At 37.4% G+C, this 288,358-nt stretch overlaps 2 protein-coding genes and 1 long non-coding RNA gene across 8 annotated transcripts; 1 reads left to right on the forward strand and 2 right to left on the reverse strand.

Annotated features, from left to right (window-relative positions):
• The first annotated feature begins 31,567 nt into the window (after positions 1-31,567).
• Positions 31,568-178,742, forward strand: SYT6 (synaptotagmin 6). Of its 3 annotated transcripts, none has more exons than XM_034414265.2 (8): positions 31,568-32,122; positions 103,008-103,344; positions 108,452-109,010; positions 157,406-157,526; positions 161,612-161,783; positions 163,199-163,349; positions 169,800-169,904; positions 175,950-178,742. In XM_034414265.2, exons 1-8 carry the CDS (start codon positions 31,978-31,980, stop codon positions 176,019-176,021), a joined length of 1,662 nt encoding a protein of 553 aa, XP_034270156.1. In that variant the 5' UTR covers positions 31,568-31,977; the 3' UTR covers positions 176,022-178,742. The 3 variants fall into 3 exon arrangements, with proteins under 3 accessions (XP_034270156.1, XP_087745479.1, XP_087745480.1); XM_087889354.1 differs by lacking the exon at positions 31,568-32,122 and adding an exon at positions 55,184-55,507; XM_087889353.1 differs by lacking the exon at positions 169,800-169,904 and having other exon boundaries at positions 31,612-32,122.
• LOC117663796 (uncharacterized) lies at positions 136,155-169,817 on the reverse strand. Of its 4 annotated transcripts, XR_004590816.3 has the most exons (4): positions 164,288-169,817; positions 160,352-160,397; positions 158,585-158,752; positions 139,332-140,118 (listed from the first exon to the last, which is right to left on the reverse strand). It is a non-coding gene; the product is annotated as an uncharacterized LOC117663796 (long non-coding RNA). The 4 variants fall into 4 exon arrangements; XR_015733017.1 differs by having other exon boundaries at positions 136,155-140,118; positions 158,585-161,652; XR_015733016.1 differs by lacking the exon at positions 164,288-169,817 and having other exon boundaries at positions 160,352-161,615.
• A 98,943-nt stretch (positions 178,743-277,685) lies between the features above and the next one.
• On the reverse strand, positions 277,686-284,708 carry OLFML3 (olfactomedin like 3). The gene is made up of 3 exons (XM_034414267.3): positions 284,359-284,708; positions 283,207-283,492; positions 277,686-278,743 (listed from the first exon to the last, which is right to left on the reverse strand). Exons 1-3 carry the CDS (start codon positions 284,461-284,463, stop codon positions 277,959-277,961), a joined length of 1,176 nt encoding a protein of 391 aa, XP_034270158.2. The 5' UTR covers positions 284,464-284,708; the 3' UTR covers positions 277,686-277,958.
• Positions 284,709-288,358: the final 3,650 nt, after the last annotated feature.

Consider the following 288,358-nt stretch of genomic DNA (forward strand, 5'->3'; position numbering starts at 1 on the left):
TTAACTCATTGTCATAATTAGCTGTTCAAAAGCACTGAAATTTCCCAGATATTTTAGCAGTAATTTTATTAGTCCACACAAGGTACTCTAATATTGGATAATTTATGGAATCAGGAACTTTGCTCTTATGAATCCTAAATGGAAAGAAAAACTAGGTTCTTACATGATTCTTTTCAGAAAATGAAAAGAGTGATATATAATTTTTTCATACTTCACACAGTTGATAGGCTGAATTCAGGTTGCTTAGGTTCTAAATTATGTAGTCTAATCTACTGAATCATCTTTGAGATAATGGGATTGCTTATTTGCAAATTCATATTCTTCCGTACATAGAATGATTTTGGAAAATTTGGAAAAGATGTCCCTTTCCTACCAATTTTATGTGCCATTCAGCAGCAATCCATCTCATATAATGAGAATCCTCAGTTCAGTACATGCAGATGCCATTGACTATCCCATTCAAGGAGTCTGGCCTATATAAGGAAAGGAGAAATGTGCTCTACAAGAGTGTATGTGAAAGAATAAAATTCATACAGCTTCCTGAAATGAAATTCAACATTTCTAGAGTGGCAAGTAGCCAGCAAGCATCCTTGTGCTTCATCAACTCTCCATTATATAATTTCCTTCTTGATAAGGAAATCAAGACATTTGATGTGGTGTAAGCACTCAGATGAAGTTGATTTTGAGTCCACTTTAATTGTGGAAACAACACTTCCAAATTGAAGTTCTTTGTTGATTTGGTAGATTCATCTTTTTCAAAAAGTGCTAGTGTTCCCAGCAATCTGGAAGACTTTCCACTTGGTCCCAGATACATAGGGATTTACTTCTACAGATTGAACTATGTGTTTTTATATTCTCAGAGACACTCTCACTTTGTGTTCTGATTTTCTGGATGTAGAGCAACTTTATGTATTGAGACCATTCAGGCATTCAGGATGAAAAAATAACACTGGTCCAGTGACATCTGTTGGAATGAAGACAAATTCAAAGCTGCTGACAATAGCATTTGTAAAAAAAAAAATTTTTTTTAAAAAATTATTTTACTTAAATTTGCTATGATACTCCACTTTATTAGACTGGATGGCTTACAAAACCTCCCCAAACAATTAAAACAGTTAAAACATACACCAACAGGAAGCCCAGATTAAAACAGAACAAGTAACAGTCAAAGATCTTAAAGTAATGCCTCAATACCTCTACTATAGCTCTAGTGTTCAATGTAAGATTTAGGAATAAATTCTGAGGAATTCATCCTTACACAAATTAAATTCTTGGATTTGCCTTTTATCATTTTCGTATTGTATCTGCAGACCATGGATGCAAGGAGAAATTCTCTTTCCCTCCCATGTAAAAAGAAAAATTCTGTAAAAAGCACTTCATGCTGCTTTGGCCTGAATCTGGCCATTCTGATTTGCCACAGCATTCCTCTATTCTTTTCTAGGAAGATAAATAAGATATTTATCTAGCAAGTTTACATCCAACAGTTTGCTCACAGCACGCTCCAGGTGCAGCCACTTTAGGTTACAGCTGTCACAAATAAATGAGAAATCACTTTTACAGGTTGATGTGTTAACCAGATGAAGACATTGAAGCCAAAAAAAACTAAACATAGGATAGGACAGGCAGTAGGAAGGGGGAAAAAATAGATTTCAAAGGAGGTGTGTTTCCCCTTCCAGCAAATGGAGCTAGGTCTACTGCTGTTGCAGCAGTTGCTGCTGAGGAAAGAGAGGAAGCAGCCATGTTTTTATAACTTTCCAGGATCTTCATCTGCTGCTTGGTGATGATGTCTGTTGTTCCAGATCTATGTGCATCTAATCTGAAACGAGAGCATCCTATTTCCGAAAATGCCAGCAGCTCCTCATCTGTATATGCAAAAAATGTAAGATCCTGTCACAGGATCTACTTATTGATCTCTCTACTTAGGGAGATGAAGAGCACAACAAACACAAGTAATGTAAGGCCTTGGATACTTTTCAATCATATTTTTCTTTAATATCAGAAGCTCTTTTTGATGACACATTTCTAGCTTGCCATTCATTCATACTTTTCCAAAGGAATCTGTGATCCTATGTATCTCACTGTATGAGATATGGAAGCTGACTAGGTCTAAAGCCTTCTGTTGTGGAACTCATGTAACATGCTTTAAAGCAGTTTTTTTTTCTGTTTTAGAAAATAAAAGTGGTTCTTTTCAAAGCGTCTCTGCCTGAAGTATGATATTATTTTTAAATCTGAAAAACTGGTTTTAAAATCCTGCTAGTTTTTCCTATTTGTTTCTACATAGAACTTACTTTTATTTCAGATTATAATAAGTATAACAATCTATTATCCACTTTTCTCTTTTCTCAATTGATTTAATAGCTTGACTTTAATTATTTTATCACATAGCTAAATTTGATATGCTTGAAGCATCTTGACATATCAAGTGGATGGGATGACCCAAGAGACTAAGTGAGGAGGAGGAAAGGAGTAATTATAGGGAAGAATGGATATAAGGCAACAATAGATGAGAGAAGATTTATTTCTGAATTTTTTTAAAAATTATTTTGACTTGAAAATTGGAATGGGAGAATATTTAGCGTAGTTGACAGATGTATAATATGAATATAGATCTAGAACACAAATGGGGTATTTGTTTTCCACAGATGTAAAGTGTTTTCAGGTTACATGAATAAAATAGCTAAGAATAAAAATGCTGCTTCTCCTTTCCTTGTTGCATTGACAATATCCATCAAAGGCCACTTGCACATCAAAGTAATTTCTGTAAGTGCAGAACTTTTCCTATTAAATATATACACAGCTGCCACACTGATGTAGCCCCAGATCACTGTGATTTTCCTCTAAATAAAGCTATGAATAATTTGAGCTACGCCCAATTACCATATTAATTGAATGAATAAACAATGTCATAGTATTCATTAGAATAGGAATAAACAAATGCTGCCAGTTTGCATCTAAACATTAAAGCTGTCAGAAACCTCCACTGTAATAAGATAAAATGGAATATTTTACATTGGTATATATGATTACATGTGTTACATATAATAAATACTTGGTTGTTTGTTCATAAGCAGCTCAGGGGCAAAAGTGCAAATATATACTGCATGACATATGATGTTATAGGGAATGTACTTTATTTAGCTTAGATAATAAAACAAAATAAGCATTTTATGTCCTAAAATTTTCATTGACAGCATCCACTTTGTTGACTCTCACTGCAGTAATTTATTTATTTAGCATATGGTTGGTCACACACAGTATTAAAACAGTTCATTTTTACAGGTTAAAAACAATAAAAACAATAAAAAAACAGTAAGAAAACCTAAAAGGAAAACAGAAATAACATTTCAAAGTTTAATGTTGAGTTTGGAGATCCAGTCAGTAGCTGCCGTTGTTATGCAGAGGAAGTCCCTAGAATCTCCTGGATACCTTCTGTTAGGGCATTCCCTCACTATATGCTGGATAGTCTGTCAAGGGGCCCCACAATCACATTGTGCTGAAGGTGTCTTTCCCCATTTATACAGGGAGTCAGCACACACCCCATGAGTTGTTCTAATTCTATTATATGTCACCCATATGTGTCGGGGTAGGCTAAATCCTGGAGGTATACTACTAGGACTGATATGCTCGGAGACATTTTGGGGGGAACAGCTATTCTACGCCTCCATCCACTTTTGTGTGGTGTTCTGATGATCGGCCATCAACTTACGCGCTGTCAAGATTGGTGGATTTCTTGACTTTAATCGGCATCTTAAGAGATCAGGAATGTATCCATGTATGGGTAGAGAGGAATTTAATAGGATCTTACTATACTCTCGAATGAGAGCTTCTTGTCGTCGTAAGTGTGGGGGGAGTATGTGACTAAGAACTGGTAACCAGCAACTAGGTGTAGGTTTTATGCAACCAGTAATTAGCCTCATCGTATGGTTAAGTTGAACATCAATAAGTCCTGTATGTGAGCTGTTTATCCATATAGGTGCACAGTATTCCGCTGCAGAGTAGCAAAGCCCGAGGGCTGCACATCGGAGAGTTGGGGCTGAAGCTCCCCAAGTTGTTCCGCATAGTTTTTGTAGGATGTTATTTCTGCTGTTAACCTTGGCAGCCATATTCTGGATATGTTTCTTAAAGGTCAGGGTCCTGTCTAAGGTGACCCCCAGGTATTTTGGTATAGTAAGATGGACTGTGGTTGCTTTTTTTTGCCCTTTATAGATTAGCATTCAGATTCTTAGGGTTAATCTAATTCTGCTTTATATTTAAAATATTGATACTCTTTTTACACTGTTGTTTAGGTTTTTTAAAAATATTCTGCTTCCTAGGTACCGGTAGTATTTTGTACTTTCTGTGATTTCAGTGAGGCATTGGTTGTGCAGAAAAGTAGGTTGAAGTACGAACTACATAATATATAATGCTATTAGCAATAATGAAAATTTTTGCTCAGCATGTCTTTATGTTATATTTGTTACCACATCACAGATGTCAATAGCAAAAACTTTCTTCTCTACCTAAACATGTTAAAGTAGAGTTGAGGAGGCTGATTTTGAAGAGAAAGGTTGTTTAAAAAGAGATGTTTGTCAACAACCATAAATATTCTGAAATGAAAGAAAGCATAATAGTTTTGTTATTAATTAAATTTATATGCTGTCCAAATCTGCAGAAAAAACAATTACTACCAAACTGCCTTCCATTGAGGACCTGTATACTCTACGAGTCAAAAAGAGGGCTGTGAAAATATTTACAGACTCCTCACATCCTGGACATAAACTGTTTCAACTCCTGCCCTCAAAACAAGGCTATAGAGCACTGCACACCAGAACAACTAAGACACCAGAACAGTTTTTCCCAAACGCCATCACTCTGCTAAACAAATAATTCCCTCAACACTGTCAAACTAGTTTCTAAGTCTTCATTACTATGAATCTTCTCATCGTTCCTATCTCCTCCCACTTATGACTGTATGACTGTATGACTGTAACCTTGTTGCTGGTATCCTTATGATTTATATTGGCTGTTTCCTAATATGATTTGATTGCTTATTTGTTCCCTATGACTATCATTAAGTGTTGTACCTTATTATTCTTGATGACCATATCTTTTCTTTTATGTACACTGAGAGCATATGCACCAAGACACATTCCTTGTGTGTCCAATCACACTTGGCCAATAAAAAATTCTATTCTATTCTATTCTATTCTATTCTATTCTATTCTATTCTATTCTATTCTATTCTATTCTATTCTATTCTATTCTATTCTATTCCCAATGACTCTGAGCAGTTTACAAAATGTTAAAAAACAGACAACATCATAAAACAAAAAAGAGGAAAGCCAGTGAAGATAACTAAACCAGATGGGAATAAAAAAAAAGGAAATGAGAGCTTTATTCCCGCTTTCCAAAGACTTATGGATAGGGCAGGATTTCAAGCCTCTTCTACACACCAGTAGGGTGAGAGCTGTTTGAATCTTGGTGGAACCTCCTTCCAGAGAACAGGTGCTGCTACAGGAAAGGTGTGCTTCTGAGTTCTAGATAGCTCCCATTGCTTAATTGAAGGAACACAGAGCACATCAACTCTGCTAGACCTCAGCTAGGCAGATAATATAGGAGACAGATAGTCCCTAATGTAACTAAGCCCCATGCCATTTTGGACCAATTGAAGTTTTTGGGTAGTCTTCAAGGGCAACCCCATGCAGAGCATATTGAGTAATTAAGTTGTGAGGTGACCAGGGCATGAATGACTCTTTGAAGGGTCCCCTGATCTAGGAAAGGGTGCCACTGGTGCACACACACACACACACACACACACACACACACACACACACACACACACAAAGCAGGAGTTGTGAGTCCAGAAAGACCCAAAAATTGTGCACCACCTTTGAATGGAGAAGTATTATCCCACCCAAGGTTTAATATGGAGTATCCCCAGTTCTGGGCAGTCCAAATATCCAGCCACTTGTTTTGGTAGGATTGAGTCAGAGAAAGATGCTTGCCATCCAATATATGGGCAGATTCCAACAGGTTGACATGTTTGTCCTACATTTAAGTTATAAGGAAAGCACAGGATAAGGACCAAGGCCAAAAAAAAGGTTAGTGTTGTCCTTCATAAAGTTGCTGTGACGTAAGAACGCTTTCATTCTGCTCACACACACATTATAGCTTTTCTTCATTCCCTGTCTGATCAGAAGTGACAACAATGAATTTCAGAAAAATCATCTCATGTTTTCCAAATATAAGTAATGAGTCTGTGTTGTCTAGCCAATTCTACCATCAATCATGCTTTCTTCTGGCTGCACTATTAGCCAGTGTGAAAAGCGTTAGGTGGAAGTCTGTCTTTAATCTTGAATGAAAAAAAAAGAATTTTAGTTATAATCTTAAAATTTCAAAAACCTGAAACAAACAGCAAAAAGCTATATAAGATTTTGATCTTAGAAGGTTATAAATGGAATAAGAGTCAAGATAAAATTGAAATATTGAAACATTTACAATAAAATTTTAGAATTAATTATAAAGAGCAAACAGCTTCTTATGGGAAATAGATCATGTATAAGCTACAATCCATGTAAATAATTCTATGATTTCAAAACTGGACACTAATGGGGACTGAGGTTTTTTAGGTAGAGGAAAGATATACAGTCCTGCAATATGATTATGACAACAAAAATACTAAAGGAGACTTTTGAAGAATGGAATCAGAAAATATCAACAATGTCAGTAATGATGTCTGCTTCTATGAATAGACTATGTCCAAAAGATGTTATTGGAGAAATGTCAGCTGTAGAACAAATTTTATTTAACAAAACAGAGATAGTATCAAAAGTGAATTTACAATTGACAGGTCAAGAGAATGACTTAGAAAAAGATGTTTCACTGGATCTAAATGAGACATTGGCTGAGATTTTAAAATGTAGAAAGGAAATACAAATGATAAAAGAGTGGCCAGAATAATTTTTCCTATGGATTTCCTAGAGGCTTTTTAAAGCTTTGAAAAACTCTATGCAATAAAATGGAGAGAAATCAAATCCTACAATAATGTTTGAATGAACTAAAGATTAAGACTGTTAGACATAACAGGAAGGCATATAACGTTGATTTATTTGATCATTAAAATAAGTTGTTTAAAAAAAATTCTGTATACCATTTTTGGACTTTCTGCTGATACAAGGACTGAAAAGAAGATGTTTAGGGATAAAAGATGGGATAGGGTAAATATTTGTAATTGTAAAGAAGGTGAGGTTGGAAGTCACTTTTTCTTTTTTTTATTTTTGCCTTCTCTTTTCCTTTTCTTCTTGCACGTCTTACTCTTTTTCTCTATTTTTTCTTTAATTTGCCATAGATATTATTATAACCAAAACTCTTAATAAAATTGTATTCAAGGAAAGTTTTAGATGGGAACATGTAGACAGTACCTCCATAAATGTGTGCTTCAGAATAATTAGGGCTCCATGTCTGTGCAGTTGTCCTAATCCAAGTATCTTGCATCTTTTCATAGTAATGTAAAGGACTGAGTTGCCCATAAAGATAAGTTAAGAAATACTTTGCCTAAGAAGTCACATGATTTAGGATTAACACTCACTTTTAAGTTATCACATTTTATTGCAGTGTGCATACTCTGCATATTTTTAAAATATCCATTATCAGTGTGCCTGATGTCCTAATTTAACAATTAGAGCAGGCTGACTTGTGTTCTATCACCAGTCTCTCCATCTTTCAATCTTCATAACTATTCATTCCCCTTCTTTGAAGTTTTCAGTGAGATGATGATCCTTTGACTTTTACTTCTAAGGCTTTCTGTAAATGTTTATTGAAAAGCTGCAGGAAAAATGATAATGCATACAATAGGAAAATTCAAGGACTTCCTTCTTGGGAACTGCAGCATACAGTGTTCTGGATAAACAGACCTACACCTCGTAAGCAACATTGACAGCTGCCAAAATACACTAGCTGTAAGTGCTTTTAAAATGTAATCTGTATATAAAACATTACATAGAAATGTGACTTAGAATTTCAAGTGGAGCCCACCTCACACATTACTCTTCTGATTAGGAACGGGAAGAATTCATTACCTTTACCTTCATATATACTCTCCTGGGTTCATTCCAGTTTCCCGCATATAAAATGAAAGCCTAAAGAGGAAATTAATGGTTTTTTTGGAGGTTATTTTATGAGATTGGAAGACCAGCTCACTCATCATAATCACATAGTACAGTCTACAAAAATACAATAACTCTCTTATATCTTTGTTAATTAAACAAAGCTTGTATGGGTTTTTTTGTACACAGTCATGTTGAAATCCTGGACACAGGTAATATTCAAAATATTCCCCCAAATCAATAGTTTTCCTGTCATCTAGAAATGAAGATAGGGCAGAAATTATTTAGAACTGATTTACTTATCTAAAATGTTGTATAATGTTTATTTTTGTAAAGTATGTTGGCCAATAAATAGGTCCTGGTTTTGATGAATAGTGGTTGTAAAATGTAAGCCAAGATCTTAGTTTGCTGAAGTTCATGAATAGTTGACTTCTTGCTTAGGTTTCAAGATTGCAGTATTTTTAATAAGAATTCTTTCTAGATGAATGTATAGCCATACAACCACATGAGTAGAAAAATAGAAAAAGCCATGCCTTGAAAAATTACTGGAAAGAGGGGAACATTGCTCTAAGAACTATGCCCCAATCAGTGATTGGATTCAAATAATTTAACAACTGGTTCTCTGCCCTAATGACTAGCTGGGTAGGCATGGTGGTCATGTGACTGGGTGGGCGTGGCCAACTCGACATCACTCATCACACCCAGCACCATCTCCCGGCAACTCGCTTCAAAGGCAGAGGTGGGATTCAGCCAGTTCAGACCAGTTTGGGCTAATCCATCACTAGCTGGCCCCACCCACATCCCCGCCCATTTTGCAGCCTGTTTTGAAGTCCACAAGTCTTAAAGTTGCCAAGGTTGGATACCCCTGAGCTAGATGTTCTGATAGATCAGTGTTTTTCAAATTTGGCAACTTTTAAGATGTGTAGACTTCAACTTCCAGAATGCTGTCCGGGCAATTCTGTAAGTCCACACATTTTAGAATTGCAAGTTTGAAATACCTTGTCAAAAATGGGCAAATTAAGATCCTTTTTAGGGATCTGTGCTTTTGTCTCCTTTAAAAAAAAACATATTACAGATTATCCTGAGCAGCATATTTATGAAGGAAGACTCTAATAGAAACATGCTTTATGCATAAAAATATAGAAAGGCATCTAAGGATCACTAATCTCCTCACCTTCATGGACCATAATTTATGAGAAGTTCGCAATGTAGTTTTCCTTAGCTCTTGCTTTGCCTGAATATGCAATATCTATGCTCTGTCATTGAGCTGTGATCATTCTGGCCCTAAAAATGACCCAAAGTTCTTTCAATCACAAGAATTGTCCTCCATTCTCTTTATTTATAGTATGGGACCCTAAAAATAGACACAAAGTTCTCCCAATCATAAAACTGTCCTCCTCTGTCTTTATTTATATTCTGGAATAGTCAGATAATGAGGAAAAGCTGAACAGGAGAAATACATAGACAGGCATTATTATTGATCTGATTTATCCTACAACTGTTATCACTGGAAAAAAGTGACTTTTACACTGATACTTAAGATTCCTTTCCTACCCCACCCCATTACTGATGTATTGATATGAGGAAAAGGTCCAAGTGGTTGGAAGGATTTTTGACCCTCTTTCCAGACCATTTTTGGGCTGTTTTTTGGGCCATTTTCAGCCATTTTTCGGGCTGTTTTTTGGGCCATTTTGGATGTTCAGTAGTAGTAAATAGTAAATAAAGAGAGAGGGAAATTGTACTTTGTTGAGGTCTTTGACTCAATTTCCCTCTTTCTTTATTTACTACTACTGAACATCCAAAATGGCCAAAGCAGCCCGGAACATGGCCCAAAAAAGGCTGGAAATGGGCTGGGAAATGGCCCAAAAAATGGCCCCAAAATGCCCCAAAATGCCCCCAAAATGGCCAAAAATGGCCTGAAAAATGGACAGGGGCAGGGCCAGCCAGTGGTAGGATTAGCCGGTTCACCAAACTGGGCAGAATTTTAACAACCAGTTTGCTCGAACTGGTCCGAACTGGCTGAATCCCACCTCTGGCCCCAATGATTATATGGGATACTTAATCTAACCACAACCCATGATTCTCTATGCCTGCTGCCTGGAATAGCTGGGAATCTATAGAAGTTATGATTAATGCATATGGTTTATGAAAATACAGGTATACCCTATGAATTTAGCAAACACCCTTCAAAAAATACTATCATTTTCCTGTCTCTATATAAAGATTGAAGCACACGGTGCGCTTGGTTCCCATATCCTCCTAACAAATAATGCGTTTCCAGCTTAGTCTGTTGTGTGAACAAAGCTATTGTAAATTGTTCTCAATCCTTTGTAATGTAGTGTGTGGTGTGAACCCAAGAAAGTGTGATTTATTCAGTGAATAAATCCAAGCAAATCTTAGCTTGTAACTTGTGAAAGAGAGCAACATGCTTATACGTTGAATATGTTTAACTTTTAAGATAAGCACTATATTACTTTTTTCATGATTCACAAAGTAAATGAAAAACCTGTCGAAGTAAAGGAAATTTATATCAGCTAATTTTTGTACTAAAACAGTAGTAACTTCTTCCCAAAGGAAGAAAAGAAGGTAGCCACTTTCACTGAACTGTAGGGTTGACAATTCATTGACAGAAATAATGAACACCTTCTTCCCTCATTATTCTCTGATGGCCATTCTAAAAGTAAACACAAGCATAAATACAGTTGGCATTTATTTATTTGACCGCCAACTCATTAATTGTGATCTTGTGTGGCTAAGTTTAAAAACACGCAAAAAAGTTACCAATAGACATAAAACCCCATGCATACACAACTGAAGCCAAGTACAATTGTATTCATATTTCCCAAACCATTTCAGGATAGGCTTGTTCAATATTTTGGCCCAATGCTGAGGGCTAACCTCGATTTTCAAGCCTTTCTGGAAGACGAACAGGATCGGGTCATCCCAATACAGAATGGGAGAATTGTCTGGCGTTTTCCAAAGACAGGCCATGTTCATAGCTATATTTTATAATATTTGCTCTGTGCTTATATTCTTTTTATATTAAGTATATAAATTTGATAAATAAATAAATAAGTCATAAGAGTTATGACTTATAGAGAGATGGACCTGCAATCCAAATTTGTCCTCTCTCATTTTTGTAGCCCAAAGCAACAAATCTTGGTGAATAATCACTGTATTGATGCTATCCTTTGGGTAACCTGAAGAGCTCTGAAGCTGCCATAGAAGGGCAGTAAAGCAGACTAAGCTACCTGCTATAAATTTTAGAAATAAGTTAATGTCTCAAATTTCCAAAATGTAGCTATTGCTGTTCTGACCTAGGCTCCCTTAACAAGCAGGAGGCAGGAACTGAGCCCGGCAAAACCTCTTTTATTTACCCGACTGTGAATTATGTTCATTCACAGTCAGCAAGTTTTGTCCAAACAGTTTTTGAAAGGAATATTTCTCAACACACCTTATCTTGTTTGGCAAGCTGCCATGTAATTTGTTTCCAACCACAGTACAAAGCAAAACCTGGTACAGAGTCTCTCAGAGTCATGGAACGAATGAATTGTTTCTTGAAAAAGCCCACTCCCTGTTCACTCCTCTTTTATTTCCTATGGGAGGCTCCAATCACTTCCAAGATGTGGCTTTACTCCCAAGTTGACCCTGCTTTCTGAGTTGTTCTTTCTTCTGGCAGCTCTGCACATGTGTGCACTGGGAATGGGCTCCAGCTGTTCCTCTGCCTCGCTGCTGTCTACCTCCCTCTCTGCCTCTGTCACAGAGCCCTTGTCCAAGCTTTCCACAGCCCCCAGGACTGGCCCAAGTTCCTCCCCAACCTTCTCACTGTCCGACTCTGCTGGCCACTGCCGGGCCACAACAATCGCATTCTTCCCTGTAACAAATTCCTCATTCAAGTTTTGCAGCAGCTTTTCTGGAACCCATTCCTTTACTTTTTAGAAGAGATTTGAATCTGGCAAACGTTCCATAAAACTCCAAACTTCTTTGTAATTAAATGCTACTAAAAACTGATTGCCATTTATGCCTTTGTTTGCTCACTAACAGAATTGCTATTATTTGAGCGAAAAGGATGCACCAATGCCATGCTGTGGTATCTGCTCTGAGGAAGAATTTTTGCCAGGAAATAAAATATTGTCTAGACTGTGCATTGTGCATCTGACGCACGTACATGGTGTAACAGATGCCAAAGTGCCATGTCTTCAGTGGATCCTTGCCTGGTGGCTCTCAGTGTCACTACACTAAATTATATACTTGTCACTTTGGAACTTGGACACATTGAATATGTTATCAGGCTGCTGAGAGAAGGCAAACAGTCTGTGCCAGGTGGTGAGCTTTTTAACATGACACTGAGCTGGAATGATCTTCATCTCCCCGAAGTCTAGTTCTTTAAAAAAAAGAAGACATAAATTTGAAGTTGTAATCTTCACATTATAGACAGACTATTGTCATATAAATTTAGCTTTCCATGTTTCCAACCTGTATTTCCAGTATGTGGATACAGTGGAAAACTAGTTATAAAACAAAAAACAAAAAAAAATCCCATACTAAATTTGTTTTCCAGAAACAGAGGGAAATGTGATTTTGAACTAGGGCCTTAAAACTACAGAAATGTTGAGGATACCCAGAGGAGGTGATGATTTTCAAATACCATTTCCTTGCTAGCGACTTACTTAATCTCATAGCATCACACAACTGTCACCAATTGTATTCATTACAGTTATTTTGGCCTAACAGTGGTTGGATGACTAGAGAAGCTGCTATAAGACATTAGTGGGGAAATGACAAGAGGCAAGCTAATCGACATGAAATATGAGATTCCTCTATATAGTGTGAGTTTTTTATATCTGAAAATGTAGCCTCATAGATGCGCCAGTGATACATTATTTTTAACTGCTGATGCTAAAGAGTGAACTTGGGAACTTTGGCATACAGAATGCTTGGACCACTGCTGAACATTTATACTGTATATACAATGGTATTTAACTGCCTAAATTTTGGTTCCATTTCTCTGACATTTTTGCAAAATTTTAGCAGCAATATACATGAGGGACCAAATTGATTGCAGGATCCAGTCTGGGTTGGTCACCAGGATCAGAGGTTTTGTCTTCTGAGATTTCAGACTCATGCTGGAGCCTTCAGGGAACTTCTCTCTAGCCGAGTGTGTGCTCTTCTCTGTGTGGTATTTATAGTGCCTGTTGTAAATGGCCTTTTATATGTTGATTGGTGTGTGTTGATGGCTGGCTTTTAAGTCATTAGCTGTCAATTGTTTGTGCTGTCCAGCCCTTGCCTTTTAAGTACTTGATAGGCTGGTGATAAATCAGCAATCTTGTTGACTGATGAGGGGACGTGTTTCCCAGGCTTCAATCACTTCCCTGTCTGTTTTTGTGCCTGCTCATCCAACAACCTGAGTAGCTGCAAAATTGAATGTGTGTCCTTGTTCATTGCTGTGTGAGGCTACCAATGAGTTTGGGTCTCCTTGTCTGACTGCTCAGTTGCATTCTTGCAGTTGGTGGTTAGCTTCCTCCCCATCTGTCCTACATAGTCACAGGGGCAATCCACGCAGGGGATTCCATAGATTACATTGGAAGTATTGCCCGCCTTCAAGCAATTTTTACAATGCATAATTTGTCCTCGTGTGGTAGCTTCTGGGCAGTGTGCGATGCCCACTTGCAGATCTCGGAAGCTGTGTTCTACATCAGGGTCGTCAAATTCATGGTCCATGGGCTGGGTGCATCACATGCTGGCCATGCCCACTCCCAGTTTAGCGAAGGGGGAAAAAGTGACAATACATCATGTGACAACAACGTGACAATGTGAGTTTTACACCCCTGTTCTACAGCTTCCGAAATGTTTTTGACATATGGCAGGTTGTGTCAACTTTTTAGAAGCTGTAGAATGCAGCTTCCGAGATCTACATATGGGCATCGCATACCACCTGGAGGCTACCATGCACAAAGGAAGAATCAGCTATAGGGACTTCCAAATGCAGAAAGTGCAAACCTATGAAACCATTCCTAAATGAATATTTCTTTGAGATTAAAAGCACTACTATACAATAATGCTTTTTTTAAAAAACAAAAACACAGCTGCAACCCTCTTGATAATCTCAGTTGATCTGGGAACAGAGAATACAAGGTATAATACCCAACAATTAAGGGGATTGCATCCAGATCTCAGAATACCTTTATCTTATGCCTTTCTCCTCTCCTATATCCATCTTGCATTACTAACACCTGAATGTTGACTTTACTCAAAAGCACTTCAGTGGTTTATAGTCTTTGGCTTACTTGGGAAACCACTTCCTTAAGATTGGGGAGCTTTGAAAAAAAAAAGGAGACACTGACAGAAATGTATATAGCTGAATTTCCTGTCTCCAGAGGGGAAAATATTTAGTGTTTCTTAACAGGAATAATCAGAGGTGGGATTCCCTTATCTTCCCTTCCGGTTCACAAATGTGAGCATGCACGCGCATGTGCACGGCCTCCAAAACGTAACTAAATAGGACAGCATTACGTCCGGGTGGGTAGGTGGGGCCCCCTGTTTTCCCGAACCGGACAAAACTGGTTGAATCCCACCACTGGGAGTAGTCCTTTGGTTGGTTTCACTTAGTACTTTAATGATTAATTTAAAGTTAGCATGATTTATTAATCTATGCATTTTGGTTTAACATAATGGTTTGCTTAGCAAACTAAAGTTTTAAACCTCTGGCTTAGTGTTTTGTGGGAATGTAATCAAATTGAAAACAGCTAGGTGGCTACTGCTATTGAAAGCAATTCCATCTGTAAACAAGGCTGTTTTCATAGAGAACAGAGTAGCACAGTCATTTTACTACTAGTGGAAAGTCTGGTAGTGACAAACATGTTAAGGCCATAATGGTTTTTCTAGTGGTGGTGATGAGATTGATTGGGTGGTTTTTTTAAAAACAATTCTTCATTTTTTGCTGAAGTAAGAGGTGCATAAGAAACTATGGAAAAGATCTTTTCACCATTTCATCCATGTATTACAGATTTAAGTAGGGGAATAGAATATGAAGTTTCTTAATACTTTTTGCTTCATATTGATATAGGCTACCACAATATGTTATTAAAGAACTACACAGAAAATTTGCATTATGGAGCAAATACCTTTTACTTACCAAAATTCCAGTTGCTATGACAACATGATTGAATCCTTTCAGTAAGATAGTAGTACCCTATGATTAGTTTCTAAAAACTCAACTTTTTAATTAGCTTTAGACCCCACAGTCCATGCAATGTAATCTGCAATTGCAGACTCAACTGGAATTGTACCGGAACAGTTCATGAGCAATAAAATAGTATCATCGGTGCTGAGAATCTGCTACAATGCAGTTTAACAAGCTGTATAGATAGACGGGAGAGCAGACCCTACTTTTAAACAAAGCATACTTTTAATTTCTTAACATTATTAGATAAAATAATGCTCAGTCCATTTTAGCTTTCTTGCAAATCCTTGAATGCAGATTAGAGTTTCCAGGAAACACGATAGTACTTCATCAGGAAAGTCACATTGCTTGTAGATTTACAGGTCTTCTGAAGTCTACATATGTAGTACTAATGTTTTTAATAAAAGATCCAGTATCTAATCTCAAGATAGCTATAGTCTGCATTAAAATTAATATTATACACTTAGGCTAGAATCTTTATTTTACCACAATGCTAAGTAAATGTGCATTCACCCAGGGGGATTCCGTTCAGATCTCATTTGGCACAGGAGAAACATCCTCATTTGATTTTGGGCAATTATATAGACCAATAGCAAACTCGGCATTTGCAAGACTAGACATTAGAGAAAAAAACTGGATGAAAATGTTGCTTTGAATAGTGAAAAAAAAATCACCAGATTTTTCACTAGAGCTGGCTTAATATCATATTCAAAATGAAAGGTGTCTGTTGATTTGCCAAGTAACGTGAGATCTTTACCAGTGCTACAGATAAACCTGAATGACAAAGGAATGCCCATCTGTTATGGCTGTCATTTCTGGTATATAATTTTTTCTGACAGTTTATTTACTAAGTGACATTCTTAAGCATTATTATGTATCTTATTTAAGTCTCCAGAGAGGTTTTTGACCAACCATTCTTTTTCTTTATAGACGATGCTCCATTGTTGCTTCTTTGATGTCATGTTTTGATGTGGACTCTGAATTTTGAAAATGCAACACTATTATTCAAATGACCACTGAGGGAGAGAGATAACAAATTAGGAACTTTCTTTTTGTTTTCACTTGGTGTTAAAATTGGTATTCTCTCCTAGACTGCTTTTTATAGAAGAAATATACTCTTTTATTTTTCTCAAGTCTGTCTCTGATAACCTTAGGGGATTTGATTCTATTCAAACTAGCTATTGTTCAGGGCCAGAGATGTCTACAGGGTACAGTAAAAAAAAAAAAAAAAAAAAAAAAAAGAAGAAGAAGAAGAAGAAGAAGAAGAAGAAGAAGAAGAAGAAGAAGAAGAAGAAGAAGAAGAAATTAAGATACCATCTGCAATGATGTAATTGAAACCCCACCCCAATTTTTATTTGTTTATTTATTTATTCTATGGTGCACATAAAACGTAGGTAGAGCTTCACTCACATGCTGTGGCTCCCATTATTACTTTTGGGACCATACTATGATTTTTAACTCTTTTTGGCCTAATGGACTTTTTTAAACTCTACATAACTGGGCAAAATCTAGGAAGCAAGAACAACAGTAATGCTAGTCTTGTAGTAAACATAGACCCTTGGATATTGTAAAACAAATTTCTAAGCCTCATTTACAGTGAGTTCTTTGAGATCACTGAACCTCTTTGAAAGATTTGAAAGGCTGCTTTGCAGACTTCTTGTCACATATTTATTATCCATTTATTTATTAGTTTGATTTATATGCCGCCCTTCTCCGGAGACTCAGGGCGGCTTACAATGCTTTTAAGCAATAGCCTTCATACTTTGTATATACCTGCTTAGTAGGGCTTTTGGCCCCCCCTAAGCGGTGTTCTATTTTATACAAGTCATCTTATTGCCCCGACAAACTGGGTCCTCATTTTACCTACCTTGGAAGGATGGAAGGCTGAGTCAACCTTGAGCCTGGTGAGAATTGAACTTGCAGTAATTGCAGGCAGCTGGCAGCTAAATACTACTTTAACAGTAGTTTAGTCCATGCACCACCAGGCTCCTTGAGTATATTTACAGAATTCTTTATTTAGCCTTTCTAATGGTCCAGCATTCACAAGAATGGTAGGACTAAGAAAACCAATTGATAATATGCCCAAGATGCTTTTTCGAGAGGCAATGGGACTTTCTGGTTTTTCTTGGAAGACTTTTTCGCTTCTCATCCAAGAAGCTCTTGAACTGAAGAAGCTTCTTGGATGAGAAGCAAAACATCTTTAAAGAAAAACTAGAAAGTCCAGTTGCCTCTTGAAAAAGCACCTTGGGGACAACCATGACCTGGATGACTGAGAATCTCCATAGACAATTGATAATATGTACCTTTGTCTGCGTGATAGTTCTGTATGTTATGATTTGTCTGTTTCTTTCATATTCTTTCTTCTAAGTAGGAGATGCTCTTTTCTCATGGCTATACTCACTTTCGCTATGGATTTCTGAAGATAAAATTTGGCACTATTAACTTTTCTATTTGCACTGTTTTGGTATTATCTGTTTCGCACTCCCTTCTTTCACTTTTGATAAGAGATTCCTTATGTTTTACCCTGAAAGTGGTATCAGCATTTCAGAAGTTGCTGATATACTCCCCCAACAAGTTTAACTACAATTTCTTTTTTTTCCTAGTCCAACATTCTTCATGATATAATCTGCATATAAGTTAATTAAATAAATTAAGGCACACTCTTTTTGTTGCTCTTATCCCTTTCTAAGCAGTGTTTCCTGATCCTCACACAAACTCTTTAAAAGATAGATGAAGTAGGGCAATACTACTATATTCTATACTATATAGAATCTATCCACAATATATTAAAGCAATCAAAAGCTTTTCTAATCAATAAAGCAAAAATTGATGGGTGTTTGGATTTCTCATGCCTTTTGCATGATTTATCAGATATTAGTAATGTGATCTTAGTCATCTAAGATTCTTTAGACTCCTATTGGACTGAATTCAATTTCTATCCCTGGCAGTTTTTATTTCATGTATTGTTGATGTCTGGATTGCAAAATCTTGAGCATTATTTTATTAGTATAAAATATAAAAGCACTATCCAGTATTATGACTATTCTTCAGCTTTGTTGCTTTTAGGAATTGGATTATGAATTCATATTTTCCATTCTCTTGGCTGCTGTTGTATTCTCCATTCCCACTTACAAATAACAATAGAATTTGAACTAAATTATTTTGCAAATTTGGCTGGGGGATTCTGGGAGTGGAAGTCACCCATCTTCAAGCTTCCAAGGTTGAGAAACACTGGTTTAAACTATTATATGTATCAACAATTTTGGGATCTTTTTGGTATAATTGTTCTGTATATTTGCATCATATATGTTTAATGCTTTTTTTCTCCTTATTTGTCTTTTACATGCCAATCTTTGTATAAAAGTTTCCCTTGCTTTCAGTAATTTCCTTAAATAGATAACTTAACCTTGTCATTTGTTATCCTCAATTTCTTAGCATTCTTTGAATCAAGCTATAACTCCCAATCTTTTCTTGATATTCTCTGGAATTTAGCATTTGGCATTTGGTTGGGTACATTTTCTTCTATGTCTGTTATTTTTAGAATATCAATAAACAGTCATTTTACCTTGTTTTGTTTTTGCATATTGAGATATTTTTAAAATTGTTAATGATGCCATGAATTACAATGCAGAACACTTCAGGTATTCTATCAAACTTAATCTATCAAATCTATTGTCTTCCTACATATTTATATGAAATAGTGTTGAAATCATATCTTTCAAGCTTCATAATTTCATTGTTTTTCTTAGCCCATGTTGTGTTTTTCAAAGAAAAACTTTGTAATTTTAACTATGGTCAGCATGATGCTAATTTAATAGAGTGTTTTCCAACTTTGCCTGTAAAGTGTATGTATGTGTAGATACACAATAGCAATTGCGCTTAGACTTATATACTGCTTCATAGTGCTTTATAGCAGGGGTTGCCAACCTTTCAGACCTCAGGGACTGCTAAATTATAATTTTAAATCTCGCGGACCATTAATATGAATTTTAAAAAAAGATAAATAGTATTTAGTGCAATATAAAAATGCAAATAATTTTTTTGTGGACCATCAAAATTTTCTCACGGACCACCAGTGGTCCATGGACCAGCAGTTGGTGACCGCTGCTTTATAGCACTCTCTAAGCTATAGCGAGTGTTTATAGAGTCAGCATATTGCCCCAACAATCTGGGTCCTCATTTTACAGACCTTGGAAAGATGGAAGGCCAAGTCTACTTTGAGCTGGTCAGAATCGAACTCTTGGCAGTGGCCAGAATTAGCTTGCAATTCTGCATTGTAGCCACTGTGCCACTAAGAGTGTGTGTGTGTGTGTGTGTGTGTGTGTGTGTGAGAAAGAGAGAGAGAGAGAGAGAGAGAGAGAGAGAGAGAGAGAGAGAGAGGGAGGGAGGGAGGGAGGGAGGGAGAGGGAGAGGGAGAGGGAGAGGGAGAGGGAGAGGGAGAGGGAGAGGGAGAGAGAGGGAGGGGGCATTCAATGAGTTTCATATACAGTCATTTCTTAGGTTCTGGAAAAAACATGCATGTTATAAATATTTTATTTTCTTGGTAGAACTCTATTAGTCTATTGCCTGCTTCATTTATTCTAAGACCAAATTTTCTTGTTATTCGTATATTGTTTTACTTCCAGGTATATTGCTTTGGTCTCCTGCAATTAGAATAATACCTGTTTTTTCTTTTCTTCATGTTAACTTGATAAACAGTTACAAATTGCCATAGAACTATATATATATATCTACTTCCCCTGCGTTTGTGGTCAGATCATAGACTTGGAGTATCCTTTTATTACGGATACATCTTCACAATGTATAAATTGTGTAAAGACAAAAGGAATTACTTTAACTGTTTTTCTAGATAATGAAAGAAAGACAGAGTCTCCTAGGGATGATTTGCAGTGATAGTGTAGACCCATGAAGACTAAAACTCCAGGAGGGAACAGAATGAAACTAGATATAAATATGATGAAAGAATACTTGATGGATATGCAAAAGATGGTAGAGAATCCTAGATGTTGCTATGGAAATGATCAAAATGTACAGCGTGACATACTTCGATGGGAAGAAGCCAAATAAATACTAGCTATTGGAGCAAGCATCCATGCAAAAGAAAAAGCAAGTTAGATGAAATCAATAGAGGAATTTATTGTAAGACTTGAGGTAACCAGTGCAGCTGAATGGAAAGAAGATTTAGAAACTGAACTTGAGATGAGTGGTCAGCAAGATATAGTTTGAAAATGGGTAAATATCTCTTTCCTGGGAGTCAGGGGTTAAAGTATTAAGATTCAAAGTAATTGTTCCTCTCTGTTCTGTGATGGTGAGTACTGGGCACCACATTTTAGGGAGGTAATTATACCAAAGTAATAATGGACCCAGAAGAGAGAAGTTGGAAACGATTAGAGGCACTGCATATGTTTAACCTGAAAAAGAGAATGTTGTGAAGAGGCCTGATAGCTGTCTCCAAATATCTAAAGCAGAGGTTTTCAAACTTGGCAGCTTTAAGACTTGTGGACTTCAACTCCCAGAATTCTTCAGCTAAACTTTGCTGGCTGGAGAATTCTGGGAGTTGAAGTCCACAAGTCTTAAAGCTGCCAAGTTTGAAGACCTCTGATCTAAAGGGCTGTCTTATAGTAGATGAGCAGAATTGTTCAAAGAAGAAATAATGGATTTAAATGAAAAAGAAGCAGATTTCACTTGGCCATCAGGAAATATTTCTCAATAGTAAGATCTATTCAACAGTGGAGCCGTTGGCCCTGGGAAGTGATAGGCTCTCTTTCACTTAGCAGATGCTGTAGTAGTAGGTTCCTGCACTGGGCAAGAGTTTAGACTAGATGATAATTGACATCCATTTCAGCCCTTCCACTTTCTGATTCTATGATTAGAAGTAGAGGTATTGATATTTTAGATCAGCTTTTTGTCAATCGGGTTTTTAAATAAATTATTGCTAGAAGAAATTAGATTGCTAATGGAGTATATTGGATTAAATATTACTTAATGTCACAATTGATTATAGCTGCATTAACAGCATCTAAAATTCCAGAATTACCATCCAAATTGGAACAGGTTTTGGATTATTCTAAAATCAATCTACACTATCTTTTAAATAAACAATTAGAAAATTTTTAATGGTTTACAAGAACTCTGAAATAGAATATCTCAGATTAATCTAGTAATAGGATAGTAGTTTATAAGAGATAATAAAGATAAGAGGTAATAGATAATAAAGAATATCAAGTATGTTTCCTATTATGTAAGGATAATTCAACAATATTTTTTTAAGCTTACTTCACACCTCAGATAATGGTTTGGAAAGATTGGTTAATAACATTATGTTGGAAATGTAAAATGTGTAAGGAGAGTCTGAGGGTAACTATTATGCATTTTAGACTGCTTCTGTCTTCTGTTATTCCTAGATAATCCCTTGGTCAGTTTCAGAAATCCCAGTTTGAATTGCAGTCGGCTGGCTACTACAATCACTAAATGATCTGATGAGTCGTCCCTGTTTCTTGCCCTTCCTTCCAATATAGCTTCTGTGATTTAGGATATCCACTGACATTGTATCATATCAAGAACTCAGCAGTTATTAGCCAAACGAGAACACTGCCAGCACAAGTTACTCACCAATCACTGAGTATAGGAATGGGTGATGTTGTCTTCTGCCTACTCCCAGTCTATTATAATGCACTATAAACAATTATTTTCAGAAGAATGACTGTTTTATTCATTACACAGAGTGTTAAAATATTGGTTCAGTATAAGGATGCAGTATAAAGACAAATTATGAATTTTTTATCAAATTCCTGGTCTTCTGCTAAATCTTTAGATAAAAAAAAATCAAATAAATGTTTTTTAAAGTAGAGTATTATGTTTTCTTGTGTTTACTTAAAACGGACAGTGAACACTCATCTTTGGGCACTTTAGGCATTTGGAAGCATTTAGAAAAATTAAAGCTACATTTTCCAATACTACGTATAAATACAATAGAAAAAGGGAAAAAAACCCAATTCTGGTACTATCATTCTATAGGCCAGTGATGGCGCACTGAGTGCCAAAAAGATCACACGGAAGCATCGCACACGCCCTGGCGCCCTCATCGGGGCTGCACTCTGGAAAAGCCAAACTTCCGGGTTCTAGCATGCATGCGTGCCCGACAATCAGCTGGCCAGCACGCATGTGCAGGTCAGTTTTTGGCACTGCTGTGCGTGAAGGGATTGCGCTCTGGAAAAGCCAAACTTCCGGGTTTTGGCCTGCATGCGCACCTGACAAACAGCTGGGTGACACATATGCGCACACCATTTTTTGGCACTGCTGTGCACACGAAGGACAGCTGATCGTCACATGCACATGTGCACCAGAAACCCGGAAGACAAATAGGCAAGGCTGTGCGTGCTGGGTGACATGGCTTCGTGTGCCACTTTGGGCACCTGTGTCAGACGTTTGCCATCACAGCTATACACCTTCATTTAACCAGTGAAGGCCTATAAAATGGAAAAAACTTATTCCATTTTATTACAATGGCTTCAAACTACTGTAATAAGAATAATGGCAAAACTAATTATTAATTACATATGTAAATCCTACTATAGCTGTACCATACTCAGGGATCTACCGGCACCAATTGTCAATAGTTTTCCTGATAATATTTACTTTCAATGTTCAACCCCTTCATATTTTTAGATTTATTGTATTTTCCATGCAATGCTAACATATGTATTTGCCAGTCTAGTAGTAATTTAGTAATCCCAGCTGTGTCTTTACAGTTTATGTAAAGCTACTTGCTGCTTCATGAAGATGAATAGGATGGTTTAAAAGGTTATAATACCATTTATTAATAAGTAATAAAACTATTACTTACAGCAGTTCATCTCTCAAGCATCAGTCAATAGTTCATTACCATCTGACCCTGCTTTAACTCAGAATTTCAAGTCTTTAAAGAAAGAGTAAAGCATAATCTTTTCTTTTTCAAATAATAACTTTTAAAAAAACACACCATGATTATTACTCATTAATAGTATTCATCTAATAATTTTGTTTTTACTCTTTTACTTGTGGAATTTCTTAAATCAGTGTTTCATTTTTGTAACAAGTCTCCTTGCTGTGGGTCAAAATTCTCTAATCTGATGGCAGTACTAGTGACGGGATGATTCAGATTTTGATTCTTTAAATTTAGTGTTATATGAATTGCAATTTCCTTCAATATCTAATATATAAAACTCAATTATCACACTTAAAGTTTAAAGAATCCAGTGCACGCACACACACGTTTCTGCTTGCATCCTTATTCTAACCTTTGACCTTAAATACTTTCATTTTATCATTGATATTCAACTATGATAACAATTTTGTTCCCTTGTCACCCTTCATTTTCTTCTTACATGGCATTTTATAGTTTAACTGGTTCATCTGAGCATGACCCAGACAACTGTGGACAATCGAGTATAACATGTTCTACTGAAAAGTAACACTGCAAGCGAGGGAACTTATTCTTTGTAATTCAACACTGTTAAACAAATATTTTTTTCCTCACTTTAGTTTTCCATAACATATTTGTAGCAATGTTTACTTAATCAACCCATGTGCTTGCAGATACCCTGGATTTAATGTAACATGACTAAATTCATAAAAGAAAGCAAACTCCAAACTATTAAATCCATTATATGAATAGAATAGAATGTTATATCATGGGAAAAATAGCTACAATTCTATCAGAAAGGTGGTAGGATTTAAATGTTTAGCCTACATGTTTTTTGATAAAAAGAATACCAACGTAAAACCAATAAATATTTGTTGCATCTGATGATCAATTAATTTTTTTTAACTTAAAACAATTATTTAGAGTTTCACAGGTTTGCAGATGCATACAGAGTGACAAATCCTAGTTCTAGGAGAGTAGCGTCATTCTCTTTCCAAGCTGTTTTCCAAGGGATCTAAGCTTCCACTGTCTTCCTTCCTGCTTTGGTTTATAATAGTAAGTTCTAGTTCATCAATGAACTGCTAAGATTCTGTGGGATCTGGCCAGGTGTGGGTTTCAATTTTTTTTACCACCGGTTCTGTGGGTGTGGCTTGGTGGTGTGGCAGGGGAAGGATACTGTAAAATCTCCATTCCTACTCCACTCCAGGGAAAGGTTACTGCAAAATCCCCATTTCCTCCCGATCAGCTGGGACTCGGGAGGCAGAGAATAGATGGAGGCAGGGCCAGTCAGAGGTGATATTTACCGGTTCTCCAAACTACTCAAAATTTCCACTGCCGGTTCTCCAGAACTGGTCAGAACCTGCTGAAACCCACCTCTGGATCTGGCTAAATATTTTGTGTGGCTGAATGACCCTACAGTCCAAGGGAGGACTTAATATATCTCAAATCAAGTCCTACTGCCTTCTTCCAGAAAGCTGCTCTGATTAGTCTTAGTCACTTCAACAGCTGGCACTCACTATCCATAATTGGATCTCTTAGGAGGGACCCCTGCCTTTGGCTTCCAGTAAACCCTATTGAATGCTTCCAGTAAACCCTATGTGAATGCCCCAACACTGGAAATTTTTAAGAAGATGTTGGATAACCATTTGTCTGAAGTGGTGTAGGGTTTCCTGCCTGGGCAGGGGGTTGGACTAGAAGACCTCCAAGGTCCCTTCCAACTCTGTTATTCTATTCTATTCTATTCTATTCTATTCTATTCTATTCTATTCTATTCTATTCTATTCTATTCTATTCTATTCTATTCCATCTCTTTGAAGGTCTGTCCTAAATGGACTTTGAAAACCATCATCCTCCCCATACAGTCTGGTTAACTAGACTTTCTTTCCATGGTCATTAACTGCTTAAAACCTTGATATTTCTGATTCATTGCATAGAGTGGTCTCTTGCTGTTACATTCCCTTAGGCAAGTGCGAACTAGCCTGACACTTCCCAGTACTTCAACATAGCTGGTTAGAACCTAATCTCTATTAGAACATCTGAACATAAAGCCTTTTACAATGGTTGATAGTCTCTGACAGTTAAAGCTAATGCTGTGGTTTATATCCTCTGGGATTAAAATTTGGCATTTTCTAAAGTTTTCCACAGAGCAATTTATGGTTTTGATGATTAGATAGGATAGATTTTAGAAAGAAGAGAGATGTATTGTAACTTTAAAGAAAGAGAGAAATCTATAACGGTACTTATAACTGTTGCACAGAAGATTGAAAGCCAGTGTTTTTTCTTTTCTATTTTATTTTTCTATTTTTCACTTTTAGTTGTCCCTTTGATTTCTTTTTCTTTCTTACTTTATATTAGTTTATATTGGTTTTTCTACTTTTTAAAACTTTTAATAAAATTAAAATAAAAGATCACAAATTTTTCCATGGGGTAAGAATAAACTTGTATTAATCTCCCAGACTATTCTAAGTGTGAATTGACATTATCTACATTCCAGGTCTGGGAAACTCATTTCTAAAATAATTTAAACACCTGTTATATATTTTCTAATTAATGTCAGTCATGAGTGTGTTATTTGCATTTTTGAACAACTAAGTATTCCTCATAAATGTGATACATCTCATATCTCAAAACAGGAAACACTGCTATAAATTTTTCTTTAAAAATAAAATAATAAATGGGTAAGATGTACATGAACTTAAATCAAGTAGACTCAAATAAGTCCTGCTAGTATATCATGTAAAATCTTATCTATTTTAGTAAGTACAGCTATTTTGAAGTTGGACACAACTTCAAACCTTTTATTAACCTTTGTCAGAATCATGTCTCTATCTGAGAAATGATTGTAACTGAATGTCAGGTACGACTGAAATAAGCTTAGAAAAGACCCATTAACTTTGAATGTATCTAAATCACTAGGACAAAATTAATTCATCCTTGGATACTGAAGATACTGCCTAAGGATCTGGCCAGATGTTTCTGTATTATCTATGAGAAATCTTGGAGAACTGGTAAAATGCCAGAGAACTGGAAGAAAGCAAATGTCTTTAAAAAGAAGGAAGTTCCAGCATACTGATAGACCAATTGATCTACTGATATCAATACCCTATGAAATTCTACAGAAGATTATAGAGAGGGGAGATTTGTAAACACTATTAAAGCAATGTGCTAATTACTAGAATTCAGCATGGATTTGTGAAGAATGGATTTTATAAGACTGCTGTAATCTTATCTTATATATTAATTGAATAACTTTCTTAACAGAAAATGCTGTGGACATACTATTTTTTTTTTGATAACCCACCATTAATTTGCCCAGCTTGAGGCAGTACATATAAGAGCCCTTCCTACTATTTTTCCAACAGCAACCCTCTGAAGCAAGTTGGCTAAGAGAGAGACACCAGAAGTCACCTAGATAGTTTCTGTCCCTAAGGGAGGACTACAATTCACTGTCTCCCACTTTCTAGTCCATTACATTAACTCTTATATCTTATTGGCTATAAGAAATATACTTTGACTTCAACAAACTATTTGACAAAGTAACTAGAATCCTGATTAGCAATTTAGCTAAGTGTAGGCTGTATGGCCTCACAAAACTTAGAGAAACCTGAAGTGCTTCTGATGAGAGCAACAAGGATGATTACGAGTTTAGGAGGTGTCCCTATGAAGAAGGATTGAAGTTGCTGCATATGTTTAGCCTTAGAAAAGATCAGGGGGAGAGGGGGATATAATAGCATTCTTTAAATGCTTAAGAGGATATCATGCAGAAGGCAGAGAAAATCTGTTTTCTCGCATTCCAGAGTACAGAACAAAGAACAGGGGTTAAAATTACAGAAAGGAATATTATGATTGAATATTAGAAAAAAAAAAACCCTTTCCTAACAATAAGAACAGTTTCAGAGCAGAACCAATTACCTAGAGAGGTGATAGGCTCCCTTTCACTAAATGGGATATGTTCAAATGGAGAAATCTGTCTAGAATCCAGATCTTAATTTTCATAAAAAAAAAAAAGTCTTCATCTTAATTTGCATTCTTGTACAGAAGTTGAATAATTAGCCCTACATCTATGCAACACATCATTTTGTAACTGAAGAAAGAATATTTGTAAGTGTGGAAGGTATAACTACACAATTTTGTTTTTAGAACTAACCAGCTGCTTATGATCAGTTTTGCTGCAGCAAAATTCTGACCATATCTATAAATCTGTGCATTTGTGTGCGTGTGCATGTGCACATGTATGCATGTGTGTGCATGTGCAGGTGTATGTGTGTGAGTGCATCTCTCTCTCCCTCTGTGTGTGTGTGTAAAATTTCATGCACAAATAATGCCTTCTACATTAAGTCAGAAGCTGTATATCTTTCCTGTCTTTTCTTGTAGTCCTTTGTACAATGACATTTTCCCTTTGCAGGAAAACCAGGAGATAACATATACTGAACAATTACCTAGACTATGTTTTGTTATAAAAATTGGCAAGATAAAGATGTACTGGAGAGCTGGAACTCTCTCTGCAATGTTCCATTATCTTGATACATTAAAGTTTTCAGAAATCTCCTAGTATATATATTTTTCAGAACTGTAAAATATCGTTGATTTTCATCTACTGAAGGACATATTCTTAAAACTCTAGCCAATTTATGGTTTTCTAATAGTTATCTATAAACCAACATCCAAAATATTTAGAACAATTTATTCTCTAATTCAAGAATTTTCCAATGCCCAGAATCGGAAACTGAATTTTAGCCCTTATATCTCTGAGGAACATTCTAAAAGTCTTTTTATCTTTCTGATAACTCTTATATTTTTCAAATATCTCATTACTTTCAGTAATAGAATTTCTTCAAACATTGCCACATAATTAATATCCAGCAGATATCTTTTTAAAAAAAGATTTGATGCAATATTTTCTGAATATTAGGCTTACCAGCCAACTACCAGCAAATTCACTCTTAATACCATGTAAAGATATAAGGGCTATGCAGTGCTTCAGATGTTTTGAAACATATGTAAGTGCAAATTTAACACCTATTTGTGACTCACTAAAAATGCCATCTCTGCTTTCTGACTCAAGGATGATTATGACCTGCAGACAAGTGCTGCAATCACATTCCAGTACTTTCCATATTTTTGAATAAAAATATATTGTTGTTTCCTAAATATCAATAGCATGATAATACTATAAATTGAATTGCAAGAATTATTCATTGGAAATTTTGTCAGAAGCTTGGATCTGAATGTAACAAAAACTACCATGACCATTAAGTTGGGAAGGTTTTGGAAAATAAGGGGGTTAAGATCTTATGGAATTTTAAGATCTAAACAGAGAGGCATCTTGTTCATAACATATCTGATATAACACTAATTGAAAAGAAGAATATCTGGTTTGTGGATGTTGCTAAATCAGATAATACTAGGATTGAGAAAAAGAAAGTGGAAAAAATTACAAACTACCAGAACTTGCTGATCAAACTTGAACATTTTTGAAAAAGAAATATGCTGTTATACCAATATGACTGGAGCCCTTGAAGCAACACCTAAATAACTTTTCTATTTAAAAATTTTAATTTGTTGGACCTGAACACCCTAATTTTACAAAAAAACCTACCCTGTTTGTAACTATCTACATTCTCAGATACTACCTTAATAATTCTTAGGTCCTTAGGTTAGAACTTGAATTATTAAGTTTCCACCAATCTTTGTCTGTGAATCTAATTGTAGATATCATAATCGTCATCGTCATCATCACTTAGTATTATTATTAATGTGGACCTATGCAGCTGTGCTGCTTTTAATATATTTGCAATTTTTTATTTTAAAACCTGCACGGTAAAATTGCAGTGCAGATATACCCATGGAGAGTTGTACAGTGTTTAGATGCAGAATGGACATTTATGCAGTACCTATTGTTAAGTCCTTAAAGGAGATGTGCTGTTCCTGGTTTTGTGTGTTACCTGCCCAGGCTTAGGGAAATATGTGATGGAGTTAAAAAAATGTTAAGGAAGCAGTAACATTGATAGATTAACGTGCTGGCTTCACTGGTATCACTATATCTTGACTTTTGGCTTCATTTATTCAATTTGTTGGAAAACATAAAAAAAAGAAATAAAATATATTTGGGCATGAAATGTCATAATAATTGGAAGATTTTCCCTTTTTTAAACCACATATACATTGAAGAATTAATTTGTATTAGGCACAGTTTTCCAGCCCACTTTTTCTACACAAAGGCTGAGTCCTCTGAGTTTTTGAGTAAGAAAAACAATTTTAAATTTTGCAAAGTTTGCTTTCCCAGCTTGTGAAACTTGTATGTTGCTGACAGCAAAATAGTGCAAGTAGGTTTGCAGATCTTTTCTCTTGTGCGTTCTATCTTGTACTTCTAATTTGTACATTTTACTTAATGGCTTTTATTCAGTCTGGGTCGCTGAATAAAGATCATCCAATCATTTCCCATTACATTTTTCCTATTGCCTCTAGCATATCTGAATCTGAATTGTAGATTGGTCTTTAAAACTGAGCAACATTATGATTTGTACTCTATTTAGAGAATTGTGCACATGGATTTTTTCCTGTGCCCTGGTGATGGTTTGACTCTAAGCCAAACCTTTTTATCTTTCATGCAGGTAGAGATGAAAAAATGTATTTTTCTCCCTATTGGTTGATATAAGGAAATATGTTTCCTTTCAAAAGCACCAGACCCTCAAATGTGAGCTTTAAGCATCAGTTTTTCTCTTTTCAGAGTTCAAGTGTAGTATCCACTTTTTCCACGATGGCCAATCAGATATTTTCTGGGGGATGGGGAGCTAATCCAATTAGTATATTTATCATTGGTTACTCTTAAAATGACAAAGAAACATTATCAAATAAATAAATCCCTCTTGTTGCCTATCAGCAGGATTCACTACAGTACTTCGACTATGAAGGCTTTATTTAGCTATTATGGCTAATAGTCACAGATAGCCATATATTTAATGACTTTTGCCATCTCCTTTTAAAATTACCTCGTGGTATGAAAGACTTAAAATATTATCATATGTGAAGATTTTCTTGCTTTTGCTAGCTGCCTAATTCTTTAGCCAATCATTTTCAGTGATTAGCTAGTTCTAGTAAGAAGCAGAGATAAAGTTCCTTCCCATTCTCTTTTCACCAGCTGATTTAGAAGTCCACAAACTTCTGTTGTGCTTTGGTTTGATAATCATTTTCCATCTAAGCAAAAAGTTTTAAGTACTTGAACATTTTTCCCAAAGAAATGAGGATGAGAAAGGAAGAGGCTCAAACCCATTGGTTGTCCTGCTTTCAATTCTCTGCACATTACCCTGTGCCAGCATATTCTTTTGAAGATAAGCAACCAAAATTTTAGGAATGTATTCCTATTGGAAGAGTTAACTTCAAAACATGATCTTCCCTATGCACACTTCAAGGCAGAACTAAGAAAGGCTAAGAGAGCCCATCTTCATCCAGGAACATTGGAACACCTCTCATATTTGCAGCCTAGCACCAGACTGAAAAATCCTGCAATGTAGTATCCCTGTTATGATGTTTCTCTTACTCTGAAATTCCCGTCAACATGAACAGTTATGTACTAGAATATTTTAAATCACCTGGAATTATAGGGGTGTAGTAATGTTTTTTTACTACGATGTTGCCGTGGATGTCGAATTAGGGGATGAGCTGTAAGAGAAGACAAGAGGACATGTGCTCCTCCCCTAATAAATAAAATGGAATTGACAGCCATAACAAACTTTGTTCATCTGTGTATGATTCTGTTTGATGAACAAACGGATGCATGAATTCAATGTATCTGGAATTAAAATAGGCTATTATTTCAGGGCATAACACACTGAATGTGCAGGATCATTTGCAGAAATTTGTCTTGCACTGCTTCTATACAGAGTTGTTTTAACAGGTAATTATGTGACAGTGTAAGTGCAGTGGCATTGTTCCAAACACCCACTTTTTTATGATCTGTGACAAAAAGAGCTATAAACCCCTTGGCACATTGTACATTCCTTGTTAGATTGGCTTCCTCCTCTTCTCCTACTCCAGAGTTCATTTCTACTGAGTATTGTTTTAATTGCCCATTATGTGATCATTGTTCATGCCTGACAATTGGTGCTTTCTCTACGGGTAGATTAGTTGCACAGCCTGCTCTGATGGTGGGAACCCAGAAGTGGTACTATAAATTAAAACAATGATCTAATTACTGAACACAAAACAGGGTTGGCACCCTATTAACAATATGCAGTTTAGAGTGTTTAGGGCTGCAATAAGCCAATAAATAAAACTTGTTTTCTCCCTTGTGCTGAAAGCAGCCGGTGTAGCAACCAATGGTATTGCTCAGCTTCAGCTCAGTGTTGTGACAAGCCGTTCTGCTGTGCTGTAAGATTTCAGTGCCAACTCCCCCTCCCCATTACCTCAAAGAGCTGCACTTTTTTTACACCAGGTCCTTGGAAGTACCTCCTCCGCTACCTGAAAAACACAGCACTAAAGGGGTTAAAAAAGCTTCTCTGAAATATGCAGGGAGGAAATCAGACTGAATTGGGGAGGAGAATTACTTGTACAGCACACGCCTTGTCAGTAAGTACGGCTCTCAGCCCTCGGATGCAACGAGACAGTCAGAAGGCAGTGGGCAGCATCACTGGCCACTGATCAAGCCAGCATCCCTTGAGTTGACTCTGGACAGGGAGGCATTGCAATGGCACCAGTAGGCTAATGGTGTCCTGGGATATATGTGACCCTGTTGCTGTGATTCTGCCATCCCACTGTCGTGTTTGCTAGTCACCCAGGGAGCAGGCAAAGGGAGATGCAGTTTGGAAATGAGTGCTGCTAAGCAGGAAACCCAGTGTCAGACGGCCGCACGAATTGTCACTGACCTATGTCGCCAGAAGAGCCTGCCCCAGCTGGACCTGGAAACCTGCAAAGAATTTCTCCTTTTTCCCGACCTGAACGGCCCAGAGCCAGGTACAGTAGCCCCTGTTCCACAGGGAAGGACTTTTATCTCTTTGACTTGCATTCAAATTACAATCTAAGACAAGCTTTCCTCCCCCACCCCAATAACGTGAGCCTTATGCCAATGTCCTGTTTATCACTTTATACCAGCTTTTGGTATCCAAAAGCAGGCAGGCGCTGTTTCTTGCAGAGATGTATTGCCAGGGAGTCAGAAGAAACCTGTTGAAAACAAGTTCTCTAAGTAATGCAGAGAGAGGAGGGGAAAAGGAGAGTATGTGATATGAGGAGGGATTCAAATGCTCATGTTGGGGAAATAAACACTCTTTCTGGCATCAAAGCTGCACCATAAGAAACAAAAAGCAAGCAAGCAAGCAAAACACCATGTGACCTTTGTTGCCAAGAATAAAGTAATATTAAAAAAACGAAACAAAATTAGAGTAGGATGGGAAAAAGCAGTAGCTATAGCGCCAGCCTGTTGAAAAAGGAAAAGAAAAGAGTCAAATTTTAAAATGTACATCTCGGGAAAAACATAATCGACTCTCCTGTAATTAAATAAGAAAAAATATCATTTATCCCTTAAACTGAACTCAGAAGGTGTTGTGGCATTGCTTTTTAAAAACTAATTAACACCTGAGTTTTAAACTGTGAGATTGGAGATGAGTTGACTTCCCAAACATGATGGAAAGTTAAAACAATGAAAGGCTTTCTTTTTCTTCCCATGCCAGACTGTTATATTCTTAGCACTGTTGTTCCCCAGATATAGAAACCTTATTAGGATAGCTTTAAAGTTGCATGGAATGACATAGGAGAGCTATATCTATTAAAAGCTATTAGCCATGATAGCTAAAGAATGTTTTAGGCTATATTTTTCATTCCTGGAGTATTTAGACAAACCATAAAGGCTAATACCTTCTGAGCACACTCTGTTTATGACGTTCCCCGAGGGAATCTAACTACTACTATAATCTGAATCTGTTAACTTCATCTGGAAGAGCTGCCTTCAGTTCTTGAAGCAACATTTTCCTTTGTGTCTTGAAAATTGTATATAAAAGTGATTACTAGTGCCCATTTATCCTATGAAATTTCAGTACCATTTCCAGCTATAGCTGGGAGGATTTAGCCTGTTGAAGTATTTGTTGTCACAGCACTGCCATATAGATCTGAATCAGAATTTCATGTTGGAATTGCCTTTGACGTGCCCTTAGGAAAAAATGGTTTCAAAATCAGCTGTAATAGACTAGAGGGCAACCAGGGTGATTTCATGAACTGCAAATCTTTATGCCACTTTATGGTTTATTCTATTTTTCCTCAAGAAATTGGTTCCAGGTTTTTACTAGAAGTTGAGTTCCTATGATTCCAGGAATGAAGATTAATTTCTTAGACAGGTGTGCTCACACCTTTTTCAGGCTCCAGGTATTCAGGTTCACTTAAGATTTTACTCTCTAGTGCCAGATTTGTGGTTCACTGATACTGTTTTTTTTTCTGCTTCATACGGTGTAAGGTAATAACAAATATGAATTTGGCATTTAGAACAATCATGCCATAGTATAAAATCAAAGACATTTCTACAACAAGTGTTTTCGGTACAAATTTCCAGACCAAAGTTTTTTTTTAGGAAAACTTCATAAACTTTTTATTCAGAACTGCTCTCCTAAAGCCATCTTCCCAAAAGAATTTCAGGCCAGCTGCTAGATTAGATAGGATAGGACAGATGTGTGATTTCAGCAGGAATAATACGAGTGTTGAGATTGATATTGAAGATAGTTTTTGCTGTACAGCAAGCATTCATTCTGTTGTTCCCAGCATATCACAAAGTAGCTTGATTTTGATGAGCCAGCCATCAAATGAGTCATGCGTAGTTTAGTGATTTAGTAGTCATTATGAAGTTCATAATTCCCTTTCTAAGAATATCAACCTGCCCTTGAATACTGGTACCTGAGTTTTCCCATGCACTGAGTCTATACCACTTCTATAGTATATTCTGGAGAGGAGTCTTTTATATCCCAAAGAATTATAAACTGAACCAAGATCAATTTGCCTAGATCTGTGTTTCTGCAGAGTATGGAAAGGATATGGAGTCTCAATAAGTTGGAGAGGAGCCAGTTCTGCTATGAAAAAAAATGCTTGTGTCATGTATAATTTATCTGAAAATGAAACTTGTGAAAGCTGGGTGGTATGGAGACTGGCACAGGATCTTAAAAATAATTGACTTTCCTTGGAGAAATTTGGAATTTGCATAATGAATTACCTCACATTTTTAGAGTCCAGTTCAGTATCCCTGCTGTATTCGCAGTGGCATCATTGGAGAATGATAAGGTTGCTATACTTTTTTTCCATGCCTGTAAGCTTATGAACTCCTTCCAATAGAATTTGCCTCAACTCCTTCAAACCTTACCTGAAATGCAGCAATATTCTCTGGTGCCTGGATTGTTGAAAGATATCATCCAGGGGTGACAGGTTCTGGAGAACCAGTAGCGGAAATTTTGAGTAGTTCAGAGAACAGGTAGCAGAAATTTTGAGTAGTTCGGAGAACTGGCAAACACCACCTCTGGCTGGCCCCAGAGTGGGGAGGGAATGGGGATTTTGCAGTATCCTTCCCCTGGAGTGGGGAGGGAGTGGAGATTTTGCAGTATCCTTCCCCTGGAGTGGGGTGGGAGTGGAGATTTTGCAGTATCCTTCCCCTGCCATGCCCACCAAGCCACATCATGCCCACCAAGCCACACCCACAGAACTGGTAGTAAAATTTTTTGATTTCACCACTGGTATCATCCTAATCTCCAAAGACACTAATGGCCCAAATATTTTATGTTATATTCAAAGAGACTAAAATATTACGTTCTCCATGTTCTGTGTTTCAGCATTCACCCTGCCCAGCAATATATATAAGAATAATACAGTAACTGATTTTAGAATTCAAACACATAACATCACAGGCTTGACAATTGTCAGTAAAAAAGACAAAAAAAGTTTGGATTGTGGACGTGCAGTACCTGGAGACAGCAGAACAGAAGAAAAAGAACTGGAGAAGATAACAAAATACAAAGTCCTGCAAATAGAAATAGAACAACTGTGGCAAAAGAAAGCAAAGATAGTACAATAGTAATAGGTGCCTTGGGTGCAATCCCAAAACAATTGGAGCACCACTTGAACACGATTGGTATTGACAAATTCACCATCAGTCAATTGCAAAAAGCAGCTTTAATGGGAACAGCTTACATCCTATATTACCATCAAACATCCATATCTGCATATCCTAGATTCTTGAAAAGGACTTGATAGGTGGACGAAAATGCCAAAGCCAGTCTGAACATCTGTCTGACTATGTGATGGACCATAATAAAAAAAAAAAACCCAGTATTACTGTACATGGCTCACAAAAAAAAAATTATTTTAAAATTTATTTTTAAGACCCCTGACTCCCAAATGGCTCTGGGTGACTTGGAACACTGAAAAGATGAGACAGAGTAAGTGTGAGTTGCACAAGATGACATTCTTTAATTGACAGAACCCAAACACACCATTCTGGATTGAACCAATGGGCAGAAGCCACTGGAAATGAGTAGAGTTTGATGATTAATTTAAAACAATAACAATTAAGTTATTACTCTCTCTCATCCATTAAAATTACACTCATCTTCCAATCCTCGATGTATATTCAGCATATAGACTGAATAAAGAAGGAGAAAATGTACAGTTTTGTCTGTACCAAACTTTGCCAACCTAGATCCAGTCTCTTTCACCATGTTCCATCCAAACTGTGGTTTTCTATTTTGTGCATAGCTTTTGAATGAGGACAGTAAGATGTTCTGGGATTTCCATTTTCCTAAGCACATTCCTCAGCTTGATATGGTTGACATTATCAAAGACTTTTCTATAATTAAAATAGCACAAATTGATTTCTTTTAGCTGTTCTTTGGCATTCTTAATTATCTAGTATACATTAGTGATAACGTTCATCCACCTTTTCCAATATGAGTTTGAATGACTTGGCTAATTGAGAATCTCCATAGACATCTTTTCCTTGTGGGATTCTAATCTGCATTGGTTTATTTTGTTAGTATGTAAAATTAAGGATATTGTACAATAGTTTGCACATTCTGCTGATTTTCCTTTCTTTAATATAAGAAAGGAAAATCAGATTGGCTCTTCCAATCTATTGGCCATTGTAGTACTTTCCAGATTTGTTGCCATAGTCTGGCTGCCACCATTACTGATTCTTCTTCTATTGCTTATTCTTCTATGGATATTCCATCAATTCCAATCTGGTAATGACCAGAATGTTGATCTAACTTTATCTTATATTGTAAATGGGAATATTTTGTAATATCTCTACTGTGCAGAATTTCAATAACCTCTTTCAGTCTTTTTTCCTTGGCATAAATACTTGTTCAACATGTTAATTCAAAATTAGAATCTTTTTCTGAGTTTGAAAATCTTTTGAAATACTTTCCTTGTTCTTCCATGTTTGTTTTAATCATTGATGTTTTCACAGGTGTCATTTTAATATTGTACTGATTTTTGTCTCTTCTAACAGCTCTCTGAAATTCTTTATTAAGTTTGCTTATACCTTTGTCTTTCTTGGTCTAGCATTTTTTTCCTTTCTTGGCCAATTTATTAATTTGTTCTGTCATCCAGTTTGCTTTAATCTGGGGTTATTGGGTTTTTTTTGGTAATATTTTTTTACATTAATTCTTAACAATTTTCTGATTTCATTCCAAGTTATTCTAGTTTCCTGTTAATGAGGTTCAAGAATTCAAAATGATTTGTGATATTCTCTTTGAAAATGGTAGGCATCATGATCATACTGTGGAAATTGGTTGGCTTTGTTCTTCTGCTTTAGATTGAGTTGTCTCACATAGAAACAGTTTGTAATCTGTTCTATAGTCAATCCTTACATCTTTGCTGTTATAGCCAAATTCTTCCACCTCCTTGTACCAATAATTCAATTAATTTGATTTCTGCATATTTCATCAGATGTATAGATATTGGTTTTGTTGTTCGAATACTTTGTTATTGTTAATGAAAAGACACTCGACTGGCAAAAACTGATGTCATTCTCCTGGTGAATTTTTACTTCCTAGACCATACAGTTCAATTATGGACTGTAGCTATTCCTTCTTAATATTTCCAACCTTGGTATTCCAATCTCTGATCACAAGCAGCACATCTAGGTGCATGTTCTGTCAATTGCAGATAGAGCTTCACCCTAAAACTTAGCAGCTCCCTCATCTTCTGCCTCAGTGGTTGGAGTGTAAGTTTCAATAATCATCATATTAAAGACTTCATGATTGTGAAGTCCTATTAATATTATTCAAATAGTTATTGCACTGTACACAAGTAGTCATTGCTGTATCCTTCCTGACAATGAAAGCAAAGCTGTTCCTTCTTTGTTTTTTTAAAATGTTTTTTATTTTCATACTCTTTACTACTCGTGTTCTGAGTAGCAATCCTTATAATCTTCTGAATGAAAGTGTCTAATTCCAGTCTATTTCAATTTGCTGAAGCCTGAGGTATCTAAGTGTAGTAGATTTATTGTACTTTTCACTATGTTGAATTTCTCCATGTTCATGCTGCTTTTATTTCATGTTCCCATGTAATTCCAGCTTTGTAGCTTCAAATTTTCTCTTTCTGCATAGCAACCCCAACAACCCCCCCCACAACATCTTTAATCTAGCTGTTCATAAACACCATTATTGCTGTACTCAGAAATATCCTGATTTCTTCCTCAGCAGCACATTGAATGCCATCTGATCAGAGAGTGCCATCATCTGGTATTATATCCTCAGTTCCTTTACATTGTTTATCCCTATGCATTCTCTTGGTAAAACAAAGGAATAGTTTATCACTGCCTTTTCCCTTTCAGTAGAAAATTCAGTTTTTGCCATTGTCACTAAACTTATCATCTTCAGTCAATGTCTTTTTATATTGTTGCTGCCAAGATAGGTGCTTTACTGGGCCACTGGGGTGACCTTCATGGCTTGGGTGACTCTGCTAGGAGTATTGGGATACACTCCCGAAGTATCTCCCAGAACCCTTCCTGCTACAGGTAATCTCGATTTACACCACAATTGAGCTCCACATTTCCCTTTCTAAGCAAAGCAGTTGTTAAGTGAGTTGCGCCTCATTTTACAACCTTTTCTTTGCCAGTTCTTTGCCAGAAGCAAATCACAGCAGTTTTTAAATGAATCATGAGGGTGTTAAGCGAATCTGGTCTCTCCCTATTGACATTGCTTATCGGAAGCTGGCTGGGAAGGTTACAAATGATGATCATGGTCACCACATGACAACATCCAATTTTAGGACCTTTATTAGAGCAGTTGTTAAGTGAGTCTATTCTTTGCAATAGGTTTTTTTTTTTGCCAGAAACCAGAAATAAAAACCAGTTTGGGGCCAAAAAAACATTGTTGTAAATTGCAGTCGTGTGACCCTGGGATGCTGCAAAGACCAGCAACTGCGGGTCAGTTGCTGAACACCCAAAAAGCGATCATGTGACTGCAAACCCATATCTTAAGTAGACTGTCAACCCTGAAGTTGACCGAACTGTGGCCATTTTCTTATTTGTAGTTCTCTAGGGAGTTTTCTCTTCTCACTGCTTCAGGGCTGACACAGCCTGGAGCGAAGGGGCCAGGGTGGGAGGTGGGGAGATAGCTGGGGTATTGTATTCTAAATAAAATTCTTTCCCCTGGGAATCAAGGATGTTGGTGTGGTGTTCCAGTGGTGGAGACTGTTGTGGCCCGTCAGCGACCTGTGCAGCTAGTAGCTGATTCCGACAGCGAGGAGGCTGGTGTGGTGCTGCACCAGCAGCCTGTGAAGCTGGCAGTCGAGTCAGACAATGAGGAGGCTGGAGAAGATGTAGTGCCAGAGGCGAGGATTCAGCCAGGGCCTTCAGAACCTCCAGAAGCTCCCATAAGTGAAGGGGAAGAAGAGGAGGAACTTCTTCTCGATGCACGAGCACATAGAGCTGTTAAAAGGCAGGAGTGGCTCCTTAGGAGGAGGTCTCTTCGAGAGTAAGGCTTGGAGCTAATTGGCCATTCCCCTAGCCTATTTAAGGAAGGACGACGACTGATACAATTTGCAGGAAACAACTTCGTTCATATTCCTTCGCGTCTTGATTCCAGAAAACGTTTGATTTGGCTCTTGTTTCTCTCTTATCAGTTTTCCTGCAAATTGCTTCTGGGCATTCTGCCAACCACATTAAGATTACAATTATCTGAAATACTATGCCTCAGAATTGAGGAGTTATTCTTTGGATTCTTGTCGGCTGTTAATGAAGTTAAATTAACAGCCCTTGTTCAGAAAAGACTGATTTAAACTTTTCCTGTGTTCGAACAACTACTAAGAAAGCTCATTAGTAGTCCTTAATTAGTAAACTAAGGTTTGTATGGACTTTGTGTGTGCTGTGTTCTTTGGGGCCTGTAGCTGGGGCAGAACAGAGACTGAGGTCATTTAGCAACTGGACTGTACGCTGATTGGCCCATGTGACTCTGGGGGAAGTGACAAAGTTTTACTTTTAATTGGGTGAAAAACCGGGGAACACTTAGAACCAGGATCATGCCAATTTGATATGTCCCAATAAAATGTTCTTTGAGGAATTTGACTGCCTCGGAGTTCTTATTATGTGGGATGTGTTACTTGAAACCTTGACATGGCCCTGAGGAGGACCATTGTAACTTTGAACGGTTGCTAAGTGTGTAATGGTTACTACCTTATAATATCAGGCTGTTTACAAAAAATAAAATGAAGTTCTATGCTATGTTGAAATATTTTTTTCTAGCTGGACTACAAATAAAATTCCTTCCCCCCAATTATTCCTTTATTAGTTGTTTATAGAATGTCAATTGAGGTGGGACTTTCATAGTTCAAATATTAACCTACTATTAATATATTGTGTATTAATTTTTAAAAAGTTACTAAAATGTTCACTGTACGTTTAGTAATACATACCTTGGAAATTATTTGTAAAAAGTATCTAAATTCATATTCCATAAAGATGTCTGTTAGTTATCCCAAACATAGAAAGCTGGGATTCAATAAAGAATTATAATTTCTGATTTCCTAGCATTACTTTCCATTAGTCCTTAACAAAGAAACAAACTAAAAAAATATCTACAATATATAGTTCCTGCCTTACCAAATGTTCTGATGCATGTTCTACAGAGCATCCTTTTGAACAGAAGTGAAAATACACTTGAGTCTCAAGAGGCCAATGAACTAAAAAGGTGGATACATACAGTTGGATAATTCGGCTAGCCTATTTTCTTCTTTCCAGTTGCTGATAATTTGCCCCCAGGCTAAGAAGAACACAGGTAGACTCCCACAGGTGAATATTGATGATCTTAGAATGCCTGGCTGCACAACTGAACCAGCAGGGCAGAATGAGACTATTTGTATAATGAGCCAAATGCAATCAATGGAAATTTCTTGGCACCTTTGCTATGATAATAAGAGGCTTCCTTCCATGAAGGTCTAACACTTTCCTATGTTATCTGAGCCCGCACATCGCATATCTCCCGCCAGCAATTTGCCATGTAGAACAGCTAGGAGGCATTCAGTCATAAGTTTGCATTGACTGCCAACATAATAAAGCAGAGTGTGAAACAAACTAGAGCAAAGCAAGTCAGAAAGTTTGAAATATGGTAAAATGTTCTGGATGAGAAAGGACCAAAACTCGGATTAAATGACTGAAGCTTGGTCTCAGGTCCCTGGAAGGGGCGGTATGGATCTAAGGTTGTGATGGTGAAAGTGTGGTTGTTAAATGGCACTCTCCTCATCCTCCTCCCTGTTGTATCAAATTACTGTTTTCAATAGGCAATCTTATTTTCAAAAAGAAGTACTGTACTACAAATTTGACAAAATATAGTGTTTTTTTAAAAAAAATGCAAATAAGAACATTTGGTGCAGCACTAAAAATTGTGATATGACTCTAGCCACCTTTCTGCTTCTACTAAAACAAATTCGAGATATTTCTCTCTCATTATCTCATTTTCTTTTTTTTAATATGAAAGTTCTTTCATTGTCAAATAATTTGGAGAAAACTAATCTCAAAATCAATATTTAAATATGACTTTTCTATTTAAATAAAGATTTCTAAAACATAATTTGCGAATTTAAAGCCAGGACACTTGTAATATTTGGAGAAGTGCAAAATTAGGAAAGTAGCCAAATTCTATAATTCACACATTAATAAGAAATCAATTCATTCTATGCCAATGTTCACAAAGATTGAATTCTTTAGTCATCCATACTCAATTATTGGGTTTGTCTAACCATTTTCACTCTTTTAGTTTTATCGATTGATTTTATCCATTAAAAATTATTGCCTATTCACCACCTCTATTTTCTTAGATTATTCATTTAAAAAAAATATTTATTAATGCTAAGTTTTTGGTTGTGTGCATTTCTATACAGTATGTGTTAAATATATTACAAAACATAAGTGAAAGAGCATGTATAGATTTATAAATTTACAGCTATAGGACCAGATTGTCCAATATTAAGATGATATCAGAGTTGCAAACCAACAGAAGCAAACTGCAACTGCAATCAATTACAATATAGATGAGCTATAGAAATGCTAGTATTAGAAGCCCAAAGGTGCTTTTGCAAGAGGCAACGGGACTTTCTGGTTGCCTCTTGGAAAAAGCACCTTTGGGACAACCATGACCCAGATGACTGAGAATCTCTATAGACATTTAATATTAGAAGCCCTATAGCAGGGATGGCTAACCTTTTTGCTGTCGTGTGCCAAGAGCGGGAAGAGTGTGTGGGGGGGTCGCATGCATGCATGCCCATACCCATAATTTAATGTGCCCCTCCCCCGCACATGTATGCATGAACCCCCCATGCTCCCCCCGCTTTTGGCATGAGATGGCAGGGTGGGCCGTTTTTCATTCTCTCCAGGCTCCAGCGGCTTTTTTGGAGCATGGGGAGGCCAAAAACGGCCTTCCCCCCGCAGAAGCCCTCCGGAGGCTGGAAACAGCCAGTTTCCTGTCTTCCAATGGGCCTGGAAGACCCAAAAATCAGCTGGCCGGAGCTAGTGCAATGCTCACATGCCCACAGATATGGCTCTGCATGTCACCTGTGGCACCCGTGCCATAGGTTCGCCATCAGGGCCCTAAAGAATACATAGCATAGTTAGGTCAGGAGAAATTGGTGGATGCAGGATTATGAGCAGGCAAATCTAGGCCATAAACAGACCAAAAAAAAGGGGGGGGGTGGAAGAGGACTGAACAGAAGGATTAATGAGGCTGTGATTGATGCCACTCCCCCTTTTTTACCTATGTTGCATAATCATTATGACCATCAATTCTATCCACCTCCTTGGCAGACAATTCCTGACTGAACAGCTTTCAGGGGTGTTACCTGATGCCAAATCAAAGGTGGGGGAAAAATACAAAAAGACTACTTCAGTATATGTATTCAACAGCTTAATAGACTTTGAGTATTTTCTTCTAGCAGAGATGCTCTACCTGAGGCCCCAAAACTGCACACAGCCCTTCCAAGCCTTGGCCTTGGTTCCTAGAGCTTCTCCAAATGTTGCTGACAAGTAGCACATGGCAAATAATTGTTGTAACTCTCCTTAATTCCTTAAATTCACATTCAATTTGATTCAATTTGAATGTTGATCAGGGACTATTCATTTCTTTGTTTCTCTTCCCCCCCCCCCCAGATATGGGAAGACAACATTCAATGCCAAGTGCGACCCTCAAGCTGAAAAGGTGAGAAAACCACTGGAGAGGTTTCTGCTTGAGGGTCTTCAAAATGTGAAGATGGCTACTGTGACTGTGTGATCAAAGTCCCACCCCTTTTTTACATGTGTCATACATGAAACACTAAAAAAAGGCGGAGCTTTGCTGATGCACTTTTAGCCATCATCTTGAGTCCCCCCTCCTTGCTAACCCTGTTCTAAGAGGTTTGGGCGAGGTGAGAGAAAGTGAGAAGCTAGAGGATGAAATGGTGCCCAGAGATCAAACACCTCAAACTGTGGTTACTTGAATCATTCCATTCAAGGAAAAGATAAGAGGGAAAATATGTTAAAATGCCTTTGCTGCAATGCAGGTGAAGAAATTCAGCCTCCTGTTTGTTAAAACACAAAAAGCAAAGGGCATCTATTGGGGTTTAGCTCAGCAAGAAATGCTGAGCTAAATCCATGCTGCTGTGTTGTGGCACCCACTGACATATAATCGGAGAGACCAAAAACACTAGGAAATATCGAGCATGGATTGCCAAGATGCCTCTTTCAGGAATAACAAGACACCTCCGATGTCAGGCTGCCAAAAAGACAAATGAGAAATGCATCCTGGTGATCTGTTATCAGCACGGTGTGCTTAATTATGCCGTTTAATGGACACATCAGTATTTACTGAGGTTAGGTGATATTTTTTCATTCATGTAGGGAAAAGTGTAATCAGAACAGATGCTTATTCATCTTTGGACTCTTTCTAAGTGTAATGTAATATTTAAAATAACTGATTTTCTAAAAAGCGTACACTTTTTTCTTTGCTTTTCAAAGCATACCAGCTACTGGCAGATCAGAAGGAATTCTTGTAACAGTATTCAAAAATACTGTTAATAATATTAACATCTCCTATTATTTTTATATAATAAATTTACTAGCACTATTACCATCTCTATCTATCTATCTATCTATCTATCTATCTATCTATCTATCTATCTATCTATCTATCTATCTATCTATCTATCTATCTATCTATCTATCTATCTATCTATCTATCCCCTTAAGATCCTTCTGTTTCAGCAAGCCGGACTAGCCTAGTATGAATTTTTAAAATGTATGTATGTTTTAATTTGCGGCTAAATTTTATATTCAATTTTAATTGGTTTTAAATTTTATAAATCTATGGGTTTTAATATGGCTGTACACCTCCCTGAGTCCTTTGGGAGAAGGGCGGTATAGAAATCTAATAAACTCTAAACTCTAAACTCTAAACTCTATCTATCTATTCTGGTTTTCCCATAAAATCATTACACAGACATAAGCCAATCCAGGTCACATAAATCTGATAGCATAAAACCTAAATATAAATATATACATATAACCAGAATAAATAGCATCTGAAATATCTAAGCATCCCTACTGCTTTTTCCACCATCCAATCTTCATGCAAAGCAGCATTCAAATATTCCCATTTTACAGATGAAAGGATAGAAAACTTATTATTAGATCCATGGCTGAAAAATAATGGTTTGAGTGTAATATCCTTCCCTTCGCTCATTTTCTTTTTATGAGCTGACAATGCTATTAGACAAGTTTTAAGGCAGTCATGATCTCTTACCTGCACATTTTAAAAAAATCAATTTGCAGTGTATTCCTGCTTTATTGAACAATTGTGCAGCTTACAATTTGCAGTGGAAATTGTAGCTGTTGGGCTTGTTTAAGTTCACACATAGCAATTTGTCAGTAATGCAGATAATAGTCTGTTTGTGAGTAAAATGAGTCTGACTTCTCTATGTCATGGAATCTTGCAAAGTTTCCAGCTAATGATAAACTTTGGACTGTAAGTTGTTTTCTTTTGCGGTTAATGCTCTATTAGAGCCGTGACATCTGCCAGGTCTCTGCCTAATGGGCTATGATTGACTCCATCTCTAATAACAATAGGTATTGGGCCATTTCACTCCCGGAGTTTGATATATTTGGGGAAAATCTATTAACCAAGGGATAAATCAAAAAGGATCTTCAGTTTCTGAATATATTGATCTATCTGTTTCAGGAATTTGTAAGTCTCATCAGACCCATCACAGCAATTTAAAGTGCTGACCTGGTCTTTCTGAATAAAGAATAAATTGAGCAGGAGGTATCAGTCCACGTGGATAAATTTTAACATTATTGTATTTTTGGATTTTCCGAGGCTGTGATATAGAGCAGGATTCACCAACCTTTCGGACCTCGGGGACCACTAAATTCATAATTTTAAATCCCGCGGACCACTAATATGATCTGCCTAATGACCAGCTGGGTGGGTATGGGAAGGTGGTCATGGGATTGGATAGGCGTGGCCAACTTGACATCACTCACATCAAGGGGTGCCTCACTGGCCTCTATTCACCCCTTCCCTCCCAGCCACTCCTCACCTGCCCGCCCGGGCTCCTTAGGCCCCAACAGGAAACAGTTGTTGGAGCTATGCAGCCACCATGAGAAAGAGTTAGCCAAACAGCTGGATCAGTTCAAATTGGATCTGACCGAGAAGGAGGCTCAGCAGAAGCACCTCACTGAGGACTAGGAACATAGGCTTTCCAATCTGTGGGAGTGCAAGGCCAGGTACCGGTGCCTGGAGGCTCAGCAGGTTGAGATGGTCAGCCAGTTCCAGGCCATGACGCAGTCCCACTGGAACAAGGTCCTCCGGCTCTTCGCCCAAAGCCCCAAGTCAGAATTTCTGACCCCCTCCGACCAACACAAAAAGACCTCAAAGGGGAGAATCTCTGCAGCAACACAAATGTTCATTGCACGTATCCATCCCAGGGGCTTAGTTTGAGAACCCGATTTAGTGCAATATAAAAAATGCAAATAATTTTTCTGCGGACCACCAAAATTTTCTCGTGGACCACCAGTGGTCCATGGACCACCAGTTGATGACCGCTGATATAGAGTATGCATTGAATTACTGGGGCACAAATTCGAGAGGAAGGATGCAATGGAGTTTACTTTATGGAATATGTTTAGAATCTGGCAATGTAAAAAATCAGAATAAAACAAAAAATGCCCCAGTAATCCAGACCTTCTAGGTTATTTCTAGCTTCACCTGAAATATAAAACTGCTATGAAAACCCTATTATCTAAACCAGGGGTATCAAACTTAATTTCATTGAGGGCTGCATCAGGGCTGTGGTTGAACTTGGGGGGCTGGGTGTGCGTGGCCAACTGGGTGTGCGTGGCCAGCTTGATGCCAATCACTGGTCATGGCCAACTGGATGGGCGTGGTCAGCTTGATGCCACTACCCAAACTGCTGGCGTGTTTCCTCTTCGCACTGAGTAGACCGAGCCGAAGCCACACTGGCCCGATGTTTTCTCTTCGCATTGGGTAGACTGGGTCGAAGCGACGCGGGTGGACTGGGCTGAAGTGACGTGGGTCAGTCCCTTACATTTTACAGGATGGCCCCATGGGCTAGATCTGGCCCACAGGCCTTGTGTTTGATACCCGTGGTCTAAGCAGTCAGAGCAATGCACAGTTTTATAAAAATACATGCCTAAGAGTGTAATAAAGATTTGATTTGATGTGATATGTTTGCGTGATTTTTTAAACTAGATTTAAAAAATACAAAATAAATGTATAATGCTATGAAAATTGCTACTGCAGATGCCATTTGATTTGCCTGTTATACTTTGTTTGTTGCAGTATTTTTAGTGGATTCTACAGCAGCAACATTTCGATTAGGTACTGTATGCACCAAGCTGTTGCTAGCTATTCTAAGCAGATAATTAAATCCATTAGCGAATTAAGGTATTTAGTGGAAGAAAGTTATTGATACAAACATTTCAGGAAGTCTGTAACAGAAGGGATTAGCTCCTTGACTAATGCAAAAGCTGTATTTCAAAAACTACTTAAGATAATGTGGCACCAATTACTAGTTCAGAATAATGGTCTGTACCTGTAAAAAAAGCTGTAAGCTTGCATTCCGATACCCTGTGTTATACCATCATGTTGATATAGTTCTAAATAATCTTCAAATCTGTGTGACTATTTTGTTTCCTAATCAAGCCCTAGAGAATGCCTTTCTGCAGAAAGAGAAGGGTATGTCTAAAGACCAATTACTTGCTAGAAAGGAATTCAGAAAGCTACTATTTTCTTAGTTGTTCAGATAACTATGATATTTAAATTAGTAAGAAAAACAAAGAAACTCAAACCAAGGAAGAATGGATGTGCAACTCGTTACAGCTTGAATCTGAATAATTATAACTTCTCTGAGTATCTCTCATCTATCTATCTATCTATCTATCTATCTATCTATCTATCTATCTATCTATCTATCTATCTATCTATCATCTATCATCTATCTCTGTTGTGACCCGCCAGCTCCCAGCAGAGCTGGTGGCAGACTCGGATGAGGAGGAGGTTGGGGAAGAAATTGGGCCAGTCCTGGAGTCTGGGGAAGGCTCCAATGGATGCTCTGAGTCAGAAGCAGAGATAGAGCCAGGGCAATCTGACATTTCCCAGCTGCCTTCAGAGTTGGAGATAACTGGGGAGGATGAACAGCTGGTGCCTGTTTCAGAGCTGTTAGGAGAGGAGAACAACTGAGGACAAGGAGCCGACTTGGGAAGAAAGACACACATGGATGCTGAATGGCCCCTCCCTGGCTGGGGAATAAATAGGAGGAAACGGGAGGGGTGGTTACAGGAGGCAACCGTTTGGATTTCTTTCAAAAGTTTTGCTTACCATGATTTGTGCCTCAGAGATTAATTTACAGCTTTGCGACTGGAAGCTTCTGGCCTGACAAGTATCCCAAGGAACTGATAAGGTCTGTTACTGCAATTAACCCTTTGAAGGATTATTGCCTGGACTTTTCAGTGTGTGAATGCCAGTAATTCACAGGAGCTAAATAAAGGGTTTTTCGGCACAAGGAGTCGGTTCTGCTAAGGCTGGGCCAGAACACTATCATCATGGAAAGAAATGTAAACCTATGCTTATCCAACAAAACCAATTTCTTATAAAATGCAGTATGGCAGAAATGACATTACTTATCAGTTACATCTTCCTTCAAACTAAAAATGAAAAAGCTTGATATGTATGATAGTGGTTAGGAACAATTCTCTAGGGATAGCTGCTGAATATTCAGTAGAAAGCTGTAGCTGTTGGAAGACACAGCCAATTCTGGAATCAGATACAAATGATTCTGCTATGGTATTTTGTCCTGTGACAGAGATTTAAGGAATTTATGGTTTTATACATGTAATTCTAAGAATTTTCAAAAGTGAATTAATTGTAATTTTAAAATATCATCATGAATTGTGGTTTTTAATACATGTAATACATTCCATTATGCTTTAGAACGGATTTCAACAAGGTGGAATGAAAAAATACAAATAAATATTGACAGAGCCTGTCAGATAAGCAAATGTAGGCATTTTGCAGGTTTAAATAGTTAAAAATCTCAATTAATGCTTCCTTTTGCCCATTTATTTTCTGGATACAATGCTCTATTGTGGAGAACATTGCAGGCATTTAAAATATTGGCTACTTTGATGTAAAGATACATAAGTGCAGTTTTTCCTGATCTACTGCTCTCCAGATGTGTTGAACTTCAACTGTCATAATCTCTCAGCTATTCTTCACATACAACAAAGGTGTAATATTTGGAACTCTCCTTGCCCTGTCTATGTTTCACTAGTTAGTTGAAGACCCTTTAAAAAGCCAGCCTGCTTTATTTTGAATGTCATAAATTGCATGTGGTTTCAGCAAGGTATGAGAATGGTTTCCTAGGGCATTTGCAACTGTTGTGATGAGAAATATTGGTTGGTCAGCATATTGGTTCCTATGTTTCAATTACTTCCCTAATTTTAATCCAAATAAGAACTATTTCATCCTTGGAGGTTTAAATATGCATAATTGAGCCTATTGTAGTGTGGCCATTTAGCTTTTAGGGCTTTCTCTGAGGGCCAAAGTGCACCGTGAATTTATAGACAGCTGCTACACTGACAATAATTGTCTATTGATTTCACATTTTATTGCTGAGTGTCCCTGCAATGTAGGTGTCTTGTATAAAAGTAGACTCACTATAAGTAAGTTCATATCTCTTAAGTAGCGAGCACTTCAGTGTGTGCTTAGCATTTAGCCCAGGGGTCTGCAACCTTAAACACTCAAAGAGCCATTTGGACCCATTTCCCACAGAAAAGAAAACACCAGTTAGAAAGAGAGGAAGTGGGGAGGAGTGGGGGAAAGGAAGGGGAAGGAGAGAAAAGGAAGGAGAGGAGGAAAGAAGAAAGTTGAAAAGAATAGAAGAAGGGAGGGAAGGGTAAGAGGGAAGAAGGAGAGGAATGGTTGTTGTGGAAGAAGGGAGATATGGAATGGTAGAAGAGCAACTCCAAATATATTTTAGTTTTAGGATGAAGAATGAACCAATATGGAAACCAAAAAATAATATGTGTGATAAGAATGGTTAAAGAGATTGTACATTTATATATGTTTTATGAAAAATAAAAATAAAAAACTTTTATAAATATGTAGGGATGCCCTACGCAAAGTTACCCATGTGCTAGTCACCTCCCGTATTGACTACTGTAACACTCTCTATATGGGGCTGCCCTTGAGGACCACTCAGAGGCTTCAGCTGGTGCAAAATATGACCATGCGGGTTGTGATGGGACAATCCCGATACTCCCATGTAACATCCCTCCTGGGTGACCTGCATTGGTTACCGGTTGCCCTCCGGGTGAGATTCAAGGTGCTGGTGATGACCTATAAAGCCCTACATGGCTTAGGCCCAGGATATTTGGCGGACCACCTGCAGACAGCAACAACATCCCATCGCCCGGTTCACGCCCATAGGGAGGGCCTGCTCAGGGTGCCGTCAGCGAGACAATGTCAGCTGGCGGCCCCCAGGGGAAGAGCCTTCTCTGTGGGCGTGCCCACCTTCTGGAATCAACTTCCCTTGGGGCTTCAGCTGGCCCCTGACTTTTGTACCTTTCGCCGCGAATTAAAAACTTGGTTATTCGATTTCCCCGGCCTGGAGTGATGGGGTTTTTTACGGGTTTTTAATTGTATCTGATTATATATATATATATATATATATATATATATATATATATATATATATATATATATATATATATATATATATATATATATATATATATATATATATATATATATATAAAAGAAAACACCGAGAGCCATAAAACCTTTCCCGTGCCTGACTATTTCTTGAGCTGCTACAAAACTAGCATATGTAGTTGAATTAAACATTCTGTTTTCTTCTGAAACGTTTCTTTTCTTGGATTTTTCGATGGGGGTCGAAAAATTCAATAAATCATGTGCTGGCTGGTGTCACACATTGGCGGTTGTGACGCATATTTTGAGTGACAGGGACCCACAGCAGCGGAGTGAAAGAGCCACATGCGGCTCCAGATCTGCAGGTTGCTGACCCCTGATTTAGCCTATTCTGTCTTGGAATGAAATATTAGCAGTCATTGTGAATTGTTATGTATTTGTGGCAAAGTAGACATATAATAGTGGTTAACGTGCAGTGTCTACTATATTTACAATAAGTACTCCATTGCAATCCAGGGGTCCCAAATGTGGGAAAGTACCCATTGGTTGGCTATATTAACATTCCTGTCTGTGTTGTTTTTCTTGGCTACCCTGTATTGATGTTGTAATTGTCATTATTTCTTTATTTCTCTTTGATATTTGCCATCCAGAATGAACACACAAATAATAGTAATACACTATTAGCATAGAAGTAGTATTATAAGTGTAGGAGAAGATGCTTGGAAGATCATATATATATTACTATCTGTTGCCCTGCAGCTTCTTTTTAAACAATTATTAGTTGTATCTACCTGAATTTGTCTCTGCTGCATTCATTCATTCATTCATTCATTCATTCATTCATTCATTCATTATATAGGTGGCAGATTGCACATCACTAATATTTGCACATATGTGTGCCAGAATGAATGAAACATTATACCGAATGCTTCCATATGTGTTGTGGAGATACATGCACTGTGTATTGTATAAACAAATTATCAGGAAAAAGTGTGAGCTTGCTGCAGCCTGAACACAAAGTCAACTATTTTGTAAATACTCGTTAATACTTTAATTTTGAATCCATTTGTAAACAAATGCACAAGGATTCCTTTCTTAACATTCATGTGCTTGCTACGCATTCTCAGCATTTGTTTGGCATCATTAACTGGCTATGAAATAATTTTTATTCCACAAATATCTATTTAGTAATACTGTCTGTCAGTCTGTCTCTTTCTCACAACCCAAGGCAGTGTGATAAAACCTTTGATCATATCATATCTCAAATTTACCTTTCTTGAGACCAGGCAGGCGTTTTTAGGAAACACTACAAAAATGATAGCAACATGTTGTTTTCAGAGCTATTTTAAGAATGGTTTATTCTGGCCTTTGATAGAAAATTGACTTTGTAGAATTAAAAGTGAATCAGCTTGTTTGCACAGCCAGGCTGCCATTTATGGGTGGACTGAACTGAAAAATGACTCAGTGATAATGTCTTATTTATTCACTCTCAGAGTGAGATGGCAGTAGTTAAATTTGATAAATAAACAAAATAAAAGAAAATTCAAGTGGGATTTCAGCTTCAAGCTTCTATTTCTAAACAACGTATCAACTTAAAACACGTTTCCATTTAAGGCTAAATTGACAAAATGAAATCATAAGTAAAAGTAAGTCAGTTTTGAGTTCCATCTACTTAACATTCCCTTGCACAGCTTTCTTCAACATAATTCTTCAGATAGATTGGCATTCAGCGTGCAAACTCCCCAGTTAACCTGGCTATTAAAATTGTGGAAGCTGTTCCAGGATTAGTATGCAATGAAACCCAGTGTGGGATTATATGGCTACAGTAGGTTTTCCTCTAAATGGATCAATGGGAAATCCATCCTTTACTGGGTTCAAAAGGAAAAAACTACCGGTATATATAGACTCATTTTTATGTAGACCCCTAAGAGCCATTTTTTTCCTGAGGCTAGTAAACCTGTCCTACCTTTCATAACTAGATGTGCATGTATCTGCAATTAGAGAAAAGCTATGTTTAGTGTAATGGACACTTAGCCATTTATGATTTTCAGGTAATTTAGTTGTAACCTGGGCTGGCCTCATTATTGATCTATGAAAAATTGGTTTATGTGTGTACTGAATAAAAACATGTTGAAAATTATACTGATGCTTCATGCCTGAAAACATGCAGTGCACATCTAAGAACTTCTGCAGCTGGACCGACCCTAGATAAATAGTTGCTTCTGGTGAAGACATGGGTCTTATTCCGAATGCAATTAACAGGAGCATCTGTTGAAGGCAGCTGGTTAGCTTCAGGGACAGAGGGCAAAACTGACTCCCTTAATACCACTGCCAGTTGCTCACTTCTCTTTATACTGCTTATTCATAAAATACTGCAATGCAGTTCTTGTGCCAGTATACACATGTGAGTAAAGCACAATATACCCCATAAATAGTCCCTGAGGAATGTGTGCAAAGGACCTCAGGACTCAAATCCAGGATCAATAGCCAAGGAGACCCACTATTCCTAGGTTGGTAGATTGGAACCATCACAGTTTGACAAAGCTTACCAGAGCATTCTTTCATTTTTTGAAAACTTACAGTATATACTCAAGTAATGGGCTGAACAAGTATTCACTTATTTTATCTATTTGGAAAGAGCATTGTGCCAATTCCCAAATAAGATATTTATGGAAAAGATTCCCAAAAGACACTAATATTAAAATTCTAAAACAACTTAGAAGTTTACGTAAACTGTCTATTTTCTTGGCTTGCTTGCTCATTTAGAGCCTGAATTTAACAGATTAAAAATTTAACAGATTAACAGAGTTGGAAGGGACCTTGTAGGTCTTCTAGTCCAACCCCCACCCAAGCAGGTACACCATTTCTGACAAATGGCAGTCCAGTCTCTTCTTGAAAGTCTCAAGAGATAAAGCTCCCACAACTTCTGAAGGCAAGCTGTTCTATTGATTGATTGTTCTCACTGTCACAAAATCTATTATTCCTGCTTTGGAAAATAGCTTGACCCCCTCCTCTCTGTGGCAGCCCCTCAAATATTGGAACATTACTATCATGTCTCCCCTGGTCTTCCTCTTCACTAGACTAGCCATGCTGAGTACTTGCAAATGTTCATTGTATGTTTTAGCCTCAAGTCCCCTAATCATCTTGGTTGCTCTTCTCTACACTTTTCTAGAGTCTCAACATCTTTTTTATAGTGTGGTGACCAAAACTGAATGCAGTATTCTAGGTGTGGTCTTATTAAGGCTTTATAAAGTGGTACTAGTACCTCACTTGATCTTGATTGTATCCCTCTGTTAATGCAACTGAATTGCACATTCCATGATGAATTGGGAAAAGCAGATTTGACAAACCAGCCAACCAATGTAGGCTAACAGGAAGCCAACACTATTGGGCTCTGATTCAAAAACTGGAAGCAACAATCAGCTTGAATAGTCAACCCATCCCAAGCATCTGTTGCTTCATATTGTGTTAGCCTGATTTCAAAAGCTTCTCTGTATATTCCTACTTATTTACTATCCTTCACACAGAGGTGAAATTCACTTACCTTTCCCTACTGGCTCGCAAATGTGAGTGCGCGCCTCAGTGGTGAAATCCAATTTTTTTTACTACCGGTTTTGTGGGCTTGGCTTGGTGGATGTGGTGTGGCTTGGTGGCGTGGCTTGGTGGGCATGGCAGGGGAAGGATACTGCAAAATTCCCATTCCCTCCCCACTCCTGGGGGAAGGATACTGCAAAATCCCCATTCCCTCCCCACTCCTGGGGGAAGGATATTACAAAATCTACATTCCCACCCCACTCTGGGACCAGCCAGAGGTGGTATTTGCCGGTTCTCCGAACTATTCAAAATTTCCGCTACCGGTTCTCCGAACTGCTCAAAATTTCCACTATTGGATCTCCAGAACTCATCAGAACCTGCTGATAAAAAAAGGGACGTGGTGACATCTGTGCGGGTGGGCGGAGCCTCCCGCCGCCGGTGCTACTGGATTGCGCGATCCAGATAGTTCCGGTTGAATTTCACTGCTGCACATGAATTGACCAAATGCCTCAGTTAATATTAGCACCAGGCAGGAGCATTATGCACTTTTGCAAATTCTCATTCAGTTAAATTTTCTGTCAAAGGAAAATTCCTGTTGGCCAGATGTACTTATTTGATTATGAGGTGGCCATGTCTTTTGTATGAATATTTTGTCTTTTGTTGCACAATAATTTGCAAATACCAACTGCAAGTAAACAACTACAAAATGGGATATATTTCTGGCTCTTTGCTATGAGCAATCCAGAGGCTCTGGCCTGATCTATTATGCTTACATTCTTATTATATGGATATTTTCTGGTTTCTTACACATCCGTTACATTCCAAGGAATAATATAATGATTGAATTCCTTTCTTTGGTATTTGCAGTACCATTTTTATCAGTACAGAGGAAGCTTGTTTTTTAGACACTGTTGGGGAATTTCTCCTTTCCCTAAAGATATTCAGAGAAAATGTCTACTCTAATTCTCCAGCTACAAATTTGATGGATAATTTCAAAGGGCTATTTTGCTCAGCCTTGCTTTTATTTTAGCGGTGTGAATTCATTTTATATGAACAACTTCAGTTGGAGATTATAATCTATCAAATCATACTATTAAACTTTTTTTTATCTTTAGTAAAATTATCAAACAAAACAATGAAGGCATTGATTTAATTTTAGAACTAAATGGATATAATTGTGGAATATTATTTAACTAAGTTGGTTAGTTTAATGTAATGGTTAAGGTGCTGGCTAGAAACCAGGAGACTGTGAGTTCTAGTCCTGTTTTTGCATGAAAACTGGGTGAATTATTTTGGGCCAGTCACTATGTCTCAACCCAATCCACCTCACAGGGTTTTTGAAGGGAAAATAGGCTGAGAAAGGAGTATAATGTATTTTCACTTTTTTGAATTACTTAAAAAGCAATAAAGGTAGGATAAAAATCTAATAAATAAAAAAATAAGAAAAAGATTTACCCCTGAAATTAACCTTCCCCTACCTGGTACCTTCCAGATGTGTTGACATAATATTACACAATTTTAATTTTGTGGAGGTGTAATCCCAATACATCTAGTTGGTATTAGATTGAGAAAGGCTGCATTTGGGGAGTATTTACAGGAAAAAAAGTAATTAGAATCCTTCTAATTTGATCAGCACATCTCTGAAGGCTATCTTCAGAACCTCAAAGTTTTCCCAAAGGAATATTATGGTAGCACAGCTTCACACAATCTAACAAGACTATCTTTTGCTGCAGCAATCCTTGTATTATCTCTTTTTTTATGTGGACATTAGGACAGAATAAGCTTGAAACTGGTTGTGGGCTTATGTGAATCATTTGCACACAGAGAAATGTGTTTGTCTGTGTTCATGTGTGTGAGCATGAACATTTTATGCCGAAATGTGGATTACAAGCTGACTGACTGCAACCTTGTCTAAGGAGTATCCAGAGGCTGAGATCAGAATTGTAGCCCCCCCTTTTTTTTGGTGCATGTGGACCTCTGAGCTTATTTCTGTGTAGCTGCAGTCACCTCATGCATAGGCAAGGAAGAGAAGCTCCAACTCCATAGAAACACACTGTCTCCCTTCCTGCCGTTACTTGCGTGTGTGGGGCAGGCTGAGGACTGCACAGGGCAGCTGGACTCAGTTACAGAAGCCTGTCTGGTAAGTTAATGCTCACAAAGTTGCTCTCTTTGTTTCTGTTTCATTAAAAACAATTCTTCTCTTAGCTGACTGTATCCTTAGATGGTAATGCAGGTTCAGGACCGGGAGATGGATAGTGCTTTCCGAGATCTTGTTCTGAGAAAATTCAGCATGTGCTTACTGCTACTCCCGAACTACAGTGCTTTCTCCATTGCTTTGCAGAATGCAATTTACAAGCTGCTGAGTGATTTTTTTCCCCCTCCCCTTCTTTGCATCTCTTTGCAATTTTTTTTGCTAAACTATTGTCAGTGCAGACTGTGCAATCCCCCTTCAAATATTTTACGTGCACCTGTGTGACTCCTAATCTTCTATTATAATTCCTCATTTAACTTTCTATGTAAGTCCATGCTGTATTGCTCCCCACCTTCCCACCCATCCCCACCCATGCTTTTCTGTTTATATTTCTGGATGTAAATGTGTAATCTTCCAGATGCCTTCTCGTACTGTCATGTAGCTTTAATGAGCTGCTTTATTACAATTTTCCCTTTCCAGTTCCGCAACAGGGATTATGATCAATATTGTTTCTAGGTGTGGAAGTCGTCAATTTGTTTATCTAACAAGACTAATCGTTTTGCTTTGTTGAACTCTGTGATATAATTGCTAATAATTATTATTATTATTACCAAGTTGGGAAAAGGAAAGCCTGCTGCTCGTGTCTTATCGTCCGTTTAATTATAGTTAAACGCTGCAAAATCCTTTCCTGTTGGGAACTGACAATGGTATGTTTGTGTGTGTGTGTGTGTGTTTGGGGGGGGTTGATGTCAAGCTATACTAAGGACATTTCATATGGGCTCAAAATAACTCTCCTGAGCATCTTAAATGTATCAGAGCTGGTGGATGTTAATTGGTGCTACCTTGAAACCGAGTTCCATTTGTTATGCTACAACATGTTTGTGTTTGACAACACTGCTGAAAACTGAGCAGCCGGCACTGCAGGCTGGGTGCCAGGAGCTCAGCTCTGAGTATAACTGGCCCTCCAAATGATGCTTTGGATAGAATCCAAGAGATCTATTCCTCAGGGTGAAGTGCAAAAAAACCCAAACCCCTGCTACATCTAAGTGCTTCCAAATCTGACCGTGTGAAATCATGCTTGTCTTTTCTTTGTAAACTTAAAAAGGAGAAGCAGATCGGTTCTTCGGGTTGAATCAATAAGGAGTCCATCAAGTGCATTTTTTAAAATGTAGTTCCCCCCTGCTGAGCTGTGCAGCTCTTGCGTCAAATATACAATGAGAAATTACCTGACCTGGGCATTGAACCTTATAACTATAGCTGTTCGTTTTAATGGAATTTTATGGTGACTTGGGTCTTCAGTATTAGTGGCAGGAGAGACACTTATTGCCATTTGCCTGGAAAAATCTCTAGAATCAAATGCTCAATTTTGCCTGCGAAAATGGTTGCTGTGTATTACATTCCAAGAGGTGTGAGACCCTCTTTATTCAATGCAAGCTTGACAATAATAGATACAATAGCAGTACCAGTATCTGCTCCCTGCCCTCCTCTCAAAAAAACAAAAAAAACAAAAAACCCTCACAGGAGAGACATGTACTTATTTAACTGAGTACATGTGTCAGTTCCAGTTCCAGTTTGTAGTCAAATACAGTATCACTGGGACACACTACTAAATCTTCACTTTAGACTTCACAAAAGATCAAGGAAAAGCCCTTATGAGGATGTTGTGCTCATTGTTTATTTCCAATGGACTGCAAAAAGCCAGTGCAAATAATTCTGAAATGGATCCTTAGAGTGAGTGACAATGTACAAGAGCTGTTTGCTCTTTGAACAGTTACTGTATGTATGATATGAAAAGCTTCACTTTCTTGACACAAGAAAGAGGGTACACAAGATGTTCCTTTTACACAAGATTTTTTAAATTTATTTACTTACGCCCCCCCAGACCAATAAAACACAAATACAGAATTTAAAACACAGAAACACTAATAAAACATAAAATTTTAAATGAATGGAAAAAAAATCTCCCCAAACTTTATTTCAGTTAGTTTCTGCAAGTGATACTTATTGCAAGAAAATTGGCATTCTTTGTAGTGGCTGTCCACGTTATGCCCCACAAAAGGAAGGTTCAAGTTTCTGCATTAGAAAGGCAACTAAACTTTCTGATAACTCGATAACCTGAGTATCAGGTGTCATGGGTGGTAGAATAGACCACATGGTGAAGCGTTTAAGTCTTGTATTCCTGAATGTTCTACTATCCCAGAAAAACTTTTTTTAAAACTTTTTTTTTATTTTTTTAGACAAACAAACATTTAATACATCAGTTTTCTCTTCCCTGTGACATCTCGGTGTTATCTTCCAAAGTTCTTTCTTCTTCTGTATAGTTGTCATTACTTCTATCTTGATCCTTATCCAATCCAATATCAATTCATCGCTAACATAATATTCTACTCATCACATATTTTTACATACTTATATAATTAATCATTTATATCTCTTCCCCAACCAATAATAAAAATCATTCCATATTTTAAAATATTCTGAGTCTTCTTTAATCATCAGAGTTAATCTATTCATTTCTGCACAATCTAAGATTTTTTTTTATTACTTCTTCTTCCAAAGGTATTTTCTCTGCTTTCCAGTTCTGTGCATAAACAATCCTTGCAGCTGTCATTACATGTATTATCAAATAAACATTTTCCTTGCTAATTTTTTCAGGTAGGATACCCTATAGGAACAGCTCTGGTGTAAATTTGATACGTTGATGTATCATTTCCTCCAACCAAGTCTTAAATTTAATCCAATAGTTTTTAGCTTCCAGACATGTCCACCCCATATGATAATATGATCCTATCCCAGAAAAACTTTTGAAGACCCAAATAATCTCAGAATCTGACATGCTGAATAGTAAATCTGGAAAGGTTTTCAGGGATTAAAAAATAAAATAAAATAAACAAATATACGTTTCAATCAAATTACTTCCCAAAATGTATTTTATCTGGATTTAAAGCTTCTTTCTAATCGCTATTTGCCTTCAGTAACAGTGCATTAAGGTCTAAAAATAAGTCCTTGTATAAAGTCCCATCCACAGTATATTATGCTTGTACAAAAGAAACAGGATCTTTCCTGTAACGCATTCCTTAAGGTAACACATTAAACTCTGTTATTTGTCCAAACTATTTACTGCATTTTCAACTGGTTGCAATATTTTATTGTACTGTTCCAATCTTTCCATCACACAACTCCTATATTTCATCATAAAACACAGTTGGGCTTGTCTAGCTGTTCTATTTCCATTAGGAGACCAGGATGCTGAGAGAAAAGGGATCATTATGCCAGTGAGTTTATAGAGCACACAGAGACCTGGCAACCAATCAACTTTTGCTTTCCCCAGTCCATAGTTGAGCATTTAGAACTATTAGTGAACCCTTGCTTGCCTTGGATTGGTTGCCAGCCAATCATAATAACTTCCTCCCATCTACTCAATTTTTACTCAAACTTCCTTTCCATCTTAAAATAAAAACATTAAAGTTGCTGGTGTTTGTGTGGCCAGCATGATGGTATGCTTCCCTTTTATTCCGCCATGACAAGGATTTTGTTCAGGCCAATTTTGCTTATTTCACCATGGTAGGATCCCATGGAACTTGAAGTTGGGGTACCTCAGGCATCTCCTCCCATCGCAGTACACAAGATGCATTAGGTGGGAAAAGGCTACTAAATAGTGCAGAAGGATTTATGGTTAAGAAATAGGGGTTTCTGTTTGACAAAAAGGGAAATTGCAGGGAAATGGGTTTCACTACAGTTATAAGCCACGGTCATAGCATCTAATTTATGGGGGTGTGGGGGAGACAGAAAGTGGCTCAATTCAATTCAGGCATCTAGAAGAATTTTATCCAGAGAGGTCATGCCTGACACACAGGTTGCAGCTGGCTGCGGGGCTAACATTGTACCATTATCCTCGAGTTCATGGATGACTGCCTGACTTGAGTTCTCTAACACGGTATGAGAAAGAAAGCAGAAGCCTGTTTTAACTCCCCTCCCCTTCATACTGAAGATCACACGCACATGCACTCATCTCCCTTTATTATTTTCATGCCAATTTGTACATCACAGACTTTGTCTAATACCCTTTGTGAAGCCCAAGGCATGGGACTGCATGCAGCTCTTTCCCGCAGTAAAACCCAAGATAAGAGACTGGGAAAATAGTCACCAGTTTCCCCACTGAAGTTCTAGAAAGAAAGCTGGTCCCAGCAATGACAGCTGCATGAAGCACTGATTGGACTGGATGGCAAGAGGGTGGGTCAAAGCTGCATATCAGGATTTGCAGGCAATAGTTGGTGCAAAGATTTCTAGGCTGAAGAAAATGCTGGCAAATTGTGGGTCGTTTAGTAGCATCTATCTAACTCCTGACTGGGGGACTGAGCCTTGTATATGCTATTCATAATTACTGAGTCATTTACAGATGTTGCTACAATACATTATGGCGAAATGTCAGGAGGTTAGTGCACATCCACATGCTATAATTATATCCAGCATGGCTTATAATAGCTTATTAGATTGTCATCTGTTAAGCATAAAATATTGACAACTGTTACTGCCACATTTATAATCCTCAAAAGAGCTAGTAAGCAAACCACAAACCATTCTGATTACCCAAGGAAAATGTGCATTCTTATGGGCAGATGGATTTCTGCGGCTCTGTTTTTTTAGGCTAAACTAGGACTTTTGCTTCTGGCAGAACACGAGACTTCTTGGAGCATTGCAAGGCAAAGAAGACACCATCAAAGTTAAGCCCAAGGAGCATAACAAACATGGTTTTTTAAATTGTTTGTTTTGTTGTGAGACAATCTCTGTATAGAAACATTTGAAATGTTAACACACGAGAATGTATATGCTTTCACAAGTAAAACGTGTAACTCAAAAACACAGAATCAAATCCAGACTTTGCTTAAAAGGGATGGGATGACCAATTGTCATCTTTACATAACTTAATTGGTTAATTATTAGTTACACTTTATTATTAATTCTTAGCAAAATGCCTATTATTGGGATGGATGGCTTTTGTATTTCTTTGTAAGAAAGACTCATATATTGCAGATTACTGAGAATAGCTGTAATATGCATCTCTCTCTGTATAGAGATACCTTGCGCTTTGCTGCAGAATCCTTGTAAGTGTCGTGCTATTCAGGGTCAGGAAAGTTTCCATGTATTGCGTTAAGTCCGTGATGGCGAATCTATGGCGCATGTGCTAGGGTTGACATGCAGTGCCCTCTCTGATGGTGCACGAGTTGTTGCCTCAGTTCAGTTTCGCTGCACATGTGCGCGTGCCTCCTGCTGGCCAGCTGGTCTTTGGGTCTCTGCTGCGCATGCGTGGGGGGAGGGGCATCTGCGGGGGACCATGCATGCATGCACTGGGCAGGGCATGTGTGGGGTGCACATGTATGTGCAGGGACGGGGTGCATGTGGGGGCACATGTGCATGTACATGGGGCGGGGCACATGCAGGGGCCATGCGTGCATGCATGGGGGATGGGGCGCATGCACAGGGGCCACACACGCATTGCATTTTGAGGGTTCAGGCGCACTTTGGGCACTTGGTCCGGAAAAGGTTAGCCATCACTGTGTTAAGTATTCACGTAATTGGGAAAAATAGAAGGGATGCAGCTGAGACACTGGGGTGATCTCTGTCTGTGTATGTAGTCCCATCTAGTCCCACTTCTATTTTTTCCCTGTAAACAGATAATGTTGGAAGAGATAAACAGGGCATGTCAATTTGATTTCATGTTTATAGATCCTGAGGTGTTCTTCTTCTTTGAGAGAACTGGAGGAATTGCATACAAGCACCCCCAGGAAGAAGGTTTCCATTATAAACTAAAAGATAAAATGTTTGCAAAATTCTTTACAGCAGCGGTGTCTGTAGGGTTTAAAAAAGTTAAGACAAGGCTATGATGTTATGGTCAAAGCTCTACCTGTTGCTTATGTGCAATACACATAAAATTCATGGAGTTTTGAGCATATCATTGTGGCCATTATCTTTACTATTTTTAATCATACCCAATGGACACGCTGCTTCACAAGTCTGTAGAGATTCTCAGTCATCCAGGTCATGGTTGTCCCAAAGGTGCTTTTTCAGATGGCAACTGGACTTCCTTGTTTTTTCTTTTGAAGATGTTTTGCTTCTTATCCAAGAAGCTTCTTCAGCTCTGGCAGGATAGTGAGGAATGGAAGGATTTATATTCCTTGAAGACAGCTGGTCATTTGCATCCTTTTGGAGGGTCATTGAAGCACTTCCTTGAAGGTCCTTAAGATAGTGGGGAATGAAATCCTTCCATTTTCCACTATCCTGCCAGAGCTGAAGAAGCTTCTTGGATGAGAAGTGAAACGTCTTCAAAAGAAAAAACACGAAAGTCCAGTTGCCTCCTGAAAAAGCACCTTTGGGTCTCTGCTTCACAAGTTATAATGAAGATAATAACTTGCTTAAAACTAATGTCTATTTTGTGTTTATGTTTGACAAGTAATAGTTTCTCTCTGAATAAATGTTATGCATATATATTCTAATGACTATTTGACAAAAGATATTAACAGTTAAATTGACGGCCATGAAGCTCCATCAGCCTCAGATCAAAAAAATCTTTTGACTTTGATATAAAATATGAACATTGGTATATATTGTTTCACTCAAAGACTATGCTGCCAAATTGATTTATTTTATCATTTTATTTATGCTTTCCTTATTTTTGAAAACTTTGTACTGAGTTGAGAGCTGGGATGGCAAGCTTACCTGAAAATTTTTCTCTGAATATTTCTTTGGTTTTTCTTACCCTTTCTTTCTTAGCCATTAATTTGATACCGACTTTAATCTTCCCATATTAAATTATGCTACCTTCCAGGGATATTATGCCAAGATACAGAAATAAAAGAAAGCAGAGTCATGGCTTTGAAACAATAGCTGGACTAAGAATCATCCCCGTCTTGTACCAAGCTATGTCATGACAAAAGTTCCAGTTATTGCACTTTAATGTTTACACTACATGGACAAGTAAGGATAAAATCATTCTTAATAATGAAATACAAAATTAGAAAGACTGAGACAATTTTACATAGAATATCCACTCAAATTGATTGAAATTAGTCAGCAAAATCTGAGAATAGCCAGATTTATTTTAGTAAAAATAATTTTAGGCAGCACGTGCCTATTATACTCACATGCTGTGTATGCTTTAAAGTTAAAAGTTAAACATAACTTCTTATTTTATTTTGTAGCAGTGATGTATTTTCCATTTCAAAAATTGGAGTCACTTTCCCATTTTCATTTTATGTATTTATTGTATTAAATTGCCATCCCATGTGTTTGCTCCCTGTTGCTTTTTCAACATTTCCGATAGCATCACCTAGTGACATCTGATTGACTATAATCCCAGATCAGATAGGTTGTTTGAGCTCCAGTTATACAATCAGATTATAGGATTTCATGAGCTAAACCCAAACTAATAACTGGTCCTGGAGAAAGGAAAAACCCACTTGGAATAATGGGATTCACAGAGTCACAGGAAGGAGATTTTTAGGCTGTCAAATCTACCCTGCTACACAATGCAAGAATCCAAATTGAATCTTCCTAGGCAGATGGCTCTCTAGCTTTCACTTTAAAATATCCCATGAAGGGGATATTTTTCCTCATCTTTTGGGGAATTGGTTCTACTGTTGAAATGTTCTTACTGTTAGGAACTTTTCTTTTTCTAACATTCAGTTGGAATGTGCATTATTTAAATATATAAGGATGATTATGTTAATCCTATTTTCATATGTTGACATCCGGATATCAGGCACAGCATTATTACATAATCATTCTAGTTTGTATGATTTGGATAGAACACTCCTATTTCTAATTCAGGATATTAATTGATATAAATTACTTAATTATTCAACCATTTATTTATTTGTATCCTATCTTTATTATTTTTCAAATAACTCAAAGCAGCAAACAGTTTCAACATGCTTTCCTCCTCCTATTTTTGCTACAACAACCCTGTGAGGTAAGTTGGGCTGAGAAAAGAGCAACTGGCCCAACTTCAGTATCCAGAAGAAAAAGGGATGGTGAACAAAACCTAAAAATAACGTTTTACATTTTTTTTTTTTACAAATATAAATCTTTTTTAAAAAAAATTAAAAAATCTGTATTGCTATTGCAGGGGTTTTAACAACATGATTATTCAGTACAATCTTTTTAAACATGATAATTCTGCTAGAAAATTATTAAAAATACAAGGTTTAATAGCATGTATGTAAGTATTATTCATTAAGAATAGCATAGATATCTTACTGCATTTTCATAGGATTAATGGAAATTTTTTCCCTAAACAAAACTATTCATAGTTTGTTTAGCTCAACAGACAGAAGCACTGTAATTTAATACCAGCTGTCTGCAATTAAAGTAAGATCGAATCTCGCCAGGCTCAAGGTTGACTCAGCCTTCCATCCTTTCTAAGGTAGGTAAATTGAGGACCCAGTTTGTGGGGGCAATAAGCTGACTTTGTATAAATATATAAAAGTATGAAGGCTATTGCTTAACGCACTGTAAGCCGCCCTGAGTCTCCAGAGAAGGGCGGCATATAAATCAAATAAAAAATAAAATAAAATAAAAATTAAAAAAAAATATGCACCAGTCACCACAGGTTTGATGTTCCTAACTACTTGTGGCATTTCCTTATTAAAAATGGATGGCATACACTTATTAAAGTTCAGTTTATGTGCCTTCCATTCCAGGATGAATGTTCTGATCTGAAACATCTCCAAAATTCTGGAAAGCAAGAAATGTAGATTCTTTGTGCAAATAGTATGACCCAAAATATTATTATACAACAGATGACTGACCAGTGGTATATTGTTGATATAGGTTGTTTGTTAACATTTGAATTATAGGTACACATGCTCAGCCAAGAATTATATATAATATAATATATATCAAGGTTATCATTTCACTACAAAAACAATACAAGTGTGATATGTGATGGGAAAAAATCCCATTATTACATCCCATCAAATTAGTACACATAGTAACATTTCTTAGTTCTCCAGACTCATCAGCTCTGGTATTATAAAAAAATCTGGGAGACTTAGGGGGAAAGGACATTAAAAACAAATAGGTTGGAAATTAAGACCAGTGAGATTTGTTAATTCAAGTTAATCCCAAAATGGAGACATTTGGGACTGAATGTAACAATGGTACTACTGGTACTGTTTTAGATTGTATCAGCTTTATTGGACAAGGGAGAGAGTACCTTCCCCAGATAACCATTAATCTCCTGACTGCACGTAACTTACCTTGGCTGAAAATTACCGAACATCATACATAATCAAAGTTGGAAAACAATATTACCTGGATTCGTTTTTCAAGATTCTTCAGCTGTCATTTGGCTGTGCAGTCTGAGAAGCCAGTGGGCATTATTAGATGACAGGCTTAACTGTGTTTGGGAGGGGGGGTCAGGACGGGGGGGGGGCTGAGGGCTAGTTTGCTGTTTGAACAGCTAACTTTGCTCTATAAAAAGGCTAGAGGGTTGTTCTATCTCCAAACTGCCCTGGGTCAAGTCAACCAAGTCATCTTATCGAATGGAAAATCCTAGACAGGCCCTGCAGATAAATGGGTTTCTCAATGTCACCCTTTCACTCTTCTCCCCTCAAACCTATTTCCATTTAGATGTACCCTAGAAGAATGAAAGCAGAGAAGATTCAGGATGGAAAAGCCCTCTCCCTCCCTATTTTCTTCTGTATGGTGCTGCTAACCAAATTGGCCGGGTGCAAATTTTAAAAGCATTTTTGTTGTTTTATGGAAAAATGACAGCAAAGGTTCTCTGTGACACCGAGGAAGCAGCTACAATAAACTACATTGCTATCCATTTCACCAAGTAAGCAGTGATCATGTGCTGATGATGATTGGGGGTAAATAGCAGCCCACTCAATCAGTTGTGTTTTGTGAATTTAGCTCTATTCCATACACAGGATGGGTATGCATATTTCTATCTGCATTTCCGGGTTAGTGTAATGAATGACTAATTTGCCATTAGAATGGATTAGCTGCCACTGTCCTTACTCCACCTTTATGCTGCCTTCTAGCATATGATATATAGGGGATATTGTGTATGTTTTCTAAGCCTCAGTACAAAAGCCTGAATAGCAGACTGAGTGGCAATAACCCCCTCGGGTGGCGATGTATTTACAATGTCAAAAGAGATGGCAGAGAGAAGAATGGCGCAGCCAGACAGTTAAGTTTGCTATAGCAGTAACATAAAATTCATACCAAAGAGAATGCAGGGTTTTGTGACAGAAGGAAGCTTCTTTTTTTCATTTTCTTTCTTTTTTTATTCTTCAAAGATTAGCAGGAATAAGATGGGAAGGCACTGGTGATTATCGCCTGGTAGGTGATATAATCATGCTAGGACTAGCAGAAATAATATCAAGCAGGCTTAGCTTGGCACACTAAACTGCTAAAGAAATAATCTGATTCCCTGTTTACAAAGTGCTCCCTATGAATCTTCAAATCTCTTTTTACTAGCACACTTGCAGTGGTGGATGGCATATAACTTTGTATGATTTCCCACAGCAATAACTTTCTTCATTCAAAATGACATCATACAAATGTAAGAATGTATGTTTCTTTTCAGTCTGCCTAAAGATCTCTGACCCTTCTTAATAAGAACACACATGCATACATTTATGCAGAGATATGTGTTATTACTTTCTTTAAGTTGTTCATATAGATCTGTTTCCCGAATGATATATAAGCTGAATTTTACTAGTTCAGATCAATCCGCACATTTTTATTCAAGAAGTGATTAACAGCCTCTCTTATCTTTGGCTGAGTACTTCTTAATACTAGATGAGAGTGGTTAATGTACACATTAGCCTCCTGGGGTTCTGTGATGATGAAAAACGGCACCTTTGGGCTAGCTTGACAAATGTCATTGATATTCTTCTCCTCTCTGAATTTTAATAGTGACTATTGTCACCTTATGACACTTGAGTTTCACAGATAGTCCTATATTGAGTGAAAAGATTTGCAGCTGTTTTGTTTTCTTTGCTTTCCTTTCTTTAGTAGCCCAATTCTTGCAATAGATTTATGTCACTAAAGCTTGCAGTTATAAGCTGTAATGGTATAGTTTTAAACTAAACAATTTCATTTAGTTTTGTCTGGTTAAGTTACAGATAGTAATTGTAGTAGTTAAAGTTGATTGGATAGAGACAGATTCCAACCAAGAGGCTCTGACACCAAAAAAAATTAAGAAAAAAAATATAACTTGTCAATCAAACCAAACTTTCAGTCTAGATAAAGGTCAGAAATCATCAGTTCCTGGGAAAATCAAAAGCTGAAGAACCAATAGGCAGCTGGAAAATACTTTTCTCATATGAGTTTCAGAAAGAGGGTGGCATAACTTTATTTTGTCTTTGTCTCATGCTTCTCTCATGGAGGGAGAAGCATATCTTCCAAAATATACCATACTAATCCAAAATCCTGAACTGGAAATCTGGGGGAAAATAGTAATCTAAAAACTAGTGAAAATTAGATGCAAAATTAGAAATTAGCTTTGTTTTTATTTAGAAAATGACCTTGATTCTGATGCCTTTGATTATATATATATATATATATATATATTTATCTTTGTTTTATATTGTTATCCTGTGTCCTATTTGTGTATTTCTGGCTGCTGGTGGTGGTGGGAAAATAATTGTCTGAGAGAAAGTTATTTGAATTAATTCAGTTTCCCTTTTTGTTTTCCTCTCATCCCTTGTTTTTAATTCTCATTAATTCTCTTTCACATAGACTGACTCTTGAATTTCTATATTAGATCATCTTACTCATTTTGAAAGGATTTACTGTAGCACGCTCTTTCTCCCTGTTAGGTCACGCTTATTAACAAAAAACAGAGGCGATCAGCCATTATACAACCCTTACAAAGTAAATCATTTCAGAAAGTGATTTGTTCTGGAATATCATGTATTGTAGCAGTGTTTAAACAAAATATCCCAGAAGAGTGGAAGAATACTGTAGGAAATCATAGGCGGAAAATCTTGAGATTCCTAGGGGTTCTAGAGAGTTAATCCCTGGGCATGTGTGTACAAGCGCATTCTGAATGCAATTACTTGAGTCAATATATCCCATAAAGATGCTTGCAAATACATCCCGTTGTTTCTAGCTTCCTTATCTCACAACTGCTATAGTTTTTTTCCCTCCTTAAAAATGTTTAAAATGGTGACCTTCCACTATCTTTGTAATACATTGAAGAAGAGTGCTGATCAGGGGTGGGTTCTAAATTTTTTTACTACTGGTTCTGTGGGTGTGGCTTATTTTGTGGGCGTGGCTTGATAGTCATGTGACAATTCTTTAGGATTTAGCAGAGGTACTGGTCTACCAGGCTTTTAACTGCTTGAAGAGCTGTACCGGTCTACTCATTTGTTTTTGGAAGGACCGGTCTACTCATTTGTTTTTGGAGGCAGTGGTCTACCCATTTATTTTTGCAGGCACCGGTCTACTCATTTGTTTTCTTTTAACACTGATCAGCTGTAGGGCGGCCCTTTGAAGCCCTGCGGCAAGAGTTTAAACAGTTTTTTTCCTCCAGCCAATCAGCTGGGACTCAGGAGGCAGCAATAGATTGGGGGTGGGGCCAAATTAAAGGTAAGAATAATGCAGGGGGGGCAGAACCAGTTCGATGACATCATATCGTCACCACTACCAGCTCGGCGGAACCAGGCGGAACCGGGAGGAACCCACCACTGGTGCTGATTGATTAGTGTTTTCCTCAGAGGCACAAGAAAGTGGACAACATACAAGGGAGGGCAGTTTTCTTACATTTTTCATTAACTCTTATGGAGAAGGTATTTAAAAAGTATTTACTTGGAATTGCTAATTATTTACATTGGGAAAGGTACTGAAAATCTGTCTACTTTTGCTTGCCAACAGTTATATATATCATGAGCCAAAAATCTAGGCTCAGCAAAGGAAGCAAAAATACTGTTGTGATTTTCCAAAAGTAAACTTCAAAATTTATTTAATTCACAAATTTCTTGTGAGTTCCACATGGATCCCTGTTTAATATATTTTCACATGGCAATTTCAAAGTTTGCTCCAGATTCTTACATCCTTGGTTTTTTTTTTTTTTTTGTGAAACTGAGTCAATGTATTTGGGGTGCCTTCTGATTTAATTTTAATAACAATAGCACTTAGACTTATATACTGCTTCACAGTGCTTTTACAGCCCTCTCTAAGCGGTTTACAGAGTCCGCATATTGCCCACAACAATCTGGGTCCTCATTTTACCCACCTCAGAAGGATGGAAGGCTGAGTCAATCTTGAGACGGTGAGATTCGATCTGCTGAATTGCAGCTAACAGTCAGTTGAAGTAGCCTGCAATGCTGCACTCTAATCACTACGCCACCTAGGCTCTTCTTGAATCCACAGCAAAGCCAGTATTTTACTTTTTTCAGCAGTACTGTAACTTTGAATGGTCACTACACGAATGGTTGTAAGTCAAGGACTATCTGTATAGGATGCATCTTAATAGCAAAGTAGTTGCTTATGTGTTTCCTTTGCCAGAAATAGAAGTAGAATTTTACGTGTTCATGCCATGTCAGCAAGGGCAGTAACATAGCACGAAGGATTCACTATGAATAAACAAAGTAAAAACAAGACCCATTATATGGATATAGGCAAGCATTTTGCCAGTCTTCTTACATTTACAAATTGCATGGATTATGCCCCATAAGGTTTTCATAGTATATTATAATACTTTTGTAGATATCATAGGGCCAGGAAACATGCCTGTACTATGCTTGGGTTTCGCATTCAAAATGTGATATTATATGTTGAGTGACCACACACACAAAGGTTGACAATATATGTGGTAACTTTATTGCCTTACATAGTGACATTATATAGTTTGTTACTTTCAAGTTACAGCATACTTGGCAGAATATCATTGGCTCACAGAATCTTCCAGGTAACTTAAATCATAGGTTAATCATTACTGCTTGCTTAAGCACTTCTAATATTTGGCTATAATTAAAATCTAACACACATCCCACTTCCTCTCCTCCTGTTCCTCTTGTTTACAGAGTTAGAGTCTTATCTTCTAATGTAATTTCCTGGCGCTTACGTGCAAGTAACCTTCCTTATCTGAGGTTTGCATCCAAGATAGGAAAATCCCTGCACATATGCAGATTGCGGATTCCTACAATTATAGTTTGGCCATTTGGCATGAAATAGTATAATATTGAATCAGTTTGGTATAATGGAACCAGTTTGATGTAGTGGTTAAGACATCAGGCTAGAAACTGGGAGTTCTAACATTGAGTTCTAGTCTTGCCCTAAGCATAGATGAGTGACCTTGGGCCAGTCATTTTCTTTCAGTCCTAGGAAAGAGGCAATGACAAACCACTTCTGAAAAAAACCTTGCTGAGAAAATTGCAGGAACTTAGTCTCTGCAGGGTCCAAGAACCAGACATGATTAAACAGAAGGAAAAAAAAAGCCTAATATTGTATTAAGAGATAAAAACTGCAGGATACAGCACAAAATAACTCTAGGGTACTATATTTCTAACATTACATGTATAAGTACTTGGTCAGAATTTCAATATGATATTTTTGCAAATATGATGATCCACAACAGGACTATGATACTAATTTGAGCTTTTCAATGGCTTTAGAATCTGCTGTGGTGTTAGAATAAAACAGATAAACATGATTCATTCTTGATTTCTTGTGACACCATAGTGCTGCTAATGCATTTTTTTTTTACAAGTATGTAAAATGCATTATATATTTTGGCAGACTAACATATTTTATTGTGACCAAAGGACTGAAACTAACATAGCTTCAGTAGTAGCAGCTGCCTGGAAATATTTAGAGAAAATTGAATACATCATAAATAGTAATACTGTAAACATAAATTTTGATACTGATTATTATTTTAAGGGCAGTGAAGTATTTAATAAAAGCTACACATTCCTTTTTTACAACTTTATATATTAGCTGTGTATAGCCACTATTATAAGATTATTTAAAATGCCGCGCTTGGATAGCACTTTAATGTGTATATCAGAATGAAATTTGCATCATAGTTGTAAAAGGGTTCGTGATAACTAAACTATGCAAAATAGATTTGCTTATGTATTTTCTTATGTATTCCAAACAATATGATTAGAAATGCTTGCTTTTACAGAAAACAAAGCAGTGGAGCTTTGTGTTAGAGATTCTGCCTCTTTCCATGTCCAGACCATTTTGGCCATTTGAGTGTCTTAAAATTTTGAAAGTACATGATGGATACTCTGATATGATTTTCGTGGTTAATAATAAATATTATGTGATTTACCATTTACCAGAAAACACAATCGGAAGAACATTCTCTATCATGTCCTCTGCCAGGATACTTATGAGGAGTTCTCCTACCTGGTTGATTGATTATATGCCATCAACTCTTTTTCAACTCTTAGCAACCACATAGTTTTCCCCCCCAAGACAATCTATCTCTAAGCAGGTCTTTCATCTTCCAATGATACACTTATTGCCATCTTCTTCTTCTCCTTCCTTTCACTTTTTCAGCATTAGAACATTCTTTACTTATCTTTTTTCTGGTTAAAGCTAGTAAAATGCTAGTCTGCAGACACTTAAAAATGTGCAAGTGGGCTCTATGCGACCATTGAATATCCATTGAAAATAAACTTTCACTCTGTAGTATGCCATTTTTCTTTTAAAATGGCATACTACATCAAATTGTTTTCAACTCCTAGAGACAAGAACCATGGCCTTGATTTTTCCTCTCTCTTTTTCCCTTCCTTTTTTGTCCCTTTCAGATGATAAATAACTGTTTAGTTAACATTAAACATTAAAAACTTAATTCCAGCAGATCCAAGGCCACAGGAATGATTCTGAAGCAAAAATTCTCACCAATATTCAGGATTGATCTTCACAAGTGAAGTGGAATTACACAAAGTACAATGGGCCTTTAGAAGCTTCATTACACAATCTAGAATGTTTTGTGTGTTTAATTACCTATCAAGGTTATATGACTGCCATCTATTCAGTGAAACTCTGGGTATCAAACAGATATAAATAACCTCATACAAAAGACTCCATGACTAATTAATACTAGGGACATTTTGACCCTAATGCCTGGGAGAATTAGGTATTCATGGCCTTCTAAAAGTCCAGTAATGTCTGGGAGGAAGCTCCATATGTCCATTGTTTCAAATCTGGTGGGAAGGTGGAGACCCACAGGGTTAGATAATCTTGCACACAATCTGGCCCCATGCCAAGTTGATCCTTAAAAGTAATAACTAGCACCTTGAATTGTGCACTGCATGTACCACTCCATTCTGGACCACTTGAAAAACAGCCCTTTATAGAATAGTATTGCAGTTGTCCAATTGAGAGGTAATTAAAAGTGAATGGGCATGACAGTACCAGCCAATCTAGGAATGGGCACAATTGGAGAATATAATGCATATATATTTGTGCAAAACATTTCCTGGCCATGCCTGCCACCTGTTTCTCAAGCAGCAGCCATGAGCCCAGGATGTTCCTCAGACTGCTGGGATATACAATCCCATTCAATGTAATATCACTAGATATGGATAGTGGGGGAGGACTAAAACCCACAGTCACTTTCTGGCTTGATCCTATGCTGGTTCTTCATCCAGATCCATCCAGCCTCCAGGCACTGGGGAAGCACCTTGACCATCATGTGAACAGTCCAGGATAGAGATGTATAACTGAGTATAATCAATATACTGAATATTCTTGGTCTCTTCCTGATGGATAAGCTTGCTGAGTTATTTCATGTGGATGTTAAATTAGATTTTCCCTAAGAAGAACAGATTCCAAGAAATAATATGTCTAATAAGTCACTCTTATTATAATATGGGACTAAATGCATTCATATACAAAGAGTCAGAAATGTGCCAATGCTGAGCTCCATGTCTATAATTCCAATCTCATGATCACATTGCCTGAGAATGTGGATTCTTGCTGGCATAACTGAATTTGAAAATACATTATATGGCAAGATGTTTCCCACAAATAGCCTGTAAAATCTCTTGCCATCAAGGACCAATCTCATAAAAGTTTGCAGATATTAACTAGCTTACAATGGCTCATTAACCAATCTAGAGCGGCATTCCATACACCCAATGAAACGAGTTTTAGTTTGTGAAAAGGTAACAAAAAGTTGTTGGTCCGAAAAAATGCAGCCAGACTCCTAATATTTGGCTACATCTTTTTCCTCCTATAAATTTTTAGACTTCGTTATATTATAATATTATAATGGAGTTCTTACAATATACCATTGAATGCACTTCTACAAGTGGGATGATTCATATATCAACTTGTTGTGATAGTAGTGAAGTAAAATTACAAGATTGCTGGTATGGATTGAAATAATTGTGCGTGGTGAGTAGCCTTTGAAATGCTTTGAAGAACTAATACTAGAATTGTATGGAATAGTCACCATTTCTATTTTTATTTCAATTGTGGGTTAAACATAGCAATTTGTTTCATCTGAAAATATGAAGATCGGAAACGTTCTGCCCTGAGAGATCAATTTTTCTTTGTTATAACTGTAAGATGAACCATCTCTCAAATCCTGCTGTGTTGCCTCATTGGGGCAGGAGGGATGTTTCTGGGAGGGATGAGCATAAACTGCTGAGAAGGCTACATAATTCCAGCAAGATCATCCCTGCTGCCTATATAAAGCAAATAGGCACCTACGTTAGGCAGAAGTTGTACAGGAAGATCCTGGAGACAGATGATCACTTTAGCTACAACATTCAAGGCATCATTTAATATTGCATGGGAGAAGGCAGTGGTAAACACTGTCATTAAAAACTAGAAGAAACAACATTGTTTTCCTAGTCAAGAAGTACAGTATATGGCAAGGACAATACTTGGGTGCAATGAGATCAGTGAACAAATCATATGATACTTCACAGACCATCCTTTACAGTAATGAGTACAGTAAAGAGCCTTGGTAGTACAGTGGTCTAAGGCACCCTGTTATTAAGCTGGTTATTAAGACCAGATGCCTGCAATTACTGCAGGTTCGAATCTCGCCAAGGCTCAAGGTTGACTCAGCCTTTCATCCTTTCTAAGGTAGGTAAATTGAGGACCCAGTTTGTGGGGGCAATAAGCTGACTTTGTATAAATATAAAAAAGAATGAAGGCTATTGCTTAGCGCATTGTAAGCCGCCCTGAGTCTTCGGAGAAGGGCGGCATATAAATCAAATTAAAAAAAAAAATGTGAAAAATGCTCTAACTGCTGATGCAAGAGAAGAGGGGGCTTCCAAATTTTATGGTGGTTCAATTTGAAATTGGCAGAACATGCAAACAAGATTTGATGTTTATGGTTAGAGACTGGAATGCCAACGTTGGAAATATTAAGAAGGAATGGATACAGTACAAGGTTGGATAGGATGGTCTAAGAAACAAAAATTGACCAGTAGAATGACATCCGCTTTTGCTGATATAAAGATAATATGACATTCCCTGTTTACAAAGGTCAGAATCATGCAGTCAATAGTTTCTACTATCACATTCTATGAAGATAAAAATTAAAATTTGAAGAAGCAAACTAGGAAGAACAATCAATCTAGAGTTTTTACTTGAGGCACAAATGACTGGACTCAAGCATATTGAACTTTGGACAGATAATGTGAAGACCTAGCTCTCTTTAGAAATCTATCACATGGAACAAGGTAGAAGTAAAAAGAACAAGAAGACAACCTCAGTTACAGCAGCAATGAATGAACCGTTGGAAGACTTGAAGAACCACTTTGGCACCAATTATCCTGGAAAAAATCTATTAATTGCTAATTATTGGAATTGACTTGATAGCTCCTCCTCCTCCTCCTCCTCCTCCTCCTCCTCCTCCAATTCACTAACCAAATTCAAACTAGATGCTTGAAAGGCAACGTTAAGCATTAAAAACAATACCTCTCAGCCTAGAGCATAAACAGAAATGTGTCATAATCTCAGAAATAAACCCACAAGTCTTCACATAATTTCACTCCTGATTTTCTTTTCAACATTTAACCTAAAGGAGGAAAAAAAAACCCTTCAGTTATTTTAAATACATGAAGTCAAGTGAAAAGAATTGTAACTAAAAGAAGTGATAATATAAATATGTAAGGGAAGAGTGTTGAAAAGGGTTATCTTTTTTTTAGCATTGTGAAAAATTATCTGTGAGAAGTAGAATAAATTTGACTTGACTTTCATGTCACATTTGTTATATGAACTAACTTTGTACCATACTCATACGTTTTTAATATTTTCATTAAAACAGTTATTAATTTTAATAGAATAAGGAAACAGTTACTATCATGTTTTGGAAAATATAGATAGGTTGAATTGTATAACCTTTTGCAGATCACTTTAAAATGCATGGTCTATATTATAGGAGTAGCAACTGCAGGCCATGTACAAGATATAGTCCCTAAGTCACTTTTTTTTCACCCATCCAAACAGAACCCCAGAATTATAGCATCAAAATATTAAATCTGGAAGCAAACTGGAAAAATCACACACCTTCCTGTCTTTTTCCTACAGAAAATTAAAGAAATAAAATATGCTAAAGTTTCAGGTTAACACAGCAAACACACGAAACCTCTGAAAAGCCAACAAATCAAAATAATAATAATAAACACCTGTTGTAGAACCTCATTGCCTGATCCACAACCTCTGATAACAACAGCTGCAGCAACAATATAATAGTCACCCTCCCTTCCTAGACACAAGAAATTTTCTCAGTCCTGTTTTAGGATTTACTATGATCCACAAAAGTTTAGCTTTAATACATGATTAATTTTTAAACCAGCAAAATATACTCCCCTGGTGTTTCTGCAACAGATCATCTTTTCACAGCTAGTAACTTGAACAACATAGGCATTTTTCCTTCTCTTCTTTCCCCTCCCCTCCACTTTAATGCAAGGTTCAGAGCAGGAGAAAGATAACCACATGATAACCACATGACTTCTTAGTTATTGTAAGAATATAACAATGGTGGAGCCTTTAAGTACTGTTTTAAAATGTGCTTTTTCATATCAGCTCTCAAATTGCTGCCCTCTTCTATATAAACATTGCATAAAATACTACCTGTTTGGTTTCAACTGATTTTATTTCTCTGTTTACCCCACTGCAAGTTTGAAAAGTTTAGAGCAATTCTCTTGATTTTGAAAGAAGATCTAGGGATGCAGATCAAGACATAATGCTTAAATGTTTGTCTGTTTCAAAAGCTCAGTACGAAGAAGTAAATATGGGTATGTGTTCTTTTCTTTTAACCTTATCGCTACAGCTATGTAGGCTATGTAGGAAGTGTCTCCAGATCTTTACTGAACTTTGGATGATATTGTTTGGTAATGAAATATGCTATGATAGTTTCCATAAGTTTAAGTATAAATGTCTTCCAGTACAACCTGTTTGTTAATACCTCTAGTGCCCTTTAGGTTCTTTTAACAATTCAAAATATTTGTATCTTGCTCAAAATCCGTTTCTTGCCAAAAGTTAGTTGAGCGAAGAGAAGGCAGATGTTTCATTCTGCTTGTCCCAGCTGTTACTAACTATTCTCTCCTTTTTATTTTTAATGTCTGCTGTGTTTTGGAAGTCTTTTGATTTATCCCTGAAGGTTCAACTGTAAGTAGCAAGCATGACTGATATAATTGTAAAGATGATTAAATATCTTTTAAAATAAAAATAATGCAAGATTCTTTGGATGTGCATTATTCTCCATCAGATTTATTAAAGTAGTCACATATCTAAATGATTGGGAGAAAGTGCCATAATTATACCAGTTAATTTTGCTTTTACTGGTGGGAAAGTCACATAAACAATTTTCTTTACTGAACAGTGCAAGATGTTTGAAAATTTAAGTATGAAATGGAGATGATTAATTTAAATAAGTAATTCTGTCTATATGAATCCTTTGTTCCATTCAAGATATAGTTTTGATTATCACATTATAATCTCAAAACCTGGTGAAAAATTAAGCTTCAAAATTAAGTTCATCAAAAAATACATTTTTTTCAAGATAAATGCCACTGTATACCAGAGTTATTATTTGTAATATAGACCTACTTCTCAGAAATCTACTATTGTTTAAATCTTATCATGGTTGACTCCTTGATGGTCTCTGAGCTTGGTTGTTTGTTTGCAGATATTTCTTTACCCAACTAAGTAATACCATCAGTGTGAGGGAGAGAATGAGTTTATTCCCTGTTTATATACAGTAGCTTTCCCTTTAGTAGTTTCTCGATCTTAAGACTGTATTTAAAAAACTATCTTCATTTTTCTTAATGATTTGAGTGATGAGTATGCTAACTGTACATCTTTCTTCTCTATTACATTTATGTTGAGATATTTTATTGAAACTTTAAACATAAAGCTGCCAGAGTTGAAGTCTTGTAGTAAAATAACCTGATTTACATTAATATGTATGTTCCTTGCAGAAAGCTTCTCGGTCACAGGTAGGAAACAATGATAATTGGAAAGTTCCAATCTCTCTCCCATTTTTTGATAAGTTCATGATAATGGCTTTTTATATATTGACATCTCTGAAAATCATTTATTATGACAAAATGTGCTGCCAGTAAAGCTTCCATAATCCCAAATTTGCCTTAATAAATTGAACACTGCGATCAGATTTTTATAAAAAGGCAGAGCAGAAAGCAGGCCACTGAGTTGTTATACTTTTTACAGGATGACATTATTAAAGTATCGGGATCAGGAAGAACTGGGTTCAACTCAGTGGTGAGATTCAGCCAGTTCACACCTATTCGGGAGAACTGGTTGTTAACTTTCTAAGCAATTCAGAGAACTGGTTGTTGGAAGAAATCTTATTTTGTTTTATTCCACTTTACAGGGCTAATCCTGTAAGGAAGCAGGAAGGAAACATTCTGGTGTCGTTTCTAGCCTAAGCTTTATTGCCCTGCTTACAGAAACTGCCTCTCTGGTTAACCCTTATTACATTGTAACAGCTAAGGCGAAGCTCCCATCGACATGACATTGAGTTGGCCATGACCACACAGTCACATGACCATCAAGCCACACCTACCCAGCTTTTCATTAGGGCAGAGAACCAGTTTTTAAATTATTTGAATCCCACCTCTGGTTCAACTTTACTCCCACCCCTTTTGGCACATTCATGCAGAGACAAAAACTTACAGTCTAATAAATCTATGACATTTTTATCAGAAACTCCAACTTGAACAAACTATGCTTGAGAAATGAAATAAGAGTAATACTTCAAAAAAAATGGTGGTGCAGTGGTTAGAATGCAGTATTGCAAGCTAACTCTGTCTACTGCCAGGAGTTTGATCCTGACCTGCTCAAGATTGACTTAGCCTTCCATCCTGCTGAGGTCAGTAAAATGAGGACCCAGATTGTTGGGGGCAATATGCTGACAGTGTAAACTGCTTAGAGAGTGCTGTAAAGCACTATGAAGGGTATATAAGTCTAAGTGCTATTGCTATTGCCCTTTTTGTCTCGAGGTATTAAGCATGCAAGATGTGACTTTAATTGTTTATCAGCACGATATCATGGGAGGTTGGGACAAAGCACCATTCTGGACAAACCTAATGAGTGGCTTCACAAATAGTGCTACCTTTAGAATAGCAAGATAGTGGTTTTGTTTACCATTTAGCAGTTCCATAGTGAATTAAGGTTTGTCAAACTCTTAAATGGTCTCACCTTGAGCCTGTCATTTGAATGGCTCTATCAGCTACTTTAGTGATCTACTTTCTCCATAAAGACACTGTTGTTTTTGACCAGTTCCTATTCCTAAGCTACCTTTGAGTCTTGCCACTGCCTGTTGTAGTTGTCAGCTCTTTCTTTCCCTGAAGAGTTGCATGGTTGCTTCCTTATATAAACAATGTCCTTAGGCTTTCTTGCTTAGAGACAGAACTCCTGTCATATCCAGGCTGCAACGAGCTTCTGAAGAACAGCCCTGTTTATTGCTTTTTAATTCATTCTATTAGTAATGCTCTGTTTGGAAAGCTTCATTAACCTTTCCTAATACAATCATCTATGGAAACAGTATGGCAAAATACTTACAGTTTCCTTCAGATAATATGAGGTTTCTGAGGCGTTTTAAATATAGGTTTTTCATAGCTAGCACACTGGCAAAGTTTTGTGCTTTGGATTTGTGCCTTCAATAGAAAGAATGAGACAAATCTCAGATATTAAACAATGAAGTATCGTTGTATTAATCAACACAGGAAACCAACAATTTCTTGCTTTTGCTAGTGCTCCTCATCTGGATGAGGTCTGTATGCATTATTAATGCATGACTGCACTGAACATGCAGGTTTTAAAAAGCATATATATAGCATCATTGGATATGGTGAATGATGATTTTCAGAAAAGAAAGCTTAATATAAATAACGCTATGCCAGATTCCATCAACTTCTCAAACCTTTTCTTCCTTTTGAAGAAGGAGTTTTTCATTTTTCTACTTTATGTGTTTTAGAATGATTTAAATAATTTCTCTTGGCATTTTTGAGCTTACATTGTTGCTGGTGGTGTTGTTTTCAGTTCTGTGACTTTTCATAACTCTGCAGGGTCTCTGACTTCTCCAGGCTTCATTCTCTGTGAAAGCTCCATGGGATGAATTCACTCCTGGCCTCATTCATTGAAATATGGGAAGTCAGGACGGCTGCAGTCTGCTAAAAAGACTGTCCAGTGAATTTCTCCAAATCCTTTTCCTGGAAGAAACGTCAAAAGTAAAAAAAAATAAAAAATCACTTATTAAGATGAAGTAGAACTGGGAAGGGACAAGCACAGGTTAATTTTTCAGCAATGCAAGTCATTCCTCCCCTATGACAAATCCATTTTCTGCAGATATTTGCACTCCTATTCTATTATCTGCAAACAATCAATGAATATAGTGTGGATTATTTTCAAATAAATGGGCAGTTAGTTGCTCTTTCTTATTTTTATTAAAGTATTCTCAGTATTTGCATTAAAATGATTTTAAACTTTACTTGCATAATATATAAATGTATCAAAACATGTTATTTTTCATTTGATTCTTATAAGCTGCCTTGAGCTTGATTTTGTCATAGAACTGTAAATAAATAAATAGAATGCCCCATATCCCTTTATGTATTTATCCCAAGAAGACGAGTATACATATTTTACTGATGTTAATGTGGTAGGAATATAGATTCTAATTATAGTGGTCTTTAAGGAACCTCCAGCTGTTAATGGTTGGCATTGCAGTATTTTTGCAATGTGCTGGCTAAATTAGGTAACAAGCAACGTGTCTCCTATAGGAAGAATAGGCTTAATTTAGTAGAATAATAGCCAACAAGATATTGTGCAGCTGGACAAATAGCCAGGAGAATGAATCAATTAACATTCAGTCCTCGCCATGAGCCATGAATAATGAATCCACTTTTGTAAACTGATGAAGTTCTTCTGAGAGTTTGTGTGAATTTTTTTCCCCCAATTTCCTTTTAATATTTTGGTATGTAGAAGATCAGGAAGGGTTTCATGAATCATGAATGTGAAAATACTTCAGATCATCCCAGAAGTTAAGAATCTGTCTCTTCCTCTGAGCTGAAGGATAATTTCCATTTACAGGCACTGTTTTCTCTTCTGTGGACAACACTGGGGCATATGGTGGAAGGATCATGCTGTTGCTCCCACTGAGCTCTCTGTTGTGAACAGACAGCAGCTTTCCTGGTTGAGATGTCTATTGTAAATCTCAAAATATTCTAACTCATCTCTGCTTTTGAAGTGGAACCTTTATATTCTAGGAAACACTGCCCTTGTAGGAGCCTTGGTTTAGTGGCAAATTATGTTCTGAATAGGTGGCTATTTAATTAAGCCTAGCAATTTGGAGTTCAACATTTTACAATGATGGTAATAGTGGGAACCCATTAGAAATAGGAAAAAATCTCCCTCAGTTCACTCACCCACATCTCATATGAATGTTGGTGGAATTATAGACTTTATTTACCAGCTTGATTTTGACTTGAGTAGATTACATATTATATGTCCAATTGTCCAAAACTATGCAGCAATTTATTATTCCTATTACTGAAACACTTATTTTATGTTGCCACTATCTTCCCCTTCTCTGCAAGTCACTTAGAGTCAGTCATCACTGGTGGAGTGCATATGACTCAAGAGAGTAAGTGAATGACTAATATTAATATATTTTATACGCGTTCTTATATTGTTCTTTTGAGTTAGTGTTGAATCCTGGCAACTGCCTTGACTAGTCCCCATGGTTTTCTTGGCAAGGTTTTTGTAAGTGGTTTTCTTTCCAGTGTTGAGAGAGAAGAACTGGCCCAAGGACTGACCCATCTGACTTTGTCCCTAAGGTGAAACTAGAACTCTTGATCTCCCAATTTCTAGCGTGGTGCCTTAATTTCTAGACCAAACTGTCTCTTGTTTACAGAATTACATACACATACATCACTGTGGAGGTAGAGGAAAAGTGGAGCTGACAATGGTAAAATAGAAGAATATGTCTGAGGTCCTGAGTAATTTTTTTTTTTTTTTATAATACAACCCTGTAATCTTTAGATGTTGCTGAAATTTATATACCAACTGCCCTACCTATCATAGCCAATACACAGAGAGATCAGCAATTTCTGAAGAGCCAGAAGTTTATTTATTCAATTTATATAGCTGCTCAGGGACACAGTGGCTCAGTGGCTAAGACACTGAGTTTGTTGATCAGAAAGTTGGCAGTTCAGCTGTTTGAATCCCTATGCCGCATAACAGGGTGAGCTCCCATTACTTGTCCCAGCTTCTGCCAACCTAGCAGTTTGAAAGCACATAAAAAATGCAAGTAGAAAAATAGGGACCACTTTGGTGGGAAGGTAACAGTGTTCCGTGCGCCTTCGGCATTTAGTCATGCTGGCCACATGACCACGGAGACGTCTTCGAACAGCGCTGGCTCCTCAGCTTAGAAACGGAGATGAGCACCGCCCCTAGAGCCAGAAACAACTAGCACACATGTGCGGGGGAACCTTTTCCTTTTACCTTATATAGCTGCTCATCTCACATTTGGGACTCTATGCATCTTACAATGAAAACATAAACATTACCAAACTCCATTCCAATAAACAGCTATTCAAATAATGCAAATATATATAAAAAAAACAATTAAAGAATTAAAGAAGTTCAGTACAATCCTTGGGAGAGCACAGCCATTCAAAAACAGCATAGCCATTTTAAGGGCTCCTCACTATACTCTGATCTCAGGCCAGAGGCAAAACCAGGTTTTCAGGCCCTTCCAGAAAGTTATCCAGCCAAACTGACCTCAGGGGAGAGGATGTTCCATGGGATGGGTACGCAACAGAAAGGGCTCTCCTAAATCAGAGTGGTTTAGGAATTGGTAACCTTTCCCCTATGAATTGTTAACTCATAGGAAGTGGTACAAGGTGGTGGAGCTAAGAGTAGGTAAGGAAGCAACATTGTTGTAATGCTATGTGTTCATATTAAAATTTGAAATTGTGTATAAATTAGATATATATATATATATTCAAAAATTCCAAATAAACTCAGTCAGCATTATCAGAAAGTCTTTTTGTCCAAAGATGGATATGAAGTTCTAATCCTCCACTTTCTAGTTAGCCCATTGAAATGTTTCTCTGATGTGTCAAGATGTGAAACACTTCAATTATTTCTCTGTGGACAACTCAATTCCAAGCAACAGGATAAGTGCAGCAATTAGCAAATTAGAATGTTCAGCACCACGCCATAGTTTTGCAACAATATTATAACTAAAGGTGATACCTTATTTTCCATATCCCTCTAATTTAGGTATATATATTTGTCAATACAATTCACTTTATTCAAGGGGAAATTATTAATTGCTATATAATTAATATGTAGCTTTTTAAAATAGCTTAATAGATGTACAGTATAATGAGGTTTCCCCCCATTTCCATTTTTACAGAGCTGAACCAGACAATTAATGGGGAGTTGGAACAGCAGTACTGTGTATCTCTTTGTCACCTTCTAAATGGGACACTAATGATGTCATAACTGGTAGTTTGAGGTTGTGATCAAAAATCAATATACAGACAGTCCTCAACTTACAACCATTTGTTTAATGACTATTCAAAAAGAAACTTATAACCAGTCATTGCAGTTACAACTATTGCAGCCTCCCCGTGCTTGGATTATCAGAAGTCAGGATGTTGGCAACCAGCAGCTATTTACAATGGTTGCAGCATCTCAGGATCATGTGATTTTCATTTGCAACTTTCCCAGGGGTGTTCCAATAAGCAAGGTCAACGAGGAAAGCCAGATTCATGTAACAACTGTGATTTGTTTAATGACCACAGTAAAATAAGGTAGTAAAATTAGGCCCAATTCACTTACTGACCCCATTGCTTAGCAATGAAGTTCCGGTTGTAAGTGATTGTAAGTCAAGGACTATCTGTATTCCTGGTCCTATTACGTTGTATTCATGGGTATTTCAAAGCAACAAATGTCTTTCTGAAACAGAAAGGTGTTTCTAAAATATTACCTTTTTTAAGAAAGGGGACAATGGATGCTTGACTTGCTCGACTGCCTGTCTCTTAGGTTTTAATTGAACCATTTTGTGGGCACAGTTAAGGAAGGGAACCCTAATAAAGAATTGTCAGAATGGCAACATTAGGAGTTTGGAAGGCAATAGTGAGTTAACATGATGGCAAGTACAGAAATAGGGGGAAATATTAGCAACCTATTCTGTTTCATTTTTCTAAAAGGAGGAAGGGATATAGATTTAAGTAGAGACCCAACGGACAGAATGAAGGGACTAGCAAGCAAGCAAGCATTAACTGACTGACAGTTCTCTATGCTGACTTGTTGACCAGTAAGGAGAAGCAATGATCAGTTGGCAATTTTGTGCAAGCTCTAGATTTACAATCCTGAAGTCTGAAAAGGTCTAAAAATAATCCATGTTTTGCACCAGACATTTTAAAATGGATTCAGAAGGGTTTGGGAATCAGAAAGGCTGGTAATCAGACATACATCTTTGTGCTACCACTTTCTTTCCTCTTTGCCTCATATACAAATGGACACAGAAAGCAGAAAAGGAAGGCATTTGCCTAAGGGAAATTCAGAGAGGAAGAGTGGCTTCACAGCACACAGAAAGCTGTAGGGTGCTGAGGGCAATGTGAAATTAGACCCTTCCTTCCCGGTTGCGATTCTTGTTATTTACATGACTGAATTTATAAATTTTTATTCAAGAGGAGGAAAGCAAAAGCCATGGGCATACAATAAGGCACTTCTAAACAAGAGCCTTATTCAGAAGCAGTTCTGGATATAACTAATGTCACAGTAAGGGAAATAATGTTGACTTATTTGTGAATGCTCAGTTTATTTCTGATTTGAACAACATTCCCTTAGTAATGCTACAGTTTTGCTGAACTTGTGAGGGTATCATTGGTGGGAACAGCACCTCCTGGCTCTTGGGCTCAAAGAAGCCATTTCTACTCCCCCACTGTCCCCTTTAACAATGTCAGCCTCCTCTTCTTGGTACCTGTCTGTAGGGATTGTTGAGAATGCCTAGCAGGCTCAGAGCTATTTAAATGGTACTGACTGTTCTGACCCATTCCAGATGGACATCTGGATGAGGTAGAGTACTGCTATATTTTTACTGTATGCTGGAAATTTAGTGTGGGCTTCCAATCAATAGCTTTGAATGTTGCTTACATTTGATAATTGCCTGGATGCGAAAGCTGAAATTAATACAGTCAAGCTAAAGGTTATTTGGCTGAGTAGAAAGTGGAATTGGGGAAGCAGGTTTAACGTGCTTTTGTTGGGTTGCACATCCCTGGAAAAAAACAAGATCTAAGGATGCTTCTTCACCCTCAGCTGTCACTAGATTTGCTGCCAGAGGTGAGGAGCATCCTTATACAACTGTACCTAGTGTGCCAGTTGTGATTCTTTCTCAGTAGGTTGAATTTTGCATTGATTATCTATGATTTGGTTCAGGAGTGCGTTCCACTTATCTTTACTACCGGTTCGCAGCGGGATTGCACTTGCGTGCTAGCTTTGCTTCCATGCGCGCACTCTTCTGCGCATGTGCAGATCACCAATGATAACATCATGCCGGGTGGGCAGAGCCTCCCACTGGTTTTACTACTGGTTCTATAGAACTGGACAGAACCAGGAGCAACCCACCACTGATTTGGTTACATTTTAACCACAGCAACGTGTTGTATGTAAGACTTTTGAAAATATCAGTTGACACAAAAAATGGAGGTGAGTTTCTAACTGGTGGAAGTACTGGGATCATGTATTCTCTGGATGGAAAGATCTGCACTGATTCCCAATTATATACTGAATTTGTACAAGTGACGATCACAGTCAAGTCCAAAATTTCTGTTGTTAAGCGAGGCAGTTGATAAGTGAATTATATCCCATTTTACAATCTTTCTTGCCAAGTTGTTAAGTGAATCACTGCAGTTAAGTCAGTAACATGGTTGTTAAGTGAATCTGACTTCCCTATTGACTTGCTTGTCAGAAGGTCGCGAAAGGTGATCACATGACCATGGGACACTGCAACCGTCATAAATACTTGCTAGTTGTCAAGCAACCCAATTTTTATCATGTGACAACAGGGATGCTGTAATGGTCTTAAGTGTGAAAAACAGTCATAAGACTTTTTTCAGTGCTGTTGTCACTTTGAACAGTCACTAAATGAATGGATGTAAGCCGAGGACTTCCTATATTTTAAAAACCTAAACCATTTAAGGTCTGACTGCCTCTTCCTCTACAAACCTGTAGGAAAACCCACTTATCGAAAATATTCCTCCCCCCCTCCACGTCAAAAACAGTGGAATGTGAGACAGGCCCATCTCTTGTGATGTTTCAGTTTTATACTCTTTACTCTTTCAGAAGCTGAATTTGACTATCATAGTTATCAATTAGAAAATCTGGAGACCTAGTTCATTTCCAGGCTTTTAATAGTTAATATTTTGGCATTCTTTTGTTTTTTGTTTGTTTTTAATAAGTGCAGCCTAAGTTAGTCACGCTGAGTGTTCATTTAGGCAGGAAAATGGGGTGTAAATCAAAGAACAAATTATTAGTCACCGTAGAACATGCAACCATGTTAAAAGTCTTGGGGGAAAGTGCCTGGTTGAAAAAAATGCTGACATGCTATAATTTTAGCACCACGGCTTGGAAGATGTTTTTAAATGTAACAGAATTAATTATTTTTGCAACTAGCAACAAAATAATTCTCATAGCAGTTTCTTTTAACCTTTTTTTAAAAAAAGTATTGTTGTTGTTTTTGTAAATGTAGATGGGGCACTCAGAAATTATTTTACCCTTCATTTATATAGGAAATAGGGGTGAAGGACTTTGTCTTCTTCCAGGATCTGTGGTAAAGTCAGGATCTGGGACACTCAGGGCATAAGACACTGATAAATACTTCAGTTGGTCAATTCAAGATCAGTGAATTGTTCATAATCTTATCTGCATTGTCACAAAACTTTCAAAGTTATCTTAACTGAATAGAACCATAGACTACTTTAGAACTGCTTTGTGGAATAGGAGGAGGCCTTGGAGTGTGCGTAGTGTGGCTATACATTATGTTCCTGAATATTTCTTATATTTGTACCAGGGCTATCTAATATGCAACCCAAAGAGTAGGGAGAAGGACAAATTAAACTTGTTATTTCTCTTCTATATTTCCTTTCAAATGTTATTAATTCTATTTCAAATCAAGCCATCAGTTCCATCAGTTTCCCTTGAAATGCAAATTATAGTTTCAAAAAGGCAATATTTAAGATGATTGCAAAAAATAAATAAAATAACTTGCCCACACATGAGGTTTCTTAGCCTCCCTGATACTTGATGTAGCAGAAATGTACATATAAATTATATAAATGCAACGTATATCTTGTCTGTGGAGCCATTTTGACGTAGTGATTAAGGTGTCAGGCTAGAAACCGGCAGAGTTAGAGAGTTAGCTAGAATGCATAGTCCTGCTTTAGATGGAAAGCCAGCTAGGTGACCTTGAGCCAGTGACTTTCTCTCAGCTCTAGAAAGCAGACAATAGCAAACCACTTCCCCCAAAAACCTTTCCCAAGAAAACTTCAGGGACTAGCCCAGGCAGTTGCCCGGGTCAAAAACTGACTCAAAGGCACCAAAACATAAAAACGGTCTTGTCTAACCCAACTCTCAGAATCTAGAAGGTGCATATTGAATTGAAAAGCTACTGCATGCTACTGCTATTGTACATTATCTATAATAGAGGTGGGTTTCAGCAGATTCTGACCAGTTCTGGAGAACTGGTAGCAGAAATTTTGAATAGTTCAGAGAACCAGTAGTAAAAATTCGGACTGGTCCCACCTCCATCTATTCTCTGCCTCCCAAGTCCCAGCTGATCGGGAGGAAATGGGGATTTTGCAGTAACCTTCCCCTGGATTGGGGAGGGAATGGAGATTTTACAGTATCCTTCCTCTGCAGTGGAGTGGGAATGGAGATTTTACAGTATTCTTCCCCTTCCATGCCCACCAAGCCATGCCCACCAAGCCATGTCACACCCACAGAACCAGTAGTAAAAGTTTTTGAAACCCACCACTGTTCTATAACATTTAGATGAGGTAATTTACATTTTAGATAATCCTTGCCCTTACGACTGCAATTGTGCCTAAAATTTCTGTTGCTAACTGAGATATTTGATAAGTGAGTTTTGCCCCATTTTATGACCTTTCTTGCCACAGTTGTTAGGTGACTCATGAGAGTTGTTAAGTTAGTTACATGGTTATTAAATGAATCTGGCTTCCCTATTGACTTTTCTTGTCAGAAGTTTACAAAATGTGATCACATGACCCTGAGATCCTGCAACCACCATAAATATGAGCCAGTTGCTAAGTGGTTGGATTTTGATCATGTGACCATGGAGATGCCCCAATGGCTGTAACTGTGAAAAGCAGTCATAGGTAATTTTTTTTCAGCGCTGTCGTGACTTTGAATGGTCACTAAACAAACTGTTGTAAGTTGAAGATTACTTGTCACATCGCAAAATGGCGCGCCTATCTGGGTCACAAAATGATATCATGTCTCACTAAAAAAAAGCTCAATTTATTTATTTCTTGACTTGTTACATCAACAATGGTAAGTATTAAAGTTTATTCCTTTTCACCCTCGTTGGACTTGATTATTTGTATACAATATTTCACTTTCTGCTTAATAGCGTAGATATGGTAACCCATCATGGCCAGGCTGGCTAGCAAATTCTGGTAGTTGAAGTCAAAACATCTTAAGGTTGCTTGGTTTGAGAAGCACTGGATTAGAGCAATCACGTCTATTAAAATGGTTTTATATGGTCAGACCTTTGTCAGCCCATTCTAACATTGTCTGCTATAAGATATAGGAATCTGAACCTCATTTTTACAAGGTCACAGCCCACTTTCAAAAACAGCTATGGGCCTTGTGATGCTTGTTCAACCATTCTTAAAAAATAAAAATGGCAGATGTCTGAAGCCCAGTGCAGTGTCAGAAGCATGCTTGCCTGAACAGGGAAAGAAAAAAAAAGATAATACAATATCCTGGTAGAATTACAAATAGTTCTCACTTAATGACCAGGAACTTTGTCACTAGGTTCCACAGTCACTAAGCAGAAAATCACATGACCACCACAGACTTACAACCAGTGGTGAAATCCTGCTGGTTCTGTCCTGCTTGCGTGAGCCAGTAGCTGTGGTGGTGAATGGTTCAGTGAACCGGTAACAGCGGCAGCGTGGGGCTCGTGGGGCCTGGACGCCATTATTTCATGTTTTTTAACCTCTGTGTATGCACAAAGCTTTCTGTGCATGTGCAGAGGGTCAAAAATAAGATGTGATGATGGCATGCCTGCAAGTGGAGCGAGTACCTGTGTGCAGCGGGCGCACTTCTGAACCGGTAGGGAAGGTAAGTAGATTTCACCCCTGCTTACAACAGATTCACTTTTGATTTGGTCATTAAGCAAATCACTATGGTTGTTAAACAAAACATTTCATGACCACAAATTACGATTTTACTTCTTTGTTCCCCATTAATTTTGCTGAACGCAAGCTGGTTGGGAAGCACATAAATACCAATAATGTGATTATATGATGCTGTGATGGTCATAAATGAGGCAGCCGGTAAGCAAGGACTACTTTTATTAAGGCTAACAAGATTGCCTTAGTGTAGCAGTGTACTTAGTTGTAGCAGACATTTTGTGAATGCGCAAAGCTCTCTCACAGTAAGCTTTTTATAAAAGTGCTCCAATGTACTTTTGCATTCCAAAAGTTATTCTTAGACTTATATCAAGACATACTTCCAGCAAAAGAGGAAAAGGAAAGTAATTAGATTCTAATTTTTGTCCCTGACCTTTTCTTTGAAAAACTCCTTGTGTTCTGATTTTAAAATATATTTTGATTAAAAAGGATTTTAAAATGATTTTAAAACTGATTTTATTTTAATTCTGATTTTAAAACTGATTTTTAAAGTTATATTTAAGTGATCCTGAGATGCTACTGTATTGTGTGAACATATAAAGTTATCTCTGGAAGAAAGTGATATTTTGATATAATTAAACAGTGCTCTACAATGGGGTCAGTGTTATCTATGAATCTTTTTAATGACTGTGAACATTGCTAAGTAATAAAAATCAATGCTGCCATAATTAGCATAGTATTGCTGGATGGCAAATAGCCCATCAAAAGCACAGCATTCTCAGGGGCATTAATTCATTCTCTGTTTCAATTTGCTTAATTATCTCTATAGGTTACTCAAACTTGGGTAGCAGCACGAAGTCTTGTAGGGGAAGAATCCTGAATTTTTATTATATTCTCCTGGATTCTCACCTAATGTGACATAAAATTGAGCCTTTCTTAATCAGCTGTTTTCGCAAGGTTTGCAATGCACAGTGATAGCAAAGGACATCATGACAAAGTCCATTCTTTCCCTCAGGATCAAGTCGCTTCTTGTTTTACGGCAGTATGTCTCAAAACTGTGTTTTACCCCCTTCCCTTTTTCTTTTTCTCTTTTGCTTTGGTGGTTCTCAAACTCATTCTTTGACACAAACCCCCCCCCCCATGTAGTTTAATGTGATAGGAATAACCTTTTCTGCAGTTATAAATATGTCCTTAAAGGACTTAGCTTTAGAAAAATCCCTCAAGACAAAAACAAATAACACAAGTGATTGCATTCCCGGTGAAATCACAGATATTTGTTTATAAATAAAATTTGAACATTGCAAAAAATGTTGGGGTCGGATGAGTTAGTAGACTTTAGTCTACCTTTCATAGGACTTTGCAAAGACAGGCTCAAAATCAGAAGTTGGATTTGAACCAACAATGCTCAAAAACAAATAATCAAAGTGTTAATTTAGATTGGCTAACTAGATTGTCCCAGATTTTTGGAAGCTCATTCAGTGATTTTGTATCTCAAGTCCATCTTGTTGTTGTTGTTGTTGTTGTAGTAGTAGTTGCAAAGTTGTGTCCAACCCATCGCGACCCCATGGACAATGTTTTTCCAGGCCTTCCTGCCCTCTACCATCCTCTGGAGTCCATTTAAGCTCACGCCGATTGCTTCAGTGACTCCATCCAGCCACCTCATTCTCTGCAAGTCCATCTTACTTTATAAAATTAATATGAGAAAAATTGGGGAATGAGTATGTCTGCCATCTTGACTTGCTGGATTACATAGCTTGCCTGAGTTTATACCCTTTGCCTGCCTGCTATAAATCTCCAGTACTCAAAGGTGGCCTGTTTTGCCACTGAAGAAAATTTGTCTGGTTAATTCTATGCTGAATCATGCGCTTTGTCCATGTGTTTCATGTTACGGCTTAATTTCATGTTACGACAAAATACTAGTCCAGTGAAAAGAGCAAGTACTGACTTCTGACTGAGAAGAATAAAGATTTATGATTAAAAAAAAAGATAGAAGATCAAGAAAAATCAAATCAGATTTTAAAAAGACAGGATAATAACTCTTGAGGTTTTTCTTTCTTTTTTCTTCCCTCAGCAAAATGACTTAAACAAGTCCTAGCACAAGAATGAGAGACAAACAGTAGAACAGCATACGTCCAAATATTTTCATGGAGATGGTAAAGCAAGAAATATACTGATTCACATCAATATTAATGAACCTAATATAAACCTCAACCCTCTTCTTAGTTTTATCCATGTCTAGAAGGAATGCTGTCACAATGTTTGATATTTTACAAGCCAGAAAGTCTAGTTAATATTTAGACTATTCCATATGCAGTATTGGCAACTGATTTGTATATCCTTATGACAAAATTGGACTGGGACATGGTGGCTGAGTGGCTAAGATGCTGAACTTGTCGATCAAAAGGTCGGCACTTCAGCAGTTCAAATCCCTAGTGCTGCGTAATGGGGTGAGCTCCCATTATTTGTCCCAGCTTCTGCCAACCTAGTAGTTTGAAAGCATGTAAAAAATGCAAGTAGAAAAATAGGGACCACTTCTGTGGGAAGGTAACAGTGCTCCGTGTGCCTTTGGCATTTAGTCATGCCGGCCACATGACCATGGAGATGTCTTTGGACAGCGCTGGCTCTTCGGCTTTGAAGCGGAGATGAGCATCGCCCCTAGAGTCAGAAATGACTAGCACGCATGTGTGGGGGAACCTTTACCTTTACCTTATGATCTTATTGAACTTCATGCCTTTCCTCCTGAGTCTCCGGAGAAGGGCGGCATATAAATCAAATTAAAAAAAAAAAAGGACTAGTGGTCTATAATTGGCTTGCTAAGAAGAGCTCTAGCAGATGGGTGTAGGGCAAGAGGGAGAGATGAGGAAGCGTGAGTACCGCACTGCACATAAACATGTCCTGGCAGCTCTGTGGAATGGGCCATCAAATCACCCTTGAATGTCTTCAAAGCATCTGAAGGCTCCCAATCAGCGGTGGGTTTCCAATATTCTTACCACCGGTTCACTGTGCGTAAGCATGCTCGGCACGTGTTCCGTGCATGCACCAGGCCTTCCGTACATGCGCTTTGCTCACACGCGTGCCTTCCGCACATGCACCTGGCCTCAAAAATGTGGCTAAATAGGATGACATTACACTGGGGTGGGTGGGCAGGCCCACCCGCACCCACAGTTGCCGCTACCAGTTCGCCCAAACTGGTCCGAAGTGGCTGAATACCACCTCTGCTCCCAATTTAAGTCAGTATCTTTGACTTAATATTTGAAGATTCAGTTTGAAAGAGGTATTTGATTGAACCCCCATATAAAATATTACAACAGGAGAATTTACCAAACAATACCGAATACTTAGGGATTTTCTCAATTGTCATTGCTTATAAAAGTGAGTATATGTACAATTATATAGAAATATACTCATGCATATACTCATTTTCTCTGTGTTCAACAACATGGATGGCAGAAGGATGGCGTGATGTGAGGAGAAGATGAAGTAGAAAGAATACTTTGAGAAAGCCTGAATACATCCCAGAATGATCTGTTTGCAATGTTGAGCGTTTGTGGTGGTGGTGGTGGGGATCCTTCTGTAACATTTTGCAAGAATCAGAAAGTACAAAAGCAATATATTAATACAAAAAAGTTCCCATTTGAACACAGTCTGAGCCATAGTCTTTCCTAATATAAGTATAACATGCCAATCTGAAAACAACCCTAAATTTGATAAGGCAGGATAAACGCAAGATAATTTAATGTCATCTTGTTATGAATCAGTATAATTTATGTTTCTGTGGCAGGCACTCTTTCTGTTCACTTCTTTTCTCTCCCCCTTTTGCTTTATGAGCCTTGCCAGATGGAGAGTTAGAAGTTTGCTCAGAAGGTCTCCCTGAATCCTGCCAAGGACGCTCTTACTCTATTGATTCCAGTAGCAAAATGGGCAGGACTGATCTGGATTCATTTCACACCAATATCATATTTCACTGAGATCTCAGCTGATCATGCCTGAATGTTTTTTTTTTTAAATTAAAGTTATGTTTGTGCATTTTGGTATACTACATAATTCAATAGCATAAGTGGAAAAATGGGAACAAATACAAAGTCTTAGTAAAAAAATTCATACAACATAGCAATTTGCTCATGGAATGATAGATTGTACATTAATGTTTCCGTTTTTTAGTCTGCAATAAAAACAAAGACTCAGAAATTCCCTATTTTAAAATGGAAATCTCATCCCAAAATAAATAGTTATTGATTATTCATATAATCATTTTTTCAGATCCAAAATTAGCAGGTTACAGTAAGTTACTGTTTTGTTGTAACCAAATGAGCAAAGAGAAAGATCCATGTTTACATAAAGCTTATATGGTATGTTGCTCAACAGACAGTTTGAGTGTGTGTATACAAGAAATGCAAAGAAGAGTGCAGGGACTCTTCATGTGAAATGTGAAATCATTAACGGCACATTCTTAGAAAAAAAAAAGCACAGTATATTCAATATATGAGTTGAGCCAAGGCTCTGATTAGTATTCTAACAGGCTAGCCTTGTGTTTACTGCTGGAAGAGATAAAACACAGCAACATATATCTCTGAAGGCATGAACTTTGTAATCCATTAATCGTTACCACACATGGATTGGCAAAATAACAAAAAAAAATTTTTTTTTAAAGATGTTAAATTACAGGCATGAGAAAGAGTATTAAAGAAAAAACATGTAGAATTTATGGTTACCAAATATAAGCAAACATAATCAGGATGCTGAGCTTATTCAACCTGAATTCTTTCATTCAACAGAAATGAACATGCATATATAGTATGTGTCATCTTAGACTAATTTCTCTTTAAAAGGTGCATATAGCATGTAAATATTTACAAACCAAACTGTGTAGTCAACCAAGATAATTTTTTTTACAATGGAACTAAAAGAACCAGTTCATCTGCTTACCCAATAATACAAAAAATGTATCATCAGATACTGGATAAAGACAACAATTTTAATGAAGTGTAAACTTGAATGAAATTGGGAACCTAAGTGTCAACCTGATGATGGAAACCAATGATTTTATCTCTATTAATTTTAAATTTTGAACAATCGCACCTGGTAAACCACCAACTGGCAAACATGGCAAGACTGGGAGAAAAAGACCAATTTGTGCTATTAGACAATGTGCAGAAGTACATTTCCCATTTAACAAAACACAGTCTAAGTCTTCTCTATCATCTCATCCCCCTATTTCTCAAGTCGACACACCCAAAGCATTCCCAAAAGTGGTGATCAGCCCAGGTAACCCAGCAGTTGTAATTGTAATAAAATAGTAATATTATAGAGTACAGTATAGTGGTCCAACTTCCAGTGCTTTTGCATCTTTTCTAAGTCTGGATCAATGGTTTTAAAATGAATTCTTGACAGTCACATAAACATTCAAATGTTTTCCCCATTTAGCTGTCGGTGCTATAGATACATTGAACTAAACCCACAGTATCCTTAATCAAATTTTGCTCCATCATCTAGTATTTCTGGAAGACATCATGCTGGGGAAACTATTGTAGCTCAAAGAAAAGGGATAGTCATAGTCTACTTTCTCAGAGGCTTAACTATATTCCAAATGCAGGAGCACTCTGCTACTTTCATGAATAGTCCAGCAGAATAACAAAATTGACTATCTCTATATTCTCCATGGATATGGAACACCAGCACTAGGGATATATGAGTCACTGGTTAAGGAATTAATGTGTTTCTCAGCCATTTCCTGGACAACATGTCAATATTCATTGTCTCTCTTGAATATGCATTAGAAATACTTGGAGTTGTCTTCACATTCAAGCCAATACAAGTGAAACTCCCTTTATATGTCTTGGCTAAATATATGGAGATTGAGGACTGTTGGATAGGATGCATGAAAACCCCTGTTTTCTCCCCATGTTCAATCCTTCTCATGTTCAGACAAACATCTGAAGTGTAAGTGTAAGTCTACTATGCATTATTATACATTCTTCAACATTGATCTGGGTGGTACGTTTTCATAGACAAATGCCATGGGGAGGACAGTTTGCTTTTAGTTAAGTTAATAAGGCAATGTTGTTGGCCAATTAAGTCTTAGGCAAGTAACTAAAACTGACTTCCTATTGGGAATCTAGCCCAGGAGGTTGATATTTAAGAGGACAAAATCAGTCACTCCTTCTTATGCTTCTAGGCTGACAGAGTTGCTTAGCCTTAGTGCTGATGTTTGCATCAGTGGCTAAATATCTAATGTTTACCCCTTCAGACTTTATTTTCTTTTTATGTGTTTGTTTCTCATTCACAATTCACATGGCTAATTGCAAGAGGATAAATATGCTTTCTGGGAGGGGCACTGAGCAGATGGAACCTCCTTCAGAGCCATTTAATATGAATGTGCCTCCTCCTCTGGCATTAGAAGCATATACTTTTGACAAAGAGAAACATTTCCCAATTGCAAATAATTTTTTTGCAGGGAAAAATAAGGGGACAAGCTGCTCTGCCAGGATTTTGTGAAGCTTTATTTGATGTAAAGAATACTGGGAAACTTTCCAGAGCTAGCTTTCTATACTACAAAGTCATGCCTCTGCTACATTGAGAATGCAATTAGTCAAGTCTCTCAGGACTTTCATTGTTTATCTTGTACAGCCTAATTCATTATTAAATAAGACAACAAAACCCCCTTTCCCCATTGACCCATGATACACGGGTGGTTTAGTATTAAAGCATTTCTGTAGGCAAAATATAACTGTTCAGCTACAGAAAGACTGATCAAATTCAGTCTTCTCATTGCTAGCAGAGATCTTGTATGCCTCCAGCAGATGCTGTGTTATAGTAACCTTCTTCACTATTGGATATGCTGGCTTTAGTTGTTGGGAGTGATAGATGAACATTTTCAGGGACCCCAAGCACTCCTTGACAAAAGCAATTAACATACCACTTGCATTTACTATAGGGCATTTAATAGACCACAGATGAATTGAATCAAATTAATTCCTTCCTTTCAACCTCCCCCCTTCCCCTTCCCCTTCCCCTCCCTCCCTCCCTCCCTCCCTCCCTCCCTCCCTCCCTTCCTTCCTTCCTTCCTTCCTTCCTTCCTTCCTTCCTTCCTTCCTTCCTTCCTTCCTTCCTTCCTTCCTTTCCCAGACTGATTTATGCCAGGACCACATTCTGAACCAGGTGGTTTTAAGTTGCATCTCCATGTATGCATTATTTGTGTTGGTTAATTCTGCTAGCTGAAACTGAAGCAATCAAAGCAAGTTCTCTGCCACTTCTCTACAGGACCTGTTTGAATGCCATGTCTTAAGTTTACATCAGTGCGGCCGCGCGGGTGGTAATGGGAGCAACATGGCGCTCCCATGTAACACCTCTCCTGCGCGAGCTGCACTGGCTCCCGGTGGTCTTCCGGGTGCGCTTCAAGGTTTTGGTTACCACCTTTAAAGCGCTCCATGGCTTAGGACCTGGTTATCTACGGGACCGCCTACTACCACCAATAGCCTCCCACCGGCCAGTACGCTGTCATAGAGAGGGACTCCTCCCTGTGCTGTCAGCCAAACAGTGTTGACTGGAGGCCCCTAGGGGGAGAGCCTTCTCTGTGGGGGCACCTACCGTCTGGAATGAGCTCCCCCCGGAGATACGGAGGATCCTGGATCTGCGCACCTTCCGCCGCGCTGTGAAGACCTTTTTATTCCATCAGGCGGGCTTGGCCTAATCTCTTCCCTTTTTTAAATATGTAAATTTTAATCTGTTTTTAAATTATTGGGGTGTTTTAATCTGTCTGGGCCAAAATGATTTAATTTGATTTTATCTTGTTTTTTAAATTTTTTGTATCTATGTATTTTATTGTTTGGCTGTTCACCGCCCTGAGTCCTTCGGGAGTAGGGCGGTATACAAATCAAATAAACTAAACTAAACTAAACTAAACATCATGTCTTCTTTCTCTTTTCCTTCCTAATGATGTCTAGGCGTGAAGTGACATCTAAGTTCAAATCCTGAGAGGGCTTTGAGACCCAATAGAGAGGACTTTCCTTTAAAGGGGAGTTGCATTTTATGGAATATATTCAATGCAACTCTAATAAAGAACTTGTGCGAGTTGTCTAGATAACTGATCAAGCATAGCTATCTAATAAAGATTCTTTAAATTTGTTCTAAGAACTATATCTGATCTCAGGGAAGCTTTTTTGATTGACTAAAATCCATACATGTTGCTAACAGATGTTGTAAAATTGTATTAATAGTTTGAGAATAAATACATTAAGCAAAATATCCTCTTCATATAACATTACAATCCTAAAAGTGCTTCTTAATTACCATTTCCAGATGCTATCTATGAACAGATAGCACAGGGTCCTCCAAGTGAATCCTCCGAGTATCATAATTTGATCAACTATGCTTGAAGAGGATGTATAGTTACACACACTAGTCATTACCTTCAGATTAATTGCATTCTAAATATCCCAGCCTTCAATACTTTATCAGCAGTCCCACATGGCTTATAAAAGAGTAGGAAATATGAGCGGTACAGAACAAGTAACATTCATTACTATGCCAAAGCATACGTTTCATAAAAAGTGTGGATAGGATTTATTCTACTTGACTGTATTTCTATACAAAGAAAGCTGCTAATTAATTTAAGTACATAATTGCCAGATGCATAAGTCAGGCAACAATTGTCTGTTGGCCAACCAAATCATAATTTCAATGGTTATAATAAAGATTGTGGTTTGGTAGAAAGAGAGAATTGAGAAATCAAATGTCTTATTGCTAGTGGATTATGACTAACACTGTAGAGAATGACTGTATCACCAGATACGGTAAGTCTGAGAAACAAGAAATTGCTAAAACTGGTTATGTCTGCCCTATGCTCTCTAAAGCAGTTTCTTGTTCAAAGATGTAATGGAGAAACCTGTACTGAAAACATGGCTGAGGTTTATACACAGTAAGACAGAAGGCATGCTGTTTGTTCTTTTCCGTTCAGGGGTTCTTCCAGATCAGGGGTTCCCAACCTTTTGGACCTCAGGAACCACCAAGTTCATAATTTTAAATCCCACAGACCACTAATACGAATCCAGCGCACCGCTTGCTGAAGCACCTGGACTCCCAGTGACGGGATGGGGTCCTTCAGGCACTCTCCCCTTCTCTCTTTCTCTCTCTCTCCCACACATACACTCTCTCTCATTCTGATTCTTTTTCATTCTGTCTTTCTTTCTCTCTCTGATTGTCTCTCTCATTCTCTCTCTTTCATTCTTTTTCTCTCTCACATTCTCTCTCATTCGGATTCTCTCTCTCTTTCTCTTTCATTCTCTGTCTGTCTGTCTGTCTGTCTGTCTGTCTGTCTCTGTCTCTCTCATTCTGATTCTCTCTCATTCTGATTCTCTGTCTCATTCTCTCTCTGATTCTCTCTCTCTCATTCTCTCTTTCATTCTCTCTCTCTCTTTCTCCCCTCTCTCTTTCTTAGCTCCCTCCCACTTTCTCTCATTGTCTCTCTCTCACACTCTTTCATTCTCTCATTCTCTCTCTGTCTCTTTCTTTCTTTCTCTCTCTCTTTCTCTCTCTTTCATTCTCTCTCTGATTCTCTCTCTCATCTCTCTCATCAGCCAGTGTTTTGGGGCTGAGAGGAAGTCAAGCATCTCTCTGAGAGACCGAGGTGCACAGAGCACCAAAAAGGGCCAGAAGAAACACCCGTGAGATCCAGCAAGAGACAAAGCTTCACTCCTGCTCTGGAATATGGAGCGAATCTCCGTCCCCCACCCTTTCCTTCTCAGGCCAGGCGAGGAGTGACTGGGAAGGGAGGGCGAGGGGCAGGGACAGCCACTGGTGGGTTCAGCTGACAGGAAGCTACAGCAGGGGGAAGAAACAGCCCGGGGTTGCTGCCACCCATTGTTTTGGCCCACCTGCACCACCACCCCCTTGCACCATTACCTCATTCTGGCAGGTGAGGGCTGCGCTGCAAAGTTGCAAGTTACACAAACCTCCCTCTATGGCGGAGATTTACAGCCCAACCATGAGCTGCCTGACCAGTCCCATATTCCAGAGCTCTAGTCACAGGAGGAGCTGCTCTAATCCCAGAGCAGCTCCTCCACCCAGGTGCGCTGCGGACTACCAAAATTTTCTCATGGACCACCAGTGGTCCATGGACCACCGGTTGGTGACCACTGTTCCAGATGTATTGAATTGGGACATCCATATTGACCAGAGTTTATAGAAATTATCAAATACAGTACACCTTAAGAACCCCAGATTGGAGAAGGATTATTTGATTTCCCCTGAGCAGTTTCTCCTTGTTGACTGATCCTGGCTTGTTAATTGGTTTGCTGAGGTTTTCTAGGAGATGAAACAGTAGAAAAGATGCCTAGAAAGTCAGTGGAAAAAGATGAAAAGTGAATCTTACTGGGCACAGGTATTGAATCAAGTCTGAGCCTATATTGTGGCAGTAAGAGAGTTAAAGCATTGGCAGTTTTTCATTCAATGAGCTTGATTTAAGGTGGCCAATTTTATATTAATGAAAGGGCAAGAAGTAAATCTTCTACCTGATTGCTGTGTCCAGTTAGCACAGCATTTTGCCAATAAATTGCTCACATTTTTCAGTCTTGACTCTTAATGGGGTGGAGTCAACCATAGTACCTGGGGCAGGGGTGAAATGGTCCCGGTTCGGACTGGATCGCCCGATCCGGTAGCAATGGAAGCGGGTGGTTTGGAGAACCGGTAGCAAAAATCCCTGTCCCCCCCCCATTGCCCAGCTGAGCTGCGCAATCATCAGAGGCTTTTTTTTTTTAATTTTTAAAAGCATTTTTTCTACAACCTCTTTGGCCAAAAAAATGCTTTTAAAAGTAAAAAAAAAAAAGCCTCTGATGATCGTGCGGCTCAGCTGGGATCATCAGAGGCTTTTAAAAGCATTTTTTCTACAACCTCTTTGGCCGAAGAGGTTATAGAAAAAATGTTTTTAAAAGGAAAAAAAGCCTCTGCTGATCAGGCAAGTCAGCTGGGATCATCAGAGGCTTTAAAAGCATTTTTTTTTACAACCTCTTCAGCTGAAGAGGTTGTAGAAAAAATGCTTTTAAAAGTAAAAAAAAAAAAAAGTTGGCCATGCCCACTCAGTCATATTACCCCCCCCACCAAGCCACGCCCACAGAACTGGTAGTAACAAATTTTACATTTCACCACTGACCTGGGGCAATGTCTGACCACATTTGGGACTCTGATAAAGTGAATAGAATGCTCACTCTCAGCTATCCCTGGCCATTTGTGGGTTTCATCTTTTCCCCTCTTGATCCTTAAGTAGTTTGGAGAAAGTAGGGTAGGTTGGATCTGTGAGATAAGTTACACCTCTTTGAAAGGACTAAAGCTGGCAACCTTGAAATAGATTGTAATATATTCCTCCTAAGAAGCCTTTCTTGGGAACTTTCTGTATCTGACAACTATTGCCATGTTTCTAAGCTCTCCTTTTTGGAGAAGGTTTTGAAACTGTTAATCAGTGTATCAGTCCTGGAGTACCTTATCTAAACCATTTCAGTCAGGATTCAGCTCTAGGTACTTGTTGATGACCTTTCCGGAGATCTAGATGGGGCTACTACATCCTTATTGTATTTCTCATGGTGTCTTGGACCCTCACATGATTTAAGATTTGGAGGCATTGTTTTGCAATGATTCCACTATTTCTGACATTTTGGGTGGTGGGGGCATAGGCTGTTCAAGTGGCTGCTTCCTTATTGGTCCTTTTTCTCCTTTCTTTGCTGCCTTTTTACATGAAACCACCAGGGAATCAGTTTAAGTATCTTGATATTTCTGGTGTTGCTTTGACAAGTAGAAAGAGCAGGTTTGTGATTTGTGGTATATATCTGGATTTGTGGCAGCCACTGCTGTGGAGCCAGTGAAGAGGGATACTTTATCCAGATTCAACTGGTATGCAGCTTCCAATCCCACCTTGCGCATGATAATTCTATCTTGTCTTCTCAACACCACTACAACCACAATTTCTACTTGTAGAAATTCTACTTGGGTCTGCCTTTGAAGGCCATTCTGAGCTTCAGTTGGTTTAGGACCCAGTGGTCTCATTATTGATAAGTATCTGAAAATATCAGTACAATAAATCTTCTCCTCAGACATTGCTTCTTGCTAGCCTCCAATCATAAATAAGAATGTTGTTTTTCAGCTCTAAAGCCATACATGGTTTGTCACTGGAGTGCTTGTAGAGCTGCTTTTGACCTACTGACTCATGTATCCAGAGAAGGACCTGTTTGCAATTCCTCAGTTCTGTGATATGTGATGGGGTATAGGTTCAGGCCTCTTGTACGTAGGCCTGCTTTTGAGAACAGACTCTTCACATAAGTCAGGGACTCTTACCCAATTGGCTTTCCATAAGTTACTAAAACCCAACTTAGACATATTCATTCATGAATCGATGACATCAATTACATATTATTCTATGTGTAATTTATGATGGGTTGGTTTTTATTTTATAGGTTTTTTTTGTAGTTATACTGTGGACATTTTGTAGTATTTTTATGGAAGTTTGATAAACCACTAAATCTTTTTTATTGCAGAAAATATTGGCCAAATAAACTCTAATTTCCTCTCTCTCCCTTACTATGCTTAGAGAGTCTTTAAGAGATCTTAGACAACCACAAAGTCACTCAAAATTAAGTCTCCTTGGTTCATCATAGTGTATTTTGCTCTTAGTTATGACATGACTAATGGGTGCATATGAATATCTTGTCTTTCATTATATAATAATCTTTCTAGTTGGCTGTAGCTTCCTTACTTCAAATATATCTCAAGGGAAGACACCATTCCTCCCCATGGACTTAGTAATTCTACCACTGTTAAAGAAGCCATACTTTTGAGAAATTATGAGGAAATTTCTTTGAAAAAATATCTGCTAATATCTGGTGGAGTATTTTGAAAGGTGATTTGTATCCAACATTAAGATATTTTTTCCTCATTAATTATCTAAAGAAAGGATTATGACACAATTCATTTCTTCAAACTCAGCTGCTTCAACCCAATTATCAGAAGGATTCATTTACAATCCAAAACACACACACATATATTAAATTCCATAAACACATTAAGAAGTCTACTGAACAGACAGGCCACATTACTCCCTTTTTGTAGCATACCATACAGGTAGTGGGGCATCCCACAAAAGATTGAGAATAAGAAAGCTAAGCTCCTATGGGACTTCTAGATCCAAACAGGCAGGCAGGTACTGGCCAATCAACCAGATATTGTGGTAGATAAGGACCAGAAGACAGGAGTAGTGATGGATATAGTGATGTCAAGTGACAGCAACATTAGGAAAAAAGGATGAAAAACTGAAGAAGTACTTCCTGAACGAAAAACTGGAGAGAAAGTGGAAAGTAAAGGCCAAAGAGGTTTCAGTGGTAAGCCTGTGACTCCTAAAATGGGAGTGTCTGATAAAGTCAGGAAGTCAGCTGATAAAGACATATCTAAGATGCAGCTCACCATCCTTCAATTACATATGGCCGTGATATAGCAACCTTTATGATAAATTTAAAATTAATATTTTTATAAACACTTTATTAAACTTTTATTACATTAAAAACATAAACAATTATTTCACTCAACGACAGCTAATTGTGGTATTTTTCTTGTGACAATAATTCATGCATTATTTACAAAATTAAATTGTGCGTATTTACATTCTTATTTTATCTATTACTTGTACTTAATAACTATCTATCTTCAACCTATCTCCGTTCTGTCCAGTTATACCACTGTTCCCACACATTGTAAAATATCGATGTCTCTTTATCTCTTAAACTCAGCGTTAATTTGTCCATTTCTGCACAATTCATGATCTTTTGTATGACCAGTTTCTCTGCGGGTGTACATGGCTGTTTCCAACATAGGCAATCCTGGCAGCGGTTAATATGTGTAGTACTAGATATTTAAAATTAATATTGTTTACAATTAGGGTGGAACATATAAAAGAAAAGTGGATTTTCTTTCTGATTAATGTAAGTTGTTGACAAAAGATTCTAGAAAGTTCCTCTTTCCATATAGATAACTGCTAGTTCAGTTCAAGAAAGAACCACAAAAGCACAGGGACAATCTAAAGATACACTTTTTACAAAGGATTAATGGAGAAAACAGATTACGAATAATCTCTGGATTGAAAGCCTCCTCATAACTGAAGTACTGTTTAGTGGCTGTGTTAAAGTGTATGTTCTGGTTTTACAAATTATCACAGACTAATTTTAATCTGCTATAGGAGTTGAAGTCCAACACATCTGGAGAGCAAAAGATAGCATAAAATTTACCTCTTTTATTTAAGAGTTGACAACGGATAGTGTAGAATTTACTTCTCTTATTTAAAGCAGGAAATACACAGAGCCTTAACTGTGGTTTTCCTTTGCAAAACATCCTTGAAAGTTGCATTGAAAGGACTTGAAACATGGAAATAAAGAAATCTATTACCTTTGTAAATGCAAGGGCACGTGTGGGTGTAATGGCCACACCATTTTGATATTTGTTCTTATTCTTTCATCTTTCTCATCAAATTCTTTTTTTTTTCTTTTCTCTTTCCTATTTTTTTCACTTTTTTCCCTTTTCCCCTGGCCTGTTGCCCCACTATCCCTCCCCCATTTCTTGTCCTTCAGAACTCTCCATCAGTCTTCTTGCAGTGATAGTAATTGTATGCGGACTGGCTCTAGTGGCAGTTTTTCTATTCCTTTTTTGGAAGCTGTGTTGGGTTCCTTGGAGGAACAAATCTATTTCAACTAACACCCCCACCACTCAGAATTTGGCAGAGCACGACAAAGACAATATGGCTGACAAGCTAAAAGATACTGGGACTCTTGGATTCTTGGAAGCAGCAGTAAAAATCAGTCACACTTCACCAGATATCCCAGCAGAAGTTCAAATGTCTATGAAAGATCATCTCATGCGACGCACACGAATGCAGAGACAAACAACAGAACCTGCGTCTTCCACCAGGTAAGAGCAATTCTTGGGCTGTTATCTATTGTTTTAGATCATACTTCCTTAACTTGTGGTCTCCAGATTCATCTGTCTAGGATCAAGAACCTGACTATGATCAAATTCAGACTAATTCTGCCATATCCACTATCTGAAATAGCAACTTTTTCGTTGTAAATGTATTTTTGACACTTGAAAATCACTAAGCAAAAAAGGTGATTAAGCTGAACTTTTGGCTGACATGAACCACCTAGATCTGAACTGAAGGAAACTCCTCTTATTAAATGTTGGTCTCTGCCAAAGGTTGACTTGATAGTAAACCAGCTCATGTATTACACTAAACTCCCTGAGGGCTGTTAATCTTAACTAAAAGATTCAAACCTTATTTTTGTGACTTGACCTCATTGTGTCAAGCTGTCAATATGTTTGTGGCTACTTTAATTTTGTTAGAATTTACAGAGTCAAGGAGATGTATCAGTGACATGGCATACTGTCAGATGGAATTACAGCCTTTTCTTGCTTGTGTGGCTCAAGCAAGAATAATTAGATAAACGGACTTGACATATCATTCACTGCATTGGCTTAGAGGAAGCTGCATTCTAGTGTTTAAGATGAGCTACTGCCTTAGGGTCACTCTAGTCTTAAATGGAGGAATAATGCATGCGTGAAGATTCACTACAAAGAAAGGCAGGGTATGTAGAAATCTGAATGCTGAGGACAATCTGGGACTTTTTTGCCCAGAGGTCACTGATACTCATATCTCACTCACATAATCTTTTCAGCTGAGATGTAGAATGATTGCACTCATGGGGTTGTTGGATATACAATAAAAGAGCAAATTTTACTCAGGTATCTATCAGTTTCTCCCATAGAAGAGAGAGAATTTCTATCATTTCTAAGTATGAAGTTAATAATGAAGAACATTGGCATTTTCAATCAGAAATATCTATAAAGAGAACATCTATTGCTGTCTATTTTATTTCCCATTTCTTTGGTTGATGTTATTCTACTCAGGCAGGAAATATCACACAGGCATACTTATGAATCTGTGTAATATCTACAAGATATTCCTACAGTAGTTTTGTGAATGGTTCTTCTACATACCGATCTCCCTTTCTCAGCTTCCCCTGAATGCAATCTTTTACAGCCTAATGTCACTATTGACGCTCTTTCTGGGCTTTTAGGATTGCATTGATATGTTGTATTGGGCAGAATGTACATAAATATATGCAGACATATATACATGTATCTACCATATGAATACATTTATACCCCTATATTCCTTCACTGGAAGGCCTAATCAGGTTTGCTTATTCCACACAGTGAGGAGAAATTGGTCTGATTTTTTTAATGCTACTTGCAACAAAAATATAATTGTTTTTATTTCCTTTTATGGGAGAGGATATACAGTACTAGATATAATCAGAAGGCTGTCACTGTAATACATTGGAAATTTTTGGAGACAGCATATAGTTAATTTGTTATGTATTTTACCTTAATCTCAAGGCAATATCTTTGTTTCTACAAGCTCATTCTTTGATACTAATTTTATGCCTCAGCTTAGACAGCGAGCATTTTAATTGAGTGTCTACTTCTAGATATATATAACTTCACAGTACAAGTTAGTTCTGCTATTAAGAATGTATTCAAATAGGAAGTATATATATCCTCCAGCTCTGTGCGTAGGGTGTAATGGTTACTAAATTGAGATTGATTGTTGAAAAACGAAAAGACTGCAGTGGGATTGTTCCGTTCTGCTTCCCTTGTTTTCCAATTCCTCTGTTGCTTCCATGTGTTGAATTGAAATTCCTTGAGGCAGGAAGCAGTTTTCATATTCTGAAAGTACCAGGTACACTGGTGGCATAATAACCCAACAAGTAAAACTAATTTAAAAAAAACTTTTCCAGACTCCTTGGATTAAGAATAAGGTTATAATATCAGCAAATAATTCATAACCTCATATTAAAATATGTAGTGGCTGGCCAGAGAAAAAGTCCAAGTGATTGTAATAATAAAAATCTGACTCCCATATCAAAAAACAACAAGGAAGACATGGTACAATGGTCAAATCAAGACATAAAAAAAGACTCTTATAAGAAATATAATGATGCTCTGTCTCAGGAATATTAACCAAGCGTGTTGTCAGGGCTGTAAATTTCTAAATGTTAAATTTCTAAAGTCTTGGTCAGGAGAGGCTGAATGAGGTAGTAAATATTGTCCCTTTGGTAGATTCATGCCTGCCATTCTTAGTTTAAGATTTTCTTACTCATATCCATTAAGTTAATTCACTGAAAACAGAAAGGGAAACGCATTAAGAAATTCAATTAGAAAAGTTCCCCTGGGAACCAATTGTATAAGATATAGAAAGAAATATGATTAGTGCGTTCTCCCGCCTCAATGCAGTATATTGCGTGCTAGAAATACTGACTGTAGACAGAGAGGGTTTGCAACTTAGAGGTCCTCCTGGATCCAGTGCTTCTGTTTAAACAAGTAAAGGTAGTGACTGGAGGGCTTTTGCCCATACTTTGCCCATCACATGATTGGGTTACTGCTCTGCACCCTATATGTTTTGGAGAATCTCAGATGCTGCAACTGGTCCAGAACATATTGGTCAGACTGCTGACAGATCATCTCTGCCTCTGCAGATTAACAGTAACTCCCAGGTTGCTGCATTGGTTACTCGGATACTTCTAATCCCAATTAAAAAAAAAACATACAATTACTTAAAAACATATATGGTGTCACACTGCCTTGCCAAAGTTATGCTGACCCAATTTCTCAATTTCTCAAGAGGCTTGCTGAGAGATTTTTCTCCATGGGAAGCGGACAAGTCCTGCATCAGGCAGACTGTAGTGCTCTGCCACCTGGTTTCCAGAAGTACAGAAAGTATCCCCCTTCTTGCATTCCAAAAAGTATTTAATTTTTTATTCTCCTATGCTTTTGACTTTAACTGGCTGATAGGGATGGTTATCTTTGGAAGTATGGGCTGCTTGGTATAGCTTGTTTTAATGGCAATTTTTATCTTCTTGTACACCAGCAAAGTTGCCTGAATGGGATGGTCAACAAGTACTGGAAATAAATGAATAGAATATAATAAATATATGGTGGTTTTCTTCTTTTCCTTCCCCACATTTTATCATAATTCTCATAAGTTCTGATCTAATAGCTAGGAAGGAGAGTCAGTACTTTCCTTAGGGTTCATTCTCACATTCTACTAATCATGACACAAAGATGCATGCGGGCCATTTTTAATGAATCTATCTTGGTGATATTTCCTTTGTCTCATCCCCAGCCCATTGTTGAGACACTTTACATTTGTCTTTAGCAGTTCTCGTTTTTACTCTTCTCCTGACACAAATCTTGCTGTATAGATTTATGAAGCTTCATTGATAATATTGATGATTACAAAATCAATGAAGCACAATGAATTTGTGCAGCTCCTGTTAACCACTTGAGACTGATTTGCCCCACTCCCTTTCTACCAATTTCTAGGCACTGCCTAATGGCCGCGTTAGCTCAGACTGCAGAAAGTGACCAGACACCTGGCTTCCCAGGAGCATCTCTCCGCGTATTACGTAATTGGTACTTTGAGAACAGCACAAGGTTTACCGCTAGACCTGTTTTGTTAAATACAGCTTTAGCATTCTCTTGAAAGAGTGGGATTTAATTAGGAAAGAGAGCCACATTCTGCCAGCTAGGTGTTGTTGGATTTAGTTCAAATTAGGACAGAACTGTTTTTCTACTGCTTCTGCCCACAAGGGAATTCATGAAGCTGAAGTTCCCACCATTTTCATTACTTTGGAGGCAGTGCCATTTTGATTACTTTTACAACTGTTATTGATCACAGCCACTTGCTGGCAGCAGTATTATCTTGAATGACGTGGAAAGGAAATTATCCAATGCCCCTGGCATTAGTACCTTCAATGCACCAGTGACCTCTCACTCAGGCTACTTTTGAATAAGACTCTATTGCTCTTCTGAAAATGTATTAAACCTGTATTAGAAAATAGCCTCACTGACAGGTGAATGGATGATAGAAAAGTTATGAGATGAAGCAAGAGAGGAATTTCCAGAAAACATCAGCATAGCTCTATCATCCATGCCACTCACCTGTCACTTGGGAAAGCTGAAGGTAGCTTAAGCTTCCATCTTAGACATCACCTACAAGAACTTAAGTCTTCCCTATCACATATTAAGGAGAGTGGTAGTTACTTTTCTTCCTGGCAGATGGCATTAACTGAAAGAGAAAATACAACTAGGAGAATCCACTAATTACTGCTCTTAATTTGTCTACCTTTAAACTGCAAGGACAGTGTCTGTTGCACTGAAGCAGAATAGGTATTGGATGTTGGGGTGACACAATTTATGTCACTGTGTTTTTCTGCCAATTCAAGGACTGAAGGAGTGTGCATGAGGAAGAGCCCTTGGATATATATAAATGATAACAATCCCTTCCCTTCCCTCCTCCCTCTTCCATGATACAACAAATTATGGCATGTTTAATAAATCATGCTGATCTCTGGAGCATGTTTAGCGGGGTAAGTTAGGGAGCAAAAGGAACAAGTGATGACGTGCCTCATTTCCCAGGAGATTAAAGTCATAGCAGTTTTTCTTGGACATAAATCCTCTATTAAGATAAGTTGTAAAAGATTTAAAATTCTCTTTCCTGCAAATTAATAAAAAATTGTTATCTTTTAAATATAGCAAAAGTACAGTAACTTCTCCTTTGTTTAAAAGTAAATGGGGGACATATAGCTCTCCAGAGGTTGTTCAACTGCTGAACTGAAATTTAAAACTATATAGGGAGGATGGATGAAATTAAAACATTTTTTTTCAAACATTCTGGTTCATTGTAGGCTGTTATGTGGATGATAATTATTTTAATAGTTCGAATCCATGTAAGATAAATCTGTAGGCATTTGCTAACACCAGAAGCTCATCTTTCTTTATCCAGGAGATAAAGTGGCTCATCTCAGAATTTGAGGAGAGGAGAGGAGAGGGTTAGCTCCCTACTTCTGGCCTGCGCATGGTCTACGTTCCATTTGATATTCTCATAGTGGGTCAGACAATAAATGTCAGTTATTTCCAGGCATGCAATATGTTCTCCTCCTTTTAACTCTTGCAGGCACATTTCTTTCAAGAGGCACCTGCCCAGACAGATGCATGTTTCCAGTGTGGACTATGGCACAGATCTACCACTTGCAGCAGAGCAGCCCACTTGCATTGGCCGGATCAAGCCTGAGCTGTACAAACAGAAATCTGTGGACTCTGAGGACCCCAAGAAAGAAGCTGAAAAAACCTGTGGGAAAATAAATTTTTCTTTGAAATACGACTATGAAAATGAGACTTTGATTGTGCGGATCCTCAAGGCATTTGACTTGCCTGCTAAGGACCTCTGTGGCAGTTCTGATCCCTATGTTAAGATCTACCTCTTGCCTGACCGAAAACGCAAATTCCAAACACGAGTGCACAGGAAAACTCTCAATCCCACCTTTGATGAATGCTTTCAGTTTCCTGTGCCCTATGAAGAGCTGACCAATAGAAAGGTCCATCTTAGTGTCTTTGACTTCGACAGGTTTTCCCGGCATGATATGATTGGGGAGGTGATCCTAGAGAACCTTTTTGAAGCCTCGGATCTCTCTCGGGAGACTTCCATCTGGAAGGATATTCAGTACGCTACAACTGTGAGTATCTGTTGTTACTAGTAATGTAGAAAGCAAATGCAGATGACCATTGTGAATAGTTTGATGTATTTCTATGTTCTATTTCTATGCACAAAAGTAATAACAATTTGTTGTAGTAAGAAGATGAGCAGATGTTTTTTTGGAGGTTGACATGTTGTTGTCTTTTCTTCTATTAATTTGTTTAAGCGGCCAGAGGGCTCTCCACTAAACTAGCATAATTTTAGAAGGGTTTACTCATTTTATAATCTGTACTATTATTTGTGATGGAAACATATTTCAGCATGGAGACAATGCACATATCATATTTATCTTGGGTTCCAGATTTTAGAGTTCACTGTGTATTTTACATTCTCGTGACTTTTTGGATTTAAAAGCAAATACACAGATGAGAGGCCTATTATACTTACCGCCATAATTTGGACAGTTTGCTTTTTTAAATAGAAATATTATACTCTATAATGTTACATTCTGATGCTGTGTAAAAGCAGAATAATAAAACTATAACAATAAGAAGACATGAACTTCAGTTTCATTTTGAAGAAACTAAGGCATGTGGCACATAAACCAAGTCCTTTTTCTCAGAAAGGAAACAATTCTGAGAACCAGTTTGAGCTCTGCTAATGCTCTCTTAACGCATAACTGACTTCTGAAGGTCCTGTTACAAAGAGGGTTCAAGGAACTCTCCTAAACTGACTACCCGATTTGGGACAGGGAGTGTGATCCTATTCAAATTAATCTATGATCCTGATTCATTTTGACTAGAACCTTTTTGGTTGGGTCGCCCAGTGTCCTGCTTTACAGAGGTCATTCTCTATTTCAAGATTTCCATTCCAAGTCTAATGTAAACATCTTTTATTTAATGGATCTTTAAATTAGACTTGAAAGACCTGACTAGAGTCTTCCCTTATTCTAGTGAAATATATTGTATTTTTATTTACTTGTTTGTTAGATTTATATCCCACCTTTTCTCTAGGGCTCTCAAGTCAGTTCCCATGGGGATCTCCCTTCATAATATCCTCACAACAAACAACAACATATGAGGTAGGTTGGGCTGAGATTGAGTGATTACTGGCCCATAGCCATCCAGTAATAACCATAGATGGGAGTGAACTGGACCTAAGTGATAAATACCTACCCACCACATAACAATAGCTGGTTTAAGATATGAATGATCTATTCGGATATTTACTTTCTTTTGCTCTCTTTTTGGCAGTGCACTTCTTTTTTTGAGAAAGAAATATTATAGAATCCTTCCTGAGAATCAAATTAGCTGCTAATATTAGTGAGAGTGGACTCCTTCAATTTTCATCAGGATCACGGTTCATTGGGCAGAAGTAATTGAACCCCCAGACACCTGACGATAAACACACACATATATTCACCCCTACCAAATCCACTATCAATTTAGGGAAGAGGAAAGTTCCAATTGGAGGCCTCCTTTCTACACCTAGTAGCAGCACCAGAAGGCATATTTTTATGGGCATCATAGTAGGGAAATAAAAGATGATAATGAGGGAGAAATCAATATAAAACCCCCAAACCTTTATTTAGTCTAAAATATTTATTCATTTTGCATTAGAACAGGAAGTAAGACACATTCAAACTGTTCTAGATCAGGGGTGTCAAACTCATGTTGTCACGGTGGCATCACATGACATATTGTGATTTCCCCCCCACCCCTTTGCTAAACTGGACGTGGGCATGGCCAGTGCATGATGCATCCAGCCCACAGGCTGGGAGTTTGACAGTCCTGTTCTAGACTGATAGGGTGGTGTTGAGAAAATCCAGATTGTTGGCTTTAACCTCTTGCAGTTTATTCTTTTCTCTAACCTGGTCTTAGGAAGTTGTTGTTTTCATGTCTCCCATCTTTCTATAGTGTAACCCCAAGAAACAATCTGGAATCCTGTTACTTCTCTTGGATTTCAACTATTACAGAGAAATAAATTGCTTTCCCCAACATAATAAGTCCACTTGATTATGTTTCTGCCTTTACCTAGACTTTTCTATCTAATCTTTGCATATTGTCCTAGAAGGCAGCTGATCAACTTGCTTTGAAGCCTGACTTTGAAAACAATTCGCATTTTTTAAGTGAATGTGTCTTATCAAATCTTCTTTAAAGAGTTTAACCAAATTTGTATTAAATGAAGAGGTATAGAATTTGCCAATTGATTCTCCCTCTTGGAGAGAGGCTGAGCCTGGGAAACACATTAAGGCGGCTGCCTGGGAAAATTTTAATAGTTCAGGAGGAAGGAAATTATCATGCTATGGCAGCATATCTGTCCAGATTCTGAGCATGTAATTAGTCTTGGAAGAGCTATCTCGCTTGAAGGCTTTTCTTAAATTCCTGCCCCATGAACCCTTTCTGCTCTGAGGCTACAGAAGTAGCATGACAATTGCTGTGCTCCAAGAGCAGAGCCTCATTACTCCTATGTAAATCTTACCATTTTTCATTCTATTAGTATAACTGTCACACAGGTTAGCAAACAAGTGTTGTAATGTTGTAGTGATTGCTAACAGCTCAGGAAACAGAAAGTTTCAATACAGATCCAGCTAATTTTACAAGTTCGCTTGGTTTCAGAGAGCTTCTCTAATTGGCATCATAAATATGCATTATGTCTTAGCCAGACTTCACCCAAGGATGCTTGTGCTTGCCCCTAATGAAGTTCTTAATCACTCCAAGTTAGAATATTACTGTGGCTAAGAAAGTGAAAACTAATTTTTCATTATGCTGATGCAGAGATATTGTCCCCTGTGAAAAAGTTTAATAACACCAACTGAATACTTAAGGATGGATATATAAAAGCTTTTTTCCCCCATAGCAAGATGACTTTGAAAAGGACAATCTAATATGTGTTGTGGCAGATTTTCATCTTTATTCTATACTATTCTTTTAATAAATTATTTCCCCCTATTTTGATCTTTCCAAATGATTTTGTTTCCACCTATGAAAATGCATAGTACTTACTAATACATAGTTTTATTGCCATAGCCCAGATCTCCAATTTAACTGTCTTCTTAGGATTCATTATAGGATGAAAAGTGGCATCAATAAGCCGAAGTAAAATATTTTCCTAGGTGGAATCTGTGAAGATTTCTAGCCTTTGCATCTCCTCATTGAAATTATCTTTGATCTTTCTCGTAGATATTACCTCCCATGCATTTAGAGACCAAAAATCACATTCTTAATTTGTATCACATTGATGTTGAGACTTTTCGTTGCCATTGGTATACTTCATTGCTGACAATATTAAACAATGAGTGCCCAAACTGGAACATACATGCACGCATACACGCGCATGTGCACCGGAGCCCCGGAAACTCGAAGACCAGCTGGCCAGTGTGCATGCGTGCACTGACCACCTGGTCTTCTGGTTTGTGGCAGGCGCATGCATGCCAGGCAGCTGGTTTTTGTGCGTGCTGGAGCCCCAGAAACCCTAAGACCAGCTGGCCAGCCCGCGCATGTGTACCTAGTCTTCTGGTTTCTGGTATATGCACGCACGCTGGCCTGCTGGTCTTTGCCTGTGCCGGAACGCCGGAAACCCAAAGACCAGGTGCATGTGCACCAGCCAGCTGGTCTTTGGGTTTCCGGGGCTCTGGGGCTCTGGCAGTCATGAAGACTAGCTGGGCAGCATGCATACACATGCTGGGAACCAGAAGAGTGGCTGGCAATGGTGCATGTGCTCACAGACGGGGCTCTTCGTGCCAACTCTGACACGCGTGCCATAGGTTCGCCATCACGGTACTAATGCATGAATATAATTTTTAAACCAAGAAACCTACTGCGAAAGAAGCAAACATCCTGACCCTGCTTACTTATGTAACACTTGTTTGTATCATTGCTCCAATTTCTGTTGATTTCCAGCTACAATAATGAGGCTTAGTCCTGACCTAAGTATTTATATTTTGTAAAGCTTGAATCAGCTATCCCTGAAAATTTGCCTTTTCATATCATAATAACAGAAACAATACTTGAAAGTTTAGATAATGAAACAAAACATATACTCTTGATATACACAGATACAGCTATCACATGGTTCCTTTTGTGATAAACAGTATTCTGGTGCAAAGAACAGAAAATTAATAGGGAGTAAAGGAGAAAATAGTTTAAAATAGGAAATAAGTGAAAAGAAAAACTAAATGTAGACATGGCATCTCTTAGCCCTGCTTGGGTGCACCAAACTTGTTACATCTAATGACCTTAAAACTTTTATTAATCATGCTAGTTTCAAAACTATACAATCTGTATTGCAACATCATTTCTTTTGACCTCAGACAGGTAGAAAGAGAACTCCATTTTGTATTTATGTAGCAACCAGATTTTACATCTTTATTTTAAAACTGCACTTGTGTGCATCTTCATAGCATAGACTTTTAAAAAGGCAACAGCCTTGAATGTCAGCCTGAATGATAAAGCACATGTGATTAAACTCAACCTAGTTTTCCTGCTGTTGCAACCCTATGTATTAGCATATGGCACTTGATTGTGTTATAAACACAGAAGATATTACACTCATTAATTAAATGGTGCTCACCTAGCAACAATTGCATTTAGGAAAAAATGCCAGTGTAGTGATACCTCTAAGAAGTACCAGAAATTACAGGTATTTCATACATATCATTGGATGCAACATTTCTGGAATATGAAAAGATATAGGATAATGAATACCTTTATTAAGAGTCCCAAAGAAACAGACAAATGAATCTTGCATCACCGATATTCATGGAGGAATATTTTAAAAAGCTCTTTCCCTTCTACTGTCATAATTTTATCAGATAATCAGATATTGTGTGCAGCAGGGGTGGGTTCTACTTACCTTTACTACCGGTTTGCAACGGGGCCAGGTTATAGCAAGCAAACCTTTCCTGAAATCTGCTGGCTTGGTTGCCAGTTTAATCAGATCTTATTCCATGTTTCTTCATTGTCAACTAGTCACTTGGATAACTTGGAATAAATAGATTATGATAAGACTATGACAGAATAAATTGCTTATGACAAGTTTAGCTTCTTCAACATCCTAAGTGGGGAAAGCTGCTTAGAATATGTCATACTAGCTGCTTATTCAACCTCTCCAGAGGAGAAAATCTTTAAAACTTAATTCTAGCTTTGATAGATTTGTTTCCTAGCAATTTTTCTTCAATTTCTGAGAATAGACAACTACCCTCCATGGACCAGAATAAGCCATTATTGCACTTCTAGATCTTATTGTCTGTTCTGAAAGTTTTCAGTTAGCCTTCAGAAACTCATCCTGCTCACCATTCAGTATAGGGTTGGCTGTGCCTTGGTGAGCCAAATGGTAGTTTTTGCAAGATGTTGCCAACTTGGTAGTTTGATAAAAATACCAAAATGTTGTCTAACAATATTAGAACTGTGCTGCATTTTATGGCTATTTCATGATTTGATGTTCACAATTTTGGTGGTTGTATATAATTACATCAGAGGATATGGTTTAGCAATATATAAGTGCTAGTAATAGATAATGGTATCTAATCACTTGCTTTCAAGTGTAATGGGGTGATTACTAAAGCATTAACTTGCCATCAACAGTGAAATCAGCATTTGGTTAGCGAGGTGTAATGCTGTCCCTTCTGCTCTTGAAATTCTAGCAGAAATTCTGAACTTCCCATGCTTTTAAAAAAAACTATTAATGAGTCACACTGATGCTCCTTTATGTAATATCTGCATTCAGAGTTATCCTTATACTGATCCGTTAGAATCAACCCATCTTTATCTCACCGGTGAAATATTCTACACTCTTCCTCTCATCATGCCTATACACTGGGAAGCTTAGGTTCAAATAAGAAATTGCTAACATTTTAGGGAAAGACAACATGTTTAGACACAACCACGGAAGATACATAAGAAAGAGCCATGGAGTGGTATAAAAAGGATCGAGAGATTCATTCTGAGAGCTCTTTGTCCAGCTATATATATAGGCTATTGGTCTTATTTATTTTTAAGCTGATATTTTCCAAATTGAATATCTAACTTCAGTTAATCTTACATAATAGATAAGTGAACAATTTGTGGGCAACTTTACAGTACAGGGCAATTTTTATGTTTACCAGATTAGGTCCCTAAATTTTTTTTTTTTTTTACAATACATGGCCGCGTAGGATGACTAGTATCAATTGTGTCTCAAATTTACAACATGCCATGACACAAATGATGTAACAAACTTGGGAAATGACTTTTAAATCAGGGCTGGAGAACTTGTGGACTACCAGATATTACAAAATTGCAACTGCACTTCCAATGCTCTTCGTCATTGGCTGTGCTTAACAGTCAATACTGCAGTGAGCTAATTTTAAGCTCTTGATTTAATGAGCTGTACCAGAGCCTCACATTTTAGGTGTGATAAATGAGCCTTACTTCATTTAGGGCCCCTTCAGTTCATTTTGATAAGTAGAATCCAGAAAGCACTACAGAGCTGATAATTTGATCCATATTTCAACAACACCTAGATAAAATTCTGGGTTTTTTATATAACTCTTTGACAGTGAAATTCTATATCGTTACCTGCAGGATACTGATAGTCCTCGACTTATGACTTATGTCCTCGAATTGAACATTTCTGTTGCTAAGCGAGATATTTGTTAAGTGAGTTTTGTCCCATCTTATAACCTTTCTTGCCACAGTTCTTAAATGAATCACTGCAGTAGTTAAATTAATAACATGGTTATTAAGTGAATCTGGTTTATCCATTGACTTTGCTTATCAGTAGGTCTCAAAATGACCTTGGGACACTGCAACCTTCATAAATATGAGACAATTGCCAAGTGTCCAAATTTTGATCATGGGGATGCCACAACAGTGTTCAGTGCTGTTGTAACTTTGAACGATCATTAAATGAACAGTTGTAAGTCAAGGACTACCTGTACCTAACTCAGACATATTTGGGCAGTACCGATAACAAATCTGTAATGGCTAAACTCAGAGATAGAGCAGACAAGACTATTAACTATTTGAATTGCTTATTTCACAATAGATTGTCACAGGCTTATGGGAACTGTGGCTCTCCCTTTTCTCACTCTGGTTGGATGGAAGTAGATGTGAATTTGTAATTACTGCAAAGTTTTTCCAGCAACTTTGCTCTCTCACTGTTCTGAAGTTCATCACTCAGAATTCCCACCCAGTATGGCTAATGTGCCACACGCACAATCACCAGGCTGATAAAAGCTGATGTTCAACATAATGTAACACATTGCACATCATTACAGAAGACATTTCATTGCCCTCACTCTCTTGACATTGGCTGAATACTAAACAACAGAATGATAGCTGGCAATTTTGTGTCTGCATTAGTAAGAAGAACAAGTAAACAATGAAGAGTTGTCACAGCTGCATTTTTATTGTCATGCTACATTTGCCTTTTGTAGCTCTTTGTACTTAACTCTATGGAATTTTAACTAGTCGTATTTAGGATTGGCACTGGATGATCCCTGCTGCTCCACCATACCTCTTTTTATCAGTTGCCATAGAATTGAGCTTGTAGTAAAGAATAAAAACATGATACTTATCCTCTTCTCCCATTTCAGCAGTTAGGTAAGCAGAAACTCAGCTGTGAAGCACTAGATAAAGAAGTAAATGTGTATATTCTGGTTTATTAATAATGGAACAGGAACAGCCACAAAAATGAATGTGTACAGCATCAGCTTTTTATCATCTTGTGAATCTGTGGATATTACGATAATAAGTAGTTCTTCCAAAATATAACTAATGCAGAAGTGTAACCACAGATAGCCTATTTAGCAGAGTGTTCAAAGTGCTGTTATATTGTAGTGATATAAATATTGAGGGGAAGACAGAAAGCTTAAGCCAAATGTCGGCTCAGCTGCTTCAGTATAGATAATGTTCATCTCATGAAGGATCTGGAACAGGAATGATCAACGTGTTTTTGTGCTCCTAAGTGCTTATGCTGCAATATTGTACATTCATATTCTATCTCAGAGACCTGCAGCCTGTCTCTAAAACAACTATTATTTCTAAGCTATCTGACGGCTCCATCTTGCCAAATAGGATTAGCTGGATTCATGTAGAACCCAGAAATTGCAAAGGCTCCAAATGATATGCACAGAGTCTCTCAGATACTTTAATGTGGTGTCTTATTAATATTCATTGAAACTAGGCATCACAGCTCCTTAGGGACTCATCAGCAAGTACAAAGAATGGGCACTAAAAATATTGAGTAATGCCGCTGTTTTCCCTTATCACATTACTGAATATTGGCAAAGAGACTGTGGCTGTTAGGCTGAAATGTCCTGGAAAGTTTGTTATGAGCTTGTTTATGATTCATGAGGATACAGAATTGAGAAATAGAAGCAAGGTTAACTCCTTGCTAGTCAAGAAGTGCTTTCTTCAAGAATGCTGGTGCTGCTTTGAATACATAATTTGCTAACAATCATGGCGGTCTTATGGAATGGATCGGCTACGTCGTATTTCAATCTGTGTCCACCCCCCCTTGCTGTGGTTTAATCTATATAAATAAAAATGTAAATGTCCGTTTGTACATAACCGCACATCTCCAAAAGTTCTTCACTGATTGCTTTCAAATTTTGACACAATGTTGCATTCGACTACGGGTGTGTTTTTATATACTTATATTATATACATGTCACATGTGTGACAGGTAAAAACATGGAAAACATTGAAAGACATTGACAAACATTGAAAAAACATTGAAAAACAGCGCCATCTGCTGGACATAAAACCAACATGGCAGCCTCCCAGCCCTGATTACGCTCAACAGATTTCTGCTCCCTATATTTAGACTCTCCATATTGCTTCCAAGAAACTGCGCATTTGGAAGGCAGAGACATCCGAGGGCCATATCCTGCCACCAGGCTCGGCAGGTAGGCAGCCGGCTCCCCACTGGGAAGCCCTCGTAGCCAGCACTTCTAGGGCTCGGTGGGGCCCACCCGAGCCTGGCTCTGACATCTCCCTCCCCCGCCGCCCCGCGAACTAGCGTCGCCTGCCGCTGCTGCCCATCCCCCTCGCCAGCCGCTCTTGGGACTCCCTCCAAAGAACAGCTGGCAATGAGGCTGCCTGGGTCCGCCGAGCGGGAACCCTCCATCCCTCGCCTGGCCTGAATCCCGCCTGGCCCAGCGCTACCATGGGCCCTGAGGTCAGAAAGACCAGTCACTAACTGGCGCTATGCGAATCCGGTTGGTGAGCAGCACATGGAGGCAACTGGAGCCTTGTGGTCACCTTTGACCAGTGCCACCTTTGATTCCCAGGTGGGCGCTCTGGCAGTTCACAGAGCCTACATGAAAATTTTGGCCTCTGGCAGAAAAGGGGCTCCGGGGAGGCTTCGGGGGGGGGCAGAAACGGGCAGGAGGGAGGATGGCCTGCTCTCCTCCGTTTCGCCTGGAAGAGCGGGGGATTTAATCATTCCCCTGCCCTTGGCAGGCTTTCTTCCTTTGGGCAGGAAGCCCCAAACCAGCCTTGAATCCCTGCTGTATCCCCTCCCTCCCTTCCCTTCCCTGCTATGCGTGTCCCCATTGAGCCCCCAGAGAACATCTGTGTAGGGAGGGTGGAGGGCCCCCCCGATTTTCTGCTGTGGTGCAGAGAGCTGCGAAGCCCTGGCCTGAGAAGGTAAGGGCAATGGTGGGGGATGCAGAAGAGGCCAGGCCAGAGACAGAGATAAACAGAGAGAGAGGGAGAGAGAGAGACATAGAGAAATACAGAGAGATGGGGGGGGAGAGAGAGACACATACAGAGATACAGAGAGAAAGGGTGGGAGAGAGAGAGAGAGACAGAGATACAGAGGGGGGGAGAGAGAGAGACGTAGAGAGATATAGAGGGGGAAGAGAGAGGCATAGAGATATACAGAGGGGGGAGAGAGAGACACATAGAGAGATACAGAGGTGGGGGAGAGAGAGAGACATAGAGAGATACAGATGGGGGAGAGAGAGAGAGAGATAGAGAGATACAAAGGGAGACAGGGAGGATTTTGTGGTTCCCATTGTTTTTTAGCAACCGGTTCTCTGCCCTAATCACCAGCTGGGTAGGCGTGGCTTGGGGGCTGTCATGTGACTGATTAAAGTGAGTGACGTCGAGTTGGCCATGCCCACCAAATATTCGTGGAGAGTTTGGAACTTCAGCCTCGCTCTTTTAGCCCAGGCTGGGCACAGCAACGCGTGGCTGGATACAGTAGTTAATAATAAATGTTAATAGTTTATAGTTGCAGTGTTTCAATGAGGAAACCCCTATGCACCTTCACAAAGTATATATTTATTATAAATTTAAAGATTTTATTTTAAAAAATAAATCACCAATTTCAATTTTCATAAATATCTACGATGCATTTTAGCAATCATACATAAGTTTCAGGGGAACAAATTTTTCAGACACTTTTTCTGTAGGCATGTGGACATTTGATCAGGCAATGACAAATGGTGCTGGGTTTTGTTGCATATTTGTATTTGCCCTATTGTGAAATTTACAAGTTGTTCCCAGTGAAATTCATGGCAGATTCCCCCCCACCCCCCTCCTCTGTTCTAAACCTTTAACATTAATAATGTAGGAATTTCAATGCACTCTTTGGGTTTCTAGGAATTTTAATTTTTATGTGGATTACAACTGTTTTACAGTGTGAGCCACTTCCTTTTTTCTACGATTGTACCTAATAACAAATAACAAAGCGAACATGATCATATCTGAGCTTCCCAAAATGACTGAAGGCCTTAAACTGAGGAGTGGAAAAAAAATGGGGGAGTGGAAAAAGTTTCCATTATCAAGGCAACTGACTTTTTTTTACATGGGAACGTATATTCAAATAAATAAAAGTCCCTGATATCCAATAAAGGGCAGCAATATCTGCAATCTTTGGAGAAAAATTCATAGTATTAGTACTTCTATCATTCTGAAGGCAGATAGTAGATAGAAATTGAAAATTTAAGCCATTTTGTCCTTGCTGAAGGCAAAAACTCAGACTGAAGCAGCCCTGACATATGGCTATTTAGCTAGTACTAGAACACTTTCAATAAAGGGATATCTCTCTCAGCAATTTTATTGATTGTTCCTCTTCCTTAAAATTCAGTCCAAATCTGATGGCCTATGACCTAAATCCATTATTCCATGTCTTGCTCTCCGGAGGAGAGAGAAGCATAAAGAACAAGTCTTGACCTTTTTCTGCCTGACATCCTTTCAAGTAGTTAAAGAGTGCTATCATGTGCCCCAACAGTCTTCTCTTCCCAAGGCTAAACATTCCTGGATGTTTTATTCTCTTTTCACATGATAGAGTTTAGCTTTTAATCCTTTGATCATCTGCTCTGACTTCTCTGAATCACATTCAGTTTGTCTTAAAGTATCTTAAAGTTAGCCTTAAAGTATGGCCAGAGAACTGGATACTGAATTGGAGATCTAATCTAATCTAATACGGAATAAAGTGGCATTACTTACCATGATTCAGACACCAGTCATGCTCAGCTCAGCCTAACATTTAATTCAGTCGTTTTGCATCCAGATCACACTGTTGACCCATTGCTGATTTGTAATCATCTATTGCTCAATAGTAGTAACTGTGAGAGGGATCTTGGAGTCCTAGTGGACAACCATTTAAATATGAGCCAGCAGTGTGCAGCAGTTGCCAAAAAAGCCAACACAGTTCTGGGCTACATAAACAGAGGGATAGAATCAAAATCAAGTGAAGTATTAATACCACTTTATAATGCCTTGGTAAGGCCACACTTGGAATATTGCATTCAATTTTGGTTGCCACGATGTAAAAAAGATGTTGAAACTCTAGAAAGAGTGTAGAGAAGAGCAACAAAGATGATTAGGGGACTGGAGGCTAAAAGATATGAACATATTTCAGGAACTGAGTATGTCTAGTTTAATGAAAAGAAGGACTAGGGGAGACATGATAGCAGTGTTCCAATATCTCAGGGGTTGCCACAAAGAACAGGGAGTCAAGCTATTCTCCAAAGGACCTGAGGGTAGAACAAGAAGCAATGGGTGGAAACTAATCAAGGAAAGAAGCAACTTAGAACTAAGGAGAAATTTCCTGACAGTTAGAACAATTAATAAATGGAACAACTTGCCTGCAGAAGTTGTGGGCGCTCCAACACTGGAAATTTTTAAGAAGATGTTGGATAACCATTTGTCTGAAGTGGTGTAGGGTTTCCTGCCTGAGAAGGGGTTTGGACTAGAAGACCTCCAAAGTTCCTTCCAACTCTGTTATTCTATTTCTATTTCTATCATTCCAAGATGATATTTTTATTTATTTGCTTGTTATACCACCAGCTATTAATATATCTTGGTTGTGTTAGAGTAAAAAAAAAAAACTTTTTAAAAGTCGAAACATTAAAAACAGATGAAATATAAATTGGCAGAATATTTTGATATAGTATAAAATTATATGCAAGCAAATTTCAAATAATAAAAGTACTATCACAATATAAGCCATTCTCAACAATGATTATAATAAAGAGTGCCAGTTGATGTAGCCATTTAAGGCATCACCTAAAAACCAGAAAGACTATAGGTTCTTGTCCTGCTTTAGATACAAAGCCAGTTGGGTGATCTTAGGCCAGCCACTTTCTTTCAGCCCAAGGAACCAGGCAATGGCAAATCACTGAAGGGTTTGAAAACTTAGAATCTTGTCTAGGGAGTTGCTAGGAGTCAAGACTGACTTGAAGACACAAAAATCACCATCGTCACCATCAACATTATCTAATAATAGGTGAATTTAACCTTTGCAACTGCAGGGATTTGTTTGGGGGAGAGAAATCTCAGTACTACCATAATTTAAATCCAGTACTGCTTCTGAAAAGAAACGTTCTTCCAGCTTCATATGGGCCCTGAAAAAAATAACTAACCTGGTGAAGAGCCTTGGTGGCGCAGCAGACTAAAGCACTGTTAAGCACTGTTAAGTAACACCAGCTACCTTGCAATTACTGCAAGTTCAAATCTCACCAGGCTCAAGATTGACTCAGCCTTCCATCCTTTCGAGGTAGGTAAAATGAGGACCCGGTTTGTGGGGGCAATAAGCTGACTTTGTATAAAAAAGAACACCGCTTTAGTAGGAAGCCCTACTAAGCAGGTATATACAAAAGTATGAAGTCTATTGCTTAACGCATTGTAAATCGCCCTGAGTATCCGGAAAAGGGCGGCATATAAATCGAACCAATAAATAAATAAATAAATAATAAACTATTTTAGAGACTTTTCAGACTTCATGAAATCAGATGCAAAACATATTTCAATGAGCAATTGATTCTAAAAAGTAAGATCTAGAAACAAGAAAGCTCTGAAACATGAGATGGCCATACTGATATGAAAGAAATGAGTCACAGACAGAAATATATGTTAGAAAACAGATACTATATTCTAATCACTCTGACATTCTTGTACACATAACTTGGAAGCACTAGCAGGCTTAAACTTCTAATACTCCCGTAGACTTACTGTACGAACCAATGGGAAGAAGAAAGAGGAATGAACGAGGAAAGACCCAGGATCATGCATGAACCACTATTCTGGGCCTAAATCAAAGGGCAGAAAATAGAATCAGGAAGACCAGTCAACAAAGTGCTGAAATAATCCATTGAGAGACATCACTAAGTATGAACTGCTTAGCTAACTCGATAGCAAGAAATGGACAAATTATCTAGGTATTCTGAAGGTGAAAGTTATAGATTCTTGTAGTTTTATCAATTAAATGTTCATCAATAAGGACTCCCAAATCTCATACCACTGGAAATACCAGCAATTGGCAAACCTAAAAAAAAAAAAAGCAAGAGGATAAGAGAAAGTAGAACACTCAGGACGAAAAACAATAAGTTGACTTTTGTCCAGATTTAATTTAAGGCAGTGGGAACACATCCAGATGGAAATCCCAGTAGATCAGTTGGAGAGAGAAAACCATACCGCATCATCTAAGACTCTGTTTGGATGATGAGGCTGAACAATAAAGTGGATTTTATTGGCAGAGATATGATAACTGAACTGAAAATAAAATAAGTAGATTTTATAATTAAGATTAATAGTTAAAAGACACTGCTTAGAGCTTGAACAAAAATATGTAATTTAATATATCTTAAAGCTAATGAAGATGTTAGGACCCTCAAGTTTTTAGAGTCTATTCCAAAGATAAGGGCTGGGAACAGAGAAACCTTGATCCTAGAGCAAACCTGTTATTAAATAGGTTCTTATATCTGTGTATCCTTTTAAATTAATTTTTATTAAAGAAGTTTTTACAAAGTAAAAATAACACAAATTGAAAGGAAAGGAAAGAAAAGTAAAAGAAAAGTGAACCATAAATAGAAAAGAAATGAAAAAAAAATGCAACATGACCTGATACATCCCCAAAGATTATTTCTGGAGTCCAGGATCATACTACCCCAATGCTTGCGGGAAATCAAAAACATTAAAGGTTATTCCATATACTTCTATTATGACACTCTACTTGATATCTAGTAGAAGGCAGAATTATTGAGGATTTTACACATTTTTAGTATATTTTTTTAGTTAATTGGATAGTGACTTAATTATCATGCCCCTTCCCAAGTTCAATTAAGTAAAATATTAATTGGAATGCCATGAAATGCTTTGTCAAAGGCTTTGTTGAAATCAGTGCATACATTATATTTCAAAAACCCTTACCCTTCTTATCCTTTTTGGACAAATCCAAAAAAAAGAAAAGAAAACGAAGTAAGCTTAGTTGACAAGTCTTTATCTTGACCAATCCATTTTATTTGGGGTAGTTTGCAACTTGCTTACTCACAAGTACCCTGTGATTTGTTGTAGAAACGTCATAGTATTGTCAGTTTGGTGGTCAATAGTCTGCTGGAACTTCATTGCTCCTCTTTGCAATGATATTTATCTTGCTCTGGAGCTTTAACTCAGGAAATAGTTTCTTAAGCCACCATATGCTCTTTTATTCTGCTCTTCACAATTTCCTGGGGGAAGACATGTTCTTTTGTTAGAAAAAGATGAACCAAAATCAGAATTGAAAGCTCTTTTTTGCCTGTTTGCTTTTGCAGGAATTGTATTGTCTTTCTTTTATTTTGAACATAAAAGAAAGCCTTGGTTATTCTCCTTATCACCTATCAACCATAGTTTACTTCTGCATTTTAGCTTCTTTAACATTTGTGTGTACAACATACACACACACACACATGTATACACACACACACATGTATGGACTGAATGAAAAATAAAGCTCTATTTAGAAGTCATCAACAGATGGCAGTACTGACAAACTAGAAGCTCTGTTTCTTAGTATCTGTTCTTTCAGTTGATGGGAAGTTGCCCTGTGAAAAGGTTGTTTATTGTTATTAGAAATTCGTAGTGAGTATTCATCAGTAGGCATTGAGAAATGCACTGTAATTGAGTTTTTTGACTGCTGAAGGACCCAATTGAAACTCAATGCCAAATTCAGATTGTTATAAGATGGCAGTGTTGATGTAAGTAATGTGAATAATTGGGCCAAAAATTTAAAGGTGATGAACCAAAAGAACAGATTCATATAATTAAGAGTGATATGGGCAACTTGTGACAACTACCAATCAATTTTATATGAGAAAGATTGATGAATTGATCAAGGACAATCAATGGATCTCTCAGTGGGAAGTTGATGTCAGCTTTAGCATTTCACAGGAATGTATGGGTCACATTATTGATGTTTTTCAATATCAGAAGGTTTGTGCAAAACAGGTTCCTCGGCATGCTGATGGCAGAAATGAAAGCTTCAAGAGCTGAAATTTGCCAACAATTGTTATCATGTTATGGAAATGAAGTTAAGGGATTTCTTCATAACTTCATGATTGCTGATGAAACATGAGCTCCTTATAACACTCATTACTTTGAAACAATAATTAGGCAGCATTGAGAAGCAAATTGAAATGTTGTACCAATTTAAATTTTGTGTCACTAAACCATCCAAAAGGGAGTCATGAACTTGGATTTCATTGTCTTACTCCATCCATTACACCATCCAGATTTGGACCTATGCCATTTCCACCTTTTTTCAAAATGGAAAGAATACATGTTTAACTCAAATGCGGTGGAAACGACTACCAGGACTTGGTTGAAGGGTCAAAATGTAGAGTTCTTTTGTGGTGGATTTAATAAACTTGCCTGTTGTTGGCAGAAGTATAGCAAATGATAGCAATTAAATGGAGAGGTAAATACAGGTCACAGGAAAGCTCATTTCAAGGACCAGTGTCCTGTTTCGTTTATTAGAATATTCCTATTTAAGCTAAAGTTATGAAGGTGGGAGTTATGGGGGTGGAAGTATTACTTTTCATTGAACCCATGCTTTATATTTATGTAATATTTATATGCTTTCATTCAACCCTTGTTTTTATAGGGAGGGAGGGGGGGAGGTAGAGAGAGAGAGAGAGAAAGAGAGAACCATCAAGTTAGTGTTAACTTTTAGTGACCAAACAGATTTTTTCCATGACAATCTATCCTAACCTGAGATTCACATGCACATGCACACACACATATGCAAATGTGAAATTAAATTTATATTTATAAGTTTAAATTATCAAAAGAAGAGAGAGAATTTGTCCTAGTTTTCAAACTGCCAATGGGTTATTTGGATTACTTGAAAGCTGATGGTAAAATCAGCCTCCGGTGATTGGAAAATTGGTGATACAGTAAAACTGGACAACTAGAAACAACAAACAGGTAAAGGCAGTGGGAAAGGAAGATCAGAAAGAAAGGAAATTTAAAATAAAACAAATCCCTACTGGCTTTTAAAACATTTGGGTTACATGATAGAAGCTTTCCTGATTCCTCTATTATAGCAATGAGGATAGCAGGAGAGATGTAAAAGTTACTAGAATGAATGCAAATTACTCACTTAGTTGAAGAGATGCTCTTCCTCTGCAAAGAGGTAGCCAGAGATCTCCTGAGGCTAAGCTGAAGGGAAAAAAAATGAAAGAACACCCACCCCAAATAGGAGAATTTAAGATGACATGGGGAGGAAAATGTATTTTTGGACTGAAGCAAGAAAAAGAGCCTTGGTGGTACAGTGGTCTAAAGCACCCTGTTATTAAGATCAGCTGCCTGCAATTACTGCAGGTTCGAATCTCGCCAGGCTCAAGGTTGACTCAGCCTTCCATCCTTTCTAAGGTAGGTAAATTGAGGACCCAGTTGTGGGGGCAATAAGCTGACTTTGTATAAATATACAAAAGGATGAAGGCTATTGCTTAGCGCATTGTAAGCCGCCCTGAGTCTCCGGAGAAGGGTGGCATATAAATCAAATTAAAAAAAAAAAAAAGCATTTCACAGTTGCTTTCAGAATGATAGAAAGATTGATAGAGGATGGTGTTGTCTGCTTCTATACATCCAGCATTGGTTGCCAACCAGTTCTAATGATGAGGTAAGAGGTAAGTTAGAATTTGCTAGAAGGATCAGCCAACTTGATCTTCCAGGTACAGTGGCTACAAACTTCTCAATAATCCTGCCTCATCAATTCTTGCATTTGAGAAAGTCCTAGGAATCGGTGTGCAAGTGCCATTAAAATGTTAACTAACTGAATATTTTAACTACTCACATTTTAAAGCTGTCCATTATTTGACCTATTTGGATACTTTTGTTCATATAATTATGAGCGCAGCAGTGCTTCTTGATTCCATTTCTGTCACCACATACTAGGCCAGTTTTGCTTCCTGCCAACTTTAAATACAGGGCCAGGTTTTGAGCTAGGGAGAAACCCAGTGGTGGGATTCAAATTTTTTAACAACCAGTTCTGTGGGCGTGGCTTGGTGGGCGTGGCTGGGTGGTCATGTGATTGGGTGGGCATGGCCAGGTGGTCATGTGACTGGGTGGGCATGGCCAACTCATCATCAATCATGTCAAGGGGCGCTTTGCTCAGCCCCTCCCCTCCCAGCCACTCCTTGTCACCCCCGGCCTCAACGTATCTATAGTTCTGTAAAATGTTGTTCACTTTTTTCAACTTTATTATCTGCATCTACATATTATAGATGTACTTTCATGGATCACTGAAAAGAGGAAATGGCTCACATGCTTTGCCCAGGAGTGTGATAGGCTTTTAAGGGACTACCACAAAGAAGGGGTGGGGGCCAGTGGTGGGTTCCTCCCGGTTCGGTCCGGTTCGGCCGAGCCGGTAGCGGTGATGATATGACATCACCAAACCAGTTCTCCCCCCCGCCCTCCCACCCATGTTATTCTTACCTTTTATTTGGTCCCACCCCCAATCTATTGCTGCCTCCTGAGTCCCAGCTGATGACTAGAGGGAAAAAAACTGTTTAAACTTTTGCGGCAGGGCTTCAAAGGGCCGTCCTACAGCTGATCAGTGTTAAAAGCAAACAAATGAGTTGGGTCGTAAGTGCGAGGACCTTCCAGAAATGACTGACCAGCTAGCCACACCCACCTAGTCACATGACCTCCAAGCCACACCCACAAAATAAGCCACACCCACAGAACCGGTAGTAAAAAAATTTAGAACCCACCCCTGGTGGGGGCAATGTATTTTCCAAAGCAGCAGAAGGCAAAACAGAAGCAATGGATGGAAACTGAACAAAGAGAGAAGCAACCTAAAACTAATGAGAAATTTCCTGACAGTGAGAACAATTAACTAATGGAACTGCTTGTCTTCAGAAGTTCTGGGCGCTCCAATGCTGGAGGTTTTCAAGAAGAGACTGGACAGCCATTTCTCTGAAATGATATAGGGTCTCCTCCAAGGTCCCTTCTAAGTATTATTCTGACACCTTTCCCAGGCCCTCCACTCAGATTTGGCATCCTCAGTTTTCCTGCCTAAACAGGAGGTTGGACTAGACCAGAGGTCTTCAAACTTTGCAGCTTTAAGACTTGTGGACTTCAACTCCCAGAATTCTCCAGCCAACTATGCTGGCTGAAGAATTGTGAGAATTGAAGCCCACAAGTCTTAAAGCTGCCAAGTTTTGGGGGCCTTGGACTAGAAGATCTCCAAAGTCCCTTTAAGCTCTGTTATTCTATTATTCCTAAACTAAATAGCTAAGACCAGTGGTGGGTTGCTACCGGTTCTTCCCACTTCAGAGAGATTGCACGCAAAGCACATGCACAAAGTGAACCAGTGGTAATACTGTTAGACTCCACCACTGGCTAAGAATTCATTGGGACCCTATCTCTTTTGCTCCCTCTGGACTAATGAGTTAAAGAGCTGCCTCTAGACATTCCTTTTAATAAGATTTTTAGAAATCTGAAGTTCAAAGTTCTTCATGTCTCCTTACCCTGAAGACCCAATTTCATTTGGAATTTAATCCCAAACTGATTGCTCTTTTAGCATTTCTCTTGACACTTCTCCAAATGCACCCTCAAGAAGCCACATCTCTTTCTCTCTCCTTCTCCCTCTCCCTCTCCCTCTCTCTCTCTCTCTCTCTCTCTCTCTCTCACACACACACACACACACACACAAAGGTTGGATTGGATATCTCTCTCCCACCCTCCTTCCCTCTCTGCTTTAGGCTTAGAAAGTCTGCCAGTGCTGCTCCTCATTTGGCAATGCTTAAGGAGAATTAGGGGCTAGAGACAGTTGACATTCTCATCTCTGCTACAGGTGAGGCTCTCAAAGACTTTTTGGCAGGCACGCAATGCCTCCTCCTCAGCCTCTCAGTACTAATGAAATGCAGCTCTACTGCCCAGGAGAGGCAAAGCATCTCATTTTGTACAAACCATCTGCTGCTGGCGGATACACGCTATGGGTGACATGGCGGGTCCATCCAGGGCATGGAAGTTCTGCTGCTAGCCTGGCAGCCCGGCTTGAGCCATGGGGTTTTTTAAAAAAGTATTTTCCCTATGGGGGGCTACCGAAATGGGAAGCGTGCCTCTGCCTGCATAACTAGGGGGAGACTCTCCAGAGGCTCTCCACCCTGCAAAAACCAATGGCTTGAAAGTGGCTCCTCTGCCACCCCACATTCCCCTGCTGCCTTCCCCAAACACCTCCCCCCATTGTAAATGAGGCACGCCGTTTGGGTGGGAAATGCCTGGAATGCAATAAAGTCCACCAATTCACTTCCTGCTGGCGGGCTGGCTAATGGGGTGAGAGGAGAGGCGGGGGAGCCTCCGAAAGAAGGGGGCTGAGGGAAAGGGCATGTGCTACAGCATGCTGCGGATGCCCTCGCTCACCCTTTGCCTGGTTTCCCTCCTCCCACGGTCTCAGTGCTCGCTCGTGTTCCCCCTTCCCACTCTAGCTTGATTGCAGGCGGAGCCACATTGCCTTTTGCAAGCCTACTGTCGGAGAAGCTGGGTGCCAGTGAGAGCTGGCTTTTTGCCTAGCTTTGTCCAGCTGTCGGGGGGGGCATGGCTTCCTCCCCAGGCCCCCATCTGTTTCCCCCCCAACAGCTGGACAAAAATAAGCAAAAAGCCAGCCCTCACTAGCACCCAGCTTCACCGACAGCAGGCTTGGAAAGGGCAATGTGAGCTTCTACCTAGTCAACCTAGACTAGGGAGGGAGAGAGTGTGAACGAGCCAGAGGCCCTTCCCTGCAGCCTTTGCCCAAAGCCCTGTGCCACACCAGGAGGCTGAAGTTTGCATTTCTTCCCCACTCTGACCCATGCATACTTTGGCAATGTGACTGTTTCTCTCCGCCCCCTTTTCCAGCTGCTGGATCAGAGAGATGAACCTAGCTTTGCTGCCCATTGCAGCCAGGAATCTCAAAGCCGAGAATGAACGTTTGTGCTACAACCAGCCCCTAGATTGGCCTCCTGCAAACTCCGTCTCTCAAGGAGCCCGACTGAACTTTTGTGCGCCACTCGCTGAGGTGAAGGGTGGGGCTGGAGCTAATAGGTAGCCAAACTAAGTGCCCAAAGGACCCCATCCCATCATCAGGAGTCCTGGTGCCTCAGCGAGTAAAACTTCGGCTGGGCTCCTTGGAAGATCACGAAGTTTGCAGGCCGCCTGCCTAGCTAGCGCCCAGATTGGCTGCAACACAAGCATTCATTCTCGACTTTATTTGAGATTCCTAGCTGCGATGGATAGCAAAGCTAGGACTGACCACAGCCAGCTTTCTCATTTAGGGAGCCTCTGCTGATTAGGAGGGCCGTGCGGCAAGAGAAAAGGCATTACATATCAGCCTCATCCGAGGCGACTGGCTGGGAGGGGCAAGGGGCATGGCCGGGCGTGGTTAGTTACCGGTTCAGGCAAACCGGTATGAATCCCACCACTGGAGAAACCTGATTATGCAAGGTTTGGCCAAAACAAATTCTAACCTTATAGTTGGTATGGCTAATGATCAGGATCTACAGAGGAAGAAATTGAGATCCAAAAGAAAAACTCTTTCTTTCCTGTATTTCCAAAGTGTAAGACAGCTGGACTGCAGAAGTTTCAAATCACCCACTTTTCATCTTTTCCATTTAATATCTCTTTCCATTTTGAATTGTGTTACATATTGCAGAAAAATGTTGGGAATCTATACATATATTGTGACCCAATAAGTGGCTCTAATTTTTTATATTCAGCTATTTAGTCATATTTTTCACTGGGTATTCTGTTCCTGTTATTGCCAATCTCTTACTGTAAATATTTTGTTAGCAAAATATTTTGCTGGTACAGAACAAGAAAAAAAAACCACCTTGAATTTTAATGGGGATCTTTGTTTTTTACTAAGATGGTGTCCTGAGAATAAAAGTTTCTCCGCTTAGGTTTTGTTAGTGTACCAGAATGGTATATAATCAGTTTGAAAAAGCACTGAACTCATAACTCAGAAAGAAAAATTAAAAACACTGTAGGATAAGAAGTCAATAAATCTGTGCTGCTGATATAATAATGCATAGAATTCAAGGAGTATGACTGTGAGTGATTTTCATCATTCCCAGTGTAAGGTAGATAAGTTTTCATATTTATGGTATGCAATTCATCTTTTATTTTAATCTAAAATAATATTGCAAGTATCCAATTTCTATCTAGTTCAACCTGGTAGCTGTACTAAGGAATACAAATGAGAGTCTGTTTCTAATTTTGTATCCCTTTTACTGAGAAATTGCACATTCTGTATGCTGTTCAGGTTGCATCTTGGGACTAAATCTTATGGAACCCAGTGGAGTTTGTTATAAAAGGACAGACATAGACATAGAACTATTAGATGACTACCACTCAAGCTTTTATTGGTATGCATTTATAAAAAATAGAAATGTACCTGTCTTTGAAATATATTTAGTGAAAAAATATACAAGAATTTCAGTCTAATTTCAACCATCCTGCTTATTTTGTTGCATTTATGAACATATGCCTTGAGCCTTGTTTTATTTTTCACTGGCACTTTATTTTTTCCTAATTTCTATAAATTTGAGAATACTTTTATCATATTTTAATCTTTTTCCATGAGATATTCCTTCTTAACCTAAATAGTACAGATTTGCTTTGTCACAATAATTGGTTTCAGGGCAGGGCTCCACTTGCAATGGAGCTACGAAAATGTCACATCCAGCTCTATGATCCCTAATGTCACTGATACTTTGAGAGAGATGTCCATGGATTTGAAGAATTAATTGAAAACAGAGCATTCATTGGAAATGAATCTCTTTATCTCAGTTACAGAAGGAAGAAAGAGGCTGCATCCTTGTGAATTCTTACTTGGAATAATCCCATGCTAGCCTTCTGATTAGATATGTAGAGACTGTTAAAAAATTAGAAATGGTCTCTCTTTTTAGGGCTGTATAAATAGAACTATTATTGTATGCTTGCAGACAGATGGTAAGTCAATGAAATTTTTGATAATTTCTCTCTCTCTCTCTCTCTCTCTCTCTCTCTCTCTCTCTCTCTCTCTCTCTCTCTGCCAACAAGTAAGCAATGATGTATACTAAATGTTTCCCATTTATTATTAATTTAATATTCATTTTGTAGAATATATTTAAAACATTCAAATATTGTTAGTATAGTTCCACATACAGTTAATAATTTCCACTTACATTACATTACATTAAAATTTAATACTCAGCATGAACTTTCAGAGAAGCTCCGGAGGCTGTATACAAGACCACACATAAGACCACGCATAGAAGAATGTGCTGTGTGCTGTTGATTATAGTATAGTGATTTTCTGTACTTTTTTTTTTTTTGCTTAAGATTCATGGTTGAATGAAAATTCATGTGGTTCATGTTTAAAATATCTGGGGAAATATATGGAAAAGTATTAGTGAACATTAAAATGAGTTATTTCTGAAAAATTGCTTATAAGAATGCAGATATTATGCAAAATTAAATACTAAAATTCATGTTAGGGGAAATGTTCACAAAAATGAATGAATAAGTTTCTGCAAACTGTTTTTAAAATGTAAAAACAAAACACTGGAAAAATATGAGATTGAGGAAATTTCCACACAGGGTCTCTGCACAACTCCAGAATTGCTTCCTTTCCCTCTCTTTTGTCCTCTTTATTTGCAATAATGAGAGCTTGTAGATAGTCTGTTTTCCCAATCTCGCTTTTATATAGGTTCCATCCACACATGCAGCCTGCACTCTTTTGATATCAATGTGTCTCTCTATTCACACAACACCATGCCATTGGATTTGAGACATTTTCTGCATCTGAGTCATTCATTTCCAGCTCAGCTGCATCTCCAGAGGAAAGCTTGCAAAGGCAATACTGCAGTATTTCTTCTGGAATGCCAGAGGAGAGTTTTCCATTGGCTTGAAAAGCCAGGCAATGGCTTCTCAGATTTCCCCCTTCTCCCATGTAGGAAGTACCTTGCCATTGTTCTCTCATCAGTGAAATTCAGAAGTGGTTCCTTACCCTGTTTTGATGCAAAGCAAATGAAAATTGAAAGAAAGGGCAGGAGAGTGATTACTGACTGGAAGATCAATTTTTACACTTCCCAAATAGTCAGATGGAAGGACAGCTGGTCAGTTCATGAGACTGCACAACAGTTAGCAGCAAAGACACTCTTGGGGTGAAACAGGTGCAATTCTCAGAGTTGATAGTGATGAAAATGGTGACAATAGGGAAGTACTTGTGAGATTGAGACAGGTCCATTCATTGGTCCTCAAAATGATTCCACAGGTTTCCATTCACAGACCTCACTCAAAACTGGATTTTTGCCTTTGTTTTGCAAAAGAGGTGGCAAATTTACACCACCTAATGAAAAGAGACAGGATGGATCTGATGAGAATTCTATTTTATCCTATTTTCTTGGAGACTAGCACATTAGCCTGTATAAAATTATTTAAATTAACTTCAGGAGAGCAAAGAAGTGACACAATTTGCCATGATGAAGCAATTCCTGTGCCTTTGAATAGCTTCAGATCATTGCTGTGGGAGAAAGATCCTCTCTGCCTTTCTCCCAATGTTTTTTTTTTTTTTAATTTGATTTATATGCCACCCTTCTCCGGAGACTCAGGGCGGCCTACAATGCACTAAGCAATAGCCTTCATTCTTTTGTATATTTATACAAAGTGAGCTTATTGCCCCCACAACTGGGTCCTCAATTTACCTACCTTAGAAAGGATGGAAAGCTGAGTCAACCTTGAGCCTTGGCGAGATTCGAACCTGCAGTAATTGCAGGCAGCTGTTCTTAATAACAGGGTGCTTTAGACCACTGTACTACCAAAGTACTTTGGCGAAAGTACTTCTATTCTGGATGCTTTAGTGTATTCAATGCCATCCAGTGTTCACCAAAACTGCCTAGCCTGGGAGATCTTTACTTTGAACCTGGTCCCAGGTCATCTGCCTTTAATTTTTATTGTGCCTATCTGGCAGTGTTTGCTGAAGCCTGGAAATATTCTGGCCCATTTGGCAAAAGAAGATTCCCCTCAGCATCTGAGATAAAAAGATCGAGAGAGGCTGTGAAGCAAATCAAGATGAAGCAAGATGGATGCTCCCTTTTGCCCTGAGTGAAGAATGAAGAGGCCACACTGCTGTAAGAACTTAAATCAAAGCACAGCTCTTCTTTTCAGCTTTATATCACTTTATCAGCCTTAGTGATTGCTTTGTGAATTGTGGGAATTCCTTTTTTGTAGGGGTGAGAGTATGAGGAGATTTCTAATCTTTTCTCCTCATAGACATCCTTCATCATCCCTATTCAGGATTCCTGTTTGTAAACATTGTTTAGAATGCCTCATCTTAAGTCGAGACACTGACAATCTGTTTAAATCTATTTACCTGAAAAATAGCTAGTTGCAAAATTATTACTTTGATTTCTTTCTTATAGCATGTAGCAACAGGTTCTTAAATGTAACAATATAACAATTGTAATAGCACTTAAACTTATAGCATTCTCTGAATGGTTTACAGTGCTAGCATATTGCCCCCAACAGACTGGGTCTTCATTTTAATGATCTCAGAGGGATGGAAGGTGGAAGGCCTTGAGCCGATCAGGATCAAACTCTTGGCTGTAGGCAGAGTTAACCTGCAAAACTGCATTCTAACCACTGTGCCACCACAGCTCCTGGTGGCTGTAATGGTGGCTTAGCATATTGACAGGTGCTCTTATAATTACTCATATTTTTAATGACTAGACAAAATTGTTCAAAAGGATTGAAGAATGAAAATAGTAGTTTGCAGAAAAATCCTCAGAAATAATCTAAAATTGACAGCTCCATCCTTCCCTACAAATAATGCACATTAAGTGAAACAAGACCATTCAAGCACTTTACAATGCTTTTGTGTTCAGCTTAACCAATACTTTATTATTTGCTAAAAGTGCTGCATCTAATAGCTGATTAACATATCTCTTCCAAGGAGTACGATGAGTCTGATTCAGCGCTTCATGGGAAAAAAGGTGCTATTACTGAACTACAAATTACTAGTGTGGCAGAGAACTACTGTCACCTGGGCAATTGTTCTCTACTCTTCTGAATTGGTGTGACAAATGGGATTCCTTAATTTCATTCTTAACTACAGGAAAACAATGTAAGTGTGAAAGGAGTTATTTGCAAGGAATCGAAATGAATGGAGGATTTTATCTCAGCTTCAAGAAAAAGTTCTTCCCATTAGAAATAAATGGAAAGATTGTCTTTCACATATATTTAGAAGAAACATGCAGCCATTGTTGAATTGGGGCACAGATGATTAGTAGTTCAAGTGTTTACCTAGCTAGTCCTATCCTTCTTTCCCATATAGCTAGCTGAACTCTATGCCTAAATATTGTCAATTTAAATCCCACCAGAAAATAAGAATGTTAAAAGAAGACTAAACTTAAAAAAGAGTGTTCTCCTACATCTCCCTTATCATATATTATTAAGAGATCTTCATAGAACTTTTTGTACTTTAATTGGTATTTTTCTGTCCTGAAAAATATGATGTATTCTAACCTTGGCTATTTCATTATTCATTCTTGTCTGCAAGCAATTTAGGAATGAGTACACTGATGGCAAGTGTTGAAGAATTGGTAATGTAGGTGTTCTCCTCATTACATCCTTGTTTCACTAACTTCTTGAGCTGTTGAGTCCTGACTCCAATTACACTGCATTTCCAGTTGCATCATTAGCCTTTCTTATTCCATTACAATCTTGATACTTCTGTTCTCTTTTGTCCTTCTTATAGCCTTACCTAAATCTATTTTTGAATTTTCTTATATATACATATTATAATACTGAACTGTTATCATTATTATTTTTGTGAACAAATAAGTTTCTGTTCTACTTGCAGAATTTAGTTGTAATCTGACACTTCAACCACTTGCCACATTAAACCACATATACTATGGTACCATATCAAAGCAGACAATATTTTTGCAGGCAAAATCTGCACTTTTAATCTCTTTTTTTTTAAAGGCTACCAAGGAGCATAAGCATAGGGAAGATAAGAGTACATTTGGGGGGAGTTAATTTAAAATATTAAATGCAACACAAACGTAACACACTATTCTTGTTAATATTTTGTCCCAATCTGAAAAAAGGGATAGCAGTATATATAAAGTGCTGTTTTGCTGCTAATTTTCAGTGGTACAATCTTATCCAGTAGGCCTTCAGAGCTGCTAATAACAGGCTGGGAGGTACCTATGGGCAGTAGATTTACTATCCCATTTTATATAATCATTTCTTAAAATGAGTGCTGAAGATGAATGGTGTCTTTGTGTATTTGTATTTGTGTATTTACTCAAAGAACTTTGAACCACACTTACAGGTAATTTCAAACTTCTTCCCAGATTGCGCATAAATAGCTTACAGTAGAAACTTATAGCAAGAATAGAATAGAATAGAATAGAATAGAATAGAATAGAATAGAATAGAATAGAATAGAATAGAATAGAATAGAATAGAATAGAATAGAATTTTATTGGCCAAGTGTGATTGGACACACAAGGAATTTGTCTTGGTGCATACGCTCTCAGTGTACATAAAAGAAAAGATACATTTGTCAAGAATCATAAGGTACAACAATTAATGATAGTCATAGGGTACAAATAAGCAATCAAATCATATTAGAAAACAGTCAATATAAATCATAAGGATACAAGCAACAAAGTTACAGTCATACAGTCATTAGTGGAAGGAGATGGGTCATAGGAACCATGAGAAGATTAATAGTAATGCAGATTTAGTAAATAGTTTGACAGTGTTGAGGGAATTATTTGTTTAGCAGAGTGATGACATTTGGGAAAAAACTGTCCTTGTGTCTAGTTGTTCTGGTGTGCAGTGTTCTATAGCATCATTTTGAGGGTAGGACTTGAAACAGTTTATGTCCAGGATGTGAGGGGTCTGTAAATATTTCCACAGCCCTCTTTTTGACTCGTGCAGTATACAGGTCTTCAATGGAAGGCAGGTTAGTAGCAATGTTTTTTTCTGCAGTTCTAATTATCCTCTGAAGTCTGTGTCTCAGGGGTGAAATCAGCAGGTTCTGACAGGTTCTGGAGAACCAGTAGCGGAAATTTTGAGCAGTTCAGAGAAACGATAGTGGAAATTTTGAGTAGTTTGGAAAACCGGCAAATACCACCTCTGGCTGGCCCCAGAGTGGGGTGGGAATGGAGATTTTGCAATATCCTTCCCCTGGAGAGGGGTGGGAATGGGAATTTTGTAGTATCCTCTCCCTGCCATGACCACCAAGCCACACCCACAGAACTAGTAGTAAAAAATTTTGGATTTCACCACTGCTGTGTCTGTCTTGGGTTGCACAACTAAACCAGGCAGTTATAGAGGTGCAGATGACAGACTCAATAATTGCTTTGCAGAACTGTATCAGCAGCTCCTTGATAAGATAAGATAAGATAAGGCAGGATACAAGAACAGATGGAAACACAATGAATTCAGAATTTCTATCTAACTTTCTATTAATAAAGTAAATAAGATGATTCTGAATTAGATCTCTGTCAATGACTGTTATGGATCTGGCCAAATTCAATAGCTGTTTGAATAATGGCCCACTGCTGAAATTGCAAATAAGTGCATATACTTTTATGATTTTATACTTTCCAGGAGACCATATTCCTCAGAAGCAGACCTGTAAATGTCATTATTGGCTAGCAATCTGATGATGTTGGGAAATGTAGTTTGGTAGTGTCCAGAGGTCAGAGGGTCCTCAACCCTGTCATACATTAAGATTAAACCTGCCCAAATGATGCCTTCCAGATGTGCCAGATTCAAATTCAATAATCCCCAGTCATATACTTATTAGATGTGTATAGTTCTACACATCTGGGAGCAGAAATCCTTGCTTTCAGGGTTTATCAAATGTTTTAGAGCTTATACTGCAGTCTTTAAACACTCAATAGTTTTATCACATTTTAATCCACATTTTATTGCATTCTGCAGAGCTTTAACTTATTAAGATAGCCCTAAGAACTATTATGCCCTTCCCGTCTTTCTTTTTCCCAGTGAACTATATTGAGATCTAAGATTTATTTCAGGATTGTATCTAGAGGGTAAATCTGTAAGTTTAATATTCTTAGATAAACAGGCAGTTTTATTTCTATTAAAAATTCTGTCTACTGACTTGCTGTTGTCTGCTTATAAAGGCTGTTGCTACATGTCAGCTAGCCTCAGGATTACTTAAATAGAAAAGAAGTTCCAAGTAGGAAGATATGAGATCCAGCCAAAAAACTGTTATTTGAAGGACTTTATGACAAATTTAATTTTTTCTCATTGCTGTAAATTTATGTAAAGAATCAATTATATATATATCTTCCAGTTGAATGAATCTTTTAATATTTATCATAGCTATTTACATTTTAAAACATTCATTCCAGATGTAAGATCATAGATTGGATTAAAGTTAGTAGGCAGATGAGAAAAGGCATGGGAGAACCATCAGATTGAAGGCTGATGGCTCATATCCCTTGAGCCCATTGTCTTGGAATATGTGAACAAATGATTGTATATTGTTCACAATGGGATGAAATCAAAGGTTCATGCTGGAAGTTAAGCACTGAGTATAGAGTTTTCTCATAAACCATATATAAATTCCCATAAATTTTGGAAAAAAGAAAGAAGCAAAGTTTAAATCAAAGATGATTTAATCTCTAGCTTTGTTAATATAAGGATTAGGAACTCACATTAGGCATCTCTTGGCTAACTTGATTGGTCTCAAAAAGATAAGGGGAAATTGAATCTATTTGGAATGGGAAACCAGGTAATCCCAGAAGTGTAAAATGGATTAGGAAACTGAAAAAAATCTTATGGCGAAAAGGGACAAATGACAGACCTGCTATGATTTATTATGTGTTAATTATATATGTTGCCCAACTCCTAAGGCTCAAGTCAGTTTTCAGTAATAAAATTAAAACATGAATATCTCTGAGCAAATTCAAAAGAAGGGGAAAAAATCAATCCGAATCAATTCCTTTTCCGCCAAAACACCAACACAGAACTACAAATTTTTTTAAAAAGTTTTGTATCTTTTTTAAAGCTTTTTTAAACAAAAAGCTGCAAAGGACTTTAAAATTCTAGTGGTAATCCATACACTGGTTGTTAAATTAGTGTTATCTTATACTGCATTTTGTACCAACGCAATATTTCTCAGGTTGTTTGGAAATATTAACAGTGCTCTTCAATTTGTAGTGTTGAAAGCAGAGTCACTATGACAAAGACTTCAATTAAGGCTGTGACTGCTACACCTACGTAATGTGGCCAAAGCTCATGCCTAAAGAAAATTACACCAAGAGAACATCTTCGTGGGGGTGACTTTATCTTTTAGTACAAATATGCTTTTCTTCCTTGCAGGGAACCTGTGAGCCTGCTGCCAATTCTTATTTTTCCAAAGGGAGCTCTCGCATTGCTGCTTTGCCTAGCAAGCTTTTATAAAACTTTCCATTTTACACAGCACCAATATAATTAATTTGCAGCCACACCAGTCTTTTATATGTATTCTTTGTTAAGTTTTGCTTTTTAAGAATTCTCCCATGAGTGCTCTTTAAGCCTGCCTTAGAGCCCTACTGGAAATCCCATCCTTTTGTTTTAAGACTTTAGGACAAATTTCATTTGCTTCTTTGTACTCATTGTTGAATATGCATTGGAGTATTTTCCTTTATTACTTTACATATTCTGTAACTCAGCTCTAGCAATGAAAACATTACAGACATTAATGACCCCGAGGGCACGTATTTTTCATTTATATTGTAACAGCAGCTTGAAAATGTGCTGATTGTTTTACAAATATTAGCTAACATTTTTTTACACTTAACAGAATGTGTTTACTTTCCATTGTTAAATGTTTTTCAAGAAAAGAAAGACCATGAACAGATGTTCACGTGAAACAGCTCCCCAAGAATCCTCTCTCCTTGTTACTTAACTCCGTGTACATATTTCAACCAGTCATCCAGTAGCTGACATTATAGTCTTCTGGCTGCTACAAAGAAGATAGGAAACCAAGCATGTTTCTCTCTTTTTCCTATAGAATTGCTTGCTTGCATGTTTGACTACAGGGAACAGAAAGAACAGAAACAAGGAGGAATCCACACTGATGTGAACACAGACAAGTCAGGGGCCATATTTTATTTTTGTCACTTATTTTTGTCACTCTGTATTTGTAGAGACAAAAACAAAAATGGTTACAGTTATGGAGTACTTTAAGTGGCCATACAAAACCTGGCCCTCTTGAGAATCTGGACTTTTGTTGTAGGTGAGGAGGGTTATTTAGTTTGGAACCATCTTCTTCTCCAAGTAGAATACACCATCCAACATGGGTTAGCTGGAACTGGATCCTCCAGATGTCCATGCTTTTTAACTGTCTTCATTGTATATTGTAAGACATCCAGAGTCTTTTGGAATGGGTGGTCATAATAGCTTTAATAGATAAAATAAATAAAAAATGTACAAGTGATCAGGGAAAATAATTTTCTCAAAGGTAGACTCCTTACTTTGGAACAGGTAACATGTTGATCCCACCTTTCTGTAAGTCACTCAGAATCCTTAGATTCTAGTATTCAAATTCTTGTTATACACAAATAAGCAAATTCTCCAGTTAGCAGCTCAGACAACATAGACTTTGTTTAACCTGGGGCTAATTTTAATCACTTTAGGGGTAATTATGGTAAATGGTCCAATTAACCTGGGTTTTCTCTATACACAACATATTAATGCTAACCCCATGATCCAATTAAAAGTGTCATGGAAATAAGGTCAGCATTAACTACATAATACCCTCTTTTCATTTCAAATGTTGTCTTCCATGTGTATTCTGTCATTGACATCAAAGTGGATATGACATGTGCTTAGCAAAGGAAGATACACTTTTTAATTGCATAGATAGGCAGCATATAATTTCATAATCACTTTCATTTAGAATGTCATTTTACGTTTTTTTTCTTGGAAGTGAAATGAAAGTGCATGAAAAAACATAGAATGACTGAGAATAAAATAACAACATGGGAACCTTTTTGAATGTGTAATGGAATGTTTGTACTGTCTTATATGGAAGGAATAATCCTATATGTGTTAGAGTTTAGGCAAAGTTTGTTAGCAAATTCTGATTGATTATGTCAAATTCCAAAGTTGTATACCAATGTCAGCTCAGTAGAAAACTTTAGTTGGGTAAGATAATTACTTGTACCTGAATTTTGAATTCAGATTGAGCTTTAAATTTATGAACGTAAACTAGCAGTACCAGATGCTGCTCCATTCCTGTAGACAGCTTCAATCGTTGGGAAAAGGATTAAGAATAACATAGAATTGGAATAACAGCACTATCAACAAAGAGCAGGTCAAATCTTATCTCTATGTCAAAAAGAGTTGTTTTACCAGCTCTGCAGAAACTCAGCAGAGAGAGTTGGTGGTTCATTTGTGCAAGGGAACTTGTTCCCTCCATTGAGAAGGATTGGTTAGAATTGCCTCAGGGACAGTTAATTTATTAACAAGCTTTTCCTGATTTCACTGAATGGACAAATTCACCTCTAAGAAGGTGGTGTTGAAGATATTCAGGCTTTCAGTCCTGTAGGGTTTTGCTGATAATAGCACCTTAAACTGTATCTGGTAATTAGCTGGCAGCTTCTGAAGCAGAGGTATTGCTTGGGCAAATTTAGATGCACCTGCATAACTACTCAGAAAGTTGAAGGATGTGACAATGAACTGTCTTCAGGGACAGCCTTGTATAGAGTGATAGTCCATCTATTACTGTGTGCAATGCCTTCTGATCCAGAAAAAGAAGTAACTGGCACACTAGATGTACTTATGCAAAGGTTCTCCTGCTTGGCCTCTACCTGGTATCCAAGCAGGAGCCACAAGTCCAGAACTCTAAGATTGTGAACCAGTTCCAGACAGCGGAGCATAACTCAAGCCAAGATATAGATGAAACATCTAGATTCAGAAGACCTTTCCTAATCAGAACCTAGCCATTTCCAAACACCTGGTCAAGACTTTTACCACATCATCTGTCCAGGACACAGATGAAGAACATCAGCTCATCGATGATTCCTCACCAATTTATCAATAAATCAATAAATTATTTCACTGAGTGGCTTCCTATAGATGTGGAATAGTAGGAAGAAATGGATAAGCCCTCTGGCAACTCGGAACATTTGAGAGTTTGACCTCTTTCCTACCACTGATTGATACTTGATGCTCAGAAAGAAAGAAAAACACTATAACATAATGTCCCATTCCCAGTCCTAGTTACATATCCCCAAAGGAAACCATGGCCAATGGTATTAAAGGCTTCTGACAAATCCAGCAAATCCAGAAGACGATTGTTTAAAATAGCTGGGTCAAATGATGGTTTCTTGAGGAAGTGATGCACTACCATTTTTTCAAAGTTGAAGAATAAATGCCCCATTCTCTCAGGATGTATTGACCTACACCAGTGGTGGGTTTCAAATTTTTTTACTACCGGTTCTGTGGGTGTGGCTTGGTGGGCATGGCATGGCATGGCTTGGTGGGTGTGGCAGGGGAAGGATACAGTAAAATCTCCATTCCCATCCCATTCCAGGGGAAGGATACTGTAAAATCTCCATTCCGTCCCCAATCCAGGGGAAGGATACTGCAAAATCCCCATTTCTTCCTGATCAGCTGTGACTTGGGAGGCAGAGATTAGATGGGGGCAGGACCAGTCAGAATTTTTACGACCAGTTCTCTGAACTATTCAAAATTTCCGCTACCAGTTCTCCAGAACTGGTCAGAACCTGCTGAAACCCACCTCTGACCTACACTCTCATTTTTCCTATTTTAACCAGTCAGGAGAGACAATGATGCAATATATAGGTAACCAGTTTATAGGATTCACATCCTCTAGATTCATAAACTGAAACTGATCATAGCTAATTTTGCATGATGGTACCTCTGTTACCTCACTTGGCCAGATTGGCTGGCATCCAATTCTGATGGTGATCTATACTTTCTTTCCAAGCATCTGTAAAGTTACCATGTCTTATTTATTTAAGCTATGCTTTTTACAAATAATGACATATTAGTCATGCTCATACAATATTCATAACATACTCATACATTAATATGGAGATAGATCCCTACAAGTGGTTCTGGCAGCACAAAATTACTTTAACTGGTCATAAACTATGATTTTGAAGAATGCAAAGAGAAATCTCACATGAGCCCATTTTTCCGAGAATACTGACAAGACAGTAATGGACATGGTTGGGTATTGCAGGCAATCAATGTTAGGGAGGTTTATTCTTGGCTGTCAAAACTTGCCACTGGTTCTGTAATGGAGGACTTTAGTTTTTGCTTTAGAAGTTCAGGCTGAACATAAAGGGGAGGGGAGGCAAACAGCATTTTGTCATGCAGACTTCAGAACAAAATTGTAACATGATGGTTTTACTATCTAATTCATTGTGGCACAATCAATTTATCTGTCAATTATTTTCCGGTAAACAGTGTCTATTCCTAGAGCAATGTAAAACAGCTCTTTGTGAAGTTTTATCGTGAAGCTTTTGGCCAGCTTCAGTGCTAAGGCAATTCACTTTTTGCATATCAAATTAAGTGAGTATCACAGTTCTGATTTATGTGAAATTTGCAACAGAGTCAAATTTTCTTTCTCTGTGTGCGTTCTTATTCATCTAAGATAACAATATCTGGGCTGTAAAAGTCAGAATAAACTCTAGATGACACCAAAAGGTGAATTTTCTACTTATCTGTATTTTTGCAACCACGTAAGGCTAGTGCAACAGGAACAGTTTTCTGTGATTCTGCACTTATCTAGATTCTGCAGGATCCAGATATGGCACTCTTAACTTATTCAAAGGTGATACATTTATCCATTTATTTTCTATCATACACTTTCACATCCTTGCACTTCTTAACCATATTTAATCTATTAATCCCATTTTCTGGATTCAGCAACACAATGAACAATATATTACACAAGCTAGGTTTGCTCAATGTATTGGGCTAAATGTGGCCAGCTAACCCTAACCCTAACCCTAACTGTACAAATGGCATTCATTTGTTCTGTGAGTATCAGACCAATGCAGGTTAGTGTGCATCATTTAAAACAAAAAAACTATGGTGCTCTCTCTTAGAGATATTCTACTTTTAATCCTCTTTCAGATAATTCTGTGAAGAGATAAAACAGTACTCTAAGCCTTTTATGAAAGATACAGAGCCAATGAGTAATTTGAATAATCTCCTTGATTTTAAGTCTTCAATAAATTTCCCAATTAATACTTACATAAGTGTTAAATGGCAATTAGTAGGTGCTCTCATCACAAATAAGGTTTCTTTTTAGTCTTTCATTTACCAGTTCCATTTCTCATAATAGATGGAATTGGGCAAACCACAGTGTTTTCTGCATTTGGGGGTCAGCCTTAATGAACTAAGGGATAAGCCTATAAGAATCTAAAGGTATCAGTAAAATAAATTGTTCAGGATCTAGAGAATTATTAATTCACACTTAGCTATTTGAAAGATGGAATAGCTACCCGAAAAGGTACCTTAAAATGAAAGCTAATATTGGAAAGTTAATCAGGATTAGTCAAATTCATTACAGAATGAGATGCTGATAAGGTTGAAATGTATTTATTTACTTTGTCATCCACAGCCATCAAGGGATTTTTTAGCAGCTTACAACATCCTCCAGGACCTTATATTAATGTAATTTTGTATATTCCTGACTTTAGCATTATGGATCACTTAATATCTTTAACTGAGATACTATCTTTAACTTGATAGTAGATGTCTTAAAAATAATTAAAGAAAAGAGAATGGAGCAGCAAGTTCAAGCAGAGCACAAGTATAACAAAGGAGAGTCCAGTTAGAAAATGGAAAACAACAATACTGTGTGAAAGAAAAAGAAATGAAGTCACAAGAAGAATGAACTATATAAACTTCAAGCATATAAATAAAAAAAAAACTTGCATATTGTTCTTCAGCCAAGGCTAGAATAATTCTAAACCATTGTTTTATACATCAATCCATGATTTATTGAATAACCCTAAAATGTAAACTAGATGGCTTGTAGCAAGAATGAGGACAGAGCTATAATATAATATGGATGGGGTCATGGAATAGTCTTCAATTTTTTGTGTTTTTCAAGAGAGACATTTTTTTTCATCTTTAAAACTATATTAATCCAATGTTCTAACACCATTTACATGAGAGTTCCATCAATAGCACATTAAGAACCACACTACAAAAAATGATTTGTCTAGGATCCATTTGGCAGAAGTTTCAGGATTTAAGGAAAAACTATGTAGTCTAAGCCTTAAATTCTTCCTTTCCAAAATGCTGAAATGGCTTAAATGTGGGGCCCTTTCCAGTCTAGGGTGTACTTAGGGACCACAAAACAGATGTAGATATACTGCATGCTTTCTTGGGCAAGTTGCTTTGGAGGAAAATAGGTTGCATTAGAACTACAGAAAATGATTAAAAAGGGATATGAAACCTTAGCTAGAATAGAATTGTAAAATGGGGGTAAAAAGGATCAGGGATGGCAAAACTTGAGAAGACAGATGTTGCCAACTAAAAAGAAAAAAAAAGGAAAAGTGAATTTCTTTTCCAGCAAGTTGAATTTATATGATGATTTGACATCCAAGTAGAAGAGTGAAGACAATAGAAAATATTAATAGAGGCAGAAAGGAAGGAAACAGAGGCATCACATTACACCCATGATTCAAGTTTCTACAGGCACTGTCATAGTTGTGTTTTAAGATTGGCCAATTTATAGTTACATCTTTTGAAAGAAATATGTATCCATTGAACATGTGTTCAACAGACACTCTAGAATGAGATTCTGATCTTTCTATTTTTTTCTATTTACAAATGTCAGATTTACATAAAACATTTCAATTTGTAATGTAAACACTTCAGTTAACAGAAGTGATAAATGCTAATTTAATGTCAGTTAGGGAATCATAAATAAGCATATGAAACAAGCCCAGGATTTGATAGCTGAGTTCATAGCTGAAGACAATTGCAGAGATGTAATTTCTGATTACTGTACTGTACATAGATAATGCTTTGGACAGCAGTTTTATATCCATATACTACACAACCCATGAACTGTAGGTCATCATTTCAGAGATACTTCCCTCCCTAAAATGAAAAACAGAATGATCATGGGCAGACCAAGTATCAGTAGGAGCAAGAGCAATTTCTGACATCCTATTGTTAGCCCCATTGACTTTCTTTGTGGGAAGCTGGCAGTCCTTCCTTTCCTTTCCTTCCTTCCTTCTTCCTTCCTTCCTTCCTCCCTCCCTCCCTCCTTCTTTACCTACCCCCCTTGCCCTTCCACATTTCCTTCCCTTCCCAGCAGCCCTCCCAAGTTCTAAGGGCCCATTGAAAGATCATATGACTGGAACTGACTATTGCAGTGCCATAGTAGCATTGAAAGCAGCAGCACAAGGGTGCTGAAGTGGTTTAAAAAAATCTCCAAAGTTCATTTCCTCAGGAGTAATGTATCCTGGCATTCTATAAGTTAGCTACTTGTTGCCTGATATGGTATTTCATCTAATTTAAGGTTACAAAATATCACACACAAAAGTTTTAGTCCTATATAGAAATGAACGTATTTTCCCATTTGTGCTCATTTCACAAATATAGGTAAAAGTTATTTTATACACAAATAGTAATTTCAATTTTAATTGTTATTTTGAGTATCTAACAAAGACAGATATTTTAGATAAAATCTCAAGGAGCAAACACCATTTCTGTAGACATGTAAGTTCTGCCACTCTGCTTAAGCTGTACATGAGATTGCATGATAAAATAAAATATTCCATTTAAATTGTACTCATTGTTAAAAATAGGCATCTCAGTGCTTTAGATAAGATGTTATTAGTTAACACTAATATATAAGTTAAATTGCATTTAACAGCGGAACATTGAATATTTCAGGTTTTATAGAAGTATTATAGGAGCCATGGTGGTGCAGTGGTTAGAATGCAGTATTGCAGGCTACTTCTGCTGTCTGCTGGCTGCCAGCAGTTTGGCAGTTCGAATCTCAACAGGCTCAAGGCTGACTCAACCTTCTATCCTTCCAAGGTCGGTAAAATGAGGACCCAGATTGTTGGGGGCAATAGGCTGACTCTGTAAACCGTTTAGAGATGGCTGTAAAGCACTGTGAAATGGTATACAAGCCTAAGTGCTATTGCTATTATAAAATGTCCTCAATCTCTCTTTGCCTACTGGTTTATATATTTATTTTTTTATACTATTTGTTTCTTAATGTAGATTATTTTTCCTATCTGCTGGTTTTACCTGACTGTTGTGTGCTGCTCACAGTTGTTTTGATGAGATAGGCAGGTACACAGATCCAATAAATTAAATAAAAATCATAACAGCACAACTGACTTCCATGAGAAAATATCAAATACAGTAAGTCTCTTGATGTCACTCATTTAGCCCTCAGCTTTTCCATAGATGAATAAAGGCAGTCAGCAGGCTTTCCCCCTCACTATGGAATTACTTTATTTCATAAAAGCTGAAGTATTTTCTTCTGCACTATTCATTTGCTTCAGTATTAAGCATCCCAGCAGTATGCATGTATGCACACAGATCCTAAAGCGACTCAAGACCTTCCAAAGCCTCAGTGGCAGCTCCCAAAGCATTTCCAAAAGTTTCTATTGGATTTTAATTTTTAATATAATGAAAGGGGAGCATAGTAAAAATGTGGGGAACAATCATACTGCATGATTTTAATAAAATTACACATAGTTTTTGTATGGTTCCCACCACAATGTTGGCTCTGGTAAATCACTCAAAAGCCAAGTAAAACTTTCAGCCCCAAAATGTTGCACATTCACAACCTAAATACAGGTAGGCACAGTTTCTCAGAAGTACTATATAGGATCAAACATTTTATATTAGAGATAGCTTTGTGATACCTTTGTGATATATTAATGATACCATCTAAAATCTTGCAAATCTCCAAGACTCAATTTCAAATATCAGTAGGTCAGAAAACTCCTTTAAAATAATTTATTCTTTCTTTTACAGTGCCGATCACCAAACTTTATTATTACGTTAAACCTCTTGAAATGCATTTGACTAAATTAATCTTTTTCATTCCCTTTTCTGGCAATATATTATTTCTTTTCTTTCTATTCATGATACTGTCTTTTATTCATGCATTAAATAGAACCAGTCTATCTCCATAAAAGTGTTCTCATTTCCAAATGATGTGCTTGTATCAGTGCAAGGCAAGGTTATACTGCCACCACTTCAAGTTCTACCGTGTTCTGTGATTTGTTCTGGCTCCTGTTGAGTAAAGGAGTCATTTATCAGTATGCCTGGCAGGAGCTCACCATTAAAGCCAACCTAGACAAAACACAAATAAATGTATAGAACTCATTTTTTGCTGTTGCTCAAGGAGGCACGTTATTTCCAAGGTGTTCCTAAAATCAAGTTGAAATGCTGGTTTTGACTTACAAAGCCATGCGGCCTGGGATCGATGTATCTGAAGCATCTCCTTTGCCAGGATAGATCATTCTATGACCTCAAATATGCCCCTGCCTGCAGACCTTAGAATAGATGGGAAGAGAACAGCATACAAATACTTGAAGTAAAAAGGTTGTCTTGTTTTAGGATATGAGAATAAGTTAAAGCAAAATTTAGCAATGTAGTATAGTGTCCAATATTACTGTGCATAATACTGTTTAGATCTGTTGGCACTTTAACAATGTTTTTAATAAATTGGATAATAGCATTTATTATAGAAATTCCTTTATTTTAACAGCCTCTTAAAGCTTATATACATACCTTATATTAAATGATAGTTTCCCTCCCTCCCTCCCTCCATCTTTCCCTTCCTTCCTGAAGCTTTTAAAAGAAATAACTGTGAAGAAGCAAAAATGCATAATCTTCAACCTATATTCTTTGCTAAATTTCTTGTTGATTTACCTACACCAGAGTTCCTCAACCTTTTCAGCTTTGTGGACTAACAGCAGGGAGGAGGGGGGGATGGTTCTGGTGGTGGATAAGCACATGTGTGCGAATGCATGCCAGGTTCCATTTTCGTGAGTGTCATGCACACACAGTTACTATTTTCGCAAATGGAGCACACACATGCACACGCTCACCAGCTGCTCACCCGCTGCTCACACAAGTGGGGTTGCATGTGCGCTTGCTTGCCATTTCTGTGGCCCAGTTCCAAACAGCTCAAGGCCCAGTAGTGGGCCACGGTCCTGGATTGGGGACCCCTGACCTATACAATGAAGTTTTGTCATCAAATACTTTTGTAAGCTAATACTAATGCTGATGTTTGAAGCTCTGGCATCAGGTTGGCCTTTTGACAGCTTCCAATAGCATAATGTGTCTTGATTAACTAATAGTTAATAAAGAAAGTTAATGTGTGTCACGATTCTTGAAAGTCCTGTCAGGTCTTTATCAGCTTTGCTGATGTGCTTTCAAACCTAACCTTTTCTTCAGATTACAATGAATGTTTAATTTCGCTGCTTAAATTACATTTTGTCACACTTGGGAGAAACTGCTCTATTCATTTAGAATCCCCCTCACCTCAAAAAGTCACCTTTACACCTTTCTGAAATTTTACAAGGCCCAGATTCACTTAAGCTTTTCAGAATTGGAAGATAAACCATTTCCATGTAATTTCAAGTCAGTTAATAGATCCAGGTAGAACAAATATATTTTGAATGCAGGTGACTAAAGAAAAATGATGTTACTGTGGCTGCATATTTTTTGTTATGTTTTAAAATAAAGATTTTCAGGTTTCTTTTTTTTTTAACACTAGTTTAAAAGTCCCAGGAAGCCAAACAACCACTAAAGAAAAGTAACATTCACAGTAGCCTTCTTCTTAGCTCTTTGCTTCCCGCCCCCCTAAAAATAATAAGTGAACCAAAGACATTTATTTCTTAGAGTTGCAAATAACAGGCTTGGCAACAACTCACAGCAGCTCTATTTGCTGCCAAGCTACCTTCTGAGCTATGGCCTTTCTTTTCTAAAGGGCAGGTTTGTTGAAAGCAAAACAAGGATATTATTGCATGTATTATCTTGGCTTTCATTCTGATTATGTCCTTTGCTTTTGCTGTTGTTGTCAACACAGGATTAACTAATTCAGCATTTTATCCATGTTGTACAGCCAAATCTTGCCAAATCAAGTCTACTTACCAGTTTTATTAATATTTTCTGGCTCTATTCGTACAACATGCTTAACTGTTGGGAGAGTTAAATATGTCGTGCAAACAAACAACAAAAATAATTTTTTTGCCAATCAACCCAGAGAGGCTTAGATTCAGATCCAAACAGATCCAGTCCTTGTTGGAACTAAGCAAACTTATCTGGGTTAATCAGCTACTCCTGCCCCACGTCACCTACTTAAGAGCTGACTATTGCTTCCAAATTTATGGTTGAAATGGACTCCAGTCTGTAGTTTTGATGTGCAACCTCTTGCTGTAGGTAGAAAAATAAAATAGAGGGTGGGATGAGTATGTCACACAAGTTCCAAATCTATCTATCGTAGCAATTCCAAATATACCACCAATATTCCCTCCTTTTAAGAAGTCAGAAAGTGAAAAGGATAATGATGGCATCCCCAGTCATCAGTTCTCTGTAGCAGAGAACAAGTTATGGTTTTCATAAATGGAGGTAGATTTACAATAGAGAAAAAATGGTGATGAATTCCTTGTTAGTCCCCTACGATGCTTCCTATCACATCAGTTTAAATTTATTTTTTTCTGGACTAGTGGACTAGGACTGGAATTGCAGGCCACCCATTGGCTATAAGGGTATTTTCTATTTATTTACTTAAAAAAAGAAATCCCAGGCACCAAATCTATTTACACATTGCTTCTGGCAAATAATACTGTCAGATGTAAATGCCTTATTCTATAATGTGTAAATAGTATATGAATGGGATATCAGGGGTTAACTTATCCTTCTATTCTTAATGTATTCATATTTCACCACTCCCTCATATAGCTCCACCCACTGTATATATAAGGAGCCACCTTCACCCTTTTCCTCGCTTCTATCTGTGAATATTCAGTGAATATAGAATGCCTATTGTAAATAACAGGAAGTATATTTAAACCTTTAACTCTTACTATTATTATTGAGTCTGATCCTAAAAATATTGCAACAAATACATTTTATAATGCTGACATAAATATTATTAATATATAGTTTCCCCTTGGTTGTATTAACAAATTAGGTAACTCTTTCCTTCTGGAGACCAGAAACCCGTAGTCCTATTCAGAGGTAGCTTTTTAACTAATTATTTTCCAATTTTCACTAATTCTTTAATTTCTTGAAAAACTGTTGGCTATTAAAACATGGTTCTTCATAAATGCATTTGGGGACAAATAAGACCATGCTATTCCTAAATGATGGCATTTCAGATTGATTGTTCATAAATGTATTTAACACTGTAAATTACAGTGTTATTGTATTAACACTGTAAAGTTTTCAGAGTCTCTGGAAAAAGAACATATAAGTTGTAGTAATAAACACACAATGGACACTTTACTACTGATCACTCCTACTGATTATATTGAGGGGTCCTTGGTGCTCTCTGAGCTTGGTTATTTTTCTTGCAGACATTTTCATTACCCACATTAGATAATATCATCAGTGCTAGAGGTCCTAGAACATCATCAGACTAATATTCTCTTTCATTGGTACTGATGATGTTATCCAGCATACAATTGTAGGAGAGAGAGAACAATGAGATCCACATATTGATGGAAGGAAGCATCAATATAAGGCAATTTTCATAGGAGAAAAGAGATGGGAGAATGAGCTTAACTCTTTTTAGTTTGCTGGTAGAAATTAAAGCTGATGATCCAGATAATATAGTAAAAACATTTTCTTTACTTTGCACACTGCACAATGCTAGCACAATGTTCACACTGTGCGACTTGGCTGCCAACCTGCCACTTTTCCATTGTAAATGTTGTGAAACATGGATTGTGTAGGTTAGAATTAAATTGCATTAAATTGAAGTTTTCATATTTTTGGGTGATTTTTGTACAAATGTTTCCTGAGATTATTTCAAGGGGTTCAGAGAAAATTATTTCAAGGGTTCTTTCAGGGTAAAAATGTTTTAGAAAGGCTGCTCGCAAACCAACATACAGATTACATTCAGAAATACCATGCAGGAAACATTTAGACTATATATTACCGATACATTATGATTTTAGGATTTATTTTGAAATCAGGTTTCTTGATCTTGGGGTAGACCTCTTTCTCATTCTTTTAAAAACAAGAATAAAGAAAAGGCAAGAATAAGATAGCATTATGCTTCTCTATAACTGCCATCTTAAAATAAAAAGGAATAGCATTTAATTGCAATTAGATTTCTGAATATTTAGAATCAGGTTATGAAGACCTTTATTGGAAGAATTCTGTTAAATCTCCTGTGAACCAGAGTGATTTAACACAATTAAATCTGACTGGATCACTCCCATTTTCTTCAAAAATCTTTATCTCACCTCAGTTTCTACACTGAAAACCATGACCATTAAGTGTTTAAAGCAGGGCTTCTCTTCAACAGTAGCAAAGCTGCAAGCAAATGTCCATACATGTTATTAGCAAGGTCTACTATCGATTTATACTCCATGCTTTTTTCTGGGATACTCAATATGAAATATAAAACACAATATAATGCTGTTCCCTGAGGGGGAAAGTATTTTCTTTCTCCCCTTTCCCTTTCTTTTTACTATCAATGCCAATGGGAATTAGCTGCTGGAAATTCCAGATAAGCAGCTCATTAATAGTTCAAGGTGCAGCCCAGGAACTACTGGTACTCTGTGAGGCTAATATGGGTAGTTTATACTGAATGCCACAATAAGTAGATCTTTAAAACATGCAGAAATCTTGTGAGGTAATTAAACCATAAGAATGATAAGATGCTTGGTGATTTAGCTTGAGATCCATTAAAATTTTGGTATTCTTGCACCAAAATATTTCATGTTTGCTAAATGTGTAAGAAGGAGCGAACATAGAAATGTAATTTAAAATGATGAACAACTATGATAATTCTATTAACTAATAGGCTATTAAGTTGCCATTTTTAGAAGTGTATGAGAAATTAGTGGACATAAAATGTCATGGATGAACTGGGAATAAACTTTGAAAGTGTAACTGAACACTTCAGTTTTTCAGTTCAGTCGTGGCCTTTGTTCACCAAAATTTGTTCACCAAGCCTGAGAAGAACTAACTTATCATTTCATCTGAACTATTGTTGCATGCTATAGTTTCATCACTTCTGCATAATGATCTGACAAAAATTGTTAGTTCAAAATTTGTTTTCACTGACATCCGATGTATAATGCTCTACAGACTCCTCAGCAATATTTTCCTTTCTATTGTTAAATGAACTGAATCTCCCTGGGCTTAGAGCTAGGAAAAGAAGATGAAGTAGTATGAACATAGGCAAAATGATGAGTCAACCACATTGTGTAGGCTTCCAAAAGTTTATCTGGAAGTAAGTATATAATGTTCACTGATTGCAGCCCAGATTAAAGTTGAACTGCTTTGCCAGCTATCACCACTGAGTAATGGGAAGGGATTCAGTTCTTCTAAAGTAGAATTTTTAACATGTTAATCTCAATTTAGCTCAAACATTTCTCATTAGAATATACTAGAAATATATAATGGTTCTCTCAGTCCAGCCACACACTGGGCAGCCAGGCTCATTATATCTGATGCTGTAAATGAGTATGTACTGACTAGTATGTCCACACAATCTAGTTACTCTGGAAAGAGCACTCCCTCTAGGTCAGGGGAGCCAAACTTGCTGTGTCATGTTGCCATCATATGATGCATCGCGACATTTTTTCCCCTTTCCGGAGCTGGGGCAGGTGTGGCCTGCACGTGACACATCCAGTTTGACACCCCTACGTGAAGTACAACTTTCTGCCAATAATACTGTATAACCATTTGGCTCCAAATGAAGAGTAACATGAAGTGATTTCTGCACACAGAAATATGTATATATAGAGCTTGTGTGAAACTACTTTGAAGTAACAATATTTGGTAGCTGCTAATGCAGCAAATGAAAGCTTAAAGAACTTTCTAGACAATGCAGTATTTTAGATATGCATTATGAATTGACTGATTAAAAACTGGTTTTAATCTCATGAGTGGAAAATATCCTGTTATTAATTGCTCCAGCTGTATATCAAGAATTGGAGGGCACTGGGATATATCCAGTTTACTCAAATAATCCCTTTCCTTAAAAGATCATCTTAAGAATCAGCCATGACTGATCACCTCATCTTTGTGTGCTGTGCTTGTGCGGGATTATAACTTTTCAGTTGAATTAATATTTTTCTATGATATAGAAAATATTTAATCAAAAGATATAATCAATATTTATTCTAAATTCTAAGAGCAAGATTCAAGTTAATGAGCTGGTAGATAAGTTTTTTTCCCTCTTCTATTGCATCCTACCTTTGATGTTTTAAAACTGTGAAGGAAAAAACGTTGCTTATTAATTCAATGTCACAGGAACATATTGCAATCCAAGTGTGAATATACGGTAAATAAAAGATTTAATGCAACGAACATAAATTTTATATGAATGCAAATGTTATCATGCTGGACAACTGAAATCCTTGCTAGATAAGAGTTGGTTCTGTCATTATAAAATGAAAAAAGGAAAGTATCTTTATGAAATTTCTCTGTGATCCTTGATAAAACTTATTTGTGAAGCAATCAATGTGAGATATTGGTAGTAAAATAAATGCATTTATCAAGTTAAACACTTAATCAGGTAGCAATCAACAGGCCTCTATCCTGTCACATTTTTAAGTTATCCGAAGAGATGCCGCATATCTCAGAAAGGTTACAGAGCGCCACCTAGGGCTACACAGAAGACCTTGATTTCCCCCCCCCTCACGAGTTAGATTTAAATTTTAAGGATTAATATGAATACAATAGATAGTTCTAGTGTAATGCCTTGTCTTCAGAAAAAGGTTTGATGAGATAATGAAAGGTTTGAAGAAACAAATTATTTTGCTAAGTGTCAGATTCTGGCCAGATACCAGGCAGTGGATTCAGATCTATAAGCATTGGGAGATTGGGAGCCTCTCAGCACAGGCTTGGGTGTTAAGCAGTAATTTGCACCCAGAGCATTGGAGTATCTCCATTGCTTGAAATCTCCTTACTCACTGGTGTGTTTATTGTCTCTGGATCCTCAAAGGACCAGTTGTCTGGCACCTAGCATTGGCTGACCTTTGGCAAAACAAAAATATATGTATAATAGGTCTTTTGATTGTTTCTATGTTATAGCATAGTTACCTTAACTAATTTTATTTGATCAAAAGAAAAGCAACCTCTTAAAATTAAGATGTCACAAAGGGGAGTTTTACAAGAAATCACAGGAAAAACAATTCAAATGACCCTGGAAAGCTTGTCAGTTCCCAGAAAGCTTTTAAGTCAGGTCACAACACAATTTAGCAATTTTAAATTTGTCGGTATTTTCTAAAAGGTTTCCCCCCCCCCAAAAGTTATGTTGGCTAGTAAGTGTTGACACTGAAGCACATTAATTAACCCTACTTAGGTTTAAACCTCATTTCAGCAGACATTTTCTACTGTTCCATTGCTAGAAAATGAAGAGATAAAATAAGACATTTGAGGAGGCCAAAACACCTGTAAAGGTCTTTGTTGCCGTGAAGGCAGATCTAGTAGAGGCTTGACAGGTTAATAGGTGAGCAAGAAGACGACAAGGGAGATTGTCCACTGCTGATTGCAAAATACACAGGGTACACCCTCTAATCATGGACTGCCTTGAGTTTCTTCTAAAACAAGCAAAGATAAACAGGCAAAATGGGATGCTTATTAGCTCAGGTCTATGTTTTCTATAGTTCATATGTTTCTTGAATTACCTTGTTGACCTGGACTTGAACTGTCCAATATATATCAGGATTTCCATTGCTCTCTATCTACCTAGAGCTCCTTAAACTCCTTTGATTTGTTATCTAAACCAGGGGTGAAATCTACTTACCATCCTTACTGCTTCGGAAGTGCACAAGCCGTGCATGTGCAGCACATGCGCAAAAGCTGCGCAGGCGCAGAGGGTAAAAAACACATGGTTTTAACCAGGAAGTAACAACACCCAGGCGGGTGGGCAGAGTCTTGCGCCACCATTGCTACCGGTTCTCCAAACCACCTGCCACAATCGCTACTGGATCGCCCGATCCAGTCCGAAAAGGGAGCATTTCACCCCTGATCTAAATTCAAATGAGAATTGTGCTGCTTTCATGTTTAACAAGAGTAAAAACTACTATACAACCAACTACTGTTTGTTTGCTCAACAATAAATCCCATCAAACTCAATGAAACATGCTCCCATGTGCCTGTCTTTCAGCCTAAGGTTCTGAAGCCAAGTCTTCATGTACCTGAGACTCAGAATAATTTTCATTAAATGCAGTGGAACAAACTCCTGAACAAAAATACAGTACATAGTGCTGCTAGCCTACAGCTAAATATTCAGTTCCTTATTGCTTTCTCAAAATTTTAATGTTCTATTACTGGAAAGCAACAAATAGCACAGAAACTTCTGATTCCTGCAGCTCCTTATATTGTCATTTGGTAAATCTCCTGAACATTGTGGGTTGTATCTTATAAGGCTATACACAGTGGTGGGATTCAGCCAGTTCGCACCTATTTGGGAGAACTGGTTGTTAACTTTCTAAACAGTCTGGAGAACCGGTTGTTGGAAGAAATCTTATTTTGTTTTATTCTACTTTACAGGGCTAATCCTGTAAGGAAGGCAGGAAGGAAACATTCTGGTGTCGTTTCTAGCCTAATCTTTATTGCCTTGCTTACAGAAATTGCCTCTCTGGTTAACCCTTATTACATTGTAACAGCTAAGGCGAAGCTCCCATCGACATGAGTGATGTTGAGTTGGCCACGCCCACACAGTCACATGACCATTGAGCCACACCTACCCAGCTGTTCATTAGGGCAGAGAACCGGTTGTTAAATTATTTGAATCCCACCTCTGGCTATACATGATCTTCTGCTTCTGCATCCTTCCCAGTGCATGGCACGAGGATCAAATTTTGTTCTCTCTAGTTTCCCAGTTAGCAGCCTATTCCTGTTTTCCCAATTATTTAAGATCATGCTCTTCCATGCTTTCATTGGCTTCTGGCTACACTTCCAGGTAGCACCACAGGGTCAGACAGCTCTGAAGGCTGCAAGTTTCATATATTGAATATTTATATACCATGTACAAGCGGATTTTCTTTTATCTGGCACTCCTATAATCCTATAATTCTAATCCATAATTTATCTCATTTTTACAAATAGGAGATCAAAGGTCTCAAAGACCAGCTTTCCTGATTCACCTGATGAATCAATGGTTAGGTTTTTATATGACTCCAAAAATCTATACCTTAATGAAACCAAACACCAATGTGTATGAATTAGGAGGCTGTCTATCATTGAAGGACTTCTTCAAGGTGATCTGAATAGTGCAGAAATTTGCTGCACACTTTACATATGTATTTTCTGATAGATAAATAGTTATCTCAGCATCTTTGTTTATCAGCATATGAAACGTTTTCAAAGGTTATTAAATAACAAAGTCTTGGTGTTACCTTGAGAAGGTAGGAGGTAAAGAAAACCAAGGAGTTGTAGAAAGTGTAGACAAGGTAAAAAAAATGCAAGTGAGAATAAATTCTTTTATTTTTTCTGATGCTTTATGTTCTCTCTTTTATTAAAGGAAAGTGTGGACCTGGGAGAGATCATGTTTTCCCTTTGTTACCTGCCAACTGCAGGTCGCCTCACTCTAACAGTCATTAAATGCAGGAATCTCAAAGCAATGGATATAACTGGATACTCAGGTAGGTGTTTCCTTTCTCTGAACAAGGTAGTCATATTTGATTTCTGCGATGTTTCTGTGACACTATTACTCCTTTAAGACTTAAGGGAATTTTCTATACATTATTAAATGGATTGAGTGATTTGTTTGATTCTGATGAAGTTATTTATGGGTTAATATAAATATTTTCCAGAAACATGCAGAAAATAGTGGTATGCATAAACAGGCTACTTAGTGCTGTTTGATTGGAGATCAAGTGTTTTCCGTGAAAGTCTGAAACTGTTACAAGATCTATGCAACTTAGAAGGACTTAATTTATTTTTTCCTTTTCTTTTTTTTACATATTAAATTAGAATGTTAGATAGATGATAGATAGGTAGATAGATAGATAGCTGACAGACAGAGACAGACAGACAGACATTTCTAATTTGGCTAACTTTTCTTTAAGTCTTTCCTTAGAAAAAAAGAACTGATTTAAATTTTATCATACACATATACACACGCACCTATAAACTGATATCCTTAGGACTCAAATTTGCCTAATGTTTGTTATATGTGTACTCAACATTTCTGTGCTTTCCCATTAAGGTGCATGGCCAACATGAAAAAGATATTGGTTTGGTCTCAGTTTCTGTTAGTCTTTCAAGCAGGGGCGAAAGAGAAGCGGTAGCGGAAATTTTGAGTAGTTCAGAGAACCGGCAAATACCACGTCTGGCTGGCCCCAGAGTGGGGTGGGAATGGAGATTTTGCAATATCCTTCCCCTGGAGTGGGGTGGGAATGGAGATTTTGCAGTATCCTTCTCCTGCCATGCCCACCAAGCCACACCTACCAAGCCACACCACACCACACCCACCAAGCCACGCCCACAGAAGCAGTAGTAAAAAATTTTGGATTTCACCACTGCTTTCGAGGTAGTCCAGATAAGAAGCAGAATTCTTACATTAACACTATCTTGCAAGAAAGGAAAGAATTTGTCCCCTCCCCTCATTTTACTTTTCTGAAAACTGGGGAGGGTCCCTTCTATAACACTTCCCATGCATCCTCTCCTTCTGTGGACTGAGTTTTTATTTTTTACTTACCTATCGTCCAGTCTGTGGCTCTTCCTTCTGTTTCCCAAGAGCATTTCCACACGTCATTATAGTTTTAGATTAGATTCAGCAATCATTATTAGGCTGTTCCATAAATTTTCAAACAGATTTCTCTTCTCAATTGTATGGGTAAGAGCTTGAGAATTGGTGCCAAAAGAACTGCAAAGGACAAAGCCAAGCTCCCATTAGGCAGAGAAGATGGATGGGCATGATGGACTGTGGCGGTTGTTCTCTCTCTTGTTTTAAGGCAGGCCTAGCATTCCTGATATAGTTTCACCACTTCTCAAAAAAGTGGACAGAGAGAATTTTGCATTCAGTAGGTCCAAAGTCTCTCTGACTTGCATAATACACTTTTGTTCTAGCTGAAAGCCTGATAGCAAAGAAGCAATGACTGGGTAATGGTTTCAAACTGTGAACAACCTACATTATCCTGTAGACCCTACAGTTTTATAGAGTCTGTGCGGAGTGTATAATTATGTCCTTGTTTTTAAAATATTTTTCTTGTTCTTTGCTGAAACATTTTTTAAAAAACAATGAACACTACAGTAGAAGCTCTGGTCTGTAAATATACCCCATGAATTAAAGGGAAAATGATATAATTTAATTCCCCTTGAGAAATTTCCATGTGTAAATACCTGGTTCAGTGTCATAATCATTTTTAATGGCCTCAGCTTCCAGGTGTCAGTGTTTGCATTTTCCTGACAAATATATAATCTATGACTGCACTAACCATGAAGCTGTTTAAGCAGACAGGTATTTCTTCTCAGCTGGCATTTGATACATTAGAATCGCTGAGAATTGATGTCTCAAAGTAAGAAAACTGTTCACTAGTTCTGCAGAGGCATACCTCATTCATTCATTCATTCATTCATTCATTCATTCATTCATTCATTCATTTGCTGATTTAAAACATTTATATGGCCACTCACCATATACTAAAAATTGGTAGCTCCCAATAAAAGCCAAATCTGAAATGCTTTTTGAAAGTCTGGGAAAGGAGAGTTTCTGAGTTGAATTTCCATAGGGCAGGGGCTGCCACAGAAAAACATAGAACTCATACAGTGGCAGTTTTTAGGGAAGGGAGCTAATCAGGTAAAATGGGTAGATGTCCTTAGAGAAAAATATTTCCTCTCATAACCTGGCTCTGTGCCATATAGGACTTCAAACCTAATATCTTTGAATTGCACCTGGAAGGAAACCAGAAGACAATGCAGTTTCTCATAACAAAGTGTAACATGGGAAAACTTAGGAGCACCCACCATTGCCCATCTTACCACATTCTAGACTAGTGATAGTTTTCAGGGCTCTTCAAGGGCAGGCCCATGAGAAGCATGTTGCAGTAATCCAAATAGGAAGTGACCAAGGCATGACTGATTGTGAGCAAGGTCTCCCAGTCCAGGAAATTATTATAATTATTGGGACTTCCAAATCTACAGCAATTTTTTCTTGTATTCATATTGCAATGGCTGTTTGTTTGCTTGTTTATCATATTTATATGGCCACTCATCTCACACAGTGACTCTGATTGGCATACAACAATTAAATAAAACAAAAATACATGAAAACAATTATTAAAAATAGTCAATATTAAAATTGCAACCATCAGAGAGAATAAATTAAACAGAATGATAGAGCCATCTTAGAATATCTTTGGTCCCTTGAGCCCCCGATGACAAGCCTTGAGGAGCTTAGGTCTTGAGGGGCTCAGGGAACATTAACAGGAATGAAGCTAAATTTAGAAAGAGTCAGTTTAGTAACCTCTTGTTGTCCTATTTTCTCTTTTCTTCTTTGCTTCTTTTCCCTGCTGAAAAATAAAACATTTAAATTACTTTTCATGAAAACAGTTCATTGACATATAGCTTTATAACAAAAGGGATGTTGAAAAGATTCAGACAGCAAAGGAGCTAAGGGATGCCTATAAATCAAAGATGTTGATATCCTTGTATAGAAGTATATAGTGTGAAGATGAGCAAAACATAAACAAGTACATGGAGACTCTTTTGGACCTGGATTTATGGTCACCAAGTCACTTCTAAATAAAAAAGTGGGGGAGAGATATACTTAAAACCAGATGGTATCCAGACTGGTGGTCAGCCCATTTAAATTCTAATAGAAAAAATAATGTCTTGGTTAATTTTTCCTATTTTCTCAAATACTTTAAGTAGACAGCCTCCACTGGATTTTTTTTTTTAAAAAAAGAGGAGAACTGGGATTACATTTTAAAGCTGACAAACCAAGCTTTCCCTGTCACATAGATTGAAGCTAATAGTTTTGACTGAGCTACAGTATACTCTTAAAGAATTTTAAAAATCTAGCTAAGAAAACATTTTCAAGTGAAAATTACAAGCAGAATCTGAACCACGTTCTTGAAGTGTTTGATGCTGTTATCCAAGCTCCAAGTAATATTCAGCTCTGCTTTCTCTTTAGAACAATTTTCATTTCTTTCAACAATCAGCTAGCATGCCATGATCACTAAGCTTACCCATTTTTCAGAGAAACGTTTTCAGGATTTCCCCTCATTTTTAAATTTTCTTTAAATTGTCATTCTGCCATAATTCTTAGTTACAGAAAAGGCCTTTTTCTTTTTCATTTTAATTAACTGTAGCATATTTGAACGATCAAAAAAGAATCCTAATTTATGAAAAGGGGTCCATATTATCAAGCTTTAATTTCTGACCATTTTTCTCTTTTCCTATCCAGATCCTACATATATGTGAATTATATACTTGTAAGGAATTCTTCTTTTTGTAGGCCCCTGGATGGCACCTAGATAATCTTGACTGATCTCATTTCCAGAGTGTTACCAAAAAAGATGAAATAATGTGGTGATGAAATTACACATACAGATTTGAGCATGACTTAGAAGAGCAGGCTGAAAGTGCAGTTTGCCACCATAATTCTGCTTTTCTCTGTCAATATGTTTATTATTCAATTTTAGGTATGTTGCAGCGAACTCCCTTAATTATTGGGAGACTAGAAAGTGTTCTATAATCTCTTTGCTTTTCCCCTGTTCACCAGATCCGTACGTCAAAGTATCTTTGCTCTGTGATGGAAGGAGGCTGAAAAAGAAGAAAACCACTATAAAAAGAAATACACTTAATCCTACCTATAACGAGGCAATAATTTTTGATATCCCTCCTGAGAACATGGATCAAGTCAGTCTGCTTATATCAGTTATGGATTATGACCGGTAAGTGAGAGTCTTTGCTATCTCCAAATCCCATCTGAATCATTATCCCCCATTCACATTTCATGGTATGATTCATTTGATTAAATGTACTTTGTGCTCAGAAAAATTGTATACTGTATATTCTTGTTTCTCTGTTATTGAGCAGGTGAACATAGTTCTGAATTTCCATTGTTTCTGATAAGAACATGTTTAGTTTTCTCCATAGAGATTAATTATATTGATCACCAGAACAAAATTGTCATTCTGCCATAATTCTTAGTTACAGAGAAGGCCTTTCAAAATTGATGTGCAGGCAAATCTCAGAGAAAGGATAAGTTCTACCAGGAGCTCTACTTATAAAAACAGTCCATATCTTGATTGCAAGTAGAACAAAGTCACTGCCCCTGTTTTACCTAAGGTTTTGACTTTGGGGGTGGCGTGTTGGAATTATTTTTTTTTTACATTTTAAAAAATTCGTTAGAGTTAATTCCTTCCACAAAATTTCTAATACTAAGGAAAAATTGGACACCCACTTCTGTTTGGATTCTGAATTTCAGTTTACTGAAATAGAGTCTTTAACAGCATGCGTTAGTAGCAAGAAAGAGGACTCAGAAACTGATTCTTTATGAGACACTTGGAATTTCTGTTTTACAACTGAATATATAATAACGGGAATATGTGTACTACACTGCTGCTTATTTGTCTAACATGATTCCACTGCTTTCTGATAAATCAATCAGATTTGAATTGTAGAAATCTAGACAACCACTACAATATTGAACATATTCTTGCTGTTATTTATTTGTTGGCCATATTTTTATAGCCCAGATTTTATTACTCTATACACAAATTTTGTTTAGCTTCTCCATATTATTTTTGAACTGAGGTCCATAGTTCATTCTTTTCGTAACAACAAAGACTGGTTTATACTTCTATGGCGTTTAGACAGGAAGAGGTCAAGAATCTGGTCTAGAATTAATGCTGAGTAATCATGGATAAAGTTTGCCTTATTTGTTTAATATTCAGTGTTCTTGTTTAGAGTAGCATCTCAATCAAATTAATCTGTGATAAGATATCATTTTCTTGAGTTTCTCTGTCTCACTTAGCTGCTACTTGAAGAGAGAAACTCATGGACATGAAGAAATGGTATGGATTCTTTTAGAATGGATATGTTTGGGGTTATTAATACTTAATGAATGCATATTATAATTTAAAATACACATTTTTTGCTAGGATAGAAGATCAACTGTAGAAAAAGTTACATTACCTACTCACAAAATATATTGAGCCAAGAAAGAGAAATAAAGCAATAATAAAATGTTGAAGAACCAGAAAGTGATCCTAGTGAATAAAAGAAATTTCATAGGGTTAATGAGTCAATTGCCAAAAGAGAATAAAAGTATTAAAAATATCCTACATGTGATTATTGCTTTCAGGGTTGGCCATAATGAGATTATTGGGGTTTGTCGTGTGGCAAACAATGCTGAGGGACTAGGCCGAGACCATTGGAATGAAATGTTGGCTTATCCACGTAAACCAATTGCACATTGGCATCCACTCGTAGAAGTGAAGAAATCCTTTAAGGAGGTATGTAAAGATTTATAATTTTCTTCAATACGTGTCCAATAGATACTCTAGAAGCAGAGAAACAATTTACAACTTCTAAATCCTTTCCTTTATTAATGAGCTCAAGCCACAAGAGTGGCTTGGTGAGAAATTTATAGAAGCAAAAAGAACTCTTGGAAAGTTCCTGCTATGTTTGAGATCTACTGCATTTAAGCAAAGATTTGACTGTAGATGATTTTTTTCTAAATAAACTATTGCAAGCAGAAACAGTGGCATGATGAGTAATCCAGCTGCAATTAATACTTAAATATTGCTTTGTCATAGATGGATATGACATGCTAAAACCCATCGGATAAACTAAAAAGAAGAGGAAGTTCATTGCAATGAGTCATTTGATAATAGAAAAAGCTACTCAAGTAGAAAATATATCTTGCAGATTTATAAAAGATATACAGTGCAATATTTAATGGCAGAGCTTTAGTGATTATTTTTTAATACAGTAAAATCTTGATTTTACAGTCCCCGCAGACAGAATGACTATTAATCCAAATTTCATTCACATCCATTTCTGTCATCATGTCCACCAGTTTATAATATTAATCCATTAAACGGGTGTGAAATCTAAACTGTAAAAACTAAAATGTTTTAGAATGTCTGCTAAATCAAAGTCCATTAAACCGAGGTTTCATTCCTTTTTATATGCAATAAAACATATTTTGAGGAAAAGAACTTCCGGACAGAATTAGTCCTATGCTCTTGACTGAATATTAGGTAATCCTAAATTTAGTTTGAGAAGGTTCAAGAACTTCAGTGAAATAAATTGCTTGCTAATTCAGCAAGAATTGGTTTAAGCAACCTATTCAAAGCAGGGAGAACTTTATTAAAAACCTGTCCTGGTTAGACAATCAGCAACATTATGAAATTATCAAGCCATCTTATTACCTTAAAAAACATATTACCTTAAAAAGCTTCGAACATACAGTATCTGCTGTATGTTCCTTTTCCAATAACATCTAGCTCAAAGCAGTTCCTCATAAGAAAAGAATTTAGAAAAAAATATGTCTCAATATAATATACTAAATATATAGCATAACAGCAATACAGAATTAAACATATAATAAACAGTAAGTGCAGTTAAAACACATACATTTACTCCAATATAATAGCATAATAATAATTTAAAAAATGAACAGCCTTAAGTTACAAAGCAAACTGATTTGCATGGTAAGGTAGTAAGTGGAGTGTGTCCTTTGGCTGCTTACAAAAGAAGCTTTGTGCTTGGAAGCAATCTCAGTTTATATAAATCATCTTAAAATTCAGGAAACAAACTGGGAGGCCTTTCCCATCACTCACCCCCTCCCTCCAGTTCCCCATCTCTTCCTGTCATCTGTGAATCAGGCTGCTGAAGATCCAACAGAGATAAGAAACCATTGTACTTCTAAAATAAGCACATCAAATGCATATATGTGATGTATCCCACCATGATAGTTAGTCTCCCCCCAAAATGTTGTTCTTTTCTTTTAGCAGTAGATCAAGCAAGGCAAAAAGAATTGATGTGAATATTTTCTGAAGGAGGGGTTGGAATCTCCACTGAAGCAGTAACTCATTTAAACAAGATCTAGTTTGCTCATTAAATCGAATACATAAATAGTTGAATTACCTTGCTGCCCCAGGGAACCAAAGATATTTTCCAGATGCAAATTAAAAAAAAAAAAAAAACTTGGCTTCCATGGGCTTTTGTTTTCTTTTATGAAGTCCAGCTCTGTAGACTAGAGCAACATTTCCAAAATTGCAGCTGCTGTTCATTGCAATTTCCAGAACAATATACTCTAGCCATTTGCTATTAAAAATTTCCCTTCCTCCTTCTGTTCACCTTCTACTACATAGTTCCCTAAAAGTATAATATTTGTAATCTAACACATCCAAAGAATCCCAAACTAAAGATTAGGGCAGACTGAAGAATTAAATTTAGAGGCTAGGCAAGGAGTTGAATAAGTGTTTCTGATTAGATTAGAAAGAGGAATTCCTTTTATTTCTGTTTCTTTTTCCCCCCCTTACTTTATTAGTTTGTGTTAGCTTTTAACTTCATATTTTAAAATTTTAATTATAAGTATCTGTATATGCATATGTACATTTATGTAGTATATATAAAATATATCAATCAGAATAGAGCTGGAAGGGACCTTGGAGGTCTTCTAGTTTAACCCCCTGCTCAAGTAAGAGACCCTATATCATTTCAGACAGGTGGTTTGTCCAGTCTTTTCTAAAAAAACCCTCCAGTGATGAAACACCTACAACTTCTGAATGCAAGCTGTTCTACAGCTTAATTGTACTCACCGTTAGGAAGTTTCTCCTTAATTCCAGGTTTGCTTCTGTCCTTGATTAGTTTCCATCCATTGTTTCTTGTCTTGCTTTCTGGCACTTTGGAAAATAACTCAACCGCCTCTTCTTTGTGGCAGCCCCTCAAATACTGAAATACTGCTATCATGTCACTCCTAGCCCTTCTTTTCTCTAGACTGGCCATACCCAATTCCTTCAACCATTCTTCATACGTTGTTGTCTCCAGGTCTTTAATCATCTTAGTTGCTCTTCTTTGAATTTTTTCCAAAGTCTCAACATCTTTTTTGTAATGTAGTGACCAAAACTGAATGCAGTATTCCAGGTGTGATCTTACTAAGGATTTTATAAAGCGGTAATAATACTTCACATGATTTTGATTATATACCTCTGTTTATATCACCAAGGATTGTATTAGTTGCTGGCTCATATTTAAGTGATTTTAATTTAATTTATCAAATTTCTATGCCGCCCAACTCCCAAGGGACTATGGGTGGCTTACAGCAAAAAAATAATATAACAAAGAACATAGGAAAATTATTTAAAAACATTATAAAAACATTTTAAAAACATTAAAAGTCCATGCATACCACATCCATTCATGGCCGGATCTCGCAGGATTGTAACAGTGAGATCAACGGCCTCAGGCCTGCCGGAAAAGCCAGGTCTTCACCGCTTTCCAGAAGGCCAAAAGGGTGGGGGTAGTTCGGATCTCAGGAGGAAGTGATCATCCATGAGGACTCCAAGGTCCCTCTCACAATCACTGTTTTTGAGGCAGGTTTCACCTAATCTGTACTTGTACCTTTGTTTTTTCCTGCCTAGGTGTAAAACCTTGCTTTTCTCCACATTACATTTCATGTTGTTGGATAGGGCCCATTGTTCAAGTCTTTCAAGGTCTTTTGAATCCCGAGTTTGTCTTCTGGGGTATTGGCTATTCCTGCCAGCTTAGTGTCATCTGCAAATTTGATTCTATTCCCTCATCTAAGTCATTTATGAAAATATTGAAGAATACTGGGCCTAAAACAGAACCTTGGGCTGCCCCACTGCTTACTTTCCTTCAAGTAGAAGTAGTACCACTAGAACTACTCATTGAGTATGGTTTGTCAGCCAGTTACAAATTCATCTGGTGATGATGCTGTCTATGCTGTCACATTTTTCTAGTTTACCAAGAAGTAAGTTGTGCTCTACTTTGTTGAGTGCCTTGCTGAAGTCTAAGTATACTATGTCCACAGCATTTCGCTGGTCTACTAATTTAGTCATTTTATCAAATAATGAAATAAGATTGGTTTGACATGATTTATTTTTAACAAACCCGTGCTGATTACTAGTTCTCATCCATAAGAAACTAAATGTCTTCGAGGAAGGGAAAAAAAGTCCAGTTGCCTCTTGAAAAAGCACCTTTGGGGCAACCATGACCTGGATGACTGAGAATCTCCAAAAGCAATCTATCCCAAATTCTCTTGGAAGGAATCAGGTTTTATATTTTTGTTCCACATACTAAAGGTCAAGCACATTGTATGCTGCTCAATTTCTCCTATGCTTGCTCTAAAGCTTGTGGTGCTTCACTCTAGTTTGGCACCTGAAAAAGGATGTGTCCATCTTTTGGTCTCCAACTAAAATGCTTCCAGTGGCAACATTTTCTCTGGAAAGAAGGTTGTAAATGCGTAATAGAAAGCTGAGTTCTTTGGCCTCATCTTCCTCCCATCCCATCAATGATACTGTGGGCTTCAGTTTATATAAATGCAAATGTCTGTTTTGGAAAAAAAATGCATAATTGCACCTATAATATTTTATATTAAGTGCTCATCTGATAAAATGATCACCCCCACATTATTTAAAGAGGCTCAGGAATAATTGTAACCTAAAATTGAGTGCTGAAATATCACTTGAAATATCCACAAATTGTAACATGATGATACCTGACAACTTTCTGTGCAGCAATATTAAATGCCATGTACAATTATAAAACAATGCATTTTAAATTATATTCATAAAATATCTTATGCATACCTAAAGTGTGTTTATCATGTGCCAGAAGTAAGGACTAATTGAGGCTCTCTTACATGACAAAAAAATCTTTCTTTTACTGTGTTTTTTTCAAATATAAATCCCCCCCCAAGTATACCCAAGGTTACTCTCAAGTAAATATAGATAGGATTGCTGCCATAATCAATAAGCATTTATCTGCTAGCAAGAAGGATGCACATTCTAGCAGTATAAGACATCTGAAAATCATTAACCAGATAAAGCTTTGATCAAAGCTAGATGGACTTGATTCAATATTTTCCTTCATTTTTATGTTTTCCTTTATTCTTTGATCCATTAGAATTTTCCCTGAATGTAGGGGGAAGGATTTTACAAAGTCTTTTTCTTCTATAGCACTTTCTATCATCACTTGTAATTTTTAAAGCATTACTCATCAATTCTTCACTACAGAATTTGGTACCCATCAAAAGCATTAGAAAGAATGGAATATTTGTTTTTTTAAAAAATCCAAGATTGAATTCTAAACAATTAACTGGTCATATTTATACTTTTTTTTTATTTTGAAGACAAGAAATAGAAGAGGCTCAAGTTATTGAGACCATTAAAAAGGATAGTTGTAGGGCAGAATTTACAGTCGTCACATAGCAAATTGTGTCTGGAAATTCTACATTAAAAAAATACAGGACTTTGTTCCTGTCATCGAGATGTAAGTTTTCACGGGTGCTAATTACTATCACAAGACACTACCTTTAGATTTAAGTACAGCATGTACTCCTTTGATCTCCTTCTGCTAAGAAAAATTCTGAGCAATATGCAGGGTTGGGAAGCATTCATGAATAAATAAATGAATAAAAATCCCAAACCACCAAACCAAACATAACACAATATGCTGTTCCTTTGTGGATGTGAAAAAATTTGAACCAGATTTAGCAACTGAGATCCAGTCTGCAAGCCTTTATGTTGTCGAAAACACCACTTCACATCTGCCAAAAATAAACCTATTTAACATCTGGCAATTTAATGACTATTTACAATGTAACTGTTGATGGGATTTATCATAATTTTCAGCAATATGGAAGGAGGACTCTGGAATGTGAACTGAAAATCTTAGTGTTTTTTTTATTTAGGGCTACCAAGTTTGAACTGAAAAAATTTGTACGATGACTAGATTGCAGGAAATAAAGTTCTACGTTTTTCTACAGTCATGTGGTCCCCTGTAATTTTGCAAAGCAGATCTGATACCCCTACTTTTCTTCATGAAATTAGAAATTAATATTAATCTGGTACATGTTGGATTGTTGTTTTGCTTAGCATTTGTCCTGCATGATTACAGGGTTGGCTTCTAATTCCACTGCTCTCTCCTAGTTCTCCCAGAAAAACTTACCAATGCATAACACAATACATTGGCTTCAATTGGCTTGTCACAGAACCTGATCAAGGTTGAGAGTGAAGGTCACCCAGCTAGTTTCTGTACCTAAGGAGAGTTAGGAAACCCGGCTCTGCTCACTTCTAATCTAGTACTTTAACCTTTACACCATGCTGGCTCTCTGGTACCGTATATATTGGATTAACAGGGATACATCAAATGATCATAGTAAGAGTTTATTTCTATTATCTCTTTTTTCTTATATTACATATGAACTGTAGCAGAAAGACAGAAGATGTGGTCAGATTGAAATTGCTCATGTATAGTATTTCATGTGTTCTCTTATTATTATAACTAGTCAATATTCAAAAAAGATATTTATACTTGCTTTTGATTAAAGTTTCATGGGGTTTTTTAAATCTTGCAATTGCATAGGATGTGATTCAAGAAAAATGGGGAAAGGAGTTAGCATGGAAAAAAGTAACAGCTGGGTTGCAGTGGCAAGACTGTGAATTTCATTAAAACTATGACAGCAGTCTCTAGTAATCATCCTTCCCTAAACTGGTACCTTCTGGTGCATTGTAGTTGTAATTCTCAAACTTTTCACTAACATGGCCAAAGAAATTTTAGAAGTTGCACTTGTAACATATTTGTAAGGTACCAGATGAGGAAGTCTATTGTGAATCTGATTTGACCCAACCAAGCTGAAACAACTCCTTAGTGCTAATCACTAATGCCCTATTGAAATCTGCAAATGACCCTTTATGTATTTCTGCCAACAGCAATGTCCAGTAACTGGGTTGAATGTCCCCAAGGCAGTGATGCCTGTAGCAGAACCATCCCATTCCCTTTCTACTATGATGCTGCCTTCCTCCAAATATTCCAAGGTATCAGACAAGGGTCATTCTTTACACAAGAGATCTATTTAAAAGTATAATAACAATTTCTAAAAACAATTAAACAAACCTTGATGGGCAAAGAGCTAGCAAAGATGTCTGTAGAAAGAGCTTGGCTATATCTGACATTGCCACAGATTGTCATCAATTTAACACTATAAAACATTTACATTTTAATAAGGCAATTTCAAACTTTTGGGACTCTGACACTGATTTATTTTTTAAAAAATACATCAAGTACTTAATGAGGGGGTTGGCCTAGAAGACCTCCAAGGTCCCTTCCAACTCTGTTATTCTGTGATTCTATTGTGTTATTCTGAGACCAAATGATAACTCAGGTGCTTGATCAAAAGTAATTTCTTTTGGGTATTTAGAACAATGAAAACGTCTAAAGAAAGAAAGAAATCATACATGGAATCAATCTCAAACTGCTCTAAACAAAAACAGTTTGTTTAGATTTTTTTAAAAAAATGTTTACTCTATAAATTGATGGTTTGTATAAGAGAAATTCATTTTATTAACAGAAGATCAATATGAAACTAATTTTGTACGCTGAACAGATTCATCTACTTGTACAGACCATCTCCTCTGTTACCTCTTGCATTCTTGAAATGAAAGACATTGAAGGAGAAAAAACTGTATCTCTTTCTAGGGACCTTGTGGTATAGTGACTAGAATGTTGAATTAGCATTGGGGACAGTAGGCTTGAAATTCCCATTCATTCATGAAGATAATCAAGACCATGATTTTATATTGGGGCTTCTCTCTCAGTCTGACTCTCCTCACAGGATACATGTGAGGGTGAAATGCTGAAGGAAAACCAAATTCACCTCTTTTTTTGGATGAAAGATAAGATATACAATATGTAATCATATTTATATGCCACAAATCCACCTTAGTACATTCATATTCTACATTTTTAATATAGAATTATACAAATATATCTCTTATACGCAGGGATCCCCAATCCACTACTGGACCATGGCCTATTCGCAACTGAGCCACGTGAGCCACACGCAACTTGACTCTTGCAAGCGGTGGGCTGATCACACATACACATGGGTGCACGCAGCTAAACTTTGAAAGTTGAGCTGCACGTGCACGCGCATGACTCAAGCTGCAAGCTGGCCCAACATTCACACTGCCAGGTTCCCCTTTTCCTCCTCCAGCCAGGTTGGCAATCTGCAAAGGTTAGGGAACGCTGTCTTAATAGTCCTTTATATAATTTGTGTGATGATGCAATGACATGTCACTTGTCATCCTTGCCTCCTGCTGATGCCCTGTACACTGTCTCCCCACAGATCTGTAAATAAAACTATCTCAATGTAACACATAGTAAATAGTCATTAGCTTTCTTGTTTTTCAATCCAAACTGTCCAATTCAGCTTGTGTCTAGTTAATAATGCCAGCAATAAATTGCTATTATTATAATTATTATCATTGTTATATACAGTACTACTGAAACTTGGTTAGCCCAAACAATACATTATACCACAACAACTTTTTAATCAAAGTCCCTAAAATCTGCTAAGATAAAGGATGTGTAAAAATCTGGGACCCATTACTCCTGTGGAATTAAAATTACCACAACCTTCAATCCAGCTTTATTTGTAAAGCTGTATGCCATGTGATCCTGATTTCAGATGCTCCTACCTAGCTTCCCACATGCAAAGTCAATGGGAAAGTTGCAATTATGACCTCAATGGGTCATAATTAGTCAGTTATTATTATATTTATTTGCTGCTTCAGATTCAGAAGATTGTACAACTTATAGTTTACAATAAATATCTAGAGTGGAATAGTTAACATTTAAAAACATAAATATAGTAAAAGCAAAACACAAATAACATTAAACAAAATATAAATAAGTATTATAATAATAGTATAGAAATAATTAACACAGAATAACAAGTGTAAAACACCAAAGGAAAAAAAATCATATCCCAAAATCTCTCCATAAAAGTTTGCCTTTTTAGAAGGCTGTCAGTGATGAGGACAGTCTAGAGCAGGAGTATCAAACTCGCATCGTCATGGTTTCACTTTCCCCCCTTCACTAAACCAGGCATGGGTGTAGGCAGCGCGTGACACATCTGGCCTGTGGGCTGCGAGTTTGACACCCCTGGTCTAGAGGGAAGGCCTTCCAAGTGCCATGATTGAAAAGTAATTCTGTTGAGAAACTTGCATAACATTTACTTGAAACTGCTTTATATAACTGTAAAACAGATTGCCAGTAATGTATAACTGAATGTGCCTGTAAGTATGCTTAAGCCATATGCCACACAATGCTATTTACTTCCACATCTGATCTGATTTTCAGTTTCAGCAATGACTTTATGTCTAGGAAATGGAGCCTACTAAATTGTATTATCTACAAATTAGTTAATTTAAAATCAAATTTAGATTTGATATAGGTCAATATTTTTTTAAAAAAAATTGTATAGTAAAGTATACAATATTGTATACTTTACAATATTGTATTGTATTTCAGTATAGTAAAATAAAAAATAACTCAAGGGCAAACTAAGGACAAACATCTTCTGAGCAAGATAAGGAAACTTGTTGAAGGGCACTGAAATTTCATGATGTATCTAATGATCACAGTTTGCTTTAAAAAAAGTACAGTTATGTTCGTAATCTGTCCCTTTTATAATCTGTACCAATTTGTACCACTCTTAGCACTCTGTATCAGCTATACTATTCCAGAGTAGTTCCAGAATTAAGTTTTAATCAAGCCATGGGTAACAATTGCCAGATCAAATCAATTCAGGAATAATCACATCTGATGTAGCAGATATATTTGTACAAACATATCTTGATTATTGCCACTATTTGAGAATCTAAAGTCAGGTGAAGGTCAGGAAGTACACCATTATTCTGGTTCTGGTCTGTCAGGGAAAGCATAATTCCATTGAAAAGACATGGAATATCAACATAAATGTTTGGGTCCCTATTTATGAAGAGCATCTCCATCTTGTCTAGTTATACTTTCATCTTGTCTACTTTTAGCCTGAAATCAAACTTAGATAATCTTTGAAATATTTACTTACTTGAAGTTAAATGGTAAGAATCGGTAAAGATAGTTGCTACCACTATATTTCCAGAAGTTCTACTCAAAGACTCAGATGGCTTCCCCTAGTGGTTTCATATAGATGTTGCCCAGCATGAAGACCATGATGGCTTAATCAGAAAAGGTGTATTTGTTACTTTCAGGTCAACTGAAGGTTTCTTTAATAGTGTTCTTTAAAAATGGATAAACATTTTGCCATCAATCAAGCAATTATTTCCCTTAATCATGGGGCTGACTGATTTCTGACTGATTTAATTAGCCAGGAGGGGCAAAGGTTGAGCAGGCATTTCTCCAGGCAATGCTAAAAACTTTAGAAGAAGCACTTGCTATGCATATATCTTGTATTTCAAGCCATATGAATAAAGGGATTCTGGAAGTATGATCCCAATACATGCAGACATGCCAGTTTAGAGAATTGTGAAGTGACAGAAACTGTGTAGGTATGTGTGTGTGATTTAATTTTTTAAAATTAAGTCAGGCCTTTTAATCTTTTGTAATTATATTATCTCCTATTGTATTACACTGTAAAAAATTAAATAAAATTAGTTTTACCGCTAATATAGCAATTGTTGCCAATGTTTCCACAGATATTTCAATTACATTATAATGCAGGAGTAGATTTACTTATTATTCATATATTATGGATTGAGAAGGAATGGATTGAGGCTCAGAGACTAAGTTTTATCATTCCAGGTTAAGCTAAAATATGAAACAAAGGTAGCAGCACTTATGAATAATATTAGCCATCATTGGGAATGTAATTTCTGAATTATGGTATCGTAGGAATGTCTAATCTACAGTATTATGGATAGATTATGGATACTTCAGGCTTTTTTAGGTAACCAGGCCTATGGGGTTAGAACTTTAAAAACCCCTATGGTCATCATATTGTATTGTTTTCCGATTCATATTGCTTGGGGAAGGGTTGTTTGTTTTTTAATAATATTGTAGACAAAATGAGGCCTTCCCTGATTCATTTTAATTCTTTTCTAAGTCCTTACCAATTTGTCAACTGTTTTTAGCACAAATCTTATCTTTACTCATGCTACATTCCTCTCATCCAACTGCACACTTTTCTGCTAAGTAATCTTAATTTGCTGATCATTCATCCATCATTTTGCTTATCCTTGCATAGAATTCAGTTCTCCATCTTCTCTTCTCCCCCCTCCTTTCTAATAACTTTTTACTAATATATTTGCAAAGTATTTTGTTGATAAGGTCTCTGTGGGACCTTGTTCTGCCTTATTAATATGCATTGATTTCTCTACATTGGCTTTGTTTTGCCCTTTCTTCTAATGTTCTCTTATCATTAAAGTCCCCCCTTTCTCTGCTTATGTCCTTTCTGTGCTGCTGTATCATTGCTCGCTCCCTCAGTTCGTCCTCTTTTCTTCCACTTTGTTTAGAAGACTTTTAAAATCTTTGGTTTTCTTGTTTTTTCAGTATGAGGACCTTCTGTTATAGGAAAGCTTTCTGTAATTTGAAGCTTTTATATATATATATATATATATATATATATATATATATATATATATATATATATATATATATATATATATATTGTTTCAACCATTTGACTGTTAGCTGGGGATTATGAGTAATGACATCAATCATAAAAGAGCACGAAATTGGGAAAGAATAAGGATAATATAACATAGGATAGGATAGGATAGGATAGGATAGGATAGGATAGGACAGGACAGGACAGGACAGGACAGGACAGGACAAAAAGACAATACAAGATAAGATGATACTAGATAAGGCAAGGCAAGGCGAGATGGGATGAGCTGAGGGGAGGGAAGAGAAGGGGAGGGGAGGAGAGAAGAGGAGAGGAGGAGAGATAACATTTATTGTCATTTTTTTCTGTATACACAATGGTACACATTAAAATGAAATTCCGATACTGCTCTCAAAAGAAAAAACACCACACACCAAACACTGTCACCATCCCAAGGATAATAATAATAATAACAGAAGCATCTAAAATTGCCAAGTTATATAAAATGACACCAACACTTAGTACATAAATACAAGCAGAAGACTATAGAAGAATATAAAGAATATTTTAATATATCCCTTTTTGCATTTACAGAGGCCATCTTATTACATCTTCTCTCTCTACACCTTTGTCTTGATAACAGAAAACCTGTGGATTAGAATTTCTACGGTTTTTTTTCAATTATAAACATTAAATTTGTGGGAAATGATATATAACAGTAATTATGATTTTGTAAATTGTGTTAGGCATGCTCACTAGCATATTGAAATTTTTCCTTGATTGCTTAAATTCAGTTTGTTATCCAGTATAAACCTTATCTTTCTCAGAGCCTGTATCAATAATCTCCATCCTATGATTCAATGTGGACATCTGTGAATCTTTACTATCCTCCAGAGACATCATCTTCTTAATTCCATCTATAGCTTTCAGAAGCTGTATTTTTTAATAATGAGGAGCTGGGCAAGAAACATAATCCCTCTTGGCCTACATCATATCTTTTCCCCATTTTACATTGTAATTTTTAAATTCAGCAAAATGTAGACATTACTGTTTTATTCTCATAGTGCAAAAAAAAAAAAAAATTCCCAGAAATGCTAATCTCCATTTAGGAAAGCAATATATTTTAAATCCAGACTTAATCATCCTTAGTGTAGAACATTTAAACCAGTAGTTCTTTTTTTATTTTTCTCCACTTATTTATTGGTTTCACTGTAAGCATGATTAAGCCTGAATCCAATCCAAACTTACTTTCCAGTGTGTACACTCCTGCAGGCATATTAATGAAGATTGCCACTAGGTCCATGGAAAGAAATGCATGAAAGTAATTGGGTCCTCTCTTAAATTTAAACTAATGAGACTACCCACTTATGCAGGGGTTTAATTGGTGTCTAAGCACAGATAGAAAAACTAAATTAGTTTGTGAACTGCTTAAAAAAAATGTTTAAAAAATCAGCTGCCTTTTTTCTTTCCACAGTGGCATGGCCGTGCAGCCAGCTTTGATAGTCAAGGTTCCTGCCCCTCTCCCAAACCACCTTCAACACCATGATCCATCAAGTGGTGAATATTGGGCCTCAACCAAATTCTTTTTGTTTTGCTCTGATATTTTCTCCATGGGTCTTGAATTCTAATTCAACCTATTGCTGAGTAACAGAAGAATGAGGATCAGACATTCCTTGTTTCCACCATGAAAAAAGGCACCAAGGCCTTTTACAGTGGTGTTTGTCTTAGTTATTTCTATCTATCAAGGCCGTGTACTTTGTGTTTTTTCACTTTTTGGATATGGCTGCTAAAAAGAAGAAAAGAAAAGAAAAAAAGAAGAGAAAAGAAAAGAAAAGGCATAGGCTGGAACTCTGGCCTATAAAATAATATGTAAAATAGTTATTTGTGTGTATGTAAAGGAACAAATAATAGAGAACTGTTGTACTTCTGCACATCAGCATGCAGATTTAAGAGAGACAGCAGAATGAAAATGAGAAGGCCTTGATTAGGCTCCTTGTGACATGTGAACACCCTTTTGTTATTGTGATCAGTTGAGATATTACAGCTTTTCTTATTCATGCTGTGATGTTCATGGAATCTGTGAAATACAGCCCAGCCTATCCTTCTGTATATTTTAAAGAATTGCTAATTCCTCAGGGAGAAATGATCCATTTTTTGTAGTTGTGTTCTTGAAAGAGCCTTTTGCATGAATTCAGCTGCTTAAGGTCCTGTGAACTCCTGTGGCAGTTCTGCACTGATTACAGGTTTGTGAACTTTTTTTTTAACTATTTCTCTTTTATATATATTGAGTTGCCATTTCTCCTCTCCCTTCCACCCTCCTCTAAAAATTGTTATATTATTTAAATAGGTATTTTTTCATTGTGATTTAGTTCAGGTTTCGCCAAGAAGCAAATACACTGAATTAAATTAGTTTGCCACAGTTATTTTCAAAATTAACTTCTTTAAATTTGGAAGCTCAAACAGGGCAAAACCTCTTTTACACTCCTCTGCCCTGCAAAAATGAAAGGTTACACATTTTATGCCAATGTTTTCACAATAATTATTTCTAATACAGTTTTGTTTCCTTTTCTGTGTTAAATCACAAGGTTGTCACATGGCATTTATCTTCATCTGATTTTGAGGGTGCTAATAATGGCATGCTGGCGCTGTATGTAATCTTACTCTCATTTGCCCACCATTGCTCAAAATATTTTTCCGTTTCTGCCTCTCTTGCCTGTGCTTATAAGCAGTTTGTAATATTTAAATGCAGCAATCAAGTGAGCTACACTAGATTACCATGGGACTTTCTGGGAATTTATCATTATCTTTTCTCTCCTACTCCTAGAATCATTTTTAAACATTCTTTTTAATTTCTCCAGGGACATGCAAAAACCCTTGGTCCCTTCATAGCCAAACAGCATGCTCCTAGTAAACTTTTGCTGCAAATTTTGGCAAGTATCTCCCCCCCCCACCCCCAATGCAAATACCGAACGTCAGTTGATATTAAATCTACTTCAGTTCAAGCCTTGTATATTCATTATCTTCAACATCCTGGTACCTGCTATGTCTTATGTACCTGCTTCTATGCTGTTGCCGAACAACTGAAAGGTGACAATCATAGTGACCAGGTTGCTGATATGTGGTTACTACAATACCAGCATTATCAATAACTGGATGTAACATTGCTCAGTGATGAAGACTTAATGTTGGCACTGCTGAATGATGAAGCTTGAAAGTTTTGGCATGAATCGAGCTCTGCTAATACACCTATGGAACCAATACTTTTAAAAGAAACATAATATACAAATATTGATGATCTCATCTTAGAGCATTAACTTTCCAAAGCTTTCATTGCATGAAATCAATTTACTTGTCTTTTGGGGATTAATATTTAAGCACAAAATGTGAATACATCTGGTTTCACTGAACTAAACGAAACTATATTGTACTGTTACCCTTTTCCCATCCTATTAATTTCAATGGAAACTGAGATGTCTCCAGCTTTCTCTAAATGTTTCTCCATCCTGCACATATGATTCATGCCTGGAAGCAAAAGTCTAAATAAGGATTATCATTCTGAATCTGATTCTCTAAAGGTCACATGTTGCTGCTAGGATGAGGGTATATACATCTTGTGGCACATACATAATACCTCTTCTGTACTGTGCACTGAAAAACAAATTAATAAAGCTTACAGACTTAAAAACACTGGCCACCTCTTCATTAGGCAAAGCTAATATCCAGAGGCCATCAGTTTACAAGTTTCTGGATCAGAGAAATAGATTATAATATATTAATGGTTACCCATAATGAGTTTTCATGAGAGTCTTAAGAATGACTTAATTTACAAAAATACCTCTGCTAAGTTTCTTCCCTTTGGTTTTGTTAGGCTTTTTATCTACTTGACAGGGATATTATTGTGTCTTTGAAGTGATATTTGAAATATTTTGCTTTTAGACTTGCAATATTTTTTATTTTTTTTTTACCTTAATGACAGAAATGTTCTCAAATCACTGTACATTAACGTTCCACCCAGATACGTTCAGTACTGAGCCCAATTTTTTAACAAACACTTTTAAAATTTAATCATAATCCTTATCTCTGCATTAATGTTCTGACTCACTGATCTGAATACTTTCCAGACTTCTGTAAATAACTTTGTAGGGAAATTTTGTTCCGCTAAAGACCAATTTGTTCTAGCTCCTCACCACACCTTGTGTCTTAATTTCCTCTGTACGTGCCACATGCTACAGGAGCATCAGTCTAATAAAGTGACTTTTTTTGGAAACTCTTGTCTTGGGCATAATTTTGTTTTTTCAATTTCTTTTCCGCAACAAGGAAGGGAAATAGCCAGTTAGTTAATAAAACAACATTGTGTCAGCTGCAAAAAAAAAGAAAAAAGGAAAGGAAAGGAAAGGAAAAAAAAGACATTGAAACAAGCTGAAAGGTAGTCTATTTTCTGTTATGAAAGACATTTTTTGTGATCTTACCTATCAGAAGTGAGTGATGGTTCTGAAAATAAGATATTTTCAAGTACATAGTTGGAATACAGGATACTTTATTATAGTTTCCCTCAATTTGGGGGCTTTAAATGTGGTGGTTGTGTTCCCAGCAAACGTGGTTTCATACACTTTCAGGGTAACAAAGGGAATGAGTTTCAAAGGTCATGAGAATCTGAAAAACTTTTTTAATTTTGCAACTTAGAAGATTTAAACAGTGCTGAAAATGTAATTTTGATTATGGGCCATCAAATTGATGTCAACTGTTAGCACCTATCACACAGATACGATAATATATCCTCAATCTGGCCTTTCAGATTTCTAATGATGGCTCCATAATCACTGGAATTGAATCCATCCCCCTTGTTTATCTTCTCTTTTCTTTTCCAGCATTATACACTTTTAGAGAGAGTAGGATCTTCTTATAATGTGCTGAAGACATAGTAATTTAAGCCAAGTGACTTGTATCTCATGTGAGAACTTTGGCTTGATTTATTGTGATCCATTTGTTAGTTTTACTGGGTAGCCATCATAATCTTGGGATTCTTTTCCAAGAACAAAGTTCAAAAGTGTTAATAGACTTTTTCCTTCAGTCCGTTTGATTTTCTTTTAATCAGTTACTATTTGTCTATTGGCATCCTTCAACATATCAATTCAAGGTCAGAATCTCCCTCTGAGTTCAGAATTCTTTTGGTAGACTTTCCTTGTTTTTCTATTTCTGTTTCTACCTTTTATGTCTACATATATCACTGTTTCTTTTCTTTTTGAATAGCTTTCTGAAATTCTTTGTTAAGTTCCTTCCCAAGCTCTTTGAGTTCTTTTTTGTTCTTGGCAATTTCCACCATGTTTTGTCCTCTGGTTTTCTTTCTTGTTTTTTGTTTCAGATTCAATCTTAACAGTTCCTTTGATTTTCATGCCAGAGTTCTTCTGCTTCCAAATCAGTGAATTATAGGACTATAAAAGCAATTCCTGATGTTGTCCTTGAAAATTGTGAATATTTGTTCAAAATGATATTGTGGAAACTGACTGGCAAGGATTTCTTGGGAAGAAATGGTGGACTCTTTCAACCTTCTCTGGAGGAAGTGAGGATGTGAGATTATCCACATTGCATTCCATACATTTGCTGCTCCCCAAGGAAATTGCCAAGCAGTGGTCACAAGAGTGTGGGAGAACTGAGCTGAGGGAATTTGCTGTTCTTAATCCAGCTGCAGACAGAATCTTCAGAGGACACTGTTTTAAGGAAGTTAAAGTGACAAGACTGGAAACACCAGATCACTGTCTTCAATCCTTAGTATAAGAAAATGAAACTAAATCTTTATAAACTTTAAGAATTCAAAGTAAAAAGCAAGAAAAGGTTTTAACTACAGAAAATTAGTTAGGGGCTCAGAAATGTTGGGAGATTTAATTTTGAATATTGAAACTTTGAAATGATTTTTTTTTTTATTTGATTTATATGCCGCCCTTCTCCAGAGACTCAGGGCGGCTTACAATATGTTAAGCAATAGCCTTCATACTTTTGTATATTTTATACAAAGTCAGCTTATTGCCCCCACAATCTGGGTCCTCATTTTACCTACCTTAGAAAGGATGGAAGGCTGAGTCAATCTTGAGCCTGGTGAGATTTGAACTTGCACTAATTGCAGGCAGCTGATGTTAATAACAGTGCTTTAGTCTGCTGCGCTACCAGGGCTCCTTATTTAAGAATAAGTACATTTTTATGGTAAAGAAAAAATATTTTGATATTAGAGACATAACAATGACATTCAGAGATAGTTGAGGAATTACAGTGAGATTTTAAATCAACAATTTCAGGTTATGCATTTTTATGAAGAGTCTATTTCCAGAAGAGCTGCTACACCAGAAGATGCTGTTATAGAAAATGTTCCGACATGGGAAAAAAATGCGAACAGGAATTTTTCACTGATGTACCAAAAAATAACTGATGAGGCTATAATGAGTAAGATGAAAATAATAACTTCAGTTCACTTTTATGTAAAAGGAAGGAACATAAAATTGGCTCATTTGCTGAGGATCAAAGTGGAATATGTTGTTATTTTAGGGGGATTTTTTTTTAGACTTGCTAGAGCAATATTATTATTGGAAAAATATTGTTATTGGATTTACTTGCAGTTAACATGGTGTTTACAGCTTTTTTTCCCCTACAGTCATTTTATCTATCATAAACTGATAGCATCTAAATTGGCTTAGTATCTAACTGCCTTTGCATCTAAAGTAAGCAATCTTTGTGAGCTTGTTTTCTTTAAAGGAGATATTGCCCTTTGTCATTAAATTTCAGCTTTTTGTTTATACTGGAATACCAGGAGCACTTGATGCCTCCTAAATATGGATTTGCTTACAGTTAAGAGTGAAACTGTTTATACTTGTGATGAGGATGGGAAGATGGTTTCTACTTTTTTTTCTTTTCTCTTTCTATATTTTCTTGCTTTTTTGCTTTCTTGTATTTTTATTCTCTTTCTTTTCCGTTTGTGTTATCTTTTATTATTGTAATTAAAATGTTTAATAAAAGTATTACTTAAAAAAGAAGCTGACTGGTTTTGTTCTTCTGTTTTAACTTGATTGCATATAAGCAATTTTTTATCTGTTCCACAGACAATCTCCAGTTATATCTTTCCTTCTGTATCCGAGCTCTGCCACCTCTTTGTCCTAATAATTTACTCAATTTTATTTCTGTGTACTCCACCTGATAATGCCTTAGTACATAGGCATCATTTTGTTTGTTTGTTTGTTTGAAGGGTGTTACCAATGAAGAAATAAGCTCCATAAACTTAGTTGGTGTATGCTTTCTTCTTTGATGGCACTTTGATTAGCGTATTGTTTTTTCTTTGGTTTTTTAAAAAACAATTTAACAATTTATACTTAAATTCAGGAAGATCCATCATTTGTATTTATTTGTTTGTTTGTTAAATTTATTTGCCACATATCTCACCGTGGGGTTACTCTAAGCAGCTTACAATAATAAAAAGGAAGAAAAATAAAAGGAATGCAAACAGAATAGAAGTAAAATAATAAAACAACAAAATAAATGAGGACAAAGGAACACAGTGAGAATAACCCAAAAGTACTTTTTCAAGAGGCAACTGGACTTTCTTGTTTTTCTTTGAAGATGTTTCACTTCTCATCCAAGAAGCTTCTTTAGCTCTGACTGGATGGTGGGGGATGGAAGGATATATTCCTTGCAGACAGCTGGTCATTTGCATTCTTTTAGAGAGATGTTGAGACTACTTGGAGGTTTATTTATTGGTTCGATTTATATGCCGCCCTTCTCTGGAGACTCAGGGCGGTTTACAATGCGTTAAGCAATAGCCTTCCTACTTCTGTATATACCTGCTGAGTAGGGCTTTTGGCCCCCCAAGCGGTGTTCATTTTATACAAAGTCAGCTTATTGCCCCCACAATCCGGGTCCTCATTTTACCTACTTTGGAAGGATGGAAGGCTGAGTCAACCTTGAGCCTGGTGAGATTTGAACTTGCAGTAATTGCAGGCAGCTGGCAGCTAAGTGCTACTTAACAGCACTTTAGTCTGCTGCGCCACCAAGGCTCTTCCTGACACACTTATCTGTGTGCTCAGGGTCACCTGAGTAGTGCCAAAGGGGGTGGAGCCTTCTTGGAACCGCTGAAAGGACTGTATTGTGGAGCTGTGTTTTCTGACGGATGTTTGCTTCCCTGTGTCCCTTCATTGTTGAACAGCTGGTGCAGGCTCTTGGATATGAGTCTGTGTTGTCTCCATCTCAAGCTGAAGCCCAAATGATTCCTGTAATCTGCATTTTTCTAGAAACGTGTTCAGAGTCCCGCACCATTCTAGGGCGTTCATCCCAAAGTGCATAGCTAAATGTCTGTGACAAATGTGAATCACTATTGGAAAGAGAAATGACAAATAGGATTGGGAGGCACAGAATTAGAAATTTGAAATAATGTCACTCCTGATATTAGGAGACATGCTATGTAAAGACATTAAGTAAAATGAAATAGAAATTAAAAAAAAATCCAATGCCAAAGTAACTAAAGAAAAAAAAAACAGGGTTCCTTAGCTGGCTGACCTTACCCTTGTTGGCCAATAGACTTAAAAGTGCAGAAACTCGATGCATTCAATCTTGAATTTGGCAGCAGCTTCAACCCACTCAAAAGTATCAAATTTAGAAACATATTTACATTTTGTTAGAATAATTAATAATACACCTCCCTAGGTTTCTTTCTCAAATTTTCACCTTAAATGTTTTCTGTACAATTGCTGTTCTGTTTTAGCAATTTCCTTTATGAAATGTGAAAGTCACATGTACTGTATAAAGCTTGAGTTTTCCAATTCTTTCACAGAAATGAAATTTGTCTCAGGAGAAAACTAAAAGAACATCTTTCAGTTCCTTATGGAGGTCAGTATCAAAGACTTTTTATCTTTTTTAGAAATTGCATGTGAAATGCAGACAATCATGTTTTCTCTTTTCTTTTTAGATTTTAATAACTACTTATGAAAATATCCATGCCCTGCATTTTGTTGCATAGGTTCTCAGAGTGACAGGAATTGACTGATTTGATCTTTGCTCAGAAACCAGGTGAGCTTGGGCCTTATTAGCATTTGGTTGGGAGACTACCACAGGATATCAGGGCTGCACATATCTGAATGAAACAACATTAAACTATTTGCAGATTGTTGTCAAGGGAACTACATGGACACAATCATCAAGTCACAAGGAGTTACAGCAAGTTTTACTTTCACAATAGTAATGGAAGTATATGCTAAAAGCCCACTCCGCCCCAAATCTTGAAGACATAAATTAAACAAGCAACAAAATGAACTCATGAGATGAACATCTTTAAAAAACGGAGAGAAAAAGACTCCAAAGCTCTGTAAAACAATACTTTAATATCATATTGCTGTTATTGTTATTATTTATAAAGAAAGTGTGTCTTCAAAAAGTAAATTACTTTTAATTTAAAAATGAACAAAGTGTTAGGACCTGATGGCATTTCTGCAATATATTACAAGCTCTTTCAATAATTTTGATTAAATCGCTACTCCTGGTAATGAATGAAATTCAACAACAATCAGGGACTTCACATCATGGAAAGAAGCTTTTATTTCTATGATTTACAAGGAAGAAAATGATCCAATTTATCAAAGTGATAGAACTTATTTTCTTATTGAATGTACATCACAAACTTTTTATCACAAACTTGCAAAGAGAACAAGTGATTTTCTAGCTGAATTAATACATCCTGACACAATTTGATTTGTTCCAAAGAGATACGTGAGAGACAATATCGTATACATTGTGAATGTTGTAATAATATGAATTAGAACAAGAGAAATGGACCTTTGTTAATGCAGAGAAAGCTTTTGATTATTTCGAATGGTCTTCCATACTTAAATCTCTGAAGAAGATAATTTTTTACATGAATACAGAGTATTTATAAAGAATAAGAAAGTCTTAATATGTTGATGATTTTTTAATCACAAAAAACTACCCCAATGAAAGGAACAAAAGCTGTATCCTGCCTTGTTCATTATTCATAGTGGCATTGCAAAGAAGATATACCAAGAAATGAATTTTCAGGAATTAAATGCTGCTCAGTAACATAAACTAAAATTATATGCTGTTGATGGGGTACTTACACTTACTAGACTAAAGGACACTTTAGAATTGATGATGTTTACCTATATTATTTTTTTTTAAAAAGAATTGATGATGGAATATATATACCATCATGGTTTGACTTCATGATATGAGATAAATAAAATTCAAATGCTGAGATAGCTTAATTGAAGAAGAAAAGCATCATTTGTACCACATAATCCATTTTAATTTCCCTGCAAAACATGATAAAATATGGCAATTTACATGACAAATATAAGCATGTTTAAAAGTACTGTATATATTTGTAGATAAACCCATCTGCAGATTACTCTCAAATTTTTAACCAATATTCCATGCAAAATGCAACACACACAAATTAACTGACCATCAATGCTTGTAGGTTTGCATTTTTGCAATTGGTTTTTCTATGGATGGAACATATTTTCATGGTATTTTGGTTAAAAAAATGAGGGTTGGCTTATAACTGAGGATAAGTCCATCCTAAAATAACTCAAACCCAATTTATGTGTGTGGGGTGTTGTTGTTTTGGCACCTAAAATTCTTGAATTATCTGCAGGTAAATACAGTAATTATTCACAGGTCTATAAAAATATAATGGCAGATTTTTTTAAGGCCAAATTTTAAGGTTATTGCCTTTTTTGGAAAGAATTTTAGCTGTTGATATGAATATTCTACTGAATCTAAATGTTCAGTTCCAAATTACTTTAACAAAAATTGAAAACAAGCTATTAAACAATAATAGAGACAGGGAGAGCCAGTTTGGTACAGTTTGATACACCAGGTTAGAAAACGGGAAACCTTAAGTTTTAGTCCTCCCTTGATTACAAAACCAGCTAAGCAACTTTGGGACTGTCATTCTCTCTTAGCCTTAGGAGAGGGCTTCCAAAACACAGTGCCAAGAAATATCCAGGGACTTAATCTATAAATTGATAGTGACTCTGAACAAGTTAAAAGTTGTATAATTAAATGAACTTACAATTTAAATACAATGACTGATATGCAAAAATGGGAATTTTAGTCAGAAAAATATGAAATTCACACCCAATATCATAAAGAAAACTGGTATAAGATGTCTTATCGCAGGTATGTTGACTGCTAAAATGATTAGTTCATTCTCTAAACATGGTTGAAATGTAATGCTCAGATTGTGTTATTTTTCCATATTTGATAGCAATATGGTAAAGTTTTTAAATGTTGGAAAATAATTTATATTGAATGAAACCATTTTAAAAGCTGAGTTTCCTTCCAACTTATTTTTGATTGAATATATTATTGCTAAACCTTGCCTTCCCACAAAATATATTGAGTAAGCTTATGTATGATAATTGCTGCAAGGACACTCTACCCTTCCAACTTGAAAGTGTTCACAGTTCATTCTAAAGAAAAATAGCTAATTAAGCTTTTGGAGTATGCCTTGATACCCAATATAATATGTCAAAAGTAACTCTGACACAGAATTAAGTTCAACTGGGAAACCAGTTTCAGATTAAAACTCAATATACGGGATTTTATCATATCTGATGTGACATTCAGATATCACATCATATCTGAAATATGGGTTTATCCTAACATAATCTTCAATTGCTGAGATATGCATCTGTTATTTAGATATTAAGAATGAATTATAGTTTTTAACATGATATAGTACCGTGATGGCGAACCTATGGCACGTGTGCCACAGGTGGCCCGCAGAGCCATATCTGTGGGCACGTGAGTGTTGCCCTAGCTCAGCTCCAGCACGTATGCGTGCACCGGCCACCTGATTTTCGGCCCTTCCTGGCCCAACAGAAGCCAGGAAACAGGCTGTTTCCAGCCTCCTGAAAGCCTTCGGGGGGGGTGGGGAAGGCAGTTTTCATCCTCCCCAGGCTCCTAAAAAGCCTCTGGATCCTGGGGAGGGCGAAAAACGGGCCTACCAAGCCCACTGTGCCAAAAGCATGGGAGCGTGGGGGCGTCACACACATATGTGTGGGGGGGGGCAGGATGCATTGAATTATGGGTGTGGGCACGCACGCACGCAAACCCCTTGAGCTCCCCCCACTTTTGGCACGTCATGGCAAAAAGGTTAGCCATCACTGATATAGTATATTCAGTTACTTAAAATTAATCAGTAAAATACTGAAAATGTTAACTGATTTAATGTTTGTAAACCCTCTGTTTTACGTTGTGCTTTTTCATCCTTTCCCCCTTTTTTCTTTCTCTATGTCTGTGTGTTTTATTTTTTCCTTAAAATACTTAATAAAAATATAATTTAAAACGTAAACTACTTGATGACCTACTTTTAAAAATCCAGAAATAAGTACCGTGATCCTAAGGAATTGCAAAGGATTGGAGGAGAATTACATAATGCAGAGGCTGAAGCAAGAATGAGAAAGAAACCCAAAATAATCCTGCCTTGAGTTTGTTAGTAGAATAGAGGACAGAAGGAAATTTGGTTTTCAGTTTCTGTCAGTTAAGTAGCATTCTTGGATTCCTTGTGGTAACTATTTCTTGATTTGCCTCAAAGGTCTAACAGGAATTTACTGTCTCCCTCTACTTTATCCCAAAAACTGGAGTAAAGAAATTTAACTGAGTAGCAGCAAACTAAGGATGTCTTCTATTATGTATACTGCGGCTTACTTATATCAGGAAATGTGCTGCAGAATAAACTATCCAGACAAATTTGGTTTGGGTTGCAATATATCCTTCCAGACAACCACCATGAAAAGAAGTGTTCGTAATTCTGAAAATTACTGTAATATGTACTGTAATCTTTTCGCTGAAATGAGTTTTAACTATGAAGTCTAAATTTGCTTTAGTGAGTAGTTTATGCTATCTAGTGACAAGAAAAAAACATGATGAAAATTTGATGAAGATATGGATAGTCCTTATGATCAAAATTGGGCTGAAATTTCTGTGCACTTGTTGCATAAATTGAGTTGGACTTGATTTTATAACATTTTTATGGCACTCATCAAGGAAATCATAGCATTTGCTGTTAAGCAAATCCAGCTTTCCCAATGGTGAGGTTTTTTTGGGGGGGGTCAGAAATCAGCAAAAAAAGGTTGCTGATAGTCATAATAAAAAGACTATAGGACACTGCAGTCAGCTTAAAATGTGAGCTGGTTGCCAAGTACCCAAATTGCAATCATGTGACCATGGAGATGGTGCAATGGTTCTAAGTGCAAATAAAAGTTATAGGTCACTTTTTCCAAGGCTGTTGTAATTGTGAACCATCATTAAATGAAGAGTTGTAAGCTGATAACCAGCTGCAATGACTGATTTCGACAATACATGTTTCACTAAGCACGTACTGTATATGCACTTTGAATGTATCTATCTAGGTTTGGGAGCAATTTGAAAGTTCGAGCCATTCTTACATATTTTCTATATGGAATGGCGACAGCTCATTTGGTAAAGCATATTATTTGTATGCAAAGTGACCAGAATTCAGTTCAAGAAAGACTGCTATGGAAAACCTGGAAAAATCAATGTAATATTAAGCTTCTTGGACCAATGGTTTGTTTAATTCAAAGCAATTTATTAAGTTCCATCATATAAATGAATATTTCATAGAATATTTCAAACAAACAAACAAACAAACAAACAAATAAATAAATGTCAATATGATGATCTGACTGTAAACTCAGTCAGTGTTTAGGAATGCTCCATAGGAGTAAGCTATCCTACTCTATATTTTATGTGATGATTAATCAAGAAAACATTGATGTTGGTACTATTGCATTTTTAACATATGAAAACCAAGACATTAAATTGCTACTGTGCAGCTTCTTGATGATGTCTTTGAAAAATTTTAGATGTTAACACTCTGAAGATATCCCATTGAATCTAATGTATGCCTTATACATTGATTTGCCCTTGAAAAATGGTTAGGAACTCCAGTGGTTGAAAACAATGGCTTAATTCCTGACTGGGAGCATGCATACAAAATACATCTCATCAACTTTAAACAGTCTTGTAGATCATTAATTAATTAATTAAAAGCAAGTTGGATTAATACCTTCCTTTGTAGCTTATATAATGATTGTGAACTAGACAAAGATGTTGTCCTTTGATTCTGAAATGTCTCTTAATGCAGCTAGTTGTTATTGATAAGTACCTTCACTAAGCACTTTTGCTGGTAAAAACACATCAGATTTCACATGCTGTAGAAATGCAGCTGCTAGAACCTTTCTTTGTGCCTCTGTGAAATTCTTTTAAGAATTTTTTTTCTTATTTATAATGTGATGTTATAATTAATAGTGTCAATTGTTGTTTTATCCTATGTTTGTGCTGCACTTAATAACAAGCTCACAACAAATAAAATTACTACTGCTATTAATACTTTTTCTTCATGAAGAAATGGAGTCTTATGCATTCAGATGTTTAAATCTATCCTTATATTATAAGCCCAAAAGTGTGAGGGTTAAATGCCCAGATGACAAGTTGCATATTTCAAAGCATCTTAACCATATGTTTGAGTTTGAACAACTGAAATTCATCCAACTATAGCTGATAAAATGACATTTGGGACATATTTACCGATCATATTTTAGGTAAACTGACATCAAAATTACTTGAGCTGGGAGTAATTTTATTCAACTATGTCACACTTTGGGCTTCTAAGGGCTCCTGTTCATCACCCTGGGAGCTTAGATAAGTAAATATTTACACATTTTAAAATTTTAAGGGGATATTTTTGTTTTTTCTGTGGTTCAGAGGAAAATGAACTACTGAAAAAGTTATCACTGGAAAATCACTGGATGATATTAAGAATTTTCACTTACGTTCATTTAGATTTGTTTTAGATGTATTCACCATCAGCTTTCCATCTATCATCTCATATATTTATTTTGTCTCGGTTTTTTTTTATCTAAATCAAGGAATGCCAAACAGGTTCTAGCCAGTGCAAGAAGGCACTTGGAGGTAATTGTGCCAGCTGCACAGCTTATGATATGATACAATTTCATTTAAGAAATTTGTGTCTTCAGAAGATTCAACAGAGATCAGCTCTATTGGATTTAAAGCATAGTAAGAAAAGTTTTCTGTTAACATAAGGAAATGAAACACATATTCAATTTCTTATGCTCCAGCAGTGTTGATTATTTTAGTGAATTAATGACTTAGTAAGTTAATCACTCACAAAAATAACCTCTCATACTTTTCAAAAGTTGCAACATAGAAAGTTGCACTCTAGTTCCACAATCTCAGCATTTTGATACTGTAATGCAAGGGTGTCAAACTCGCGTTGTCACGTTGTTGTCACATGACATATCACGACTTCTTTCCCCTTCACTAAAATGGGAGTAGGAGTGACCAACACGTGGCACATTTGGCCTGCAGGCCATGAGTTTGACATCGCTGCCATAATGTACGAATGATAATGCAAAGAAAACACTTATTTTTATGGTTAGACTTGGGTATTTTCTTTCTTAGACTTATTTTGAAATATTTATTTCCTTGCTTGTTTGTTTGTTTGTTTGAATTTATATGGCTATCCATTCACTTAGGCTTATAAAAATAAAAACTCAATACACAATAAAAACAATAACCTCCACCCCCTCAGCAACAACAATCAATCAATCAGTCAGTCAGTCAGACATACGATCATTATATTTCATACAAGGGCTAGATATCATATCAAATCAAAGTTTCCTCCGACCTGAAATGCATCAGAGATATAACCAACTGGCCATGGGCAACAAAGAATAAAGAGCTGTGCATTGTCTTTCTTATCATTATAAAATTAATGTATATCTGTTAATAGGCTAAAACATCACTCAGATGCTAAGCAACCAGCAGGGCAGTCTTGAGCTGAGCCTGTTTATTGTGAGCCATGCATGCTCTTGGCTCATTATGTGGTATCTGACATTGATTATCTTTCAGGCAACTACTTCAGCTCATGGCAGCCATAATTTTCAGTCAGCATGTGGTAAATTCTGGCCTCATTGCCACAGAACCATTTATGTTTATATATCTTGGAGGGGAGCTGTAGCTCAGATGTGCAGCACGTGCTTTGCATGAAAACAGCTCTGCAATTTCAGAAAGACAAAAAATAACTCTGCTTTAGAGCCCAGAGAGATACTACCAGTAAGAATAGTTAAACCTACAGCTCCAAGGTTACATAAAACTCCCCAGCTCATTTTTAATGGTAAATTCTCATGGTGCAGGAAAATAGGAAATCTTAGCCCCATCAATATGCATGATATAATTCCACCTATTTTGGATTCTGGCTTTAGTCACAGCAGTCCTTATCCTCCTTTCTAATAATTTAAGGCGCTCATTCTGAATACAGTATTTTATGCACCCTTGAGCTAGATGGATAAATCGTCTGAAATAATAAAACAGTTACATATATTTGACATAAAAAGAAAATCTAAGCAACACTCTCAAAATACAAGATAAAGCAAATACTTAGGATTACAAGAAATTGCCTTATATCATTTCAACTGGTTTAGGTGGCCTATGATCCTTCATATAAAAACCTTTCTCCTGCATGGATATCTTGAGGAAGAGGGCTTGTTGAGATGATAAATTAAATTTAATAAAGTTGTAGTACTGACGAGAATGCTGGCAAGGTCTGTATGTTCTGCTAAGAAATGAATGTTCTTGAATTAAGGAAAAGACGTTTTTTCTGTCTCAATACATATTGCTTCAGGAAATGAAGATTCCTCTCTTAATGAAATGAATGTCTTTTTCTAGACATTACCAAAGAGAATGTTATAGTGGAAAAAGTCTCCTGGCAATTATCTATAGCTTTCCACAAGAATATATCTTGCCTTCCATGTTGTTTAACATCTATGTAGAGGTGATGGGATTTGAAGATTTGAAGCTAGCTGTTAATTGTATCTTTCCTTTTCTCTGGGAGAAAAGTGGATTAATTTTTGGTCCTCTCTATAGTATAATTATATGGGGCAGACTTGGCAGAAAGTGAGAGGCCCAAAATCACTCAGTGGGCTCTGTGGTTCAGTGGAAGCTTGAAGTTAGTTCTTCAGTTGAAATCTAAGATGGACAAATTAGCACTGTAGCAGGGGTGAAATGCTCCTGGTTTGGACTGGATCGGCTGATCCAGTAGCGATGGAGGCGGTTCGGAGAACCGGTAGCAAAAAGCCCTGCCCCACCCCCATGCCCAGGTGAGCCGCACAATCATCAGAGGCTTTTTTTTTTTAGTTTTTGAAAGCATTTTTTCTACAACCTGTTCAGAGGTTGAAGAAAAAATGCTTTTAAGAGCCTCTGACGATCCAAGCTGAGTTGCCTGATCGGCAGAGCTTTTAAAAGAAAAAAAGCCTCTGCCGATCAGGCAACTCAGCTGGGATCGTCAGAGGCTTTTGAAAGCATTTTTTTACAACCTCTTCGCTGAAGAGGTAGTAGAAAAAATGGTTTAAAAAGTTTTTTTAAAATTGGACATGCCCATCCAGTCACATTACCCCCCCACTAAGCCATGCCCACAGAACCGGTAGTAACAAATTTTAGATTTCACCACTGCACTGTAGTAACCTGCAAGGATTTCTGATTCTAGTGTACAAAATAGGCATTTGAGATATGATACTTTGAGACTGATCTTTTATGCTTTGAGTGAGAACTTTGGATTGATTTGTAGAATGGTCCATTTGATTGTTTTCTTGGCTATTCATATTATTGCAAATCTTCTCAACATGGAAGTTCAAAACATCAATATTATTTCTATCCTTCTTCATATAACAATAGGAGAAAAAAAAAGCTTTTCAGAAATGAACAATTTCTATCATCACATTCAAGACCATCTTACTGAATTTTTAATGCACAGTTTATAACTTTCTGTTTGTTGGTTGGTACAAAGATTAAAGGTGGGAATCCCAGCATCTGGTTTTCCAGAGACCTTATGTTCCTACTTTGCAAATGCCATAAAAAGATTTAAAAAGTGGGGCATGCCGGAAGATCTCAAATTCAAGTTGCACCTCTACTAACTACTACTCTTCCCTTAAATCAAACATGCAATATTTTGCATCTTGGACTTTGAATATCATGCTGGAATATTAATACTCTAAGAAACAAACATGCACCAGAAAAATAAGACAGGCAGGACACAGATAAGATCTGCATTAAATCAATTAAGAGCAGCTAATACGATTACTTCCAGTTTATTTAATAATATTACCCTTCTGTTTTCTGAGATCCTAAATCACCAACACACAATTGATTCTCCCCATGCTTAATGCCATTATATCCCTTCATCCCCTGTGACCTTTGGTTACAAAACATTTTTTAAAAATGTACATCTGTACCATGTTAACTTCAAGGCCCGAATTTATTTTTTCTGTTCTACATCATATGCACTTTTCATAATGTATCAGTGATTATTAATATATTATGAAAGAAAACTAGTTAATTTTATTTACAGCGGCTCCTTTTTTAAATGAAGCCTAAACTTAGAAAAGTCAACATTAAAAATGAGATGAGTTTTGTTTGATAAATGTTTGGCTTTAGAAATTCTGTGTTGTAAACATGGAAACTCCATGTTGTAAGCAATTAGGAATCTTCTGCTGCCATAATACTATATTTTTTAAATAGTGGTCCCTGGGTCAAAAATCCAAAATATACTGCAACCTATTAATTATTAAAAATTGACCCTCCACATGGACTGAAATTTTGCCGTATAATGTACTTTTTCTAATTCCTGCAAGCAGGTAAATAAATGGTTGGAATATGACTGAAAAACTCTCTAAAGATCTGTGGAATCTACTTAAAATCTGGAAACAGCTAAGAAAAAAGCTGATAGTATATCACTTCCTGTGGTCTCAGTGCCCACTTCTGTTTTCCCACAGGGTGGGACTCAGAATATGTGCATAGTAGCAACCCAATCTTTGCTGTTGCAATTGAATATTCTGCTGGCAAAATGATATATTGTCCTGTTTCTTGTCATTACCTTGTATATTTTGCATGGACAGAGAGATGAGCATTTTGAGGATGGTGATTGATGAATAGCCAAAGACATATTGTTTGGAGCCATGGAGATGACTATGGAGAAACTATTCAGAAGACAACAGATGCAGAAGCATAAGTTGAGCCCTGAGAAGAATGAAAATATTATAAAGATGTTCAAACTAGCTCTCCCCTGACTCTTTGGGGTCTAAGGAGGAGGAATGGAAAATACAGGCAGACTTGAAAGATTTTGTAAATTTCAGTATAGTAGTCTTTCCTTGTTGCTTGTATCTTTACGATTTATATTGTTTTATTTAGTTTCCTAGTTTAGTTTGATTGCTTTTTTAGTATCCTACGACTATCAATACGTTCTTGATGAATGTATTTTTTTTATCTACACTGAGAGTATATGCACCAAAGACAAATTCCTTGTATGTCCAATCACACTTGGCCAATAAAGAATTCTATTCTATTCTATTCTATTCTATTCTATTCTATTCTATTCTATTCTATTCTATTCTATTCTATTCTATTCTATTCTATTCTATTCTATTCTATTCTATTCTATTGAATTTCTTTTCAGATCTGTTCTACCTCAGAGAGCTGACAGGTATCTATTCTCCTTTTCCTTCTATTCTTGATGTCAGTATGCTCCAGATATAGAAATTCATCAACAATCCAGACTTATGTCATTATCAAAAAACATATTTCAATTTCCCTAAGACTGGGGCAAAGGCCATATATTTTATACATTATGACCATAGCAATTTAAGGAAAAGGAATTGAGTATTTGATGATACAAAAACCAGCAGGACAGGACTATGTAACTCATGGCCTGGGGATGACTGACACAAGGCCAGCATTATAGGGAAAGAAAAAGGTTAAAAGGTGTTGTGATACGACTTCTATACAAGAATGTCAGCTTGTTTCCTGGTGAGGGAACTCACTCCACTCTCTCTAGTAGCTGTACCCAAGGAAGGCATGGCTCGGCTCATAACAGCAGAGATACTCTCTCTGCCCTTTCTGTTAGGTAAAAACATTTTGATCCATTTGAGAGCAAAAGAAGAAGCTGGCTAACAGAGAGAAAAAGAAGAGGGGGAAAAAATATCTGTCTGAGCGCTGATCAAAGACAATCTACAAGATGCTGGAAAAGTCCAAGAATCCAAGCAGAGAACTTTAAATTCACACATCCTAGGAAATAGGTAACAAGTAGCTAAGAATTGTATGTTGTTTAATTACTGTTACTCTCTATGCGTAAACTGATACTCTGCATGCTATTTTGTCTCTGGTATTTATTTTTCCGTACAAACTCAGTGATTGTGTTTTTATGACATTTGGAATTTGTTTTACAACGGAACTTCTTCCAATTAGGAACAAATCAACACAATCTGCCTAAAGCCTTATATTTGACTTTACATTTTTTTTCCTGTGGAAGATCTTCTTAAGATTCTGCGATTTGAAAAGCTCTGTATTTTATCTGTATCATGACTAGAAGCTGTTGATTGATAGTACTTAAGGGTAAAAAGATTTAACAGATTTAACAGATTAACAGAGTTGGAAGGGACCTCATAGGTCATCTAGTCCAACCCTCCCCCCCACCGCTCAAGCAGGAGACCCTATACCATTTCTGACAAATGGCAGCCCAATATTTTTTTTGAAAGTCTCAAGAGATGAAGCTCCTGCAACTTCTGAAGGCAAGCTGTTCCATTGGTTGATTATTTCACTGTCAGAAAGTTTCTCCTCATTTCTAGGTTGAATTTCTCCTTGGTCAGTTTCCATCCATTATTCCTTGTCTAGCTGTCAGCGTTCCAGAAAAAAACCCAACTCCAAGTAAAGTCTGTGAAGCAAGCATTTTTCAAAGTTCTATTTACTAGAATAGGAAAACTCCGATTCGGGAAAACCCGAATCGGAGGGGTCTGGGTTTTCCCTCAGTAAATCAAAACCCCTAAAACCATCCCCTCACTCCTCAGTCAATCACATGCTCCAATCAACCACTGTCCCATCTCGAGACCTCACTCCTTCTCCAGATGCAGGATCGCCCTGACCTTGACCCACAGATAGAATGCTATTATGTCTATAGACAACCTTCTACTAAATCCCCCCTCCTACTTTCCTACACATGAGAAGGTGGCAGCATGGAAGCTTCCGGCCTAATATGGCTTCCAAAGCTGACACTAGCCTTCAGGTGCTTTGGAAAACAACTTGACCCCCTCCTCTCTGTGGCAGCCCCTCAAATATTGGAAGACTGCTATCATGTCTCCCCTGGTCCTTCTCTTCACTAGATTAGCCATGCCCAGTTCATGAAACCGTTCTTCATATGTTTTAGTCTCCAGTCCCCTAATCATCCTGGTTGCTCTCCTCTGCACTTTTTCTAGAGTCTCAACATCTTTTTTATAGTGTGGTGACCAAAACTGGATGCGGTCTAGGTGTGGTCTTACTAAGGCTTTATAGAGTGGTATTAGTACCTCACTTGCTCTTGATTGTACCCCTCTGTTAATGCAATTTAGGATTGCGTTGGCTTTTTTAGCTGCCGCTGCACACTGCTGGCTCATATTTAGCTGATTGTCCACTAAGACTCCAAGATCCCTCTCACAGCCACTGCTATTAAGCCTGATTTCCCCCAGTTTATATATGTGCTTTTGGTTTTTCTTACCTAAGTGTAAGACTTTACTTTTCTCTATATTGAAAGGAATGTTTACATTCTCTCTCTTCCTTTGGAAAAATAAATTTGATTCTCTTTAGCTTTGGTGAGATTGCTTTGTCTCCCAAAGGGGAAATGGAAGAAAGACTGATTTCCCATGAAAGTGACAAATCAAGAGCTACATGAGGCATACAGTTCAAAGCATTGTGAAACCTATCCATTAAGAATGAGTATAATCTAACCAAAACCTAAAACAGGCTTTCCGTACTGCAGGGGTGGACAACATGTATCCCCATTCCATCCTCAGACTTCACTGCTGAAATTCAGCAAAAGAACAGCCAAATTACGGTATTACAATACTAGACAGTTTGGAATGGTTAAGAATCGAGATTTCCCCCTATTATTTCCAGTGAAAATGTCTCTGTATGCCTGCCTGCCGGCATGTCTATGTAGCTCATAAATATCATCTGTAAACTAGGCTTACAGAAATGCAATGGACAGCTCTTATTTTGTAATATATTTTGCAACACATTCCTGATTTCATAGATAATGTTTGTCTCTCACTCACTTTGACACACACATCATTCGCTCATTATTCCTTATTTTGACAGTCCTAAGGATGAATCACCTATACTAATGAACCAGCAATTCTAGAAGGCCTTTTGTCTCTTCTTACCATTAGTTTTCAAAGGACAGTGCTAGGCATGAAACCGTCAAAATGAAATATATATTTTATGCAATTTTTGGTGGGCAGACAAATCAATGTCAATGGTTTCACTGCCTAGTGATGATTTTAAACCAGATAGAAATATGAGCAAGTCAGAAGATAATATTATTTGGCTTAGAGCAATTGCAGGTTGATGCTGAACTTGGGGTACCATTTACTCGTAAAAAGTCCCCCCTCCCCCATAAATGGCACAGGCTACCTTTATCAAACTTTAAACAACAACACATAGTGAGAATTTCTTTTCCTAGCACCATGATTTTATTCACAGGAGAAGAAAAGTAGTTCTGACATGGTTTCCACTGGTGAAATGTTAACAGCCCTGTGAAATGTTAACTGTCCTATTAAATGCAGGCATATAAGCTATTCTGTAGCTCATCATGTTTCCTGGAGGATTTTTGTTTTAAGAACTATATGATGTGGCCTATGCTTGTTGAGTATTAAATAAATGAAACATAATTAGTAAATTCAGCCCAGAATAGAAGACGACTCCCTAGATAAATGCAGGGGATAACAGCAGACATTAGTAGAGTCAGGATAGCATGATTATAATTGGATGGGCTGCTGGTATGATTAGCAACAGCCTGCCTCAAGTTCCTAAATGAAAGGGAAAATTCCATGCAACTGTTATTAGAATGCTCATCACTATTATACTGTCTGTCCCAATGTGTTTTAATCTAAAAGCAAAATTAGAAATTTCAGAATTGCTTTCATCTTACATAAGCAAGGGCAGACAGTACCTGTAAGATACCCGTCAAGCCAAATGCTAATGACCACAGTACAATTTAATGATCTAAGAGTATTAAACTCAAAAAGATGGAAACTCACTCCAAGATCATCACTATGAGCCACACTCAAAGTATCCCTTGGTTTTCATATTGCTGAAAAAGATATACAAGATAATATGTTCTAATTTCACTTTTCTTTATACACTCGGCCTTTAAAGAAACCTTAGTGATAATGACTATTTTCTTTAAGGTCCTTAATAGAATGTGGTATATATTTTAATATGAATAATATGGATGCCTAGCAAAATATCAACTGCTCCCTTTCAAACCCTTGTTATATCCATCCATAGGAAAGTTCAGAGCTTTATTGCTATAACTGTTTTGCTACTTTCATGTTCTCCAAAAATTCATCCAATAAATCAGTTGCTACATATACTGCATGCAGGTTGGCACTGTTTATATGTATCCCTGTGTCTGTATATTTTTAATAGGTATCTGACAGATAATAACCAAACAGCTACAGTTTTGGTTGTCACTGGGAAATGCTGCATCTGTTCCCTCTTTGTTTCTCTTGTAGATATTGAGAGCACATATTTTCTTTCAAGGGGGAAAAAAAATACCCTGTCACGCACAGCTTGCTTTTCAGCTATGTCTTTTGAACCATTTTATGTTGAGACTTTCAGGCAAATCTAACTGCACATTCTTTCCACTAAATCCTTGTTATCCAAGGAGCAAATATTTAAGCAGCAGTTAAGCTGAAGCATTTGAAATCCCCATTGATTCAGTTCCAATGAGGGAAGCTATAACCAAGGCTCTTCAGTTTAATTAGGGATCTAAAATTGAGTATTAAAGAGAGCTTCTTTATCCAGTAAATGAGGTGAACTGGGAGACCTTTCTTGTGTAATGAGATAAGATGCAGAGGATGTCAACACATGTGGGAATGTCAACAGGCCATAAGACTCCATAAAGCTAACTATTAGTAACTGTGAAGGGATCTGCATGGCAGAGGTAGAGTAGAGTTTTGCTACTATGTAGGGAAATTAGAGGAAGGGGGAAAATGATGGGTTTCTTTGGTAATGCAGAGTTGATTTAAAAATTAAAACTTGACATTTGTTAACATATTGGGCATAGACAGAGTCCTAATTGGATCCTGGATTAATGATTTGGCAAAATGAAAAAATGAAAGTAAGCAATCTGCAAACCTGATTTTACTTCCCCCCCTCCCCCCTTTCAAACTTCCCAAGTACTGGTTTTAAGAGTGAGAAAATAAAATAAAATACTTGGGTATTTTACTATGACAAATATGAACCATATGTTATTTCAAAATAATTATGGTAAGACATAGAATAAAATTAAGAAGAACTGTTCAAGATGGGCAAAATTAAAATTGTAACTGTTGGGATAAAAATTCAGTTGATAACTGTTTTAACAATAGCATTATGGTTGGTGAAAATGACAGAATTTGCTGAGATCGACAAACTGACTTCTTTGATTAAAGAAAGGATAATATCTGCATTTATTGGTGACTGGAAAATTCTTACAGACTTTTTGCATAAAATGTTTAAAAATAACTTGGGACTTATGGTTTTGATTATCAGATAAAATAGATTATTAGAAAGAGCAGTATTATGATAATAATTTTAGAGAGAGGTTAAAGTATATTTGTAGCTACAACTGTTATGAAGAAAAGCCACTTCTTTGTATCTTAGTTCTTTTCTATTTTCCTTTTTGCACTTTTTGCTTTGATTCTCTTTTCTTTTTTCAACTTTATATTAGTTTACATTTATTTTATTTTATTTTAAATTTCAACAAAAATCATATTTAAAAAGTGAAATATCAAGGCATCTTTTGGCCTTTAGCATCATGACATTTTAGAGTACTGGGAAGGCTTCAAAAAATTACAAACATAGCCAGGTAAATCTAAATAATGGGCAACATTTAGTTTTATTTTGGATAATGTCTGCAGTGAAAGGAGGCGGATTTATTCAACAATATTTTCTCCTGTGTATCCTCATGTGCCTTTTCAATGTACTGCTGCAGGGAAACCTATTTTAAAATCTGACTAAGTGAAGCAAAGAAAATTCCCCCTCTGCGTTTGACTGGGTGAGATCTGTCACCCTGGAGTCTAAACATTTCTCTTTAGTAGCCAAATCCTCTGTGGCAGAATCCCAATGTCCTCAGATTTCATGTTGGACAAATATACATTATCGTGATACAGGAAAGAGTTATTTACCAGAAGTGCTTGAGGACAAAATGATAACTACCACTCTGCTAGGTTGCATTATGAAAAGAAATTAAATCATACAAATGAACTCGGCCATAGACTTTTATCACAAAAGTTCTTGGTCTCAATCCAAGTAAGATGGAATTTCAGTTGCAAGACTCTTTGTGAACAAGGACTGTAAATTTCAAACTCTTTTCCCTAGCAATCTGTCCCTTTTCTATCTCACCAATTTCTGGTATTTGACTTTGGGATGCTGAATCTTTTTCAGATTTTGTGGCTCTTTACTTTCTTCAACATTAAAGTACAGAATTGCCAAGCTAGAGCAATGGAAAGTGACTGCCAAAATAGTAGAATAGGGCGAGGGTCCTCAGAATATCATGGGCATCAAAAACAAACCAAAAAACCCCACAGAGAGAAATGGGTAATAGAACAAATCAACCCAAAGTTCTCACTCAAGAAACAAATCACCAGGCTCAAATTATCTTACTTCAGATACATTTTACAAACACCTAGCTCTCTGGAGAATTCTCAAATGCTAGGAAATGTGGAAGGAAGGAGAAGAGGACAAGCAGCAATGGAAGACCTGAAAGGCCAGATTATGTACAGATTGTCATGGGGAAAATCTATGTTGTCGCTAAGAGTCAACAGTGATTTAATGGTACATAATCAATCAATCCATTGGATTTCTCCAAAGCACCATTACTGGAACTTGGCTCATAATGATCAATCACAGCATTTCAATCCCAGCAGAAGTAAGAGCAAGGGTAGACCAAAGACCAAAATAATTTGGAGGCCATGAAAAATAGAACTGATATTATGTCAAAATGCCCAGAATGTTCTAGTTCCTGAAAACACTCTAACATTCAATATGTTGTAAGTAAATACAAAAATAACTATAGTAAACCTCTCCAATAGAGCTCAGGTTAACTCAGGTTAATAATCAGAGTCACCTGATGTGAATGCCTTCTGGATGGCTAATCACTACTTGGAAATCTAATTTCATAATATCTCCTTAACACTCACTGATTCTAGGGATGGGCAATTATAAATAAAATCCCTAATTTTAAATAAATAAGTTTTTGGGGTTTTGCTTTGGTATAAGAAAAGTCCTTTTTAAAAATATATTTATGTAAATAATTTAAATGGCCACATAACTCATAACAGTGGCTCTGGGTATTATACAAATTAAAATCACCCATTACAAACCATAACCCATGATGCCCACAGTCAGCAATACAGAGGAGATCCCTAACCCCATGTCACCTGCCCTCTTGGTTTTTAGTTTCATAATTAATCTTCTTAATTTTAATAGTTTTGCATTATCTTGTTTGCCTTTTTATTATTTTGTAAGCTGACCATAGTTTTTTGCAACATGATGGCACATAAAATTAATAAATAAATACATTTTTTAAAAAAACCTTAGAGAAAAATCACAATTTATATTTTTCGAGGAGCTGTACTGCATATAGGCAGCTTACATTGAGAAATAGTGTTTCCCATATTTTTCCTTGCCAAATATATCAGTAATAACTCTTACCTTGCACTTGGCATGAGATACACAATAGAAAAGGTAGAAGAAAGAAGCATCAGCCTAAATTGTAGAGGTGGCATCCTCATTTTGATAGAGGACAATCAACCAATTTAAGTAGTTTCAATTTAGTGTGCAATGAACCAATATTCTGGTTAATGTCAAGTGTCTGACTAACTTTTACAGAGTTTGAGTCAGTGCACTGAGGAAATCTGACAGTTTATTAGCTGGCTAATGTCAATGCCATTCCGAGAGTGTAAAGAAGTGCAAGACTCACTGATTGAGAACCATTCTGATCCCAGATTGATGAGTTTTGCACATCCATATGGGGGAATGAAGACAAGAGTTTTCATTTCATCGTTGGCTGGGAGATAGCAAAGAAATGGCTGGATGCTTCTATCTTGATTTCCATTGCAGGTTGTTATCTTATTGGAAATGTATAGGCTGTCTACATAATATTCTAATAGAATCACCATGGAAATTTATTTTCATAATCCATCTCTAAGTCATAGGAAGCACAGTAAAGGCCAAAACACAGACAGGGCATAAGAATTCTTATTCAGCCACAATACATTTGATTCTGTCATATTATCTTTTAAAAAAAAGATAATCTACTAATCCCTTCCATGTTTAGGTTTAGCAATAGACAACATTAGTGCTGCAGGTTTTCTTTAAGTCTCATAAGATTGTCTTGTCTTTCCTGGTTATCTATTAAGTGCAGCTCATTATTTCAGGCTTAAAAACCATTTGTCTTAAACAAAATGCCACAGTTTATGAGCTGATTATGGCAATTGCTTGTTACTCAACAAAAAGCAAAGCCAGTGAGATGACTGTGGCCAGGATAGCTGCAGGAGCTAGAGCGCTTGATGGCTGCTGTGAAATTTCTGCTTTATCTAATAATGGCTTTAATTACTATATTGTTGCCTTTTCTCAGCAGGCCTGATGGAATAGCTCTGCATCTGGAATTGCAATAATTGTATTCCTGCTGACTGACTGTAGGTGGCAAAACAATTATGTCCATTCCTGGGCTGTAGGAATGAGAGCCAATGAGACCTTTCTAATTTTCTGTCCCAGTAAGTCAACACTTTCTTTTGTAAGGATTTGTGGAAGTGTCTTACAACTTTCTTCAAATATTAAAGTACACATCTTTGACTTAAATAACTACTGGTAAGTCCTTAGTTTGGACCAGAAAACATTTTTATAACTGTAATTTTAAAAGTGCATATTTCTAATGGCCAGAAATCATTGTTTTTATAATTATCTGTCATGAATCTTAGTATTTTCAGTGGATATTGCAAATGTAACTCAATAATAATTCAGTTTTCAGAACTCCATTATTTGATTTATGTACAATTTCTATTATACAATGGAGCTAATAATACACCAAAGGAAAAATCAAACAATAAAATTAGTTTAATTTTAAAAAAACTTAACAGTAAATATTCATTATCAAAAACTCTTACATCTGCAAAATGTTACACAACAGAGTTACAGAATCCAATTGAAAAACTAAACAAATGTTCATAATATTTCATAATATTTCCTAACCATTGCTAATCAAGCTTAGATAAGCTTCCTTTCTTATAGTATTTCATACTAAAGAAGCCACCACCCAAAAGCTCCTGCTGCTGACTGCATTTTTATATGTTACCACAAAGAAGTTCTAAGGAATTAATTAGCAATTTTAAACAAGTGCATTCTGATCAGATGTAGAACTGCATCTGATGTAGGATTTCCCATTTGAAATTGCTGCATTAGTCTTTAATAATAAAAAAGTGAAATGCATTTTTTCTACCTACCAATGCATTTTTCCCCTTTTCTGCTTTTCCTCTTGCAACTTTCTCTTTCTTCCCCCTTTCTCTTCTCTTTCCCTGTTTTAAAATTCTTGATAACCTATAGGAATATTGAAAAAGCTGAAGTCCTGCTACCATCTTCACACCTTAGAAAGCCATTATTTCTGTAGACAATTGTGAACCAAATTGCAACTATGCTGAATACCACATATAGACTCTTTTAAAAATTGAAAGAGAAAAAGAACAAAATAAAAACACAGTGCCAAGTCGATGGCCTGGCAAGCACCAGGAAAAGGGAATAGGGAAAGCCCCAGGAGGGAGGAAGACAATTTGAGAAGCATGCAGGATTTGAAGTGATGATCACCATTGGAAGCTCCACCTGTTTATTGTATCTAATTGGGACTGGTAGCTCTTGTTTTTATATATTGTTTTTGTAAAGACTTGGCACTAATGTGGCTTATAAATATGTTCAGGAAGGAATGGTGATAAAATAAAATGATGTGACAAAGAGTTTTGACAATGCTGTTAGCATTTTGATACTGAAGATGATAAATTATCATTAAAGGTTATGCAGTGCTTGATAGAGCAAGTTATATGCTAATTTATATTATTTGAAATTATCATTCAGCTTGCCACATTAAACAGTCAGTAGCTTAGGTTTTTATATCTCTTTCTTTAGAGATCTTCCAATTATAGCAATAGCAATAGCACTTAGACTTATATACCACTCCACAGAGTTTTTATAGACTCTCTGAGCGGCTTACCATATCAGCATATTGCCTGCAACAATTTGGATCCTCATTTTACTGAAGGATAGAGGGATGAGTCAACCTTGAGCCAGTCAAGATTGAACTCCTGGCCGTGGGCAGAGTTAGCATGCAATATTGCATTCTAACCACTGTGCCACCAAGGCATTAAATTATTATGATGACTTTTAACAAACTCTAAAAAGCTCTTTCAAATTTTATACATTTGGGTCAGGGGTGGGTTTCATTTACCTTTGCTACCGGTTTGCTCGCGTGTGCTCGTTTCGCTCACATGTGCGCCACTTCTGCGCATGCGCAGACTGTATTTCATGACGTTCAGACAGGTGAGCAGAGCCTCCTGCTACCGCTGCTACCAGTTTGCCCGAACTGGGGTAAACCAGTAGCAACCCACCACTGATTTGGGTGCCATTAAAATTTTCTAGTTTTATATCTTCCACCATAGATTTAGAGCTTTTCCTTCAATAACAAATATCATATTGAGTGAATTTTATTATATATCCTCTGTTGTCAAACAACAGAAAATATAGGAATCTTAATGACTTTTTAATTCATGACTTTTTACATTTATTGACTTAATGACTGTTTTTTATGAATTCTTGGAGATGTAACCCTAACACTAATGACAATTCTAACCATAACCCAAATTGGCATTCCAGTCTAATGGAATTTTTTCATGTATAAAACAGATAAGGCAGTCTCAAAATAAGACAGGCCTCCTCAGCATACCAATACTCTACAAATCAATCAGTGATATCTATTTTCCATTACCAATTCCTGGAGTGATTAGCGCTAATCACTAATCACTGTAATCTATTTTCCACTACAAATTCATGGATACCTAAAACTAACTCTAACCCTAATTACAACCCTAACCCTAATCCAGATTGGAATGCCAATCTAATGGGATTTCTCCATGTACTTTACCAGGAAACACAGATAAGGCAGTCTTGAAACATGAAAGGCCTCCTAAACATATTGATGCTCTTCAAATCTGTTGGTGACATCTATTTTTCATTACCAATTATTGAAGACATAACTCTAAGCCTAATTGGAATGCCAGTCTAATGGGAATTTTAATGCATTTTACCAAGAAATGTAGGTCAGGCAGTCTCGAAACATGAAAGATGTCCTATACATACCGATGCTCTACAAATCTATTGGCAGTATATATTTGATGTAATATGAGAAGTGTTTTAGTTCCAAAGGACATATCACTACTCTATATCAATTATCCCATCAGTCCTTAGAGACAATTTCATGGTGAGGATTTTAAAAACTAGCAACCAAAGCAGTTTCAGAATTCAGAAACTAAGTGAGGGCAACCCTGCTCAATAATTGGGGGAATTTATATGCATAGGCTAGACTGAAGTTAAGCTTCATCTCAGAAGACAATGGCAAATCCTGTTCATAATGCTGGCAAGAAAACAGCATGAATTAGGTCACCAAGAGTCAAATTAAACTCAAATATGCCTTTACCCTTTTTAATAAATAAATAAATAAATAAATAAATAAATAAATAAATAAATAAATAAATAAATAAATAAATAAATAAATAAATAAAGGTAAAATCCTAATAAGAGTATTAGCATAAAATTCCAGCAACATATTCCAAGACACTGGATTGCAGTGGCATTCATTCCTAAATTTATTGCAGCTTTTTTATGTTATAGCTGAGTTGAATCATGTCAATCATGTCATGAGATATTATCTCAAATATATTGGAATAGAATTCATGAAATCCAGCTCCTTTTTTAAGAATAACTGGTTTCTTTTGAGGCTGCTTGGGAATCAGATGCAATCATGTTTCTGACAGTACAACATGTGAAGTTGAAGCCACACACTATCTTATTGTACCCTCTTAAAATCACATTAAGTGCAGCCATTCTTCTAAACTGGGACACTGATGTAATTGCTAACAAAATGTTTTATATTGATTTGCTGTGCTTGCACCATTCTCATGAGCTATGTACACAAAGAAGTTGTCCTGCAGTTCTTTTGAATTATCTTGAGAAGATACAGCAGTTGAAAGAGCAAGTCATTATTTTATGTAACAAAACAAAATAAAACATAATAAAACAAAACAAAAAAGAACATCATTAGTCTTCTTTTCTCAGTCACCCAAAATAATAGTCCTTCTCTCCTGCTCCTTCCCCTTAGAATACTCTCCACATATTGTATTATTGGATTGCTTCAAAAGTCTTCATTCCTCAGGCTAAAAAAATTTGGGCTACAAAATTTTGAATAGACATCAAATGGCAGAAGAGAGTTTCCTGTACAGCATAGGTGTCCAACTTTTTAGTTGCCTGAGATGCATTGAATGAAGAGAAATTGTCTTGGGCTACATATAAAATATATAATATGGTTAAAGTATACAAATTACATAATAATGTTAAAAGTTTACAAACTTGTTGTGGGGTTATATTACTTGCTGTCCAGGATCACATGCAGCCAATAGGCTGCAGATTGGATATACCTGCTATACAATGTCTTATTAAAAGTTATCTATATTTCGTTGTTCCTATGTGGTCATCCACATATTTCCTGTGCAAATAAAATACAGGTAGTCCTTGATTTACAACTATATTTAGTGACCATTCAAAGTTACGACAACACTGAAAAAAGTGACTTATGATCGATTCTCACAGCTTCCCCACAGTCACATGATCAAAATTCAGGTACTTGGCAATCAATATGTATTTACAATGGATGTACCATCTTGGAGTCATCTGATCACTGGGGCAAACTTTCCAGCCAGCATCCAATGTTCATAGTGTCATCTACTAAATTTTGGTCTATTCTGTAGCAGTTAATCCAACTACTAAGAAAAAAAATCCAAAACTACTAAATCAGAAATCCAACTACTTGATTCCAGCGGCTCCGTAGGACATTGAGGACGCTCCCTGGGTGAGCGCTAGCCCCGTGACTTTGTTAGCCGCTAGAACAGCAAAAAATCAGCTGTCTAGCGGCGAAGAACCTTCCCCCCCGGGAGAAGAGGGGGAAGTGAGCAGCCAGGTGCAGGGTAGAGCTCCATAAGAGCCCTAGAATTAATTCTGGGGCTCGAAAAGTGCGAGCTCCCCAAGAACCTGGGAAAAGCTCCAAAGCCGGGACGCCTCTGCCAGAAGGCAGAGCAAAACGCCACGTCCGCTCCTGCTTTTAATTGATACAAAGAGAAAATTGAAGCAGGCAGAACAAAAACAGGAGACTACATAATTGCAAGTACTTACACTTTAATTCCTTTGAACATCGTTTCTTTTCGAGCCTATATGAGCGGAGCTGGAGTGGAAAGGGAGGGGAAGATGGCGCTGGCTCGTTAAGACAAAGAGACGAAAGTGAAACTTAAGAAGAAAGTTGTTACAGGCTTGTTAACTCATTAATGCCTACCAGTTAACAACTCCGCTTAAAAACTTTTTGGATTTAATCCTATATCCTGGACTTTGGGAATTAAAATTTAAAGATCTTAAAGATTTTCTGATTTTTTCTCGCTGGCTATAAGAACTGTTCCTGAGATTGTGTAATTTTAAAATGGCTTCAAAGCAGACAAAATTGGTGTTGCCTAAAGCAGCGAGTGTGGGAAGTTCCCCAGCTCAAACTAGTAGGTTGCAAACCTTCTTGCCTCCGGCAGATACACAAGCTCAATTACAACCACAGCTACAACCACAAGCACAAATGTTAACACTTGAGATGTTTCAGGCAGCCATGAAAGAAATCAAAGAAGGTTTTAAAGAGGACATTGCATTAGCATTTAAAGGAGTCTCAGATCAAATGGAAGAAATGAAGGACATAATTAAGACAAGAAATCAACATATAAGGGAAGATATAGTCTTTGCACTCCAGGGACTGGCAAAACATGTTAGTTATGTAGAAGATAGAATTGATGAGGTTGCTCAAGCTAATGAGATTTTAGATGGTAAAGTTGAGGAATCACAAATTAAGATTGACAAAACAGAAGCTGAAATGTTGTTGACACAATATAAGATGATGGAATTTGCCGTGAGAATAAGAGGTTAGGGAATCAAAGTTAGAGATTATGAATATAAGATACGGGCATTTGCAGATGATTTGGTTATGACCTTAACTCATCCAGTGGAATCAGCAAAGGTTTTGATTGATATAATAAAACAGTATGGTCAAGTATCTGGGTTTAAGATAAACATTGGAAAAACAAAGATGATAGTTAAAAATATGACAGCTAATCAAAAAGAGGAGTTACAAAGGGTAACGGGATGTGAAATAGTTAAAAAGTCAAGTATTTAGGAGTTTATATTGCATCTTCTAATGGTAAATTGTATAAGTATAATTATGAATTGATATGGCATAAAATACAAGTTGAAATGGATAATTGGAAAAAACTACAATTGTCCTTGTTGGGTAGAATAGCAGTTATAAAAATGAATGTGTTGCCTAGGTTTTTGTTCCTCTTTCAAATGATACCAATACTAAAAAAGGATGCCAACCTGGAAGAGTGGCAGAAAGGTATTAATAAGTTCGTATGGCAAGGTAAGAAACCAAGGATAAAATTGAAAATAATGCAGGACATACGAGAAAGAGGAGGACTGAAAATGCCAAATTTAAAATTGTACTATGAAGCAGCTGTTTTATCAGCAATTAGTGATTGGATTAATTTAACAAATGGAAGGATATTGAATATTGAAGGGTATGATCTGGTCTATGGTTGGCATGCTTATTTAGTGTATGAAAAAAGGGTGGACAGAGCATTTAAGAGTCATATATTGAGAAATGCTTTATTGCGTGTCTGGAAGAAATATCAATATAAGTTAAATGAAAAAATACCTATATGGACAGCACCTAGGCACGCAATAGAGAATACGAGTATAGAATGTAGACAGGATGTAATTACGTATAAAGATATTCTCATTATGGAGGGAGGTATATTAAAATTAAAATCTGTGAATGTGTTGAAAGAGGAGAAAATAATTCAAACATGGTTTCAATATGTACAATTACAAGCCAGATGGAGAAAAGACCAGAAAACTGGTGTTATACAAAGTGATGAAAATTTAATTAAACAAATTAGAGATCAAAGCCCAATGCATATAAAAAGATTGTATAATATACTGATAGAGATGGACTCGGAAACAGAGCTAGTTAAGGACTGTATGATAAAATGGGCGCAGAATTTTGAACAGCCAATAATGATGGAAACGTGGGAGAAAATATGGGTAACAAATGTGAAATTTACCAAAGCGCAAAATTTAAGGGAGAACTTTTATAAAATGTTTTATAGATGGCATCTAGATCCAAAAAAGTTATCTCGTATGTATCCGAATGTACAACCAAAATGTTGGAGATGTAATTGAGAGGATGCTACTTATTTTCACATTTGGTGGACATGTAAAAAGGTTAAAGCGTTTTGGATTAAAATCTGGTGGATTTTACAAAATATTCTTAAAAAGAGGTTGAAATTTACACCACAGCTGTTTCTTCTGGGTATAGTTACGGATTGTACAGTTATAGAGAATAAATTGATTTTGAATTTAATAACTGCAGCAAGACTGTTGGTGGCACAATATTGGAAGAAGCAAGATTTACCTACAATCCAAGAGTGGACAATGAAAGTTATAAATCTAGCGGAAATGGCAAAAATCTCGGCGTACCTGAAGGATCATTCAAATGAAAGATATTTAAGAGATTGGAGAAGGTGGATAGATTATATTCAAAATAAATATCGGAATAAGAAATTGCAGATAGGTTATGAATGATTATATAGATATTTAGTGTGTCTTTAAGTAATAAAGCTAGGCGGGTAATTAGGGAATTGAAGAAACAAGAGATGTGAAATGTCATAATTGTTTAGATTAGGATTGATTATGATTGTTGAAGTTTATACCCTGTAATTTGTTCTGGGAAGGGGAGGGGGGAGGGGGGAGGTTGAGGTAGGGAAGGGGGGGGGAAATATGTAAACTTGTTGTAAAACTTTTCAATAAAAAAAAAAAAAAAGAAATCCAACTACTTAAAAAAAAAATAATCCCTGCACCATTTGCAGAGGTGATAAGAGTAAAATGACTAAAAAAGAAGGAAGATCATGCAAGAAAGATAAGCACACAAAGTACTAAAAGGAACTGATGGGGGTAGAATCAGCAACCAACCACAACTTAGAGTTCTTCATGGCTTTTGTTTTAATTTTCTTAATTGGAAGCCAGGAGTAAATAGTATTTTGATGTAAACTTCTGTATAGTCTACTTAGAATAAGTTCAGATGTTTGGGTAATTATGTATGATTGCAGTCTAAGGGGAAAAAAACTTGCAGAACTATTATAAATGTCTGTGTATGAAAGAGAGAGGAAGAGAGAGTCAAATCAGCATTTTGAAAATTTAGTGCACGTATGCATGAGAAGGAAAATAATGTTGTTTTTCTGTCTTTGGTTCCCTTTTGTTGGCTTTAGTGGTATTGGAGTAAACCCAGGCAAATAAACCCATTCCTGAGGCCCAGGGAATAATAAACATACAATGGGAAATAACCAAATTGAAACAATAAAATGAAAGACAGAGAAGTATTACATATAAAAAAACCACACACCTCTTAAAACTTCAGAGCCAATTTTAAAAGAACAAGATCTCCCTGTCCAGATTCTTGTAAAACATACAAATATGTTTATTTGACATATAAACTATATGGAAATGAAGTTTCTATGGTAGAAGTCTCCATAGCTGGGGAGTTACAACAAAGTTTTCATAATCATCTGCTGGATCCTCTTTGGAAGCATTCGGAAAAGGAAGGAAAACTCAGTTGATAATTGAATTCTGAAATTCTAAGCCAGGTATGTGCTGGATCTACCATTAGAATGAGTCAAGGTAGTAGCAGATGAAGGATCAATGGAAAAAGTACCTTTGCTAATACAAAATGGTGCCACAATGGTACCATGACCTTGTTCTTTCATTGGAAAGGACTATTGGTTCACAGAGATTGACCTGCTCCAAGCATTTCTGCTGCTTGCAGGTAAGGTGGACAATTGTTTACCATCACCAGCACTAAAACAAGTTTCAACAGTCAGATGTAGAAGGTTGCTTGTTTGTGTGGTGATATGGGCACATTTTTTCTTTCTTTTCCTTGGATAGCATATAGTTTTGGGGTAGTTAATAAAGAAAGAAGTGGTCAAAATTAATAACTGGAATGGGCGTGTGGTACATCTTTGTGTGGATAAGAGAATGGCAAGAGACTGATTATAGTGCCCTCTATAAACAGTGTCCTCATGAATGTGTTGTTCCAGTTTTCTCTTCCCCTATTTTTAAATTCTTCACAGCTTTATTTCATAATCTAAAAGACCCTCCACTTCTCTTTAGGTACTGAATATAAAATAGCTTTTTTACCAACATCAGCATCATTGAGGACAAACTGAATCATCCTTGATGCTTATAGAAATAGTCAAACAGTAGCATAAAGGTGAAGGTGGAAGGAAATAATGGTGGAAGCAAGAGCCTTGGTGGCGCAGCAGATTAAAGTGCTGTTAAGTAGCACCAGCTGCCTGTAATTACTGCAAGTTCAAATCTCACCAGACTCAGCCTTCCATCCTTTCGAGGTAGGAAAAATGAGGACCCGGATTGTGGGGGCAATAAGCTGACTTTGTATAAAAAAGAACACTGCTTGGAGGGGCCGAAAGCCCTACTAAGCAGGTATAAACAAAAGTATGGAGGCTATTGCTTAACGCATTGTAAGCCACCCTGAGTCTCCGGAGAAGGGTGGCATATAAATCGAACCAATAAATAAATAAATAAAATAATGGAAGATTAAAGCAAAAAGAAGTAATGGAAGATTAAATGAGGCAGTAGCGCACAGTCACAAATTATAGTTCTTTTGACACAGAGTTAATCTTTAATGGAATAAGGAATCTTTAATGGAACAAAAAACCATCAGTAAGGGAATCAGCAGTCAAGAAATACACTGCAACCTACACTTTGGTAGAGCAGCCATGAAAGTCTTTGGAAAAGATATTCAAATGATGTGATGTGTCTATACCTCTAAAAAACAGCAATGATGTTCCTTCTATGGAAGTGAAAATCAGAGTTGAAGAAGCAAGATATATTTTTGAATTTTTGTGTTAGAGAAGATTGCTGAGAATATTTTGGACAGCCAAGAAGACCAAAATAAATAAATAAAAAGGATCATCAAACAAATCAACCCAGTATACATAAGACACAAATGAGCAAAAAATAATAATAAATATTTCATTTTATGTGAAGACCTAACTCTCTGGAGAAGGCTGTAATGCTGGAAAGGATGGAAGGAAAGAGGAGAAGGGGATGACCAGTATCAAGATAAAGGGAAAGAGTTACAGTAGTGATGACCTTTTGGAAGAGTTGAAGGAGCAGGTTATGGACTGTCACGGAGAAAATCTATGTTATTGCCAAGAGTCAACAATGATGGCATGTAATCAAGAAATCATTTTAACCAAATATTATATTAGAGAATTTTAAACTATTACAAGAAGTCACTAGTGAAACTAGAGAAGACGTTGCAAAACAATTAATAGGCATTGAAGTTTATTACATCTAGAAAAAAATATTTCACCTGCTCTGCAGGCATTTTCATTGTTCTTATACAGCTGCCTACAATTTGCCAATGATTTGTTGCATGAGGCCAAAAAATTCATCTGTTCTGCAAACACAAATAACATTCTTGTCTGTTGGGAGGAAAGTGGTTGCAATCATGACCCAGAAGAATAGAGACATATGTATGTATGCAACCGTTGCATACATACATATGTCTCTATTCTTCTGGGTCATGATTAGAGATCTACCCCACTGTCTTTCAAACTGTTAACTAAGTCAGTAATAATAATGCTGTGGGTCAGTAGCTTAGGTTTTCTCTATTACTTTCACTCTCAGCAAGTTGCAATGTGATTTCAGCAAGCAGAAAAGATAACTGGCTACAATTTTTTAGCTTCCCCAGAGAGAGAAATTAAACTTTTCTGTTTTGATTATTAATTGCTTTAGTAGATGGTATACCAAGGAAATGGTTAGAACAGTTGATCTCTGAGGGCTCTTCAATACTTATGTACACTGAGAGCATATACACCAAAGACAAATTCCTTGTATGTCCAATCACACTTGGTCAATAAATTATTCTATTCTATTCTATTCTATTCTATTCTATTCTATTCTATTCTATTCTATTCTATTCTATTCTATTCTATTCTATTCTATTCTGATTAGGGACTGATCTGAACCAAGCTTTTCTCTGCCATTCTAAATTCAGTGTCACTTGCATTGCATGTGATGCCCTTCCTGATGCTATTTCTTTCAATACCACAATCCACCTTTTTTTTTTCTAAATGACTTTTAAGATGGGAACAGGAAAATATAATAATTGCATAACTACAAGTTATGCTACTACCTAAGCAATTTATTACTTTAGAAGCCTGGATAAAAATAAAAACAAATTCTACATTTTGATCCTTCCTTCCTTCCTTTTCACTGAGCTGTAACACTTGGATAAATATTATCCAACAAGGAATGTGAAGAAAGAAGATTTTATAGGATTACAAATTCAATTGATAATGCATTCCAATCTGGTTTCACATGACAATAATTTCTTCTGAAGTTTATACCATTTAATTAACAATGTTTTAAGAATACTACACATATACATTACATAAAATTAATGGAAAGTATTGGATATGCAACAGGTTATTTTGTAACTCTGTAAGCAAGTACAAGAAGAGGATTTAGGATTTGAACATGATGAATCAGCTCTTTATGCTTTTCCATTTAAATCTATTTTGGCAGCTCACCAAATCTAGCTAAAATATAATTCATATATTTTAATATACCCTCTTGAAATTATATTGTGTTAATAAAGGTCTTTTTATATTGTGAGCCACACAGAGATGCTTAAAATGGGCATATAACTCTTTTAAATAAACAAATATTGTGTTAGAAGAGCAGTAATTGATATGGAAGAAATTTATTATTTGTGATGGCAGTGCCTACCTAGTGACTCATTCTGATTAAAGTTTTTGAGTACATTTGAAACATTATTAAATAGTCTTCAATAAATACAGCTACTACAATTGTATTGTCTGTTTTTCCCAGGATATATAAAACATGAGAAACAAACTCATTATTGATGTTGGCTGCAATATTTGCTCTTGCAAAATACTGGAAAACTAAAACATATATTTCTTTAGAACCATGGGATTTGAAAGTATTCTTGTGGCATTGGTTAAAAATTTCACACAGCATGAATGCTTCTTGAGGAATCCTTTAAATATTTTTGGTCACATCTGGGACCCATGTTTTAGTTGTATCAACAAATTAAAAACACAATTCCTAAATAAATAACATACAAATGTCTTTGGGGCTGAAATTTGAACAGTGGCAGGAGGAAATAACTTTTATAAACAGTATCATGATTTAACAGAATATTTTTGCCACTAAAGTTGCCATCACAAGACGATTCAGTATCTGAAATTATCCAACTGTTCCTTTTTAATAGGTCTACATAAATAGGACATATGCCAATGTACATTGCTACCTTGTACATGAAAATTAAATCCCACTACAAACCTCTTTTAAAAGAAAATTGCAGCAAGGTAGCCTGCTTGTTTGCTCAGCCTATTATTCAGGTGCTCCTTTATTAACAGGAAGTTTTATGACTCCTGTGATTCTTAGGTTTCTTTATTTTTAAACCAGACTTGGGCAAGTTTGCCCCTGAAAAAAGTGAATGTTATTTGAAAAATAGAATACACATCCACCCTATTAGAAAGCATTCAGGAAAATGTTTAATTTGTATTTAATCTGTAATGGACAAAAAAGCTCTTCAGAGAATCATTAAAACTGCCCAGAATATCATCAGACTCCAGCTACCAGCCCTGGACGACATCTTCAAATCTCGCTGTTTGAGAAAGTTGCATAACATTCTCAGAGACTCTTCCCATCCTGCTTACAATCTTTTTGGACTGTTGCCTTCTGGCAGAAGATACAGAACAATTAAAACTCAGACCACACTTTTTCTGAATAGTTTTTATCCCAGAGCTATAATTGCACTCAACAATAAACTAAAGGATCACCATTAGGAGCTGTTGGACAGTATTACTTGGTCTGTTGTGTGGATATTTGGGTGGTTTAGAGGTGGGGAATTTGGTGAGTGGGAGTGTGTTTGGGGATTGTTACATGTGTTAAACCTGGTCTTTGGGTGTTAAGTGAATTTCGTTGTATGGGTATACTGTGTATACATGTACAATGACAATAAAGTTGTTGTTGTTGCTATTATTATTATTATTATTATTATTATTATTATTATTATTATTATTATTATTATTATTAATTTCTGAATCTAAAACTTCAGGTATAATAGCCTAAGATCTTCTTTCCCAATAAAACAATATTTTTTCCTCAAAATATGTAAGTTTCAAAAGGAAAACTGAGAATGTCTCTAAATTAAATCAGCTTGTTTATAGAGTAGAGTAGACATATATAATTAATATTTTCTGCCTCTTTGCTATAGCTCATTAATTATCTCTAAATGTTCCTAGGCTTAGATTTGGAAATGAGTTCTTGTTAGTTAAATGTGTCATGTTTCCAGAAATGATAACTTTTAATCTTCTCTTACTGTGTGAGAAATCCCCATGGTATTGCTAGGGCAGCGTAGCCTATGATATAGCCAAGAGCCCCAGGTCCTGCAAAGATTTATAAGGCAGCACTGAGCTTTATCCCTGCAGAGCTGAAAGAAGAGCCCTAGCAGAATGTTCAGTGACCTTCTTTGTAATTTATTTTCCCTTTTATTTCCAGTTTCTTTCTTCTGGGAACGTTATTTTCATATCTGCTTAACAAACAGGAATTTCTTGTTATTAGAAATATATCTTTGGGACTAGAGATGGATTGGGGGAGAGAGATAATTAAATGAGTCCTTAATAAATCTTCAAAAGTCTGAGATCTCTTTCAGCTGTTCCTCCATTTACTCTGAAGTAAAGCCCACTGAACTCAGTGGAACTTACTAAATAAATATGGTTTCTGCATTGCTACCACTGGGAATACAAATTGTTTTATTAGCCTCCTCTGTGCTCCAGGACTCCAAGTATTTATTTCCTTTTTATTTACTTTACCTCATGCCTGTATTGATGAACCAACTCTTAGTGGGATATAAAACATTAGTATAATCAACAAATAACCCTTCACAGTTCATATTAAAACATCAAGCTGAAGGTAAACACTTGCCAATTATTCCTCACTCAGTCAAAAGGCCAGCAGAAAAAGTACAGTTTCATTGGCTTCTGGAATATTGAATGCTGAGAGATGGAACCAAGTGTTTTCCAATGGGTGAGTGCTACCATAGAGAAGACCTGTCTTCTGCCTCTTTTATCTCTTGCAAGAGTGAGATCTTAAGCAAACCCTTTCTAGCTGTCAGACATAATGGGAAGAATTATGTGCAGTAAGTATAACATGGAGTTTTATAGATGCTAGCCAGCATTTTGAACTGGGCACAGTAACCCAGTAGCAAACTTTGCAGCAACCAGGGTCACCTAGAAGCTCTCACCACTCCTCCTGTGGTATATAGAAAAAAAGGTGGGGCTTGCATTGTGATGACACAATGCTGCTTGCATCACTCTGAGACCCCTTTTCCCTTCACCTTGTGGATGTTTCCGGCATTGACTGCAAAAGAGGTTTTTTTGCAATTAGTAATCTGGATACTGCATTTTCCAGTTGTTGCAGCTTCCAAGTCATTGTCAAAGGCAGCCCCATATAAAGTGCATTGCCCTAATTTAAATGTCTGGTGTTCAGGGTAGTAACATTAACCAGTAACCAAAAGGTAGGGTATAAATCAACAAGTATTTTTTTTTTAAAGTTAAAACAACCAAATTTGGGCTACAAAATCCAGATGGTTTAAGGCAGGGGTGTCAAACTGGTGGTCCGCAGGCCGGATATGTCACACATAGACCACGCCCACCCCAGCTATGTGAAGCCAAAAATGTCATAATACGTCACGTGCCGTATGGCGAGTTTGACGTGGCGAGTTTGACACCCATGGTCTAGAGTTTTCTATATCTCATTGCGTTCATCTTGAAGTTGCTTGGATTTCTACAACTCAGGTCTCATGGTCTTAAGCAAAGGCAGAAAGGTGAAAGAGTAAATAGGTGATTTTCAGATGATTTGTGGAAAAAGCTAAATATTGCACTGAGCATGTACTTGCTATTGTGTGATGATATTATTTTTCAAATAGCTTTGGGGGAGGGGAAAGGCAATTTCCATAGTGAGCAAATGGGGAGAGCAAATTTATCTTTTCTATCCATAAATCTGATTAAAATTAATTACACACTGCCTTAAATACTAATCATCATCACTTTTAGTATGAATAGGATTTGTGCCTGTAGCCATTTGCAGAATGGGAGAATGTACTCTTCCTTGTGATATGGAAAGAAGAGTTACATTTTGCCTTTCTGTTTGTTGATATCCATTTGGAAATGATCTACCTCTCAGCCTAAGATTAGATATTTTACATCTGATGAGATGTCTTCAGTTATTACCATGCACAATTGGGTTCTCAAAGGTGGAATTGGAAGAACAAAAGTTTTGCATGGATGAGCAGAACCAACCTGGGCTTTCCAATATCCTTTAAGTAGCATCCCTCTCTGTGGGAGCCAATACGCTCCCACAGAGAGGGTCTTCTCAGGGTGCCGTCGGTCAGGCAATGTCGGCTGGTGACCCCCAGGAGAAGAGCCTTCTCTGTGGGGGCACCCACCCTCTGGAATGAGCTACCCCCAGGGATACAACTGATCCCGGACCTCCGGACCTTTTGCCGGGCTCTGAAGACTTTTTTATTTCAGCAAGCCAGGCTGGCTTAAAATTTTTAATTGGTTAATTTTATGCGTAAGGGGTTTTAAATTGGGGGAAGCCAATATAGATTTAATTATGTTTTAAAGTATTTTAATGTTTATATTGTATGTTTTTTAATCCTGGCTGTTCACCGCCCCGAATCCTTCGGGAGAGGGGCGGTATAAAAATTTAATAAATGAAATGAAATGAAATGAATCTTGATTTGCAGTAACGAGCTGTTGAAACTTTTTACATTTTAATGGGAAATATTATTACCAGTTATCTGCACACCTAACTGCTGCTAAAAGAACTCCAGGGGCTGATGATAGTTTGTTTTTTTTAACCTGGTGAAAATGAACCATCACTAGTTACTTAGATTTTAAATGTCTTTCAAAATTTATATTTCCTATTGATTCTCACCAAAGTGTGGAAGATGTTGTTAATGCCCCCATCCCATGCTACTGTTTCAGACACTTGGTATATAATAGGAAAAGAATTAACCCAACCCTAACCCTAACCCTCGCTTGTAGGACAGGAAGGAGAATAAGGGAAGTTTCTATTGTGCAAATTTGTCTTCCATTTGAACAAGGCCGAATAACACTCCTTTTAAATTATCTGGATGATTGGCAGTTTCTGAAAAACATTCTCGTTAAAGATATTGAAAATCAAAGGTTTCCTTGTCCCTATAATGTAATCCTTGAAACATGCCATCAAATTGGTTGATCTGAATCAAACCAACTTTCATAGTAGGTGGCAGTCAGAACAAGGACCCTGTAATAAACATAATCAGTGAAAACATCCAAATAATAAGCCATTATTTATTTATTTATTTTATTTATTTTATTCAATTTGTATACCGCCCTTCTCCTAGTGGACTCAGGGTGGTGCACAGCCAGAACTAAAACACATACCAATATAAAATTTAAAATTTTTAAAAGAATTACATAACTTTGGCCCAAAATTTAAAACATTCAAACTAAAACCCATTGACAATTTAAAAAGCTAAAAAAGCTTAAAAGGGGGGGGGGGGTTCACGCCAGCCCTGCTTGATGGAAAAGAAAAGTTTTTAGGGCATGGCAAAAGACCCGGAGATCCGATATCCTTCGTATCTCCAGGGGCAAATCATTCCAGAGGGCAGGAGTTGCCACAGAGAAGGCCCTCCCCCTGGGGGTCGCCAGCCGACATTGCCTGGCTGACGGCACCCTGAGGAGTCCCTCTCTGTGGGAGCATACTGGTCGGTGGGAGGCTATCGGCGGCAGAAGGTGGTCCCGCAAATACCCAGGTCCTATGCCATGGAGCACTTTAAAGGTGGTGACCAACACCTTGAAGCGCACCCGGAAGACCACTGGAAGCCAATGCAGCTCACGCAGGAGAGGTGTCACATGGGAGTGCCCCCTTGCTCCCATAATCCCCCACGCGGCCACATTCTGCACCAGTTGGAGCCTCCGGGTGCTCCTCAAGGGGAGCCTCATGTAGAGAGCATTGCAGTAGTCCAGGCGTGAAGTGTTAAGAGTACAATTGGTTTGTAATGAGAGCAAGGGATATAAGAGAATAATCCGCAAGAATGCTTATCCTGATCAGAAGTATAGATGACAGAGGACAGAGAGGCTTCAGAATCATCTCTATGAACAAAAATACTTCAGCTGCAAGATGTTGTGAACCAACAGTTTTTCAGTCACATCACTGCTGCATCTGAATTATCCAGATGCACAAGCTCAAAAATATTCTCTTTGCTTATCTCTGCTTTTGTAACCACAATACTTGGCAAACTCTGGAGTTTTGTGTGCTGAGTTCAATTAACTAACTCTCTTTCCTGTCAATAAATTTTTTGTCTTGTAAGATAATTTCTGTAATATTTTGAGAGAGACTTATTTTCTATTCCAATTCCTAAGAAAAATTCAGAAGTGATATTAGATCCAGTTGAGAGTAAGAACTGAAACACAGTTAAAAACTAAGGTTTTTAAATAGACAGCATCTACCTTAGTCAGGATCTGAAATAGTTTAATAATTTGAGTGTCAGTGTTGAATTTATATAGTTGCTGAAGCTAGAAGTAAAGATATATCACCACACAAGCCTAACATCATAGTAGGGTGATAGACTTGTCAATATCTGTAAAATTATATTAAATCAGAGGCAACCAGCAGTACATTCTTGTAACAGTGGGTGACTCTGCTTTCCTCCTCATTCAAAATACAAATGTCAATATTAATTAGCAATTTAACACAGAATCCATTGATTGTCTTTTCTCCCTTTTACAGGCTTTTCAAATTTTTATTTTTAATACATACTATATGTCAGTTAAACATAAATGTGTTCAGTTGAATTGCCCTGATATCGACTGACAAGAAGCAATTCCATATTGGTAAGGCTTAATCTGATATTGTTTTGCTTCTTCCAGTCCTTGACAGCTTCTGGACATGGTTCAAATGTTCCACACCATCTTCAGTACTATATGGGGTGCTGATGTACAACTATGTATCATCAGTATTTGATGACATTTCACTCCACACCCACTTTCAGGGGTGAAATCCAGCAGTTTCTGACAGGTTCTGGAGAACCAGTAGCGGAAATTTTGAGTAGTTCAGAGAACCGGAAAATGCCACCTCTGGCTGGCCTCAGAGTGGGGTGGGAATGGGGATTTTGCAGTATCCTTCCCCCAGGAGTGGGGAGGGAATGGGGATTTTGCAGTATCCTTCCCCTGCCACCAATCCACGCCCACCAAGCCATACCACACCTACCAAGCCACGCTCACAGAACCAGTAATAAAAAAAATTGGGTTTCAGCACTGCTCCAAACTGCCAATGACTTCTCCTAATGGTTTCGTATAGATCCGTGATGGCAAACCTATGGCACGCGTGCCAAAGGTGGCACACAGCACCCTCTCTGATGGCACGTGAGCCGTCGCCCCAGTTCAGCTCCGCTGCGCATGTGCACATGCCTCCTGCCGGCCAGCTGGTCTTCAGGTCTCTGCTGCACATACATGGGGGGGCGCATGCAGGGGCTGCGCATGCATGCGGGAGGGGTGTCAGGAAAGCAGGGGGCAGGTGGGGGTGCGCGCATGTGTTGATAGCAGGGCACATGCATGGGGGCCGCACACGCATTCAATTTTGGGGGTTCGGACACACTTTGGGCACTCGCTCCGGAAAAGGTTAGCCATTACTGGTATAGATGTTGAACATCATGGGGGAGAACTGAGAGCAGCAGCTTCTCTAGCAATATTCCTCCCACTCTATTTCTGTTGATCACAAATGTGCATTAGATCTAAGTACTCTAGATGTTTGTAGTCGCTTTCAGAAATCTTAGCTGCATCTTTGCTGCATCACCCAGGAGTCTGGATTTCATTTCCAATCTCTTGGCTTTGCATTAGTCACTGTTGTTCCCATTGCTGCTCTGTTGTTAAAAGCAGGAATGGCACTCTTTCCTGGTCCAATGATTGAATCTATCAGTGCAGCTCATCTACAGCCAGATACTGAGATCACTTTCCAAAATATAGGTTTCTCTCTTCCTCTAGCCATTTACAATCCTAGACCCTAGATTCTGGATCCTAGAAATTCCTCTTCAAATCTGCACAATCAACTCTTCTTTTATGTCTTCTCTTTCTTTCAGAACCTCCATTATTGATAACCCCATTGCAAATCTACCAACCAGCAATCTCTCATTTTCATTTTCCCCTTTCCTATTTTCATTTGTCACTTTGCTTTCACCAACATTTTCACTAATGCTTTCTCTTCCCTCATGACCATTAATAAACTGCCATCCTCCAAAGCAAAAATTGGCAGTAGCATTATACAAACATGGAACTAGTTATCAAAAAAACTAACTTGGGTACTAACTTAAAGAAAAATGTAATAACAATCATTTTCTAGAACTTACCCTGGAAGAAATATTACAATTAAAGTGCTTATTTCTTATTGTGCTGCATCTATTTTTACAGTGCAATATAAGCAGCACAACAGCACTGGGTGAAGAGGTTTTAGTTTTTATTGTTTAGTCATTTCCCCCTGAAAATTACTAGGAAATAACACTTCATTGTTCTGCTGCTGAGTTTGGGTCCTGACAGAAAAAAAAATGGGGCTGGAAATCATATATATGCCTGCTGTTGCTACACAGAAGTAATTCCCACTGGGCTCAATGGGGCTGACTCCCAGAAAAAGTCATGTACAATTATAGCATCAGTTTCTCCTGGAGGTACTGCTAAACCTAATGTTAGAATTAATGTTGCTCCTTCATATTACTCTCCTGGGTAAAATGTGATTGGAAATGTTCTTAGGCAAATCAATGGATATGAAGAAAAAAGCACACTACACTACATAGCATACTACAGTTCACTAAAAGCCATTGAAGCCCATATAAAAAGCATTTTTAGCTAGTGCGGCATTGTGGTTGAAGTAGTGCAGGAGTAAGAAGGCGTGTGTGAATTTCAGCTCCCAGCATGCTGGCTGGGAAATTCTGGAAATTGAAGTCCACACATCTTAAACTTGCAGAAACTCTAGTCTAGTTGTTTCCTCATTGGGTGATTTTGGCCTCATCATTTTCCCAGCCCAACTTATTTCACAGAGAGTTAGAGGAAGGTATATGTACATGTATACTGTCTTGAGTCATATAAAAGATGAGAATCTAGCAAACATACAAAAAGTGAGACTTGCAAGAGCCACAGAACAAATAATACACTAATTGGCTATACCTAGTTGGATGTCTAATTCTATATTGGCTTTAGAAACTGAGGTTTTAGAGAGGTCTGCTTTTTTAACCTCTGACTAAAATTGACTAAAATTAATTAATGATCCCAGCCTGGAAAGGAAATACGATACATCTGGGATAGTAGTTTGTTATTTGAGATACTACCTGGCTCCTATAATATTTGTCATGCCAATTCGTTCTAGCAGGGTTGATGTGCTTCTTCTTCCTTCTACTAAACAAGACCATCTTGTTTGCACACCAGAAGCACTCCGGGTGCTTGGAATGAGGTTCCCCCCAAGATTTGAATGCCTGTTTTTTGTCAAGGTCTTTGGTATGGATTAGTGAAACTCCTTTGCTTTGCTCCTGTCCTGCTTGTAATTCTCATTATCTTTTATTGTTCACTTAATAATAACTGTATTTTTCTTGTTTTGGCTGTTTTGAGCAGCCACAAGTCACTAGGAGTCAGGCAGCATATTTATTTGATAAATTAAAAAAAAAAATAAACATTACATTGAAAGGACATAGCGACATGAATCAATCTAACCTTTGCTATTTGCTTCTGTTAAGAACTGCTTGTGCTGTTTGGCTATTGTTAAGAATTATTTGTTAGGAATTAATTCTGTAACCCTTGCTTGTTAAGAATTGTAAACTTTGCTACTAGTCTAACTTTTGCTGTCTTGCTTCTGTTGTTCACTTCAAAGCTAGGCACATCCTTGGAGAGTAAATAAGAAAGATAGAACAAAGGAGCTGCCCAGGAACATCCTGCTCCATAGATATCAGGGGCAGGGAAGGGGCCCTGATATCTATGGAGGAGCATAAACACACAAGGCTACAATGGATGCTCTGTAAGATAACAAAAGCATGGACAGGGCATAGACCAGTGGTGGGTTTCAAAATTGTTTACTACCAGTTCTGTGGGTGTGACTTGGTGGGCATGGCTTGGTGGGCATGGCAGAGGAAGAATACTGTAAAATCTCTATTCCCTCCTCACTCCAGGGAAGGTTACTGTAAAATCCCCATTTCGTCCTGATCAGCTGGGACTCAGGAGGCAGAGAATAGATGGGGGTGGGGCCAGTCAGAGGTGGTATTTACCGGTTCTCTGAACTACTCAAAATTTCCGCTACCGGTTCTCCAGAACTGGTCAGAACCTGCTGAAACCCACCTCTGGCATGGACAAATAATGCTCCATGAATAAGGGGGCTATGGGCAAGACATTGCCCACGTTAGGTAACAAACTTTTCTCTCTGATTGGCTACATGTGAGAATAAGATATTGGGGTCACACTCTTCTCGGATGTGGCTTTTTCCTTGCATGCTTTTTGTTTATATTTATTTATTTATTTTATTTTATTTTTAAATTTATATACCGCCCTTCTCCTGAAGGACTCAGGGAGGTGAACAGCCAAGGTAAAAACACAAAATACAAAATTTAAAAGCAATTTAAAATAAATTAAATAATTGGTCCCAACAGTTTAAATACCCCATTAAAATTCAGATTAAAATTAAACAATTTTAAAATTTTTAAAAATTAGGCCAGCCCGGCTTGGTGAAATAAGAAAGTCTTTAGGGCCCAGCGAAAAGTTCGTAAGTCTGGGATCGTCCGTATCTCCGGGGGGAGCTCGTTCCAAAGGGCAAGTGCTCCCACAGAGAAAGCTCTCCGCTTGGGGGCCGCAGTTGACATTGTTTGACCGGCGGCACCCCGAGGAGCCCCTCTCTGTGGGAGCGTCCTGGCCAGTGGGAGGCTCTCAGTGGCAGAAGGCGGTCTTGTAGATATCCAGGTCCTAAGCCATGGAGCGCTCTAAAAATGATAATCAACACCTTGAATCGCACCCGAAAGACCACCGGAAGCCAGTGCAGCTCACGCAGGAGAGGTGTTACATGGGAGCACCATGACGCTCCCATAATCACCTGCGCAGCCGCATTCTGGACCAGTTGGAGCCTCCAGGTGCTCTTCAAGGGGAGCCCCATGTAGAGAGCATTACAATAGTCCAGGTGGGACATTAGAGGGAATGAGTTACCGTGCGCAAGGCATCCTGATCCAGAAAGGGACACAACTGGAGGATCAGGTGAACCTGATAAAAAGCCCCCTGGCCACAGCCGTCATATGCTCTTCTAAAGACAGCCGTGAATCCAGGAGGACACCCAAATTGCGAGCCCTCTCCGCGGGGGCCAACGACTCGCCCCCGATAGTCAGAGATGGCACCAATTGATTATATCGGGATGCCAGAAACCACAGCCAGTCGGTCTTGGATGGGTTGAGCTTGAGCCTGTTTCTCCCCATCCAGATTCGCACGGCCTCCAGACACTGGGACATCACGTCAAGGGCATCATTGGGATGGTCTGGGGTGGAGATGTACAGCTGAGTGTCATCAGCGTACTGATGGTACTGCATCCTGAAACCACGGATGATCTCACCCAGCGGCTTCACATAAATGTTGAACGAAAGGGATGAGAGGACCAACCCCTGTGGCACCCCACATATAAGGTGCCTCGAGGTCAACCTCTGACCCCCCGTCAATACAAACTGCGACCGTTCAGAGAGGAAGGAGGAGAACCACCGCAACATGGTGCCCCCCACCCCTAACTCCTCCAACCAGCGCAGCATGATACCATGGTCGATAGTATCAAAAGCTGCTGAGAGGTCTAATAGGACCAGGACAGAGGAACAACCCCTGTCCCGAGCCCTCCAGAGATCATCAACCAATGTGACCAATGCCATTTCCGTGCTGTACCTAGGTCTGAAGCCCAACTGGAACGGATCAAGATAAACTGGAATAAGTCCCCCCAGCTCTTTCTTTGTACAAATAAAAGCTGTTATTTTTCCAACCTTCTTCTTAAGTCTCTCTTTGGTATTTTGGTGGCTTATGTGCATTTTTGGACCTTACAACATTAAAAAAAGAGCTAGATACTAGGTCCAAGGTGCTAAACACCCTTATTCTGAGTTGTAAAATACTTTATTACTCCTCCATATTTGAATTTTGTCCAAGTAAAGTCATTGCATAGCCAGAGCTGTATACAATGTACCAATGTGTTCTACAAGACTTTTCTTAACGTAATTGATTCAGTAGTCCTGAATTCAGTAGAATTCAGTCTGAAGCTAGACCTACCAGAATATCCTGGCAGAAAACCACAGTCATATCTTCATAGCCTATAACTGATAAAGGAGCTCAGAATGCTCAGAACAGGAGGCCAGAGTAATATCGGTCATTTATATTTCTATATCTATATCTATATCTATATCTATATATCTATATCTATATCTATATCTATATCTATATCTATATCTATATCTATCTATCTATCTATCTATCTATCTATCATCTATCTATCTATCTATCTATCTATCTATCTATCTATCTATATATATTGCTTGCAATTTTACTTATGGATTACTACTGTGGAAGTAACGTTCTAGTGAAGATGTGCTATGACAGATTAGTAGACCATACTTCATTCAGTATTAGCATGGCAGATTATTTTTTGAACAGTAGTTCAAAAATAGTACACCATACCATTGTGTAACTGAATGAGAAGGATGAGTCATACAAATTCTCAAACCAAAAGAAAAGAGATATCTTTATAGTGTCTTATTTCAATTATCTGAATTGAATTTATACTATATGTTTGGTTTGGTTGGTGTTTTATGGTTGGTGTGGGGCCTTTCATCCAAGGCTTTGCAGATAGCTACAGTACACATGAATTTTTGGACTCCGTTACAGTATACAGGATGTAGAATCAGTGCATAGATAGTACATGTTGGCTTGTTATGTAAATGGTCTTTTTTATTATGTTCCACTAAATACAGAAAAATCTTTAAATGAATGTCATATTCAGAGGATTTCCCCACCCACGCTCCTCAGAATATAAGAGAGCTTTTTGTTTTAGCCTCTTTAAAACATATTAGGAAAGTTAAAATTCTGTACAATTAACATCTGTACAATTAAATCAGTGCATCGTGCTTGTGAAGTCTATCTCTTTCATTGTCTAAAATAAACGCAAAAGGGAATGTCAAAGGTTTCACAAGCCACTTGTTTTTTGTTAGCAGTTAAGTATATATTTGCTACTTCTGTTTCCAGTTCAATAATAGCAATCAGACCTGTATAGCATGTCTTAAATAGAAATAACTCCAAGGCCACTGTCAAGGCGAAAGAATAGTAGAATTACACAGCAGGGGAGATAAAGTATAATTTAAGAGTCCAATTGAGAGAAAAGCTCCCTGAATAGGAAAATGTTGTGTTTATATATAGAATTACACATATAATTTTGCAAACTTTTCAACTGATCCATAAAGTGAAAACTTACTATTGCCTACATTTTAGAACTGGCTTTAAACTCTTATTTTTTTCTCCACTTTTTCAAGCTAATTTAAAAACATTAAGGCAAAGATTTGCTATATGCATTCTTTATTTCTGTAAAAAGCCTTCAGACAATTGTATTGCCTGCCATTTAGGTTTTGTAGGTAAGAAGCATAAGTTTTATTTGCCTCTGGGAATGAACTAAGACATAATTTATGTGAAACAAAAATCAGACAAAGGAACTAGCAGACAATAATGAGTGCAGCAATCTTCAGATATCCATCTCACTTACATCATCTTACACGAAAAGATTGTGAAATGGGGAGAAGAGTAGGAAAAAACTCTGCCAGATTTCCCAGATTTTCTTTTCCAGGCTTTTAAAACACTATTACAAAAGCATCTGAGAATGAACTCCAAGGAACTGAAATTATACAGAAAAGCTTCTTCTAAGACAAATGGTTTTAAGGCAGTTACCTATCTAGAAATGTGATCCAGGTGCAATTGAGGGAAGTGAAAACTATCAGGATAGCAGCCATGACTGCATGATAAAAGATGGCCCTCATTTTTTTATATATCAAATGTAAAAAGCACATTAAAAAGGGTGGGACTTTGATCATGAAGTTACAACTGCCACATTGACTTTTTTTTAAAAAATCGCCACCGTCATTCATTTCATGTTATCTCTTTGTCTTACCACAACTTATATTTATTCGGTTAACATTGGTATGTGCTTTGTTGCGGTAGACTAATCTTTCTTCCACTGTTTAGCCTAATAAAAATGACAGTATAATGAAAGTTTCTGCTCTGCAGGCTTTCAGTTGGCCTCCTATTTTGCTGCAGATGGCACTCTTCTCACTCTTCACTGTTTTCATTTAAGTGGTTTAGCTGGTTATTAGATATATAATTTGTTTTAATAACCAAGTGAGACAGTTAATAATAAGAATTTCTATTTCATCAGACTGAAACATTTTTACTCTGTCTGACCAATAATAGCAGGATGTTTCTTCACCACATGTCTCCAGATGTATAGCATCTTATTCAAGGTAACTAGATATGCCTATCAGACAGATTTCTGCCCTTATGGGATCACAAAAATGATAAGAAGTCTTGCTACCTAGATTTACCAGCTGCAACTTTACCCTCTACTAATCAAACAAGTAATTTGATTTTTAGAAAACATCTCTGATTCCATCTAAAATTCCATTGTGTCTCCCAAGATAAATCTGATGTACAAACATTGCCCTTAGCTCTCACCATATTCAAACCATAATTAAAGATCCATGACTAAAATCTCTTGCTTCTCAGATTTGTTGTCCAAGCATCAACCCTGCATTTTCGCCCTCTCTTTCTTTACAAATACAGCTTATTGGCTACATTCCTGCAAGTAGGACTTTTGATTATTTTATATTCTGTATCGTGTTGCTGCAAATCTCAACCTACTTCTTAGGCAATAGGTAAGCCCCATTCAACATAATGGACAAATTCACAAGTTGCATCATTTGTTAAAGTGTGCAGTTAATTAAATATAAATAAGATGTCATCAAGGATTTATTAAGCAAGATTATATAGTTAGCCATCTACCAGAAGGAATTCTGGGCAAAGAACACACATCCAAAGCACAATATACCTAAAACAAACTTGCATCCATCAATCATCCATACCACGGGTGTCAAACTTGCTGTGTCATGTTGCCGTCATGTGAAGTATCGTAACATTTTTCCCTTCACGAAACTGGGGTGGACGTCGCCTGCACATGACATATTCGGCCCACGGGCTGCTAGTTTGACACCCCGATCTATACTCACCTGGTTCCATCAATATTCTAGCCCTAGGTGTTGTGGCCCACCAGTGGCCTGCGTAGATCGTGGCTGATCCCGACAACGAGGAGGCTGGTGTGGTGTCGCACCAGCAGCCTGCGCAGCCGGCGCTCATGTCAGACAGCGAGGAGACTGAAGAGGATGTGGTGCCAGAGGCAGAGACTCAGCCAGGGCCTTCAGAACCTCCAGAGGCTCCTTCAAGTGGAGAGAGTGAAGTGGAGGAGCCTCTTCCCAATGCTCGAGCACGCAGGGCTGCCAAAAGGCAGGAGTGGCTACTCAGGAGAGGAGGTCTCCTCGAGAGTAAGGCTTGAGGATAATTGGCCACTCCCTTAGCCTATTTAAGTCACATGCAGTTAGTAAGTTTCTTGCTGGAAACAACTTGTAATTATCATCAGAGCATTTTTGGAAAAGTCTTATCGTATTTTGTTTTCTGGGCTGGTTGCCAACCTTTGCTGGACTTTGGTTTATTCTTGCTACTTAATAAATTTGATAAGGACTGTTGGTGTGTATCAATATCCTTGGAAATCCGGAGCTGGGGCAGAACACTAGGATGCTGTGGGGAAAGTGAGAAGGTGTTAAACTTTAGGCTGGTACCCTACATACAGTATATTAGCTGACTCAAAATACCATTTTCTGTATTCCGTATTTCAGTACTTCCCAAGTAAAAGAATATATTAAGAAATTAGTCTCTCTTGCTAGTAAAATCATTTAATTAGCTACTGTGATAAAATTCAAGAATTGTCCAAAGAGCCCCAAATTCTTTGTTTTCCATTCTGCACATCATCTACAACCTCAGATCCATTTTCAGATATTATTTCTTTTGGAAGTAGGAAGAAGTTCAATAACTGTACCCATATGATTTTTTTAAATGGTGTTTCTGGTTTTTTAGAAAACTGTGTTTCTGGTTGTTTTTAGGAGGCATGATGGCCTAGCAGTTAAGACCTTGTGACTGTCAACTGGAATGTGAGACCCAAGTACCATGAGTGAGTTCTCATTCTTGCCCCAGCTCCTGCCCACATGGCAGTTCAAAAGCATGCAAACGCAAGTGGATAAATAGCAATAGCACTTAGCAATAGCATTTAGATTTATATACCTCTTCACAGTGCTTTACAGCCCTCTCTAAATGTTTACAGAGTCAGCATATTGCCCCCAACAATCTAGGTCTTCATTTTACCCACCTCTGAAGGATGGAAAGCTGAGTCAACCTTGAGCCGGTGAGAACTGAACTGCTGAGCTGCAGCTAGCAGTCAGCAGAAGTAGCCTGCAGGACTGCACTCTAACCACTGTACCACCACGGTTCATCTCTAGCAGACAGTGCCTAGAAGTATCGGATGGCATATTTTGTCAGTATCTTGGGGACTCAGAATATTGACCCTTTGCTAAGAATATTTTTGTGGGAAATATTGTAGCTGAAGTGTGGCCCCTTGTGTGCCTCTACACACACACGTGCGCGCACACACACATATGAGAGAGAGAGAGAGAGAGAGAGAGAGAGAGAGAGATGTCTTGTTTTCCATTGAGCTGAACAGCTGAACAGAGTTGAGAGCAAAACACCATAGAAGGGCTCAGACAGAGAGTTGGAAAACAAAGTAACAACAGTGGCCTGGCAAAGCTTATCTGCAGCTGTTACTGTAGCAGCAGCAGTAGAAACAATAGAGAAAAAGGCAGTGCCAAAATGAGGAAGTGGTCCATCAGAACTGTAACATTTGGGTGGCTATCCGGGATGACAATGAAGATGCTTATAGGGAAGAGATGAAGGCTCTGGTGGACTGGTGCAATAAAAAACCTGGTTCTAAATATTAATAAAACAAAAGAGAACATTGTAGATTTTAGAAAGAGCAAGCATAGTTATACTCCACTCAGTATCAAGGATGCAGCTATAGAGGTGGTCAATAGTATTAAGTATCTGGGAGTGCAGATAACTAACCATCTGAACTGGTCTCTCCACATGTCATCCTTAGTGGAGTGTGCAAACCAGCATCTGCATTTCCTACGTCGGATGAAGAGAGCATATCTTTCTCCTTCTGTTCTGGCCATTTTTTACAGAGGCACGATTGAGAGTGTTTTAACAAACTGCATCACTGTTTGGTTTGCATTGGCTCAGATAGAAAGTCCATACAGAGAGTGGTAAGGACAGCCGAGAAAATTACAGGAAGCTCACTTCCTGTCATTCAGGATACTGCTTATAAATGCTATGTGTTTAGAGCTCAAAACATTGTTAGAGACCCCACAAACCCACTTTATGGTATTTTTCTGTTACTCCCCTCTGGGAGGAGTAACAGGAGTTGTATCTCTAGCAGAATCTGTAACAGCTTTGTTCCCTATGCCATCCGTCTGGTAAACTTGCAAGATTCGTTTTTCTTGCCACGTACATGTATACATAAAAACTAAACTGTGTTGTTTTTCTGTGTCATATAATACTGTTATATGTGCTGTTAAGTAGCACCAGCTGCCTGCAATTACTGCAAGTTCAAATCTCACCAGGCTCAAAGTTGACTCAGACTTCCATCCTTTCGAAGTAGGTAAAATGAGGACCCGGATTGTGGGGGCAATAAGTTGACTTTGTATAAAAAGAACACCGCTTGGGGGGGGCCGAAAGCCCTTCTAAGCAGGTATATACAAAAGTATGAAGGCTATTGCTTAACGCATTGTAAGCTGCCCTGAGTCTCCAGAGAAGGGCGGCATATAAATCGAACCAATAAATAAATAAATAAATAAATAAATAAATAAATAAATAAATAAATAAATAAATGTGGGCACATGCATAATTAATTAATTAATCATGTTTATGTACTGTATGTTGGAGGTGGTGACCCTTTGGGAGCTGTATCAACAAAATTTCATGCTAATGTATGCCAGTTAGTGTACATTCAAAGTGACAATAAAGTTATTCTAAGTCTAAGTGTAGATCTTGTTGGAAATGATTCAAAGGGGTTCAGTGGGAAAGGGTGGTAATGTAGCAATTGAAGCCTACCAACGAGGCAAACCAGAAGCAGAAAGCAGGTGCCAACTGTAAGTCAGGCAAAGACTGGCTGGGACGGCTGCCTAAACAATAACAGGATGTGGTGGCCGGAATACCAGAGGCAGATTACTGAGTTAGGTCCAGCTAATGGCTAACTGCTCAGAAGATTCCAAAAAGGATATTGTAGACTCTGATAGTTTATTGCTAATGCAGACAGTGCACTGGAGTGCGATTCAATACCATTGCTAGGAAGGAAAGGATTAGGCTATGGGATCTGGCTGCTGCCAGGGTTTAAATGTTTAAATGTTCTGTTTAGGGAGATGAAGCCAATTTCTTTTCTCTTGATTTATACAAACAGGGATTCTTGTTAGGCAAGTTGTTTGGCATTAAAGCTGGTTTGTCTGCTGAAATAAGTTTTAACTAATTGAGGTTTTTTAATTTCTTTTTTTATATTTGCCTTTAATTAAAACAAAGAAAAAATAATAGAAAAAGAAAAAAACAAAGAGCATATATCTATTTATAAAGGCTTTTCATGTAGATATCTGTATTATAAGGTTATATACAATCTCTTTACCTTTATTTTTTTTTAAAAAAACAGAAAAGTAGAAAAATAGAAAATGAAAATGAAAGGAAAAAGAACTAGATAGATAGATGATAGATGATAGATGATGATGATAGATAGATAGATGATAGATGATAGATAGATAGATAGATAGATAGATAGATAGATAGATAGATAGATAGATAGAGATTTCTCTTGCATAAATATATGTGTATAATATTTTTACACAACTGTTTCAATAAAGGAAAACCATAATTTTTTTGGTAGTCTTCCAACCTGATCTGCATCTGTAAGAAACTGTTTTGTAAGCTACAAAGAATATCAGGTCTTCAATCCACAGAGTAATTTGGGGCCATAAATTTATCTTTCCAATGTTGAAGGATTAGTCTGTCAGCAATAAGAATAGTGCAGAAAATTCATTACTATTTTATAGCCATCAATTTTCCTACAGTAGAAATGCAATTCAAAAGAATATAAATATTAATTCCATCTCGGATTAAATTAATATATTTAATTTCTTCTTTTCAAAAAGTATCTAAGGACATTGCAAAAACATGTGTTTTAATGAAGTAGTATTCTCTGTGCATATCCAATGGAATGGTTATTTATTCATCCCTTTTCTATACTAATGCCATGGGGTCTTGAAAATCCAATGTATTATTTTGTGTTGAATAAGCCACAGTCTGAGATTTATCAAAATTCTTGATATATACATTAAGAAAGTTTTCTAGTACTCAGTTAAACTGGGAATGTCTGATTCTTGTTCTATTCAGTATTTAAAACTTACATATCAAACTGATTTATCTGTAATTAGTATTTATAAAGAGTAATGGTGAGCTGTAAGATTTAATGAACTTTTCTAATAAATGTGGTGTGTCTGAAGCCAAAAATGCCACTGCTCCAAATTGAGAAGTCAGTAAATGTAGTTGTAAATTCTGCTTGTTATTTATTTTCTTTCATTCCTTCTTTTAATTTATAATTATTTATTACTAAACATTAAAACCATTTTGGAGTGAAAGATAGTAATTTAAGGCAAGTAACTAAATATTTTCTCCTCAGCTATGTAATAATATTTGGACTAAATTTACAGATTTTGTTCTCTAGTTGACAGGGATCTAATTTCTAAATAGGCTTAAGTCACGTTTTGATGGTGGTTTTTCTGGAAGATAATTATATTTTCATGTAATTGTTCTGCATTGTTCTGTATTATAGACCAGTATTAAGCAAGCATTTATTTTAGTCACTAAAGGTTCGTGCTAATGTCATACTTTGTTCTGCTTTGACTTTGGTGGGACACCTGTCTAAGAAAGATGATGTTTCTGATTTTCAATCCAATTACTCTTGAAAAACCAATACTCCTTAACTTAATGGTTATATTCTAGTATAAACAAAGACTCCTTAGCTTTGATAGTCTCATTTTTGGCAGGAATTCTCAACCCTGAATCTTGATTATCTCATTCTTGGCTTATAGAAGGCAGCCATAGGCTGTTTAAACGTAAGACTTGGAATCTGGGAATTATGGTTAATCTAGGAAGAAATTATGTTTTATGATTCTGTTTATGGTTGTCCACAGAATGGACTTGGATAATTTAATTGTATAAAAATTGTATAAAATGATTTGGCAGCCATGGGGAAAAGTGAAGCAAACAGAGAGAAGTTTTAACAAACATGGATAAAGAAGAATCATGATGTGTGACAGATAGTAAAACCATGAATTAGAAGCTCCTTGAAAATAATCTGCTGAATGTAATCAATGCTTGTACTGTATTGCCTGTAACAACAATTAATGAGAAAACAATCAAAATGTAACTGAATTGCTAAATTTATTACTTAAATCTCCAAGGCTTTTCTTTTAGCTGCATTTTAAATCACAGTTAAATTTAAGATTATAAACTTCATGAAACCTTCCTCCAGGGATCAAATTCAAACTATGGGGCTGATGTTCCTCTTTGCGTGCATGAGAATTTTGTTGGCTCAAGATATAATTATGTGATTGCAAACGGAATGAGTTTATGCAACACAATCCATCTTAATCAAAGCATGGAAATAATTGCAAATTCCAAGTCAGTAATTGAAACTGTCAAAAAAGTAATGAAATATTGTTTCATTCAATATATTACAAATATTTTTTTACCAGTTTATTTAATCAAGTTGCAAAGATTTTGATTTTAGAAGTCTTGTTGTCTTTAGGGGAAAATGCAATAAAGAATGAATTCTGTAAAGACCAGAGATACAGCAGTTAACCCAAAGTTCTGTCATGGGTAGAGGTTTTTAAATATAGCTCTGAGGGAAAATATTTCTTAGCCCATTTTAAACAGCCATTTGCTTAAATCATTATTCTGGTCAATTCTGTAATGTTTTCTGAATGAAATCAAGGAGCTATCTATCCCATACATTGTTTCTGATAAGGATAAATCAGGTCCTTCGTAATCAAAAACACAAACATTAAAAAGAATAATTAAAAAAGAAAAGCAAAATAAATAAGAGGCAAACTTAAAGTAATATGGTTCTGGAATAGCAATAGCATTTAGACTTATATACTGCTTCACAGTGCTTTACAGCCTTCTCTGAGTCCTCATTTTATCGACCTCAGAAGGATAGAAGGTTGAGTCAACCTTGAGCCACTCTGAACTGAACTATTGGTGTGAGCAGTGAGTTAGCCTTGCAGTTCTGTATTCTAACCACTGTGCCACCATGGCCTTTAATAGTTGTTAACATATAAATGTCTGGATGAACAGATTGACTGATGGATTGATTATGTGACATCCAGTTGTTGTTGACTGTTAGTGACCATGTACATGAGTTATCTCAAAGACAATCTATTCCTAACCTACCCTTTCAGGTCTTCCCTCTGTGTACCCATTGCTTCTGCAGCCGTCCATCCACCTCCCTCCTGGTCATTATTTTCTGATTTTCCTTCCACCTGGAGAAGCATCAGAGCTTCTCCAGAAAGCTAACTCTTTGCTTAATGTTTCTGAAATAGGATAATATGAGCCTGGTCATTTGTGCCTCAAGTGAAAACTTTTGGTTGATTTGTTTGATGGTTCATTTGTTTCCTGGTTTGTTTTTTTTGGTTGGCCATAGTATGTATTTTTTGGAGTATAACACACACCCGAGTATAAGACACACCTTAGTTTTTGGGGAGGAAAATAAGAAAAAAGCTGATTGGCAGGTGGATTGGCTTCCCGGCATGCCCCCAATCAGCTTTTCCCAGAGGTGAATTTTAGCAAGAGGTCCCTTGGTTGTGAGCTCTGTGCTTTTTTTTTTTTTTGCTTTTTTTTCTGCCTCTGAAACTTCTGAAACGCTGTTTCAGAAAAAACTTTTTTTCCTGCTTCTGAAAGCCTCCAAAACAGAGCTTCAGAAAAAAAAGCCTCTGAAGCTCTGTTTGGGGGCTTCATTTCTGAAGCTCTGTTTGGGGGCTTTTTTTCACAAGCTTCGTTTCTGATGCTTTTTCAGTCTCTGAAACCTCCATTTGAGAAGCTGGGCGGGACCACATTCGGAATATAAATTGCACCCAGATTTTCACCCTCTTTTTGGGGGGGGAAAGATGCATTTTATACTTTGAAAAATACGGTATTCTCAGGAGTCTTTTCTATCATCGAAGTTCAAAAGTGTCAATTTCCATAGATTGTCACAGGGATAAACTATTACTTGCACAATTATGATTTTTCTAGGTAGAGATATATCGCTAATTTGAATATTTTTTCCAAGGCCTTCATGGTTGTTTTACCAAGGTCTAGTCTGCAGCATATTTCTTGACTGCTGGTTACTTTATTGCTAATGGCTCATTCTAAAAGTCAGAAGCTATCCACCACTTTGATATATTCATTGCCAATTGTAAGGCTTGTTTTTCTACCTGCTGTCACAAGTTTGGTATTCTTTATATTTAATTTATCTCCATTTTTTTTCATTTTGCTCCTTGACTTTTATTATTGGATCTTGGTTTAAAATAGGGTCTCTTGAGCTGTGAGATGTACCTCCCTTGGGGAAGTATAGACAGAATCTACAACAGGAATAAAGAACCTCAGCTTTTTATTTTTATGTCATTATTAAAAATAAAGTTTCACTGCATTGTTTCCATTGTTCATTTGTGTTCACTTTGGTCTTTGGATTTTAGAGGAGACTTATACATTAAGATAACCCTAAAAGAATTTGTGATGGCAAAAGGTCCATAACTGAAATGCTTTCACTGAAAAGGCCCTATCCTAGCCACCACATTGTGAACAGTGCCTCTGGAGCTTAATGAAAAAGTTAGGTAGCATTAAGGGGGATGCTAATTTAAAAAACTGAGTCCTAAGGTGTTTATGGTTGATATTAGTCAACCATTTATAGACTAATATCAACACCTTAAATTGATAAATTTTACCTAGCATTTACACAGCCATTTTCTGTATGGTTTTACTTGGGTCTATGACAATTCGCCATGGCCAACTCGCCACAGCCAACTCACCATGGCCAACTCACCACGACCAACTTGTCACAGCCAACTTACAATGGCCAACTCATCATAGGACAACTCGCCATGGCCAACTCATTATGGGACAATTCGCTGGGGACAAGAGTTACACTAATATCAAAGAAATGGTGGAATAGAATCATTAAAGAAATGGTGCAAAAGGAGAGATAGAATGAAATGTGAATTACAAAAATTAAAATATTTTTTATTTATTTTAAATAATTAAATTGAATTGCTAAATTGCTCCATAATGAGTTGGCCATGGCGAGTTGGCTGTGGTGAGTTGGCTGCAGCAAGCTGTCTCATTCTAGTTTTAGTTCCAGAATACTTCCAGGTATACTGTAATCACATGAAGTGTAACCTGTATTCATCAAATCAAGAGACTAATGGCACATGAATCATGGAAGCTTTCTCAGCCTGTCATAGCATAAACTTTCCTTGCCATTGAGACCCCATGCCTCTAATGATACATCAGAATGAAGGAGAACCTCCAATCTACATATCATGTTTTAAAACAGGACATGCCCACCTGCCCAGATGCTTCTGCACAGAAGTGTTGTGAGCGTGCAAGTGTGTGCACACGCACAAGCAAACCAGTAGCAACAGGATTTGGAAACTGCCCCTGATCTGTACATGATGTTATGCCTGGTATTATTTAAAATGTATTTCACATTTGAGTGTATTTTTACTTACTAGTTTTGGCAGTTTTATGCTGAAGCTGAGATTACAACAGAAACTGTTGTAAGCATCATTGATGGCTGGAATTCATTGGGAAGAACATTCATACTTTCACTGAAGTTCTTTTTCTAATAACACATTAAACATATCACCATTTAAAGGTTCAAAGGGTATCAGATATGATTGTTCTTTCAGTTTCTTCCATGCTATTTTAACAAATTCTTTACTTATAGTCTTGAATTTTGTATCATTATTAACCAGCTGCAACATTTCAGATTTATTAAAATTTTCATTTGACTGGTGATGAGGACAATTTTAAAAAACAGTATTCTTTCTCTTTTTTCTTAGAGTTGGATTATAGGAAGATGATTTAGGCAAGAGCTAAGAACTGTTCAGCTACAGAGAAAAGAGACTACCAGGAGAAGACCTCCAAACCACCAGTATTTCTGTTTCCAAAATCTTTACAACACGTATTTAAATCAAATTGAAATATTTCCTTTTGTATTTCCTTTTTTTTTCATATTGATGCTGACATTCACAGCACAATGTCTTAGACATGTTTATAGTTTCCAAGTCTAGAATTTATGGTGAATATTAACCAATTAGTGGTTTCCTTAGCTGCCTCCAAGCTGGCCAGTAGTTGAGTGAATATTTAATCCATTCACAGCATCAGTTTTCAGTGTGTTAGTTAGTGAATTTACAAAAAAGAAGGAAGGAAGGAAGGAAGGAAGGGGAAAAAACTTGCTAACATTGTTCCTCCTATCTATAATTCATTTATTTGTATAAATAATTACATTTGTATATATTTATCTTGCAGTTTGCCAGTCATTCCTGGGTAGATAAATTTATTAAAAAGTCTTTCCCAGTAGTTGTGCAATTAGCAACAAATTGTCATTCAAAGGTTTTTCTGAATAGTGCAACTGCAACATATATTTAAATTGGGAAGTGGGGTGGGTACAATAACGCTAAATTCTAAATAAAGGCTATGTAAACATCAGGATCTTGGAAGTTTGCTGACCCAGATGTAAACTTCTATTTCATAGATTGTATTTCAAGACAAGAAATTGACTGCAGGTACCTGCCATGCAGGAAAAGGGATGGAAAGGGGGATGGAAATGGAAAAGGAATGATTAGCAGAGCAATGAAAGTACTGCAAACAGTCTCTTTAATGGGCTGCAAAAACATAACTGAAGAAAGCAAGGTGAAAATGTTATTTTCAAAAGCAAAAATAGTTTGTTTGTTTTTTTGTCAGAGAAATGTTAAGGAAAAAGACACATATTATATTGATGTACAACTACTATATCATGAACGTAAGAGCCTTGGTGGCCCAGCGGACTAAAGTGCTGTTAAGTAGCACTTAGCTGCCAGCTGCCTGCAATTACTGCAAGTTCAAATCTCACCAGGCTCAAGGTTGACTCAGCCTTCCATCCTTCCGAGGTAGGTAAAATGAGGACCCAGATTGTGGAAGCAATAAGCTGACTTTGTATAAAAAGAACACCGCTTGGGGGGGCCGAAAGCCCTACTAAGCAGGTATAAACAAAAGTATGAGGGCTATTGCTTAACACATCATAAACCGCCCTGAGTCTCCGGAGAAGGGAGGCATATAAATCGAACCAACCAATCAATCAATCAATCAATCAATCAATCAATCAATCAATATTATCAAAGGTAGAGTATTTCTCTGATTGATTGATTGATTGATTGATTGATTGATTGATTGATTGGTTGGTTGGTTGGTTGATTGATTGATTGATGCACTGTCTATGGAGATTCTCAGTCATCTAGGTCATGGTTGTCCCAAAGATGCTTTTTCAAAAGGCATCTAGACTTCCTTTGTTTTTCCTTGAAGATGTTTTGCTTCTCATTCAAGAAGCTTCTTGAGTCAGAACTAAAAAAGCACCTTTGGGAGAATGGTGTCCATATAATTTTCAGGAGTTGGGCTCCTGAAAATTGGGTTGTCCATATAATTTTCAGGAGTTTTGTCCAATACCAAATTTCCAATATAGGATTGAAAATAGTGTTTAGAAAGTTTCAAATTCCAGCCTAACTGCTGAAAGCTTTTCCATGCTTGATTTTTTTTTATTGGAAGCAATAAAGTAAATCCATACTTATGTCTAGATTTGTGACATATGCCAATTCAGTTCAATCTTCAAAACTGTGAGTTTCAAGTTTTGATCAGTAAAATACCCATTAATTCTAACTGGAGGAAGTGGAGAGCTAGGACAGCTGAACCCAACTATCTAGCTTAACTTGCAGGAAAGCTTTTTGTAGTCACTGAGTTTCTGCTAAGAGAAATTTCCCATTGAAGCAAACTGCCTGGGCAGACTAGGATTTTGTATATTCTTTAATAAAAGGTTTCTGGATGGATAGGCTTTAAAAGTCTCTGCCTAAAGGCAGGGGTTAATTAAATTATAAATTCTATAAATTATAATTCTAGAAAATTTTGAGGCAACAATGACTGATCTGGCAAATATCACTTTTTCTGCTTTGAAAATTGCACAGATAATTTTATTTTCCCATAAACACTTCTTGACCTTTCATTCAAGCGGGGGTCTCAGGCTCAAATTGCCATGTGCACTGCATACAGACTAGTTCATTAATTTGGTCGTTGCATCACAGAAACCTTTTCATACATTGATATAAAAGCTTCTAGTGATTCAAAAATAAAGGAAATGAAGAGTATCCTGTTATGCTATTAAGCATAAATTTGTTATGTAAAATATCTTAACTGTGAAACAGTTTCTCTTTTCCAACAATTCATTTTGGCCATGTAAGTAGCTACATAATGACAGTAGGTATTGCTTTTATTACTAGATTTTGGGTTGGTGGTGGTAAGAGGAATAGGTGAGTAGGGAAGTGCAAGCATTGACCAATCTCTGGCAATGATGGTATTTCATTGCAGGACTAAGAATTTCTACTTAGCCCGAGAGAGCTACACATGCCTGGCCAAGATTTGCAAACTGTCCAGTTACCATCCTGTTCTGTGTATGAATGAAAAACTTTCTATTACTTGGAGCCACCAGCAAGCCAGCACCATCCATTCCCCCACCCCACCCAATCTCTCCCTGTCTCCATCAGCCCATTCATCTAGCATGGCTATCAGCTTCACTGGATAAACCAGACCAGAAAATCAACCGCACAGAAAGGCTAAAATCACTTGTACCAAGACTGAATATAATAAGAGAATCTTGCAAGGATGTGCTGTACTGACACCCCTTTCTTATGGACCATTAAATTAGGGAGGTAACTGGGTGAGATGCTTCTGAATGTTATCTCACTGCTCTAGTCTTTTTTTTAAAAAAAAAAAAGTTTCAGTTCCTGTTGCATAGGTAACAGTTATCCAGTATTTTTGACAAGGGCATCTTCCTTACTTTCTACAATTGTCTACTAGGCCAATTAGGGAGCATCTTTGGAGGTAGTCTTGACCAGCTAAGAGTTGTGCTGGGTTTCTTTTTTTTTCTAAGCAAATTGAAGGCTACAACAACAACAACAACAAAGACTGGAATGCCACATGCAGCTTTTGGACCATTACTTTAAGACCCCCTACAAGGCCTGAGCTGCAAAAATATAAACAATATTAGAGACAGCAAATAGTCATAACAATATTTTTTCATAACTTGTCCTAACAGGTCAACTTGGAGTCCTAGCATAGGGCAATAAATGAGAGGGGACTTTTTGTACATTGCTGATGTAGGAATTTATTATATGAACAAAAGTAAATAGAGGTGAAGGTAAATTATGAAAACGTATAATATTGCTATGAACTTAATAACAGAATATAAGCTTTCACAGCTGCTACTTACTGGAGAAATGAATACATGCTGACATTTTGCTAGCCATGCAACTAACTAGTCCACAGCAGATCTAAAAATGAACTTAATTACAAAATGTATATCCTCATATACTGCTTGTGTTCAATAGAATGGACTGGAATGCCCAGAATCAATTGCCAACTGCAATGTAGATGAGCAAAAAAAATTAAGCTTTGCTTTTTTCTAGCAGTTGTAGTATTATTGTCACACATAGCCAAGAGGTAATTTTTAACCTAGGCTTTGGTAGAGTTAAAGTTTATTGGACAGCTGGTGTGCCTAGGGATAAGAAAGCAATCCCAGAATTGTTGCATCACAAATTAGTTAGCCATATTTTTAGCTCTTGTGCAAACCCGGTTTTATGGTTTAACATATTTTGCAAACTCAGAAAATTGGATGGAATAAATCCCATAATTATGTTAAATACAGATTAGCGTGTTTTATGAATATAACCCATATGGTTTATTCTTCCCTCGCATTCTTTCCATCCTGCATATCTTACAGATACTCTTCGCTTTCCCTTGCATTTGATTACATTTATTTACTATACTGTACTTCTAAAGAAGGATTTGAAGCAAATCATATCTTCCTGCCCAGATGGAGTGAAAATCACAAAACAAAAGGATGTGGTTCTTTTTTTATGCATTGCTTGTTTACTTAAATAACTGTTTGTTCTGAATCAGGGTAATGAAAAGAGATCTGTTTCAGAATTTCTGGAATAAATTTGATAACTTTGACAGAATTTGTGGAATAAATAAGGATAACTTTGACAGAAATTATATGCATGGGAAGAAGATTACTGAATGTTTCAGCACAACATACAACAAGCTCTTAAAAAACGAATACTCTGGCTATGATCTAGTCTTTATGAGCAGCTACAGCCATCACCAGCCCATATTAGGGGTGAAATGCTGCTGGAGTTCAGAGAATCAGTAGCAATGGCGGTGGCGGGAGGCTCCGCCCCCTCCAAACCAGGACATCGTCACGTCCTGGTTTTGACCATCTGCGCATGCACAGAAGGTTTTGCGCATGTGCAGATGGCGCAGCACATGCACATCAGCGAACCCCTGGCCCGGATAACATACAATAAGAAGATAAGATCTCTACTTGTTTCTGGTGAGTAGGAATCTATTACATCTCTAAAGAATTAAATCAACAGTACAGTACTGTGATTTGATACAGTGGAAATGCTCAGTCTCCAAAGATCACCCAGGGCTTTGGAAACATACACAAAGTATATTCTTCATATATATGCTTGATCACTAGTAAAACCACACATTTCAGTAATCACATGTACACAAACGCAGACATCATGGAATAAATACTTTGAGCCTTCATGAAAATATGCTTAAAATGGAGTGCAACATGGCAAAAAATATTTCCCCAGAACTATCTGAAACAAAAGCATCTTGGTTTCACAATAACAGTAACATTTTGAATCCCTAGAAGCAATTGGGAAAGGAATTGGACTAGTTCCATGTTTTTCACCCCTATTCCAGTGGTTGGGGGGGAAAGAAGGTCTTGATGTTTTAAGAAGTTTTAAAGGAGCCTGCTGAATTTCAGAGGGAAAGGAGTTCTATAGGGCAGGGACTGCCAAGGAAAAGGCATATTTCCTAGTTCCTATAAGATGGCAACATTTAAGGGAGGGGACTAGGAGTGTACACAGCCTTCTGTGTATCTGAGCTTTGTAAGATGAGCTTCTTATGGGTTGCAAGGGAAAGCTTAACTATATTTTTTTGTCTTAATATTTTATTGTACAGAGATGTGGTTTTATCTTGTGATTATAAGTCATCTAGAATTTGGCATAAGATGGGAAGCTATATAAATGTTTTAAATAAATACATATTTTAAAGGAGAAATTTGAACATAAATGTATTGAACAAATATTCCCTTGATCATACAGGAAGCTACCATAAGGCCCTTAAAAAGACTTTGGGAGATCAGGCGTTCAAAAGGAGGAGGAGCAGAATTCCTTAAGGGCATGAGCACCCAAAGAAGCTTTTCAACCTCAGCCTTTCAAAAATATTTGGCCTCAAGCTACCATAAATTATAGCAAGTATTCTATAAAGTAGGTAGGCTGTTTTTACATTAATGATGAAAGCAAATAAATGATCAGAGATTTTCCACAAAAGTGGATTTTGGGTATTATTTATTGTTCTGCACAAAAAGGACAATAGAGATGCACACAAACACAAATAGATGCTGCAGAGTTGAGTGTTCTTTCTGACACTTACCCAGTTCTCTGGAACTAAATTACTCCTCCTACCATGTTATACAAATCCTCGAGAAGCTCAGTTGTTACTTTGAGTAAGTCATCCAGATGTTATGTGGGCAGAAATACCTATCTCCAGATTAAAAGTCTGTGATTATACTTGCCAACCACCTATTAAGAAAGCATTAAAGGGGAGAAATTACCCTTCATCCTTCTTTCACTACAATAGCAGCTTTGTAATGCCCTTGTTTAAATTGCCCGGCCTTAATTCCAATTCTCTTGCTCTTTACACAGTATGCAAGATCAGTTTGCTCCATCAATAAGACCTTTGCAGCTGTCAGGAGAAAAGCTCTATGACTTGAAAATTAGTGAAGGCAAGAAACATAAACAGGACCTGTGCAAACAAAAGAAGAGCTTGTCCTCATTTTCCCTGCTGTTATAACATTTAAACATGTGGTTAAGTAACCCATTTCCCCAGATGATGTGAACTCAACAGACAAACGTATAAGGTTTAATTTCCTTTCAACAGAGAGAGAACACTGGAAATATTTTTGATACTTTCATTATATGTTTATTAACAGTCTTAGACAATTCTATTGAAGCAGACACACATAGTCAAATAGGCAGCAAAGAATCAGTGCTCACCAAATGTTCCTGAAGTTTTAAGGGCCCTAGGAATGGCCTTGTAACACCACTGCTCCATGAGCTGCATTGGTTACTGGTCTGCTTCCAGGTGCATTGGTTACTGAATTGCTTCCAGGTGCAATTCAAAGTGTTAGTGATCACCTTTAAGGCCCTTCATGACATGGGTCCAGGTTATCTGATGGACCTTCTCACCCCACAGGGATTATCCTGTCCCACTCAGGCCAGCAAAGGAGGCATGCTGCAGGTTCCCTCAGCCCAATTATTCTGACTGGCAGAGTCCAAGAAGAGGGTCTTCTTTGCTGTTGCTCCTGCCCTCTGGAGCATCTCGCCCCCTGATGTGATGTTGGCCTCTACCCTCCTGACCTTTCATAAGAGCCTAAAGGTCTGGCTCTGCCAATTAGCTTCTGGGCTCAATGCGGGAACAGCATAGTGGAACTGGTTGATCAAGTAACAACAGATCCCACCTCCATCCCACCCCCACCCCGCACCCCGTTCTGCCCTCACTCTCCCCGTGTATCTCTAATTTTAATCTTTGGTTTTAATTTATTCATGTTAATGCAAATATATTTTTATGTCTGTAAGCTAATCAGAGTTACCTTATAGTAAGATGGACCGCCAATAAATTTTATAAATAATAAATAAATAAATATTGGGAATTAAGAAACAGCACATTTTCAGATTATTTATGATGGTTAAAACAAAAATAGAATCTGAAAAGCTCCATAAAGAAAAATGGTGTCAGGCACAAGAAACCAGGAACAGGAGTATTCAAAGCACTATAAGGAGGGGTGAAATCCAGTAGGTCCTGACAGGTTCTGGAGAACCAGTAGCAGAAATTTTGAGTAGTTCAGAGAACCGTCAAATACCACCTCTGGCTGGCCTCAGAATGGGGTGGGAATGGATATTTTGCAATATCCTTCCCCCAGGAGTGGGGAGGGAATGGGGATTTTGCAGTATCCTTCCCCTGCCACACCTACCATGCCACGCCCACCAAGCCATACCACACTTACCAAGCCACCCCCCCAGAACCAGTAGTAAAAAAATTTGGATTTCACCACTGACTATAAGTTTATTACATGCTACCTATAAACAAGAATCTGATCTACAAATTGGAACTAGATAAGGGTCAGTGGAATTCAGGGGAGGGGGGCTGGATTTAGGTCTCTTGTGGGAACATAAGGATTACAAGATGATGATGAATTTAACCCACAAGTGATGTTAAAAGGGTAAAAGTAGTTCAGTGTATGTGTGGACAGAATTTTATCATCAATAAATGACCAGGAAAAAGATTGTTGGATTTCTAAGTGTGCAGCTCAGTGAGAACATCCACTTATCATATTTTTCGGAGTATAAAATGCACTTCCCCCCACTAAAAGAGGGTGAAAAATTGGGTGCGTCTTATACACTAAATGTAGCTTCACCCACCCACTGGCCCCCACCCGCCAGTCTCTATGTGTTCTCTCAAACGGAGCTTTTGGAGCTTTTGGAGGCTGCAAAGCCTCTCAAACAGCCTCCAAAAGGTCCGTTTGAGAGGCTGCAAGCTTCGTTTCCAAAGAAGCTTCTCTTTGTAAAGACAACCTCTCAAATGGACCTTTTGGAGGGTGAAAAAGCAAGACACAGAGGTCAAAATGACAACTCAAACAGCTGCTGCCTTGTTGGACCGGTTCTGCATTTCCCCTGCTGTACTCACTGGAGCGCCCTGTGACAATCAGCTGCATTTTTGAAGCTGCTATCTGCCCCAGCGAGGCGCATGCACGCTCACAACCAGCGAATTGTTGCTAAAGTTCACCTCTGGGAACAGCTGATTGGGGGTATTCCGGGAGGCCGATCCACCCACCAATCAGCTGCTTCTGCTGAATCAGGCTAATGTGCTGAAGCTGACCAGCTAAGGATGCTAGCCCGATGAATACTGATGGATGCTGGTAGGCAAAGGCAGATTTTTTTTTCTTATTTTCCTCTCCCAAAACTAAGGTGCATCTTATACTCTGAAAAATACAGTAGTTTGTGGCTCCTCTCAAAAAATATGCTCCGAGTTACCTTGTATTAAGATGAGCGGCCAATAAATGTAATAATAAATAAATAAATGCTAAGGTTGGGAAGCCTTAAGAAAAGAAGTGAACATGAATCAGTCAAGACTGTACTAGTTTAGCACAAGGACAACCAGGACTACAGAAAATCATTATGGGATGCGCTGATGTTACTAGAAGGTTTTCTCCTCTGTTTTGCCTTTGGGGAATGCTTAAGGGATGGAGTGCAGGTCTTTTCAGAAGAAACGGCTTCTATCCCCAATATTTAAAACTTCCCCAGTCTCTACAAAATTAGCCTTTTCCCCAAAAAAACCTTTTTTGACTTTGAGGTCTGGTAGAATTAAGTGAAAGGATGAAAGCAGAAGCTCCCAGATGCAAATTGTTTCCATTAATCAGAACTCCAAAAATGAGTTAAAATTCCAAAGTTGAATTTCAGAGGCAAATTTCAGTATGCTGCTCATTGGAGAACCACAGCACATTTTTAAAAAATCAGTCCAGGGGTAACTAGTAATGATGAACAGCAATTTAACAGCTTTAAGAGGAATTAAACAATGTGAAATATAAGGTAATCAGTTTTATATTTATTTCTACTATCAAAAGTTCTTGTTACCTACTGCAGAAAAAGGTTACCTTGGAGCTATATCTCATTCATGGGCTTATCTTGTGGGATCAAATGTTGGACCAGATGTTTATTCTAGATTCAATATGACTCTGGTCATGTTCTTATGCTAACACAGTTCTTTCACAGTTTTTCAAGCAATTTTCAGAGTAGCTAAATTCATTCTCCATCAAACTCAAACCACTACAAAACTCTATTCCTAAAAAATATCACTCTCCAAAAGTAAGAGAAGAATATTTCAATCAGTCAAGGATTATATATATTCCTACAGTTCTTGCCCTCTCATTAGTTGTTTGTTCATGCTAATCAAGCAAGAACATTTTTAAAAAACCTCCTTTCATTTGATGTTCAATAGCAACAGGAGTGAAAGTCAGTGTTACTACTTGAATAACTTCTATTAAAGCAATAAAATATTTGGCAATTAAACTACTAGCATTTACAACCCCATAAGGAAAGAAGAAAACCTGCTGGAGCAGCTACCAAAATGTATTTTTTGCCACTAACCTTTCATTATTGTAATTGATTGTGCAACATAAAAGTGCACTGCTTTGCAAATTCTCACTTTTTTCCAGTGCCCGGGCGATTAATGACTTCATATTCCTCTGAGGCACATTTAGGCACTTCCTGGAAGACACAGATTCATATTCTGTTGAAGGGAGACATCTACCTTGCAGAAATCTTTCTATGTACCATCCAGCAAGAGACAGTTCCATCCAACAAGAAAGGCTTCCTAGAGACTTTTCTTCGTATCTAAATACAGAATGTAATTCTGAAAATATTGCTGAAGACAGCTTTATTCTCACTCGTTAGAAAAACCATGAGAGCTATAATTCCATGGGAACTAATTGTTAGATAATCTTCCTAAAGTGTTTTGAATGACTAGGAAATACCGTACCTAAAAGGACGTATTATAATCTGTGGTGCGTGTAGGGTGCATATTCTTTTAAGAGAAATTGCCAGTTCTACAATCTTATTCCTACTTAACTGGAAATAAAATTTATTGACTTTATTAGAACTAAGAAGAGTTACTTTTGACTGACTGTGAGAAATAGTTCTGGTTGGGTAATACATCATGCTAAAGTCAGCTGCTTCAAGTCAAGATGAATTGACTAAACCATAGTTGTCTGTGTTCACCTCAGTGGCCAAATTTATACTACAGACTAAGTGAAAATCAAGTAAATCACTTTATTGCAGAGTGCATGAATGCTCTGAATTTAGGGTGTTGATTTCCTATCTCTGAAGATATCATATGGAGCAATGGATTTGTTATTATCTAGAAGTACATAATTAAAAATGAAATTAATTATTGCAACATTCTTTAAAGACTCCAATGTCCAAAATAGGAGAAAGTCCTGTACTCCTGAAACTGCTAAACAGATGTGTCTGTCAACACCTTCTTTGGTTTTAAATCTCTGTATAGATAGATATATAGGTAGGTAGATAGGTAGGTAGGTAGGTGGGTGGGTGGGTGGGTGGGTGGGTGGGTGGGTGGATGATAGATTGATAGATAGATAGATAGATAGATAGATAGATAGATAGATAGATAGATAGATAGATAGATAGATAGATAGCTGGATAGCTGGATAGCTAGCTGGATAGCTGGATGGATGGATGGATGGGGGAAGGGGAGAGGGATGGAGAGAGGGAGGGAGGGAGAGGAGGAGGGAGACGGAGAAAGGGGAAATGGAAAAAGCATTATCTACCTCACAAATAGGGTGTCTTGCCACATTTACCTGGAAATCAGGTAAAGAAAACCAGGGCCAAAAGACCAATTGTACTACAACAAGGGTAAAGTTTATAGCATGATAACTATTATACTACTATTACTTCTAATAAATTTTGTAGGGTTCTATGGCTTTCAGAAGCCTTTCTTCCTTGGACCATTAAAGAAGGAATTGGCTGGAGAACTGCACCTTCATAACAGAGTAACAGAGTCGAAAGAGACCTTGAAGGTTTTGTAGTCCCGCTTCTTATTCAAGCAGGAAACCCTACCATTTCAGACAAATGGTTGTCCAATCACTTCTTTAAAACCTCCAGTGTTGGAGCACCCAGAACATCTGAAAGCAAGCTGTTCCACTGATTAATTATTTATACAAATCTATGATGAGTTTCTAATGCGCTGAAAGTTAGAAGGGAGGAGGATGAGCAGCAGCGTGGTAGAGGACTCAGTTGCAGTAGCAATGAGTGCACCACTGAGAGACCAGAAAGAACAGATTAGAGACAGATGGTCATTGAGAAAATCTATCTGATTGCTAAGAATAGAAAAGAACTTGATGACTCAATGATGAGACCACATTAGGAATGTCATGCATTGTTCTGGTCACTGCATCTTGAAAAGTATATTAGAGAGTTAGAAAAGATGGTAAAAGAAATAGCCAAAATGACTGAGGAGCAATGCCTATATAAGCTCCTAAAGCAATTGGAGCTCTTTAATATGGAATGAAACAGAGTAAGAGACATGACACTGTTGTATAAAATCATGCATGACAATGAAGAATGAGAATTGTTTTTCTTCCTCTCTTAAAATATTGGATCTCAAGGTCACCCGCTGAAATTAAATGCAAGGATTTTCAAGGTCTATAGAAGGAAATGCTGTTCCATAGTACAAAGTTAAACTGCAGAATTTATTGCCAGCAGTTGGAGTACAATAGTGGCACTCCGTTTGAATGGCTTTAAAAGAGTGGTTATGGATATTAGTGGGGTTTTCTTACTACTGTTTGAACATAGGTAGCATTAAAGACTGGTTGTTGGAAACTTATCCAAGTGAGCTATAGATTTGCCATCCCAAATTTTGCTGTAAATATGAAAAGATAGCAATAACAATAGCACTAAGACTTATATATCACTTCATAGTGCTTTACAGACCTCTCTAAGCAGTTTTCAGAATCAGAATATTGCCCCCAAACAACCTGGGCCCTCCTGTGATGAACCAGGGCGAGATACAGAAACAACATAGCCAGAGAACAGTTATAATTCCCCTTTATTGCTTCAACTTTCCCCCAAACGTTCCCACGTTTACTACAAGTCCTGGAGCAAAGCTCTCACATGCATCTCTGACAGCCTCTGGCTGCGAGTAGTCCAGCAAGCAAATTTAGCAAGGCAGCAACCAAGGCAAGAAGTCCAGCGAGGCAGGCAAACTGGGCAAGGCACACAAGACAAAGCCCAGCAAAATCCAGACATTGGCAACTGCACGTGAGGCTCCAGGGATTCAATGCTTATTCCTCACAAAGGCCCCTCCCAACAGTGTCTCTTTAAATCTCATTCCCAAGGTGAGCCTTTTGAAGAGAGGTGGGGTGCCCGCCTCTTGAGTCGTTGGGTTGCCCTGTGCTGATCCCGCCTCCTCTCCATTCTTCGTGCTCAGGGATTGGGGGGAGGTAATTGCTCATCGTCAGAGCTCTGCTGCTCCTCTGCTCCACTGCCTGCCCTGTCCTCCCCCTTTGCCTGGTCCTCCTGTGCCCCCTTTCCCTTGCTGGTGACCCTTCTGAGGCCCGAGGGACCCGGGACTGCCTTGTCCTGCTCCTCCAGTCATTCCTCCATTGGCCCCAGCTGTGTCTCCTCCTCCTCCTCAGACTCAGGTTCCAACGGGGTAATGACACCTCATTTTACCAACCTCAGAAGAATGGAAGGCTGAATCAACTTTGAACAGGTCAGAATCGAACTCATAGCAATGAGCAGCAAATTAGCTGCAATGCTGCATTCTAACCACTGTGCCATCACAGCTCTTTATTTACAATATTTATTCTCTTTGCCCCACAGCGTCCAGTGTCCCTGAGAATCAGTGTAATCTATTCTGAAAAAAGAAATAAAGAAGTTCTTGGCCTCTGTTTAATGTGAATGAAAAAAGAGTCCAGAATAGACAGGATACTACTTTCTGGTTCTTTCACTGTGTGATGGATACACAATGTCTGAACATAGAAGCATATCTGTAGTTTCCATTTAGCCCATCATCAGTACTCATTATCCACATCTTCCTGAGTACAGCAGTGATGTCATGGTCCTCCCATTCCTAGGAGCAGAAGGGAAGGCAATCAGCTTAAGCTGCCATGCAGAAATACCCTTGACAGAGAATAATAGACTTAAAAGCAACTGGATTTTATCTGGGCAACTGAGGATGGCCCTGAAAATTCTGAGCCAGAAGACTAGCAACCCTTGGTAAGATAGTACTGCTTGATAAAGATCAATTTATGACTTTTTGCTTGTCCTTTCAAATGTATTAGAACGCTTTTCTTCTTTCAGGTATCCCTGAAGTCTTAAAAGGGGGTTTCTTGAAAAGATCACATAATCTGGACTTGTAGAGTTCTGGTTATATTTCTATTTTTTTTTTAATTTGATTTATATGCCGCCCTTCTCCGAAGACTCAGGGCGGCTTACAATGTGCTCAGCAATAGCCTTCATCCTTTTGTATATTTATACAAAGTCAGCTTATTGCCCCCACAAACTGGGTCCTCATTTCACCTACCTTAGAAAGAATGGAAGGCTGAGTCAACCTTGAGCCTTGGCGAGATTCGAACCCTGCAGTAATTGCAGACAGCTGGTCTTAATAAGCTTAATAACAGGGTGCCTTAAACCCCTGTACTACCAAGGCTCTAATTGCCCTGAATGTTTGGATTGAACCTTGCATTCCCATCCAATGAACCAGAGGTGACCTCCTAGATCATCCAAGTCACTTATAATTTTGATTGAACAGAAAAAAACCAGAAGAGAATCTCATGAGGTTCTTGACAATTATATAAAGCTTCTACCTATTTTGCTCAGCCTCAATTTATGGGCAGCTAATATTATATAGCCTTTTCCAGTTGTTTAAAGTGCCTAAAAATGTCATCAACATCAATGAAGGAGCTGATACTCTTCCCAGCAATGCCCACATATTCGTCTTTGAAAAACAGATATTAAGTAAACATAGATATCACTGGGCAGAGTCTTCTCCTTCTCCACTTCAATATGTATTTGCGCAATACTCATTTAGTATACATTTGCACAACACATGAAAATAATAACTGAACTCTAATAGGTAAGAAAATATATTATTACCGGTAGGCACTGATATATTACTACAGGAGTGAAGATTCAGTGGACTTCCAGGTACAGCTAAACAACAATTCTCATACCTTTTCATCCTGTATTGCACTGGCAATGGCTGAGATGAACTGGAAATCAGCACTGTTAACTACTGGCATCCTCACATAACAAAAATAGTCTCCCTCATTTTAACTTACTTCTTAACAAGTACCCAAAAAATTACCTCCCCTTCCCCAAATTATCAACAATAACATATCCTGTCTATTAAAAAGATCAGCATCAATCAAATGGCATAGAAATATCTAATAAATACCTTTAAATTCAAAAGTAAAATTTCAAGCTAGGAAATATAAGAGCCATAAACTTGATTTAAAAAAAAAACTTGTGTTTCTCCCATAAGATTATAGAGCCTTGTGATATCTTAAAGACTAATCAACTTTATAATTATATGATATTTTGTAGGCTAGGATGGAGAGACTGAAAAACATTCATATGGGAAGAGACTGTTACCAAAATATTCAGGTGCAATATATTCGAGATCTCAAGATCAACACCCACATGTTCATTTGGGCTAAAGCAAGGTAAAACAATGAAATAATTACATGATCTTATCTGAAAGGGTCAGGTACAAGACAACAACTATATTTTTCACAAGTCTGAATCACCTAACTTTTTAAAGTCCATTAACTCTTATCAATTGTAGACTCTTGGTTAGACTAGATTTTTCTAAAGTTGGTTGATGCCTTTGCTGCTGAAATCTTAGGCTCGTTCTTGAAAACAAAGTGGATTGTCTCATTCTAACTGGAAATATATTAGTAGCAATGGCAGGCAGGGTTGACGAACCGAATCTAGCCCAACAACTAGATTTTCATAACTCAGTGTAAAATAGCAGTGAACCAACAAACCAGCCATTTAATGCAGATTTTTATTTCCATTGAATTGGATTTTGTTACTATGTTAGATTTTTCTGATTTTCACATGTCTGATTTTCTCATAATTAAACTTATTTGTTGACTCAAAGGTTTCAGTATACCTTTCTGAATATAATATGCATAGTGTCCAGTTACAAATTTAGTGTGACTCAAAGAGGGAAATTATGTTTTGGAATACAATGTTATTCACATAGCTTATGCAATTGTAGAAAGAGTTGCTAGGACTGTCAGGCTATTTCACGTCAATAACCCATCATTGTATATTAAAAGAGAATTTTTTTTAAAAAAAGAATATGGGTGTTTGCAAATAATTAGGTTAACTGATTTTTCTCCCATGAGATAAAATAAGAATGGTTAGTATTCTGCCATGAGAAATGTCGGGACACATGAAATCAAACTAAGCTAAGAGAAAATGATTCTATTATGTTCTCAGCATACAATGATGCCATGGAAAGAACTATAATCCAATGATATCTCCTGTTCCAATAGTTTTTACATTAGTGTATTTGCTCAGGTTAAGTCCAATCACATCGACAGGTTTTTGTCCATAATCTCATTAGATTTGAGAAGAAACGTCTGTTCCATCCATTACAACTCAAAGGCACATTTTCCATTAAAACTGCTAATACCAGAAACACATTTCTAGACAATGTGCATTAAGGTCACAAGGTGAAAAAAACTAGATAATGGGCTGGCATAAAGTACTGCACAGCAAAGGCCTTCTTGAAGCTGGGATGGAGGCGGGAATCCATTAAAAGGATACTCAGCTTTCTTGATATAGCCTCATATTTTCAAAAACTTTCCTTTTATTGTTTGTAACTTTCTTTCATCTCACTTTCAATGCTCATATTTAATAAATTCCTGGAAAAAGACATTGTAGCTCTTGCAGTCGAGAGTTGCTTATCTCAGTCTGCATACCATATATTTTCCATGAAGAAAGTCTCGTGTTTGATCCTTGATTTCTCCAGGGAAAATTAGGAAAGATTCTTCTCTGAAGCCCAAGAAAATTGCTGCTGGCAAACATAGAAAATAATATCAGAACCAATAGTCTGCCTTGGAACACAGCTTCTTGTGTTCACATACCATTATTTAATATCTGGATTCTTTAATATGTTTATAAAAAAGAAAGCTATAACATCTTGCACGTTTTGCAACAATGTTCTATCTACATGAAATTCTGATCCTCTGACAAGAAAAATGAAATGGTCACATATTTTCCATGTCCACCATGTTTTGGAATGATGTTTGACATTTAGTGAACAAATAAATTATATTTTGCAGAGATACAAAACTTGATGTGGTTGCCTTTAGCTCATTTTGTTTTTCATTCAGATAAAGCTTATGAGTTAGGGCTACATATCCTTTTCTTATTGAACTTGAACTCATTCATTTTTATTTTAAAAATATGTTTTGTTTATGTTTATGTTTGTTTATGTTTTATTAAATTTGTATACCGCCCTACTCCCGAAGGACTCAGAGCGGTGAACAGGCACACGATAAAATACAGAAATACAAAAGTTAAAAACAATTTAAAACCAAATTAAATAATTTAGCCCACGACCATTAAAATCCCAATAATTTAAAACAAATTAAAATTTCAGTTTAAAAAATTTAAAAGAAAGGGGAGAAAATTAGGCCAGGCTGGCTTGCTGGAATAAGAGGGTCTTAAGAGCACGGCGGAAGGTGCACAGATCCGGGATCCTCCGTATCTCCAGGGGGAGCTCGTTCCAGATAATGGGTGCCCCCACAGAGAAGGCCCTCCCCCTGGGGGCCACCAGTCTACACTGCTTGGCTGATGGCACCCGGAGGAGCCCCTCTCTATGAGAGCGTACCGGTCGGTGGGAGGCTGTTTGTGGTAGTAGGCGGTTCCGTAAATAACCAGGTCCTAAGCCACGGAGCGCTCTAAAGGTGGTAACCAAAACCTTGAAGCACACACGGAAGACCACCGGGAGCCAGTGCAGCTCGCGCAGGAGAGGTGTCACACGGGAGCGCCATGTTGCTCCCATAACCACCTGCGCGGCCGCACTCTGCGCCAGTTGGAGCCTCCGGGTGCTCCTCAAGGGGAGCCCCATGTAGAGAGCGTTACAATAGTCCAGGCGGGAGGTGACGAGGGCATGAGTGACTGTGTGTAGGGAGTCCCGATCCAGAAAGGGACACAACCAGCGAATCAGGCGAACCTGATGAAAAATCCTCCTGGTCACGGCCGTCAAGTGCTCTTCTAAAGACAGCCGTGAATCCAGGAGGACGCCCAAGTTGCGAGCCCTCTCCGTGGGGGCCAGTGATTCGCCCCCAATAGTCAGCTATGGCTACAACTGACTATATCGGGACGTCGGAAACCACAGCCACTCGGTCTTGGATGGGTTGAGCCTGAGCCTGTTCCTCCCCATCCAGATCCGCACGGCCTCCAGACACCGGGACATCACTTCAAGGGCATCATTGGGGTGGTCCGGGGTGGAGATGTAGAGCTGAGTATCATCAACGTACTGATGGTACTTCACCCCGAAACCACGAATGATCTTGCCCAGCGGCTTTACATAAATGTTGAACAGAAGGGGCGAGAGGACTGACCCTTGTGGCACCCCACATATGAGGGGCCTTGGGGTCAACCTCTGCCCCCCTGCAAACACAGTCTGCAACCGGTCGGAGAGAAAGGAGGAGAACCACCGTAGTTCAGTGCCCCCCACCACTAACTCTTCCAACCGGTGCAGCATGATACCATGGTCGATGGTATCAAAAGCCACTGAGAGATCTAATAGGACCAGGACAGAGGAGCAACCCCTGTCCCGAGCCCTCCAGAGATCATCGACCAATGCGACTAATGCCGTTCCAATGCTGTACCCAGGCCTGAAGCCCTACTGGAATGGATCCAGATACGTCGTTTCATCCAGGTACTGGGGGAGCTGTCGTGCAACCACATTCTCAACAACCTTCGCCACAAAACGAAGGTTGGAGACCGGACGATAATTAGCCAACATTGCTGGGTCCAGGGAAGGCTTCTTGAGGAGAGGCCTCACCACTGCCTCTTTCAAGGCGGCAGGGAAGTCACCCTCACCCAACGAAGCATTTATAATCTCCTGGAGCCAGCCTCGCGTCACCTCCCAGGAAGCCAGCACTAACCAGGAGGGGCACGGGTCCAATAAACAAGTGGTCGCGTTCCGTCTTCCCAGAATCCTAATTTGAAAGCAAAAAATATATTATTGCTTTCAAATTATTAGAAATTTTTGTATCTGAAATTCAAATGCAAAAGCCAAAGTGGAGAGATTACTAAGCAAAAGTATGATTTTAAAACCTCCATAATCTTAATCATCCCATAGTAATACTATAATCATTAGCATAGTATTACAGGAAAAAGTCTAAAATATTAAAAAAATATGTAATTGTTTTAATTTATCTTTTATTGTTCATAGATGCAGCAATAAGCAGAAAAAGAAAAGCAGTATCATATAAAAATAGCAAAAGAAAAGCAGAAAAAGCAGTATCATATAAAAATAGCATATTAACATTCATGTGAATGAATATGAACCAGACAACCAATGAATTAATATACCAAAGTCAGTGGCATGAAGCAAACCGTTTAACTAATTTATCCCGAAGGAGTTCCAGAGCAGGTCAGAATAGGCATGCACAATCTGAAGTCCTAGGGATAAATGCAAGTCCTGTTTTTCAAAGTGTGGATGCAATTTTCAGAGTTCCTTTAAAACTTATCATTGGACTATTACTGTTTTTACTCTACATCATTTCAGGAATGTTACCTAACACGGAAAGAACTACAGGCTTTGTTCTTTGACTAGTTATGCATATTTAATCTAAAAGGAAATCTGGAAAATGACCAAGTGCTTGCAATACACACCCAGGTATAAAGAGTAGTGGAGTTTTATCATTTTAACTGATTTCAAATGCAGTTAAAGTAATCATGCTTACCTGTAATCATGATTAAGTTTACACCATTGAAATGATGGTAGCCACATCTAACTTGCCTCTTTGTTTGCAATTGCAATGAGTCTTACCAAATCAGAGTCCAATCATATATATATATGCAGATCATTGCCAAATTTAACAAGTTCATGTTGGTTTGGATTCAAACTAAATAAATTATACTTTTCTCACTGATAGATGTAGTCTAATCTGCATTGCCAGAATTCTCACGAGATAATATTTCATTCCCAGTGCTGTTGCAGATAAAAACTCTTCCCTGCGATAAACTAGTTCTGCTAGGCTGAGAACAACAGAAAGGAATTTTTTTCAGAAAAGAATATCAGTTAATAAAATCTATTCAGCTGCAACTTGAAAGCATTAATATTTACTGGAATAAATTTCACGGCAGCATATGTCATTGTAAAAATAAAAAAAACTATAAACCAATATGTGTTATGAAAAAAAATGTATAGGAGCAAATATTATGGGAAGAAAGGGACCCATTTTACCATTTTAAAAAATCAACCTCATTCAAAATCTTTGTCTCGTGAAGATTTGTTTCCCATTCTCTGTCAGTGAAAGTCCCTCCCTCCTGCTGAGTCTTCTTCCTGCTCTTTGTTTAAGTCATTCTAATGACAACCATTAACACATAAAAAAGCACATCTATCTACATCCACCTAGTGAAGAAGTAACAATAGACTACCTTGCTTTTAAGTAATCTTTGATATTTTGCTTATACTGCTTGTGCTGACATTTTCAGATCTTTCATGTTATTAAATACAGACAGGTTAATAGAACAATTAACACAGATACATTGGCCTCAATGAAACGGTTTATTAATTCTTATTCTATCTCAAACCAGCATATGCCAGAATAGAACTATTCATGCTTTATATTAACAGTTGAATGAAAATAGCTCCAACTTTATATGTCACCAACGGATGGCGGTATTGATGTGCTGGAAGCTCTTACGTGTTTAATAGCAACTCTTCTTTCATTTAATTGGTGTAAAAAAAGGTTATGTTGCCATTTTTGTGAAATACAAGCTTCTGATGGGTACCAGGGGTGAAATCTACTTACCTTCCCTATTGGTTCGGAAGTGCATGCATGTGCATATGTCGCATGCATGCACGGACCCTCTGCACATGCGCAAACCATTCTGTGCATGCGCAAACCCTTCTGCACATGGACAGAGGGTAAATAACATGTTAACCAGGAAGTAATGACGACCGGGTAGGTGGGCGGAGCCTCACACATGCATCGCTACCAGTTCTCCGAACCAGCCGCTGCCATCGTTACCGGTTTGGCCAAACTGGTCCGAATCGGTAGCATTTCACCCCGATGAGTACCTTCATAGGCAACGTGCAATGATTTATTTTTTTATCTATATTATTTTTATGAAAGAATTTTTAACAAAAGCAATACAAAATTTAGGAAAGAAAAAAAATAGTGAATAGATAAGAAAGGAATATAAAAAAGAAAGAAAAGAGAAGAAAATATTATAAAAGAACTGGCTTCTAATCTTCTTAACAGTTATAATATGTTATAAATGCATTTAAATTTTACCCCTCCCCCCATTTAATTTTTGACTGCTAAAGAAGCCTTTCTAATTGAAATTCACTGCCAAATGCAGGATGTTTATGGTGATCACTGTTAATATGAGTATTGTGAATTACTGGGCCAAAAATGTAAAAATATTGAATGAAGAAGAGCTGGTTTATATGATCATGAATAAAGTGGGCTACTGTAATAACAACCAATGAGTTTCACAATGAGAAAAGTTGATATAAATCAACTTGATTAAGAACAGTCAGCAGATCACTCAAAGGGAAACTGCTGTCAAGCTTGGCATTTCACAGGAATGTGTGGGTCATGTTATTGATGTTCTTCAGTTTTGGAAGATTTGTGCAAGATAAATTCCTTGCATGCTGACAGCAGAGCAGAAAGTTTCAAGAGATAGAATTTGCCAGTAGCTGTTGTCTTGCTATAAAAATGAAGGTGAGGAATTTCTTCACAGCATTGTGACAGTCAACGAAACATGGACTCATCATTATGACCCAAAAATGAAACCTCAGTCTATAGAATATCATCATAAAGCTTCACTTGAAGAACAATAAATTCAAAACCCAAGCTTTGGGCAGGAAAAGATACAGTATGATTAGAAATTTGGGGAATGCAGATTATATTATTCATATACATTTCCTTAAAACTGGCACTGCTCTCAATTCAAAATGTTACATTGCCAGACCTAAAACTTTGAAATAAGAAGCAAAATTTGTAAGCAAACAAAAGAATTTTTACTGCAACATGATAATGTTGGGCATCAGATCTCAAGAAATTTGACAAACAAACAAACAAACAAACAAACAAATAAATAAATAAATAAATAAATAAGAGACAACTGTGAAGTTGGTTCTCACCATTTTATTCCATTTGCCTTGTAGTCCAGAGTTGGTGCCGTACAATTTCCAGCTTTTTCCAAACTTGAAGTTTTATGTTGTGGATAACTGTTGACTCAAATAAAAAGATGAAACATACTGTGAAGACCTGATTCAAGCGACCAGTATGGAATTCTTCCATTGCAGCTGTAACAATCTGCATTGTTGGCAGAAGTGTGTACCGAACAGTGGTGATTATATGAAAAAGTAAATAGTAAATAGTAAAAGTAAAATAAATTATTTCACTCCAAGGATTATTTTCTGTATTCAAATATCCCTATTCAAACTGAAATTATGGAGACTGAGAAACTACTTTTCATTCAGTCCTCATAACTTATCTTGTTACTGTTAAAGGATTAAATGCAAAAATCCTTAATTTGCTGCTTTTGAAACAAACATTTATCTGCTATCTAATAGGATTGAAAAAGGTGTGATTAGGTCTTCCAGAATTTCTTCCATTTGAACAATCAGTAAAAGAACAAAAACATGAAGGCTGTAATTCAAAACACATAGAAGGAGATCTATTGGTTATATTTATGGGAAATAATTGTGGAAAGATTTATGTCCTGCTGAATTTTTCCCTGAATAAAGGCTATAAGAGCAACAATCATTTCAAAAAGTTATTATGTCGATCTATGTGGATGAATTGTGGATCCACTTAGTTACTACATAAAGTTAGAAGTTCAATTCCTGGTAACTTCACGTATATATCCATGTAATTTTCTTACCAAAATACAAAATGGGTTCTTGTGTTTGGTTGATGACTTAATATTTAAACCTAATCTATATTCTCTATAGTTATGACCAACATTTTGTATATTTGAATGGGCAGCTAGGGTAATGCTTAAGCACAGGTATCATATACTCTTTGAATATGGTACTTTCTCAGTACAAAGCTAAATTCGTAGCAGCTGAAGCTTCTTGACTAGACACAAAGGCAGTTTACAGTCAAACCTGGAGGTTATCCAAAGGTACATCAAATATTGACAATTACTCTTTTCCAGAAAGGGATGCATTGGTCCATTAACTGAAACTGATAAGAAGCCCTCCTGACTTTTCTCCCAATCTGAGAAACTAGAAATGTTTGGGTCCAAACTGCTTGGCCTTTATAGGAAACTGTAATCCCATTCACAAGACGCAGAACTTTCAATTGTATTAAATTGTGACCCTCCACAATGAGTAGATCTACGATATTTTTTGCTCCATAAGACACATTTTTTTCCTCCCAGAAGTGGGTGGAAATGTCTGTGCATCTTATGAAGTGAATATGGGCAACAGTCAGCAGCAGTGAAGAGCAGCAACGATCCCTGCTGACTGGAACAGCTGATCGGCAGTATTCTGGGAGGCCGATCCCACTGACAATTAGCTGCTCAGAGGCGAAGGCTCCAGCATTCCCCAGAGGTGGCAGCAGACATGGAGGAGACAGGCTGTTTGCTATTTGCTGCAAGCACACTAGTCAGATGAATACCAGATGGATGCTGGGAGGCAGAGGCAGATTTTTTTTTTCTTGTTTTCCTCCTCTAAACCTAGGTGCATCTTATGGTCAGGAGCGTCTTATGGAGCAAAAAATATGGTATGTATTTTGGATTTAGTTTAGCAGCATATTCATTACCAGAATGATGAAAGAAGGGGCACGACATGGCTCACAATCTCTACAGCATTGTGCTCACTTTGAACAATGCATGTAGAAAAGGAACAGGATTTACACTATGTTACCACAATGCAAATTTCCTCAAACTGAGCATCCCCAAGTGAACATTGCTCATTCAGTTCAATTTATTATCCTTTCATCAAATGCATTACTCATTACAGTACGAACTACGTGGAGCCTTCACGATTTCCTGAAATTGTCACAGAACAACATCGTCTGATGATTTCCCTCAGTGATTTCATGTGAATTTTGGAAATCTTTGGAAACAGAATAGAGTCTTGAGGATGTGGTGAAAAAATTATCAAAGGAATGTCAATAACTGCAGAGGATTGACAATTGTTTTATTATTTCAGAGCTAGTGGGTTGCAGTGCATCACTGGTCATTAGGCAAGACCAAATGCTACATGGATACTTAGTTACTGAGCATGCAAGTACTCTTAACAAACCCCCAATGCATAGAAGAAACTGCTTTACAAGTAAGTGAGTTAACAAGTAAGTTTTAGTTTGAAATTTACCTGACAAACAGGAACAGAATCACTGCTGAACTATACCTCCTATTCCCAAACCCAATCCATTGTTGGTGGTTCCAAAAGCCTCTGAGAGATCAAGAAGAACCAACAAAATCTTAGTCTCTCTTTTAGTCCCCTAAGATCATCCATCACATTGACCAAGGCAGTATCATGAACTGAAATCGATGTGATCGAATTATATAAGGTGAATTACTAAACACCCAGAGTTAACTCTATATTCTGAATGGTCAGTACGAAGATAAGATAAATAAGATAAGAATTCTTATTTATTTGAGGAATGACAATATCAGATTAGCTGTAAACACCAATATTGCCTTGTATTTTGAACCAAGGAAAAATGGGGACTATCACCAAGACAGAATGAACTGGGTGCTGATCCTGATCACCAGCAGTGAATAGGGGTGAATCAAGAGAGAGGCAAGGCAAGTAAAGTGGTCACATGTGCTAAATCCGCACTGAAAATTTTTTTTTCTTCCCTAATACTCCCCATGTTGTCTAGGTAGGGAAGGAATCAGGCAGCATTCTCACTTCATAGGTATGTTGCATGCAGATGAAGAATCTTGCTTTGGATTGACATCAAGTGCAAAGATCCTTCTCCATTGGACTTTTTCCTAGTTTAATTTGAGTCTCTAATGGAGAGCAAAAAATGCCTTGCTGTTAGCAAAACCCTTTCCTCTCAATTGGCAGGAGACAAAGATGTACCTGCATATCCAGTTTTAAAATGAAGAAAAGGTGAAAGGAAGGAAAGCAATATTCCCCCATTATATCTCCTGGTACTGTAACCTGTCTTGTTGTCATGCCAACAGAAGAGCATCAGAATATACTTCTGATTGCATTGAATATGGCAAATGTTATACTGATAAAAACAATAGAAAATTGTCGCTTGATATAAAAAAAAATTAAAAGTCAGTTTGGGGGGAAACAAACAACCTTAGAAATGGTAAATCTGTCCAAAAACAATAACTTTTTTTTTTGACTAAATACTTATTTTAAAAGGAAAGCAAAGCCTACACCCTTGAAAGTAATACATTGCATTTCACGTAATTAAGAACAGAAAATTGGAATCAGCAGAAGAAACTGCAGCTTATCTTGAACCACTAGATAGGAGTTCCTCTAATAATATGAAAAGATGAAAAATGCTGGGAAAGAAATGTATGTGCACAAGTGACCTTTGTTAATAACTAATGCATGGCTATAGCTGCAAACTTTATGATTAAACCACCTGGCTCAATTTTGGAGTTTGGCTTTGCTTTTTTCTCTCTCTCTCCCTGTCCTACTTCATCTGATGCAGAATTCTAGGAAACTCAGATGTTTGCACACTCTTTTGTGGTGTTTTGACATATGATAAAAATATTCCCTGAAGTACAGTATGTGCTTTGACTTCCCTCCTCTACAGCTCTACACGCCACAGCTATTTTGTGTTAATATGTTCTAGTAGATGCAATTCTTGAGATGAAACAGTGATCAATACATAGAATGCAGTGAATTCTTCATGCACTGTTTACCTCGACATCCCATGAAGGATCCTGTATCTTTTCAATACTTTATTGTCACTATAAAAATTAAAAATTCAAAGTGTTCTTTCTTAATGCTTTTGGTCATGAAACAAACAAAACGTTAAAAAGTGATGATATTTATGTAATTACTTACCAAGCACATCTAAAGTATATTAAAGTAACCAAAATATCTTTACAATCCCCAAGGTATGTCACAACTTTTGAGCACCCCTAATGTTTGGAAATTGAAAGTTGAAAAATTTGACACGCCCTACAAGGTAGAAGAGTCCAATTTCTAATGTAACCTCAAGATAATTCACAGGATGTTAGTACAGGTAGTCCTCAATTTACAACAGTTCGTTTAGTGACTGTTCAAAGTTACAACAGCACTGATAAAAGTAACTTATGATCATTTTTCACACTTACAACCATTGCAGGATTCCAGGGGTAAAATGCACTTACCTTCACTACCAGATTGCAAATGTGACGGCTCACGCACACCTCCTCCATGCAGAGGGTCAAACACGGGACATGAAGACGTCCGGGCGGATGGGTGGAGCCTCCTGCCGCTGGACCTACCGGATCACGCGAGCCGGATAGATCTGGCTGAATTTCACCACTGCAGCATTCCCATGGTCATACGATTTACATTCAGATGCTTGGCAACTGGTTCATATTTATGACAGTTACAGTGTCCCAGGGTCATGTGATCACCTTCTGTGATCTTCTGACAAGCAAAGTCAATGGGGAAGCCAGATTCATTTAACAATCCTGCTACTAATTTAACAATTGCAGTGATTCACTTAACAAATGTGGCAAGAAAGGTTGCAAAACGGGGCAAAACACACTTAACAAATTTCTCACTTAGCAACAGAAACATTGGGCTCAATTGTGGTCGTAAGTCGAGGACTACCTATAACTTCATAACAATTCAGTTCAAAGAGGTAGAGTAAATTTTAAGGAATTGTCCCTAGTTCAAGTAAGGGAATTGAAATAAAGCCTTTTGATTATGTAGAAATGTTCTATACCAGGGCTGTCAAACCCATGGCCCATGGGCCAGATGCATCACACACTGGCCACACCCACACCCGGTTTAGTGAAGTCTTGATACATCATGTGACGCCGCCATGACGACGTGAGTTTGACTCCTCTGTTCTGTACTGAGATCTGTATTGATATGGACAATAGATGGCATTGAGTTAATTGTTCTCCTTTCTGCTGAATCATTTAGTATGTAGAGGTCTCTCCCCAGTACCTTACCAGTCTGAAGTCAAACTGCAATCATTTTCACTACTGCCGGGCTCAAAATACAGAAAACAGGTAGGGAACATCATTAACCCGCCTGTGTTTTCCCTCCAGCTGAGCAATAAAAAGGCATAAAAATATCTACAGCGAAGTAGGCAGTGCATTCTTCAGATATCAGTGTTACAAAAATCCAGGCAGTCACTTGATGGCAACAAAGAGATGGGGGGGGGAGGGAAGCTCTTTCTTGCCATCTAGTGGTTATCTGGATTGCTGCAGCCCACATTTGTCATTTTACAAGAATTATTCTGAAGAGCAGCTTCTGCCCTTATCCAAGGAAAAGCAGAGTATTTGTCTGCTATTCACTGAACAGCCTTGTTTTTTTAAGGGTTCCTTGCATCTCTGAAAATAGGCATTGCTGTTTTTAAAATATGTGCACAACGTTAAAGCCACAACATAATTTCTGAGATTCTTAAAGAAGTTGTGCTTACACTGGATCCAAAGCACAAATTATCTGCAAAACAGGTAGAGCATTACAGATCACAGCATTTATTCAAATAGCAGAGTTGCCATCAGGCTGAGAGAAGAAGAAAAATTATCCCACTACTATCAATGGCAGGGAATTGAAGGCTTTGAAGCCTTATACAAGCCTCACCCAGAGGCCATTAAAGAAGTCCTTATAGAGTCCCTTCTTAAAAGGAAAGTCTTACTGATAAGTAGGCCTTTACTCCTAAAAGTTCTGCTTTTAGTTTTGCAAATGACTACACTATCATCTTTTCCTGAATTCTTTTATTAAAACAGGGCGGAACAAAAACTTTTTTCTTGGGGTTGGGGAAGAGTGAAGTCTCTCATTTTCATGGTGGGATTATCTACTCAAAGATTTTTAGAAAGAAATGACTTATCAAGGAATCTTGTTTTAATACCTCTGATAAAATGGATTCCGATTTCCCCCCCTTTTAAAATGGTTTTGAGCTCTTTTCAGAAAGGGCAGGAAATTAAGAAGGACAACTAATGAGAGAGATGATTATATGTTGTTGGTAATTGCGAAGTCAATCCATCGCGACAACATTCCTCCAGGCCTTCCTGTCCTCTACCATCCGCTGGAGTCCATTTAAACTCACTCCTACTGCTTCAGTGACTCCATCCAGCCACCTCATTCTCTGTCATTCCCTTCTTCTTTTGCCCTCAATCTTTCCCAGCATTAGGCTCTTCTCCAGTGAGTCCTTTCTTCTCATTAGGTGGCCAAAGTATTTAATTTCATCTTCAGGATCTGGCCAAGGTTGATCTCCTCTAGGACTAACCTGTTTGATCGCCTTGCAGTCCAAGGGACTCGCAGGAGACTTCTCCAGCACCATAGTTCAAAGGCCACAATTCTTTGGCACTCAGCCTTTCGAGATCCAGTTAATTTGAATGTTTGTGTATATAGGGTGTTTACAAAGTTCTTGTACAATTTTAATTTTAACAAATTACTAAGTAAAAGTCTCTTTGAAGCTGCTGCCAACACAGCTGTTTTCCTTTATCCCCAGGAGATGCTGCCTCTGCATTGCTGAAAAATAGCCATTTCATAATGTTTTGAAGAATACTGGGAAAATATTTCAATAACAAAGATGCTATCAACCAAAATGTTTCTTTAGAATTAGATGTAAATTAGAATAAATTCTGTATGTGTTTTCTACTAATAATACGATTGCAATGTGGTGACAGAACAAAAATAATCCTTTGTAATAATTACCATAGGTACACCATTCTTGAAGCCATGTTGATTGTCACAAAGAGCATAGATAAATTGGTAACTATCAAAATAGATGGACTAGTACTAGTTTCAACTTATTTATAAATCACATTCTATCTGGAGAGGCAACACTAAAGATTAAAATAGCAGTCAGGATCCAAAGAAGTCCACATCACTATCCAAAATGCTTCCTCACATACACAAGTGAGTCTTTTTCTTTCTATCCTAAAAACAGGACCTAATATAACATAGAATGCTTCTTCAGAATAATTCGTCTTTTGAAGGGTGTCCGGAAGGAGACTTTCATATAAAATGGGCTGCCTTATTCCTATGTAAATTAGATCTCTATATCCATACCAGATTTCATAAATATGATTATTTAAAATCTGCCCCCGTACAACACAGGACACACACAAATATACATACACACAAAAAATCCAAAGTAATTCTTTCCCTGCCATAAAAACTAGAATAATTGGATGGTTGTTTGGTTGAGAATGTAACAGAGCATGAAAGCATGAGACATATCATAAGTAATTTTATATGTCATGGCAAGGCTATTTTGTCTGGCAATCATAATTCATATTCTGGCCTGGAAGTTCATTATTTCCTAACTGTTGCAAGGCAACCTTCTCTTTTCCAAGTAAGTTGGACCACAATTTCTCATTGTATGAAAACTACAGTTGGCGACATCTAAAGAGCCCTGGGTTGGTGAATTTTCTTCTCAGAAGATTATTCCAAAAGTTATTTTTCTACTAATGGTAAGAAACTGGCCTATGTTCTAGCTTATTAGTTCTTACATTTGCCATTTTTGTAACCTAAATAAATCTTGCAGAATAGCACTCTGATACTTTTGTATTTTTATAGAGTACATGTATATTCCCCATAACCTTTACTTTGAAGTTTAATGGCTCAACATCTTTTCTTTCCTCATATTGATATTCTTTGCACTTGTTCTAATTTGAATTTAACATTAATCACCAAAACCAGGATTCATGGCCTAATTCCAAAATCTTCCTTCTGGAGATGCCATTAAGTTTGGATCCTGTGGTCAAATTCAGTAGCAGTAAACAGCACCATTTGCTACACAAGCAAGAGTCATATATGGTCATGTTGAAAATGGCCTTAGAAGATTAGAAGAATTCCTGAGCACATTCTAGGGTCTCTTGGATGCCAGGGGGTGAGTCTACAGCCATCCTAATCTGGGTTTGTGCCTTGACATTCCAACAATTGATGCCAGCTATATTTCATTACCCCCTTTCAAAGCACTAGATTCTTTTTTAAAATAATGGAGAAGAATTGATTAAAATCTGATATAATCAAAGCTTGGGGAATCTGTGTTTCCTTCCTTCCTTCCTTCCTTCCTTCCTTCCTTCCTTCCTTCCTTCCTTCCTTTCACATTTTTAGCATTGCAAAGCCTAGTGTAAGGTGTATGTGCATGTATTCTCTATTAGTACATTTCTGACACTTCTGCTTTGGAGTTTTAGATTGCCTGCCTTGGAACAATTATTTCCAGAATGGGTCACTAAAATCTTAGAAACAAGGCATTGTGTACTGAAAAATAACAATGAAGTAACCAGAGCTAATGAAAGGCGGAAGACTGATGGAGAAGACATTAAAAAATGCTAAATTCCCGTTTTTTCTGAATTAGTTGTACAAACATCATGATCTGCTACATTAGCTACTGGCTCATTGCTGAACAGAATAAGCCCGCAAACAGCAATATTTTCCAAGCTAGCAACTTGTTTAAAAATTCATTTGAAAGAATCAAACATTGTAACAGTTTTAATAAGAAGGCCTGATTAAATTGCAAAGTCATAAGTCTAGATCCCAAATTGAGAGGAAAATGAACTCTTTATGTGATGAAAATGCTGAACTCAGCAATTAAGAAGTTTGAGGTTACAGATGGGGATATCATTCTTTTTACCCCTAGAGCTATATAGAATATTTCCACACTAGTGATTTAAACTGTCACCCAGAGATTGCTTGGGCAATATCAAGCCTGTTTTTATTAGTGACACATAATGTTATAAACTGCTATTGTGGAAATGCTCAAATGCTGCAAATCAGAATGTTATTATGCTACTTGTGGAAACAAATATGTGCCAAAGGAAAACAATTGCCTTTGGCAGCAGATTCTGGGGACATACTATCTATTTATTTACATTTTGACCTAAAATTGATGAGACAGGATGATGAGCAGCAACGCAGGCATTGGATCAAAACTATAATAATCCAGGGAGGTAATTAAAAAAAAAAGTCAGTATGCTAATATTACAAGTATGTTCTAACAACTTTCTGAATGTAGTTAAGTAACTCTGGGAAGATTTCAGCTTTATGTTTAAAATTTAGATTTGTAGCAATATTTATAACAAAAAAATATAGCTTTGAGTTTCTAGAGTTCTGTCAAATTCGCCACGTCATGTTGCCATCATATGATGTTTTGTGACGTTTTCCCCATTCGCGGAACTGGGGTGGACATGGCCTGTGCATGACACATCCAGCCCAAGGGCCGCCAGTTTGATAATCCTGTTCTAGGAGGTCTGGAAAGACATGAAGATCAAGAGGGCAAGAAGACATTCAGCTGGAATCTGTAAAGGTAAAAGTTTCTCCTGTCCACTTGTGTCTGACTCTAGGGGGCAGTGCTCATCTCCATTTCTTAGCCAAGGGAACCAGCATTGTCTGAAGATACCTCCATGGTCATGGGGCCAGCATGACTGTATGCCGAGGCACACGAAATGCTATTACCTTCTCATCAAAGTGGCATCTATTTATCTATTTGCATTTACATGCTTTTTAAAAATATATATTTATTTGTTTGTTTGTTTGTTTTTTATTTATTTATACCATATTTTTATCATGTTTATGTAGTGTATGTTGGAGGTGGTGACCCTTTGAGAGCTGTATGCAACGAAATTTCATGTTAATGTATGCCGATTAGTATACATTTAAAGTGACAATAAAGTTATTCTAAGTCTAAGTCTAAACATTAGATGGGCAGGAGCTGGAGCAAGTAACAGGAGCTCACCCTCTCACACAGCACTTGGGTCTTGAACCCGGGCTGGATAAGCTCAGCATCTTTACCCGCTGAGCCATTGCACCTGTTAATCTATAGTTAAGACTTAAGACAAAGAAAGCTAAGTGAGAACAAACTGGAAAAAATAAGAGAACACACTTTGTGGCTTCCAAAGATCCAAGTTCTTGCAAACATCTCAGGATGTTGAGGAAGCATGACTACCATCAATGCATAATCTTTTACTCCAATGATAACAGTGATAACAGTTATAACAAAGAGGCACCCCCAGGACATTAATCTTTAACTTATGGGAATCTAATTCCATACAATTGCATCTCTGACTCTGTCTCTGCATCCATCACTCCCAAATCAAAGTATATATAAATGCTGAATAATGATCAGTGTTTTTATGAGATCATAAAAGCAAGGAGTAGGGAAAGGGCCAATAACTCTAAATTCCTGCTTCATATGGAAATCCAGTTTAAAGCATCTCTGATAGATGACTGACTAGCCTCTTCTTGAAAACATCAAGTAGAAGCAGCATTCCATTTCCCTAGGTAAAAGGTTTAATGAGTGAATTTCTCTTACTGTTACAAAGGATGTTTTTTTTCTAGATTTAGTCAGAATATGCTTTCTTCTTTGCTTATTTATTTTCATAAATAATCACAAATTACAGGAAGAAAAAAATGGAGTTTACAGTATTTAAAAAACACTCATTCAAGCAATAGTACAGGTAGTCCTCAACATAGAACAGTTCATTTAGTGACTATTCAAACTTACAACGGTCCTGAAAAAAATGACATAACCATTTTTCACACTTACGACCATTGCAGTTTCCCACAGTCACATTATCAAAATTCAGATGCTTGGCAACTAGTTCATATTTATGACCGTTGCAGTGTCCTGGGATCATGTCATCCCCTTTTGTGACCTTCTGACAAGCAAAGTTAATGGGGAATCTAAATGCACTTACCAACCATGTTTCTTACTTAACAAATGCAACAATTCATTTAACAACTGTGGCAAGAAAAGTCATAAAATGGGGCACACTCACAAATATTTCACTTAGCAACATAAATTTTGGGCTCAATTGTGGTTGTAACTAAAGGACTACTTGTATTTACCACAGAAGAAAAGTCAACAAAGTAAGTAGATTAAACTCAGTAAACTGTAAAGCTATACAAAAGGTTTAGAAGTTATCTACATAGATTGGTGGAAAGATTTAGAACAAGGCAGTTAACAACTGGAGAAATGAGAGATGAAAATGAAAGAACTTAAATTTAGCTTGTTATAGAGCAGAGTTTCTAATGGCCATAGCTTCAATTAGGAATCTTACAATTTTTTAATGTAATTGCAGTGCAGCAGCTAATCTATTATCATTTATTGTGACAGGTGGGAATGATGGTTAAAAAGCTGTTCAGTGAGATCATGATGCCAAGTGTGATATAAAAGTTAATCTAGCGGCACATATAGTAAGTACACACTTGACCTTGTTGTCAGTGCAAATGCAAAGATGAATCTGACAAGGAATATTGTGACATCTACCAGTAGTAATAATTAAGGGCAGGGCCTCATTCTAAAATGAATGCCCTTCTGAACAAGACATGAAGGACATGACAGATTATATGATTTATTAACAGCAAAATTCAGCACTCCACTTAATCCCTACCGGAGGTTTATCCAGACCCTCTGAGTACATAAGGTAGCTAGCCCATAGTGAGACAAATCCAAATGGATTGCTTTTTAAAGAATGAAGTATAAACTATTCAAGACAATAAGTTGTACCAAGGATATTTGTTTAGATCACATTTAAGACAGCAAGGGAGACACAGCCAAGTTCCAAATGAAAACAATTGTAGCTAAGTAAAGGGTAAGAAGAATGGGTTCAACCCAACTATTTCCAAAGCAACAGTGTCCTTATATTCATAAAGTTGAGCACCACACAGCAGCCAACTGAAGACCTTTTAAATAATTTTAAATAATTTGATTTCTGTAAACACAACAATGACTTTGTGACTTGCAAGTTTAATCTTGTAGGAGGCTTTTTATGCCCTTGTACGCACTCACAGATTTGATGATTCCAGAGGTAGAAAATGAATAGCTAGATGTTTAAAGCCAAACAATGTCGACTGGCGGCCCCCAGGGGGAGAGCCTTTTCTGTGGGGGCACCCACCATCTGGAACGAACTCCCCCCAGAGATACAGAAGATTCCGGATCTGCGCACTTTCCGCCGTGCCCTCAAAACATTCCTGTTTCAGCAGGCCGGCCTGGGCTAACTTTCCCTTTATATTGCTTTTTGATTTTATTTTAAACTGGGATGTCTTGAATTATCTAGGACCAGAATGTTTAGTATATTTTAATTGGTTTTTTATTATTAACGTTTGTATTACATGTATTTTTATCGTTCGCTGTTCACCGCCCTGAGTCCCTTAGGAATAGGGCGGTATATAAATTTAATAAATAAATAAATAAATAAATAAATAAATAAATAAATAATAAAATAAAGTCCTTGACTTGCTCAATAGTGTTGCCAATGATTTGCCAATCATAAGAAAACTTAAAGTACTTTTTAGTGAACACTAGGATCTTTGTTTTAGCATAGCTACCGTGTTTCCCTGAAAATAAGACTGGGTCTTATATTAATTTTTGCTCCAAAAGACACATTAGGGCTTATTTTCTGGTCTAGTTAGGTCTAATTTTGGGGGAAATACAGTGCTAAATGCATCCATCTGGCTGACAATCTTCACTGAGGCATATTTTGTGGGTAGGGCTTATATTACGAGCCTCCTGAAAAATCATGCTATGACTTATTTTCCGGTTGGGTCTTATTTTTGAAGAAACAGGGTAATTTCTAGGTTTTCCAAACACAGAAGGATGTTCCTGTTCCAAAGCATCTATGGAGGCCAGCTGGAATAAAGTGGTGTCATGGTCTGTATTGAGAAAGATATAAATTTATGTTTGGCATGCACCAGAACAATATCATTAGTGGAAAAATTAATAAGGGAATCAGAATGCATCCCTACTTGACTCTTGAAGAAGGGACAGAAGGCAATTAATTCCCTTTTTTATATCTGTGTAAAGATGTTCTCATGTAGGAGAATTATCAGCTTGAGAAGGTTAGTCAATAGAAGAAGTGGCTAGTTTTCTCCATGGTCTGTCCCAGGGATTTGAGTCAAAAGCTGTCCTCAGATATACAATATCTGAGTTTTACAATACACCATATCAAAATCAGTTGAAATAAGTGATATCTGAATAGGATATCATACTTTTAATTGTCATATCCTGTTTCAACATTCCTCACTGCTTTCTCACAATAAGTAAATAACATTATTGTTGCAAGCACAGGGCATAACAATGTAGCACAGCATAAAATATAATATAATAAAATAAAATAACAATAGGATAGGATAGGATAGGATAGGATAGGATAGGATAGGATAGGATAGGATAGGACTGGATTGGATAGGATAGGATAGGATAGGATAACGGATATTGGATTAGAAATTGAAGCAACATAAAGCCAGGATTACAATTAATAACTTAAATATTTTAAGTTTAAATGACAGCAAAGCAAAAGTAGCATCTGTCAACTGTGAGAAATACATTTGCAAGGATTAATTCAATTATATGGGGCACAAGCTCTTACAGTCACCTACCATTGATAATTTGGCCCTGGTCTCAGCATAAATGGAGCCATGGAAGACATTGTGAATAATATCCTCCACTTGATCAATACCACAAGGACAGAGATGACGTTTAACATGGTTTTTATAAGGTGTCCCTTTAAGATATGCAAAAGACATAATCTACAAGTAAAGGGATATAAAAGCCTTTTTCAGTGCAACACTGGTAATATTTAACTGTAGATTTTTAAGGTTGTACATCACTTGGTATCCTGTGTGTGATTTGGACGGCTATATAAATATGTTTAATAAGTAAATAAGAATAAATATTAACCAGGTATTAGAAGAGGCTTCTATCATTTTTATGACAAAAGCAAGATGAAAATTTGGATGACTATATTCCAGTAGTATCTTTATAAAGGTCCCTTTCAAAAAGCCTATTTCTAATATTTTCTCTATTCCAAGAGTTAAGTTGCCTGAGTGATGCAGTGGCCTAGAGGTAGAGTTCTCACCTCACAATCAGGGGGCTGTGAGTTCGATCCTAGGTAGAGGCAGATATTTCTCTCTCTGGGCACAATAAGGCTATATCTGCTGAACAAAACTCCGCATTGGCGATAGGAAGGGCATTCAGTCAGTAAACACTCAGCTCCATTCAGTTCCCCAGACTCCACCTCGCAAGGAATTATAGGGTTGTTAAAAGAAGAAGAAGAGTTAAGTTGCCCAAAAGGGTTTTTCATACTTGTTTTTCCACTTATGGAAATGTCTGAAAACCTTCTACAGTATTTGTAAGTATATCATATTGTGCTTTTTTATTACAAGAGTTCATCTATTATTGACCTAATTTACATATTTTACTGAAGCCTAAATTTATGTTGGTTTAAAATGATTAAATAATTTGGTTTGGTGTAATGCAGCTCCCTAGTGTTCTTTGCCAAAAAAGAAAAAGCATAGGAACTTGTGTCAGGAAATGAGATAGTAAATCACAGTAGAAATAGGAGTGTGGGGAACAGTTTACCTACAAATTGCTAGTTGGGTTGCATAACCTAGAAAACTCCAGTCAGATCTAGATTTTCCAGATTTAAAATAGTAAAGTAGAAACACTTATTCTCTTGCAGACTCGGGAAATGTTGTCCTGCAATTATGACCGTCCCCCGCCCCCAAGAGATTCCCAAGGCAATGTGAGTCTGGAGTACATCAACAAGCTTCTCTCTTTTCCCCACATGTGCTGGAAATAGCTTGGCACTGAAATAGCCCCCAGCTGTTATATAAATTTCTCTCCCATGAATTTCCAGTCTGCATTGGAATCACTTCAGTTGGAGAAAGGAATGGGGCAGCCAGCCAAGAAAATCTTTTAAATCTTTTTTAAAAGCCCTGCTAGAGCCTTTGTCTAAAATCTATATTTTTTTTCCCCTTTGGTTACATTGAATCCATTCTTCTACCTTCAAAGCTATCTCTATTCTCCATGCAGGATTTTATCTTGGGATTTTGTGCATGTGTTAATGAGACCTTGATCTCTTCCATTCCAGATCAGCATACCTGTCTACCATTCAGTTCTGGTCATGCAAAAGCAAGTCTTTTTCCAACATTTCATATACAGGATGGTAGCATACAAAAATTTGTATAGGCAATAATGAAATGTGGTCTGTGTGTACCTAGCAACATTTGTAGTTCTCTGTTGCACCCCTGGCAGACCAATCTATTAAGAAAACAAAAGTAGTCAAAAGTAATGGCAGAAGATTCTTTTCCAACTGAGTTTGTGTTTTGCAGATAATAGAAGGATGAGAGCCAGGAATTTGGCAGAAGAGTTGCTCAAAAAATCCTTCCTAACCAAGAAAAGGCCAGAAGAAGGGAAGACCAAAACAGCATCAAGGGAGCAAAGATTATAATCTAGTATAAAGATTACAAGAACATTTCTCTATACTTTGAAAAACTAGGTGTAAACAATGCAGAAACCAATCTATGGATATGAACAATGCAGATTTTTAAATTTCAGTATTAGGTCCATAAGTTACATACTAAATTAGCAGGAAAAAGATCTTTTTGACATTAATATTTTATTGTATTTTACTAATCTAGATGAAATGTTAATATATATTTCTTATTTATTTATTTATTTATTTATTTATTTAATTTGTATACCACCCTTCTCCCAGAGAGGACTCAGGGCGGTGAACAGCCAAAATTAAAAAACATACAAATACAAAAGTTAAGATAATTAAAAAAGAATTAAATCATTAGCTTCCCAATTTAAAACCCCCAAATCCATAAAATTTAAAATCCCAATTAAAAACCATTTAGGCTAGGCCAGTTTGGTGGAATAAAAATGTCTTCAGGGCTTTACGGAAGGTCCAGAGGTCTGGGATCAATCTTATTCCAGGAGGCAGCTCATTCCACAGGGCAGGTGCCCCCACAGAGAAGGCTCTCCTCCTGGGGGCCACCAGCCGACATTGCCTGACCGACGGCAACCTGAGGAGGCCCTCTCTGTGAGAGCGTATTGGCCGGTGGGAGGTTATTGGTAGCAGCAGGCGGTCTCGCAAATATCCTGGCCCTAAGCCATGGAGCGCTTTAAAGATGAGAACCAACACCTTAAAGGGCACCCGGAAGACCACTGGAGCCAATGCAGCTCGCGCAGGAGAGGTGTTATGTGGGAGCACCACGTCGCTCCCATAATCACCCACGCGGCCGCATTCTGCACCAGCTGGAGCCTCTGGGTGCTCCTCAAGGGGAGCCCCATGTAGAGTGCATTGCAGAAGTCCAGGCGTGACGTGACCAGGGCATGAGTGACCGTGCACAAGGAGTCCCGATCCAGAAAGGGGGCGCAACTGGTATATCAGGCGGACCTGATAAAAAGCCCCCCTGGCCACGGCCGTCATATGCTCTTCTAAAGACATATATGATATGCAATATGCTAAATAATAGCAGCTGGGGAAATACTATGATTTCAGGAAAATGAATCTTCCAAAGTTGACTAGCAGTTATGATGTTAGTTCTTTGGATACTCAGAATAATGTCTTGCATATTCTGTTGGTTCTTCTTTTTTCAGCTTTTGACCTGTTAGGTTGCTAGGTTTCCAAACTGGATTGTAGCTTCATGGTTGTGCTACACCTTGTGTACTTCTAACAAAAAACCTAAGAAACGTTTTCCAAATTCTCAGTTTCAATTCTATACAAATGTATGTACTATTATTATAATAAACTGCTGAGAAATTTGGATGGGAAGTTTCAAATCACAAATCAATCAAAACTTTCCACACTAAATACTTGGGAAACATTCTTAAATTGCAGTAATAGGAGTAAAATATAGCAAAACAACTTTCTCTGCCTCTCTTCTGAAACCAGGCAGACAGAAGTGGATCCTGCATAAAAAAGGAGAGAAATCAGTCCTGATAATGAAATACCTCCAAAGTCTGATTTTATTGTTTTTAAGGAGAGGGAATGATTTGGAGTGAATACAGGTAGTCTCTCTGACACAGTCAGGACTACAATTTCTGTTACTAAGCAAGGCAGTTGTAAAGTGAGTAGTGCCCAATTTTATGACCTTTTCTGCCTCAGCTGTTAAGCAAATCATTTTAGTTGTTATATGAATCAGGCACTTATTAAGCAAAGTTGGCTCTCCCCGTTGACTTTGCTGGACAGAAGCCATATGGAAAAGTCACAAATGGTGATTGCATGGCCCTGATTGCCCAGTGCTCAAATGTTGATATGGGGATGCTGCATCAGTTGAAACTGTGAAGACCGGCTGCAAGTCATGTTTTTCAGTCTCATTGTAACTTTGAACAGTTGCTAAACAAATGGTTGTAAATTGAGGAGTACCTGTATTTGTCATACTAAGCCGCTATTGAAATCCTTAATGTCTAGGCTCCTAGAGAGGCTCTTGAGGCTGGGGGCAGCAAAAAAGTCACTTCCTGTCCCAGGAAGTTGGGAAATGAGCCAGGAAGTTGGGAAATGAGCCATTTCAGGCCTCTGGAGGGTTTCCGAGGGAATGGGGAAGGCTGTTTTCACCCTCCCCAGATGCATGAAGAGGATCTGGAGCCAGGTGAGAAAGAAAAATGGGCCTACCTGGCCATCGCGTGCCAGGAGTGGGGGGGAGGAGGTTGCGCGTGCATGCGCAGGGTGGGGCACATAGAATTATGGGTGTGGGCACATGCATGTGCAAACCTCCCCCCTCCTGGCACATGATGCCAAAAAGGTTAGCCGTCACTGGTTTAGGGTTTCCTGCTTGAGTAGGGGGGTTTGATTAGAAGACCTCCAAGATCCCTTCCAATTCTGTTATTCTGTTATTCATCCCATGGTGATGGATGATCTCACCTAATGGATTCATATAGATGTTTAAAAAGATTAGAGAAAGTACCAGCCCTGTGGGACACCATAAAAGAGCAGCTGTGGTTGGGATGGGCCTCTCACTCCCTGTCAACACTGATTAGAACTGACATTGGAGAAAGGAACCAAACCAATGTAATCTGCCCTGCCCAGGCCCAAATCCTGCAGTTATCCCAAAAGGATACCATATTCTATGGTACTAAAGGCAACTGAGAGGTCAATAAGAGCAAGAATGGATGCACCATCCCCCCACTCTCACCAGAGATCATCAACAAATGTGTGACCTATGCTGTTTCTGCCTCATAACAGGACCTGAATCCTGACTTGGAAGGGTCCAGATAATTCATTTCATCCAGGAATCTTTGAAGTTGACATGCAACCACCTCCTCTACCATCTTTCCTAAATAAAAAGAAGGTGGGAGACTGGATGCAAATTGTCCAGACAGGGACCAAGAGATTTTTTTTGTACATATGCACATCAGCTAATAAATGTCTGTTTCTCTGTGCCATGTGGCCAGTACTCTTCTTGTTTATGCACATAAAGAAATATACTCTCTTTATAAATATACTCTCTATATAAAAATTAAAATCATAATTTCTCAGTAATTTGCACATAAACAATAAATACCAATCAACCATCCACACACAGAGAGACAAACATGCACCCACATTAGACTCGCCCAAGCAAAGCCTCAAGTATAAAGAATTATCAACTAGAAATTCCAAAGCACAAAGAACTCAAAATGCATTAAATTCTCTCTGATGTTCGGCACAAAAAAAAAATAGCTAGATATAAAAGCTGAAGAAAAAAAGAAAATTGATTATGGGAAAATTCACCTTTTTTTTTTTCAGATAATAACTGCGATGTGAGTCACGCTAAATGTCTAGACCAGCAAATGAAAGATAGCGATATTTAGCCCTACTTCAAATATTCCAGTAATAGACCACTCTGATAATTGAAGTTCTTAAATCAAATTGTAAGCAATGGGGGAAAATAAATTTACACTAGTTTTGACACTGATCTAAACTCATTCAGCATTTAAAAGCATCACAGTGGGGCAGAAGGAATGGCATACAGCATCATCATTCATCTCCAAACCCCATCCTTGCACTTTCCAATTGCTCGGTCCAATTTTACTATAGCACTTGAGGTGAAGTCTCATTAAAATAACCAGGGGTTGTTTTTTTTCCAAAGCCATTGCAAACTCCTGGAGTCTGAAATGACAGTCAAATATTTCATAATCTCTTCTGACATGCTTTTGAAAAAGGAGTGATCTACAGCAGAGATCTACAGAGTGGAGGATCCCAGTTTGGATTTAAAGCTGTTGAAGAATATGTAAATTAAGAAGTTAGATACACAAATCTTTTTCTTCATGCTTTTGAATGGAACAAAAGTTTTTCCATCATAAAATTTATTTATTTATTTAAAAAAGTCTTAGTTGAAAAGCAAATGAAAATTGACAGGCACCAATAAAAATGCGGACAATATTTGTTTAAAAGCATTTAATATATCAGAAAGGCATTTCCTTTTCAAAGTTCAGTCTAACCAGTCCTCGTTATGGCAGCCTTCCTATGCTATGCACCACTTGGCATGTATGGCATCTGAGTCATAACCTGTGGCACTGAGATATGTTTCAGATTCTCTTTTGCCAGAGACAAAGGCCTTTTTCAGACTTCACTCTTCTTCTTCATCTCCATACGGTAAATGATCTGATAGCCATCATCCCAAGCATAGATCTGCCTCTCTTTGGGGTTGTACTTCATACTGGAGTGAGAACCATATCGCTTTGGGAAATAGACTTGGGCAGCATCTTCAGATGTCATTGAGCCACTGACATCAAAGGTACATTGAATACGGGATCGGCTGGGTAACCGGGTATTGTATACTACATAGAGAGCTCCACAGATAACAAAAGCACTCTCTGCATTCTCCCGAGGACATGGTGTGTCCCACATTTGCTCAATGTCTAGAGATGTAGGATCTAGTTTGGCCAATGCTATGTTTTTCTCATTTTCTTGTGTGGCATAAATAGCCCAGATGCCTTCCTCATCGGCCCCCAAATCAATGTAGTTGTAGGATGCAAGACCAAAGACGGGAATCTGCTCCTCAGCTGGGAAGACAGAACTATCAACAATCGTTTTGTTGGTCAAGCTAAACTTGATGACCTGAAATGTGCCATGTCGCCGAATATAATAAAGATACCCTCCATATACCAAATGTCCTGTGCCAACCCATGGGTAGGGCAACTTGATGCGTGCAGCCTTTCGGGTAGCAGAAAAGAGGGTGAATTCTCGCATCCTTGGAAAAACATAGACAGTGTCATTGCTGGTGCCATCAAACACATAGATCTTCTCTGAATTGCTGAGGGGGTCTTTGGTCCAGAGCCCAGCAGTGCTGCCAAACCTCTTTAATATCTTCATGGCTTTGACTTGGGATATGGTGTCACTGCAATCTATAAAGAATAGTTATAGCATGCTTAATATATACTATCTCACATCCGTACTGAAGCATAATATCAACAAATGTAAACACATAAAACATTCCATGTCATGTTCAGAAACAGATGATAAATTTTACAGATTCATGAGATTATTTATATTTTATATACCACAAATTATTTATATCAACTGCTTTATTGATAATTAAACTACTGACGGCCCTCCATCGTATATGCCGATGCTGTGAAAAAAACCAGTATCTTATATTCATTTATTTTGTATGTTAAAAATATGCCTTCATGCAAATACTTTGCCCATTTCTAATCCCAAAGCATGTACCTTCTAACTGATGAAATATAGCAAACCACTAAGTTAACTTAAAAGTATACCATATAAATACTATACCTTATGAATTTCTATCTTACACAGATTACCTGAATATACTTAGGGTAAACTGGGCTTCTGTACTGGACAATGTATGGACACGCACAAAAAAAGATAGGCAAGGAAGGTCAGGATCCACAGGCTGTGGGTACTTCATTGCTGGACATTTTCAAGACAACTGCACAACAATTTATCTAGAACGGTATACGACTCCTGCCTTGGGCAAGGGTTCGATTAGAAAATCTCCAAGGTCCCTTACAGCCCTTTGATTCTATGCTTCTATGCTATTGAGGAACATTTGAGGATTTTTTTGGAGTACTAGTGGATTTATGAGATGGGTAAATTAAAACGTTCAAGAGATTTTGCTATGGTGTTGTCATGCAAGAAAAGAAATTTGAAGTTGCCACACAGAATTACAGTGGGAACATAGAACATAAGAAATATGAACAGGAGAAATCTCAGCACAGTGAAAGATGATACGAAAAGGAAATGACTACAGATTGACAATTTAGATATCAATAAATTGAAGAATATACATAAGCACACATAAGAAATGGTGTTAGTTTCATAGTTATGAAGAATGTCGCCAAGATAATTCTTGGGTACAATGCAACCAATGACTGAATATTGTCAATTAGACATTGCAGACAACACTTCAATATTATGATTATCCAAATTTATGCTCCAACTGATTCAGAAAAAGAGGATTTTAACCAGTTTTATTATCAAGTTCAATCTGAAATCAAAGGAACATGACAACAAGATTTCACACGGTAGCAAAATAATGCTTAGGATTATCCAACACAGATTAAAGCCCTAGATGGGGAAGGAGACTGCAGATGTTCAAGATGGCTTTAGAAACAGCCAAGAAACAAGATACATTATTGCTGATGGACACTGATAATTGAGAAGCTAAAGCACATAGACTCAAATTGTGCTTCTTATAGAAAAACCTTTGATTATGGTAGGAATATGCTTAGGGAAATAGGAATCCCAGAATACTTCATTGTCCTTATGCAAAGCATATATAGGTAATACTTGACCTATGACCATTATGCAGCAACCCTTTGAACTTCTGACAGAGCTGAATCAATGGAGGTTAAAACCAGTTCTTGGAGTCTGGCATCCCAGAATCACTGCTGTCATGTGATTGCAACCTGGGTGCATTGCAACCCATTTGTATTTATAACCAGTTGTCAACTGTCCAGTGATCACATGTTCACCATTTGCAACTTTCCCTGCCCAATTCTCCAGAAAGTCAATAGGAAAACCAGCAGGGAATGTTGCATGTCTCTGGGGTAAATCTCACCTACCTGACCACCCTCCTCCAGCCCCTCTGCACTTACACCATGGCCACTTGGACACTCTTACTCACCCTCCCTGACTGGCATCACACCTCCAGGAACCCTTACTAACCTGTGCAGTTCCTCTTGTAAACCCCATTGTACCTACATGAACCTTTCTAACCTTCCCTTTGCATCCTCATGCACTTTTGCACACCCTCCCTTTGCTGTGCCTCACTTCTCATGGACTGTCCCAGGCCTTCCCCAAGCACACCCTTGCTATCTCCTCCACCTAGCAGTGGCTACTTACTTTCCTGAAGGCCTGGGACTTGGAACTTCCAGCCAGATTTCCATAATTTTAGTTATGGGAAGCTGGCAGAAAATTGTCTTACGTAATGATCATAGGATTCAGTTAGCCAGGATTGTAGGGATTGCTATTACAAATCAATGCAGTTGTGCTTTATGACCCCCTCACTTAGCAACACAAATTCTGTTCCCAACTGCTGTTGTAAGTTGAGGACTACCTGCCATAGTCTGGATGGATCATGGTGAAACAGACTAACTCCAGGGTAGCAGAATGAGACAAGGCTGAATACTGTGTCCTTATTTATTCAACCTACATACTGTGTGTGTGTGTGTGTGTGTGTGTGTGTGTGTGTGTGTGTGTGTGTGTGTGTGTGTGTGTGTGTGTGTAGAGAGGCACAGACAAAGAGACAGAGACAGAGTCTCTGGTGGGGGGCTTGACTGAAAGAAATGAGCATGACTTTAAAATTGGAGAGAGAAGAAATCAATAACCTTGCTATGCTGATTACACTGCTTTGATAGCTGAAAATGCAAATAATCTGGAAACTTTAGTGATAAAAAGTAGGGTATACAGGGAGAAAAGGAAGCTAAGATTAAATACAAAAAAAGCCAAACTAATGACAAGAGTTACAGCAACCAGCCTTATAATTGATAATTGGCTCAGGATAATTGAAACTCCTGTCTGAAGACTGCAATAAATTTGATTACTTGATTATCAATTAATTGTTTATATCTGTTATAAATAAATAAATATTGAAGTGATGGATGGATCGTCTCTGTCTTTTAGGATCAACAATAAAGGGTCAAACAGTCAAAAATACATCTCAGACCAGCACTTGGTAGGATAGCAATGAAGGCTTTGGAAAATATATTCAGATATCAATCATATTGTATCTATACCCACAAAGATCAGAATTGTGTAGACAATTGTTTTCACTGTGGTACTCTGTGGAAACAAAATTTAGCAAGATAGAACAGTATTCAAGCTTTTGAACTTTGGTGTTGAAAATCAATATTGTGAATAGCCAAGAAAACAAACAAATGGATCCCAGAACAAATTAATCCAAAATTCTCTCTTGAGGGACAAATGACAAGGCGCAAGTTATTGTATTTTGGGCATTTTGGACAAAGATCTACTTTCTTAAGTCCATAATTCAAGGGATGATGGAAGGAAAAAAAAGGAGAGGATAGCCAGCAACAAACTAGATGGACCTGATTACAGTGGTAATGGTTGCACCACTGGAAGATGAGAGTGGAGAAAATCTATTTGATCCAAAAAAAAACTAAAAAAAAACCCTGGACCCTGCACTTACAGGAAAATGCTAGGAAGAAAACAAAATCATTTCTTATAAAATATAAATGTTCTTTCTGTTGTAGGGAATAAAATATGAAGCCCCTCCCTCTCCCAAAACTGTCCATCCACTTAGGCTGTTATGCTAAGTGGAGGAGAAATGCAACAACTCCCATTGGCGAGGACATAATAAATTATAGCTTTTGCTGAATACCAGCTATATCATTTTGTGAGCTTTGCATGTTGACCATTAAAATAATTTAAGGGTATGCCCTTTTTCACTGTATTTATTATCATTTAATAACAGGCTGCTGTCTTGATTTCTTTAACAATGACCAACATAAAGCTGTCAGCTCTCCACTGCAACAAAATCTCTTTTTTAAAAAATGGACATTTGTTATATTCTGGTAAGAGAATTGTTTTCAGAATACTGAAGACCTTCTTCCCTCTGGCAGAAGTTTGAATGGTAAAATATGAAATAGAGTTCAACTGTATATCTAATCCCCACATGATGGTAAACATTTACAAAAACCTATTTTAATATTCCTTTATTTAGTGGGATTAGGCTGACATTTATCACTAAACTGAGGCTTTCTGAGCTATGGTTTCATGAATAATTGGCTCAATTTACACATTACATTAATCCATAAATCATAGTTTACACACCAAAATGGCTGGATTAACACAGCATGCTAATCCAAACCAAACAACCCACATTACAGCTTTAGCCAACATGTGAACACTGCCAAATATATCTTAATAGCTGATGGTAACATTTGGGAACTATATGAAAAGACATGTGGGAGGATCGTTAGCACTGGCTTCTAGTGCGGGCATATGACTTCCAGTATTTAATCTATAATAATAGGAGCCTTGGTGGCGCAGCAGACTAAAGTGCTGTTACAGTAGCACTTAGCTGCCAGCTGCCTGCAATTACTGCGAGTTCAAATCTCACCAGGCTCAAGGTTGACTCAGCCTTCCATCCTTCTGAGGTAAGTAAAATGAGGACCTGGATTGTGGGGGCAATAAGCTGACTTTGTATAAAAAAAGAACACCGCTTAGGAGGGGCCAAAAGCCCTACTAAGCAGGTATATACAAAAGTATGAAGGCTATTGCTTAACGCATTGTAAGCCGCCCTGAGTCTCCGGAGAAGGGCGGCATATAAATCAAACCAATAAATAATAAATAAATAAATGACCTGGTGAATTCTGCTTACCTGTCAGTTTGTCATATTTCTCATTCTTGCGCTTCTTGCCAGGAGAAGCCTGATTCTCCATTAGCTTATCATCTACTTCCACACAAGGTGGAGCAGGATTTTGGGTCTCAAGATAGTCCACCTCTCGCTCCAGTCGGTCCACCCGTATTGCAGTATTTTCCACCTCTGCACGGAGTATTTCCTTATCTTTTTCCACTGTTTCCAACATGGACACCACCTTATTCTTGAAATCTCTCAGTTCAGTGGAATAACGGCTGCTCTGATCATGCCACTGGGAAATGCGTTCCTGATGGTACAGAGGGAATTAGAAGCTTTAAGGGGAATGTAGAGGAAACTCTTTAGCAAGCATGTTACATTCAGATAATTGCAAAAAACCCCGAAAAAGCTCATAACTGGATAAAAAATAAATTCAAAGTCAAACCAAGATAGCATTCACTCTGTAAAAATCAGCTTGTATTTGATCTGACATATTACAGAGCCTTTGTTATTATAGATTAAATACTGAAAGTCTTGATTTTAAAAGCCTGTCATGTTAAAATATCAGCTAATTCTGAGACATTTTCATTTACCTTCTGGATTTTCAGGCATCCTATATACTTGTATTTTCATTGTTAAGATGCTGTGCAATTTAGTTTTACTTTTAAAAGAACCAAGATGCAATTTAGACTTTAGAACTCTTATTTTATAGCTCTATCTCCCAGTCAGTAGCATGCATCCAGTTACTAATCCTCAGAAAAGCTGGGTAGAGCGTTCATGAATTTGTGGCTGAAGTGCTGTCAGACTTATTATGTTTAAACAGGATGCTCCTGACCTTCCAAATAACTGTAGCATTTTAAAATATGGAAGAAGACTTGATAACCTGGGAAAAAAACTTTTTGTTTTCAGAATATGTTTCATACTTCTCATTACAAATATAAACTAAGCAACCTGAAATTTTCACATTCATTCAAGCTTCCATACCATTATCTACAATCATGAACAACACTCTTATCTTCTTTCAAATTGAGCCTATAGTGAGTTCCCACTTGAGAGAAGATGTTTTTTTCCTACTATTCAAACTATTCCATAAGAAATCTATACAACTGCAGTCCTAATGCCGTGTGCCTATCAAGCTCAAAGATGAACGTGTCAGTTGCCGTGTTATGTGCTCACCTCTAAGCCAGCCAGCCTCCTCTCCATGTATTCCATTAACTGCTGTTGCCCATCGACAGCACTGACCAGGATAACCAGCAGAAGCAAGACACGTTGAGGAGCCATGATTGTGCTGGTTGTCTTGTGCTTTGCCAGCTAGAGACTTCTGTACCAGATTCTACCTCACACCATTGGAATGTTTTGACAGTTTCTCTGTAAAAGAAGGGAGAGAGAGCACACTCTCATTTGCTAGATTTTATTAAATCCAGATGTCTAGTTGTAGAGAAGAGGCTGGCTCATTCCAAAAGGAGCCAGAATTGAGTCTTAACTCCTTTCTTACCAGAATCCTACAACTACTGGAATTCAGAAATGAGTAGATGAAACAATACTGAACTTATATACTATTACTTTGCGATCACATTGTCAACAAATTTACAAGTATAAAAATAATGCAAAAAGCCTTCTGCAGAGCAGTATCTTTGTCCTGGGAGATGGATGTGAATAACTTTCTAATGACATTTAGACCTTCTAAGAATATTTCAAATGTCTTTATGTTTCCTGAAGTCTTTACCTATCTATAAGACGCTGAGCTTGTCAATCAGAAAGGTTGGCAGTTTGGCGGTTCGAATCCCAAGTATAGGTCTCTTGTGTGAGCAGGGAGTTGGACTAGATGACCTCCAAGGTCCCTTCCAACTCTGTTGTTGTTGTTGTTATATGAACCATGTCTTGCTTAACTATCATTTATCGGACAAATTATAACTGACTAGGTTTGCACATTTCATTAAACAACAAACTTATTACAGGGGTTGAATTTGTACAAGGTGACCAGGTGGCGCCTGTGGATGAGGTCAAACACATCATCAGTTTTGAGTCATTATGTTCCCTCAAAAAAACTAAGTCCAGCCCCCTTGAATTCAGTTAATTCTTATCTGGGGTTAATTTGACTTGACCATTAGTAGAACAGATTCTTATGTATAAGTGAACTTATAAAACTTATGATTCATATGCATGAAATGAACTTTTGGTGCTATGAACTCTACTCCTGTTCCTGGTTTCTTGAGCCTGATAGAATTGATGCATTCCCAGCCACAACCACACTGTCACTTCATTTAACTATGTCAACAAGCTTCATATTGGCTTGATTTATAACTTACTCAATTTCTTTCTCTTTTTTCATGATTATATTTTTACTTCAAAATTTAGGAACCCAGAGTAGTTTCAAAATGATCTTAATAAACGAACTGTGGTTCTAGAATAGCCTTCTTCAACAAGGGCCATTGCAGCCCTATTTGGAGTATGATCCCTGAATTTCTTTCATCTAAAGTTTTTTAGATGAAAGCATTCCATCATAGACCTCCCATCACTGCAATCCTGCCCTTATGTTTGCACTTAAGTAAGGGCAAGGAGTGCCAAAATAGGATATGGCAGAGGTTATCAGTAGCAATATCAATCCTGTGGAATAACTATTCAAAGGTCAACATTCCTAGTTTTTAAAAAAAGAGACAGAATGAAACACTTAGCTACCAGGCAATCTGATGTTCTTTCTTGCAGCCAATGGAGAAATGGCCACAGAAGCACAAAGCAATGTAGCCAGATTATCCTATAAGATTTTGTACTCATTTTGTTAGGGTATTTTATCTGCAACTCAGCATCCTATGTCATTAAAGGAATGCTACGTTGTGCTGGAAAATGTGCTTACAGTCCAATTCCCAAGTAAAAATAAATGTATGTAGCATAATTTTAGAAGGATGTGTGTGTGAATATAGATCTTGGCATTTGCATACAAAATACATCTGAATTTTGTATTCAAGTGCAATGACTTGAACTCTAATATTAATTGGAAGCAAAAAAAACCCCACAATTTATACATGAACACCCACTTCATAAATAACATACACATGAATTTTATTATACAGGGGAATCAGATACTATACTAAGTATTTGTATATTGTATCAAGCAGTGAATGCTAGTGAGTAGAGTTTCTTTATGAATCTGAGAGTATGATGGCACTTGTCTATTTTTCATGGAATTAAGATTTGTTTACATTAAATATTGTGAAAATTAAAGTACAGCTGAGCATAAACAGGTAGTTTATTTGTCTCTTGGGAAAGGTGTTCCACTCAAAATCCTGAGGATTAGAACTGCAGACTGGTTCATCAAGTATGGATTTCACTGAATAAAAGAAGTAATGGAGAATGAGATGTTGAAATACTTAGCTGAAAAGCAAAGGCTAGACTTTATTGTGGAAGCTAAGACTTCCTGAAAAACTAAGCAAACGGTTTCTAAAAATTCACAGTCCAAAACATAGTGGCAGCTTTTATTCTGTAATGAGTACTGGCTGCTCAGATACTGCCTGGGTTCTATGACAGTACCAAATAGGAGTTGAATCTATAGAAATACCACTTATTCTAAATACAAGAGCCATAGGTAAGTGGTTGAGCACATGATTTGTATGCAGAAATCTCGCTCCCTACCAGAAATACTACAGAGCTGTGGAGTTTGTTCATCATTCCCAAGTTAGATTGGACAGCCTCTTTCACACTTGCTTCTCTGTTCGAGGATTGTGTACAAAATTTTTATGGGATGGGAATGTGTGTTTTCACAGCACAACATTTGGTATATCCATTTCCATCCTTATTTCATCTCTTTCCTTCAATTATGCATACTTTTAAAAAATGGCTGGATAATTTTGCAGGCGGTTTTTGGTGATGTTATCTCAGGATGCTCTGGGCATTTTTGCTTTCACCTCACAGAGGCACAACTGGGGGCTATCGTTGCTGAATTCTATCCTAATCCATATTATTTTGGTCTTTGCTTAGTGCATTATGTGGATGCAGTTAGTAGTGGCTTATTCAATCAAGTACAAATAAATCATGGCTTACTGTGACAAAGGAATGCAATCAGTGCTGACAATATCAGACTAGATGGGCAGTAGTCTAACTCCGTATAGGGCAGTTTCCAATTAAACTTCATTTCAAATATGTCTCAGTTCAAACGAATTAGGAGAAAGAGATTGCTTTCATCTGTTTGTATATGAAATAGGATTCTGGTATACTTCTCAAGGGCAAGGAACCTCTTTTTTTTTTTTTTTTTAGATATAAATCAGAATGCAAAGTCTCTCAAAGCCTCTCAAAAACTTTGAGAGTTTATACAATTTTGTAGAAACTTCATGACCGCTTTCTTGATAGTTCATTGGGTTCAATAACAGATTTAAAATTCCCACCACTGCCAGCACTTGTTGTTAGTTGTGAAGTTATGTCCGACCCATCACGACCCCATGGACAACGTTCCTCCAGTCCTTCCTGTCCTCTACCATCCTCTGGAGTCCATTTAAGCTCACGCCTACTGCTTCAGTGACTCGATCCAGCACTCTCCTTCTTCCCCAGCATTAAGAGGCTCTTTAGTTCCTCTTCACTTTCTGCCATTAGAGTGGTATCATCTGCATATCTGAGGTTGTTGATATTTGTCCCGGCAATCTTAATTCCAACTTTTGATTTATCTAGCCCTGCCTTTCTCATGATTTGCTCTGCATATAAGTTAAATAGGCAGGGTGACATTATACAGCCTTGCCTGACTCCTTTCCCAATTTTGAATCAATCAGTGGTTCCATATCCAGTTCCCACTGTTGCTTCTTGACCCGCATATAGGTTTTCAAGAGACAAATAAGATGGTACTCCCCTCTCTTTAAGAACTTGCCACAATTTGTTGTGATCCACACAATCAAAGGCTTTAGCATAGTCAATGAAGCAGAAGTAGATGTTTTTCTGGAACTCCCTAGCTTTCTCCATGATCCAGCATATGTTGGCAATTTGATCTCTAGTTCTTCTGCCTCTTCGAAATCCTGCCTGTACTGCTAGTAGTTCTCAATCCACATACTGCTGGAGCCTAGCTTGTAGGATTTTGAGCATAACTTTATGTGCATACTACTTTACGTACTTTACGTAGTATGTGAAATGAGTGCAATGGTGCGATAGTTTGTACACTCTTTGGCATTGCCTTTCTTTGGAACTGGAATGTAAA

Source organism: Pantherophis guttatus, chromosome 3 (genome assembly GCF_059756535.1).
Source record: "Pantherophis guttatus breed Tessera chromosome 3, ASM5975653v1, whole genome shotgun sequence".
In the NCBI taxonomy this organism is placed as follows: Eukaryota; Metazoa; Chordata; class Lepidosauria; order Squamata; family Colubridae; genus Pantherophis; species Pantherophis guttatus.

Bases quoted from the DNA above. Each gene is read 5' to 3' on its own strand.
- SYT6 (XM_034414265.2), top strand. From the start codon at position 31,978: ATGAGTGCTGCTAAGCAGGAAACCCAGTGTCAGACGGCCGCACGAATT. The intron at 32,123-103,007 runs GTACAGTAGCCC...CTTGTCCTTCAG, and splicing joins CCTGAACGGCCCAGAGCCAG to AACTCTCCATCAGTCTTCTT. The intron at 169,905-175,949 runs GTATCAGACAAG...TTCTTTCCACAG, and splicing joins CTTCCTCCAAATATTCCAAG to TGGCATGGCCGTGCAGCCAG.
- OLFML3 (XM_034414267.3), bottom strand. From the start codon at position 284,463: ATGGCTCCTCAACGTGTCTTGCTTCTGCTGGTTATCCTGGTCAGTGCT. The intron at 283,493-284,358 runs GTGAGCACATAA...CTGTACCATCAG, and splicing joins GGAGGCTGGCTGGCTTAGAG to GAACGCATTTCCCAGTGGCA. The intron at 278,744-283,206 runs GTAAGCAGAATT...TATTCTTTATAG, and splicing joins GAAATATGACAAACTGACAG to ATTGCAGTGACACCATATCC.